Source organism: Trematomus bernacchii, unplaced genomic scaffold (assembly GCF_902827165.1).
Source record: "Trematomus bernacchii unplaced genomic scaffold, fTreBer1.1, whole genome shotgun sequence".
Taxonomy (NCBI): Eukaryota; Metazoa; Chordata; class Actinopteri; order Perciformes; family Nototheniidae; genus Trematomus; species Trematomus bernacchii.
Genome location: NW_022987720.1, coordinates 17,377,509 through 17,633,039, shown reverse-complemented (window position 1 = coordinate 17,633,039; position 255,531 = coordinate 17,377,509). Strand labels below are relative to the sequence as shown.

The 255,531-nt window shown below is 40.7% G+C and overlaps 20 protein-coding genes and 1 long non-coding RNA gene across 35 annotated transcripts; 11 read left to right on the top strand and 10 right to left on the bottom strand.

The window, feature by feature from the left end:
* Positions 1-12,265: 12,265 nt before the first annotated feature.
* gcgra (glucagon receptor a) lies at positions 12,266-50,305 on the bottom strand. Of its 2 annotated transcripts, none has more exons than XM_034143729.1 (14): positions 50,035-50,305; positions 26,738-26,884; positions 26,086-26,182; positions 24,802-24,909; positions 24,603-24,697; positions 22,304-22,398; positions 20,386-20,575; positions 18,781-18,940; positions 18,514-18,574; positions 17,847-17,916; positions 16,376-16,464; positions 16,135-16,279; positions 15,288-15,329; positions 12,266-15,179 (listed from the first exon to the last, which is right to left on the bottom strand). In XM_034143729.1, the coding sequence occupies exons 2-14, from the start codon at positions 26,789-26,791 to the stop codon at positions 14,820-14,822; spliced, it is 1,566 nt and encodes a 521-aa protein (XP_033999620.1). In that variant the 5' UTR covers positions 26,792-26,884; positions 50,035-50,305; the 3' UTR covers positions 12,266-14,819. The 2 variants fall into 2 exon arrangements, with proteins under 2 accessions (XP_033999620.1, XP_033999621.1); XM_034143730.1 differs by having other exon boundaries at positions 16,397-16,464.
* Positions 50,306-60,604: 10,299 nt separating this feature from the next.
* LOC117493315 (G-protein coupled receptor 183-like) lies at positions 60,605-61,564 on the top strand. Its single transcript, XM_034143821.1, has one exon. It carries the CDS (start codon positions 60,605-60,607, stop codon positions 61,562-61,564), a length of 960 nt encoding a protein of 319 aa, XP_033999712.1.
* A 142-nt stretch (positions 61,565-61,706) lies between these two features.
* Positions 61,707-64,810, bottom strand: LOC117493665 (zinc-binding protein A33). Its single transcript, XM_034144317.1, has 6 exons — positions 64,197-64,810; positions 63,857-63,952; positions 63,541-63,771; positions 63,434-63,456; positions 63,228-63,346; positions 61,707-63,122 (listed from the first exon to the last, which is right to left on the bottom strand). The coding sequence occupies exons 1-6, from the start codon at positions 64,584-64,586 to the stop codon at positions 62,584-62,586; spliced, it is 1,398 nt and encodes a 465-aa protein (XP_034000208.1). The 5' UTR covers positions 64,587-64,810; the 3' UTR covers positions 61,707-62,583.
* A 4,660-nt stretch (positions 64,811-69,470) lies between these two features.
* Positions 69,471-71,229, top strand: tubb4bl (tubulin, beta 4B class IVb-like). The gene is given in 5 exon segments (XM_034143820.1): positions 69,471-69,497; positions 70,301-70,409; positions 70,585-70,695; positions 70,813-70,912; positions 70,914-71,229. Coding segments are annotated over 5 exon segments (663 nt in total).
* A 1,431-nt stretch (positions 71,230-72,660) lies between these two features.
* Positions 72,661-76,094, bottom strand: crb3a (crumbs homolog 3a). Of its 3 annotated transcripts, XM_034143984.1 has the most exons (6): positions 75,965-75,992; positions 75,775-75,877; positions 75,504-75,585; positions 74,975-75,178; positions 73,499-73,545; positions 72,661-73,405 (listed from the first exon to the last, which is right to left on the bottom strand). In XM_034143984.1, the coding sequence occupies exons 4-6, from the start codon at positions 75,114-75,116 to the stop codon at positions 73,193-73,195; spliced, it is 402 nt and encodes a 133-aa protein (XP_033999875.1). In that variant the 5' UTR covers positions 75,117-75,178; positions 75,504-75,585; positions 75,775-75,877; positions 75,965-75,992; the 3' UTR covers positions 72,661-73,192. The 3 variants fall into 3 exon arrangements, with proteins under 3 accessions (XP_033999875.1, XP_033999874.1, XP_033999873.1); XM_034143983.1 differs by having other exon boundaries at positions 75,775-76,094; XM_034143982.1 differs by having other exon boundaries at positions 75,504-76,093.
* A 1,318-nt stretch (positions 76,095-77,412) lies between these two features.
* On the top strand, positions 77,413-81,510 carry asf1ba (anti-silencing function 1Ba histone chaperone). The gene is made up of 4 exons (XM_034143979.1): positions 77,413-77,798; positions 78,843-78,958; positions 79,639-79,815; positions 80,662-81,510. Exons 1-4 carry the CDS (start codon positions 77,690-77,692, stop codon positions 80,851-80,853), a joined length of 594 nt encoding a protein of 197 aa, XP_033999870.1. The 5' UTR covers positions 77,413-77,689; the 3' UTR covers positions 80,854-81,510.
* A 560-nt stretch (positions 81,511-82,070) lies between these two features.
* Positions 82,071-101,730, top strand: prkacaa (protein kinase, cAMP-dependent, catalytic, alpha, genome duplicate a). Of its 2 annotated transcripts, none has more exons than XM_034143962.1 (10): positions 82,071-82,863; positions 92,130-92,191; positions 92,641-92,769; positions 93,450-93,548; positions 93,652-93,734; positions 94,492-94,618; positions 94,705-94,800; positions 95,538-95,660; positions 96,825-96,989; positions 98,746-101,730. In XM_034143962.1, exons 1-10 carry the CDS (start codon positions 82,818-82,820, stop codon positions 98,869-98,871), a joined length of 1,056 nt encoding a protein of 351 aa, XP_033999853.1. In that variant the 5' UTR covers positions 82,071-82,817; the 3' UTR covers positions 98,872-101,730. The 2 variants fall into 2 exon arrangements, with proteins under 2 accessions (XP_033999853.1, XP_033999852.1); XM_034143961.1 differs by lacking the exon at positions 82,071-82,863 and adding an exon at positions 84,630-84,928.
* A 1,302-nt stretch (positions 101,731-103,032) lies between these two features.
* samd1a (sterile alpha motif domain containing 1a) lies at positions 103,033-111,000 on the top strand. 3 transcript variants are annotated; one of them, XM_034143948.1, is made up of 7 exons: positions 103,033-103,545; positions 105,971-106,319; positions 106,696-106,835; positions 106,936-106,999; positions 108,428-108,509; positions 108,821-108,935; positions 109,708-111,000. In XM_034143948.1, exons 1-7 carry the CDS (start codon positions 103,189-103,191, stop codon positions 109,852-109,854), a joined length of 1,254 nt encoding a protein of 417 aa, XP_033999839.1. In that variant the 5' UTR covers positions 103,033-103,188; the 3' UTR covers positions 109,855-111,000. The 3 variants fall into 3 exon arrangements, with proteins under 3 accessions (XP_033999839.1, XP_033999840.1, XP_033999838.1); XM_034143949.1 differs by having other exon boundaries at positions 106,693-106,835; positions 106,939-106,999; XM_034143947.1 differs by having other exon boundaries at positions 106,693-106,835.
* A 159-nt stretch (positions 111,001-111,159) lies between these two features.
* Positions 111,160-118,193, bottom strand: tecra (trans-2,3-enoyl-CoA reductase a). Of its 2 annotated transcripts, XM_034143968.1 has the most exons (12): positions 117,491-118,193; positions 116,999-117,381; positions 116,181-116,232; positions 116,035-116,079; positions 115,824-115,927; positions 114,345-114,460; positions 114,084-114,189; positions 113,868-113,940; positions 113,348-113,391; positions 113,184-113,241; positions 112,975-113,063; positions 111,160-112,224 (listed from the first exon to the last, which is right to left on the bottom strand). In XM_034143968.1, exons 2-12 carry the CDS (start codon positions 117,164-117,166, stop codon positions 112,051-112,053), a joined length of 1,029 nt encoding a protein of 342 aa, XP_033999859.1. In that variant the 5' UTR covers positions 117,167-117,381; positions 117,491-118,193; the 3' UTR covers positions 111,160-112,050. The 2 variants fall into 2 exon arrangements, with proteins under 2 accessions (XP_033999859.1, XP_033999858.1); XM_034143967.1 differs by having other exon boundaries at positions 116,999-118,193.
* Positions 118,194-119,911: 1,718 nt separating this feature from the next.
* dnajb1a (DnaJ heat shock protein family (Hsp40) member B1a) lies at positions 119,912-124,250 on the top strand. The gene is made up of 3 exons (XM_034143966.1): positions 119,912-120,485; positions 121,198-121,793; positions 121,895-124,250. The coding sequence occupies exons 1-3, from the start codon at positions 120,275-120,277 to the stop codon at positions 122,123-122,125; spliced, it is 1,038 nt and encodes a 345-aa protein (XP_033999857.1). The 5' UTR covers positions 119,912-120,274; the 3' UTR covers positions 122,126-124,250.
* A 1,442-nt stretch (positions 124,251-125,692) lies between these two features.
* Positions 125,693-130,749, top strand: gipc1 (GIPC PDZ domain containing family, member 1). The gene is made up of 7 exons (XM_034143956.1): positions 125,693-125,932; positions 126,637-127,191; positions 127,291-127,476; positions 127,683-127,863; positions 128,444-128,556; positions 128,669-128,750; positions 128,851-130,749. The coding sequence occupies exons 2-7, from the start codon at positions 126,700-126,702 to the stop codon at positions 129,000-129,002; spliced, it is 1,206 nt and encodes a 401-aa protein (XP_033999847.1). The 5' UTR covers positions 125,693-125,932; positions 126,637-126,699; the 3' UTR covers positions 129,003-130,749.
* A 571-nt stretch (positions 130,750-131,320) lies between these two features.
* Positions 131,321-135,444, top strand: trim35-12 (tripartite motif containing 35-12). The gene is made up of 6 exons (XM_034143942.1): positions 131,321-131,983; positions 132,155-132,250; positions 133,002-133,232; positions 133,304-133,326; positions 133,419-133,540; positions 134,157-135,444. The coding sequence occupies exons 1-6, from the start codon at positions 131,450-131,452 to the stop codon at positions 134,714-134,716; spliced, it is 1,566 nt and encodes a 521-aa protein (XP_033999833.1). The 5' UTR covers positions 131,321-131,449; the 3' UTR covers positions 134,717-135,444.
* LOC117493423 (C-factor-like) lies at positions 134,819-142,615 on the bottom strand. Its single transcript, XM_034143972.1, has 6 exons — positions 142,424-142,615; positions 137,318-137,372; positions 136,995-137,182; positions 135,711-135,872; positions 135,502-135,612; positions 134,819-134,997 (listed from the first exon to the last, which is right to left on the bottom strand). The coding sequence occupies exons 1-6, from the start codon at positions 142,610-142,612 to the stop codon at positions 134,884-134,886; spliced, it is 819 nt and encodes a 272-aa protein (XP_033999863.1). The 5' UTR covers positions 142,613-142,615; the 3' UTR covers positions 134,819-134,883.
* Positions 142,616-146,009: 3,394 nt separating this feature from the next.
* On the bottom strand, positions 146,010-179,013 carry LOC117493391 (potassium channel subfamily T member 2). Of its 2 annotated transcripts, none has more exons than XM_034143921.1 (30): positions 178,663-179,013; positions 168,805-168,884; positions 167,127-167,229; positions 166,781-166,843; positions 165,925-165,973; positions 165,460-165,519; positions 164,698-164,772; positions 164,431-164,514; positions 163,927-164,021; positions 163,143-163,323; positions 161,338-161,502; positions 160,781-160,917; positions 160,216-160,279; positions 159,255-159,363; positions 156,181-156,289; positions 155,986-156,042; positions 154,783-154,935; positions 154,445-154,698; positions 153,052-153,370; positions 152,866-152,971; positions 151,937-152,109; positions 151,224-151,295; positions 150,985-151,119; positions 150,773-150,884; positions 149,960-150,061; positions 149,769-149,852; positions 149,550-149,678; positions 148,606-148,951; positions 147,672-147,756; positions 146,010-147,582 (listed from the first exon to the last, which is right to left on the bottom strand). In XM_034143921.1, the coding sequence occupies exons 1-30, from the start codon at positions 178,749-178,751 to the stop codon at positions 147,465-147,467; spliced, it is 3,708 nt and encodes a 1,235-aa protein (XP_033999812.1). In that variant the 5' UTR covers positions 178,752-179,013; the 3' UTR covers positions 146,010-147,464. The 2 variants fall into 2 exon arrangements, with proteins under 2 accessions (XP_033999812.1, XP_033999813.1); XM_034143922.1 differs by having other exon boundaries at positions 149,960-150,058.
* A 1,415-nt stretch (positions 179,014-180,428) lies between these two features.
* Positions 180,429-184,298, bottom strand: qtrt1 (queuine tRNA-ribosyltransferase 1). The gene is made up of 9 exons (XM_034143950.1): positions 183,890-184,298; positions 183,700-183,768; positions 183,444-183,582; positions 183,142-183,336; positions 182,279-182,417; positions 182,001-182,076; positions 181,794-181,903; positions 181,509-181,593; positions 180,429-181,037 (listed from the first exon to the last, which is right to left on the bottom strand). Exons 1-9 carry the CDS (start codon positions 184,175-184,177, stop codon positions 180,885-180,887), a joined length of 1,254 nt encoding a protein of 417 aa, XP_033999841.1. The 5' UTR covers positions 184,178-184,298; the 3' UTR covers positions 180,429-180,884.
* An 85-nt stretch (positions 184,299-184,383) lies between these two features.
* dnm2a (dynamin 2a) lies at positions 184,384-213,707 on the top strand. 6 transcript variants are annotated; one of them, XM_034143930.1, is made up of 21 exons: positions 184,384-184,860; positions 190,420-190,493; positions 190,696-190,845; positions 192,585-192,788; positions 193,425-193,523; positions 193,603-193,763; positions 193,868-194,010; positions 195,522-195,657; positions 195,754-195,821; positions 197,197-197,335; positions 198,746-198,832; positions 199,650-199,720; positions 201,293-201,344; positions 202,311-202,322; positions 204,534-204,644; positions 206,267-206,376; positions 206,498-206,609; positions 206,787-206,951; positions 207,860-208,083; positions 208,883-209,146; positions 209,471-211,893. In XM_034143930.1, the coding sequence occupies exons 1-21, from the start codon at positions 184,700-184,702 to the stop codon at positions 209,541-209,543; spliced, it is 2,616 nt and encodes an 871-aa protein (XP_033999821.1). In that variant the 5' UTR covers positions 184,384-184,699; the 3' UTR covers positions 209,544-211,893. The 6 variants fall into 6 exon arrangements, with proteins under 6 accessions (XP_033999821.1, XP_033999822.1, XP_033999819.1 ...); XM_034143928.1 differs by lacking the exons at positions 197,197-197,335; positions 209,471-211,893 and adding exons at positions 196,392-196,530; positions 212,734-213,707 and having other exon boundaries at positions 184,385-184,860; XM_034143926.1 differs by lacking the exon at positions 197,197-197,335 and adding an exon at positions 196,392-196,530 and having other exon boundaries at positions 184,385-184,860.
* LOC117493434 lies at positions 204,364-206,260 on the bottom strand. Its single transcript, XR_004556964.1, has 3 exons — positions 205,371-206,260; positions 204,745-204,929; positions 204,364-204,625 (listed from the first exon to the last, which is right to left on the bottom strand). It is a non-coding gene; the product is annotated as an uncharacterized LOC117493434 (long non-coding RNA).
* A 177-nt stretch (positions 213,708-213,884) lies between the features above and the next one.
* tmed1a (transmembrane p24 trafficking protein 1a) lies at positions 213,885-217,408 on the bottom strand. Of its 2 annotated transcripts, XM_034143976.1 has the most exons (5): positions 217,266-217,408; positions 216,463-216,520; positions 215,546-215,643; positions 214,685-214,871; positions 213,885-214,168 (listed from the first exon to the last, which is right to left on the bottom strand). In XM_034143976.1, the coding sequence occupies exons 2-5, from the start codon at positions 216,478-216,480 to the stop codon at positions 213,950-213,952; spliced, it is 522 nt and encodes a 173-aa protein (XP_033999867.1). In that variant the 5' UTR covers positions 216,481-216,520; positions 217,266-217,408; the 3' UTR covers positions 213,885-213,949. The 2 variants fall into 2 exon arrangements, with proteins under 2 accessions (XP_033999867.1, XP_033999866.1); XM_034143975.1 differs by lacking the exon at positions 217,266-217,408 and having other exon boundaries at positions 216,463-216,826.
* A 71-nt stretch (positions 217,409-217,479) lies between these two features.
* On the top strand, positions 217,480-220,229 carry tnfsf14 (TNF superfamily member 14). The gene is made up of 4 exons (XM_034143974.1): positions 217,480-217,773; positions 219,055-219,088; positions 219,177-219,251; positions 219,436-220,229. The coding sequence occupies exons 1-4, from the start codon at positions 217,576-217,578 to the stop codon at positions 219,819-219,821; spliced, it is 693 nt and encodes a 230-aa protein (XP_033999865.1). The 5' UTR covers positions 217,480-217,575; the 3' UTR covers positions 219,822-220,229.
* A 3,008-nt stretch (positions 220,230-223,237) lies between these two features.
* On the bottom strand, positions 223,238-225,956 carry LOC117493428. Its single transcript, XM_034143978.1, has 4 exons — positions 225,693-225,956; positions 224,961-225,026; positions 224,425-224,485; positions 223,238-224,249 (listed from the first exon to the last, which is right to left on the bottom strand). The coding sequence occupies exons 1-4, from the start codon at positions 225,807-225,809 to the stop codon at positions 223,879-223,881; spliced, it is 615 nt and encodes a 204-aa protein (XP_033999869.1). The 5' UTR covers positions 225,810-225,956; the 3' UTR covers positions 223,238-223,878.
* Positions 225,957-230,307: 4,351 nt separating this feature from the next.
* On the top strand, positions 230,308-246,426 carry ppap2d (phosphatidic acid phosphatase type 2D). Its single transcript, XM_034143970.1, has 6 exons — positions 230,308-231,106; positions 241,585-241,742; positions 242,486-242,772; positions 242,872-242,929; positions 244,565-244,741; positions 244,958-246,426. Exons 1-6 carry the CDS (start codon positions 230,899-230,901, stop codon positions 245,060-245,062), a joined length of 993 nt encoding a protein of 330 aa, XP_033999861.1. The 5' UTR covers positions 230,308-230,898; the 3' UTR covers positions 245,063-246,426.
* The last annotated feature ends 9,105 nt before the right edge of the window (positions 246,427-255,531 follow it).

Here is a 255,531-nt window from a genome sequence, read left to right as displayed (position 1 = left end):
TACCCAGTCCCCGGACTATGCACATGTTTAAATGTCCATATGAAATCTAACATATAAGGATCCTTATCTCTTTTCCCTTATTTGATCACTAGTTCTATTTTTTCCTAGTAAAATGTTCATGAAAGCCTGTTTTTCATTAAACTGAGCCTCCTATGAACTCCTTTGTCTCCTCAGAAAGATGAGGCTAGACCAAACCATCAGTAAAGCTCGAGGCTCTGCTCCAGTTATTTTTGCTGATTATGGCCGACGTAAAGTGCAGTTGGGGCTTTTTTGAAAAGAAAAATACTAAGAGCATTGTAGCAGAACAGGAAGCTGGCACTCTAAGTCCTGCTGTGAATGAACAGCAGATCCACAAAGCTGAGGATCTATCTCAGAGAAACACACCTGCAGAGGAGTAAAACAGTGTTTTTGATCATCTGTCCTGTCCAGAAGATATTCTCCCCTCACATACCTCAGAGTTTCTCTGACATTTGAGCATTCATTTTGATGTTTGTATTGTTTATAGGGACAATGCACAACATACATTGCACCAGATACAGCTCATTTGTATGTAAGACAAAATATGTTATACTGTACCACTCTTACATGTGCAGGGAATGCTTTACCATACGACTTCTGCATTGATAGAGATGTTTGGGCATTTTTTATAAACCAATACAACTGAAAATGAGACCCCCATTAAAGAAAGTATCACACACCAACTCCCTTATTGCTTCTAAGCACGTATTTGATAGTAATTAAATCATTTTCTTGTATGCAATTAAGGTTCTTGATGCTTTAGACTTTTCTGCTATATTAAAACACACTAATGATTTTCCAGAAAATGAACATTGTAATGGTTTGTCATTAAGGTCTCTGATGATGGTATTCACCCACTGACTACTGATTACAATACATTGTGTTAATGGTACTTTTGGGATCGTTAAACATATTTAACAGCAAGACTCCCTTAAGCCATTTTAAAGAACAATTAGCATCACTCTGTCAAACTTTAATACAGCTGAACTCTAAATTAGATACACTGCATTTACTCTTCGTGAATGCTTCCCATGATGGTGCATTGCTGTATGGCACAGAAGACTTACCACAGGAAAACGTTTAAAACGGTTAATCCTCATCGACAGGGAAAGACCAAAGCGGGCTACTTATTCCTGGCCGCAGATCATTGATTTCAGCTGAAAGGACAGATTATAATGGGCTGTAGCCAGTCTACTAATAAAGCGAACATGATATGATTAAAAACGCTGTCTCCACGTATCAGAGCAGGCTCCGACGGAAAAATGTAGATAGATGCAGACATTTTACTATATTTCTCCACAAAACAGCACTTTATATTTATTAAAATTGTCTTTGTGTTGACTTCCATATTAAGTGTATTTAAGTGCAAGATATGAACAGAGCAAATGGTTTCTTGTGCTATAGGGGTTATTTTTCTTATTTAGTTTTTAACTCAGAAAAAACTGGCCATCTGGGATGTAAGCTCCTTCTATTACATTTGAATTTAATCTGCAAGGCAAAAGTGCTGTTCATCCCCCTGAGGCAAAAGCTAGCTGATATTCAAAGTAATCATGCACTGCTGTGCGTGTATATGTTTGAGAGAGTAGACCCATTACTGTCTGTGAGGCTCTCGGGATGCTCCATCACCTTCTAACAGTGCAGATTGAAACACTTAACCTCATGCAGAACATTAATGCCACACATATATACAGGGATGGAGGTTCCTAAAGATAACCAAGTGAATAAACGCAGGGCATAAATAGTGGCCTAATTCTGTCTGCAACCAAGTGGTCCGACCGCATCATACCTTATCTGAGCGTTTCCATTAGAGTGGCCCCGGTTCCCAAGGCCCCTGCACTGCCTCCTGATGAAAGCTTCTGTTACAGCAGGGACCTCCTAAGAGCTGACAGACAACTAAATTGAATTTTACAGTAAGCAATTATGCAAATTGATTTCAATATCATTTTTTACATGATTAGATGTTTGCATTATGCGGGTGTATGTTTTTTAATTAGGAAACAGCATCATGATGGAGGAGCTACAGGAGATAGGATTAATGTTCCTTAATTCCAGAAGTGATAGGAGCAGCTTTCTTATATTTAGAAACATAACTGAACATGATTAAATGTGACTGTGAGTAAAACATGTTCACACTTATCTGGAGTTGTTGAAGGGCAGCAACTAGCTAGTGAATGATGATTTAGCATGCTTGGTTGTTAAAATTAACAATTTTTAGCATTGTCAATAACATGTTAATAGAACAAACAGCCAATAAAACATGCAGGTTTGGGTCACCAAAACAGTACTATTGACATTATATAACAAGAGTACAAGTTCTCCAGTGGAGAACAAAAAGGCCCCTCTTTGTTCTTAACAGGTCAAACTGAACCATCTTTGAACGTAATAAAAACAGCCTCCAGGTGACTGCTATATAGTTCACTACACTCATCATACTCATTTAAACACAAGACACGTACAGTTGCTTACCGGACAGCAACATGTAAGTATGCTTGCCAGCACTGCATTATGGTAAATTGATCTTTGTGGTGAGTGTTCACCGGTACGCCCAGTACAAAGAAAAACAAAGTCTTGAAATGAGGAGACATCAGGTCTGCACATAAATGTTATTTTTTTTAAACTGAGGCTTGCTATTGTGCTGCATGTTCCAGCTAAAAATGTGTTTGCTGATGTATGATGCTTATGGTTTGGTGTTGAGTAACAAATGATACAATTCTGTCAGTGGAGACGTAGTGTGATTTGCTTGATCATTGCCAAGCGCCTGTTGGCGATTGATGAACTCATCCTAAAAGCACAACGACTCCTCTGAAGGTCCGCTGGCACCACAGAAAGTCCATAAATATGTGGTTCGAATGGATGTTATAATCAACAAGCCCCTTATGTAAGAGTAGACTAGATGTCCCTTTTACTCTCAGGGCAAAAACCACTACATCTATCAGACAATGTTCTGCATTTGTTCCCCATCTGATGCATCCACCTTCTGGCACTTACAAACTGGCTGCAGGCACTCTGCTTCACTCCAGGACCCTGCTTGTTTTGCTCCTCTAGCTTAAGCACATACCGAGATGAATATACATGATGAGGCATACATTACTTAAGCGTGGATGCTAACTAAGTCATTAACAAGAGATGTGGTATTCAGGATATGCAGTAAGAGATGTGTAACTGGAGGTTCACAGCTGTTTTTGCTTCGCTCATTACGCTAACTTCCTCACTTACATCCTCAATCAATGCTCTTGGCATTACAGAGCCATTTCTGGCTTTCTTTAACCCTTAGATGCACGAGTGACTGGACCCTACACTCTTCCATAAGTGGGTCAAAAAGGACCCGTATTAGAATATGTGTTTTTATGCCATTTCTGTCATTTTGGTTAAGAAAAAATCACTTTGATAGTCCTATACCCCCCACCCTAACCTTCCCTTATATTGTAAAGTGATTTTGAGTCTTTGAAAAGCCCTATAAAAATATAATGTATTATTATTATTATTATTATTATTATTATTATTATTATTATTATTATTATTATTATTATTATTATTATTATTATTATTATTATAGTGACAGGTATCAGATCTTGCTGTGTAAAATAATCTTCCTGAGAGGTGTCACTTGTGATGTAGTCTGTGTGGTCTACAGTGAATATATTCCTGACAGCCACAGGTGATAACAATATAAGGTTCCCATAGGATTCCATAGAAAATGCATACGGGTCATTTTTGACCCACTTATGGAAGCTTGGGGTAGTAATACAAAAACTACAATTTCTTAAAATGTATAAAATGTAAATTAAAAATTTGAATGGCATTATATCCAAAACATGTTTTTTGAGGAATAGCTGGAATATGAAATGATAAAAAAATGTAATTACAAAGATACTTCAAGAAAACCACCTCACCGGGTCAAAAAAAGACCCACTTATGCATCTAAGGGTTAAGTACTCTTGAAACATTATGTACAATTTGGGATAAATGATTCTACCTTAAGAAATACAGAGCAGCATAAATTAACTATAGTAGTAGAACGTTAGCCGTGATAGCTCTGTGACTTTATGGATGGCACTGATGGTCTGCCCACAACTTCAGTCTGAAATCAATCATAAATAGAGACACATTCAAGGGGGAAATGGAGTACACTATTTTGTTACGCTTCCGGGATTAAACAATTTGTTTCCTCAAGTTGGTGTGCAGCAGGCTTGGAGGTTTGTTTTCACTTGTTTGGTGGGTGTGTAGGAGGTGTTACCCAATGAACAGTGAAGTGTTTTGCTTGTCAGCCTGTCATGAGAGGCACATGTTGAATGACTATAATTAGGAATCAGTTTTCACATACACCTATACATGATTGTGCTGTTCTCTGCTATTTGTCTGAGAAAAAAAGGCTTAAAGATTGCTTGCATTTGTAGTGTTCAACGCAAATTGAAACCACTTTCATCAGGCTACAGAAATTCTCTGTAGAATAAAAAACAACAGCCAGTTACAATGCTTGTACAACACAACAGGGTGTTTACTATCTTTTACCTTTAACAAAACCTTTAGCTTTTTTGTCAGGGATAAACATTCACCTGGTCAATATTTGTCAAACACTGTATAGTTGACCAAATTCCTGCAAAACTAATTACATTCCCATCAGCCTCAGCTTTCTACTGATGCTAATCAGCAAATGTTAGCATACTGACATGCTAGACTAATGAGGAACTGGGTCAACAAACCTGCTAAGTGACAGCATGCTGGCATTGCCATTGTGCATACAGTATGTTAGCATGCTGATGTCAACATTTAGATCAAAGAGTACAGATTCACAGAGCCACAAGCATGACTGAAGACTTGTTTTGAAAATGTGCTATTGCTCCAAAACCGAAATGCATCAGATGGTACGTTGGCAATTACCAAAATAACCTACAAACAATACAATAACCTATTTACATAATGTGCAAACAACACATATGAAAGGTGTGGTCTAGTCCATCCATCCCTCCATGGTTTGAAAAATACGTTGCTGTATAGATGCACATTTTCCTGCCTGAGCTATTACCACAGTAATGACGTGCATTACTGTTGAGGGGCACTCTTTTGCACTTGCACACTGTGTGATAACAACAGGCAGAGCAGGTAGGGTTGTAGACAGTGAAGTGCTAATGTACAAATTGAAGCTGCAGGGGGGATCAGGGATAAACACCCGTACATTTCTCAGATGAGCACACTTATCTTTCTCATTCCTTGGATTAAGGCTTGTAGGAGGATGGCAGACAGAACAGTGAGACTGAACAGTGGCAGAGGAGTCTGTGGTCAGAGGATGTGGCTCTGTGGAGAGGGAGAAAGTACTTGTTTTATAAGCAGGGCTCTTGTTCTAGATGGATTACACATGGAATAAAATAAACGGCTTAGAGGTAAATTGTTTTTTCCGCTGTCACACAAAAAGCTCCCTTGATTTCGCTTTTTGGATAAAACATTTGAGCCTTTGTTTGAGAATCAGAATCAGAATCAGAATACCTGTATTAGTCCCACAGAGGGTACATTTGCATCGTTACAGCAGGAAAGAGCCACAGACAGCTTAATGTTACCTATGTTAAGAAAAAAGTACTAAGTTATGATATAATAAAAATATAATATAAAAAAGAAAAGTAAAAGAAAAATACTTTCCAAAATACAAATCCTGTAACAGTTCTTAGGATTTAGCAGCCAGGTATATATTACACAGTTATTAATGGCATATGTATATAATGTATATATTGCACATATAGCACATATTGCATATAGTATGATGGTATTTAACAGCAGCAAGTTACACAATTTACAAGATACAAAATGCAAAAAAAACACACCTTGTAACGGTTCTAAGGATTAGCAGCCAGTTATAAATTACACAGTTATTAACGCCTTTGCTTTGTCAATATCAAGGATGAAACCTTAAGTAAAGAGAAACAACTCGTAAAGGCTAAACAAGCAGATTCAAAGAGGACGCCAGGTGCCAGATAAGCTGAGACATGTTTGGCCTTTCATATCTTTTGTCTTCTAGTTTGATTGCAAACAATGTAATATAAATAGAATAAAAATAGTGGTGAAACTTTTATTGATAAACATGAATAATATATTTGTTAATACAAACATTAATGCATATTTATAATGATTTATATCAATAATCATAACTCATTATCATTTGGCTGTAAACTAAATAATGACCACTTACAGTGACATGTTATTTATAGTTATATCAGTGATTATAATGCATTATGAAATTATTATAATGCAAAACAATTATAGGAGTATTATTACACTTTGTCAGGGAAGATTATAAAGCATGGTGATACTTGAGCCTATGGTCATTATAAAAAAAAACTTCATTTATTTTATTTATTCATTTATTTTAATCACATCAATCAACATTTCTGTTAATTTGCCAGAGTTAGCCAAGAGGCTATTTTTCATCTGCAGTCCCTCGACAGATTTTGTAAGTCACCCTAAAGACACATTTAATGGGTAATATTTAAGTGCTTATCACTATAATTATACAGTGAGCCTTATTTTCATGCTCATCATACAAAATATCATCAATATAATTGACTATTTTGGAGTATTTGAGCAAGTTCTACTTTTTTCACTTTGAATAAAGAGCTTATAATTTATTTTCTTCCATTCGCATGCTGATTTTAAATGACCTCGTCTGCGACTGAGGAGAGCAGAATGTAAATCCTGTTTGACTGGACACTAATGAAACGTCTGATTGAAATACAGAAACAGCAGGTGACTCTCAGTCAGGCTCTCACAGTCTGCAACACTCCTCAGCCCCGAAGCGAAGATTAGATACACTTGTAAACCCTTGTAATAGCAGCAGGGATTAATGAGCACATATGAATTCAAAGCAGGCAAGTGTCTGTATTTTTGCTTAAAACCATCTGCTTTGTTTATGAGCAGACAGTCCAACTCCCAGCAGGGTATCATACCTTGTTAGTTATTTGTTGTATGTCTCGTAGGGCTTAGAGTTGCATCGAGCCTCAGTACTCACACACCAGGCTCAGGCTGCTGGGTAAATGAACGTGCAGAGAGCCGTGGAGACGTAATCTCCTGCAGCTTCTGTTCAGCAGACCTGTTTCCTGAGTGTGAAGCTGCAGCACGAAACAGAGCGGCGTGATGCTAACCTCTCACTCAACTGTCTCACTAAGTGCTATAAGGCCACACGGAAATGACATGTATGTTCTCACTAACTCTTAGGTAGGACCATCAAGCAGGTTATAATACCGTGAGCAGGAAGTTACATTTGGTGCTTCAGGCGAGGGGTGTATCCACGGACACTATAATAAAAAGGTCAGAGTACCATTAAGAAGGTCACACAGATGTCAAGCTGTTCACTTCTGGTCACGAGGCTAATCGATTTCAGTGGTTAGGAAAAATCTATTTTAGCCGGGGCGTCCTTGCTCAATTTTGGGTGTTTATCCAATTATGATGTGCACTTCCACATTGAACACAACGCTTTTAATGATATAATCTTTGGTTCGGATGGAGCTGAAATTCAATACTCAACAATTATGATGATGCAACTTAATCATGGTTCTTAAACCTATTGGTGGAAAAGCATCACGTCACCAGGCAAGCCAAGATAATGGCTGAAAAGTACTTCCACATGGATGAGCTATTGGCGTTGGGAGGGGGCTGCGCTCTCTGAGTGCCATTCTAGTTTTTTAAATGATGGTTATTTTTGTTCATGTCACTTCCCTCTTAATAATTACACCCTCATCTTTTCCTTCATTGAAATGTCATTTTTGACAAGCTTTTGTGCATAATTGTTTCGTTCTAATGAAAGGCTTTATGGGTTTCTCCATAAAACAACACAATGGTCAGTACTTTAATAGAGATGAATCAGAAACGTTCAGATGGAAACAAATAGACTTATTTTTTCTGACTCTTCATTTCCTTATCTTTTGAATAGGATTCATTTTTAACAGTGAGCTACTGCAAGTCAAATGTTTAAGACCATATACATGTCATGTCTTATTTATGCTTATGTGTAGAGTAATGTGTCAGCGTGGGTAAGGTCAGGTGGCATACAGATCATATCTAATGTGATCTAATTTGTTCACAGTACTCTGGACAGTTAAGCATAACAAACAAACTGTAGCCTTTGGATGCTTAGAACTAACCTTATGTAAGCCACAATAAACATTTTAGCTGCACTATGTCCGCACTCTATTTGTATGCATTGGCCTTACGGGAATGTTTTAGCCATACAAGTTACAACCGGTCCCTAGCTGACTTCTAGTAAAAGTCAGGACAGAATAAAGTGTACAGATATGGGACAATATAGGATTGTTTTTCATGATAAACAAAACAAAAACCCGGTGACTTGAACCAGCTGTCCAGCATCACGGTAGAGCACTTCAAAATAGAGCATTACTTTCAAAATACGGGATTAAATGCAATACAATAATTTGACTCTTAACACAATACAAGGTGAAATGATGACAGTTTGTTTTGGTGCATGTTTTATAGTTATTTAGGCCTGTAAAATCTTGACAATAATCTTTGTACATCTTTAGATCATATTTTTTGAGGGCCAACAACAATTTCGAAGTGTGGAAGTTTGCTAAGAAAAGTGAAGATTACTTCAGGAAGAAAGAAAACATTACTCTTCTCTCAGTGTAAGGAATGCGTGGAAAGGGTAGGACCCAAATGCAGACTACAAAACAAAGTTACAAGGTCTAGAAACAAAAACGAGCTTTATTCCAAAAGCTGATCAATAGCATGGCATGAAACACATAGGTTCTACAGAAACTGACCGTGACCAACATGGTGGGAGACAGGAGAAACAAACAATGAACCGACAAGGCACACAGGGGAAGACAAGACTAAATACAGAGAGGGGTAATCACAAGACGAGACACAGCTGGGGTAAGGGAGGCAGAAACACAAGGGCAACAGGTGAACACAATCAAACAATCAGACACACCAGGGAAACTAAGACAGGAAGGCAAACACAGAAGACACAAGGAGGAAAACATTTCAAAACAAAACAGGAAACCAGAGACAGAAAAAGACAAGACAAAACACAACACAGACAGATCGTGACACTCAGTTTCTTCCTGACCTCACCCTGCAGCCTCCGTTGAGAATCAGCGTCGACAAATCTGACTCGTTGTTGCTGCTTGAGTTGCTGCTTCGACATTGATGAAACTCAGCAGGTGTAAAGTGGTTTTCTGACCAAGAAAGATGGACAAAGTTTATTAGGTAAAAAGTTGTGTCAAGTCAAAGTAAGTGGTGCCCTTGCAGTATCAGCAGTAGATTGTGTTTTCACTTTGAAACGTGGACAGCTTTAACCTAAAACAACACATCAAAAGAGTGTTGGGTTGTTTCCACTCTGCAGGACAGGTCTCTTTTGAATCAAATGAATCAAATCTCTGGTCCTCCACAGCTGAAACATACTGTATTCACTTACAAATACTGTAAGGCATATTAAACCTACTATTAAATGTAAGATCATCATCATTAGCATGTCTTTCAAAGTGAATTATTCGGTAAGTGGTCAGAAAAAAGCACAAAAAACTCATCATGGGTCAACTGCTGAATGCCCTTCATAGTGTATGCCAGTCACAAGCTGTTAAAAATATAAAGTCATTTATCATCTAACAATTTGGTGGAACTGTTCACGGACAAATTATATAACACTTTAAAGAAGAGAATTATAGTAGTGTCTTTTGAGTAATAGCAAGATGAAAGCAATTGGATGTGAAATTGCCTCTTAGTAGAACCTGAATGAGGATTTCTGGCTGTACTTCACCTATAAACGTAATATCTTAATTTATACCTCAAATGTTCCCGGAGTTTTAACTTTAACCACAAAATTGCCTTTGTGTCACTGTCATTTTTGCCTGAGGCTATTACCAGTCAGTCATCATTTCCCCTGTCATTATATTCTGATTTCAGAGTCCGGCTTTCTTTTTTTATCGTTCTAATCTCCTCTGAACAACGATAATTGAGAAAAGGTAGACAAAAACGTTTCTCGCTATTACATTGTCAATGATTTCTTTAATTAGGAATATAAGTCTATTTCTTCTGAGTAATATGAGAAGATTGATGCCTCTTTCAATATATATCAGAGGCTAGTTAGCTAAGCTCTGCATAGAGAGGGAACCTTGCTCTGATGAAAGGTAGCAAAATCTTTCTTCCAAAACTCACTATTTCTTAAAATGTCAAACTAAGAACTACTAAAACTTGAATAAAAATGTAACTGTGGGATATTGTCAATGGCCTTTCATATAATTTGCTACTTCGCTAACACTACAGAGCACAAAATGGTACCAGCTCTCCTTTTAATCTTCCACTGAGAGAAGCTTTTGGCTCTCAGACTCCCATCCAGGCCTGTGAGTTAACCCAGAGCCACGTCACTCACTCAGTGCTTCCGCTCCCACCACCACACTGTCTGAGATATTGGATTTATTCGACCTATTCTGTGTTTGATGGGGATAATCTGATTGCACATTTAGTTGATTTAATTTGGCATGCTTGAGACCGGAGCGTGCAGGGCTGTTGACAAACTATTAGGCCGCGGTGAGGGGGGATCTCTCAGACGAGGCTGTGTGTGTTTGTGGTGTGTAAACTGAGAGGGTCTTCTTCATATTACATGGGGATGTAGTAGCTTTGGTAGATTGGGTTGCTTCGACGCAGAAAGTGTGTACCCAGGGGACTGTACTCAAAGCTAATGAGCTCTAACAACCTGGCGGATGACGCTTGTGCATTAACCAAACCCCTAAATCCGGACTCTCTCTATCTCTGTGCTCGCCTCTTGTCTCTCCTGCTCTCCTCTACATTTTGTGTAACAGAGTGAATTATGCTAATGCGTGTGAGCAGCAGGAAATGTTTTTGTTTAGGTTAGCTACGCTTTTGTTCCTGTCATGTGTGTCAGCTTGGTTTGAAAGTGGATCCAAGCACAGAACACAGACAAAGAGGCAGGCTGGTATAGACAGGCATCCTGGAGCACAGGTAACAACAAGCAATATTAAAGGTCCCCTATTATACTGTTTTTCATCAGTATATTATAGGTCTCAGTTATATACAAAACATGTCTCTGAAGTGTTTTGCTCGAAATACCAAACAGTTCATGCATTGTAGCATCCCATAATCCCCTCTGTTTCAGCCCTGTTTCAAAAGTGCTGATTCTCTGTCTGTTACTTTAGATGAAAATAAGGAGCCACTCCCAACGCCCCTCTGAGAGATATTTGGTTAAAACGAACACATTGGTGCTCTAGGAGGAGATTCAGGTGATAAGGTTTGGGGGGCTTACACAAGCCAAAAAAACTTTATGACATCATAGAGTGGCCAAAATTTGAGTTTCTGGATTTCTGGATTTGAGTCCTGGACTTCGAGTCGTGGCTGAACCTGTCTCTGCGGTCCTGCCTGACTCTCATCATACTACTTCCCTGATGGCTCCCACAGGATTGTTGACATCCTCGTGGATTCATCTTCTTATTATAGACACATGCATTTCCAAACATTTGGTCTACCTACGCTGTAAAATGTATTATCTCTTCGATTTACACACGGCATCTGGGAGAGGGATCCCTCCACTGAAGCTCTCCCTGAGGTTTCTCCCATTTTCCCCTTTAAACTGTGGGGTTTTTCTCTGGAAGTTTTTCCTTGTACGATGTGAGGGTCTAAGGACAGAGGGTGTCGTATTGTCATACTGATATTCTGTACAAACTGTGAAGTCCACTGAGACAAATGTAACATTTGTGATATTGGGCTATATAAATAAACATTGATTGATTGAAAATCTGATCAGCTCATTTTCAGACAGGTTTTTATATAAATGGATCAGGACAAAAAGTGAGCAAATCTTTTTTCCTAAAACTTTCAGAATCTCTTTACTCAGAGGGGACACATGTTTATGTATAAAAGACATGAACAAGTGGATTTTGCATAATAGATTACCTTTAACAAGAAACTCCAGGGTTAGGGTTAAGGGAAACTCAATACACATGTTTGCCCTTAAAATAGAAACTCTGATAACAGCTAGCTTTTATTTGCATGAGCTGCTCGTTGATGGTTTAAAGACATTCTTTGTCATTCTTCACTTTACGCTCTCTTTTGACGAACAGATGACATTGACAAGCATTTCTTACCCATATAGAAACTACATGCAACAACACTAAAATAAGATAAGATATACTTTATTAATCCCAAATTGGGAATTGTTTTCATTGCAGCAGCATGTAAAACAAAGTATTGCACATAATTAGATCAATGATACAATATAAACAAGACGGAATTGTAGTTGTATTTATTTTCTTTAACTTTTTTCTAAGGGTTTTCAGCTGTATTGCTTCAATGTTTCAACATGCATTCTCTCTTTTATTTATGACACTTAAATGTGCACTGATACAAAATACACAGCAAAAATACTCTTTCACATACATTGTAGTTTATTCTTTCACTATTAGGACAAAGTTTGATAAACGGACACAATATATGATGAACTGTATACACCTGGACACAGTTTACTGATTGGTTCCTCACTGCAAATATATTGTACATAACCAGCTTTAAGAGAAAATGAACATACTGATTTGGGCCCCTTATAGAATACATTCATACAGAACCACTTTGGTCCAGATAGGGGAGAGACCCAAGCTGCTGGCTTCAAAAACATACATGGTCACAGCTTAAAATACATGTATTAATTTGAAATAAAATCAGCAATATATTTAGACCATACTTACATATAAATACTATTTGACTTAAGGTGCACAACATTCCTCTGTTACAGTATCTAATAATTTCTCCTGCTCTGGAAAACAAGAAAAACACTGAGGATTAACTTCTGGGCAACAGCAGCGCCAGATGTGTTTCATGCTCCCAGCTCAATTCTGATTACCTGCTCCATTACTATCCTCAGCATCAACTCAGCACCAGCTCCTGGCTGAAGTGTAAATGCACAGAGCTATTATCTGAATGACAAACATGCTGCATGTTGTGCTCTTATTTTGCTCTGAACTACACAATTATTTACAGGAACCACAATGAGAGCAGCTCCCATAGTAAAACACAAAGCTCTGTTCTTGTTATTCCTTATACAGGCATTACTTTTTCATGTGACGCACACTGTTTATGCTAGAGTGGGACTCGCACTGACCACTGACCTCCGAGCTCTGTTTGAACGGGGTCATATCAACACATCGCTTATCTGGCTGATGCCGATGATTCATCTTTACTGCAGCACATCCACAAATCTGGAATATTTAAACCACACGCATTCATGCCCACTTGAAAATATACAAACACGCACACGTAAGCCAAGAAACAATCAAATATTGACAGCTATCAAATAAATCACCTGTATAAACACATATATACACAGTATTTAGCAATTATAAATTAACATTGTGCAAATAGTCATACATACAACGTCAAGATGAAACTCAAAAAAAATAAACGTTATGAAGGAGGCTTCCCTCTTTTGAAAAGAAATGCAATGTATTCATAAGCGAATGTACCACTGCTAATTTAGCTTTTATTTGTCATTATAGGTTTTGTTCTACTTTTAGAGATTTGTCCACAGCCCCTGCACACACAGGGTAAGGCTGAATATTAAACACTGTTTGTAGAGTAACTGGGCACAGAAAATTATTAACACAAACGGTTTTTCTTCTCTTTTTTGCATTTGCACAGTGGGGACACTAATGAGATGGCACTGTAATAACCTAAACTAAATATGCAAAATCTGCATGCATGACAGCCTATATTTAAACCGGCAAAAACACCCCTGTGCCAGAGATGACAAGTTACTTTGAGTCACAGTGTTAGATTCATTCTGTATGCATGTGTGCCTCTACAGGCCATGTCTATATGCTGTGTATTTTTATCCTTGATTTGAGTGCACAGTTTCCTCTGCTTTCATCTCAAGGGTTGAGTGGGTTATTATGTTGAGGTTCAGGGCAAGTGAGTCAGACAACATCTTGATGGCTAGGTGAAAAGAAAACATTCACTTTTACAAAATTGAAAATACACCCCCTTGAAAACACACCTGGCACATTTGCACAGTTACAACTTAAGCACTCGACAGAATCCATTGTTTAGACCTATATAAAAAAAACACTTATTTTCTGTAAAACACCTAGTCAAGCAATTTTAACTGATTTATAATTCATCTCATACCATCACTTGGCTATATGTAAGCCAGGAATGACCTGGTGAGAGCAGCTGCCAATTTCCACGTCCCCCGGGACAGCACTGTGGTCACCTCACTGTATGAAGCAGAATGCTTATTCTCTTGTTAGACAATAAATCAGATATCAAAGCAAAGCAAAGAAGCATTTTGTTTCCTACTATTTGTTATGATTAACTTGTTTGGTCTTTTTGTGTATGCAGTTCAATGTCCAGGTTGTCTTTAGCCTCCAGTATCACAAAACACACATTTGATACACATCACAAAGTAAAGCAGAGGCTCAAGCCATGACACTGTTTTTCTTTTTGTTTAGTTTCCATTGTTGCTATTTGAGGTTTGAGGTTTTTGTCTTATTATTTGTACATGGCTTATCTGCCTTGAGATGCTATTGTTCAAAATGCAGCAGTTTCTTCTGCTGTCCGACAAACATGTACAGAAATCAATTTACACGGCTCACAGCATATCTCAGTGTAGGAGGCTGCCGTATTATTCTCCGTTCTCAGGCTGTGGAGAGGGCTGATCTCCGTTCAGTTTCACCAATCTCTGGGCAAAGACACTCTGACAGATGAGTTCATCAGCCCTGCTCTTCACAGCCACCCAGGGCAGTATGACAGAGCCAGAGGAGAGCTCAATAAGGTCTTGTTCCTGGTACCTTTCACAGGTGGCTCTCCACATTCTCTCTCTGACCCTCGTAACAATGCACCCTGTCCGTAAGGCTCATGTCCTCCAGTAGGGTGCAGTTTGTTCCCTCGTGAAGCGGGGAGGCACACTGGCCTGCCCCCTTACTGCTGACCATACCATTGTGACATCCAGCCACAAGCATGTGCGTCTCCTCAGGGCTGCAGACTGGGGAGGAGGTCTTGGCGATGTCAGGGAGATGAGGCAGACGAGAGACGTGGTTCAGCAGGCTTGCTGTCTTGGTGTTGGGGGTATTGCTGTAGGTGTGGCGGTATTCCTCCTCTATGTTCCTCCCTAGCTTCCAGCGCTTCCACTTCTTCAAGATCTCCGATTGCACCTGAGGAGAGGAGGGAGAGACAAGCAGCTGTTATTAAAGTGATGATGGTAGGAAAGTCTGGGGCTGTCAAAGGGTTTCTGCGGTGCAAATGCAAATGAGGACGCCTACTTCTTTGTTGACAAAGCAGTACAAGATGGCCACCAAGAGACCCTGTGGAGAAAAACAAAACTGAGTCAGTCTCCTATCTTTAATTCATGACAGATACAATATTTAGAGTACTTTGTTTAAAACTTTGAAAATCCGTTTTGAACCATATTAATGCATGCACTTTTTCGTGTTTGTAAATGTGTTGCTCTATGACTAAATCAATCACAAGCACTAGCACATCAGAGTATCTTCTGTCTTGATTGAACTTGTGCTCTTTGACTTTGTATTATTTTCCTCTCTCTTTCGCTTTCTTCATCAAGGCAATTCCCCTGGTTGTTGTCTGTTATCTCGACACACGTCATCGCTGTCCCCGTAGCAAAAAGGTCACTGTCATTATGTCACACTGTGACACAGCCAGTTAGCAGCACAGACAGCACATTATGTTAATGTGATCCCTGCAGACACATGAAAAAATACAGCACTTCTCCATTGTCTGGGGGAAGGGAAACTCCGACATGCTGCGACTGATTAAGCTCATCTGGAATGACACTTAGACAAGATGAAAGGAAGATGTTTACTCTGCTGATTTGGCGTAGCGTGAATTTTTTATTTTTTATTTGATAACATGAATGTTTTTCTCAGCTGCAGTTGTGTGCCTTCCACTTCATTCTGTATGTTTCTTTTTCAATGTTGTCTCAGCATAAGAACCAGAGGGGCTATTATGAACTACACAATTCCTTAACTATGTTTCAACTCTCACTTGATCCCAGGTGAGTGTCGTTGTCGAGTAATTTCATAAATGGTGTCGTCTTAGTTTTAGAAAATTGCAGTAGCTGATGTTCTAGAAGTCATTTGTTCAGGGTCCGACCTGGAAGGAGGAGAAGAAGAGGTCGCTGAAGAGCTTGGTGAGACGCAGTCCTATGGTGGCCTTGGTGGACTCATCTGTGACGAAGATGAAGACCACCTGATGGATGCCCAGCAGGGGGATCAGGGTTAGAGTTGACTTAGCCAACCTGAGAGGGATGAGAGACATAGAGAAAGAACAGATCTAATAAGTGGACTTTTTTTATGTAAATAGAAAATAAGACATTGTTAACGTTTAAACTCACCTGAATTTGTAATCTGTATACCTCATTTGGTGTGCTCTAAGTTTTGACACCAGAATTTTGATGATATGGATAAAGATAAGGAAGTTGATCTGTAAAAGACAGAGACATAACCGTGTTTAATGAAAGCCAAACAGATCTTAAACGTGTTACACATTGGTGTATGACATTATGCTGCTCAAAGCATTGAACAATCATATTTGTGAAACTGAACAGCAAAATATGCTTTTTTAGAAACACAGTATAAACCACATATTGCCATATTCATACAAAAAATAAATTCCAATGAACACTGTCAAATCCATTTGCAGTTGAAACCAAAATATTCTGAATGGATTAATATCAAAACATGCTACCGGTAATCACAAAACATCTTCTTTTTTTATTTGAGTAGCCTGCACCTTTAACCTTATTGCTCACAGCAGAAGCACATTTTGGTCAAGGAACCCGTTCACAGCAGATGCCATCACAACAGCGGGTGTTTCTCTAATGAAAATCACTTATGATGTGACCTTTTCATTTAAAATGAGGGTTGTTAATTTGAAGGAGCCTGGACAAAGGAAATGAAAAGGGCTCATTCGTAAACAGAGTCCATGCCAGACATCCATGCCTTTTTTGATCAATACACGCACATAGCAGATCTTGAGTGAGTGAGCAAAAGTCACACGCCAAAAGTTTCATGATGGATGAGCTTCCTCCATTTCCTCTTCTTGAAAAGTATGTGGATTTAACTCCATAAACTAAATGTACACTGCAAAGAGTACATACAGCACATGCTCTTTCTATATTTGTGTGTACCATATATTTGATTATGGAAATCAAATTTTTGTTCACGTACACACGCATATTAGTGCTTACTGCTGAGCGTAGTTTTATACTCCTGAGCACTTTAAACATGGTAGGATTAGGACAAAGAGGGAAACACTGAAATGGGAAGCAGCCCTTCTGTCCCTGTGGCACTTCAAACACAGGAATTCCTGTGAGATACAGGCCACTTAGCTGGAAGATTAATTAATGGAAAATACCGTCTGTGTAACAGGCCTGACATAAGAGCCATGACAAATGGGACTTATATAAAAGCTCAGAACTGACCGTTGCAGTGCTCACCTACAATAATAAGGCATGGTTGCCGTATGGATAGGGGTTAGGTAAACTTTGCAGTATCAACTCATCTCTTTAATCCAAAACCTATGACTCTCAAGATGTTTCCCAGATGTTTGGCCTAAAGCGCCGACAGCCTTTTACACGTCATGAATAAATGAAGTGTGTTTAATATTGTAGTGTACGAATGCAGGACGTAGAAATACAGTAGTGGTGGGTAAATGTGGGATTTTTATGGGCGAATGCACTTATTTCCCATGTATTTTCAAGGCAAAAATAATAAACTTCTTCGGCTTTTGTATTCAAATGTAGGATGTAGCATATCATGAACCTACTGGTTGAAGACAGCAACAGAGATAACAAGGGGAATTACCACAACTGCTAGCAGTATGGGGGAACGGATGATCCACCAGTAATGCATGTTTATATTTTGTCCCCAGCACCTGAAAAGGAAAGTGTAAGAGGAACAATCAGTCAGAGATACCCAGACACACCTCATATGCTTTCAAACAAGGTTCACTGTGTAGCAAATGTTGTCACACTGCTTTGCAACTCTGCTTAAGTAGAACGATTTCCTCTCCCTGGCTGTGTGAGTGACACACGGCAGCACCATCAAGGATTTTAAAGTTTGAAATAACAACACAATGTGTCCGTTCTTTAGAAAGTGCAGATATAAAAATCCTTTCAACCCCCAATTGCTGCTTAGACTTGAACCTATGAGATTGCATAATAATGTTTGGGAAGTATTAAATATTAAAAACGTGCCAAAGCATCTGCTGTTCTCAGAGAGTTTTTCATACTCCCACAGAAGATTAAATGTGCCTGTGTGAAAAGTATAGTTGCAGCCAACGCATTGAGTTGTAATCATCATCAAATTGGCCTGCTGAGTATCAACATTCAAACGTTCAAGAAAGAAAGAATACCATCTGCCAGCTTTTTTTCTGATTTCTGAAAATGTTGTAGGCGAGTCTGATAGCAGCTAGGGAAGGTAGGAGTGAGGGAATAGAGTAAGAGAGACGGAGGGCACTGTGGAAACTTACTCTTGGTTTTCATACAGGTGTTTAGCTATCACCCAGGGCACGAGGAATATTAACGGGGTACCTGGAAAGAAATGAGAGCTGTCTAAATGCAAAACAGTCATGATGTACACCAGCGTTACAGTCCTTTTTTAAATTTGTCTGCTCTCGTTTAATTTCCTTTCATGCAAAAAGTGTAATTAAGCACATCATATTAATAACTTGCATCCCCTGAGTTTTTACTTCACATAGACGCACACTCATATACACACTCGCAGACCCCCAGCTCACCCCAGCCAATGCACAGGTAGATTTTGAAGTAGTTCCTCTCTGTGAACACAGTGATGACCAGCAGGTTGTGGAGGTAGATGCCTTCCACCAGCAGCCAGTAGCTGTTGGCCATTATACTGTACTGCATCATCACCATGGCGATGCGACAGCCCACAGCAGTCTGTAAAACAACAGCAAGGTCTGTTTCACAAATGATAAAACATCAAGCCGTCTGACGTTAAAACATTTTGTAGTGAGAGTGATGTGGACGGGGAGATCAGTGCCGCAGCAGATGGGAGTTCCTTCTGCCGCCAGGATTCAGATTGTGTGCCTACAGCCATGAGAGGAACTACAGCAGGAACTTCAACCCGAACATCAGCCAGCTGTGATCCACAAACACAACAAACACACAACTATACTACACATCAGCACACGTGGTTCTGCCGTCACTGATTTAGGTTTTTTAGCTTCTACAATTATCTTTGTAGTAACCTTAACCCTTCACCATTATTTATTTCTCTACACACAACACCTTTTTATTTCACTTATTGATCTTGTTAATGTACTGTAAGAAATATCATAATTATGTCAGCACTAACCAGGTTATATTTTGTGTACAGTCATTTACAGACTTTATGTTTAAGAACATGTTTTGTCTTTGAATATAAGTTTTTCAAATACAATCCTGCATCATGTGCAATGCATGAACAGGGACTGTATGAAAATATCTCTTCTGGTGACGCAGAGTAAATGTTTTATTGTGACACAATTACTGGACATAAAATACTCACTGTTTTCACACACACATGTAAATAATATTATGTACACATGATCAGATATGTATATATGTTCATTTTAATTCATTTCTTATTTTATAGTTATTTATCATTTTTATTTTTTATCTTTGATTTTATCCTTAAAGGTGGGGTAGGTAATTTTGGAGAAACCAGCTCGAGTGCGTTAGAATTTGAAAATACACAGCCGGAAAAAATCTGCCACTTCCTTACAGAGCCCCTCCTCCAACACACACGAACGCGCACATGACCAATGAGGGCACGAGATAAGATTGTGCACAGATGGAAGGCTGACAGGCAGGTAGGCCATCCAGTTATTTTAGCCGGGCCGGCTAAAATGATTGGTCGTGCTTTTTACAGTACTACGGCTTCCACAGATGACATTTTTTAATGGATTTTTTGTCAAAGCACTTCAGATATTCATTGCTATCGGGATGTTAAGAGCATTCCATGGAATATAACAAAAAGTGTATCTCGAGCCGGTTTCTCAAACTTACCTACCCTACCTTTAATTGTATTAATCTGTGTGAATCTGTGCTGTCCTGTTTTTCAATCTTAGCCTGTTGCTGTTAAACTACTGAATTTCCCCACGGGATTAATAAAGGTCCATCTTATCTTATCTTTATTTTAATGTTTAATTTGCAAAACATCTCAAGGGCTGAAAAAAAAAATATATATATACAGTATATATTCTTTTTAATATAAGAAATCCCTCTGTACTCTCCCATAAAAGACGCATTGCACTCCGCTTTACTAATGGAAAAAGGACATAACCCTGTTATATATAATACACTCCACTTTAAAGGTTGCTGTCTAACCACAGACAACTGACCTCATTGTTGACCAGCAGCTCCACTGGAGGCATGGACGCCTGCGGGAATCCCTGCTCCTGGTCCCCGCCGAGGTCCTGCGATGTGAGGTTGGCCTCCATCAGTGCATCTTTAATGAGGATAGACATCGCTCGCAGGATGAAGGAGGCAAACAGATTCATGTGGATGTTGTTCCTCATGCAGTGCAGTTTCCTGATGAATAAGCAGCAACAACAACTAGATTATCCTTCTATAATTCACAAATACACTGCTAACTGCAATACAACTTTAAATAGGAGAATGATACGTTTAAGCATGCATTATCATCTCACTTTCAGCTGGTCTGCTCTTGTTATTGATGAAACTGATCTATTAGACACTACTGTCTATCAAATTGTAATGGTTGTAATGATTGTATGTATTACTTCATGAATGTTACTTAACAGACTGTACGTGCGTTGTCCTGTTTGTTTGTCATGCTTTGCTTTCTGTTATTTTGTTCATGTATGTCTGTAAGACGTTGCTTTTGTCGGGACCCCCAAGGGGTTTATCCTAATAAATACCTTTCTATATGATCCCACTCTTATGTCTGTATGTTAATAAAAAGCAACAAGTCTAAATGTTACTACGGATATTGCACTTTGATAAAATGTGTTAATAGGGGAACTGTGGGGGTGCTGGTGGCAGATGGTGTTAGTTTTGGATGGAGGCAGGCTAGCTTTTCCCTGATGCTTCCAGTCTGTGTGCCAAGCTAAGTGGTTGCTGAGCCTTGTGTTTAAGGAACAGATATTTATGTGGTATCAACAGTGGCGGCTCCAGAGTATTTGTGTTGGGTAATCTATGGTAGGGCTAACCCATACAGTGGTGGGGCTCAAGTCAGTATTTGCAATGTAATTACATACACGCTATATCGCCCCCCTTGACAGTGAAACGCCACGCGTGAGGTTTAGATTATTTCCCTGTCTCAATCCAAATTGAACTGTATGAAATAAAAAGGCACATTTGTCTTGTAGTAAATAAAAAGGGCGACCTGGAGCCAATCCTGCAATTTCCCCACAGGTGAAAGAGTTGACATGCTGAAAACCCAACCCCTGCAGGGGGGTCTGGGGGGATTCTCCCCCAGGAGATTTTTTGAAATACTAACATAAAATACACATTCTGGTACTCTCTTGAGAAGAAAAATAAATAAATCTATTACTACATATTTAAAAAAATGAATGCCATTTTTGTTTTTTGTTACTTTGTTCTGAAAGCTGAACCTGCTGCTCCTCAGAGAGAAAGGGGAAGAGGCTGTGTGAATTACATTGTGGATAAGGGTGGATAGCCCCCATTGTTCTGTGTGTCAAAATGAAAGACAGCCCACACACCTATCAATCATCAAACCGTGGGGTCTTATTTCACGTAATGTTGTATCTATGTATATAGAGATGTACTACCGCTAAAGTATTCTCCGTCGGGACTTCCTGCACGCCGTTATCGTGATTCTGATTGGCCAGAAGACATTATCAAAGATGTTTTATTGGGAAGAAGATCACTACGTGACAAAAGTTTTCAAAACCGTTTCTAGTCTTCGGTATTTCCAGACAAGTGGCTACTGAAATCAATTTTACTAACTGCTGTCTGTGCAATTTACTCCGCGCGAGATGACGGACTTTATTTAGCTTACTTTAACATCATTTTTCATGGTGGGGCTAAGGTGAGGCTAAGCCATTTCTTGGTATGGCTGTAGCCTACCCCAGCCATACCCTGGCGCCGCCACTGGGTATCAATATGTTTTTCTTAGTCTCCACCAGAGAGTGAATAAACCCATTTCCTAAAATGTCTAACTATTACTTGAATGGGTGTCCCCACCTCCCTGCTGTGTTTGATACACATAAACTGGAACTTTGTTCTGATACTCTCCATTTCTTAGAGATGATTCAAACCACAAATCCGTCTTACCTAAAGAATATCAGGATGCCAAGCGCCAACACCAAAGCCACCAGTGATAAGGAATATCCCACTGTGTACATGATCCGAATATGGCCGTAGTACTGCTGCAAATTAAAACACAGAAAAACACACAGACTCAAAAATAGTTTCCCTCTATTTGAGGGGGTTCGTTAGTTTTCAAATCAAAAATCTTTTTATTTAGTTTCGGAAATCAATAAGCAGTGTTTGTCATATAGTGATGGTAAACATAATGCAAATGAGCGATTGGTCTTTGCTGATTGTATGTACAAAAGGAAAAATAAAAAACAAAACAAGAAAAACACAGACAAGCAATAACAACGACTAAAGTAATCCCCTATATATATATCACTGCCAGTGATCCTTATACACACAAATATATGCCAGACATATTGTTGGATGAGTATATATGCATGTAAAACAAATGCATATACACACATGCATATATACACATGCAACCTACACATACACATTTGCTGTATACATACATACATACATACATACATACATACATACATACATACATACATACATACATACATACATACATACATACATACATACATACATACATACATACATATGCTGCACTTAAGCTAAACCAATAACAGAATGATTTATAGAGTTTGGAATGCATTTATAAATGGTCCCCAGGCTTCCTGAAATTTGCTGTTTGAGTATAGAAGTGAGTATCTGATCTTTTCAAGTTTCATACAGGACATAACATCTGTCAACCACTGTAGATGAGTGGGCGGGAAACTGTCCATCCATCTAAGCAGGATGGCTCGACGAGCAAAGAGGAGAGCAAAAGACAGAGATCGCCACCGCTCTGCAGTTAAACGCATCCCCTTTCCTATTACCCCAAATAGGGCAGCCAGAGGATTTGGATCCAGTTCAATACTGAACACTTGGGATAGAGTTTGGAAAATCTCCGTCCAGTACATGCTTAGGCGGGGACAGGACCAGTACATATGAATGAGAGAGGCTTCATTCATTTGGCATTTATCACAGTAGGGGCTAACATCTGGATACATTTTGGATAGTTTGAGTTTTGAAATATGAGCTTTATGTGCACATAGAGAAGTTGAATTAACCAGTTTAAGTATAGCATTCCATTTATCTGCTGGAAGGGGAAGGCCCGTATCCGTCTCCAATGCTGAGCTTATCTGTGGAGAGACACCTTAGATCTGACATCTTGTTATAGAGGGCTGAAATAAGTCTCTTCTGGAATGGATTTAAGGAGAGGACAGTATCAACAATGGTTGCATCGGTAGATATGGAAAGGCTGGGTGATTGAGAGAGCACATCATGCCTTGCCTGTAAATATCTAAAGAAATCTGATTTGGGAAGATTGAATGTCCTGCTCAACTGCTGAGTGTTATCTATGAAAAGATCTTTAAAGCGAGTGACTCCTTTCCTGCGCCATTCTAAAAAGCCACAATATAAAACGGATGGTTTAAATAAGTGATTTTTTGTTATGGGACTCGGATGAGAAAAGTCTGACAGGCCGAAGTACTTCCTAAATTGAGCCCATATCCTTAGAGAGTGTTTAACCACCGGGTTTCTGATAGATTTGATTGATAGTGGAAGTTTGGATCCAAGCAGTGCAGGAATATATATATATTACCCTCTGAGTGCAATTCCATGGCCACCCAGTTTGGGGGATCGAGGTGGCCGTGGAAGTGAGACCAAAATGCAAAGCGATGCAGATTAATTGACCAGTAGTATAAAGAGAAGTTGGGAAGGGCCATACCACCATTAGCTTTGTTTTTTTGCAGGTGGGCCTTGTTGAGACGGGGACGCTTACCCTGCCATATATAGGAGGTAATAAGAGAATCCAATTGGTCGAAAAATTATCTAGGGATAAAATGCGGTAGGGCCTGAAAAAGATAAAGAAATTGAGGTAGGATGGTCATTTTGATTGAGTTGACACGGCCTACAAGGGACATTGATAGAGGTGACCACTGTGTTAGGGTTTGTTTTACATGATTTAAGAGAACCAGCAAGTGTTCTCTGAATAGGTCTTTGGATTTTGTAACTGAGACACCCAATTAAGAAAGTTTGTAGCTTTCAATTTGAAAAGGCATGTAGGTGAAGTTCAAGGTTTGTGCTTTGTCATTGATAGGAAAGAGCTCACTTTTTTGAAGGTTTCATTTGTATCCTGACAGGTTCTTTAGTTTTGACGGCAACATTGCATCTACAGTAATATGTGTTGTTGAGATAAGTTAATGTAGACAAAATGTTAGTTTTGACTTTGACTTTAATAAGAATATCGAGAGACATTTCTTACCAGACTTTGATCATTAGAATCACACTCGCTGGTATTCTTCATAGTCGCCCACTGGCCGCTTGCATCACATTCCTGATAAACCATGCCATGATGTACTAAAAAAACACAAAGACACACACAGTCTTTATAAGTTACTCTGCAGAATCTTTTGACAAGCTCTTCAACATACCTCCGTATCTCTTAACCACATGTGTCTTACCTTTATTGTGCCACGGAAGATACCATGGACACGTCACACTGACTGTGGTGTTGGGGAGTCCATCAGGCCAACAGGCGTAATTGTCAAATAACCTGTTGCACACAAGACCTGGAGATAAAAAAAAAGACATTATCAAATATGAATAATTGTCTCATATATCTAAAGTCCTTACATATCATGTCTATGGCGGAAGACGTCTATGTCATGTAGTCATGTCTTTGAAGTAATGGCTGCTGGTCAATATGGCATCTCTACACTCCATGTTCTTTCATCTTGACGAAGTAAAGTGAAGCACCCTATCAATGACCTTCTTCCCAAACCATACCTTTCATCTTCTCCACAAAGGATGTAGACTATGCTGGTGTATGGACAGTTAGAGCTTCATGTGTCCCATCTCCTCTACTGACCTAATAGGGTGACGGTGTGAGAGCATGTGTGCGACAGAGTGGTGTGATTTTGTGTTCAGTGTAGGAAGCTGTCTTTTTGAAACTTGGAGCCTCGCTGTTCTCTAACAAGTTAACAGACCATAATGCAACTGAAGGGCAGCATTCGCCACGTAGTTAAACACTGCTGCTGGAGCAAACTGGGGCCACAAAGCATAGAGTGGGATGCGGCAAATAGCACAAAGGTTTTAGCAGGGAGTGGAAATTGCTGTCGCTCCATCTGGTGACAGCGCAACCTCACCATTATCAGCTCTACAGCATTCGATAGTTGCCACTGTGCTACAAGGTGAAGGCAATTACTCTACTGCCAATTATATATAAAAGTGCATCCCTTTTTATATGTGTCTCCTCAGAAATGTTGTCAGAGCACTAATGGTGATTTAGGAATTAAACATTATTATAATGTTGCACAATGTTGTTTTTCTGTATAAGAAAATGATTCTATAATGTTGATTATAAATGTAGCCAAAGGAAGCAATACATTCCTGAAGTGAGCTCTAATATCTGCATCTTGCACCATTAGACGCTACAGTGACTGTACTGTAGTTGAATGCAATAAAGAAGTACTTGTGAAAGATGTTGCGCCCAGTAACAAACCTACTTTTTTTTGGTGGAAACAAAAGAAAAGATCTTAAAGAACAGGTGGCTAGAATACTCCAAATAAATGTTGCTCTGTATCAGCTAGTTGTGTAAAACTGTATGTCTTTTTAAACCATATCAACATTAGAAGATGATTTCATGCTAGTATTGTTTTTATGGTTAGTTTGCGCCGCACCCAGGTGGGCCAATAAAACTGTTCTTGCAAGTTTAAACATTGAAAACAGATACTTGTACATCTTACCGGTGCTTGGCGGGTCTTGGCTGTTGTTGCGCTCACACTCGTCCATGTATAACTTCCAACTCTCCTTCAGCTTATCCAGAGAATCAGCAGGAGACACCTAAGGAAACATTGAATCATTGCAGCAATACTCCCAATAACCCGAGGAAGGTCTGTTATTCCTCGACTTGCTTGATGTAACACAACAGGTGGGCAAGAACAAATGTTGGCTATGTGTGCTTCATACAAACCTAGTAGACAAAATTGATTACTTTTCTAAATTGGCAGTAATTTGTTTTACTTCACTTCATATACACAGCAGATTTAAACAACCCATTCTCGCAATGGGGATATTATCCATCAAAGTAATGCAGAGTCCCACTTGAAAGTGTTGTCTTTATAGAGGGTTTTGCTACTGTATGGACAGGCTGATTTATTGTAGACTGCAACACTCACTGTTATTAAAACAAAACAAGGGCCGAAAGTTTGTTTGAGCTTCAACGCCACTACTCTCTGGTTTGTTTCAAAAGGCAGCAGAGTTTAAGGAACAAAACACCACCCCCACACTGTAAAGAAGGCGAGTGACTAATGAAAGTTCACACATACAGTAGGGGCTGTGTCTCTGGGGGGGAAAAAGCGAGGATATGTGTTTGTCTGTGTGTGTGCTCTTACTTACTTCAATGCTGCAGGAGACAATCAGCATTGCCGCAAAGAGGAACAGCCGTGACATCCCTTATTCCTGTTGTTGGTGCTGGGGGGGAAACTGCAGGACAGGGGAGGGTTTTCACCTCATAAGGGGGCTTATCTACCCTCGCCACACTACCTGGATGACAAAGAGACACACGATGAATTAATGCGGATTGCAAACACACCACTTATTACCTCATCTTGGCCTGCAAAAAAAAGGACCAAAACAATAAAAGGCAATGATTGATTTGAGATTTGTGCCAGGATTTGCAAGGTGTACATGCAAAAGGGAATTCCCAGAACGAGACACGTCACAGGTGATCAAATGCCTACGGGAAATGCCATTTATCCAAACAATACGACAGCTGTGGCTCAGCTTAGCAGTACCCACTGAGAAACCTACAGTTTGCTGCTGTCACCATTCATCCTAAATCCTGTCAGTGCTCGGCCGAGCGTGTGTCAGTGTGTGCCAGAGGTCACTCACCCGTGTGTCCGTCAGACTCTCAATTTCCTCCGAGAGATTTGGTTTGAAGCCGGAGAACGGAGCGAAATCTGAAACGTTTCTGCAAAAAACACCTTGACCATTGAAACATTTTTGGCGAAAACGTTTCAAATTCCATTCTGTTCCAGTCTCGTGGCAGGCAGGAGGATGCAGCTTGATGTGATATGTTTGGAATTATGGTGTTGTTCAAGAGATTTGAGCGCAATGTGTCATGACAGATGTACAGTATGTAATGTGTGTACTCAAAAAAGCCTTCAATTCAAGTGATTGGGTCTGCGTTTTGACTGAACATGTCAACGAGCTGCTATAGTCTGGGTTGAAGTAGCCGCCGGGAGCTTCCAGACACAATGTAGATAACCACCCTATGTATTACAAAGCTCTACTGGAAGTCATGCTTTAGATACAATCTAAATCAAAGAGCCCTACTTGGTAAATGGCCTGCTCAGTGTAATGACTACAGGATGCAGTTAGCATTAGCTGTAGTACAGACTGACTGATTGCCCTCGGCGCCTGAGGGATCAGAGCTACTCTTGTCTGCTCTGACATCGGGTCAGGACCGGTCCAGCTGAGTTCTCAGCACTGACTCGTTAGCCATAACGCCATGAGACAGGTTGCAGTCACAATTCAGTTTCCATTGCTGTAGCACTTTATGACAGTTTTACATGAACACATGGGGCTTAAAACAAATAAGCATCTGGCTTTGATTCAATAACTCAAGGATCCATTACGTCTCATTAGAGAGTTAAAGGCAAATCTTCGTCATGCTTCACAAGCAAGAAACAGCAGACAAGCTTAGGCAAGACTAGGTATACACTCTGCAATACAAAACATTCCTACTGTAGTGTAAGTTCCTAACAGAGAAAGACCTCAGGCATCATTCTGCGTGCGCATTGCATTTAACATTTAACCCATGAACTTGCTGACGGCAACTTAGCACCGACTGTAAGCAATGATTAACCAGACTCAGTGCTGTAGGATGACGAAAGAGAGGAAGGTCAAACTGAGAGAGCAACGCAGAGAAAAATGTTCTGGCCCCAACCCAATGCCCCATCTCTTAAATATTTCTGAATGTGTCTGTCAACCAAAATGTAGAGCTCACAAACGTTTCTCTAAAAATAAGGACCATATGTAATACATGTCCTTTGATTACATGACTAACTAACGCCACATTAAAGACCCCTCTCTATCTCATACTGTGTGAACTTTACACTTAAGAAACATCTCTTATCCCCCTTCTTATTTTCATCTCTCACCTCACAGACGAGCTATTTTCTGCTTTTCTTAAAACAAACCTTCACTGCTTGAAATGCATCAAAAGAAAAAGGCAGAACATGAGAGGATTTCTCCCTGAGGACATAATGTTAGTATGTATCTCTTGCTTTATTTCTGCAGATTTGTCATGTACATGCTTGGATGCCTCTGATGCCGGGCAATGGGAATCACCCAGCCATTTGGTGGGAGCTGGGGTGGAACTAATGGGCTTGAAGGTGGAAGGCTGATTCAGCTTGTATATGCTGCTGTTATGATATCGGGCTGGAGCTTCGGCTCTGGGCTCCCACTAAGCTGTGATACGCTCGGCCCGCTGTGGATCAAGACCAATCAAGATCCTTTGTAACAAGTGTAAGCTCTCTGTTCCTGGAAATAACCTGGAGCTCTCATCACTCTTGTTACACGTCTGATTTAGGATGGCTGAGGGACCTCTCTGCCAGTTGAGGCCTGTTTCTTTTGGTGTTTTTCATCCTGAAGTACAACCAAGATGTTTTCTGTCTGCCTGTCGATGAGTTTAATGTGTGGAAAATGCTGTGATGCTTAAGTTTCTTTTTTCTCTTTTTTTTTTGCAGACATGGCACTTTCAGCACATTATATAAAGTACGGGACAATTTGTCTATTAAAGGAAATACAAATACCCATCCCCTATCCCCACCCCTACCCCATTAGGTCATGGTCGCAGAAAAAACAATATTAATACAAATGACGCTTAAGTTTGAACGGAAATACTAAATGCTTATTTTGATTGCAAGGACATACAGCTATTTGCTTTGAATAAAGCCTGGTGGATATGATTTGTGTAAAAATACTGTATATTGACAATAACAAAGGAATGACGCAAACTCCGTGAATGTCCCAAACTGCTCTTTGTTCAAGTGCATTTTGGAACGGCTCGGTACAATGGCCACTAACAATTACTGTTGTTTGTTTGGAGAGTACTTACCTTTCATTTGATTACACTGTCCAACAAATAAAATTACAAAAGGGGTAATCTATGCGCAAATACATGTAGGCTGAGGGGAGCAACAAGCATGAAAAAAACAAACCTCTTGGGAAATACAATGACTGTCCGGTTCACAAAATGCCCCCGAGCAACAATCTGTCATGCTGCTTTACAAATGCGGAGGTGCTTGTGACAGTAAAGGCAAATCCCTCATGCATCACCCATCTTATACAACTTTCCTTCGATTGATGAGACTTTTGTTCATGTACTAATGCTGAAGTCACATTTGATAATCTTGCTTTGATTCAGAAATATCTGAGACATTAACCAAGAAGATGCAAAACATCCAATAAGTTGCCTCTTTGCGGATTCTTCGCGCTTTATGTGGTTTGACTAAATAAGCCGAGAGAAGCTCAGACCTTAGGGCGGTTCCACTGAGCATGACAGTGCCTCACTATCTGATAATGGGGTGATGCAGAGTTCAGAAGAGGCGGTGTGTCCTCTGACTCTGCGAGGAAGACGGGACATCACTAAAGTCCAGGCATTTCACTCTGCATGACTAACTTTGATTCGATTAGATATTACATTTATCTATTACTGTTAAAATATTCCATCAAATTCAGCTACTTCCCTTTTTGTCTCTAAGAGTCAAGTTCTTTTGTGCAGTAGATATAGGACCAGCGAACTAACCTCTGCCTTAGTGTAAAGCAATTATTAACATATTGAAGATCATATCACCATGGATTCACTTTCTTTCAGAGCTTATCCGTTATTATTTTGTATCTGATCTGCTATTACCTGCTGTCTACTTTTACTTCAGTAAGTACATTTAAATATTCCAGAGAAAATGTTTGAATATGTTTGAAAACCTCACAGAACATGCCTATACATCCTTGCACAGTTGAGAGCCTTGTTTTTTATTTGGTCTTAAATTTATATTTTTTTATATGTTTAATTGGAGCTTTCTGGACAGATATGCAAGGTACTTTTTCAAAATAGCTATTATCACCAAATGACAAAGACAAAAACAAAGTACATTTGAATGACAAAATAAACAGAACCTCGGTACAATCAAGGCAGAGTAACATATCAGATCACTGTGACTCAAAATGAAATGTAAGCCAAAGAAAGCTTTGTGCTGATGTCCTGTTTTACCTAAAAAAATATCAGCAAATATTAAATAAAACCAGGACAGAAATGTTATTTGCAGTACAGCACCACTTTAAAAATGTTACCCAAATAAAGCACCTGGGTTCTCCCAGGCAAGGGAGTCCTTCAGCCGTAAAGAATACATTCACACAAATCAAAGAGAAAGATTTCTCTCAGCTGCTCGTTGAACTCAGACTCACTTTTTTCTGGAGTGTTTGCTTGTCAAGGCGTGTCTTCAACATGCATCAACGCTGAGAGCAGCAGCCCAGTGTCATCCAAACACATATTATATTTGTTCTCCCTGCAGCCGCTTTCTGCCAGTGTTACTGATGAATAGGTCTGATTCTATGTGAATCTATAAAAAAAAGGCTGCCATTGATTAAAAGGACAGAAAGTTTAAAGTCTATTATCAATGTTTATATTGCTTAAAATCTATTTTGCAGTCCATCTGCACCATACCTGTGGTTGAGAAGTGGGAAAGGCACCACCACACAGCAAAACTAGAAGGGCACTTAGCATAGACCTCTGCCAAGGCCGTATCTGTTAGTGAAAAATAATATGCGTTTCCAACCCATTATTCGGATCGGCTCCAAAATATAATTGTATCTACATTGGCATTTGCTACACACTTCTACCAAGATTCATTTAATTCAGGCTATAACTATTTCCGAGGTAATGACCCCCAACAAAATATACACCATGGCTCACAGAGCTTAAGACTTTTTGGATAGAAAATAAATGGAACCACACATTTTACCCATTTGAAGCATTGAGTTTGATAACAAATATTTAAGTATCAAAAAAGCAGCTATGTCTTACCAAGTCTACATACTTTAACGGTGTGCCAGTGGGATAGCCCCCTGTTAAATCAATGTGATAAACAGTCTTTACGACATAGTAACCAGGCTCACAATGGTTATAGCCTAATTTGGTCAAACTGTCTGTTGGATTCTTTTGTCCGGTCTGTTGGATTTGTTAGAGGATATGAAATACACTGCTCTAGTTTCTCTGCTGAACGGTGTTTGGAACATGTGTCAAGTCTAACGTGTTGCTTGTCATCCATCTCTTACACAGGCTTGCACATTTTTCCTTTTCCATGCCTCTGCGAATATGATTATTTCAATGTGTGTCAGTTTTTTCCACCCTGCTTAAAATATTCCATAACTGTGATTGAGCTGCTCTAACACGAAAAACGTATAATTGTACTTCACTGCAAGTCAAATGTGTCAGCAGAAACAGTTTTCAGTTTTGTAGGATCAACACATCCATGTCCCACCTATTGGAATGTGCCGATGCCCCCCGGTGCAGTCCAGAAGACCTGGCAGAAGCTACGCCATCAGCTGTGGCCTGTGCCGGATACTGGCAGAACGACATCTGAGATTGCTACGGACTCGAAGAAGAAGAAGAACACATCCCAAAAATGTGCTTGGTGTTTGCATACAAATGTAAAGAGAGGAAAATCTTCAGGTTTTTAAGGTTATTTTTAGCAGTTCACTTTCTAATTTCTCCAACATCATCGAAGTTATAAAATGTGTACAATAACCGACTCACTAAATGCTAATAGTAACACACAGTAGTAACACAAGTATTTAATTATTCATTCCCTGGCTCCTCTCCCCAGCTTCCAGGCATAAATAATGGAAAGCCTCCAGTCATGTAAAGGTTTTTTTTCACCTAAACTATTTCCATTATTAAACATGGCATGGAAGATGTATCTTTCTCACAGGACAACGATAGTATGTGGGAGATATGGAGTGCTAAGCCTACAAATAAAACACATATATAAATAAAAACAGTGGTTCAGATTTCAGCAGCTGACTAACCTCTGAACTGCTCAAAATATCATCTGCGTAACATCTGTGTGCATCTGGGTCACGACTCCCCTGACCCGCAGCTGGGTGCTACGAGCCTCCTCTGTATATCATTATGTGCATCATTCACGGTCAGGTCTTATGAATGTGGGTGGGAAACAATGATGAACAGTTGGATAACACTCAAGGTGTACCTGTATTGTGTGAGTGAGGGGGGGGCTCTTTTGTGTTGTACATGTGTGTAGGAAGCGTTGGATGTTGTTTCGTACATCCTTTGATGAGGTGCTGGATCTGTGATCGGTGCCTGCTGTGAAGCAACAACAATCCCACAAGGACTTTATGATCTGTTTCACCATCCTCCACTGTTTCTACTGTTTCATACACCGAGTCATTCAGTTTAAATGAGTTATGCCATCACTGCAGGGGATGAGCCCACATTGCACTTTGTAAAGATGCTGGAAAAGTTCAATGATTGCATAGCACAGCTCTGTTGTGATATGATATATAGACCATATTCATATGTTTCCATTTTAACAGTTTTTGACTATAACAGATGTTGTCTTTGGTTTGTCACACCTATGTGCCATACAGAGTGAGGGAAGGGGAACTATTTAAAGACAGTAAGGGTAAGAAAGAGCCCTGATGAAAACCATAATGCACATTGATAAACAACAATACCATTTGTAGACTTAAGTTAAAATGATCCATATCCAGTATTACACGTAATGTAGATGCTTGTGATTTTCCTATGATCAAACAGTATTGAAAAATACGACTTTGATCACAAAAAATGATGATATTAGCGTACTGAACATATATTATTAAGTTTTAAAAAATGCGGTACAAAAATAGTTTGAGGTAATTTAGCTTGGATGAAGTTCCTGCATTACAGTTTGCAGGCAGTTCATTCATCAGTAACTTGTTGACGGTAAAAACGTCCTGCTTGGTTTGAATCTTAGTAAATGATCTGCTGGGAAATGCAAATTATTAAAAAGTGTTTTGCATATGATACGTTGTTATGTTTGCAAACATATATATTTCCAAACTATTTCTGGCACTGTTTGAAATGAACAAACAATACAAATGCCCTTAGCAAAGTCCCAAAACCAATGACCTCATCCTCTCACTGCTCTGGCACTGATCTTGACAGAAAGCAGGAGTGTGCTGACAAATTGCTCTTTCTGTTGGCTGTGATTTTCTCTCCCTCTTTCCTGTTACCCACTGCGTAGTTTGGCAACTTTAACAATGAAGCCCATTACAGTGCAGCTTTGTTTTCAATTACAGTTTTCTTCTTGTATCAAGACAACATGGTGCCATCATACTTCCATGCAAGGAGAACATGTTTTGAGCTTTTAATCCCAGGATTTTCATTACAAGAGGCACACTGATTATAAAAGTGGATTAATAGATCCATCACACCTCCTGACAACACAAGCAAACATGTTCTAACTGTGCCGCAGCCTTACACCACAAAAATAACAGAGATTAGTTGTCTGAGATGAAAACCTGACCTCGAAACAACAGTATAATTACAGACCACTACAGTTCCCAGTTTGAGCAAAGAGCATGACCCCCATCCTGTATTGTTTGTGGTAAAGCTTCAACAGCCCTTAGCTTATTTGTCTCTACCTGTGTACTCGCTATATTCTCTGACCTGGCTGGTACAGAGAGTCAGGGGAAAAGACGTAGGTAATATCTACATCATGTGTTGCATTTACTATTTCTGTGGAAAAAACCTCTCGCTCCAACAGCAAATTCAATGTTCAATTCACATATCAGCAGGTGTGAAAATTGATAGTCTTTACAATATATGCAAGAACAATATGCCATGAATCGAAATAAGGAAAAAAATGTGTTTGCCACTGAAAGATGCTTGTAGTAGTCGAATTGAGAGACAGAAACACTGCATTGATAAGATGTTACAAGTGCACTTCATTACCTTCTAACTCATCACAGGAGTCAAAGTACTATGTTCATGACAGTTTTGAGTGTTTTGGCAGCTTTCATCACACAAAAAACAGAAGAGATACTGTAACATTGCATTGCGTGTGAGAGCAGCAGAGAACCTGTGCATGTATCATTCTACAAAAGCACAAAACAGCAATTCAGACGTGACATTCGATTTGCCGCAGTATGAATTGCCCTGTGCAATTTGCACCAATTACCTGAGTTTTGCATAAACAAGCGAGCAAGGAGTGAAGCAAACTGTTTCACCTGTCAACACTTGCAAGTTAGCGTGACACACTTGTTCAGCTGTCTTGGAATAAAGAAAATCTGTTCTTTGTGCAACATTTACTAAAAGCATTATCTGTGCCAAAACGGTGTTAAGCTGTTCAGTTTGTGGCGTCAACAGCCTTTAATGATCCACCAGCTGAGTGATTAAATGATGCTGCTAATATTACATTACAGTGAAAGTCAGACCCAGGACTGAAACTAATTAAAGTCTGTGCTGCTTTAGACTTTAAGCATGACTATCAAAGGCTTTCTTCTGATACTCTGACACTATACAAATTAGCTTAGTCCTAATAAGGGCTCCAGTTTACAAACAAGAGCCACTCTTTAAATAAACAACAACTGTTAGAACCACTTGATGAAGCTGCCTAATTAATTCCAATGGGAACTGGGATCTGTTACGGAAATAAACAAACACAGATTTTAGAGAAAGAAAACAATTCCTTCACTGTCTCTGGGCACAGTTTGTCCCAAGGGAAATACAAAGTTTCTATGAAAGCAATACCCCACGCAAAAAAGTTCAATTAAAATTGGCAGAGTCGCAAAGCAGATCCGAAAATGTTAAATCAACACTTTGAGGAGCCACGAGGAGACTAATGGGGCCCTCCTGATAGATTATGTACAAACAATACAATGATGAATGAGAAAATGACCCTCTCAAACAACAGAGGGAAAACATTACACAGTGTAGAGAGAGGACAACAGAAAACACACAAAGGATGACTAACTAACTTGATTTGCTTTTAATGTTGCAACATCCCAGTTTGCATTTTTTCGACAAATAAACATCTGTTATTAGTTTAAGATGCAGCAAAGGGACTAACACAGGCCCTCTTACAACACCCTCTGTAAAGTTGAATGTGTGTGATGTTGCTCCACATAGACTTGCTGAATTATGAAAGAACCTGTGTGATTCGTGCCCCATGTGGCCTCTACATGTATCCACATGACTCTATTGTATGTTGAGCTCTTATGGATGCTATGTTTACGTGCAGTAATCCCCTGAGCTCCTCAACATGGCTCCGTCAGAGCGCTATAAGACTGGAACTTGGTTTGTCAAACGCAGTGGCAAAGCAGCACAGCATTATGAAACCCATACAGACACACTGAATCTCTTAAACCTTATTTAGAAAGGCAGAACAGCCCATAAAGAAAACATAATTTACAAGGAAAAGGCTGCAGGGGATGAGGTCATACTGTGAGCTCAGAGGCTGCTTAATAGAAACACAGAATGTTTGTGTGGAGGTAATTAACCCTAAAACCGGTGTATTTGACATTAGTGCAAAGGCAATATTGCTGAGCAGTTTTGACTGAAAAACACATTGAGTTAAGGTCAAGTAAACAATAAGCCAGCCAGTGCAGACTGAAGCAATCTATGGTTCATATTTAGGTCTAAACTGTTTCACTTTTCACTTTTGTAAACATACTACTCTTCTCCTCCTGTGCAGCAGGGAAGAGGATTTTACAGAAGCCTCTAAGAAGTTTTAAACAATCACTGTCGAAGCATTAATGAAGTGGATGTTGGATGAATCCCTACTGTGATAGAGGATAAGCCTGGTAATGTTTTATGTTCGAATCAACAATGAATGCATGCTACTAACTCTGTGCAGTCTCTGTACAAGAACATTCATGCTATACGATTGTTGCCCTGCACGACACATTGCTTTGATACAATTAACATAATATGTTAAGCTTGATCGAAAATAACTCCACAAATGCATTTTCTAAATCTCCCGCTGAGAGGCAGAAACGAGAAAGTGAATTACTTAGTATACCTACTTGTTATTTAAAATGTTTAGAATTACATACCCCTGATTGAAATATAACAAGTTGCTAATACTTCTATCCTTTATGATATTATACCAAATATAGACTTATGTCATTCAAACACAACATTATGGCTGTACCATATGTTTAAAAAAATGTATACAGGTATAAATCAATAAGCCAAAACATAACATGTCGTATATCAGTCTTTGGCAAATGCACAATACCTATACAAGTTAAAGCCATTGTTGGTTCTGGTATTTCGTGGGATTTACTGATAATAACATAAAACAGCAGCAGTCTTATCTTTTCCAGGAAAAGGCGGTGAATTATTACTTTGCTTACCAAGATTTTCCCTAGAGGGTTAATTTCTCTCCCCGAGGCGGTCCTCTACAGTATTCAGTGAGAAACATAAATACTCTATAATGAATCCTTTTTAAGAAACAGTCACCACCATTACCCGCATAACCATAAGATCTTAAGGTTGTTAATCTTAATGTTTAATCTGTTGGTATAATATTCACAAATGTGAAATCACTGTGATTTGTCTCGGTTTCACTTGGCTTCACAAGCTCCCGCCCATCCTCTTCTTTATCACTGGTAATTGTCATCTGTGTTATCTCACTCCATTTCCCCTTCATCTGTATCATCCTCAATCTAAATGAACTCAATTCCTCACTTCTGCTTGTCAGAGAAAAGCAAATCGACATTTCTGCTGCTCCATCTTCTCTGTTATACACACATTATGCTCTGCCATTCGCTCTCTTTCACCTCTGAAACACACCCACACAGACACACACTTACAGTAGATGCTTCAAGCCTTCATTATGTCAACTTTGCTTCAAGTGCACTGTAATGTTTCCAAAATAAATGTGGTTTTGCCAGAGGTGCCTCATTTGTGTTTCTCCATGCATAGCTAAGTTGTTGTTCTCTTGTTGACTCTAGCTGCTTGTTAGGAACAGAAAAAGAAAGATGCCTCTGTGTGTTTACGTTTACAGAGCAGTCTGTGTGAGGACTGGAAGGCTATGCTAACCCTTTGGTTGTCGTCTGAGCTGCACTGCAGCAGGGAAGTCTAAATAGGCCTCAAGTGTCATTTATTCTCCCATGAAGAGCTTTGAGTACATTTGCTACAACTGACCCCACTTATGAATGAATTACCAACACAAACAGTTGGGGTCGCAGGAACAGACGCTATGTACACGCAACAATCAGCCTGGAAAACAGTCAAACTCAAAGAGAGAGCTGATCCGTGAACTGTCCTTAAGTGCTTCTGGCCTGGTTTGTTTTCAGTCATTTAATAAGGCAGGCGAGGCCTATGGCGTTATCGTTTCCCATGTCTGTACATTGGGAAAAAAAGTACAACACATCCTGCATCTCATCACAGTAGAAGGACTGACATGTGGTGCTCAGCGTCAACATCTTCAGACAATCATGAGAAAGTGTGGGGCAAGGCAAACAAGATATTAACATGATATGGAACAGCGAGCAACAGCGTGAGCGAGGGAAGCAGCAGATCTGTGTAGATGTAATGTAGGTCAAGAATGTTAAGAATACAGCCTACAGGCTATACAGTACATAGGGGTTACGTGCTGCTATAATACAGTCAGGTCACTATGTAACATGTTGTAAAGGACATACATATAATACTATAGAAAGTAGGGTTGGAGTTTTAATTATTGTCATTATTCATCATTAATAATTTATTCTGTAAAATGTCAGCAAATAGAGCTAAATTGTAACAGCCCAAAATCAAAATGTATTCTCTTGCCTTTTATACATGTAGACAACAACAACATTTTTTACTGACTTGTCATTTCAACAATATTCATATAAATATATATTTAACAAAATCTAAAGAGTTTAAGAGTATTTGCTTTTGACGATGATAGCAACAACAGAAAAAGCAATGAAGAATGAATTAAACACTTCCCTGGAAAATGTTACAATTAAAAAAAAGTATACAATTAGTTCACAAATTACGTTTCTTACCTTCCCTGTGGAATATTTTTCGCTTGTGTTTGACGTGTAATGGGCATAAAAAATAAACGTTCGACTAATCTTTTTTTCATTATTTTTTTTAGATAAAAAAACTGATATAAAAAGGAAATGACGAGCATTGGATGTGGTGGTATGAACAAATCAGTCAGTTTACTATAAACAGTTTCACAGCTGCTGTTATGTCAGCCTGCAAAATCATGCCTATTACAAACGTTTGGGTGGTTCTGTAATACAGGTAATGTCATCGGCAAACAGAGACTAATTAGACAGTAAACAGATGAGCACACAAAGATAAACACACACACACATTCCTGTGAGTATATCCTCATGAGGACCCATGCACTGGCAGGGCTTCACATGGATTCTTCACACCAACACAATTCGTGTTTTACATATCACTGCTGTAGATGGATTGATCTACTTTATAGCTTCTTTGAGACCTATTTAACCCTTTAGTGCATGTTAACCTAACAAACTAAAAAGAGCATACAAGGATAGGCAGATTTTTTTAAATGTCGGCTTCCACTTCTGTTTGTTGTGCTGTTGGATGGTTTTTATGTGAGGCTTTCTTGAGCTCTTGAAAGACCATGAGCAGTTCATAACAGGTCTTTGGAGAGCCTGAATAATACTCCAAAGAAGTAGTGTGCCGGTGTGTTATGAATATTTGATGTGTTTAGTTTACGTCAACGCAGCATAGCTGAGGAGATGAGGTTTGACAGGAGAGAGCTGCAGAGACAAGAGGAATGAATCACGGAGCAGCAAGAAGAAGCCAACAAGTCAATCAGCTACAGACAGGTGAGGGGGGGGTCATGAAAGAAGGTAAATACATCTCTGTATTACATATAGTGTTTACACTCAGTACAGACCAAATGTACCTACCTGCTTTCAGGAAAGCAGCTGATTTGGAATGCATGGTGATTATGCTTCACTTACCTATAATATGACATTTTGTAAAAGATGATCAATAATAATCTACGGATCTATTATGGTGTTAACCTTTTTACTGCTTCTGTATCACATCTTTGCTGTGCATGTATATCATGTGATTTACAGAGTTGCTTTTCTTTGTACATCTATTTTTAATGCGGCTTGGGGCCTAAAAATACTACTATTTTTGGCCTACAGGCAATGTCTGCCACAGCTATTAAAAGAATTGTCATAAAATGTTAATAATTGTACCCAGAGATAGAATTGCAATGTTGTGATCTGCTCTACATTTACATTTGTTCTTGTAGTTTTGAGTGAAATGACTCAATAACAATCGGATGGATCGCAATGAAATTTGATGCAGACATTTATATCACCCCTTTGAATTAATTGTCATCACTTTGGGGTCCATGTAACAGTTTCCATTTTTGAAACTTAGCTTTGTGTTCAGTGCTGAAAATAAGAATATTTGCATGCTTACTCGCTAGACTAAGATGTCGATTGTGGTGAAAATCGGCATTGATCGTGGACGTTTAGAAAAACAATAAAAACTCGATTTTTGGCGAGGTTAAAGATATTCAACTTGAACTATATACTTATTTTTTAACTTAAATCAGCCTATTGGTCTCGTCCATCCACAGTCAGAAACTAAAATGTAGGAGCAGGTTGTGAAATGACCATACATCAAGCTGCGAGTGAGACATGCAAACATTTTGTCCTGTAAAAAGTTATCAAGATTTTATTTGGTAAAGCATATATATATTGCAATATTTGTTGGTGGCACTAAACCTTGTGGGTTCCTGCTGTGTTTTGTAGCAAGCAAGGATTGTGTGTGTATTACATGTGTGATGGAGGTCAATGTCTCCCGCTGTGTACACAGCACATGGAGGCCCACGACCCGCCCCTTGGGTCTAAACACACGAACATCAGCAGTCTCTTTGATGACGCAGGAGGACATGTTGTTTTCTTAACTTCAGTAACTATCACCGCCACTAAAAACCAAAGAGAATTACTCCATTCATTCAAATGTAACAGACAAAAACGCTTTTCTCCAAGATATTAAACACCAATTGAAATATCTTCATTGATGTCTAGACCTCATGCCATCATGCCTCATGTCATTCACCTGTTACAGCCCTTATGTACAAGCAGGTAGTACTGAAGGAACATTTGGAATTCCCTTTTAACCATTTATTCAGCTGATATGAAGAAACTAAGTCAACAAACAAAGTATCTCTTTTTATGAAATACAATCAAAGTATAGTATTAGGCGTACAAATTACTATGTGGAATTATTTGCCATGCTTTTGTCCTATTTCGAGGAGAGTTTCCATACTGGCTTTCAACTTGATACCTGTCATTTCTAGACTTGTTTAAAGATTAACTCAAAGTAATATCTTATATTCCTAGAACATTTTTTTTTTAATAAACAAATGCCTAAAATATAATAAGGAGTTTGCTCACAATGGCCAAGAACCAAATTCAGAAAATAACCCCTTAAACAAAGTATTGTCTTATTTTTAAGGGTAGAATCTCAGGTCCCTACAAAATGCTTGTGCACAAACTCTTCTAACTCAAATTAATCTCAAATAGTGCGAGTAAATCTATATCTTCCCGTGACAAAGTATTAATCCTTTGGTTGTATCCATTGGACCCTAATACAAAGAGCATACTAAATCTCATACTCAAAATGTGTGACGTAGTATTGCCTATTTGTATTTACTGAACACATTTTTTCGTCAAAGCAGGAGAAAAGCCCAGTTTGCCTCTGTGGTTTCATCCTTCTTAAAGTGATTATTGGTAGTGATTAGATCTTTGCAGTCAGAGCCTATGAAACAAAGCTGCATTTACCAATTTTATACTATTTTGTTTGTGATTTATTTTTCAACTGTATTTCTTCTGTGCAAACCAAAACACTGTTGTTTAAAGAAATGCTTTATCTCTGACTTATCGAAGACATAATCAGCAGATAATGAATGTTTGTGACTTCTCCCTTTTCTCTTCACTTTCTTTTGCCGGAAGCATTTTCTGAACTGCTCGTTGCACGAACACTTAATTTACAGCAAACTAAAGTAATTTGATTCTTTCCACTCTTTCAGATGGAAACACAACAACATTAAAATGCCCGGGGACATGCAATGTGTGTGCAAATCTTTTACTGGGCGATTGATTCTAACTCTTCTGAACACTTTACTATGAATCTTATACCATTTTAGATGTATCCATTATATATACCTTTGAAAAGGTTCATATTTGAAGAGTGAGTTTTATGATTTTTGTATATATTAGGTACTATTAGAGGTTTCCAATTGCACCTGAAAATTCACGATAGAGATAGTAGAAATAGAAAAAAAAAAAGAATTTACAGAGGACTTGTTTGAGGCTTGAGGAAAGCTTTGCGTATGGACAAAGTGCGACCCAAAGCCAACGGCAAAGGCATGGTTGGGACATTTTCCAGTTGAGCTGCAGAGGACATAAAGCGGCTGTTGTTTGTGCTCTGTACTGTGATAATAGGATGTGTTGGGGAGCAAAAGGAGCTACACTTGACCCTCGACCCACACACGTTGTGAGGGAGGAGGGGTTATTTTTAGTGCCTCACAGTGTTGATCTGAACAAACACAAAAAGGCTCAATACCGCTACCCCCTCCAGGGTTTACAAAGCAGTTCAGAGAAAAGCAAAACCTTTTTGTGCTCTTTGTTTCTTCCTCAGCTTTTATTGATTCTCATGCATTAAATATTTTTGCTCCAGTCTGTCCCCTGCATAGAAATGTTACAGGGCACTGAGGAGGAATTCACTTCCCAGAGGACAGGCAGGTTAAGTGAGATGTGCCAGAACGACAGGAACTCAAATGCAACCTTTCGATTCTGATCCACAACTCGACCAATAGTGACCTGTGAACAGCCACGTACACGTGGCCTCTGTTCAGTCAACACTGGAGCGTGTCCATTGGTCATTAGTGAGTAATCATATAAGCCACATTGAGTCCGATTGTGTGATTCATCTTAAAGCAAGACAGAACTAGTTATTTGTTTCCGTCTTCACAACCCACTGGCTGCTCTCAGGCCAACATGACTTATTGGAGACCTCTGCGATCCCAGTCATGACCTCTTGAGCATGAAGCTACAATTCTCAGTCCACACACACTCAGATACACATTTTTAATGGGCATGTTGTCTGTAGATTGATATTTACCAGAGACCCAAATAACACATGTTAAGTATTAACCGATGGGAGGGAGCCTTAAATTATTATTGGTCCACATGTTTTGAAATAAAATATCAAAGAAAGTTGGCTCTCTACTCTCACTATCTACATTGTACATTTTATATAAATCAAAGGCGTTGCCAGTTTAATATTCAACTTCAAGATACTATCTATAAATTACAACGTGTGCTGTTTTTGCTATGCATCCTGTAAGAAACCCATAACCCAATGTCTTATTTCAGCCTAACTTTATGCCAAATTAGGCATTAAAGACAATGGAGCATGATGTCCTATAATAACACTTATCAGGTCTTTGTGTGAAGCAATCCTAAAAAAATGTTTTAAAACTTAAACAAAATACAATTATAAGAACTCAATATGTGGGCGTGAATTTTTGGTTGTGACTGACAATGCTGGTACTGTAATGTGATAGGTCTTGTCTGTGTAGGCGGGCACTACAAATAGTTAATTCACTTCCTAAAGTTCAAACAGCCACACAAGCAATGAACCAGCTGTTGTGGTTGCTGCTGTTTTTTGGTGTGACTGTAGTATCATCTGTCATTTAAAGTGGACCTATCATGCTATATTTAAATTATATATTGTAGGGCCATACCTATAAGGTATATTTATACGTTTCTTTTTTCAAAATACCAAACAGATCATGCATTTTAGGCATGCCTCATTTCGCTCTATGTGCTGTTTGCTGTCTACGGGTCTGATTCTGCTGACCACGCCCCCCTGCAGGAGAGGGTAGCCGTGCTCTGATCAGCTGCTGGGCTGTCAGAAGAGGGGGAGAAAAAGAGATCTCCGTCCTCCGTGTTTTATTATATAGAGTCGTTATTCATTTGTTTTAAAGCTCAATAAATAACAAAGAAGACCTTTGACACTTTTCTAATTTTGTCCGGAAGATTTAAACTTTAACGGACATCTTGACCGGCGAAACAAACTGAAACGGAAACTCTGCCGCACGGTCCCCTCGTTCCTTGGAAGAGGCGGAGAGGTGGGTGTTTGTCATCTGCTGGTGGACTAACCGGAGAGAATTACAGCGCTTGCATCGACGGGGAGGGATTGCATTGCAGCGGGAGCAAACGCTTGCCTCGGGGAGGGAGAAAAAAAGCCACAGCGGAGAATAAACAGAAGGGTAACCATGGTAACTATGGGCGGGAAGTCTTCTTCGCTGCTTTTGTGGCAGACTACAGCGCCACTTACAGGCCTGGAATATGTACTACAGCGTCTCCAGCGCTTTCGAACGGCAATGGCCGTGGCTGTCTCCTCCTGATTGGTGGAGTTCGCCCAATAGCCATAGCGCCACCGTCCTGACGTCAGGACAGTGTTCAAATCTGGATCAGTTTTGATCAGATCCGTTGCAGCCCCTTTTTTAGAGATTTGGGTATGGAGGAAAATAGAGAGGGTTGTGTTTTCTGACACTTGGTGAGTTCCCTGGAACACCGGGGACACATATTCATGTATAAAAGACGTACAAAAGTGCATTTTGTATGATAGGTCCCCTTTAAGCAAAGTTACTCTGTGTGAAAGCTTGCATTTCCTGAGTGGAATACAGTCTAATCAGCACTATGGGTCCTCCAAAACATTTCATTTAGAGGGAAAACATTATTTACATCCCTTACAGTACACCAATCCTATGTGAGCTTGCTGAAAAAAGCAAGCCTGTCTTTTATCAGAATCTGAGGGCTATACAACACCATGACACACTTTAGTACAGAAACTGACAGCATATCTCACACACGCCCTCAGCTGTCAGTTCTGTCGAGATGATCACCCCTCAAATTGCGAATCCTGGCGAAAACTCTCACAAGACTGATATAGTAATATTTAAAATGTAAGGAAAAGGCAATGTTTTTATTAAAATAATAAAAGAATGCATTCTGCAAAAGACTCTTCCCTCTATAAGCTATTACATATTATACGTCATCAGAAAGGCATAAATACATTGAAATAACGGAACAAACCACCTGTGAGATACGACAGTAAGTAAAGCTCTGGGGTCAGCAGAGTTAGTAGGATGATAAATACCGGATGAGCTGTTATTAATGGCACCGACATTAAAAGTGAGAGTGTATTGATTTAAAATAATGGATTAATTAATCCTTTTATCTGCCTTAACAGTGCCAGCTCCTAATATACGCTTTGAACCTCATACACTGGGACTCTGTAATCCTCAAACTATTCCTTGTGGGACTTTCTTGAACTAATTTAACTGATGGAGACTTTGGTGTCTGACTTAAAGAAAGAGGGAATGTGGTAAATATTTGTGAAAAAAACAAGAATGAAATGATGCATTAGGTTTGCAATATTAGAATAGATTAATTAAATGTGTTTTAGAGTGGGGAAAATGAAGGACACAACGTTTTCTGACTTTAAATAAATTAAAAAACACTTTTGACCAGCGCTGTGGAAACAATTCATGTCTATCATGAGGGGACAATCGACTCTGTCAGTTTGATTAATCTTGTCATTTTCCCACTGAAGAGCAGGCAAACTACCAAACATTGTCTGGATGTGCTCGCAGGGGCAGGAAAGGAAGCTGTTGGCAGCCACCCAGACCAAAGTAAGTGATGGAATGTGTTGTCCATTATATCTGATATCTGAGAACATGGAGGATAGACAACAGAAGCTACTCAGAGACCACCGAGCCCGTTAGAGCACAATCTGCTCCGTGTTGAGCCTCTATAACATGTTCAGCCTAATGGTTATAGAAAGAAAAACATCTCTTAAAATCCCGACAATGTTGTAAGGAAACCACTTTGTGTGTCCTCCATGTTCACGAGTGGTTTGACGTTGCTATAGCAAGTGTGTCTTTTTATTGCTCTATAAACTAATTTCATTCTTCCCTAGAGAAGTGGAGAGGTTTCATTAAAGGAGCTGACAGTTGTTCTGAGACTGGCACACTGCTGGTTGTACTTGGGGAGATTTAATAAACCTGTAACTTATCCGTTTAATCCAGCACATGCCTGAAAGTTGAACAGTACACCAAAATCACCAATCAAATCGTGGCTCGAAGCAACTGTCCTGCCGCCAACAGGAAGGGATTGGTTCTGGTCCTTCCCATTCAAGTGTGTATATAAACACTGTGTACCAGTACATATACAGTGTGTGTGTGTGTGTGTGTGTGTGTGTGTGTGTGTGTGTGTGGTGTGTGTGTGTGTGTGTGTGTGTGTGTGTGTGTGTGTGTGTGTGTGTGTGTGTGTGTGTGTGTGTGTGTGTGTGTGTGTGTGTGTGTCACGTTTCCGAGAGAATGAGGGAAAGAAAGACTGCACATGTTGTTGGTTTTAAGACATGGGTGAAATGAATTGAAGAGAGAAGCATCATCTTCAAAGGGATGTTTTATATTGCATGTCTTCAAAAACAAAATGTACTCACCTGATGATAATAATAATATTGGCTTTTATCTGCATTTCCACTGCATGATACAGCTTAGTATTACCTGGTGCCAGGTTTGTTTTATTACCACCTTAGTTTCATGCAGGCTGATCTAATCTGTAAAGTACGGTGCTCGACAGGTGCAAATGTGTTACAGCAGCCAAACACATTTGCATAAGAAGACAATTATGCAGTTTAAAAAATGATGCAAACACAAATGTGACAAAACACATTAAAATGAAGCAACATCATTTTCACCAACTTGACAACACATATACAGCATTTAGAAAACATTCACTAACTTCTAGCACAAATATTTACCATCATTAGCGACCGCAACTTTTAAAAACATTTATTCGACCCAGAAACTACACCTGACACAACGTACACTCCACCATACAATTGATAAAGGGCAGGCAGTCCTCTGTTGAAATGATTTCACAGCTTTGCATTGGAGAAGGAAACAGAGAAAGGCTACTGGGAGAGTTGTACCATGCAGTGGAAAACAAGGCATTAGTGTGTTTAAATCTACGTGTTTACAGACCAAGGTGTTAAGAGCTGGATGGCACACAGGGCTAAGTGGAGCCCAGCGGCAGTATCCAGACCGACCCTTAGCGCCACTCTGTCACAATCCAGAGTGACAGCTCTTTGTAGTAGAAGCTAATTTTAGCCCTCCTGGATTCATCACCGGAGTCCGTTTGAACCGGAGCCTGTGGAGCAGCACAGGAAAGTCCATAGTCTCCAGACCTCTGCTAATACTCATTAGCCCCCTCACAACTGTCCTCCGCAACACCACAGGCCTCCAGGCAGCTAAGGATCCCTGATCGTATCTCTCTTTGGTCTCTTTTGTTTGACCCCTCAGATTGTCTCTTTGTCGCGCCATAATTGTTTCAATCTTTCTATATGTTTCTTTCTTAGCTCTATTTTCTGCACCAAAGAAAAAGCAGACGCAATAAATAGGCAAAGGCATTGTGTATCTCTCTTCTCATTTATACAACTTTCATTCACTCTCATCTTGTCATAAGCTACTTAGGAGATGTTGTTTGCCCTATCTTCCTTTCCCAAGCACCAGCTCTAAATGTCCTTGACTTCTATTTAACCTCAAATTTGCAGCATTCCATTATTTCCATCAATACGCCATTATGGACCGACCAAATGCATTTTCTAGTGTTAGACAAAAACATTTCTTCCTTCTTTTCGATTTGAAATACTTGACAGTCTAACAGAGGCAATCAACTGTGAAGATGTACCGTAAACTTAAGTCTAGAGAATTCATTGATCTCTGCCATAAGTCAAACCATCTTTGATTTTTTTCTCAATTAATGCCATTACCATATTTCTCACAGCCACAGTTACCAGGGCAGAAAATAAGCTGAATGTTTACAGATAGGATAGCTCTTGTCTCTGCAGCCTGAGTACTAGACTCAGTGAGTTAAAGTTCAGAAACGTTCAAGACAAGCACATGTTTGTGAGGAAGGAAAGCCCTAAAGTGCTTTGGAGACAGATCTGTGATATATGTGTGTCTGACCTGGATCTGCATTCAAAGGCTGTAGTTTAAGTATGGAAATATCTCCATCTGCTTCTTATTGTATCTTGTATAAGGCACTGTTGTATGAACATTATTAAAGAGGAGAGCGGATCATAAGAGGTGGAGGGTTTTGCATTATTTCTGTTTGCTGAAAGCTAAATGAATATTTCATTTGGAAAACATGTGAAACCCTTGGGAGTCTTGCTTTTTTGCAATGTGAAACACAAGGTTTAGCCCCCCTTACCAACACAATCATCTTCACACAGTCTCCTCAGTCTTTTAAGTTACACAAATGTACCTGCTTGGTAAGACTTTTTCATTTGACTCCAAAACAAATGTTCTTTATATAATTATGTTTATATATTTCCATGATTATTTCACTGTGATTGTTTAAGGTTTTAACACTAATGTCTACACAAAGTCCTGAAAAGTCAAAAAGGCTCAATGATTAAAAGACTTATTAAGACAGTTAAACTTTAAGGACACCCTGTCCTCATGTAGGACATATAGGAGTAAACTATACCCACCTGTTTTCACTCATCTCAGTTGAGATAATAAATAATGTACTTGAGACCACAAAGCCTCGCTCTACAACAAACATGATACATACAACAACATTAAAAGTAACCATTATGAAAAGCAACGTTGACTGTTTTCGTGTACAGAAATGTTCGACCTCATGACAAAATCGCAGCAGAGCTCACACTACAAGATACCAATGATACTTTTAAAGGCAAAAAGTCACAGTTAGGGATTTAGGATGTATGTGCTTTTGTCCCATAAATCCAGTGCAATAGACCTCCAGAGGCTGGAGCTGAACAGTCTCAGATGCATACAGTACTCACAGAGCAATCTAAAGGGTGAAAGATCAGAAAGCACTCACTGTTTTTAATTCTAGCCCCATAACGCAAATCACATTCTTATTCATTTAGCTGGCCAGCTTTTCAAAAACACGATGTGCGGCATGTATATGAGGGCCAAATGTATATGTGACAAATGCAACCCCTCACCCCTAATTGATCATCCTGCATTTTTCTCCACATACATAATGGAAACCGCGACTGAGAAAAGTTCACACTGATGATTGTAGTATAGCACTTAGAAAGAAGAACATTGCCTAATGCATTAAAAAATTGCATTAATGTGTATTTCGTATGCATTAAAGCACCTGCACCACCTGCTAATGATTGCAAATTAGTATTAAAGACGACATACAGCGAGGCAGCGCTCATTCATGAAGTGCATCTAGGGATGATGCTTTAGCAAGGAGTGCACATCTCTTATATCCTGCGACAGATGTGTTAAGGGTAGTAATGAATATGTTTGTGTAGTAATGTGTGAAAGGTGTTTGCCTAACAATGTATTTATCATCAACACTGCAGTGGAATACAAGATGCACAAGGGACTGAGACAGGCTGTTCTCTCAATACGCTGCCCAAGTGAGTCTAATTAGGATCAACATCACTCCAAGACAATTATCTCCACTAACAATTAAGTTAATATGCATTCTGTTTATATAAAGTGTACACAGGAAAGCACTGAAGTGTTCAGTCTGCCGATGTACTGAATCAGATCCCAATGGTTAATTTGCCTGCCAAGTCCATTGTAAAACAAATGTATAAATGTAAACATGTCATGTCACACATTTCTTGAATATGTTTTCACAATTCTGCATACGTATTGCAATTATTTGAATTGTTTATTTGTTATTCCAAACAATATTTGTTTTGGTCCTTAATAATGTTACATTCCAGAAGTCCATTATTTTCGTTTTGATTGATCTGTAGAATGCATCACAGCATTTCAACAAACAGTACACAAATAACAAAACAACTATTATGTTGGTATAATGCATCCAGTCCAAGTATTAAACTGATAGAATGAAGCGTGTTGTTTTGGTCCCTTTTTTAAATTAAAAATAAATAAATGAATATTGCATTTCCACAGAAATCAATGCAAAAAAGACACAATTAAACCTCAATATGAGTTTAATGTAAAGTTTGCCTCTAATAAAAAAATATACCCTACCTTCTATACATTTGCAAGCTTTTCTGTTAGATTTTTTTGATTCTCATTGGAAAAAAAAAAAGGTTTCAAATACGTCCAAAGACTTTTGTTTAATAAAATAATATATGTCACTTGTGCAGCAATAACTAATCTTGCATTTAAAATAATTTTAGAGATGTTGAAGTGAACTGGTGATTAAAGCCCAGTCAAAACTCTTGCGTGCAAACCACAATTTCTTTATATAAAATCCACAAGTTAGGGAAAACTGCTTTGCTGGATTGGTGAACAGAGAATTTCAGAAATGTGATTGTCCAAACATGCACCTCACGACAGAATCACCAGCCGACAGTGACCAATATGTTTTAGCTGTTGAGGCTTTTATAAATAGATGTATGGGTCGTTAAAATTGCTTTTCGAACTAAATTATATTTGCACTCTCCCTAGTAGACTTGTCCATTGTATGACTTGAAAACGTATAATGTGTATCAAAGTAAGTGATATTTCTGCTCCCTCAAGGCACACGTGGAAATATCATGAAACTAGACGAAATAAACAGAAACTAATTACCGTTGACAGCCCGGGATTCCGCTGATTTCCCCGATCTGTACTTCGCTGCTGCTCATCTTCTGGGCAGCATCTGGCACACAATATTCCTCTCAGTTCAAGAGACTCCGCTGTATTCCAACTTTCAAAATAAATTACCGCATGACTTCAGCTTCGGAGAGAAGTCCTCTCTCCCGTCAGCGTTAACTGCTTCTGGGATAATTATAGATAGTGAATTGAAAATTTAAAAAAAGTAATCGGTTGGCTGAGTGAGCGCGAGCCGCACGGATGCTAACTTGCGTTTCTTACACTTGTGACGTAACAGGGAGGGGGTACCAAAACCAGGACCTGGTGTGTGTGTGTGTGTGTGTGTGTGTGTGTGTGTGTGTGTGTGTGTGTGTGTGTGTGTGTGTGTGTGTGTGCGTGTGTGTGTGTGTGTGTGTGTGTGTGTGTGTGTGTGTGTGTGTGTGTGTGTGTGTGTGTGTGTGTGTGTGTGTGTGTGTGTGTGTGTGTGTGTGCACTTCACAACTTGGCAGGTTTCTGTCCACAGAAGGATAGACTTTAGGTTGTTATATTCTTTGTAGGCTCTGTCTATGTTTGTTTGAGCTATATGATTTATAAATGATATGATGTATTGACTGAGCAGAGTGAGGGGGCTATGTGTGTGTATGTGTGTGGGATTTCTGCAGTGTATTTGTATAATATATATTTGGGCTCTGATAATGTTGGTAGCTTCTGAGAGTAGCCTACCATAATGATTCAATTTATTGATTGAGTTTGGTCCATGTGGTCACCACTAAAATCCCAAGCTGTACTAATCAATGAATGTGTTAGTGATATCCATACTCAGCTGAATCTTAAATGTTTTGAAGCACGAATGGAATGTGGACTGTTGTACCAGGTGGTCAGATTAATGTGTTTACAAAGGATTCAATTGACCAATCTACTCAAAAGGCATTAAAAGCTGTCAGCATTCTCAGAATGAATGGGGAAATGTTATAGTTTTCCAACTATATAGGCTTAAGGTATATTAACACTCAGTCTGGGGAATTATTGGACTCTTCACTAACAAATCAATTATTTGAGCCTGCACTGACTGCACAACACAAATGAAAACGAGGCATAGACCACTGCTGCTGCAGTAAATCCTTCAATAAAGCCTTGTGCTTCTTCTTGCAAAACACACGCAAACCCACACACAAACCCCCCCCACCACACACACACACATTTAGTTTTAACATGAACTTTGCACATATAAAAGTTGAAGGACCTTCTACATGTGTCAATAAACTCTGCAGAGCAGGCGCATAGATCTAAACAGAATTGACCCTCAAATGTTGTTATACACACTTGTCATCCATTGTTAACACACATCATATCATGTCATTGTGTTAGGCTTATTGCTTTTTTAAATCCTTGCCATGTTATCCCATCATTAGTGCACTGTGTCAGCAGATCAACTTTCTCCACCTACACAATTTTCTAAGTCGTTTGCTTTAGCAGCTGTTGGAACATGGCAAAAATATATCAAGTAATTTGATGGTGCATACAAACATATTTACTTAATATAGATGCATTTATTAAACCATGACTGTTAACTGTTTCATTGGAACACTTTTTCAAATGATATTTATTTAGCTTTTTTTATTGTTATTTTTAGTGAAGTTATGAATAGAGTGAGAGGAAATTATTGTGGGACGAGGATGATTACGGGTGCTGAGGGATACACATTTGTATATGTTGTGTTGTGTTAGAAAGAAGAAATGCCAATAAATGTACAAAAGAAAGTAAAATATTCCAAAAATCAAATCACATAATCTAAGAATAGAACAAAATAAAACATAAACATATTATTATAGTATATCACTTTTCCCCATGTATCTGAATTCAAATGAAGAAGGCTCTGCGGAAACGTGCAAAATTATTTGAGTATTATCTAACTAATGTGCAAAAGTTCACAGAATGAAGGATAAAAAGAATGTATACTGTGACTTTTGTCCTGTTGATTACACAAGATAAGTAAGAAAATGATTGTGTCATGTGCGATAGCGTTCTGTTTAGCCAAGACCAGGATGTACCCCTCCCCCCAATGATCCTCCCAATGCCCGCTTATTTTCCCCCAATTAGATGTTACAGTATAAATAACAGCATCTGAATTAGCCCACTGCCCCATTTATAGACCCTAATTGACTTTTGAGTTAATTGTGGTAGCTTATTTATTCTTTATTCTGGAGTCAATCCATACTCAATATAAACAGAAATGTCTGATCAGCTAATACAAACAACTGAAACATGTCTTAATTCTAAACAGAACCTCAGGGCTCAAAATGAAAAAAAAAACATTAAGTCTATTTTATTATGCAAGAGAGTTCTGCCTAAAAATAGCAAAAGCCATGCAGTATTAGTGTAATATGGAGAAGTGTGTGTGTGTGTGTGTGTGTGTGTGTGTGTGTGTGTGTGTGTGTGTGTGTGTGTGTGTGTGTGTGTGTGTGTGTGTGTGTGTGTGTGTGTGTGTGTGTGTGTGTGTGTGTGTGTGTGTGTGTGTGTGTGTGGGTAGCAGTCTCCAGACCATCCAATAGAGGGAAGCAGTGAGTTAAAGCCAACACAGTGTGACACAAAGCTAAATTACCACAATTATAACAAAGATTCACATACCCTCATGAAGTATTTAAACATGGCATAATAATATACAAAGATAATATAATCCCTTTTCCCAATGTATCAACTATCTCCACATTTTCTGCACACTATCTAGTCACATTCACGCACAGAGCACTTTTATCTGTTTTCTGTTAATATTTGACGAGAGAGATTATGTAATGTAAACACGGGATGTATAGTGGAGATAATTATATTGTGGTCTGGTTTTGGAACAGGTTACAAAAACAAACTCTAGCCTGGATTAACCCAGAGCACGTGTTATGTGGTTGCAAACAGCAACAGTTTGAGCCACATAAAAAAACATAACTTCCCATGTTGTCAAGGTGTTTGTAAACATTAGATGGATATGTAAATGTTACCAGTGGGACATACTGCTGCAGAGATGAACTAGTATTCAGAGTCATTCGAGGTTGAACAAAACCTCTGCTGCACAATTTTGAACCATGAAAACTGTTGAGAACCATCAGTGATGACGTGAAAAGGTTCCACAAAAATAAAAAGGCAGCCTGGCAATGGTGATAGACAGGTGAGATGCGTGCGTTTGGATCAGCCGCGGCCTGGCCTCTGGTCCCTCAGAGAAACACTTGTTTTCAGAGTCTGGTCACACTCTCTGAGTCTGGCCATTCAACTGGCATTTGGCACGGTCATATTTTCCATGCCAGACAATGAGATCAGTGCACTGCAGCATACGTAATTGTTAAATAGTTTAAATGTGATGGGAGGCCTTTTTATATAACGGCTTGTTTATGTTTGTAATACACAGTAATTGTCCAGATACTGGGTTTGCTTTCCTGTTCATGTGAAGTCAATTACTACACATGAAGGTCATTTGGCTCACATCATGCAGTACATTCCTTCCATCCTGTGTAGATGTTTCATTATTTGTCACAGTCAAGTATTCATGGTTTTAATAGAGGGAGCATCAATTAGGCCTTTGTCAAAGATGTCACCACAAAGGTTAAAGGTCCTATAACAGGAAACATAGTAGGTTATTTTTTCATAAAGCTATTGAAATAATGCATATTAAAAAAACAGAAACATTCAGCCCTTTAATTAATATTTTGTTTATTGTTTAATTCGCTAAAACCTCAAAAACATAGATGCAATTGAATTTCCTTGATAAAATTGCCATTTTAATTTGGATATTTCTTGCATGTGTTGCAGAATGCATCATTAAATGGGGCGAAGCCTGCGAGCTAGTTCAGGCAGTCAACTCAAGCACTTATACTGCATTCATACATAACGCCCCTTGCCACTCTACAACCAACCAAACAGAGTCTCCTTAATATGCCGCTCTAACCTGCCAGATCTCTCTCCATGCATTGCTTGCTGCTGCTGCTGCGTTCGTGCCCTGCTATTGCGTTCACATTGCTACCGCTGCTGTGTTTCATGTTGCTGCTGCTTGCCTGCCCCACCATCACCCCAGCTTCCATCCCAGCATCCACCTGTAGGCTCGGGGGGTTAGTTATTTAATCATCACTCATCGTGCTATGTATATCTGTGGAGTGATGATGCCCGAGCCTAGTCGCCAAACTCAACTATATGCTGCTTCTAATAAACATGTTAAAGAAACACGTGAGTTGTCTGACTGATATGAGAAAAGTCTCACTGAGCAAAGAAAACCTTTATTGGCATAGTGAGGTGATGTGAGATGCGAGCACCTAATGCCACATAGTTTACCAAAATAGGCAACTTGATGCAACAAACAGATTTTCTGTGCATATGTCCTTCAAAGCGTAATCTCCAGCCATATTACCATCAGCAGTAATGGCAGGGTGTTCACAGAGGAGCTGATAGATGAACAGTCATGTTGAAAGGCTCTGATCTCACGCTGAAGCTACCTCTGACAGACAGCTGGCAAGAGCGTGATCCCCTGGGGGGGGGGGGCTGCTAAAGAAACCGAGGGGGCGGCACTCGTTATCAGATGTCAACTCTGCTTCCTTAGGGTTAAGTGAAACTAATGGACCGGGTCTAAATGCAGGGTCATTGGCATTCATTGATAGAGAGGCTACACTAGTTCATCTTTTCAAACCAGCTAATAAACCGATATCTGTTGTGTGAAACTTACACACACTGGACTTTGAACCAGGACACTGCTGTTCGTCAATTATAAAAAGTGAATTGACCCAAACCATATTTTCCCTAAACCTTACAGAGTACTATTGTTTGGATTTACGACTTCACCTGCATGAAGGAGTCTATTTGCACGTTGAAAAATATGCTAATGTAACCAATTTATCTACTTAAGATCAAAATAAGGGAATTATTTTATTAATATATCCTTTCAGTTTCCATTTTAAACAATCCACCGCATTGCAGAGCATCTCTTCTAAGAATTACATTCTTATCTTATCTAGGGTCACTAAAGAAATGTGGCTTCTCTCCTGGATAGGGAGCTCTGAGAGGGCAGCTCAAACAGTGTGTATAATTATTCTGAGAACAGCAGCAGGTGTGTGTTCCTGTGGACTATGGAGGTACAATAGAGCCCAGCGGCTCCTGTCACAGAGTTGGACCATGTCCCTGAGTGTAAAAATAGCCATTTAGCATATGGCTTTATCTCACTTTTCCTATCTTTTACTCCCCCTTGTTCCTCCTTAATGCTTAACCTTAAAGTACCAACTGTCGCTTTGATGGCAGGTTTCAATGACAAAAAAAGTGAAATATCTGAATGGAGGTTAAGTGGTTTATTGGTCTAAATAAATATAAAACACAAGAAAGCCACATTTTCTTCCTTAATTTATTCCCCAAAAATGATGGCTACTTAGTTCACTTAGTACTTATTTCGGCAACAAAATATTTGTTCTAAATTCCATCTACAAATCACAAGCTCCCATGATGGATTTATTCAAGTATCTAGCAACAGAGTGTGTTTTGTGTTCCCTCTGTTAAAGGGTGGGTTTATGAAAGGCGCTGTATACATTTAAGCAATTATTATTAGAATTACTATCAAGCAAAACCTTGGTTTGGTTCATTTGGGAATATGACAAAATGACAGCAACATACAGATTAAAAATGAATAAAAAATGTTGCATAATTTACCGGTTAACAATGTTAACATGTTAAGAAATACCAAAACAGACTGCTGTTTGAAGCCACACATACTTTTATGTTTCATCAATAACACTTGTTGTGGTCTGAATTCTTCACTAAGCTGTAAATCATCTTGTATATGTCTGTCTAAATGCTTTTCTTAGTTCTGAAAATGGTGGCCTACTTTTTATACAAAATTATGCATGCCTTTATTCTTCTGACATAAATGAAATGACTGGGATACGTTTGAATACAATCCTGTTATTATAACACACTGAATCAAATTAGCATATTATGTATTTTAGCTTTTAATGGATTGGATAGACTTGAAAATGCTTATTCACATCCCTTAACTTCTATTAAGAGGAGATGCATTAAACTATTGTTTGTTTGTTTGTTCGTATCTTTTTTTGTTTGTTTGTTAATTGGTTGTGACAAGACTAATAATTATGGTGATAACCACACATTTAGAGTAGCATAATTGTAATAATTGGTCGAAAGCTGGGTGGATGCCCATTCTTCCTATGTTGGTATACAGGCCATTAATTCCACAGTATGTAGAAAGTGAAATCCCATTCAAAGGAGTCAGTTTGGCTGCTATCCCCAAACAAATGCTTTTTCATTCTCTGGAGCTCGACACATTTTAATGATCATGTTCATAGCAGTATAGAAAGTAAAATGACAGCTGCACTGATTTATAGACAATCTGGTGTAAATATACAATGATGAAAAATAATAACTAAAACTTTAGACCTTAATTAACATGTATTATATAAAAATAAGTATTTTGCCTTATTTTTTTCGCATTCTCTCTCTCTGCTGGGGTTCTGTGGCAGTAGGGTTTTGATTAATGACAGGTTCTCCAGGGTGTGTGCTTTCACAGAAAACCCTCAGTCCTGTTTCTAATTCCAGCTCTTCTTCTCCGGGCTGCCATGACGCACGTAGGTTTCTGTTACAGCCAATTTAATGTTTCGCAACCATTATAGAGAATGGCAGAAAAGGGGCTCAAAAAGTACTAAAATGGTTGCATATTTATATCTAACCATAAAAGATCATTTATCTTTCACCTTTTAGTTCTTGGATTTGTTTTAACTTTCTAAGGTGTGATATTAATAAACACTGGACGCTCCATAGATAAGCCCCATACATTAGCAATATTCTCTTACAATTTTTTCAAGCTGCTTTTACTGCTACAATTTTTCTGATGAAAACTATTAAACCCAGATTTTCTACCAAAGAAATGTAAAATAACATGTACAATTATGGTGATTGTACATGTAAAACAATACAATCAAAATTAGAGTATGCATGATAGGTGCTATGTAGCTGCATATGCATGCTAACATGCTAATGCAGACATGTTTGCCACATTAGTTTTAGTAGTGTTAGCATGCATAAAGTACAGTCCTTTTTTAAATTGACTAAAGTTTGAACATTGACCCACAAATGTTGTGAAGCCGCATTTTCACGATCAATATTGTTACATTTTAATACCACACAATACATGATGTTGTTAGTGTCATGCTGTCCTTTTCTATGTCTGAACTAAAGATGTCACTATGTGTGCTGATCCAATTTGTGCGGGTGATTTCTGCGCTGTGTCAATAACTACACACATAGGCTTTAATTTTGGTTTTAGCATATTTACAGTCTGCAGTGAAATATATTCAAATTCTTGCTCATGACTGATACCAAATATTGTACTGCCTCCTGCTAACATTAATACATCTAAGACAGAAATAAGAGAAAGATGTTTTCTAACAGCATGACTTTCCAATGTGTTTATGTAATACGTGAATCAAATACTTCTCAACAATTATATGAACTACTGAAGCATATATCCTGTTCCAGTGCATTTTGATATAAATAGATTGTATTTGAATACATTCTAAACATATCAAATTGAAGTTCATACTAGATTTATACTAGATTAAATTAGAAAAGAACGTAGAATACATAACACTGCAGGCGGCAAGAGTCCCACAGTTGAGCATTGAAAATTGAGAGGAAGTAAACATGACAGATCTCAGAAAATGTAATATTATGTTAAAATCATGTCATGTCTTCAAAAGTTATGTTGGTTAAATCCTGCTCTTCGCATTGAAAAATCGAGGAGCTCTACTGCCCCCTTAGTCCAAAAAGCGGCAAAGCAACCAAATGACAGCATGTTCTCTGAGATTCTCTTTCTATCTGCTAGTTCAGACATTGATTTGACAATAGATCAATGTGGGTTTGTCATTGTATTCCCATAAGGGAACAGAACATTGGGTTCCATTCACCAAAGCAGAGACTCAAATGCAATCACCACCCAGGAAACTACCCAATACACCCTGACACATACTCACACACTTTATACACTTACTGTGTCCTTTCCTTCCTCTAGTTGTTAAATGGTGAACACTTCAGCAGGAGTCTTTGATAGCTTTGATCGTTTTTTAAATTGTTGAAAAAAGGATGACGTGCTCTGTGAGGATTTAAACCCTCAGCAGCACCAGATCGCTCCCATGATGCTCCCTGAATACACTTATCAAGCCTAGTTCGAGAAGCCAGGACACCAGGGAATAAGAGAGTGGCAAACATCAATAAGCCCTTGTCAGTATATAACATTCTAAAAATCAAAGAAATACATCTTTAGGTCGTTTGATGATTATAAAGGTAAGAATGGTATGCTGTGTTTTTTTGTTGATTTGTTTTCTCAAGTCTTTCACCTTGGAAGAGTTCAAATTACACTCAAATGTACAATAATTTGACTCTCAAATGAAGTGGAATTATAAAAAAATTAAAATAATCAAGTACAAGTGACTCAAAGTAAAATACCAGGTCTTCAGGATCAGGTCCTCAGCGCTGTAGGTTTACTGTAAATGGCCGCTGACAACACTTGGCACCTCATGTAAGGCATCTTTATAAACAGTTAGAACTGGGAGAGTCATTATTCCCTCATGAAATCAAAAACTCCAGGAGATCCTCCCCTCCTGGTCAGCGTCAAAGTCACGACACTTCGGATAACTTATAAATGAACCCTTGAAACACACACACGTCATCCTACATACAGAACAGAAGAATATTCCACACTGGTGAGTAAAAAACTATTTGAACTTTTAAAAACCTCCACGGGTCCTTTTGGTCACAAAGTTTTAGTCTAATCGAGGATCTTTAATCAATACATGGCATTCAAAGAGGCAAGACTTTCTAATTGTTGAATTAATATAATATATATATATTTTAATGTGTTAATTACTACCTAGAAAAATGGTTATCTCTATTTTTCATGTCATTTTGGATTAAACAATGTAGATCAATTAAGTTTAATTGGGTTTTCCCCTTTCATTATGCTCCTGCTACTTCAAAATATACGGACTGGAAATATTTGAGACTTGCTGATGATCATAGATCAATATGCATGGAATACTAAACTCAATAGCATCCTAGTTTTTGTAATGATACTCTAACTGTTGAAATGTTTGCCATTTTAAATCTTGAGTAGGAAAATGCGATCATTTGAATATTTTCTGAAATCTGCAAAGATAGTTACACTGAATTTATTCTCATAGTTTTTTCCTATTGTTGCTGTCTGGCATTAGTTTGTACTTACAATAGGCAAAAGTGATATATGTATATTTCACTGTCACTAAATTGTATTTAAAAGTTAAAACTGTAACAAATATAAAAAACAAGTTACTTTTACCAAATAAAAAACTCCTTAAGGAGTGCATGTAAAACAGTTGATAATATAGCATCTAATTAAATCCTCCTAAAAAACATTAAAATAATTCTGTTTTGTTTATTTCGTTTTCATTAGATATGCCTGAAGAAAAACACAATTGATTAAGTCTGCTATCTCCAGGGACGATTATCTTGGCAAAGAACTTCTCCCTCCTCCGTCAGAGTAATTAGCCCCACAGGAGTGTGTGTGGCCTGAGGTGGAGCCGGCAGCACGGAGAGGTGAGAAGCCCTGTCCACTGAGAGAAGGAGGGCACGAAAGGCCCACATTAAACCAGAATAGGCCCCTTGATGGCTGTACAAAGAACAATGACAGCCTCTGGCTCCAATAGTCCATTCAGTGGAAGGAGCTCAGGTGTACTGCATGTGCAAAAGACTAATGCAAATCAGTCTGACTCAGAGCAGCTGCACAAAGTCCCGGAGCCTAGAACAAAACCTGACATTTAGGGGATTAAAAAAGCTCCCCAGATATGTGATGTTCCTGTAGGGGCCAAAGACAGAGACACTGAGCTCAAGGCCCAGTACACCTTGTAATGGTATCCTTCATATCTAACTCCTGTTATTATTCCATCAATCCAGCCATTATTGCATTCATCTTTCGTGTTACCATCCTTTTCTGGTCAGAAATTAGCTTTAGGAATAGCTAAATGTCAGAAACAGGCTTTTAAGAGCTCCAGGAAATGACTGCTCTTAAGAATCTTAAACAATTGTCTATGTGCAACATATGAACTCTGCCTTTTTAATTTGGGTATAGCTGCCCTTTTATTCTGCAGTAAAAGGGTGGGGCTTTTAGTATGAGTCCCTTAAGTGAGTTAGATGTCCCTATATACGGGGAGTCAAGCTTCCCAGAGGAAGGTCCACACAGACACAATAACAAGATAACAGCCTGAGGAGAAGCCCTGACGCTGTTTGTAACATGTTTTTGTTGCTCTCTGGGAACTGTCTCATTTACTCTGCGGTGAGTTGAACTCTATTGAGAATTAACTTCTCAGCAAACTAGAAACAAGGCTTCTTAATGTGCTTCAGAGCAAGAACACAAGATGAAATACAAGTCTCCATGATAAACACCTGGTGTTAATGGGAAATTGTATTGTGAGTGAGTGAATGATGTCTAGAAAATGGTAAACCCTAACCACTATTTATTTTCCTTTTTCCACCAGGGTCCTTTTACAGTGACAAAATCATGGAGAGAAATGTTTCTTCAACCACTGTCCAGACTCTACTCCCTCTTAACACCACTGCTGGCACCAATGCCACAGCAGAACCCTTCAGTGTGTTTGACGGATGCGACCATCAGGTAGAGGGTATTCTCTTTGATCTGACCCTCCAGAGCATCAACGTTATCGTGGGAATCCCAGCCAACTTACTTGTCATTGCAATCCTCATCCGAAATCGCAAAGAACCCACAACTTCAGACATATTCTTGGGCTGCCTGGCTTTCATGGATGCCTATTTTAGTGCCATGACCCCTCTCACCTTCCTTAACATGTACTACTGGCAGAGCAAAGACGTTTGGTTAGCCACCAAGTTTTCTTATGGTGTAAAAGACACTAGTGGGCCATTGTTTCTATCCTGTATCTGCCTAGATCGCTTTGTAGCTGTGATCTTTCCAGTAAGGTTTGGGCAGTTTAAACCCATCATTTATAGGTTAAGCCTCTCATTGCTGGTATTCTGCCTTACCTTTGCCTACTCTGCTGCCAAGACTGTGGGAGGCCTCCCCAACTTTGAGAAGGTGTTCACTGGTGAAATGCTGGCAGCATTTACTTGGATGGTCTTGTGTAATGCGAGCATACTGTGGGCCCTGAAGAAGTCCAGCAGGGCAGGAGGGAAAGATGAGATGCACCCCATGAAGAAGAAGGCCTTCAAGACAGTGCTGTCCATCCTTTGTATCATTGTGTTTAACTACCTGCCACCTGTAGCACTGTTTCCTTTTGAAGACATCTACTCCCCTGATGTGTTCCGCTGCTACGTGCAGCCTGTGGGCTTCGCTTTCCTTAACATCAGCAGCACCATCCAGCCGCTTATCTATCTATGTCGTCTGGACAAGGTGCCTTTCTTCTCAGACACCTGCCTGAAAAAGTGCTGTATCTGTGTTAATGCAAAGAACAACAAAACCCCAGCTGCACAAATCCCACCTGCTTAGAAGAAGTAATACACATATTGACCCTTGGTTTGATTATTTGATTAATGTGCTTCACTGATTAGATTTATTTTATGTAGATTGAAAAAATATAATCCTGAAAAAAGATTAACCTCATAAATAATGAGTCAACAATTGGCAAATCAACATTTTAATATAATGTTTTCATATACTAATCATGTTTAAGATACATTTATTTACGATTTATGTGTGTGATACAGTCTACACACTGTAATGAAAACCTTTATTACTTTGGTTTTGGCGCCATCATGTGTACAAAAGTGACCAATAAACTCAACTGTAAAGTCTAATCCTTCCTCGTGTGAAGAATGTGATTTGTGTGAGCTTGTGTGTTTTTCTTAAAGTGCATTGTGCTAAAAGGGTTAGACACTTATCCTTCATTCAAAACCAACATAAAATTAAAATAATTACCAATAGAACAATCATAGAAAACATGTGCAGCAGTATTATACAATCAGACATAAGGCCATTAAAAATGATTAAACATAAGGAAATTGCATGCTACAAACCATAACCCACTTATGGATGGACTCAAACTTCATATTTATTCTTCTTCATTTTGTTTGGGAAGTGAACTATAGCTGAATGGTTCCCAAACTTAACTCAACAGCTTGTTTTAAAGGTTCGAGCTTTTATTTATCCAGCATTTTAGGATGTATGACATCAATTGTGATTGGAAGAGCCATATTGGCTGCTTGACCTACCAGAGAATAACCTAAGCCAATTTTGACAACTTTTCCAATGGCAGTTGCTATAGCATCCGCTCCCAAAGTTGTCAAATCTAGAGTGAAAGTTGTCAAGTTTCAGGCCTATATAAATGAGTGACGACAGCCACTAATACCAAATGATTTACTTTTTTTTGTTAAAGCTTTGATATATTGGTTGCTGTTTGAATGTAGCCTAATTATAATTACAACAAATAAAACAGAAAATGTTTCTAAAGAACATTAACATTTCAGCCAGTAAATCCCAAAATACAAATATCCCTGTCCTTCATCTGCTTATTGGCGCAACATTGTGATGAGTACTTTCTCTGGCATTATTCTCAATGGATGACTGTTTTGTGTATAGAAATATGGAAGTAAAGTTTCTGTGAACGTGTGTGTGAATGCATAAATGAGTGTGTCATCAGCAGGGTCAAAGAAAGACATTGTCCCTTTGTTGTAATCCAGTTGAATTTTGACCTGTTTTGGCACTCTTGTAAGTGTCAGAGGGGTCGGGGGGGAGGTCATTGCCCTGAACTCTCCGTCCCGTAAACACAAAGTCCAGAAGCCGTTTTCAGGCCGAGCGCAGACCTCAGAGTTTCTAGGTACAGACAAAGAGGCCACACCCAGGAGCCAGTCCTGATTACTTCCTGTTTCCACGATCCAGTGGTGGCTTCCTGAGCCCAATGCGTCCATGCCAACCACTTCTGCACTCATGTGGAAGCGCTCTGGGTTGTCAGGGCAACCAGTGTGCTGCTTTGAGTAGTGGAGGGAAGTGAGGTCGTCTGACAGGATGAGGCAGGGGTGTGCTGTGTTTGGGTCCAAAATAACAGGGGCTAAAAGACAGGATATTAGCAGAAAGATTGATGAGGAAACACGGTCTGGGTTGTACAATTTTACTCTCTAGGCCTTGAAGCCTTATAGCTATGACATGTACTCACTATAGTCAATTTTGTCCAGCATTTTCTCCCATACTTTATATTTGAGGTTGCAGAGATGCTTTGTCACATCAATTAGTAACCCCGACAAGTTGTCTGAACCAAGAGGTATGCTTCTTTCTCTGTGATACAGTAGAAACACATATGTTGGACTGAGAATATGGCATTGTCAACTCAAAGAGTGTAAACCCATAACTGTGCTGACCTACCTGTCCTGAGTGGCCTTGAAATTCTGGAAAACAGAAAGAGTCACAGTCAAGGTGGGAGGTTTTGGGGAACAATATTAAAAGGTTGATTTATACCTGACTGTACAGACCTTCAACAAGATCATATCTTCTTCTTTCAGCTGCTCCTGTATGATTGAGATGGTCTCTGCGAGCAATAGCACTTCTGCTGACAGTTCTTTAATCTTATCCTTCAATCCTGCAATCTTTTCTTCTTCTTCTTTTTTAACAGCAGCTATTCTGGCTGACTCTTCCTCGTAGAGGATTTGATGCAGTTGCTTGAACTGGCTCTCGATCAATGTCTGGGTTTCTTGTGCTTGATTCTGAGGAAGATTAGGCAAATTCTGGTTTATTTGACCAGATTATTTTTCATTCAAAACCACACATCTGACATCTCATCACATTTACCTTGATAAACTTGAACATGTCTGCAGAGGTCGTCTGAATCCTTTGGAGGCCGTCCATTTTATCTTGTAAGTTCTTGAGTGATAAAGCAAGTTCATCCTGAAAGACAAGCAGGTGAGAGTCAGCAGAGATCAATTCATTTTATATAAGGATGCATCAGAATTATGAGTGCTTTGAATATCTTGGCCCAGGAGTTTTTTCACAATCTGGACAGACTTGCTGGGCAGCATTCTACCCTTGGGTGTTACCTTGAATACATCAGGTGTACAAAAACAGCAGAGTCCGTTTAAAAGGTTGCTTTTACGATGAAGTCTGGAAACACATTGATTTTTTTCCCCCTTACCTTGCAGTCCAGCACTGCCTCTTCTATAGGCGAGCAGTCGTGACCCTTGTGCAGTTTGGAAGACTGACACACCACACAGATGGGTTGTTTGTCAACCAGACAGAAAAGTTTTAACTTCTCCCCGTGCAGAATACAATTCAAAGTTTCTTCCACCAACATTGAATTCTTCCTGGCCTGCAAAAGGGCTTCACAGACGTTTCTCAGAGCCAAATTGGTGTGAGGACTGGCCTTAGAGGCTCTTTTCCTGCATACTGGACAGTCACGTACGCCTGTTTCCCAACAGCGCTTCACACAGCTCCTGCAGAAGCTGTGGCTACATGGCAGCAACACAGGGTCGGTAAAGATGTCACAGCAGATTGGACATGTGAGATCCTCCTCTGGGAGAGACATGATCAGTAGCTTGTCACGTACAATGCAGTTAATCCACAGTTCAAAACAGCACAAATCCTCCGGTTTAAGTCCTCATGTAGCCTACTTATAATGGTTCCTCTGGCAGTAGCATAATAACTTTGTGTGCCTCGATAAACTTGTCTCTCTAGCCTCAGAGCACACTGACAGCCTATCTATTGTTCTTGACATGAAGTAGCAAAGGCTCTTGGTTTTCCTGTGCATGACTTTTGTGGGAGTAACTCAAATCATGCAGCACTGAGAAACAACCCAGTATGTAGCCAAGCTGGGAAACAGGAAATGAAACCCTATTGGCCAGTTTTGGGTGAGCTTAAAACGGGTTGTTACTGCATGTTTGAAATGTCATGATTCAGGAAATGAACGAGAATGTGGCACAAATGTTTTTAGTCTAGTAAATAATTCATTGGGTAGTTAGCAATTCACCATTTGAAAATGGGATGGCCAGGTCAAAACAACAAGTCATTTCCCATACACCAGTGAACTTAGTGACGAGCATTGTTTCCTAAATGTATTCACACAGTGTGGTTTCTATCTTTAAGACCCAGACTGGCTACACCAGCTCCAAAAGAAACAGGATTTGAATGAACTAAAAACAAAACACTTGCTTCTTGTTAATATACTGTAATAGGTACTCAATTATATTGGCATTGATAGTACATTGTATGCGTCTTAAGCATGTGTGTTACATAATTGGTGTTGGTCTTGAAATAATAACAGAATATTTGCTGCAGGTGCTCACTGTTTAGGATCAGAGGATTGTAATCCTTTTTTATATTCTGAAAGACTGCAAAGTCTGCAATCCAAAAAAGGCAGAATTTGAAATAGCTAAAAATAGACTGATCAAAACAGTGAACATGTCTTCTGAAAGCCTACTTTTTCTAAGGTAAGTTGTAAAGTGGGATTGCAATTGGGGGTGCATGTTGTTATTTTATGATCGTTTTTAAATATAATTTTAGAGTTATCCTTGATTCTGTATGAAAAAAACAACGTGCAGTATAGCATTTGTCTTTTAGTCCAAAGGTTTACAATTCAGTGTTCATATTCAGTGTTGGCCAGGGCCGGCCCTTGGCATAGGCAGTATAGGCGAATGCTAAGGGCGCATCAACCCATGGGGGGCGGCGGAATATTCGGGGAAAGAAAACATTAAAAAAAATTTAAAAAATGTTTTATTTAAATTTCATTACAAAACAATTTCCCGATTTTGGATCAACAAAGTACATCTTATGATCTTATCTTAACAAAACTACGCCTATATTGCGTACAGCACCCATAAACTATGGTGCATCCCCCCAAATCAGGTAAATTGAACTGCCCCAGCCCCGCAGCCCCCGGGTCAGAAAGGCAAGATTGAGGCCTTTAGTAGACAGTTGGAATGTAAATAGTGGTAAAAACCAGTGGTTTCTGTAAAATCTATTATTTTAGTTAAATCGTTTTTGTGTCCAGTTATAAAAACACGGGCACCACAAAATGGAAACCACATTTTTAATGTGGAAGTAGATTACAGCCCTCTCTTCACTTGATTAGGACAGCTCCCTCTGCTGTAATTAATGTAAATTACAGTAAAAACCAGAGGTTTATGTGAAATATTTATTTTTTTTAAATAATGGTTTTTGTGTGCAATTATAGGTTTTAATTTAAAATAAATCAAACTCCCAAAAAACGTAGAGGGGGGGGGGGGGGGGGGGCGGGGGGCGCCAGCTAAAATCTTGCCTAGGGCAGCAAATTGGTCAGGGCCCTGGTGTTGGCATTCACATTAACTTAGAAACAACATCTAATAACGTGGGATAATAAAAAAGTTGATACTTCAGAAGATGTTCTCAAACTACAAATGTTACTATCTTTGTCCTTTCGAGCCAAGGCTGATTGATGCCATGCTTCAAAGTAATGAAATCATGGAGCCTTACAATCGGCTACACTGTTAAAAATGCAAATGAGAGACCTTGATGACCTCACTACAATAGGCTGTGTGTGTGTGTGTGTGTGTGTGTGTGTGTGTGTGTGTGTGTGTGTGTGTGTGTGTGTGTGTGTGTGTGTGTGTGTGTGTGTGTGTGTGTGTGTGTGTGTGTGTGTGTGTGTGTGTGTGTGTGTGTGTGTGCAGAGCCGGCCCGACCCATTAAGCGACATAAGCGGCCGCTTAGGGCCCCGCAGCCACTAAGGGCCCCCTAGCAACAAAAAAAAGATCTCAGTACACCCTCGCCGTGATAAGTATGTTTAATTAATTTTGTTAATTTTATTAATATTTCCTAGATTGCCTACTCTCAAAGTCATGTATTATATTATTGAGTCAATAATATAATACATTAACCGTGCTTTACCTGAACCTCATCATGACACTAGAGAGGACGGCAGGAATGTAATTTCCCGTGTTCAGTGAATGCAACAGAGGCAAGACACCAGACCAACCAGAGAGTTGCATGGAGATAAACATCTGTCTTATTGGCTGACAGGTACCTATCATGTGAGCTGTGACAATGTTTAAAATAAACTGTCAGTCGGACTCAGAGTTTTTGAAGATGGACATAAGAACATTTTTTCTTAAAAAAGACAACAATTCTCAAGTGGTGGCTCACACAACAACCCCAGAGCCACCACTCGAGCCAGGTAAACAAGGTATGTAAATGTCAGTAAACTTCCAAGTTATGCGAACATGTAAGCAAAGCATAAATTACAGCTACGTTGACGTTACTTTGAATCGGCAGTAAGCTAAACCGTTAGCAAGTCGCTATAGAGTGGAGAAGTCACGCTCATCTACTTCCGCCCCATGGGACCTTATTTCGGAAAAATAATGTATTGAAGTCAATGGAGAGAGAAAACTTATGTTTCGATCCCGTTTGAATTGTGTTTGTCAATCTTAAAAAATAATTTCCATGTAAAAAAAGTCACAGTTTGTCGTAAAACTGTTGAAATATAAGACTAGGAAAAATACGTAATTAGAAAGACTACAAATCCCAGAGTCGCGTAAGTGATGTCACAATTGTTTTCCTCCACTAAGAGATAGCTAAAATCAGCGCCATATAGATATAATCTATCTATATGGCGCTGGCTAAGATAAGATAACTTTAACAAGATGCCTGTGTGCTTAGTACCAGGTTGTTATTATACCAGCAATGGGTCTTGCTCGTTCTTTCGCTTCCCGTCTGATGAAAGGACCAGAGTGTCTGGATCAAGCTAGCTAGTAGCTAGCACGTTAGTTAGCATTACAGCCTTGTCATTTTTATTAGCCTTAACATGAAGTAACATTAAGTAACCCAAAATGTTAAACAGTAAGAGTAGTAGTCATATTTCGTGAACCCTTTGAAGAGTACTGTCACCGGTGTGATCATTCTATAATACACAATTTAAGCCCGGGGAGAAATGCTAACGCTAACGCTAGCATTGACGATCTTCTCTACTTCATGCTATCTGCACAAATGGTTGACATTAAACATTAAAACGACCAGGCAGTTCAGAGAGAATCAAAGGAAGGCAGGCAGGCAGCTTTGCATGACATTCTTCAGGACGTGTTTCATTGTGGTGATAGTGAGGGTAGTCAATCGTTTTGTTGACAAGACAGTAGTGACGGCCATCTTGGTGACGTGTGTTGTTGACCAGAGATGTAGTTCATTGAGCGTTTCACACAAACAAATGTGTTACTTCACAGTTTTACGACACATTTTTTTTTTTTGACTTGCAAAATTATCTTTTAAATTGACAAACATCATATGTGTAATTCGTGGCACAATTCAAAACGGGATCGAAAGATAATCTTTCTCTCTCCATTGACTTCAATACATAATTTTTCCGAAATAAGGTCCCATGGAGGTCCACCGGAAGGGGAGGGACTTCGCCACTCTATAGCTAGCCAGATATATTAAATAAACACTTTGTCATACAATTTAAATCTTATGTTTTTTAGCGTTACCTGGTGATTTCAAAGAAAGCTCTCTGGAAAATGTTGACTTACTGTTCGACATGAAGCTAGAAGCTACCTTACAGTACACAGTTGATCCTGAGTCCAGTCAGTTAAAGTGTTTCATAGTTAGCTTAGCTAAGCATCAACCTAGCACTGAAATATATGGATGTTATGTGACAGTATTTCTGAGGAAAAGTCAGCTGAAATGGTGGCATAGTTGCCACTGCTTTACGTGTCGACAGCATGTTTGAACGTATTTACAGCAGTAAATGTGGCTGTTTGACCACTGACGTTGCCATAACAACACCTGAATTTAAATGGTCAACCTCTTTTTGTGACTTTTGCATGAAATTATAATTCTTCTGAATGATGTGCGTGCGTGCGTGCGTGCGTGCGTGCGTGCGTGCGTGCGTGCGTGCGTGCGTGCGTGCGTGCGTGCAGCGCCCATACACTATGGTGCACCCCCCCAAATCAGGTAAGTTGAACTGCCCCAGCCCCGCAGCCCCCGGGTCAGAAAGGCAAGGAGAGTCAGGCTAAGGTAAGGTGTTGAGGTGTGAGATTGAGGCCTTTAGTAGACAGTTGGAATGTAAATAGTGGTAAAAACCAGTGGTTTCTGTAAAATCTATTATTTGAGTTAAATCGTTTTTGTGTCCAGTTATAAAAACACGGGCACCACAAAATGGAAACCACATTTTTAATGTGGAAGTAGATTACAGCCCTCTCTTCACTTGATTAGGACAGCTCCTTCTGATGTAATTAATGTAAAATACAGTAACAAAACAGAGGTTTATGTGAAATAGTTCTTTTTTTGAAATAATGGTTTTTGTGTGCAATTATAGGTTTTAATTTTGTATTTATGTTAATTTAAAATAAATCAAACTCCCAAAAAACGTAGAGGGGGGGGGGGGGGGGGGCGCCAGCTAAAATCTTGCCTAGGGCAGCAAATTGGTCAGGGCCCTGGTGTTGGCGTTCACATGAACTTAGAAACAACATCTAATAACGTGGGATAATAAAAAAGTTGATACTTCAGAAGATGTTCTCAAACTACAAATGTTACTATCTTTGTCCTTTCGAGCCAAGGCTGATTGATGCCATGCTTCAAAGTAATGAAATCATGGAGCCTTACAATCGGCTACAATGTTAAAAATGCAAACGAGAGACCTTGATGACCTCGCTACAATAGGCCGTGCATGTGTGTTTGTTTTGTGTGTGTGAAAAAAAAAGTCAATGTTTATAATTAAATGCAAACTTTATATTTTACTTTTCTACTTTTTTTGTGGAATTCTGAAAGAAATTACATTAAGGATTTACGATAGATGTAAAGTTACAGTGTGCACTCGTCATAGCAGCCTCCTCCCCCCCAACCCCCCCTTATTACCTATTTACCTATAATTCTTTTGGTACCAATCCCAGCCACAACATATCTATTTTACAGCAATCCATGATGTTATTTTGTTGTTTTAACATGAAATTATTTTATGTTTAGTAGTTTGGAGTGTGTGTGGTTGTAGAGAATTGAAGACACTGTTACTTATCAGATTATTGCCATCTGCTGATTACTCCTGAGACAGTCTGCATCTCAGACTAATGGACTGCTCTTTTGACCTGCATTCAATCTGATAATTAAACAGATATTTTAGCTTTGCATGTTTAAAAATAGCTTCGTATAAAGTAGCTACAGTATGTGCTATTTCAGTGAACTCAGCTACTTTTAGCTATATTCAGTTTGTACATTTCTATTTTTACCTTGGCCTATATTAACATCATTCTCTCTCCTTTCCTCCTACGTCTCTTTTTTCCTTAGTTCTGGGAGGTGATCAGCGATGAGCATGGCATTGATCCCACCGGTGCCTACCATGGAGACAGCGATCTACAGCTAGACAGAATCAGCGTCTATTACAATGAGGCCACAGGTAAGCTACATATTCAGCTTTAACACACATAGCATATTCAACCATCTTTTTTCTTCCTTTACCTACCCAGCCCCAGATGCAAAATGATTTGCATACACGTCTGAGTTTTACATTAAACACAGCATGCTTAACAAGCTTGTTAGATTGAGGAGTGACGTTGTCAACCTGATTTCAGGTGGAAAATATGTTCCACGAGCCGTCCTGGTGGATCTGGAGCCTGGCACAATGGACTCAGTCTGGTCGGGTCCCTTCGGGCAGATCTTCAGACCCGATAACTTCGTCTTTGGTAAGCTGTGTGAAGAAAAAGTGAATATACACTGAGCTGGTATTAAAACGAAGATTTTTTCTTCCATGAGAATAGCTTCCGTGTGTTTCCTCCAATAATGAACTGTATTCACTACAGGACAGAGTGGAGCTAGAAACAACTGGGCCAAGGGCCACTACACTGAGGGAGCCGAGCTGGTGGACTCCGTCCTGGATGTCGTGAGGAAAGAGGCGGAGAGCTGTGATTGCCTCCAGGGCTTCCAGCTCACTCACTCCCTGGGTGGCGGTACTGGATGTCAGCCTCAAAATGGCTGCCACGTTTATCAGCAACAGCACTGCCATTCAGGAGCTCTTCAAGCGCATCTCTGAGCAGTTCACCGCCATGTTCCGTCGTAAGGCCTTCCTCCACTGGTACACCGGGGAGGGCATGGATGAGATGGAGTTAACAGAGGCAGAAAGCAACATGAACAACCTGGTGTCCGAGTACCAGCAGTACCAGGACGCCACCGCTGAGGAGGGCGAGTTTGAGGAAGACGGAGATGAGGAAGTCGCCTAAAAAATCTGCCATTCAGGCCTCCAAACTTCATTTTTCTTCAACTGTTCCTTACATCCCTTTCCATCAGGAATTTACATTCACACTCTGAAAACATCATCATCTAATCCATCGCTCTAGTATTAGACATTGATGTGTACCAATACTAGTACATTTAATGCTTTAAATGTTTTTGTATGTTGTTTTTGCACTGAATTACTGTCATCCTTACATTTGTCCTGTCATTGCCTTTCAGAATTAAAAACCAAATGATTTTAACTGTGAATCCTTGAGTTTGGAGGGTAAATAAAATGTTAATAAAAGCCACTTTTACTGCCTCTGAGTATTTTTTTCAAACATTTGGTCTACCTATGTTGTAAATGTATTATCTTTTCGATTTACACACGACATCTATTGCACGTCTGTCCGTCCTGGGAGAGGGATCCCTCCTCTGTTGCTCTCCCTGAGGTTTCTCCCATTTTCCCTTTAAACTGTGGGGTTTTTTCCTTTTTTGGAAGTTTTTCCTTGTACCATCTGAGGGTCTAAGGACAGAGGGTGTCGTATTGTCATACTGATATTCTGTACAAACTGTGAAGTCCACTGAGACAAATGTAACATTTGTGATATTGAGCTATATAAATAAACATTGATTGATGATTGATTGATTGATAAACGTTTATTTGACAAAAGGCATAAATAAACATGTTACATTTTAAAACATCTGATTAATCATGACGCATTATGAAATGCATGGTTGATCCAATTTAATTGAACTACAGAGGGAATACTTATAATACGTAGTGTAAACAATTTCTTGATTTAGCTTAATATCATTTCTCAGCATAACTTTTTATTGTACAGCTGTCTATATAAAAAACGTTTTTAAAGGGCCCATGTCATGGCCATTTCCACTGATCATAATTCCATTGTTGAGGTATACTAGAATAGATTTATACTGTGCATTTTTCCAAACTCACATTGGTTTCTCATACAGCATCTCTGTAAACTACGTGTATTCACTGAATTTCACTCTCTGCCTTTAACGGCTCGTTGTAGCTCCAATAGCTCCAGCCCCCACCCTCCCTGTGAGCACAGTGTGCTCTGATTGGTCGGGACGTTGTGAATCGCGCTGAGCTCCGTGGAGGTGTTGTTTCCTTGTTTAGGATACACAGCGAAACACAGCCAAACTCATCTGGAGCACACACAAACTCACAGCCGGATTAAAAACAATAAGTGTGGCTTGATATTGAGTAAGAAAAAGGTTGATAAACGCTGCGAGAATGGCCGTACCCGGAACGAAATGGAAGAATCAAATGGACAATGACGTATCTCCAACGAGGCGTTTTGGGGAGGTATTTTCTGTGTTAGAGTTTTACACGCTACAGGGTGTACTTTGAGGGTTTTGACTCTGCACACCGTTTACATGCATACAAACCTTCATAACACACAAGGGGACGGGTAATAACCGGAAAAGCATGACATGGGCCCTTTAAACTGTAATAAGATGTTTCATTGTTATTATTATTAGTCTGAAAATTATTTGTCTTGATTTAAAATGCAATGGACTCATCAGGACTACAAATATATTGCTTTTCCCTGTATCAAATCAAAAAAAGCTACATAGTAAATGGCAACCTTAACAAGAAAAAACATCTCTAAACTAAAAGATTAGTGGAGATAAAATACTGAAAGTCTTAATTTGTGCGAAATAAATGTTCAAAAACCTCCTTGAAATGTTAAATTGTTCTTCAAATCTTGTGAGATCCATACATCCAGGTGCATTTCTTCATAGTGCCACACAGGAACCATTCAATGCCCATTGAAATGAAAGCAGTAAGTAAATGCATCATGTGAATAGGCCTCAAACCTGGCAATAATGTCCTCTCTTTATCCTGGGAAGGTGTTTCTTTGATTGATCAGCTGAAGGTAGACTCTACAAAAAAATGTCATCCTTGAAGGATTTTGTAAAAACACAAAGCTTAAGATTTCAAATGAGTCTTTCCTCCTTTGGTAACTTTAGAGCATCTGGTGCTGCCACACCATGTGCACCAGACTGTTCCTCAGCACTGGGTCTATACGTCCCTTCTGTCTGCCTCCTCTTTTTCACCACGCAGAGGAGCCAGCCAAGAACGGCCAAGACTATGGCCAGAACACCCAGTGTGACTGTAGGGGCCACGATGGCTGCAATGTTGGGTCCGTCCTAATAGAGAAATACAGAACATTTGAAAATCTGGTGACACTGGTTACTCTTCTTAAAGTAATTTAGTGGTCAAGATAATTTCTATTTACTTACATCGGTGCCATTAGAACGGGTCTCGCTTGCAAGCATAGTATAATTCCCTGTGAAAAGAAAAGAAATGTCAGAAACACTGCAGTAAAATGTTAAGCCTTTCTTTTCAAAACCTTTCAAAAAGCTCTATGCTTGCCTGTTTATTGTACATACAACTGAAGATGGGCTTTCTCACTGCTGGATAACTGGTAACCTATTAACTAAAACAATCCCCCGTTCACAATAATCTAGGATGCATTTCAACAGTTGTTTAAATGCACAAGCATGTTAACTGACCATTGAGTAAGGTTACTGCATATGTATGGAGATGTTTTAAACTTCAGCCGTAACCTGGTTTCACCTAGTAATCTATAGTGGACTTAAAATAATTAATTCAGTTTTTCGGGAAATGTACTTTTTGTCCAAGACAATTTTCAGGCAACCGGCTCCAGGATGGGAAGTAGCTGCCTGTAAAACTGCAAATTGTTGTTTTGATTTTTCAGTTCTAATACAAGATGTAAAACATGCTTAAACCCTTTAGTGTGTAAACGCATTCACTGAAATAACTATCAATTCATGAAGAAAGGAAGATGTATAGAGGGATCCTTTAAAAGTAGTTGATATAAAGTGCAAAATTGATTTTTGTTTTACAAAAAACTCATGTTCAAACTTACTAACAGGAGGCAGCTATTGACCTACTTTTGAACTGTTATCTAGTTACATGAATTTCATTTATTTTTAATGCAGGGTTAGAAAAAAATGGAACCAACAGCACAGTAGAAGTAGTTTCATGCCCACAGTGCAGCATATGATATCCAGACAGCCTATTGCTGTTCCCAGCCATTTTCTCCATGACCAGCCATGTGATTAGTCAGTGACATCTCGAAACTACAAAGTTACTAGAGTGAATGAGGAGGAGGAGCTCAGGAATGCTGAGTGTACTGCGGTTTTACAGTCAGCTCAGTCAAGCAAAATGCTAGTTTGAAATACGAGTAAAATACACACAAATAGCTCTTTCGTTTGTTTGTTTGTTTGTTTAGGGAAAAACTATTTAACATCATTTTCATTCAAGAACATTTTGTTTTGGAAACGTAAACCCTCCTTTGAAGTTTTTCGAGTCAATCATTCACTAGGGCAAATATAAACTTTGCAAGGTCACAAGTAGGCTAACTTGATAACAAGAAGCAGGGGTTACAGCGGGGAGCCGAACACATTGTGAAATTGAATTATTTTGCATGTGTAATTATGGATAAGATAAAACCACATATACGTTAAGCTCATTCAAATATGGCAGTGTTTTTTTTAATGCATTACTTAGTCTAATACTCTTGCAAAAAGCTGACAAAACTGTGCATGTTTTAACTTTGTTCTGGAATGTAGGCTATCGTTTATATTTATAATGGCAGGCTATAATGGTGAGTGTGAGTGCATGTGTTAAGGTGTGGTAAGATGCTCATTTGTGTGGGAGTTTTGAGGGTGAAGGGATGGTCACTGACTCACCCCTGACAGGATTACTGCTCAGGAGCAACAGTATAACACTCCTGACCACAACTCCAGGTCTGGCCAGCACATCCGGACACGCCGCCATCTCTACCCGTGACCAGCAGGGCAAAGTGAGGGCAGACATGGGACTCTGGGACATCAGCTTGGGTCCATCATTAGTTCCAACATTCACTGTGTGGATTTATCGCCCATCTGGAACAGCTGAAGGCACATTATTGTCAGTGGAGTAACGATATTTGTTCCTTTTATTCTATTTATTTGTTCACTTTGACACTTGTATCCTTTAATCTAACTGTTGACTCATAAACACCATACAACTACTGAGTCACACATTCAGTCTGATGTTGAATAACCATTAAACCTGCTCAGACCACAGGGAAAGAATAAGCTATAAATAGCATTTTAACTGAATACAGCCTAAATGTTTAACCCCTTCTCATTGGCAGCATTAGTATGGTATGTGCAACTAATAACAAAGAAAATATGTTGTAAAATTAATTTAGCAAAAGCTCCGTTAGACACATACCATTGATCCATTCAGGCGATCGAATCAAAACGGGAAACATCGAGCAGGTGTATTCCTCGCTTCCGCCCCACCTTGTCATAAACTGCAACAAGTGGTTTAGTCCAACAGGTGAAATCTCGAGAAAAACACCGTGCTTCAAAAAAAGCTTGTATCAAAGATTGGACTACATCCTCGACTGTCTGCTCTACCGGTGGTGTTTTATGTAAAGCAGTTTTTTTGTCTACTCTTCAGATCGCCATTGGTCACATGGTTAAGTTTCGTATTACATTACCTGAGCGCAGTTATCCACCTGCAGCAGAGTGAACAACAGATACTCCTTTGTACAGAGTCAAAGAAAAGCGTAGTTTACTGAAGCACAGCAGACCCGATCACTCCTGTTGCCATGAAAACAAAACTCCTTGAAACACACACTATCAAAAAGATCACTTTGATCACAGGTGTGTCAAATAATGCCAATTTACCTCCTGATTCTGGATTTAAACTGAAGCTTTTTTTTAATAGTATGATGCCAGGTCGCTCTCACTTGCTCCAACCTGCTTGAGTAGACAGTGTTTTACTGTACTCCCCTGCACAGTTTACCTAGCAACCTGGCTGAGGGTGGTGGGATGAAACAGCGCCTCCCTCAGGTTTGATCAGGTTACCCAACATGAGGAAGGATATCAACATTCCTGAAATATTTTAAGGATGAATTCTGCGGCCAGCTGGTCCAGTGGACTCTAATCCTCACCTAATCTCTCCCTTCTCATACTCAGAGGGGCAGGGGAAATGTAGGCTGCTTCAAGCCTAATCTGCAGTGGTCATAGTTTTTAATTTGAACAGTGAGAGCAGCGAAGCGTTCTAGAAAAGCAGAGAACTGCTATTGAAAATGACTCTCATATTATTGCAGTTTATAGTGTGAGAAGATGCCAAACCATTATTATTAATTGTCATATACTGTGGTTTTATTTAAATTACCTATACTATTTGGTAATCACAATGTGCTGTGTCAGGCAGTCAAAGTTACTTTATAACATAACCTTAATAGTGAGAGTTATTGCCTAACCACAGTATATGAATGCCTAAGTAATGTGTTGTTGATGGGTGGTGGTGATATGGAGCTGAACATTTAGCTTGCTGAATAAGGCATGCATTATAATTTTTCAGTTTTTATTCACTTTCACAACACAATAGCTTGTGGCCGTCTAATTTCATGAATGTGCATTAAATGTAAAATATGGAAAGACTAATTAATTGCAAATAAGGCATTAAACTCCCATCAGCAATTGTTTTTAATGTAGGAAAGATATGAACAAACTGTGGGCCTTTGTTTTTTAAATTTCTTTTTACAAAGGCTTATTTATTTTTGGAACCAGCCTTTTACTAGAGAAAGCCTGCATCAGTCTGTTGTCCCGCATACAATTACTGCAGGCATGTGGTGTGTGGAACCATCACTAGTACATTGACATGTGCCTGATCATGCATGACGTAAGCCCATATTGAAACAAATGCTAGCTTTGTGAAGCTGTGACACATCAATTTGTGTTCAGAAGAGAACTGTTTCAATTAAAGTTTCCAAAGATGTATTGTGGCATTGTTTTTACTTGATTGCATTGATAGATATGTTTGAGGTGAGAAACCACATATTTGTATTTCCCTGCACCTCTCAGTCCAAGGTACAGCAGTGGGCTTAATGCAGTTGGAAACCAAAACTGTAGCAAAACATCTGCAACATATATGACCTTAAAGATGATCAATTCATAGTTGAAATTTCAATAAAGCGTCCAACTTGATTCAATTAACTTAGCTAGTCAGGAGATAATGAATGTTCTGTTTATTATCTGCTAAGAAATAATGCCACTGTGCCACTAGGGGCCGATTGAGGCACTTTGCTTTTCTTTTTAAGGGTCGGCTCCTGTTTCACCTACCGCTTGCCGTAGGCGCGGTAGAGCCTAGGTAGTACAGTAAAGCGGCGGGAGAACAGAATATCTGTCCTCAAATATAATAACAGTCCACATTTATACACAATAATAAGCAAATAGTGTGCATTGCGTCGTTTCAAGAAGGTTTTAGTTTGTTAAAACCCTTCGGTGTTTGGCAGATAATACCGTTGACCGCGTGCATTGTTGTTCTGCATCTTTTTAAACCATTCGCCTGGAATCTGCTTTGGACGTTTGTTTTTATTAGCCCGTTTTAGCGCTCCAGCAAGAATGGCGAAGGTACAGGTGTTAAATGTGGCTGTCCTAGATAACCCTAGTCCCTTTGGAAACCCCTTTCAGTTTGAAATAACTTTTGAGTGTATGGAGGACCTTCCTGAAGGTAGGTGTCGTTTCACAAAAGTTGTTATTTGAGGCTATTTGAAGCTTGAGCATGTTGCTAACGTTGCGTTGGTTCTGTGTTGGTCTGTGTACTAGAGATTGCTAACGGCTAAAGCTAGGTTAGCCACGTTAGCCAACTTAAGTCAGAGAGTCACATTTTTGAAAAGTACGGTAACCAAATGTTATAAGGTTGTAACGAAGTAATATAACACAGCATGACTTGATGGGTAACCTGTGGTTGACACATCTCCAGGTTGTCTAGCATAGGTCAATTCTTTGAACAAACCCGAGTTTATTGTCCTAGTGTAGACTACTAAAATTCAAATTGCCTCGCCTTACAGTGAATTCATCTCATTCCAGTGATGTTAGTCAAAGCCTTTGTTACTGCTCATTTACTTGTAAAAGTGTTATGCAAAGGTTACAGTGTAACTAAAGTAAATGTCACTAATACGCTTTAGGGGATTTTAATTAAGGGTAGTTAAGCCTTTTAGAGTTTTCTAATAGATATTTTATTCTACCTAACAGCATAGTCAAATAATTGGGTGTCAGTAGTAGCTACAAGTGAAAAACGTTTTTAAATGTTCCATTCAGTACACCTTTATACTTTATATTTACATTTGCTGTGTTGTTTTTTTCTCCTATAATTAGGATTATTAGTCATTTCTCAAATGGCTATAGTTTATAACATTAAAAAGAGGTTTGCAGAGATAATACTGACTTTAACACTTTATTTGTCTCTTTAAAAGTGACTGTACATAGACACATCTCTGAACTCAAGCTCCTGGTATAAACAATGAAAGCAAAAGCTCAAAATATGTGTCCTAACAATGTGAGAATCAGAAAATCATGTATATATTGACTATTTAAATATTGTAGTATTTCTACTAAATGATACATATGATCAGTTAGTTAACAATAATGGCCAGCAACTTTCCTGTTCATCATCTATTTGATTAGTGATATAATTTTCCCAGCACACTCTTCTGTAACTTTGAGTGGTAAAGTGAACCTAACTTCATTTTCTTTTATTTGTTTGTTTTGACAGACCTTGAATGGAAGATCATCTATGTTGGCTCCGCAGAGAGTGAAGAGTATGACCAAGTCCTCGACTCCGTCTTGGTCGGCCCAGTACCTGCTGGGAGACACATGTTTGTGTTTCAGGTGTGTTTGGCTAGGGAAAGAGGAAACTGTGACAGCACTTTGTGTTCCTTTAGCCATTTAGCATATACTGGGTACAGTCATTTTTTAAATAACATGTTATATTACTCAGTTCAACATCGTCAGTTGCATCCTCTTTCTCCTTGCATGTTTCCATTTAAAATGTTGGACATTTGTTTTTTCCAGCATAGCTTCTCTAATTGTTCATAGAGCCTTTTTAAAGATCAGCAAAATTGCAAACAGTCACTTTTACATATTTTGAAAAACGCAGAGGCAATACTGCAGTCCCTACACTACCTGCTCATCTTGTCATGTGACAATAATGCATCCCCACAGATTTGACATAATGTTATTGGATAGTTGTTTTTCCAGCCATAAAACCATGACGGTTTTAGCTCATTGTAGATTTATCTGGACCTTTATTTACATTATGTTGTTTCACTGCATTATCTGTAACTATTGATTCATCTATACGTTTTTTGGAAGCAGTTAAATGCCCATTTTCTGATTTAGGTAAACCATGCTCTAATCCTTTAATTGACAAATAGTGCAAGTCTACTTATCATATCACAACCCTGTCGCCATAGTGTCCACTTGTCAAGTGGACAATTCAATTCCTCAAAGCATTGTACACCAAAATGTTGCCTTGTATTTTACACAACTACTTGTGTTCCTTTTAACAGGCTGACGCCCCAAACACTGGACTGATTCCTGAAAGTGATGCTGTTGGTGTGACTGTAGTCCTGATTACATGCACATACCGTGGACAGGAGTTCATTCGCATTGGTTACTATGTGAACAATGAATACACAGAACCAGATCTTCGTGAAAATCCACCGATCAAGCCAAACTACACACAGGTCAGACAAATGGATAAAGTTCTGTTTTCAATATGACTGTTTAATGTTTATTTGTTATATGAAATAATACTTTGGATAACGATCTTTCATCAACTTAAATGTATAATGTAATTTCTGGTTAAAAAGCAGTTTAAAAATAATTTTCGATGGGGGGAAAAGTAAACTCAAAAATATGTACAAACATTAGGTGAAATACCTTATACACTACATCATTCAATGTACATTTTTTTTTTCTATATTAACCTTTAAAATATAATAAGAAGGCAGCATGGTGCATACATACTCTGCAGAAGTGAGGCTTTTCTTTCTGTTCAGCCTGTACTTTGTAACATTGATCCTTAAAAAATGACTAGTAATCCTATCAAACTCCCTTTGTTATATAACTAGTTAAGCAGAAATGTTACTACTGCAAGCAATGTTCTTCAGTGACAGGCCACTGAGTCTTTGAATGAAAACAATTTGGCACCTTTGTACCGATCTCATCAACAGAGTTCACCTTATCTGTACTTGAGGCTAGATGCCAAACGAAGTGTGGTGATGTCTCATATGAGTGCGCAGTGTGCTCATTAGCGAAAAGTACATGCAGCTAATGGATTAAGATGAAGGCTTCTGGGGAAAGGTTTTCCAATTGCTGTCAGATTGTTCCCATTTAAGTTGTAAATTGTGTAGGCAGACAATTTATATCTTTCCTACTCCCACTGGTGATTTGCACATTCTGTACTGTGCTGTGACCCAACTTAGATATGGTTTTACTGTCTGAAATCTCTTCAGTTTCTCATAGAAAACATATTAATATTCACAAGTAATTTAAATATTTACAAAATGTATATCTATTTTCTTTTTCAGCTTCAGAGAAACATTTTGGCATCGAACCCACGTGTGACGAGATTCCATATAAACTGGGAAGGCTGTGCAGAGCGGATGGAGGACTGTGAAAATGTGGATCCCTCGTCAAACTCCATGCTCCCACCATCATGTCTCCCGGGCAAGGCCCCCCCTTTAGGGATACTACCAGATAACTCCATGGACTGCTTATAGAGCCCCAAAGTTAATACCTCGCAGCACAAGATCTTCTGAAGAATGCCTATGGACATTCGAGTGTGGATGTAAAGACATATTTGCCTTGCAGCTTTCCTTATTTACCTGAAGCTTGTCAAAACGTAACTCTCATCTTGGGATTCAGATGATTGTTTGTTTTAAGGAGGATCAAGAACATCTTACTGGTATGAGCATCACTTATATATGTGAAATGTTCTTAACATAACATTTAAAACATTATTTAACTCATGGGAGGGAAAAGGGTGACTATGACATGAACTGAAAGGGGAAAGAAAGCCGATGTGTGATTCACCTTCCTTCCTCTTGTAGATGCAGAACTGATTTGTACCAGTTTGGGAGGATTTCAGGGCTCAAGCTATAAAACGCAGTGTTGTTGCTGTACAGGAATTTGATAATCTGCCATTATATTTGGGTTCAAATTTATTTTGCACTTAAACCTTTTTCTTTGGGAGTTTTGAATGGGATACATTACTTTTCCATGTTTTTTTTGTTTTGTTTCCAACTTTGTGTTCTAAATAAAAATTGATGTTTATCTATCTGTGTACGAATGTCTGTAATAGTAAGATGTTATTTGTATTTCTCTTCTTTTTTGTCTTTACTTATTTCGTTTTGATTAAACAAGCAGGGGAAGAATATTGCTCCTTTTTTAAATGCGTCTGTGCTGAAAACAAATGTTTTCTCTTTTGTTCTTGTTAAGAATGTCACAAAGAAGTAATTACAGTATTAACATGATCGTTTTAAACAAAACAGAGTGGCAACTCTGTAAAACAAATATCACTGTGTGCATCCTCTTATGTTTTCCCATTTGACTAAAAATAGCCTGTGTTAACGTCACACCCAATCACAGATCGCTCGGGTAAAAGGGGTGGCTAAGCTACAGAACAGACTTTGTTAAATACTGCTGTGCAAGTAGGATTATGATTGCAAGATGCTAAAGCGGATGATTTGTGCCCTGCAAGAAACTCGGTCTTATAAATACAAACAGCTGATCATTTAAAGCAAAACGGAAAAAAACAGTCATAGTTATGGGCGTATTGGCTGCAAGCAAGTCCGGGAGGCGGGACAAAATAATTTGATAGACGAATCGCATCAATGCAATGATTGGATGTATTGACGCTCCTCCAACCAGCATCTGAATTGCGACGTCTCTCATGTAAGTGTATGTGCAATGAGCCAATCAGAGCCAGTGGTAGGCGGGACCCAGTGGATGGATGACTGGAGTTTCCCTTGCGGTCTGAAGATTAATGGAAGGGGTCTGTTGATCTTAGGAATCGACTATCAGATGGTCGGTCCATGGAAACCATTGCACTTGATGCCTGGTTTAGAAACGAATGGAGATAAATACAATTGAAATATCCAACAGCGGAAAAAACGACTAACCTGGACACCACTTTTGTTATTCACGTCTCAACTGAAAAGGCCTGCCTTCACAGAGATAGCACCTGGTTAGTTCAGGCCAGGATACGACTGCGAGTGACACTAAAAGCTAACGCTAGCTTGCTCGTACGATAGACGGAAAACGACTTTTACGATCTGTCTAACGGCACGGACTCGATTCTGGATAAACCAAGCTATCACTGGAAATAAAGGACAGTCGAGTGACATCTTGATTTGCCACTGCTCGCTTGGAAATTGACGAGCCAACACTCCGAGGCTAACATCCACTGGTTGCTAGAGTTAGCTTGTGTGCTAGCCTAGCCAGCCTACAGCGTCAGTGTTAGCTTCAGACTTGGATATACTCGCTCGGGTTGAGTTTCCGAACTCCCTAAGGAGGGGTATTGGAAGACATTTATTTACACACAGTCCAATAATGATTGCTGTTAGCTAGTAGCTAGCTGTCAGCGTCATTGAGCCCAGCGACAGCGTTAGCGGTGTAGCAACACTCAACGACTTGCAGAGGAGCACTCAGCCCGAACCCAGGGAGCCCACCATCAGCCTTCATCATGGGCAACACGCCCACCGCAAAGAAGGGCAATGAGATGGAGAGTGGTGAGTACCCTTTACCCGTAGCTGCAGAAGCTAGCTAGATCATGCTGCCTGGTTCGTTTGCCTGTATTGTTATTTCCTGTTTCCCATAATGGGACTGAAATACAACTTATCACCTGTACAATACATCAAGGCCCAAAGATCCTCCACACTGACACCACATTATTTTGATTTCGACCCCCTGTTCTAATAATGACAATATGCTAAGCGTTCCTGGGTTGTCAACTTCAGATGGAACATCATAAAAGATACCCGAGGCCATTGACTTCCACATATAAACTTCAAACAAGCTGTGACACCATGATCATTTCAACTGAACAGCATAGGATGTTATCCATTCTCTCCACTGATTCTGTGGGAAAGCTCGTGATTCAAAGCCCCAGGTTATATTCAGAGGAACCGATGGGGATGACAACAACTGGCCTTATACAACAGTCATAGGTTTCTGTGTGGTTCACGTGTTTCAGATGTTTTTATTTCCTCCTATCAAAAGGTTATGAAAGCCTGCAATAACATTGTTTGGAGTTTTCCTGTGCAGTTTTGATAATCCATTCAGGGCAGAATAATACTTTGTGCATACATAAATTAAATGTTAAGAAATGCAGATATTAAAGCAAGAGTTAGAATACAAATATTTGACATGTGTGTGTAAATGATGGGATCTTGTTAATATAAAGTGGACCTGAGCATTGATTCCCGCAGGTTACTTTAACAATGAGTAGAGGGGAGTTGGTTGTTTTCAGAGAAGGAAAAAGCCACCAGGATGGGGTCATATGATGCATGAGGGTGATCCTCTCCAGGCTGAAACTTAGGAGTTCAGGAGTCTCTTGAATATCATGTGATAAGCAGCATTTAGAACAAGGACTTGTATGTTTCACTTTTTGTGTTTGTGCGTGCATGTTTGGAGAGGACAAGATTCTACGCCAATTGTGTGGACCATTGCCCCTTTTTATAACTTTTTATTTTGTTGATGACCTTCATTAGATCTATTTATATAAGTTAACATAAATAGATACTCTTATCTACTACAATATGATCCTCAGGTTCCTTACTGATTGAGGGAAATTGTAATCCTAATTCTTTAACACACTTATTAACTAATAAAAGTGCTTTTAAATAGTGTTTCCAATTAAGGGTCACAGACCTTGGATAAGACTTGGGAGGACACCGTTTTATCCATGACACCATAAATAACGCTCAAGTGTGCAAAGTCTGAACAGGTATCTGCAAAATGAGTGTCAGCCCCTTGTTGCTGGTAGAGAGTACGTGTGAAGAATGGCCTCCAGTCCTTCTGTAATGTTAACCCACCAATAGAAAACCCCCTAACAAGGACTTTCCAGAGCACAGAGATTTGTTTTTTAATAGAAATGTGAATTAGGGGATTACTTGGGTAGGGAAATGTGTTTACATGTCATGCTTCACATCCTTATCAACCCGATCGCAGAGGATCCACCCTGATCCCCAGAGACAGGTGGAGACCAGGGGTACAGAGCCCACACACAGGAGTGTAATTTTCCACAGAGCAGCATGAAATTAAGGAGAACATGGTAGCTTGTTTTGGTTTCTATTGAAAGAGAGTGTTGATAGCTTGCGCTGGTGTGCAGGGTCTCTTTCCCCTGAAGTTCCCAGGCTGCAGAGTACGAGCACAGAGCCGCTGCAGAAGTAAAGCTGATATCTGGCCCGTAGGAGGAAGCAGGGCGGACAGACACTCAGTGAACTGCAACAGGAAGTGAAGGAGCAAGGAAGGTCCAGCCCAGGCTTTTCACAGTTGGTCATCGCCTCTCTATAAACTAAACACAGCTAACCAGGATAGCTTGATGTTTTGACCCTTAAGAGGCTGTTGGTGATACATATTCTGGATTTCCAGCTTGTGAGAACCTCCGGACATACTGCAGTTTTGAGACTCTTTTTTGGCTATCAGCTGGTTTCCTCCTGTCTTGTAGGATGTCTGTTATTCACAGGCTGGCAGGAAGGCTTTTTCACCGAGCCGGGCCCGGCCTAGGAGACACGGGCAGTGGAGAAGGCAGACATTACCAACCACAGGAGGAGCAAGAGGCTTGCTGCTGGCGTGAGTTTTCATTGTGGACACGGACAGGAGTATGGGTTAGCAATGGAGCTGTAGTCCAAGCTTTGTCCTGCTTCCTTAGCCAGTCACAGGCTGAGCTTTCTCGTATGGTTTACAAAAAAATATCAAACTGTGTTTTTCTTATGAATGTAAGGAAATGCATATCTTGACCTGGTGAGTTGAGTGTCTGTTGGCATTGGTGGAGAGATCTTTAATACAAATAGACACACAGAGCAGCCTGTTGTTTGTCTCTGTTGCCTACAGTTTCTTCAGTTGCAGTTCATAGGAAAGCATTTTTCAGTTATTGTGGATTTGGGGGTTACGTTACACAGCATAACATTGTTAGCCTAAATCTGTTAGACAGTGTAATAACGAACCTTATCTAACCCGTATGTACTTAATGTTTTGTCTAAGCTCTGGTTTTATTGTCCTTCTCACTTGTAGGGCTATTGGCTGGCAGTATAAGTGTTTGAAAGCCTGGAAATCTGTTACTGAATTTCACTTTTGAATAATTTAAGCACTATACTATTGTTATGACCCATCCCATTCTGGTGCCATGTTATGACATAAAGGATTGTTGTATTGAATCTTTTGTGTTTTGAAATGAACCTCATATAATGAGGTGGCACCCTGTCAAAGTGCAACTCCCTCTATCTATAAATAACTCTGTGCTCCATGTCCTGCCCCTGCTCTGCACGCAGCTGGTTTGTGTAACAGGGGCCGGTTTGTGTTTGGATCGCTCATCACTTCCTCCAGTTAAAGTGGCTTTGTTAAAAGCCCGCACTGACCTTTCTTTTGCAATGCCAATCGGCCACCTCCGATAAGCTTACCGCACTGAGTTGGCAAGTTTACATGCTTCCAGGAAACAATCCCGAGAGGCAAAATGGAGTTCAGTAAAACAGGAAAAGTAGTTTCCTTTTTGGATTTTCACAGCAACAACAGCAGTATTAGTAATCCTTGTGTCTGGTAATATGTTAAAGCTGCCGTCACATTTAAAGGCACTGATAGTCACTTGTTCTGTGCAACAAATAAAGCTATAGCATACTAATGGCATGCAAAAGAAAGGAGGTCTCCCACAAGATTACCCTCATGCTGAAACAACTTATTATAAAAGTAGACACAAAGTGTAAAATGTTTTTAAGTGGCTAGGTAGTATTTTATAGCTGGTTGGCATTTAGCCTCCCACAAATTGAAACTTATTGACAGGAAGTTGATAAGTAGCTGACTATATTTGTAAACTAAAAGGAAATGTAATGACAGGCTGTCTATATCTGCTCAAGTCTTTTGGCACACTCATGCAGCTTTACATTTTTGTGTCAAGTATCTTGTATATATTAAATACACATTTATCTACACAGAGACCCCTTAATTTTCCAACCAAGGCATCATAGTTGTACTGCATATGCTGCATCTCAATTCTCAACAAGTACACCACTTATGAGCAACAAGGTGATGTGCAACAACATTAACCTTTCTGTTGGTCGCTTGTTAGCAGACCCTGCACGCGATGGCAGAGCGAACAGGTACTGTAGGGCCCATAGTGATAGCCCTATAGTTTAAATCTACTACCCACAAATAAACATATGGACATGGGTTACTATTTAAAAAAAAAATAGTAAGTGTATTTAGGAACCTATCCATGTGATTTTAAGTGGGGGTGGACCTCAAATCCTCTAGGGGGGTCCGGGGGCATGCTCCCCCGGTAAGATTTATTTTTTAATTTTGGAGTTAAATGCATCAATCTGGTGCATTTTGAGGGGAAAATAAAGAGACTAGATCTATGGGAACACCTATATGAAACAGAACTGTATACATTTCAATAATCATAAAATCATGGCCATAACCAATAACATACAATTTCCAATATGAAAAAACACTGAAACTTGTTTATTTATTTATTTTTGGTTAATTTATAGTTGTGAGTGTGTCTGTGCTCCTGAATCAGCCTCTCCTGTCTCCCTCCTCTCCTCCCTGCTCCTCTTTGAGGCAGCAGCAAAGACTAGTTTTAGCTCTCAACAAGTTTTAAAAGTGTATCTTACTTTTTTTCACCTAGTTATTTTTTATTTTTGTATTCATGCATTAGGAAATATTTGTTTACATAAATGGTGACCAAACTGTTTGAGACCCACTGAGAACTTAGACTAAGTTAACTATCTAAACACTCAGAGAGTCCTTAACCTCACCTGAGCTGTAGTTATCCCAAGCTTTATGATCTGTATGACAGTGGCCATGTCGGCAGGCCACATCATGTAGACAGCCAGTCACCCTGTGTGAGGCAGACCCACATTTGCGCAGCGTTGCGTTCACAATACATTAAAACAAAATCAAAAAATTCTCAGGCCAGCAGGACCCCCCGGTCCTCCCGATGGCCAGTCCGGGTCTGGGTAACCCTGTAATCGCTTAGTGAGCTTATCGTAGATATATTTATGAGACAGATGGATGCATGCATCTAACTTGTTCTTCACATGCATGTGACTACAGGAGAATGGAACATAAAAGTGTGATGTGATCAGTGTTTCCGCCAGGGAGGCGTCTTGCCGTCATTTGACAAAAAAAACATCCTCTGTTGGAGGGGCAAAGGAGCCTGGTGGGATTATTTTCGGAGTATTGAAGATCGTTTCCCCGACATCGGCCTCTTTTCAGTTTTTCGTATCTTGGACCCACGCTGCCTGCCACAGGACAACACGGAACGTGCGCGATTTGGATGCGATGAGTGGTGGAGCACACGCGTGAACTGCGAGCGCCGGAGCCTCGCAGCGGCGAAACTGAGGCTCCGTGGTAAACTGTGGTAAAAAGAGTCGGCTCTTCTTCTTAGTGAACCGAGACAAATGATCCAGCTCACTAAAAAGAGCCGTAATTCCCATCAGTAACGTAAAGAGATATTATCTATAAGGGTAGGCTCAATTCAAAATTCAAGTAACGTGACGCAACGTGACGTCACCCCCCCACCCCGCTCTCGGGGTGGACGCCCTCTCAGCCCTGGTTTGGCGGAAACACTGGATGTGATAATTAATTTTGTTTCTTTGCTCCTGGATTGCTCAGTCATTTTACTAGCCAATTCATTCATTTCAGTAGAATGTCAAGTACTTTCCCATTGGTGATAATTCTAGTAACTGCTTTCTCACCAGTCAAATATCTACTGTCAGTATTGAGCCGATAAAAACAATTGTTTCTCACTTTCACACACATGACACACACAAAACACCATTCTAGTTTACATGCATCTCTGTTTGCCCTCGGACTGAGTTATTATGCCCCACATGGGGATGTATGCTCTCCGAACAAGGCCCGGTGTAGTCTGGGACCCGATTGGGCGCACTTCACAGTTAAATGTCGGTCAGCTCGCCCTAATATAACCCCTCTGTTCCTGCGTCAGAGTGGGCCAGTGGGGCCCCGGGGACAGATGTAGCATTGATTTTTGTAGGATCGATGGAGCACTGGAACTACATAGACTCTCTGGTGCATTTAGGCAGGGAAAAAAAGTTTAACTGTGGTGGGACCGTTCTTCATTTGCTTGCGTCTCCTTTTTTATGTTTTTGAAAACATCCAGATCAACTCCTAAAGTTTTCCATCTGTGACATCCAATTGGTTCTGTTAATTAGGATACGTTTCTAGAATATTGATGATCTAGTTCATCTCATGGTCTTCACTTAGGCCTAGTTTTCCATAGGACTTCCTCTCTGGGTCGGATAAATATGCCAGCTGGTGTTTTACGCCCCTCCCTTTGGTGATTATGCCCCCGTTTTAATCAATATATAGCCTCTGTGTGTATGGTTGTGTCTGATATGGGAGGGAACGGCAGGGAGTACTTTGTGTACAGAATAAATATTGATACAAAGCAAAGCAAGGGTCCAATTGATCTGTGTGAGTGTAGGGGGAGGCAGTGCTGGTCTCCATGCTATGTTTGTGGATACTTTCTGAACTTTGGTGAAGTGACAGTCGCAGGAAAGACTGAAGACTCCCCACTGGCTGGGACACTTGGTTTCTGTGGATGAGGGGGGGTGCTGCTGATCTGACCACAGTGCTCTCAGAGGGGAAGGAAGGGTCATGAATCAGTGACTCTGAGGAGGAGGCCAAGGAAGAAGAACAGGGGAGAATTTGCTGGGCTAATGTGTGACAGGAAGAGCTCCAGAAGGCATGCAGGAAAGAGGGAGTCATCCTCGCGCTCAAGTGAATCAGGGTCACGCTCGGCAGATGCTGCTGCTGCTGCAGCACCAGAGGTACCCATAGTCATCCCAGATGGTAAGGAATTTGGGGTTACATGAAAGTTGAGGAGTCGATCAATTAACATAGTAGTTATACAAGCCTAGCTTCATAAAAGACAGAGATTTGATCAAGATAGGATTCCTCAAAGGCAGCCTTTCATGCGGCCATTAGGCTTCCAGCTACCTGAGCAGCAGCATTCACGTCTTTCCTCTGCAGCCGCTCCAACTTCTGACAGTAATCGCTTCATTTGTGGCTCTTGCTGCTCGGAAGTGGGAGTTGAGCAACTTTCACGGGAAATGTTTTCTCCCCTGTTGACCAGCCAGCCTCCAGCGCTCTCTGTGGGAGCAACAGTGCTCTCGACATGTTTATGCGAACTTTGGTCTCTGCCGTTCTCGCTGGCTTTCTCCCATCCTATTGTTAGAGCTGCTGGTCTTTGGAGAATTTGCAGGAAATCACATTAAGTGGATGAGGATTAAGCCTTTGTGTAGCTTTTCAAGTGTATGTGTGTATCGGATAAACACATTTTCATGAGAAATTTCTAGTTACTATTTATATGTTTCATAATATTTATCTCAGTTTATCCAATTTAAACATATCTAAAAGCCCTTTAGTTTAACGTTGGTGATAACATGCTCTTTCACTATTGACAGGCTGTGGCTTTATTTAGGCTTTGACCTTGGCTTTTTGTTTTGCATCGATTATCTTGGCAGATGGACTTTTAAATTATCCAGAATAGCTTAACGTGGTTTGTTTTTAGCTGTTTATATATAGATTAGTTTAATAACATTAATATTGATGGATACATCCACTATATCTACTTTGAAATCATTTATATTTATGAACTCTAACATTCAACATGTTTTCATATCATTTGAAGCATGTGCTCTTGCTTTAAACTTACTGTAATAATTAAATTACAAATATTGTCCATTCGTTAAAAGTAGATTGTGTGTCCCAGGCCAACGGTAGAAGCTGTCCTAATTCATCTGCTATGGCAGCTTGTGTCCTCAACTAGTAAGGAGGAATGAGGAAGGACTGGTTATCTGCATGTTCCCACAGAGCACTGTGATTAGCCTCATAAAGATAAGGTCAAGAAAAATGAATGGCTGCATATGATAGTGTGTGTGCCAAGCTGTCAAACTCAGTCCACTGGCCTATGTCTGTTAGTCTTCAGTGGCATGTATGCACTGTGTTGCCATGTCATAAACTGTGTTCAGAGTTCTCATGTGTAGGTGTATTCTGAAGGCATTGTAGCATCAACTGCTCTCTTAGCATAAACATATGTATTTGTCCACTACATTACACCCCTGGCTGAAGTCCTATTGTCCTATTGTCCTCTTCTGAAGAAAAATCATAATTGTACTAATTGAAATCAACTTGGATTATCTCAGAAGGAGGTTGTGCAGATCCTGCTGTTCTGTGTTGTGGGGCAGTGGCTTCCTCCAGCTTATGTCCAAGGTTCTTTTTGGAAAACTGCTCAGTTGTGTCAAGCTGTATTGGCACCTCAAATGAAAAGCAATATTAAAGTAACGTCCCAAACTCTTGCTTGTTTTAAGCCCCGGCCACACAAGGATGATAACGGTCGTATCTGCTACAGTTCACTATCAGATAGACGGTTCGGCCACACGAGGCCGACATGGAAACGCAGAAAACGATAACGATAACGGGTCCCAAGGTGGGTAGATCTGCAAACGAAACGCTCTGGGGGGACAAACGGCTCTGTGTCTACGCCCTATACGATCATTTCCTGATAACGTTGAAGCAATAGCCCCGCCTCTCCCCACCTCTCCTGCTCAGAGATCAGCTGCTGGGCTGTCAGAAGAGGGGGAGGAAAAGAGAGGCTCCGTTTTGTATTCTTATATTATTATATAGAGTCGTTATTCATTTGTTTTAAAGCTCAATAAATAACAAAGAAGACCTTTGACCGGCACTTTTCAAATTTTGTCCGGAAGATTTAAACTTTAACGGACATGTTGACCGGCGAAAAAAAATCGAACTGAAACTCTGCTGCACGGTCCCCTAGTCCCTTGGAAGAGGTGGAGAGGTGGGTGTTTTTCATCTGCTGGTGGACTACCGAAGAAATTTACAGCAGGAGCAAACGCTTGCCTCGGGGAGGGAGAAAAAGAGCCAGAGCGTCCACAGCGTAGAATAAACAGCATGGCAACCATGCGCCGGAAGTCTTCTTCGCTGCTTTTGTGGCAGGACTACAGCACCACTTACAGGCCTGGCATATGTACTACAGCGTCTCCAGCGCTTTCGAGCGGTCTCGTGTGAACGGACACGTTTCTGGTGCCTGTTGCGTGTAGACGGAAGACTTTTCTGATAACGATTGCGATCCGTCTGCGTTATCGTCCTCGTGTGGCTCCAGCCTTAGTCTTTCCTGTGTAGCCCATTGCACCTTCCTCCTGTCTCCAACATGCCTCCTGGATAACATTAGCTGAGATATCACGCGCCACTTTCTTTTTGCCGCCCTCCCGTGAAGCTGAGACTCCAGAAGCAACTGTTGTTGTACGCCTTGTGTCTCGACTCCCTGTAGCTTCTTCAGAGTCGTAATAGTCCTCTAGTAGATAGATAATAGACCTGTTTTGCTGACTGTTTTTGGAGTATACTTTGCATCATTAATATTTAAAGCGGTGTCATTATTTATCCCTCAGAGTTCAGCAAGGTCATTAATTTAATATAAATGGATTGGCAGTGCATTAGAAATGTGATACACCCCTCCACTGATTGGTACTGCAGGGGACAACATGATTTTGTTTGGAACTTCCTGTGTCCTCATACATTGTGGGTTTAGCAAGTAGATTGATTCACCACCAGATTGAGCTTGCACATACAGGTGTGTTTAACGTGCTCAGTTCACCTGTCGGAACATCTCCCTAAGGCCTCACACTTTTATTGTAAAAACAACAACATTGTGGTCTTTGGGATTATGTCTGGTGACCTATTGTAGACACATACACTCTCTATAATGAATATGCACATGTGTATTTAATTACAGTGAAGGAGTTTCTTGCCAAAGCCAAAGAAGATTTCCTGAAGAAATGGGAGAACCCAGCACAGGTGAGAGTGAAAGAGAATTACTTCCCTTTAGATGATGTAAATCTTGTTATTTTGCAGTGATATTGTACTTTTGCTATTTACGTTTGTGTGTTGTGATTATGCATCTTATGATACAACTTTAATCAACTTTTCGCATACTAGTTCACTCTCAGACTCATGAAAATAGTCCCGCTCATGAACAGAATGAGTCCTATTTATTTCGGAGGGGCAGTGCACCCTCTGCTGGGCTAATGTGAAATACATATATTTATGTTTTTAGTATGATATATCAACTCTAATGTAGAATCCAAGTAAAATGAAAACATTTCTAAATAACTTTAAAACATTTTACTGACATGATGTTTATTTGACAGAAGGTATCATTAAACTGAAGTCAGGCTTTCCACAGTATGTCGCTGTAATGTTGTTGTTCACCCTTTCCTCTTCTTGCCATCTCTCCCACCCCTCAGCAAACTGCGGCATTGGACCAATTTGAGCGTTTGAAGACCTTAGGCACCGGGTCGTTTGGTCGAGTCATGCTGGTGAAACACAAAGAGTCGGGCCAGCATTTTGCCATGAAGATACTTGACAAACAGAAGGTAAATAACTTTTAGGCATAGAGAAACTTCCTGGTAAATAAATGTAAATGCTTCACATGCTCCAGCTTGTATTTCTGATATGAGGGTAATGTCTCTATGTAGATATTGTATAGGTAAGTGTACCAAGACTTGGATATACATTTAGAAGACACTTACTGAGCACAGAGCCAATGATAATCTATAAGCACCGACAGCCTGGAGACTTTGTAGTCGGAAGTGTATCGAAGAAACCTAACTGAAAGACATCACCAGGGTTATTGTCTCAGTTATTTTTAATGTGCGACGCCACGTTGGCTAGCAGCTTCATGACTGTGACAATATCAAATATTTTTTTGTAGCTCTGCTCTACAAGTGTTTCTTTGATCTCGAGGCATAAAGATCACTTTGTTGTCAAAGTTAAAATGTCCTGAAGTGCCGTGAACGTTCTCTCCAGTGTGTTTTCCATGAAAGACTTCCTGGCTTGTTGATATAAGCGGTCATGTCTGACGTGGATCAAATCTGGTGTTGGAGAGATTAATTGTTTTATGCTAGTTTGGTCATTTTAGCACACACAAATAACATAAAGCACTATTTCACAAGAAGTTATCATCTTTTTTTGTTTGTATAATGGTGTGGAATGAGACCTTTTCCACCCTATTTATTTATTTATTTTAAATGAGCCTCCATCCTGTTCCCTGTAGGTAGTGAAGCTGAAGCAGATAGAACACACACTGAACGAGAAACGCATCCTGCAAGCCGTCAGCTTCCCCTTTCTGGTGCGACTGGAGCACTCTTTTAAGGTATGCATTAAACAGTTTATCTGGTTATCTACTATGAATGAGCACATTATATTTGCATGTACGTTTTGCATTTGGAGCTAAAACTGTTCTGATCTTTCTACAGGACAACAGTAATCTCTATATGATAATGGAGTATGTACCCGGCGGGGAAATGTTCTCGCACTTAAGGAGAATCGGTAGATTCAGGTGAGTTGATTTTTGTCAGCATTTGTCAACTATTTGAGGATAGTTTTTGTTAATGACTACTGCTATAGTCTTCTAGTCCTGCAAAAATGTTTCCATGTTTCTTTCTCAGAAAAATTACATTCTGTCGTTGTTAACTTATCAAGTTAGTCTTATCCTCCTAAGGCGCATGCATCACAGGAAACATATTTTAACATGTTAATTAAAATAAAGAGGGATTTTGATGACATTGTTATTTATTAATCTACACTTAGGTCATTTCTTTCCCACTAAACATAATTGCACGTTGATGCAGTCACATTAGGTGTTTAATGATGTCAGTGCCATCTTGTCTTACGCAAAACGCTGACAAACATGTGCTCAGTTTTTGTTAACAAAATAATAACTGTTTTTAGAATAGAATGGAAGCATTTATTGTACAACGAGAAGAGTAAAGCTACTCCTTTGAAGGTGCCATCAAAACATTCAGAAAAGACAACATACACACAGAGATAGGCAGCATTCATACATACATAAAATATTAACAAAGTAAAGCGCAGTAAAGAATTCAATTAGTATAGCATAATAAATGTGTGTGTGTATAATATTGCAGATGTATGGGTTATTGCAGAGGGGTGGGAATAGTGCAAGAGTTCAGTGCCATGATTGCTCTGGGGAAGAAACTGTCTTTGAGTCTGTTTTTCTTTGCTTTTAGGCTACTGAAATATTTAATCATATCACTGGTTCGCTGTAAATATCGCACCCCTGATGTGTTTTGCAGTGAACCGCACGCGCGCTTCTACGCAGCCCAGATTGTACTGACCTTCGAATACCTTCACTCGCTGGATCTCATCTACCGAGACCTTAAACCTGAGAACCTGCTCATTGACCAGCAAGGCTACATACAGGCAAGGAGTGCATGTCTGTTTTCTGATCCTCAACAATAGTTACGTTTGATCGGTCTCATGCTCACAGCTGTGCTTTCTGTACCCAGGTAACAGATTTTGGATTCGCAAAACGGGTGAAGGGCCGAACCTGGACGCTTTGCGGGACCCCAGAGTACCTGGCACCGGAGATCATCCTCAGTAAAGTGAGTGCTCGGCTCGGCCACTTTCTCTCCATGTCACAGGGCCAGGGGCGTTCTCCACATATACGTATACGTTAGGAAACCATTTTGTTGTCCCCAGCTTTTTGTCTATGGTTCCTCTTCGTGATGGCTATTGTCAACACTTTAAAGGTCACCTATTATGCAAAATCCACTTTTTCATGTATTTTATACATAAACATGTGTCCCCTCTGTGTAAAGAGATTATGAAAGTTTCAGGAAAAAAGACCCCCTCTCTTTTTGTCCTGATCCATTTATATAAAAACCTGTCTGAAAATAAGCTGATCAAATGTTGGCCACTTTATGATGTCATAACGATTTTTTGGGTTTGTGTAACCATTAGCCAAAAACCAACCAAGGTAACCCCCCCCCCCCCACCCCCCCCCCCACCATATCACCTGAATCTCCTCCTAGAGCACCATTGTGTTCTTTTTAACCAAATATCTGTCAGAGCGGCGTGGGGAGTGGCTCCTTATTTTCATCTAAAGTAACAGACCCAGAATCAGCACTTTTGAAACAGGGCTGAAACAGAGGGGATTATGGGATGCTACAATGCATGATCTGTTTGGTATTTCAAGCCAAACACTTCAGAGACATGTTTTGTATATATCGGAGACCTATAATATATTGACGAAAAACAGTATAATAGGGGACCTTTAATATGTGGGAGTTTATGTTTGAGGACACGTCTGAACACGCTTTATGTCCTGTGTGTTTTCCAGGGTTACAATAAAGCCGTGGACTGGTGGGCTCTGGGAGTGCTGATATATGAGATGGCTGCCGGTTACCCCCCCTTCTTTGCTGACCAGCCTATTCAGATTTACGAGAAGATTGTATCAGGGAAGGTGAGTTGAGAGAAGCCAACCCCAATAATCTAGTTTTTATTGTTTTAAGTACTTTTTTCTACACTCCTTTTCAACAGAGGTGGGGGTTTAAAACCAAAGGTCCATGATTCATTACGTGTGCAAACCATTTTTCAGTGATGGTATTTTCACAGTGCATCAATCTTTACTTATATGAAGAGGGTCGTGGTGATTGTGTTAAACATTTGCAGCTAAATTGTAAAGACATTGTAAGGATACACAACATGAAAGCATGACGTTTCTGATAAATGTTAGTTCATGTTACAAATCACATGGTTGTTTGTCTGTGGGGAAAAACGTATATCAAATGTCCTGATGATCTCACAGCACATGTTCAACAGCAATTTGTCACAGTTTTAGTATTGGGTACACCACATACACCAATGTCCTACAGCAGGGGTGTCCAAACTACAGCCGTTGTCCATTTTGAATTGGCCCTCAGCAAATTCAAAAAGTATAATGGAGTATGGCCCACACATGGAACTTGTGCTTGTCTTATATTGTACTTCTTAAATATATATGAAAACATATATAACACGGTATTCATGTGTTAATAAGCCCACTTTTCAAATAAAATCAGTCAAATAAAGTTGAAAACCTTTCCAAACTAATCTTACTTGAAGTATTTGATTAACAAACTTTAAATATACCTTTCATATTTCCACTTATTAAAAGCAATATGAGGCTTCTGTTTTAATAGATGCTGCAAACACTTTTTGTAACAAAATAAATTAAACCCTATGGAAAGCTGTGATGTAGGCAATTTCCTTTCTTAAAGCATATTCAAGTATCAAGCATAATTGACTTACATTTGATTGATTTTGCTAATGTCTAACCTAACCTAACCTAACCTAACCTGACCTAACCTGACCTAACCTAACCTAACCTAACCTAACCTAACCTAACCTAACCTAACCTAACCTAACCTAACCTAACCTAACCTAACCTAACCTAACCTAACCTAACCTAACCTAACCTAACCTAACCTAACCTAACCTAACCTAACCTAACCTAACCTAAGAATTCCTTCAAATATTGTTATTTATGTGGCCCACAGTGAAAAGTGTTTGGAAACCCCTGTCCTACAGCATGTATTATAAAACGTAGCACACCTTCACACTGTTCTCTTCTCTTCACTGCTTTCAGGTTCGCTTTCCCTCCCACTTCAGCTCAGACCTGAAGGATCTGTTGAGAAATTTGCTGCAGGTGGACCTTACCAAGCGCTTTGGCAACCTCAGGAATGGAGTCAACGATATCAAGGGCCACAAGTGGTTTGCCACCACTGATTGGATCGCCATCTACCAGAGGAAGGTGAGAAGGCCAGCTATTATACAGCAGTACTGTGTACAAATACAGCCCACCTCCCAAAGTAACAAGGAAGGATTGCTTTAAGGGGCATTTGGTCAGAGGTGACCTAAGTCTGTAGCTACTGGACATTTAACACCATCAATTCTTTGCTAGTGGGAAAATGTCTAAAACACCCAAAGCATGTGTACTAGTAGTTTCTTTACTTTAAACTTCCAAATCTATAGGATTACCACAGCATTTCCACAACATACCAGAAGTGGAACCAAGTATTTAACCATTTGACTTTCAAATCAGTAAACACACAGAACCAGATGATTTGGTCCACATAAACGTAGGTTTGTTCATATAAAAAGGGTCCATCGCGGTTGTCGGATGATTTCACAAGGGTCACTAAGTGAATAAAGAACAGGATGAAATGAGCCCTTCTTAGCCTTGGACTCATCAGGAAACTAGCAGAAACACAGAGGGACCCCCTCCAGTGCAGTCAGGCATGTAATCAGAACCGACAGTGGGCAAACAAAGGTTAAAATTGTATACTAGTACAGACTATAAACAAACATACATACATACATTAATTATGAATACATTACTTACACATAACAATACACACTTTGAGAATGTGATTTACTGTAAAACATTTAATTATTTTTGTCTGGGAAGATAACCGCGACTAATTGAGTTGGCTTCAGAAAAGTAAATGACAACACATGATCAAACATGCTGTCCTGCTATTCCTCTCAAGTATTCAATTAAATGCACAATGCACTTTACTCTAATTTAAGATTAGACGAACAAAACCAGTTTAATATTTTTTTGTATTTTTCCTGCATTTGCTACTATTTTTATGAATTCATTTTATGGGATTGACTGAAAGTTTTGATCTCTTCTGTATCCCTGTTTATTTGTTTGGTTGTATATTGTTTACCTGAATATATATATTTTTTTTATCGTTGCTACTTTTGGGTTTTATTGTATGTAAAGCACTTTAGTAACATTATTATTGGAAAGTACTTTACTTAGTTAGAAGTTAGAACTATTCTTATTTGTATTCTTTAAAGTTACTATGTATGACTATACATGAATATGAATCTATTTTTAAATGTCTCAATCTACTGGAACCTATGTCATCCAGTTCTATATAATAATAATAATAATAAACGTTATTTATATAGCACCTTTCATGCAAGGTGCAGCCCAAAGTGCTTTACAGAGTACACAGAAGGTACAAAGCAGCAATAGTTGTTATATCCTCCATAGTCAAGGACAGAAATAACCAAAACGATCTTGCATGGAAGTGTAAACAACCTCAACTGCCCGTCAACGGTATGTCTGTTTTGAATGACGCGATAAAACAAACTGCAAGCCGCGGTGAAACTTGAGCGATTGGAGCGAAGCGAATATTCGCATCGCGTCCGGTGTGAACGCACCATAAGACAAGATAGAAAATATAGATTTGAGAGTAACATAATTTAAAAACAAGTTATAAACAAACTGAAAGAGTTATATCACAGAACCATAAAATAATAAAAACATAAACAGTGATACCACTAAAAGTACCCTAAATGAATAGCCACATTAAAAAGATAGGTCTTTAATTTACTTCTTAAAAATCCAATGGAGTTTGCTGTTCTAAGATCCAATAAAGACACAAAGCAGCCTCCCCAGATGTCTTGTATATAGCACTCTCTGCCATGGCTCTGGTTCACTCCATTTGTCAATTCTGCATCATTCTGATTATTTCATTGTCCTTTTGTTTCAGGTGGAAGCTCCCTTTATTCCTAAGTGCAAAGGCCCCGGTGACACAAGCAACTTTGACGACTACGAGGAAGAGGAAATCAGAGTCTCCTTCACAGAGAAGTGTGCAAAGGAGTTTGCTGAGTTCTAGATTCCATCCATGAGTAGCAGAGAGAGCGAGAGAGAGAGATTTAGAAAGTAAAAGGGGGTCTGAAGGAAAGAAGCGCTAGGGTGGACTGCTAACTTGCTTATTTGTAATGACGACAACAATGTAAAACCCCCCCTTCCCCAATGGAAAGGTAGGCAAAGTGAAGAAAGATCCAACAGAACCAGCAGTGTTGCCTTTTCTGATTGTTTCTCAACTGTTACCTATTGATTTTATTTATCCCTCTTGTGTTTGTGAGGGGCTGGAGGAGAACAGGTATAGGTAGTTGGCTGTCCAGCTGTACGTGTATCTTTCTGACGGTGTAATGACATGTTTTCAGTCTTTGCAGGTTGAGGCATTGATTTTCTTTTAGGTACTGAATCTGCTAGGCTCTTTTTTTTTTTCAAATGGACCCTCTCTACAAGCTTCTCAAAGAGTAATTGTTGTATCTTGTCACCCTGGTTCCCCCCCCCCCCCCCCCCCCCTCCATCCCTCCATCCTGAATCTGTCCAAGCAATACCAAGTCCAACAGATGTGCCTATCATAATGCCAACTGGTTGGAAAACTTTGTCGAAAGCACTGGTGCAGAGCTTTGGCTACGGTGGCATCAGCCCTTGTGCCCGTTTGGTTTAAAGCTTGAAAACTCTCTGCACCTGCCTTTGTCTGCTAAATATGGCATGATTATTGGGTGGATGATGCGCTCACTGCTCGCAGTTGAAGCAGCGGTGACCTCTTTGATCAGAGTGAGAATGATTTATCACAGTAAACTTCATCTAGGTCTTACTCCTTTTGGGGACCTGTGAGAAATGGTAAACATGAGGTTTGCATTTAAGTCTGTCTTTCTCTTAGCTGAATTTATTAGAGCATTTTAAGAATCCTATTGGTGATCATTTGTCCTTCTGTCAATCTCTGTGCTTGTGTGTTATTTAGTGCTCAAGGGTGGGTTAAAAAGCTGTGATTTAGCAGCAACTAACATTGTGGTCACACTCCTGACTATTGTTTATTTAATTCATAGTACATTTATGATGATTTATGATATATATATATATAATATATATGATATATATGTATGATATATATATAATAGAGTACATGAACTATCCATCTTTTTCAACATTGTCTCATAGCTGTGAAACTGAAATTAAGATTTCATAAATAAACAAATATAAATTCTGCCAAATTTGCAAACTGAGAACATTGCAAAGTTTTCTGTATGTAACTACGACGGTGGTGGATTTTAATACGCAAAAAAAGTAGCAAAACGTTTCAACAAAATGTGCATGTTATTTTTGTACAATATCACTTTTAAAGAGATAGCATTATGGTTTTGTGCTGAGGTACACGAGCTCATGGATAACATGCTTATTAAATGGACTCTCAGCAGCTCGATTTTAAAGATGGAACAAGACCAAGTCCAATGTGTCCGAAAGTTCTTCTAGGCTTCTCACCTTGATAATTATGATTTTTCCTTCCTCCCTTTTATCTTGTATATACCCTACATGTAACACCTTCAGATAGATTTGCAGTCCAACCAAACTTTTTGGGACTGATGAGATTGGAGTGTTTTGTTTCCGTTTTCCAGCTTTCTATGTAACAAATTAAACTAAGGAAGCTCTCCTAAAGCTGTCCCCTTTTGCCAAGTTTATTTCTGTGGATGCAAGACAATCGCAGACCAAATCTAATTGCTGGTTTGTTGACTGAACACTTGGTTTTGATGAAGGATGTTTGCTTTCGCCCCTCCTCCCCCTCCATAGGCCCTAGGTGCTAGACTTTGTCCATCTCACTGAAAAGCTTCTGTGAATTGTTAGATGTGCATCAATTTGTCATAAAGTCTTGTAACATGACATTTTTGAGAATGTTTTTCAACTCTAAATGATTTCAGTAGGCTTGAGTTATTATTTTGGCTGTCTCTTAATGTAATTGAGATCAAACACAGGATATCTTTTTTTGAATGTCTTGATGGAGATGGTTCAACACTGTTTGGAAACATGATGTGTATTTTTTATAATACATGTTTCTCCAGTCAGCTTGGTTTTTCTTGCATGTGGTAAAGCAACCCAACGACAAGACATCTCCTGGACCTGGAACGTATTTGAGTATCATTGTTTCCACTGCCGACAGTCTCATCACTGTTTACCCATTTCTCTGAGCGTCACATTGAACAATGCAGTGGATCACCAACCAACTTGTCCAGTCCTTTGCAAATACTGAAGCACATGCCACATCCTTTCAAATCTCCTATTTAATTGATTTGTGCTAATTATTTGAAACTTTTAAGACACTATTTAATGCTTTGAAGAGAGCACATGTAATATCTTTATGTTCTGACAAATGACTAAATCAGAGTTGGTGGGTGGAAGGCAAAGCCATTCGATCCACTTCAGACACTGAGGCCATCACAATGCATACTTTTTGTTTCCCATACAAAACTTCTTGTGGATTGTCTTTAATTATCTTTTATCAGCTGAACACTATCAACTGCTCTGTGCTAATTTTAGGTTTTTTCTCCTGTGTTTGCCTTCTAATTTCATCACGTTTCCACACTCTTCATTCAAACATAACACTTTTTACATCTGAGATGTTTTGCGTTCATATTTTCTAATTGTATTTTCAAAAAAAAGAAGCAAAAAAGCAAAAACAGAACATTAATCTTTTCCTCATGACCTGGGTACAGTGATTGTGTAGTCTATTGTACCTTTTGGGAAACAATACTGTATATCCTTGCCTTCGACAGTCTTAACTATCTTACCCTCTGGAGAACTTGACAGATACCCTTAGAACACAATGAGTATGTTAAAAAAATATACATAAAGTAATATTTTGCAAAATGTATCATTCCAATAAACTTTTACTTGTTAAGACTAATATGTCTGGGTTATATGTAAGCTCTCTCTACACCATACACAATGTCACACTGATTTAGGATTGTCACATTTAAAGTTGTATTTTTTTACATCCATTATGTCAAGGAAGGTACTCGCAGCTTCAGGCTGCTCACCGGATCAGAAGAACATACTTATTGGTAGGTGAGGGGGGGTGGGGGGGAACTGTATTGTCTGTCATGGTCAATGTTTTGGGAGGCTGGCAGCTGCAATTGAATAATGTAGCATTGTGTTCATCCTGTCACATTATGGGATCAATTACCAGCTTTCAGCAACGCTCTCAAAATGTATTCCCACCTTCAGGGTTCTCCTATTCAGGATTGCATCTATCTGCATCAGTTACATGTGAAGGGCCCGAGAGCCTCCAGATGGTTGGAAAGCAATTAAGAGACAGTAAAAGACCCCATAATTTATAAATCTATAATAAAAATGTAAATGTCACAAATTAACAGTTAAAGTAATTCAGTAATGGGACAATAATGACTTGCATTGAAAGGGTTACAAATTAGCAAATCAATCCACAAATATGACATTTGAGATATACATGTTAAAGAGCAATAATTTGAAAATATTAATAAAGCCACTTCATTATTGTAGACTACAAACAATAATGAAAAGTGATGATTTGAGAGTATAATAGGATACATATATTTGATATGCATGATCCAATTATTGACCATAGAGACCTACGTGTTTATAAAAATTACTAAGGTAAATCATAAGCTAATCTTAAAACGGCTATTCATAGATTTCATGTATTAAATGTTAATGTATACAAAGAAACAGCAGGTTCCAGGTCAGTGTTTCGAATAACCTGTTTTTTACTGTAAAAAAAAAATCAGTTTCAATAAAAAAAATCAAAAATATTTACAATTTTTTAATCAATCACTAATTGTATTCCATAAGAAAAATGCATTATTATATATATACTGATTAATTAAGGTGTTGGCTTTTATGAACATATTTTATTGTCTACCTCCACAGCTTGATCTAGAGTAGGGCAACACATGGAGCCCAAAACACCAGCGCACACGCCTCTGGCTCTTTAAACCGATCTTGCGAAGCTCTACGTGAAAGAGATGGACCACATGTGCCCCACCTTCAGTCACTACTTCAAAGGCGTTACCACACTTTCTAACTCTTGAAATAAATGGCCACCTTTTGCACCCTTTATGGCGCACATGGATCCGGGTACGCGCGCTCGTCCTCGTCCAGGACAGCTATTCCACCTTAAAGCCCCTCCAGAGTGAAACTTTTCCCTGCAACTCCGTCAGTCCACCTTAAGCGCACACGCAAACGCAGGAGGCGTACAGCGAGGTTTCCGCTTCTCAGTTGGGCTCGGACCGCGGCTCACGAAAAACACCGTGTGTAACGTACAAGGTTGACGCACTAAGGTAAGAAAAAAAGCAAGAAGCAAGCGAACCAACCGAGCACAAAAAAGATGTCTGAAGCCAAGTACCGCGAATGGATCCTGGACACTATCGACTCGCTGCGGTCGCGAAAAGCCCGGCCGGACTTGGAGAGGATTTGCCGAATGGTCCGGAGACGACACGGGTCCGAGCCCGACCGAACCTGTGCAGAACTAGAGAAACTGATTCAGGAACAAACCGTGCTCAAAGTTAATTACAAGGGCTCTATTTCATACCGGAACGCCGCCAAGGTTCAGCGAAGAAGCAGAAAAAAAGACGATGTAACCACGGCTGCGAGAAGGAGCGCGGTGGAAGAAGCCAGTCATTCTGACCTGAGCAACGGGGACAGCGCTTTCGGTCCCGTGGACCAGGACGAGGAGGATTTGGAGGTACGTGGAGGTTGATGCGAGGAGGCACGAGCTCGCATCTCATTGTCATATCAAATTAACAGGTGGAGGAAAAAAGCTAGGCACATATAGTGTTTGGTCTGGCGAGAAAAACACGTATGTTTGTGTCTACACGGGGAGTGGTGAGGGGAGTGATTTGCAAGTGCACCCAAAACTGCCGCAGACGGGGAGCGGCGGTTCGAGCGCTGCCGAGGTGGAGACGAGAGAAAAAGACAACAGAAGGTGCGCTTATAGTGAGAGTGTAGCATTGTTAAGCGGAAAAGCACTTTTAACGGGCGGGTCAGAAGTGTCATTTGTAGACAAGAAAAGTTGCACCGTCCTGCCCGTCTGCAACAACCCGAGCCACCATTATCGGCAGCAGAAAGCGCTTTTCGAGCCCCAAACTCGGCGTTGAGCGAAGGGGAGGAGGACTCTGCTAAGTTAGCGAGAGAGTAGCAGACGTAGCCCGGAAGTTGTAAACATTCGCCTTCAAAATAAGAGCGTCAAAACATGTGCTTGCTAGTGAGGCTTTTACTTTGGAAGCCTGGGCAGGAAATACAGGTTTTCATTATGACCACCTTAGTATGTGGGAGTGGGTGAAGGAAAAAAAGTCTCAAACACCGCGGATGTAGGAACCTGATGGGGGACGCTGGGACATTGTGTGGTTGTTGACGAGGACATCCATTCCATGCAAAACACCAAATGTCACCAGAGCCATGTCCTTGCCATGTCTGCCCGTGACGAAATCACCCCTACCGTCTGGACTTTAAAATATGCCCATCACTATGTTTTGCCCCGTAAAACAGCAACACAGTCTAATGTTATCATTGTCAAAGTACTCACTATACAGCTATTGTATGTTCATGTATGCACATTGTGGCTGTATTTCAAGTGATGCACGATTGCAGACGCAGTGCATAAAGTCGAACCCCTAGATCCATTGTCGGACACGCAGCCCAGCCCGGTCACGTCTGCTGCTTGGTGCTGGATGTTTTTATGGCCTCTCTCGTCCCGCACACAATGGCATCACTTCTCAGTGTCTAGAAACTATGTTGCTGAGCATATTTAAGACGAGCCACATCACTGCAAAGTAATGATACATGTAGGAGCCGGTAACACTGTTAGGACCTGAACTAACGTGAAGCGACCGCAAACTGTTCATCCAGCAGCGATATAGAGCGGATCCGATTTGGGTTAAGCTGAGATCAAATTGACTTTGTTCTCTAAAAAGGCGTGTGCGTCGCTACCAAAAACGTGTACGATTACTTTAAAACAGGCTGCTACTCGGGGCTTGTAATGCAGAATTTACTTGAATACGAGGGTGAGATGTAGACAGTGACGTGTCCGATAACAGACTCCTTTACTCTACTGTAAATCGTTGACTCGGTGCAAAGTCAAAGTGCTTGGTAAACGAGGCGGCTGATGCTCGCTGCCCATCGAGTTAAAGCTCGTTTTCTTCCTCCGGTGTGCTTTGCCGTGGTTCGGCCCCCGGGGAGCGCTCCGTTAAAGACCTCGGACACAATGGCGAGGTTTTTACCGCGGCTCGCAACTCCATGCGCACTTTGGAGGAAATTTGAGAAAAACCTATAACGCCTCCCATCGGCTCTTTATCTACTCCGTGTGTTAGAATAATCAATCAAGTAGGCCTCTAAAGATCGGAACGCACTGAGCATATATCGCCTGGTTTCATGTGAGGCAGGATGAAAATCGTGCTGGGTTAAGATCCTACAGGGGGGGGGGGGGGGGGGGGGGGGGGCATGATGTGCTTTTGTGACCGTGTCTCCGTGAAAGTTATGTGAAATGCAGTGCGATGGGTGAACGCCATACAAGCGGCTCTTTTCTCAGGAGCGGGGCGGGCTTTAGTGCGCTCTTGTGCTCGACTGCTGGGTCTTGGACACGCAGTCGCAAACAAGGTATTTTTTTTTTCTTACTCAGGGCGACGTCGACAAACCCCCCCTCCCACATAACGAAAGGAATGAGTGCGTATGTTAAAAACTACTTGTATGCAACCAGACACCTACACATCCAAGTGTTTAATTGCGTAGAAACGCGTTTGCGGTTGAAGGACAGTCAGTCTGCGGAGTGAACACTGCACCGCGGAGAGCCTTCAGAGGCAATCATTCACCAGAGCGGTCACATTGCGACATCTGTATGGTGTTTTCATGTGACATTCGCAGCCTACAATTAGTGCTCAGGCACAGGCTTTACCAGCTTTTTAAGTTGTTGTCAAAATAATTAATTCATTGTTGAGTGTCTTTTCTCTCACTGGGTTAATGTTTTCTAATCCCCTCAAGCTGTTTGTCTCCATTGATTCAATCAAAGACTATGTCATGCCTGACTTGTTATTATTTAGGTTTTTGATGGTGTTTTTGTTGGTAGATTATAAATACAACGGAATGAAAATCCTATGTTTCACTTCTGCTGCTAGGCTGACACTTCAATGGCGATGGACACGGACAGTAATGCAGACGAGGAGGGGGCTGATGAGAGCCGGGATGGGCAGGACGGACCCTCTCCTGGCCGCCCTGAGGCAGATGCCAGCGTGCGCTGTGCCCCTGTGCGTGCCACCTCAGCCCCCTGCTCTCCCTCTGGCACTCGGCCTAGCCCCGGCTGTGGACCCGTCTCCGGCCTGGACTGTGCCTCTGTACAGAAGGCTGGTGAGAGGCCCAGCTCCTTGCCCCCCCCCAGCCCCAGGGCCCTCACACACAATGACTGGGCCTATCATTCTGCTGTGTGCCCAACGGAGCGCCAGCACCCAGGAATGCAGAGAGACAAAGGTATTCACACGGCTAGAGACTGTCTAATGTGCACACCCGGTATTATGGGGCTCTCAAATATTGCTTCATGTGCAAGACGTATGCTTAGTTGTGAATTGGGATGGGAGCTGGATGGGTGACATAGTTGTTTGTTTATGATACAAATGCCTCAGTTAATGTTAGCAATACATTTCCCTGGCTAGGCAATCACTTCCTGCAGTAAGACAAGCAGTCATCCATCAGCGTGTTTTAACAACTTAATAAACAGTGTTAAAAAAATAAACACATTTAAGAAGTTTAAGATGCTTTAGCTTTTGATAGGCACTTGAATTTGCACAGAATGTAAGTCAGGTGTGACAGTAATAATGATATCAGCATGTGCTTACTCTGTTAGCAGCAGCCACAAAGCCAGCCGTCCACTCTGCAGCTACCAGCCCCTGCGCTTTAAAGAACAACGTGAAGAAAGAAGATGGAGGCCAGGCGGTGGAAAGTGGCCTTTCGTCTGACCAGTTGGTACCAGACTATGCAGCAGGGCTGGTAAATAACAACACCACCTCAAAGTCTGCTGCTCTTTTTACTTTCCTGCTTCACACTTGACATTTCATGTTTCTTTTTTTGTTCTGTTTTGTTTCACCAGCAGGAAGAAACCAGGAATGTATCGGATGGAAGACCACAGGCACTGTCTTTGCCATCTGACAACTGTGAGTAACATAGTGTCTCATGTTTTGTTTTTATAACTGCTGTGTAGTCGCATCTGTTTGGCCCAGAACAAATTGATCACTAGTTTGCTCTTTAACTTTTGGAAAAAACACACCTAAGGATTAAGGTAATGACAGCTTATGTTTCAAATACCATTCTGACTGGTTGGCCTTTTTGACTTGAGCTTGCCTTGAGGCTTGCTCAAGATTTTCTGAATGCTTCTCAAGCTTCTCCCACTACCTTCTGATCCAGATGGTGCTTACTTTGACAGTTAAAGGTTGTTGCTCAAAACACGCAGCACCTCTCTGCAGTAATAGAAGCTATGCTAGTAGAGATGGCCTGTAGACATGATACACTTTTAGTCAATTAAGAAGATTGAAATGCTAAAAGCTTTAAATGGCTCTACGGCAATCAAAGTGCTTACAAATGGTTTACATTTAATACAAAATACATACACATATAAAAATAATAACATGGATTTTTCCCTCCTTAGTGGGACATTACCAAGACAATTCATAGCAAAAAACTAGCATGCCATATAAGAAAGTAAACTGCCATGCCACAGTACTTTGAAAGGGTTTAGCTAAACCTTTTGAATCTTGAATCTAGAAGGATCTGCACTCACCTAAAAACGAGGCCTTCTTCCTTGTCATACATCACATGCATGCTGACAGTCCTGCCAGCATCTTGTGACGGTGGGCAGGTTCTGTATAGTAATGGTGCTGTATCAACTCCCATTCACTTTACCCTCATTGTACTGAACCGTGAACAAACTCTAATGTAAAAACATACTGTACCGTGAAGGGGAGGCCTCAGTGTGGGATACTAGTCCCATGGAAAAAGCATCACTTCCATTTCATCACAACTCTGCTGCTGTTTGTTTGCACCACTCAATAACAGGGATAGGAGGCTGCACATTTTAAACTTTTATCAACGGGGGCTCAGGGTTGGACTCTGGCCTGAGGGCCTTTCTGCATGTCATTCCTTCTCTCTCTCTCCCCTTCAAAATCTATTTATCTATATAAAGGAAAAATGCCCAAAAGATAATAACAAAAATAATAACAACAAAAGTTACAAATATGGTTCCCATGTAGGCCATTGTCTTTGCTCCCATATCCCCTTTTTCCATCAAAGATTAATGTACGTATGCCGTTTTGGAAAAAACGGTAAAATCAGGAAATAGACCCTATAAATAAATTATAATAACTGTTCAAATCCCTGTTGATTTGATATATAAACCTCAACAGGCGTCACCTTGCGTTAAAAATGATAACGTAATGTTTCCATCACTGCCTATCAGAAATGGAGCTGAACACAGCTTGGATTCAGAGGCCGAATGCACAGAAGATGTTGACTTACATTTGATCATTTATTGGCAATGTTTTGTTCTCACTTTAATGTAATAATTTATACTTCTATTTTGTTTACAGGTACATTAAAGAACAAGTTAGATATAACGTCCTTCCCAGCAGAAGAAGTCAGTCTTCTGAATGGTGTTAAAGATGATGAAGTGTGAGTATCCTTTCACTAAACAAATCATTACGTCCTCAACTGGAAATGCATTTTACCAAACAATAAGATAATGTCACTTATCTTTCTACAATGTTTTATACACTTTTGACTTTTATTCTGTGTTAGTCGAATCATTGATTTACATATTTCTTAGGCACAGTCATGTAAATAATTACGTGACCACAGTCACCACACAGAAGGTCACGTGAAGGCTTGTAAAAAAAACAGCAACAAAGTGAGACAATTAGCTTTTGAAGAAAGCTCACTCTGTTGTCATGTCTCTTATTCCTTTGTCTCTGATCTAACTCCAGCTCTGTGAAGAAGGAGAACATGAGCCAGAACCTGATGCAGTGGACTGTGTCAGATGTGGCCAGCTACTTCTCAGCTGCAGGCTTTCCAGAGCAGGCTGTGGCGTTTCGAACACAGGTTAGTGCACCGCCTCAACGCTGCCACTGGGGGCGCTACATGTAAACTGAAAACCATGCATATCCCATCGGCCAGGGCATTTGTAGAGGCAGATTGTATTTAATGTTTCGCACGGTCCAATAGTAATGTATGCTGTGGCGAGTAACCATTTATTAGTGAGAAGAAAGCTGGCTGTGGAGAAGTGACTAGGACAAATTCTAGCCATTTTTTAAAACATGATTTTAGGGTTGAATTAACTACTTTAGCTTTCTACACATTGTGTCCTGGCAGCTATTTAATAATGAAATTAGTTACATTAAATCTGGAGTGCGGGGCTTTTCCATATAAATGAGCGTCTGTTACATTGAAGCCCTTGCCAAACAATTCTTGCTATGTTGATCAAGCCTATGCCCACCAGATGAATCTCTCTGTATTTGGTAGAACAATGGAGTTGTGGTGTCTGCCATCTGTGGCGACTTGGCCGTCCTGGCACTCGTATGCCTGCAGGGTTGCTCGCAGCATCTCCCTAAACCTCCAGTAGAGTCTTCCAGTACAAATCTTTTGAGTTGAATCCTTTCTCTAAACACCACATTTTCTTATTTTTGCTTGAGCAACCTCTACATACACTTCTGCCACGCTCATATCTGCTGCTGCATCCTTTGGTCTCTCCCTTATGGTAATCACTTTCACAGCCAGAGGGGGGAGACAACACTCAAGGTTTAATAGATGTTAAGCCTTCAGAACATGCCTTTTAACCATATGCTCCCGATGCTAACTGAGCTCTCTCCCACAGGAAATTGATGGGAAGTCCCTTCTCCTAATGCAGCGCAGTGACGTTTTGACTGGTTTGTCTATCCGACTCGGCCCTGCCCTCAAAATCTATGAGCGACATGTGAAGGTGCTGCAGAGGACCCACTTCCTGGAATACGACGACGTCTGAAGTGGGATGCACATAACAAACAGACAATGCTGCATCGACCCAAACATTCATGCAGTGCCCTCTCCCATCTATATACTACCACCCACCTTCATATACTGAATATGTAAAGGGTGAGTGGGGGGGGGGGGCGGCCTGCGGTGGAATGATCTTTCACTGTGAATGATCATAAACTGTAAAACAGTCATCCTACCTCTCATTATGCCGTTTTAGTTTTCAAATGGTTTTCATTTCAACCGTGCAGTTGAATTGCATCGTCAAGGGAATGGACCGGTACGTTTAGAGTCATCTTTGGAGGAGCAATGAATTTTTCTGCAAAAGATGGATAATGCAGCCATTGAGGCGGACTGAGACCTGCACCAAGTGGACCACCTATAGGTTAATGTACCCACAGACATGCTGCACTGCACCGTGCTGCCAGCAAAGCGTTACAGCTTTTGGTTCACACAAAACTGTCGGTTTCTATCTGACTCTAAACCTGATTTCCTGCTCGATCTGTTATGATGCCTTCTATGAGTCCGGAAGCTCTTTGAAGTCACACAGATACACATGGAGCACATCTGTTGTGAGATTTCCTTCAAATCCGTTTGTGCTGGGGAAGTCAGACTATCCATATCTGCATCACAAGTCTGATTCCTGACTCATCATGCTACCAACAGCTGCTGATGTTGGACTATGTCATGTGTAACCAATATGATATACCACTACCTGCTGGGAAGGCAATATGTTTGTTTGTTTTCATCTATTTTTTTATCTTATTCAGATCTGACTGTGGTCCAACTATTAACATTTTGGGGAACAATTGCAGACCAGAGAAATGCGGGGCCTAATGGAGTTTGCTTACATACATAAGCAAAAATAAATAATACACTTCGGGAGATGTTATTGTTATACTGAATATATTATTTGAAATTAAATACAGCTGCTTCGTGCCTGTTTACAGAGCAGGTATCTTGATCAAATGCAATATTTTTAATTTATCATCCATTCATAAATTGTCCAGTGTCTCTTTTGTATGTAAGCTAGCCTCTTGAATTGTAACATTCCATAAGCTGTAGTCCACATGTCCGATGTGTTTTGTCCCATTTTTATCTGTAACGAAACGCTTCTTCCAGATTCACGAATAAAGCTTGTCTCTCTGTTTAGTCAGTTATTTTCTTATTTATGACACTCCTCATATCAACAATATGCATAAATATATGGCTACAGTAGGTCAGAGTTGCCCAAATATTGTAGACAAACTTTAGATAAAAGTTGTGCTCAAAACTGAATACTCTCCTCACACAAACAATGCAGCAGGACACCAAATACAATAAAATAAAAGTTCCTCATTTTATTTGAAGGTTCAGTCGGCGCAGCGCTCTGTGTCATGCACATTCAGTGAAAATGGAATTGCAAAGTAAACTATTTAGGATGTGTTTTCAATGACCTTATCCAATCTTGGAAAGCACCACCATACAAAGTTTAAGTCATGTATTTTGGAAACTCTTTAGATCAGTTCAAAAATAAAAGAAAGGTGCAGCAACTTAATATTAAGTCAAACTATGAAGATAATTTAATGACAGTCACTTTTCTTTTCACTACTTCTTAATGAACATTATAATCATCTGTCATCAGAGTTTTCTTACTAAATGAGATATGCACTTGTTCCTTTTACTGAAATAAAGTTGTATCTTCAACCATGGTGGAAATGTGGTAATTGGCATACATTTTCTGGACCAGATAGCTCTAGTGTAAAGGTCACTTGAAACAGCAGAACTCTGCATGAGGCCACAAAGTTGTCAGCTCCAGGCTGCACACTAGTTTGACAATGCAGATTAGCTCTGTGGGAAACTCCACTGATCAGGTTGTTATTCTTACAATAAAATGAAACAGCACATCAAACATGTTAAAACTTACCAAAGTAGCAAAACAAATGTTTCATCCTCTTGTCAAGATCACATTCAACATTAAATTAAGACTTTGTTGCATTTAACTCGGATGGCTTCTATTGCCTCTCACAGTCCTGCATTCACCGTTTGAACACTCAGAATAACCATAACAGCCTTTTTGGATTAAGTAAAATGGAGTCCAAATGACCAAAATCCTTCCGACCTCAGAAGACACTTTCTGATATCCAGTGGATGGAAAGGCCTTCAAAAATTAGCCCATCAGAGAGGGGTGGTTGTGGGTAGAACCTGATGTTTTCTCTGGCAGGCTTTAGAGGATGAAGGGGAGTATGGAGGAGCGCAGGGTGGGATAATCTCTGTACTCCTTTAGGTAGCCGTAGTGTTTGCCTTTGGCCCACACTGTCATCTGGATGAAGCCCACAATGGTGAAGAAAGCCACAGGCACACACTGGGTCATCAACGTGAAGCCGATCCAGGAGCCCAGCTGTGACACACACACACACACACACACACACACACACACACACACACACACACACACACACACACACACACACACACACACACACACACACACACACACACACACACACACACACACACACACACACACACACACACACACACACACACACACACACACACACACACACACACACACACACACACACACACACACATTGAGATTTCTAAAACAAGTGACAGGCATAACCAGTAGATGGCAGCAACAGTTCGTTTTATAGGGCAGGATTTTGCTAGTTGTTGAACAGACAGGCAGACAACAGTTGCCATTAGTATTTCAGGGTTTGAATGTGCAATGCTACTCGCTGCAAAATACAAGAAATAACCTAACTGAGAGAGAGCGGGAACAAAAAAAACTGTGATAAAGAAATGATTACAAACAGATTCCTAGTTTTAAAGATGTTCAGAAGATAATTAATTTAAAAAGCCATAATTTAGTATGGCATCAGGTGATCTCGTAGTTTTACTGCCTGAATGTGTTGGTTTGTATATGTTGAGGTGGCTGTTGGTGTGCTTATAGATTTGTTTTTTCGTTAGTGTTATAAAGACATAAATTAATGTTTGTCCTGATGGTTGTTCTGCGTGGTCCTTGTTTAATAAAGCCAAACAAATTCTAATTACTCACAACAAACATACAATTTGTCTATTCTATCTTAAGACGGACATATTATTTTCATTTTTCCAGTCAGAGTTTAGGCCTACTTTGCTTTACCTCATATGTGTAGTTTGGACAAGAGACCAGCCAAAACATCCATGTGAAGGGATTTTTCGTCGGGTAAGGAATCTTCTTTGTTTTTGAACCTGAGATGAAGCGTAAACACACAAAAAAACATTGAAGTGTTCTGTACAATCTGATGTTTTTTTAATTAGAAAAATTACGTTTATGGCTAACGCCCATGTGCCTTGTCAGAAAAGACTTACCTGGTTGTTTGAGGTTACGAAGAGCCACATGGATGGAAAAGTTTCCTACTTGACAGAACTGTGGGAGTAAAGACATCCAAAGATGATCATACGTAACAATAGATTGCTCGGTTTAATGTTAGGAATATTATTAGAGACATAAATATATCAGATCTAAAACTTACCAAGAAAATATAAAGTCCTGTATTCACCTGCTGCTGCCCATAATCTGTGGATGTATAGCAGAACCATTGATGAACCCACCCATGGGCACCTGGGACTACTGTATTCTATACATATTTCATTGTGTTTCAGAAAAAATAAGTAGTGTAATGGGTCCAAAGACTAAATATAACATGATAACAGATGGCTGTATCTCAAAAACTTCAGAAACACAAGGATCCAATTTGGTATCTATGCACTCATAACAAGATGAATATCTAAGACTTGCTGATGTCCGTTATAGAGATTAATCTGGGCAATATTTAATAACTAAATGTTAGCATTTTCATTCATTCTTTTTTATTCTGATGTTTACTATTGACAAAAGTGGGATCTTTCATGTAATCTAAAATTCCATTATGAACCGTTAGATACTTGCCCAAAGTATGGCTGTGCCCAAAGTATGGCTGTACCAGATTAAAGGACTGAAGGCCAATCAGAACACATGTTGCAGTATTTTCTTCTTATCATATCTGCACTTACAGGGAGTGGTGTAGAGAGGGTGGTTAATGTAGTACGCCATCCAAGCTGCGGTGCACCAGTAATAGCCACAGTTCTGAAATAGAGGGACAGACACTATTATAAGTCATAGTGTTCCGCATATGGTCAGATTTCTGCGAATAGGAACAAAGCAAAACATTTTAACACACCGCTAATCAGACATTCAGAGATCAAAATAAAACTATGGAGCTCGCTCACCTTAAATATGTTTCTGAGGGGCATGGTCCCATGGGAGATACGATGGACAAACATGGTCTCCAGGATCCTCTTGATGTAGTGGAAGGAGTGACACATGCAGGCCAAGCTGCAACAGGACACACATACATGATGAGCTGTGATTAATACATCGCCAAGCTGTACTCCATTACCCTGACTCAGCAATAACCTTTATAAGTGTTTGTCTTCTGTGATACACTGCAGCAACATCGAAACAAATCCCCAAAAGAAGCTGACACTCACTGTACGACCCAGTGCTTGCTGCTGGTGAAGTCATATTTGGGGGAGTAGATGAAGGGAAGGTGGAAGTAGAACATTAAGTAGATGATCAGTGGGCCAACACACTCTGTCAGGAACACCTGAAGTGAGCAAGAAAAGACAGAAAGGCTTTGAATAATCTAGCAACCAGTCGCATGAGAAGAAATTCAAAAAAATGCAGAACTCATGAAAACCATTACAATAAACAGCTGTAATGATTAAAAGCTCTTAAAAATACAGCTACCAGTGGAATTAAGTATGTTCTCCTTGTTAGATCAACACTCTTAACTCTCTGTCAAAGGGAAGAATGTGCACCTGACACCAGTATGGCTCAAGCTTCTCTAGTAACCCGCGTCATGACCGATGTCAAATCCGTCTTAAAACAAAACCAGTCTGTGCAGTTGTACAACCATTTAGTGCCATAATGCCCATGGAAAAAAGAAGACACTAAGGCAGCTTGTAATACCAGCTTTCCACAAATGATATGATCAAGCGCAGCAGCACAGCTGACAGTGAAATCGATCCCTGAATCAGCACCTCCAGCAGAGCCCTGGCTCAGCGTGGCGCGGCCAATCGCTACTGGTTATCTCTGCGGGGGCACAGCAGGCTCCTCCACCCACAGTGGCACAAGTAGGCAGCCTGGCAGGGTGCAGGGTGCAGGGTGCAGGGGGTTGTATCAGTGTTGCTAAGCACAGGGAATGGATAGACTGGGTGGGCAAGAGTGTAAAGAGGCACAGTGAAACCCAAGTGAGAGGTCAGGGGGATAAACACCTTAGGGAGAAATAGAGATGTGAGATTATATGTCCTGGGACAGAGGACAGGCACTGCGGCAGGAGGTGAGAGAAAAATGAACCACGGCAAATCACCTCTATCTGTCACCGTCTGTTGATATTCAAGAGTTATTGAGTGGGTGAGAAAGTTTCTGTATATATTTAAAGTACAAGAATCTTAAAAGGCCATACCGGTGATTTTGCATGTTTGAGCCTGTTAAGTACAAATAGTGTATACTTTGCAGGCCATTACAAGCAAGCCTCTTCTGTGATACACTGAAAAAACTGAAACGTTGACTTTAATTAAGTGAATTATGTCAACAAATGTCACTTAACTGTATTTGGTTAGCTGAAAGCAATAATAGTAAGTTGAACCTAATATTTAAACTTCAAGCATTCTAATTCAGTGATAAAAATAAAATGTTCATTTCATTTATTCACGTTGCTGTTCAGAGCATCAGATCATGAACATATTCAAGAGTAATTTACACACTAAAATCTTGAAATATTTTTTTACAGAATCACAAAGGAAGGTTGAAGGTGGGAAATCGATTTTAAAACACAATGTACTTGAAAACAGCTGTTTTTACTGAAACAGCTTACAGTAATGTAAGGCATGCAGGACTTCATTCATTAACTTAAACACGCAACACATTTGTATGTTCACAAATATTGTGTGTCAGTGTGTACTCACAGTTCCCCATGTGAGCTGGGGTCCGAGGTCACTGAAGTAAAAGCTGGCTGTGGTTCCCACCGGAAGCGTCTGCAGAATTTCCTCATCCCTGAGACACTTGCCCTCTGAAAACATGACAGTTGAGACAATGTCACAAAACTTCCCCACAGCACTTTACAATCAACGTCATCTCTGATTAATGAGGTAGTTATTGTGAAAAAAGCAGACGCACTTGCATCCAAACGCAGGGATTGTCTGGCTGGATACCACTTTGGATCTGTTCAAATGGAGAGGAACTTAACTCTTGGCATGTTTAAGAGATTCAATAAAAAATACAAATTGGTAAAAATATTACTTTCTTTTCTTAAACTTACTCACATGATTTGTGAAACAAAGCTTTTATATCCAGAACAGTGGCAGTTGGCTCCACCTGCAATGTACAAAAACATACTTAGATAGTGTGACATTAGTAGACTACCATGTTGACATTTACATCTCAATTCACAAGACATGGAGTTCTACAAATACAAAAGTATCTGCAATTCTGTCTTTACTGCAAACATTTGTATTCCCTTTAAAAATGTTCATACATGCATTTAGCCATTTACATCTGCAATGAGATCCCTCACGTTTTTTGACAAGACTGTGCACATTTATACAAGGTTGCTAATCGTGTGCGCCGGCCTACTTTTGGCCCAGCGCAGCACAGGCATGTACTGTAGCAAGAACAGAAAATTCCTGTCAGTCGAAGAGGGAATTCTCACCTCCTAACTACAACCCTTGCTCAATAGTAACGTAACTGATAATGGCTGCACTTGACCGAGCCGTCTGTGAAGTACATGAATATCTGTACAATTACCCGTCAGCTCACAGTGACAACCGAGTAGTTATTGAGCTACAACAAACATGTTTCCTCTGACGTCCCTGCAAAGTGATCACAGTCTCTGCTTGAGCTACTTTTAGAACAGACATAAGATGTAACTTTAAAAGGAATGCACCGGGAGGTGATAAACCGTAGTAATTGATCAGAAAATCTATGGCATGCACGTTTTTTAGAACTCATTGTGCCTTTGTAAAGCACTTCTGTGATGATCATGCACTAGTTGTAGTAAGTATTATCAGTCGTCGAAAATCATTACGCTCAATATAAAAGGCAAATGTAATCAGAAACCATTTTTAATCATCCTGACACTGACCTTATCGAGCAGCAGCAGTTTCTCTTTAGTCTTTAGGTCCACAATCTCCACCTCAAAATAAACAATCCTTTTGGCCTTTTTTGGAGGTTTTGGTTTTGGCCTCGAGGAAGACTTCTTATCAGAATCTCCTGCATTTCCAGTCTTTGCCTCTAAGGCGAGTACATCCATGTTACTGTTAAATCCCAAATGTCAGTAGGCTTGTGAAATATTCTCTGTTATGTCCAAGCACGCTGGCTGTCCTCTGGTATGAGAAGCAACTCCCTGCTCCCCCTCAGTGCAACTGTCAGCCCAACTCAAGCTTGTCTTCTGTGGTGCCTTTCGGACTCTCTGAATAGCCCTCCACCTCCAGAAGAAGTATGTGAGACCATAAACACTTTTGCCCCCTAGAATGAGTGTATGTATTCAAAAGAGGAGGCAAACGAGCAGGGGGGGGGAATTAGAAAAAGTGGAAGGAGAGCTGGTCTCAGAACATGAAGTGAACCTGCTCCTCACCTGAGTAGCAGCCTCTTCATGATCCACAGCCCCCCTTCACGCTGCAAAACGCACTGAAGACGAAACCGGATAGCACCAAGACATAATCCACAGAGCGCCATTTGCAAGGCTAAATATAAGTTGCCTGATTTGCTCTACACCAGCTTGGTAACCTTGGACAGACACATACTAGCCTACCCAGTGACAGATTCCAATGTGCTCTCATTAGACCTAAGACACATCTCCTCTCTGCCCTGCTCCTCGCTTGGTTACAGTGACGGCCCCCATTAAAAGTCTGATCCATGGGATAAAAGACCTCCACATGCCAACACTTCCCCCCCTTCCCCCGGACCACCTGTGTTGGTGGTATTCTTTTCTCTTTATGACCTCTCCCTGACAAAAGCAGCGTGGTTCAAGGTTTGTGGGCTTATTAACAACACTGCTTCTAAAATACTTCAAGGATGTTTGTGGTAGGAGGAGGGCGAAGAAAATGCTGATTGTGAGAAGATCAAAGATGCCTTTAGTAGAACAGGGTCAACTGATCATCGCACATAGCCAACTGCATAAATCTGTGGTCTATGTATAGCCGGCAGGAGCTGTCAAAGCCAGCAGCAAGCAGAGGTATCACTGTTTGGATTCCAAGATAGTTTTTGAGTTTTGTATCAGAAATATCCCTGTGCTAAACCTAATACGTATTTCACTGATGATCAGAAACATCAATGTATGGAAAAAAAAACTCAAATGTTGAATCCTGACGTAAAGGTGGTATCACTAACATCTGATGTCAGAGGAATGCTGTGACATAAGACTCCATGGGATCACTTACCCTGAGACTGTCAGTCATTTTAATTCTCTTGCAGATACATTGTCACATTCTGCAAAATAGCCTCTTATTCCTACTGAAGATTTGACAATAAAACATTTGATGTGATCCAAGATTTTTTAAGAATGTATGTAAATGGTTTATCCTCAGAGTGTAATCTCTCAATTTTCTTTGAGATTTTGTCAATTGTATTCTGTAACTTCATTAAACCTACCCATTTGCTGGTAGACTCAGTAACAGCAACAAGTGTAGAAAATAAAAAGCCACATAAAAGATATTTTTTTACTACTTAATACTTTGTTGAGGTTTATATTTGTTTGAATTGTGTCAGAAAGCTTCAGATTGTACAATTTATGCACATTTAGGATATCTGTAGTTGTGAATACAGAGAAGATAAATGATGCCAACCTGCCCTCCCATTCCAGCCTGCTTACATTTCCTGAGTCAGGAAACAGGCTGTGAAAATCATTTCAGACCCTTGACACTCTGGACATGACTTATTTTAACTAGCCCCCTCTGGTGGGTGCTACAAAGCATTTTACAACAAGTGCATCCAGTGGACAACCATGGGCAGTTACTTTCCACAAACAAAGTTAATTTAGCCACGCCGGTCTCAGAAAGATCACTGTGCAATAACCCTGCAACACTAAACCGCCTCACTGAAGTAACATATTATTTATACACACTGACAGTGCAATCCCTTTAGTAAGCAGATTGCATGATCTGTATTTCCATCAACAGAGTTTACTCATGAACTACCTATAACTATTAATTAAAACATTAGCCCCACAATATTTATTTCAACATAATTTGAACAGCCATCCACTTCTTGAACAAAACCAAACATACAACTATCCTGTGTGTACAATTCACAATATATGACAGTACACACTGTTTGTTGTATGTATGTTCATGCTGTATGTTTGTTTATTTGTGTTAAGCTTTGTTGATGTCTATGTTTAGCTTTGTTGATATCTATATTTGCTCAGGTGTACTTGTACAACTTGTGTACCAAGAGCCACTGGAAAAAGTGTCAAATTACTTGTTTGAGTCATTAACATACTTGCAAGAGTTGTTTGTGATAGGGCTTATAAGGATTTGTCAGAGGGAATATAAATAACATATAAAATTGTAGAGCTGTTGTAATTCAATAATTTTGCCCCATGTGCCCAACAAACTGAATATAGGTTGGGTAAGGTCAATCCCATTATTTCTGACTGTACTTACCTTATCTTTTTGTCATAAATGTAAGGGTTATAAATAACCCAGGTGGTGGGAAAAGTACTCAGTTACTTTACTTAAGCTACAGAATTGTAATAGTTAAACTTAAGTTACTTTCTCCTTCTGTAAACCCCTTTCCCTATGGAACAAAAAAGCAGCTCGACGTTATGACCTGCGCATGCGTACAAAATCAATATATTACTAAACGGGCCGATGCCAGATTCAGAAAGTAATGGATATATTCTAGACCCCCAAACAATGCCAGTATTAATCTGAAGAGTTGCTAGTGAGTGTTTTCGTGTCATTAACTTAAATGCAAAGACCAAACCTGAAACTTCTTGATCTCTGTTGTGGTTCAAGCGAAACCGGAAGTTGCTGGCAGTGAACCCTCTCGACTCGGTAGTGATGATGACACACATCATCATCAGCAGCAGCACCAGCCTCTTCCAGAAGTTTCCTCGCACAGTTTCCACATCGGTGGGAACACATGGGTGCTGCTGTTTTGAAGGGGTGTTTTATTTAATGTTAAGTTTGTGTAGTATAAGTTGAGTGACATCGTCTCGGTGAAGAGTAGGACGTTGTCTACGAACAGTGACTAGGGAAGCTAACCTTGACAGTTAGCTAGCCGCTAGTGTCCGCAGCAGGGACAGCTGTAACCTGGCCCTCAGTCGGGACCACTGGGTGTGATGTTGGCACTGGAGAGAAACTCAAGCGTCATGATGTTTTTTTTGAAGTGAAAGAAGAAGTGACCGGTTGTTGACATGGGTAAAGATTACTATAAAGTGCTAGGAATAGCCAAAGGTGCCACCGAAGATGAGGTAAAAAAGGCATACAGAAAACAGGCCTTACGCTTTCATCCCGATAAAAACAAGTCTCCTGGAGCAGAAGACAAATTCAAGGAGATAGCTGAAGCCTATGATGTCCTCAGTGATGCCAAGAAAAAGGACGTTTATGATCGCTTTGGAGAAGAAGGTAACTGAACTCACCACACAGCTTGCAAGTGATGCTGCAGTTGATTTCATACAACTTGTGATGTTAAAACCCACATAAAAGCATGCATTTGCTCTTGATCAATGTGTTATGTGTATGTGATGTCATAATGTGTCCTGATAACTGGTCATTGCTGCTTCTGGCATCTTGCTTCAGTCACCAGACTGTGTGCGTGTGTTTGTTTGTAGGCCTACAATAAGTTTGGCTGGAGAACATGCTGGAAACAACGAGTTCTTGCCTGTCAGTCTGTCACTGTAATGATAATACTGGTTTAACTGGCTCAAATACATGGGTTTTTATTTCTAGCAGCAAACAGTAGCTCTACTATCATTACTTTCTTGCAACTGTTTTCCCAACTGTCCTATCGTTATTTTAACTTTTGTTTTTTTAATTTAATACAATTTCGTTGGTTAAGTTGCAAAAGTGACTTACTAATAACTTTTCTACTAGAACCTGGCTGATACTGGATTCATTTAAGCAGATTCGTATTTTTAAATATAGTTTAAAAAGTCCTATGACATATTCCTATCCAATCTTCGATTTCAAACATAGACACATTTGTTGTGGTTCATGTGGTTATAAGAGAATCGTGGTAACGGTGACACCGCCTCTAAATGACCTCAAACACACTCAGAAATATTGGCCATTATCTTTTTTCTAACATAACCTCTATTTCCTCTGATGTTTGGTTCAGGATTAAAGGGTGCACCTGCTAGTGGAGGACACACTGGTCAAAGCTACAACTACACCTTCCATGGAGACCCTCACGCAATGTTCGCTGAGTTCTTCGGTGGCCGCAGCCCTTTCGATCATTTTTTCCCACAAAATGGGCACGATGACATGGACATCGACGACCCTTTTGGGCAGTTTGGCATGGGAAGAATGGGAGGCATGGGTGGCATGGGTGGCATGGGTGGCTTCCAAAGGTCCTTTAAATCCCAACAAGGTGGCCCCCGCAGAGCGCACGAGAAGAAGAAGGACCCGCCCGTCATGCACGAGCTGAAGGTGAGCCTGGAGGAGGTCTTCTCGGGCTGCACCAAAAAGATGAAGATTTCCCGCAAGAGACTGAATCCGGACGGCTGCACCATGCGCAACGAAGACAAGATTTTAACAGTCGACATCAAGCGCGGCTGGAAGGAGGGGACGAAGATCACCTTTCCCAAAGAGGGCGACGAAACTCCCAGCAACATTCCTGCAGATGTGGTGTTTGTAGTAAAAGATAAACCCCACCCGGTGTTCAGAAGAGAAGGCTCAGATATTATCTATCCTGCAAAGATATCCCTCAGAGAAGTAAGTGAACATTGATCATATTAAATATCAAAGGCTCAGAGATACGCACAAACATTGCTTGCTAATTAAGATGTTGATTATGATACATTGTTTTTCTCCAGGCGCTGTGTGGATGCACAGTCAACGCCCCTACACTCGATGGAAGGACCATCACTGTGTCCTCCAGAGACGTTGTCAAACCTGGGATGAAAAAGCGAATTGCTGGAGAGGGGCTCCCTCTATCCAAGTGCCCCGAGAAGAGGGGCGACATGGTCCTGGACTTTACGGTGAAATTTCCTGAAAAACTGGGCCAAAGCACACGAGATGCACTCAAGCAGATCCTTCCACCGTAACAAGTTAACATTTCCAGCAACACACTCCTCTGCTTTTTTGACCGGACATCTGAGGCTCAGGGCAGATTTGGTTCGCTCTAATGAGCGTCTAAAGACTTGGAAACTGACCGAGCAGCTTACATAAGGGTTTGTGTGTGCGTTCAGTGGAGGTTGATTAACAGGTTTACATCAAAATATATCACACATTTCAAACAAATTTGCAAAATGAAACGTGAATGAATACAAGTTCCATCCACTCCCTTTATGCAATTAGGAGAAAATGGGTTCAAAGAGATAAGCAGCAGAGCAGTCCGGGAACCATTTTACCTTTTCAGAAAAGGGTGCAACAGTAGGTCATTTAGAGCACCAGTCAAAGCTGAAAAACAGTATAGAAACTGGATGGAAATAACCCGTTTCTGTTTGTGTCCTGTATTAACGTGAGGAGGTATTACATCTGGCCTGTGTGGAGCCATTACTTTTAATCTGCCGCTTATTCTCAGCCCCTTTAGTGGATGTTGAACTTGCATGATTCATGTACGTCATCATTTATTTGCTAAATCTGTTTCCATTGCACTTTGTCAAATGTAGTTTTTATCTTCACACCATCTCTTTCAGCTGAGCCTAGCATTAAAATATTTTTTGCGGTAAATAGAGGAAAGTATATAGGATAAGTCTGTATGAAGAACACTTAAAAAGTTGTCATGTCAGGTATGGTTGCAAGAAGGACACTCAGTGTTTTTAAAGTAACAGTAGCAGTTTTTTGGAGTGTTTTTAAAGGAGCACGGAGCCCGCTGATTAACAATACCTCAGGTGCAGTGACGCATGCTTTTATGTGATTTGAACTACATTACCCAACAGGACATGAGTTCTGGTTGCCTTAATATCGAGTAAAGGCTAAAATACATCCTGAGAGGTGAAATCATTGGATCTGACCCTCGGTATTAGCACCAAAAATTACTTTTTGAAGGAGATCAGTGTTAGCCAGATGTAACTGATTAACGTTAAATAATATATATTCTTTGTCAATTTAGTGTTTTAGTTATCTACACTCTTTGTCACAGCAAACGGCAGTTTTTAGGGCCCGATCTCAAACTGACTTTAAAAATCCATCAATGTTCAACCGCCTATCACGAGTTCGGTTGCGTGGGTTTAAATTCCAGCAGAGGGCCCCAAACTTCCCTTTCTAGAAACATATAATAAAAAAATATGCACAACCTAAAAATGTGTAAACATTATAAATGTTCATTTAAATGTTGTCAGATTTCAGATTTAAGGTATCAAACGGCTATTGGGAAGGAAAAAATGGATCCCTAATGTTTACTTTAACAATACCTTGTTTATCCAGCTAATTACTTATATAAAACATTTGTGGGAAGACTTTTTGTGCCAAATAAATGTCCATATGTAGTTAAAATATGTCTGTCTAAAGTATGTTGAGAGCATGTGTATATCCTGTAACAGTATGTGTGACTGACAAAGCTTTACTGCACTCGTTCCCTTTGAGGATGCTTAATTTACAGTATGTATTATATTTTAGTTCCCTATGCTATGTTTGACTCCTACAGCCAGTGAGTTAGTTACACATTAGTCGTGTCCCGGCTAAATATTGCAGAGAACAAGATGTGAAAACAAACCCTTAAGGTTTAAAGGCCTGCATTAAATATTTTTGTTTGATTATTTTATCCCGTATCTTTTAATGATCCAGGATGTTTAGCTTCTGGAAATATGTAGTGAAATTCACTAAACTCTGCATTATTCAGCCCTGTTCACCTGGACTGTCTGACGGTGGAAGTTAGTCAATCAGTGTTGTTTATTTTCCACCTTCAGTATTTAGGTGTTGCCTGCTCCTGTGGGAGTTGTACGTTTCTTACATGTGGTTTAACATGAATGTAGAGATGTGTAATCTCTGTTTTTTTTCCTTGCAAACTTTTTTCTTTTTAGAGGCAAACAAAATGTGTAAGCATCATCTTGTTTTACCTCCTGTTTATGTTGTTTTTAAAATGCCTCAGGTTGGAATTCAAGATATTTTTATTTTTAAAGACAAAGCTTTTATGAATTGATATTGAGAGACATTTTCGATAGATCCTTCCTATGCTGTGATGATTTGCATTTCCACATTAAAAAGACTGGCAAGTATCTAATCAATTATGGCCTACGTGTTGTAGTTATTGAGAATGTTTTGCATCTTTTAGCTGAAAGGTGAGATTTTAAGTTATTAAGCTCCAAATGTGTTTTAGTCAACAATGTCTTGTGGAAAACTCGGATTCCATTTAAAAAAAAAAAACACTCCTCTTGCACCATTTTTCAGCCATTTACTGTAGAGTAAACTCAACATCTCTATTGTTTAATATTTTCATAAAAACCCATCTGATAACATTATTCTTGTGTTTCACAAAGATAACTACAGCAAAACCAACATTAGAATGTGAGCTTCATAAGCTACATTGGAGTTTATGACTGAAGCAGTCATGTACCACTGCCCTCTGGTGTTCAAGATGTACAACTACACTGACTCTTTTTACATGTATTCAGTACCATCATGTTCCCCCCTCATTATTTAGTTGAATCACAAAATGCATATGAAATCTAACATGGTACGGCCTTCATTAAAAGACTGGTTCAATTAAAGGCATTTCTTTAATTTGTTGAATCTTTTTATTCATGTAGAAAATGCATACAACCACATAATATGGCAAGTTGTGCATCATGAGGAGAATGGCCTTATCAAAAAATGGAGCTCGCATAATTGAATTTTAACCCAAAAAAGACTGTTGCATTCCTAGTTCTCTAGTGGCAAAACACTTAGCTTGTAATCAACACTAAAACGTGTGAGAACATATCTAACCTAGCCAGTTATGCATATCACACCAGAAAATATTGCTCAAAAGGAAGAAAGAAATATGAGAGATCTGTTGTTTATATTTCTTGATTACAGAATACCATAAACAGCTTTTGTGATACTGTGTCTTCAGAGGTGGGAAGTTACTAAGTACATTTACTCAAGTACACTTCTTAAGTACAATGTTGAGTATTTCCATGTTATGCTACTTTGTGCTTCTACTCCACTACAATTCAGAGGTAAATCGTGTACTTTTACTCCACTACATTTATTTTGTACATTTAGTTATTTTGGATTAATGATGTAACATATAAACACAAATGAAAAAGGACCTTTTGTTACACCTGGAGCAACATTCACAAGCTACCCTGCAGTATACAAAGTCATTCAAACTAGCTGCACCTTTAACAGCTTTGATAACACATTAATGCATCAACAATAATAAGCAAAACATATGATATCGGGAAATTGACAAATTTGCATAGTGAGTACTTTTGGTACTATAAGTATATTTTGATGCTAATACTTTTGTACTTTTACTTGATTAACCTTTTGAGTGCAGGACTTCTACTTGTAACAGAGTATTCCTACACTCTAGTACTTTTACTTTTACTCAAGTACAAGATCTGAGTACCTTTCCCACCTCTGTGTATCTTGCTTATTTCTTGATCTTGACAACTTGTATTCACGTTATAAGAACAATTCCTTTACTTAGAAACTGGGATTTACGAGTGAACCTGAATGCGGCATTGTTCCACCCCTGCTGGGCTGGCAGAAGCTAAAATCCTCAGCAGCAGCATACCGACACTCAGACACCACACCGGGATACCTCCCTAAAACCTGCACAGGCCGGGTCCACCTGTCAGCAGCGGAGCAGCAGAACACATTGGACTTCCTTTGCAAGAGGACATATTTTCTGACAACTCGCCCTAACCCCGTTAGCAGGCTAAGCTAGCAGGAAGAGCTAACGACAGTTGGCTAAAACTCCGGTAAGAACCACCATGTTTACTCCCTTATGTTCACACTTAGCGACCACAGTGTAGCTAGCTAGAAGTCCCCAGCTGTGCGAACAATTTAAGAAAATACCTCGCTTCTAAATTTGAAATTATCTGTCACTGATTTGATTAGCTTCCGTTTGTAGGAGCTACATGCTAAGTGGCTAGCTAATTGAGAGTTGTCAGTGTTTGTGTTGCTAGAAGATGAGTGGGAAATGTGCCTCACAGCTAACAGCTAAGAGCTCTGTGTGATGTTCTGACTGTCCAAGCTGAGGAAACGTTTTAATCTTTATAAAGAGCTAATGAGTGCTAATAAAAACCTACTTGATAAACTATGACAATGAGATGTAATGACACAGCGAGTTTGAATGAAATTGATGGGAAAACCCAGATGTAACTGCTTTGTAAATGTATGAAAGTGAAGGGTTGCTGTCCCTAATATTGCATATTGGTGCACTAAAATACCACTTCTAAAACATGCACAGCTCACACATATTGCAAGCATGTTTAAGGTATTCTGTATAGTATAGCATAGTATTCAAATGATTGTTCCTATATTCTAGTATTCTATGTGTCTTGGTTTTTGTGATGTGTTTTTTTCTTTCTAATTTCCTTTCTGCAACCGTTTTTATATATATACATATGCACCAATAGTGAAACTTACTTAGAATTAAACCTGATTCTGTATCTCTTTGCAGCTGAAGCCCCCCCCCCACAGCAGACTGTTGGACATGACAGGTCAGGCTATGTAAGCTGCTCTGATGTTTGGACTTGAACCTTCATTCAGAGCCTGGTTGAGACAGCTTTACAGCTTGTCTGGAGGACCACACTATAACTCTGACGTAAATCACCCTACGGACCTGCAGCTGGTTTGGCTGTTGGTCTGGATTGTAGCAGAACTCTCCAGAGCAGCGCCTCCCCTCTCCCCCACCTGCTCTCCCTGTATCACTACGATGCCTCTGGGTTTGGGAAGAAGGAAGAAGGCGTCCCCGTTAGTCGAGAACGAGGAAGGGGAGCCTATCCGCGCAGGTCTCCATGTGCCGGGCATGGAAGGCCTAGATGGAGGTGTGTTGGGGTTGGGAGAAGGGGCCACCTCTGAAGGTCTGCCCCCCCCACACAGCAGCATGCGACCTCGCCTCATCTTCCACACTCAGCTCGCTCATGGCAGCCCCACCGGCCGTATAGAGGGCTTCAGTAATGTGCGGGAGCTCTATGCCAAAATTGGTGAGGCCTTTGGGATACCGCCTGCTGAGGTAAGTCCTTCTGCTGATGTGATGGTAGTATGTATATACAGGTTTGCTTAATTTTACCAAAAAGACCTAATCTTACTCGTTTGTTGTGTTCCTCCACAGGTTATGTTTTGCACACTGAACACTCACAAGGTGGACATGGATAAACTGTTGGGAGGGCAGATTGGGCTAGAGGACTTTATTTTTGCCCACATTAAAGGACAGCGAAAGGAAATTGAGGTGTACAAAGGAGAGGATGCACTGGGGTTGACGATCACAGATAATGGAGCTGGCTACGCTTTCATCAAGGTGAGAAATGTTAAAATAGCAGAGAACATTGATTTTATTTCATTCAAGGATCCACAGGGGAAGGCATGCACCTGGACTATATTAGGGAATGTTTTCTGCACAGAATATTCAATGTGAATAGATTACACGAGACGGGGAGATAGTGCTGGACAGTGTATTGGATTTTTTTATTCAAACTTTTATATATATATATATTTTTTTTTTAGAGAATCCGCGAGGGGAGCGTCATCCACCAGATACAGGTCATCAACGTGGGCGATATGATAGAGTCGATCAACGGCCATCGCCTGATTGGATGTCGACACTATGAGGTGGCCAAGATGCTGAAGGAGCTGCCCAAAGGGAAGGAGTTCACCATCAAGCTCACAGAGCCGCTCAAGGCCTTCGGTAGGTGGCTAACAAGCTAACAAGCTCAGCACAACATGGGCCTTTCTTCAGGGCGTAGACTCTACGTAACAGGCAAGAGGCAGCAAAAACTGATAAATACACTGATTGAGAAAAGTCAAAATAATATTGGCATTACTCGCATGTTTTTATTGGAAAATGTGCATTTAAAATAAGGCCTAATTAACATTATCCAAATGGAATATCCTTTTATATGGACAGAATGAGATTAAGAATATTCATATTATAAGAATTATATATCTAGTCACCATACAATATTTGATAATTGAAAAATTATTAAATGTATTAATTAAGTTATTGCATAGATTGCTTGACATAGGGGCCCTTAATGCATATATAAAACAAAGTGATGCCTCTTGGGTCCATTTGCAAAGAATCCTAAATGACTTGCACTATATTTTTGGACTTACAGCTCCACTAACAATCTGCAATGTTCAGTGAGAGCAACATGAGATTGAGTTTAAAAAAAAGTATTAATTAATGGGGTGAGTAATGTGACGAGGCATGATGTTAAGCTCTGTACAAAGTGTTTTAAGGGTCTCTTATGAATCATTATTCATAGATATGATCGGGCAGCGGTCTGGAGGGTCCAGGTCAGGATCCGGGGTTCAGCTGGGGACCGGCAGAGGAACCTTGCGGCTGCGATCTAAAGGTCCTGCTACTGTTGAGGAGCTGGTGAGGGTTTTAACTATAACTAACTATAGACTGACACCAGCTCTCTGTGATGGTCAGAAAACAGAATCCTGTTGCATTGCCTGAGTCTCTGCTGTGTTTGTTTTCACCTCAGCCCAATGCATTCGAGGAAAAGGCCATTGAGAAGGTGGATGACCTGCTGGAGAGCTACATGGGCATCAGAGACAGCGAGCTGGGTGCGTGTGTGTTGTTGTCTCTACAGGTGTCGACATGAGTATATGTCACTTGTGTGTGTGTGTGTGTTCACTAACTGTTGTCCTCTCTCCGTCTCCTCAGCGGCGACCATGGTGGAGCTAGGAAAAGACAAGAAGAACCCTGATGAGTTTGCAGAGGCTCTAGACGAAACCCTCGGGGACTTTGCATTCCCAGACGAATTTGTTTTTGACGTATGGGGTGCCATCGGCGATGCTAAGGTTGGGAGAGTGTAACCTCAGAAAGTAACGGAGCAGAACAACCTTTGTGTGTGTGACACCCACAACATTCAGCACTACTAGGAAACACAACACTACCGTCATGAGTTTGTTTTTATTTCAGTGTATACTATTTTTAATTTAGAGTGCACTCTTTTGGGACTCTGCCTAGACAAAGAGGATAATGGCAGTCAATGGGAGAAGAAGGAGGACTGCAATGACTTCCCAAGTGCTTTTATTTGTCTTCCGGCTTTTTCCAGAAACAAGCATGATGATGAGCGCATCACATGAACCTGCATGTTGTTGTTGTAGTCGCTGTCAGTGGAACAAGTACAGCACACGTCTCCAATATGGGAGAAAGACAACTAAGTAGATATTTGATACTTTAACAATTAGATTTGTTTTCACACTTTGCACTGTGTTGCACCGCGCTGAAAACCAACAACAGACGTGAATAGAGATTGCACTGTACAAGGAGTCCTAAGTTACAGTGTCCTCAACCACTCGCTGTTACTGTTGAGGGTCAGTTTTAAAAGCATGTTTTATTTTTATCTTCATAATGAATTCTGCTGGTTTTATGTCTGTTTTTTTCTCGCAAAAAGGGTCATAGTGATGTGTTACTAGCCGACTAAAAGACCAGTGGTGTTCGTTCACCTTTAACACACTCCATGCTGTAATGAAGCTAACTGCAGCAAACTACATTTTTATTTTAATACGTTTGACAGTGTTACAGAAAATCAGTGTAACAACCTTTTTTTATGAAGGTGAGAAGGTTCAAGGTTTGTTGTTGCGTCTACTTATTTCTTTTATAGCTAGTGTTTTTATATAAAGTGATGTGATGTCTATTTTGAAACAGGGTTTGTGTAATGAATGAACAATTTGATCTTGTGACGCAACTAGCTCATTCTGAAGCATTACAGAAGGCAGTATTAAAAACGTGTGAAATTGAGTAGTAATTTGGTAAAGGTACAACTCACCCATGAATCAAAATACATTTTTCTTAACATCTTTCCTTAAGCGATATTTATCCATCTAGATTATTTTTGTGTGATTTGCCCAGTGTTTTAAGTATCAGAACATTCTTTATTGTGCTGAAAGCGCCAAAAAATACATTTGGAAAAACTCACCAGCGATGGCTCTTTCCCGAAATATGACCTATCTATTTGAGGAAAATCTACAGACCTAGTTGGGAGCAGTTTCATCCGGGGACTTTTTTTTTGTTGGCAGACCTACACCAATATTTCCAAACACTGGGCATCTAGCACTTTTACATTCTGGATTGATAAATAGCACGACAAGTTAAGAAGAGAAATGTATGTTTTTGATTGTGAGGTGACCTGACCCTTTTAAGAAATAAAAGTCCTTCATTTCTTCTAATCTCGTGCAGGCTTTTGTTAGAAGTATCTATTCTGGTGCTGAAAAATGAAGTATCCCCTCATTGGAGAAGTATCCCCTCATTGGAGCAGAATCATTCAAAAACTATTTCATCAGTGACTAGTGTGGTTTATAGAGTGAAAACAACAGGCAATGCAGCACCAACTACTCAGCGTAGGTAAACATGTCTTTCATTTTTTTTTTGTGTTAACCTTTTCAGTATTCCCAAATGTATGAAACAATTTTCTCATTTTTGTTCCACTCTTCAGAGTTAATGAATATCTAAATGTAATGAAACTGATGCTAGAACACTGAAACACTGACACATTATTTTGTTGGCTTTGTATAACACTGTTGTCAATGTTTAATTATAATGCAATAATAACATCGACATGGCGGTTTTCCTTCTTTTTGGTCTTTCCTAAGTACTCCTGTGTTATGCTGTCACAAAATAATGCTGTGTGTAAATGTTTTCACAACAGTCACAGAAAACCCCCCCCTCTTTGTTTGCACCGCTTCACTCCTTTCCTCCTGAAATATATATGACATGTAACTATGAATCTCTTTAGGTGTCAGCAGGCCATCAGAGGCAATGTAATCAAATACACCTAAGTAAACCTGATAGGGCGGGTTCAACTCTAGGCCTCCGTCCCAGTTCAACACAAAATAACCTTTGCAGTAGATTATAAATATTGCAAGAAAGTTTATACTGCTATTTCCAGTTCCCATTACCCTCTCAAATCCCTGCTGCCCCACTGATATACCTTGTGTCTTTTATTCCCTTTTTCATGGATAAATAGAGCACTTTCAGCAGCATTCACGTTTTCATAAGAAGAAAAACATGCCTTTTTGACTCAGCTGGAGACAGCCCAGTTATATAAAGCTCTGTTGTGGCTGGCAGCTGATTGGTCGTGACATGTCCTTTATTTATAATTGCAGAAAACCTGTTTTTCGAGTCCCTGTTGATCTATAACCCTGGTTGTTCATAAACTGTCCAGATTACTCAGTGGACTCCCTGCAGAGAGGAGCACTTCTTTTCCCCCACAGTGCAGTCTCTACCAGGAACCCCCCCATACCACCAGGAACCAGCCATGGCGATGCGCCCACGCGCTTCCTCTCAGCCTGGAAAGCTTTCCTTCTTCCACAGTCCCAAGGCAGCTTCAGCCCTTCGACCGCGGGCCATGTCCTCGCGCTCGGGCTCCATGCTGGAAGAGGAGCTGTCCTGTCCTGTCTGCTGTGACATCTTCAGGGACCCCGTGGTCCTCAAGTGCAGCCACAGCTTCTGCCGAGACTGTCTGCAGCAGTTCTGGAACAAGAAGAAAGCCAGACGAGAGTGTCCCGTCTGTAGGAGGAAGTGCTCCCTGACGGAGCCCACGGTCAGCCTGGCCCTGAAGAACGTGGCCGACACCTTCCTGAGGGAGCAGGAGCTCAGGACAGCTGGGACAGGAGGAAGGCCCGGGGGGACAGGGGAGCAGGAAGTGGAGGAGAGGTGCATCACACACGGGGAAGTTCTCAAGCTCTTCTGTCTGGATGACTTTGAAGCACTCTGCTGTGTGTGTCACACCTCCAAAAAGCACCAAGGGCACAGAGTGTGTCCTCTGGAAGAGGGAGCGCAGGACCTCAAGGTAATGTGTTATTTTATGTTGTAGTTTGTTATGGGTTAAAGTATTGTGATCTGCCGCTTCATATTTCAAAAAATTGACCTCCCTTCTATGCTTTAGTCTGTGTAGACCAAATGGGATGGAACACCAAATGTCTTCTGAAACTTTGACCCTTTCTGTCCCCTCACCCTTAAGGCAGAGCTAAAAAAAGATCTGATTCCTCTGAAGAAAAACCTGCGCTGCCTGTATGAAGCCAAGCAGGAGTGTGATGACACAACTGTGCACATCAAGGTATCAATAAACAAAGCAGGAAAAAAGGAGAGGACCAGCATGACCGCTGATGTGACTGTAACTGGAGTTGAGGCGCGCACTGTTAGTGTGTAAACATGTCAGCCTGGGTGTTAGAAAGCCGCCTGGTTCGTTTCAGGGTGCTCGTTCTCAGGTTGCATCTTATATGTTTTATAGGCAGAGCAGCCAATTAGCACTTAAAGAACATGCTTTTGAATCAGGATTGTTTGCTTTACTCTGAATTTGAGCAGCCCTATAATGTATCATATTTGAAAGGGATACTGTGAAAAAACATGGAAAATAAGATTAAATCCAACAGCTATTTCACAGTGATGCTTTTTAAGATGCCAAAAACAGGAAATAAGGAAATTCTTAATATGGTTTTATGGTGTTCATATTATTTTTGTATTGGCCAGATAAACATAAAATGTACAAATCAAATCAAATCAAAGTTTATTTATAAAGCACATTTAAAAGCGATTTTTGGTCGGGCCAAAGTGCTGTACATGTAATAAAATCACATAAAAACACATTTCTACAATCACAATAAAAGACAATAAATTACAACAGATATTTAAAAAAAACACAGGGAACTGTACAAGACACTTGTTTTTCAAGGTGTACTTTGGTGAATAAAATCTAAGTAAAGGTAAATATAATTTGGACATGTAGTTAAACAAAGGCTTACATATAAAAGATAAGTACACTTCAGCCATAGATATCATTGTACATTCACTTTATTTCTGTGTGCTAGAACCAGACTGAGGCCACAGAAAAGCAGATCAAAGATGAGTTTGAGCAGCTGCGGGAGTTCCTGCAGAAGGAGGAGACGGCTCGGATGGCCGCCCTGCTGAAGGAGGATGAGGAGAAGAAGGAGCTGGCGAGGAAGAAGTCAGAGAACATCACCAGAAGTATCTTCACCTTTTCTCACGCTGTCATTGCCATTGAGAACGAGATTGGTTCCAGTGATGCTCTCTTCCTTAAGGTAATACATCTTTCTCTTTCAATTCATCCTATCATACAAACAGTTTCTAATCCCCTTTCTCTTGATTTCAGAATTACGCCAACACAAAGAAAAGGTCATTTTTATTATCTTCTGCATCTTCTCTGTATATCAGATTCAGCTCACTAGTTATGTATTGGATTCCTGTGTGTTTTTTTCTTCCCACAGAGCACAGATCCCACCGAATAACCCAGAAAAGGTGTGGAAGGACGCTCTTATAAATGTGGCCGAGCATGTCGGTTCCCTCAAGTACCATGTGTGGGAGAAGATGGCCGAGCTGGTTCAGTACAGTAAGCACTTATTTTACTCTCTGCAGGATGTTTTGTAACATGAAAAACTGAATTGTGTTAAACAAGTCAGCACACTTGTTCAGTAGCAAGTGTTACTGAATAGTTTGACCCTGAAGAAGGCAAGTGTGGAGTGAGTATGCTCTGCCATTTTTATTAAAAGGTCGATTCACCATGTTTTGTGTACAATGTTGACCTTTTGTCTAATCAGTCAATTGAAGCAATAAACTCCTCAGTGCATCCCGTTTCCGTTGTCATGCTGGCAGTGTCTTCGTGTCCCAAGATGCATTGCGTGTGAGCTTCTGACGCCTGAAGGGTACCTGCTGGTCATATCCTCCTGAAATCCAAGCTGAAACAGCCTGTAGTTCTTCCTTTCATCAAAATAGGTCACTGTCACATCAAAGGATGCAGGGAGAACAAGAGATTTTGCAGCTTTCTCTGTCAATATAGCACTCACAGAGGAATGTATTGATTCAATTGACTATATGCCATCCACATAAGAGGTGGCAGTGTTTCCCTTTAACCTGGTAGGCTTGTCTGTTAAAGTTCTGGACATTTTTGTTTTTAAGCAAAGCAGTGTGCCTTGAAATTTGGGAGGAATTAATCACTGTTTTTTCAGCGCCCATCACCATGGACCCCAACACCGCCTACCCCTGGTTGTCCCTCTCCTCAGACCTGACCTGCGTCACTAACAGCGGATGCCTCCAGAATGTCCCGAACAATCCTGAACGTTTCGGCCATTTTGTGTTCCTGCTGGGGTCAGAGGGCTTCACCTCGGGCCGCCACGCCTGGGAGGTGGAGGTGGGGGACAAGGCGGACTGGATGCTCGGGGTGGCCAAGGAGACCATCGACAGGAAAGGCCGCATTTCAGGTTGTCCCGAAGGTGGCTTTTGGATGATCGCGCACTACGAGGGCGAGTACTCGGCCATGACGAGGCCCAGCACCCCGCTGCACCTGCAGGGGGAGCTGACCCGGGTCAGGGTGCAGCTGGACTTTGACTCCGGAGAGGTGATCTTCTCCAACCCTGTGAGCATGGTGCCCATCTACACCTTCAATGATTTCTTTACTGAGAAGATTTACCCCTTTTTCTGCCCTGGAGCCAACATCAATGGGAATAACCCCAACCCGCTGAAGATCTGCACCGCTAAGGTGGCTGTGTGGAACAGTGCTACATGGTGATTTTGAAAAGAATCTAACCATATTACAACACAAATTTCCCAATTGTGTATCAAATCATTTGGGTGCATGTTTATTTGTAAAATGAGCATGATACAAGCAAAGTAATTAGAACAAGTATTGGTTTATTTCACTTGGATTCATTCATTAGTTTATGAAGTGCTTTAAAGCTACCAAGGAATGGGATTTCCTTTGTAGTCCAGGAAGGCTCCGTTCTGCTTCTCAGTCAGGGAGGCCATCACGTCACACATACCCAGCACACTCTCCTGAGCTTCAATTTCCCCCTGGTGGTCAGAAACACACAGTACACAAGAAGAAGTTAAAAAACAAGACTGCAATTCTGCCATTTTCATTCCTGACCTTGGACACCTTCATATTTGATCCAAGTATGATTTGTTTCAATATGACCTCAATGTGAACAGCTCATGAGATATGTCATTTGTATGTAATTCTTTGTTGTGTAAGCATGCAGAACAGCTGCAATCGTGGAGGTTCATTTTAAGGGAAAGTAAAATGTTGCAAAAATAATCTCAAGTGATTTTCTCACCATGAGAGTTGCGACATTTTCTTAGTTTTTTTTTCTGTGGATTCTCTTGATTTAACAAAAATACTGTAGTAGGAAGGGCACAATTATTTACATTACCCCTAAAAGAATGTGTGTGAAATATGAAATCATACGACATGATGTTAATCTCATACTTCTCTATTAATAAATTAAACTATCAATCAGAGCTGACTGGTTCCTGTACATTGTTACATTGTTTCCTGTTTCATTACAGCAGACTCACATCCTCTCCACCCATCTCAGTGCGCACCCAGCCTGGATGCAGCAGAGAAAACAGGATCTCGTCCTTCCTCAGTTCCTCTACAGCACACATAGTCAGCATGTTCAGAGCAGCCTGAGGAGAGACGAGAGGGAGGAAAAGGAGCTCCATTTATCAAGTTTAAGATGAAGGCTTTAAATAGCAGATCACTAAGTTGGCATGTTGTCACTCACCTTGCTGATGCGGTAGGAGACGGCGGGTGTGAACTCATATGTTTGTTGAATACGTTGCATTGAAGCCAGAGTGGAGGAGATGTTGACGACGGCTGCTTTGCTGGTGGACATCCCTGGCATCCCACAGGCCTTTGCTGCTGAACGCAGGTGAGGCAGGAACTCCTAATGATGACCAGAAGCAAAGAGAAAAGAAAACCTTGAAAATACTATGACGCCCATTTCTGTATTGCATTATAAACCTGCACAAATGTGTTATTATCTGCCTATAGCAATGTATCATGGCAGTTGTAAGCACTCTTGAATATTTGTAATGCTTTATAACAATGATATACAGCCTGTTGTAATGACTTGTAAGGTCAATTATCACATTGTATTTTATAATTGTTAACCTACTAATATGTTGTGATGATGGAATTGCATATAGTATTTGATTATAAAAAGATTGTAATCTATTAATTTACAAGTAAGGAAATTAGACAAAAGTCTGTGTGACCAGCAACTAGTAGGGGAGAGTGGGGTAAGATGAGCCTGTGGGTTGACCCACCCCTTTAGCTCATGTGACCATAAATTCAGGATGCACCCATCATTTATATTTGGCTGTGATGGAGAAAAGCACATGGTTAAGTGGTAAATGTGTTTTCTTTCACAATAAACCATGTTTTGCTTGTCAAATTAAATATTCAACATGTCAGGTATAATTACTGTTAAGTCAAAGCGAATTCATCCAGGTCTGACAATCTCAAGTTGAGCCACAACACCTCTTTTTTTGAGAAGTCATATTTTCATGGCCCTTTGTGATTGATTGACACAAGACATCCTGAAGTAAAGGTTGCTGTTGTCTTCTGACTTATATCTCATTTATCCTTGCCTAGAGGACAATACAAGTACAAATTGGCTCATCTTACCCCACTCTCCCCTACTAGTACTTAAGTATTATGACACTTGACCTTATCTGGTTATACCATTATTTAATAGTGTGTTATGTTTATAAGATAAGGTAAGATAAGAAGTACTTTATTGATCCCAGTTTGGGAATTTTTTCCGTTTAAAGCATTATGAGGATTGCTTATCATTTTAATTATACAGCACTGGTAATAATGCATTAAGGGTCTATGGACAGGGTACATATTGTAAAGCCCCCTGTCATTTGTGATATTGGGCTTGCAATAAAATGTAATTGATTGATATTTATAATGCATTATGGAATTGAGCCTCATACGAAGTGTTACAAAAACGTTCAGTGCTGTATTGAAATTCAGTGTTTCAGACTTCCCTCTCGCTTACTTGAAGGATGCTCATCGGGCCTATGACGTTGGTGTTGAAGGTTTTCTGCATCTCCTCAGGACTTGTTTTCTGCAGGGTGTTTCTGAAGAGGACGCCAGCATTGTTAATCAGCAGGTTGAGACCCCCCGTCCCCACCAGAGAGCCCACATGCTGGGCGCACTGTTTTATGCTGCAAAGGTTATCTACGTCTGACATAGAGGGAAAGAAAGTTGAGCATCAGTGGTTGTCAGATAAATATCAGAGCCCAGGGTTATTCATAAGCCATTGCATGCCGGGACATGGTAGCAGGACGGAGGGTTTAACAGAAAGAAGAGAGATCTTACCCAGGCGGACGACAGAGATGATGTCAGGATGCTTCTTTGCCAGTGTTTGCAGAGCCTGTAAATACACAGAGAAGAGACATTTGTATTCCACCACATTGTTGATCACTTTAAAGGGGACCTATCATGCAAAATTCACTTTTTGATGTCTTTTATACATAAATATGTGTCCCCGGTGTGTCGGGGAACTCACGCAGCGTCAGAAAATAAAACCCTCTCTCTTTTCCTCCGTACGCAAATCTCTAAAAACGGGGGTACAACGGAGCTGATCCAGATTTGCGTCCGATATGACGTAATATTGGAAATGTGGACCCACGGCACTATCAGAAAGTTGCTATCAGAAACAATGCCCGACTGTTTTGGACGTATATGGTCTGTGTACATTAGCATCGCTAACACTCAGAGCTAACCTGTACTGGAGAGCATGTGTGTGAAGAAGTAGGAAATAAAAAGGAACTCACCTTGTGGTATAACCGGCAAGAGAGAAAGCCTTTGAGCTCCATACTGTTTCAGAAATAATCCTTGATAATCCATGATATGGCGTTTCATCACGGCAGTATTTAGTTTAGACAGTAGCTGCTGCCGGGTACCGCATGAGCTCAGCCCCCTCCTTTTATTTTTTGTATCCTTTTATTTTTTTTAAAGCTTTATACCCGCAATCAGCACTTTTGAAACAGGAAGTGAAATAAAGGGATATGAGCCATGCAGGGCCGGCCCTTGGCATAGGCAGTATAGGCGAATGCTAAGGGCGCATCAATCTATGGGGGGCGCCGAAAATTGAAAAAGAAAAAAAAAGTTAGAAATGAATTTCATAACACAATTTCCCGATTTTGGATCAACAAAGTACATCTTATTATCTTATACTAACAGAACTACGCCTATATTGCGTACAGCGCCCATAAACTATGGTGCACAAAAAAGTTGTTATTAATAAACAAGAATACAATTTGAAAGGGGAGTGATTTGTAAAATATCCATAAATAAATGTCTATGTATCCATAAATCTCTTAATGTTGCTCTCAAAAAGTGCACCAGATTGATGCTTTTAACTTCAATATTAAAAAAAATAAATCTTCCCGGGGGAGCATGCCCCCGGGCCCCCCTAGAGGAGGTTAGGTCCACCCCCCACTTAAATCATGTTCAAATGGATAGGATACTAAATACATTTGCACACATCTTGTGTCCATATCTTTCTGTTTTGGTGGTCATGCCACAACCGTGCATGTGAATGCATGCGCGAGTCATAGTGAGTGTCTGCATTTGGGGGGGGACGCCAGCTAAAATCTTGCCTAGGGCAGCAAATTGGTCAGGGCCGGCCCTGGAGCCATGGCTAGAATGGTTGATCTGTTTGGTATTTTGAGCAAAACACTTCATAGACATGTTTTTTATATATTTTTATATATCTGAGACCTATGCTATTGCCTAAAAATAGCATGATAGGTGCACTTTCAATTATTATTATTTTGTTGTGGAAAGTAACTAAGTGCATTTACTCAAGTACTGTTCTCCCATACAATTGTAGGATACTTGTACTTAACTTGTGTATTTCCATTTATTTTATACTCCAAATATACAATATTTGCTGAGTTGACATTGAGAGCTGTGTCTCATCTGTTCATTGATAAAATATCTGGTATGGATTGAGAGTCAATGGGTCACATGATATGGAAGCTATTGCAAAAAAGGACACTTCAAAAAAACAAACAGCTAGGCTACTTTTTAATTACAAGATTTGTATAAATTAGAACAAGCCCTAAAATATAATGAAAAAAATAGTGCGTCTTATTTGTTTGGTGTATTAAAAATATATGTCATGGATTAGGAGTTCACAATTGTGGAAGAAATTGAACAAAACGAAAAATTATCTATGAATGGGTTTATTTATTTGTAATAAGTCATTTAAAAAAAGGCTGCCACCTAAGAGACATTATGAGCAAGTAAGCACCGAGGTATTGAAAAAAACATTGGTTTTGTGTCTCTCGAACGATAATTTATTGACGGTCCCTTAGTAAAACCATGTGTTTAAAACTCGCATGATGATAAAATGGCCCAACTTTTGAGAGAGCGAAACGACACAGATTACCCGGCATGCCTGAGAAGTACCCGTATGTGCGCTCATAGCGCATGCGCAACTTTAACCATGCCCCCCAAAATGCTCGTTCACATCAAGCACGTCAATTTGCGTACACGTAACAGCACCGCACGTTCATGACAGCATGGTAATGGGTTGTTATGATAGATTTGATATTAACGAGGCGGCAGTTAGCAGCTAGCGGTTAGCTAGTAATTATGCTAATTTACACATCAATCGTTATGTACTTTTATATTACGCTGTAACAGGATCTAGTGATATCCAAGCAACAGAGCTTCATTTAGCATGAAAGAATTATTGCACTAATATATATATATATATATATATATATATATATATATATATATATATATATATATATATATATAATATATATAATATATATATATATATAATATATATATAATAATATATATAATATATATAATATATATATATATATATATATATAATATATATAATATATATATATATATATATATATATATATATATATATATATATATATATATATATACAGTGCAATAAGCTTCTTAGTGCAATAAGAAGCTACTGTACAGGGACGTTAATCTACGTCGGTAATATTAACTTTATTTAATACAACATTTACGGTACAAGATTTAATCATACAGCCCATGTAGTATAATATTTTACAAATGATGAATTACAGCAAACATGTGCAATATATCCATTATTACAGCTCCGTGGGCTGGCAGTAAGGCGATATGGGTCCGTTCTTATTGTGCATCCATGGGTAAAGATAAACGCATGTAGTGCTGAACACGTAACATGAACGTGCCGGGCGGCGCGGTCCCGTGGGTTAGATGCGCGTTCATAATGCAGAGGGAAATAACTCACAGAATAACGTTATTAGCACATTTTTACAACTTGAGGAACGAATGTTTTTAATAAGGGCTATACAAGTGTTCATACTGGGTAGTTTATTTAGTTTAAAAAAAATTATCCAACGATTTACAGACCACTCTTTCCCCATGTAAGTCAATGGGAAAAAGTGTTTCCGGGCCTGGCAACCAAAAGGAAGTGTAGTACCGCCGTTTGGCCAGCACGAATATTTTCATCTGAGTCCGGCGCACTTCCTGGGGGCTTGGGTTAAATGGATTCCTTGCGTCCCTCACTTGCGTCGTTTCCCTGCGACTAGTCCCTCCCACCAGGGAAGCATGGAGAGACGCAAGGGGTCCTTCTCAGGTCGATTAAATGGAATCCTTGCGTCCCTCACTTGCGTCGTTTCCCTGCGTTTAGTCCCTCCCACCAGGGAAGCATGGAGAGACGCAAGGAAACCACGAGAAGCAGGGAAATGAGTTTTAAGAGCAATGGGACGTCCTTTCCTCCGGAGCGTCACATGAAGCGACGTCCGTTTGTGATGACGCCGCACAGCTGTTCGTCTGACAGCAGCCAGCTCTGTCCCCGTTATTTTCACAAACACCCCCGCCTCTGTTAGTACACATTTACTGACACAAACATTTGTATCATCTGTTGTAGACCTAAATACATTAAATAAAATAAGAACTCATTCTCAAAAAAGATAAACGCCATTCTTAAAATGTATAAACGAACATTAGTTTGATTAATATTGATTATAGTGCACAATAGAAATAACATAATTCAGAGAAGAAAAATAGATATGTTATCTATCAAAACCCAGTTAGATTAAGATTCATTGGACTGCACACTTTGTTTGTTTGTGTGGATATGTAGCAAATTAACATTTTAAATAGCACTTAGTGACTGACTGAATGGAAATGACAATAAATGAAAATGTAAAACGAAAAAAGCGACCATGAAAATGTTTCCAATAAATGAATAAAATGATTTTTGACCACTTTGTTGTTCAGATATATCACATATTTGTAACTGAATGATGCATTAATTGAAACAAAACACGGTATAAACTGAGGAGTGAGTCCCGTGAGTTTCATGTGTTTTCTTCACTCCGCTGGGAAACTGCTCTCATGTCAAGAAGCATCAGATCAGTGCATGCGCTGCATCGTACAATCAGCGATACACAGTAAGGGGGCGGGGCGAGTGTCTGAGGATTTCATCGAAGGATGGTCTGGTGGTTCCTCGATTATAGCTCCTCCATTATCGCTCCTCGGATGGGAACAAACTGTCCTATGTCTATGAGGCTCTGAATGCAGACGTTCGGCAATTAATGAGTAAGAGGACGCCGCTGGGTCCAGAGTGAATTTCTGTCACATTAAACCTAAAACTAACTTCACCGCGGTGTTGAGGGTAAAAGACTCATTGATTTTCCAAGAGTGACCTGGCCAAGAAGGGCAGCATGAACGAAGTTACTGTCCAACAGATAAAACACAGACAAGTCAGGCAGACAAATACAGCTGTGTGTTGAGAACAACATCTCCCTTTAACTTGTTCAACTTAACTTTTAGCATGTTTAGGTAACATGCACTCGCCTGTCCGGCTTTCATAACAGACATTTGAACTAACCACGGACTTATGCGGCTTCATTGCTGTCATAAGGAGTTCTGTAGTAGAGAAACACAGGAATGGATATGTGCCTGTATTTGTTGTTTTTACACATGTTAATTAATCACTGGACACTGCGTTAGAAAGTGCTGAGTCATGTTGGTGGCAGACATGTTTCCGTTATACAACGTTGGCGGAAATCTGCTCAAGCTCCTATATGTCTCGCTTTGGCACGTCTACCACCCAGAGACTTACATTTTTCTTGGAGTGTGGGTCGATCGGTTCACATTTATCGATGTGTAGCACATGACAGCTCGCCTTTGCCACCTGCTGCTTGGCAAACGAGTTATAGCAGCGCTAAGCGGTTTGTTTACAAGCACCAGTTAGTTATAATCACCATCCACTCAACATTTAATTCATAAAAAAACATTTTATATGGCCACAGTGGATCTGAAAAGGTCTTCCACCTTGTTATGTAAGCAGAATATTATTATTTGTCTCAGTCACTGAATTTTTTGGTTTGCAAGATATTTTGTTCTGTTATGTCATCATTAATTAATTACAAGACCCACCTCAGCTCTTGGCCCATTTGGATCCCTGCAACAGGCAAACAGCTTCCTCAGTGGTCGGGGGGCCTCCACTATTTGCTTCACCATCTCCAGGCCCAGGCCTCGGTTGGCCCCTGTGATGAGCACGCTGACTGATGGAGCTGCCATTGCCTGCGACTCAGCTTGCACAATTCTCCCTCTGAGCGCTTGCATACAAATCCCTACACAACTGTTGGTCTGGCCACACCCACTACATCCTATGGAGCTAATTTCCTGCCATAACTCCACAAACAAACTAAACAGGTTTTACAAATGCCTCATGATTCACTAACAAACACAATGTGGTTTGCAAATACAAAACACCATCTACAAACTAATGCATTTAGTTTTGCAAAGAAAAAACGTATCTATCAAATAAACACATACCATTTTTCTAATAAATCATGTTTCAGAGACAAATTCAGCATAGGTTTTACAAGTACACACATTTTTTTTACAAGTACAAAACTTGTTTTTACAAGTACAAAACTTGTTTTTACAACTACAACACTTTTTTCTACAAGTACAAAACTTTTTCTTCTCACGGCGGAATATTACTGCCAAAAGTCACGTGAGTGCGTCACGTGACTTTTGGCAGTAATATTCCGCCGTGGTTGTGCTCATACACACTCACACATGCTCACTCACACATGCTCCACGGCAGCAGGGGGCGCTACTGAGTCCATTGGGAAGGCGGGAGGTTGAGCAGAGCATGGAACAGCCCTTGCCAGCCTGATGACAGCGGTGTTTCTAGCGATCCAGCGATCTGAATTTAGCGATCACTATAATATATATCTTTTAAATATGATTATTTCTCTGCTCCTAGTCATAGACTGTATATATAAACCTTGTTTTCAGAAAAAGGAAATTAAGTCTGAAAAAAAACAATTATTTCATTGATTTCAATTCTAATTAGAAAATAAATAACATGGACATTTATTATACAATAAATACAGCAACTATTGAATTGTAAAGCTTATAAATTGGCTTTAAAACATAGAACTTAATCAACACCGTTGCCACCATCCTCCCCAAAAAGGGACATTATAAGCTTCACAAAGAGGTATTTATGGCTCCTAGTTCATTCCTCTCAGATTCTTCCATCAGTCCCAGTCATTGCATGTCTGTCAATAGAGCTTGGAAAAATGTGTCCAATTCAACAAAATGTTTTTGTGAAGGTCAGAGCTAAATTATAGATTGTTTGATTGTGTAATTACAAGGTGAATTGGACACATTTTTCCAAGCTCTATTGACAGACATGCAATGACTGGGACTGATGGAAGAATCTGAGAGGAATGAACTAGGAGCCATAAATACCTCTTTGTGAAGCTTATAATGTCCCTTTTTGGGGAGGATGGTGGCAACGGTGTTGATTAAGTTCTATGTTTTAAAGCCAATTTATAAGCTTTACAATTCAATAGTTGCTGTATTTATTGTATAATAAATGTCCATGTTATTTATTTTCTAATTAGAATTGAAATCAATGAAATAATTGTTTTTTTTCAGACTTAATTTCCTTTTTCTGAAAACAAGGTTTATATATACAGTCTATGACTAGGAGCAGAGAAATAATCATATTTAAAAGATATATATTATAGTGATCGCTAAATTCAGATCGCTGGATCGCTAGAAACACCGCTGTCATCAGGCTGGCAAGGGCTGTTCCATGCTCTGCTCAACCTCCCGCCTTCCCAATGGACTCAGTAGCGCCCCCTGCTGCCGTGGAGCATGTGTGAGTGAGCATGTGTGAGTGTGTATGAGCATAGATATATATAAAAACAAAGTGAGCACTCCCAACACCCAACAGTGTACAGAGAGAGTCATGTTAGATCAGGGGTGTCCAAACTATGGCCTGGGGGCAAAATGTGGCCCGTTGTTGTAGTGGCAATTTCTTATGTTACCTGGTAAAACCAAATACAACGCTTATATGATGACTGTACTCAGTAGGCTACCTTTTGTTATGCTTAGGTGTCAGACACCATCGCACCCAGATGTTTCCTGTCACTATCACATAAGTTGTACAGTTCCTGTTCCACACACACACAGTTCGCTCTGTGTGCAACTTATGCAGACTGCTCTGTACTCTGTGTAACCTGTACCTTCAAGCTTGAATAAAGACCACAAAGACAACTCTGTTTGATTGCTGAAGACCATCTTTATTATTATTATTATTATTACTATTACATCTCCGGATCGTTGACGAGTGAAAGTTTCCACAACATTGTCCATTTTGAATTGGCCCTCAGCGAATTCAAAACGTATAATCGAATTGGAATATGGCCCACACCTGAAACTTGTGTTCTTCTTGTATTATACGTCCTAAATATATATGTAGACATTCAGTCAATTACATTTAAATGTTCTAACCACTCTTAGTTGATAAAAAAAATGCATTTGCATAACAAGCTTTTAAAAAGAATGTCCCCTTATTATAATCAATCTGAGGCGTCTGTTTTAAGGAACGAGCTGCTAACACTTTTGTAAGAAAATAAATGAAACCCTATGGAGAGCTGGGATGTAGGCTGTTTTTTTTCTTAAAGTATAATCAAGTTTGGAGCATAATTTACCTACATTTGATTGATTTTGCTAACCTATAACTTAACTTAACATATGAGGCAATATACCTCACCTCAAGTGAGTGGCCCAGCCTTTCGTATATATTTCTGTGTGTGGCCCTCAGTGAAAAAAGTTTGGACCCCCTGTGTTAGATAGTTAAAGTGATTGATATAACACAACTGAAGAAACATGGATTAAAATGAGGAATGTGATATCACGTGCTTACCAGGGCCAGCGTTACCATCCTGACCCACAACGCCTCTGGAAAAGCAATGTGAGAATCTCCTTCTTCGACTTCTCCAGCGCTTTCATCCAGCTGTCCCTCCTGCAGGGGAGAAGCTTCTGGCAATGCAGCTGCACACTGACACTGTTTCATGGGTTCAGGAGTGGGCGGCCATGACTGATCCAAGCCACCCTAGAGAACTCATTTGACCCGCTCTACGTCGAGCTGTGGCAGCACATTCAGCTGGCGGCTCATTCCACTATGATGCAAAATGTAGAGCATCAGGCGCTCATTTGTGCACGGTCATCAGACGGCAGACAGCAGTGGAGACAGCAGCCTATCTTTTGTACTGATAATAAACCAATTTAACTTCATTTGGTTCTATAATCTTCTTATTTATGTTTGACTTAATCTATTTATCTGTATGTATTTCTATTTTTGTGCAGCAGCATCAACGGAAATTCCCCTCAGGGGGTCAATAAAGCCTTATCTAGTCTTGTGTTGAAGTATTGTGTGGTCTTTGGTTAGCCTGGCCGGGGACATTACAATAAAGGAAATGGAGCCATTTGCGGTGAGTCATTCACAGTGTTGATATAACAGAGCAAAAATAGCTCAGAAACGTGAGCTTTATGAACCAGACAAAAGACATACTGTGTCAGGTCAGTCAACTGATTCATTGAAAACAAAAAATTATGCAATTATGAAATAATGAGTGAAATTGTGCAAATTCAGGTTGAAGTGGCACAAATTGACACCCGAACTGCAATAAAGCAATGGCAAGCTATAATGACTGACTTTAATTTATACATATTTTCATCTGTTATAATGGCACTAAAGCTACAGCAGTGAAGTTGGCAGGTTAGCAGGTTAGCATGCCCACCACATGGCTGCACCGTTTCTCTGTGAAACGGTACAATCTGAATTTCTGACAAAAAAGTAACATACCTTGGTAAACAAATGACTTAAATGTCCATTCTAACAAATGATGTAGTTTGATTTAACAGATGAATCACAGGTTCTTTAAAACATCTGATTTAAGGTATATAAAAAGCAGATTGATATCACTCGAATGGCATATTTTTTTACTTGTTTTCAGAAAAAGGAAATTAAGTCTGAAAAAAAAACAATTATTTCATTGATTTCAATTCTAATTAGAAAATAAATAACATGGACATTTATTATACAATAAATACAGCAACTATTGAATTGTAAAGCTTATAAATTGGCTTTAAAACATAGAACTTAATCAACACCTTTGCCACCATCCCCCCCAAAAAGGGACATTATAAGCTTCACAAAGAGGTATTTATTGCAGGGCTATTGTACTTAATGGCATTATGTTATGGTAGCCTATTTGTACCTGTGTTTCTATCCATCTCCTGCCTCTCTAACATGCATGTCAAGAAAAGCAAGCTGTTGGTAGGGCGGCTAACGCTGACTCACAGAAGCAGGGAGGGTGGGACTTTGAGAAACAACAGGTAAACAAAAAACATAGGAAAAAGTATGTTTCAAGAGAACTCATATAACTGAAGTGAAAACATACTGAGGACAGCGATGTGTCTGAATGCCCTGCACTGACGACGCATGCTGACTATCTACTTAAGTCAGAGACTGGTGCTCTTTGGATTGCTCCGCTGCTGGTGAGTGTAAAACATAGGTGTGCCTTTGACTGTGAAAGCGACAGGAAAAACGTTGCAAAAAGGCTTTATGAAGACCACAAAATAAAAAGGGGTTGTGTGCATTGTAGTGTCACTTTCAAATACGGCCAAACAGCATTAAGTCTGACAAAACACACCTACGACACAGAAGGACACAAAAATACATCCCTTGACTTCCATTTGGCAGCAGTACCTCTCACATTGGCAGTGTCTTGCTCTTGATCCATAAGCACACATACACATTCATTCACACACTGGCACATACATACAGTACACAGACACACTGCACATACATGATGCAGTACATTACATGCACATAAACAGATATAAATACATACAGTTTTTCATTAAATGCACTTCTGTGTCCGCAGCTTTCCACATTCAAAATAGAAAGGTGCATAAATAAAACATTCCAATCATTATAGAAAAGGTCCATGCAAGACTGGCACCTATCAGTCCACCGAGGCGGAAAATATGAGGGCTTCTCCATTCCCTCTCCATCTCACCATCTCTTGATTCTCTGTAAACTGTGTTGTTGTGTCTCCTCTCTCTGGCAGTGTTCGACACATTATTTGTTTGTTTGTGTCCCTCACAGATGGGTGCTGTCCTGCGTATCGAACCTGTCGCTCTCCGAGATCCCTGCGCTGCACTTCCTGCTACTACCCTGATTGGGTACGAGTGAGAGCGGGTCTGGTCTGATCAGGTATCTGCAGGTGGGGCACAGACAATTGAATCCTGTCACACTTCTCCTTCTGTGTTCATTTTACAGCACTTTCAATTACATTTGTGTACTTACACAACGTCGTGGAGCTCCAGTCTGGTGTCTGGAGAAGGGTTGATGAGGATGTAGGAATGTCTGTTCCCCTGGTCTGTCATTCCATCTGACACAGGACAAAATAGAGGTGAGTGATGTAGGAAATAAAATAGGAACAGGGTAAACAGCAAGCTGTGCACACATCCGTGACTCTTTTGTTACTGGTATTCAAAACACAGGAAGACACATTTAGGTAAAAATTGACAAATGCAGCAGCATTATCAGAGATGGAGGAAGTAGGTAATTTCCTTAAGTAAAAGCACAAATACAACAATGTCAAAAATATTACATTTTTCAGTTTTGTTCTGAAATGTAGTAATATAAGGGAGCATGCTCACAAGTCAGGCACTTAGTCCTTAGTTACTCCAGGGAGAATGTCCCTGTAATTGGTAATTGTAAGTCGCTTTGGATAAAAGCGTCAGCTAAATGAAATGTAATGTAATGAAATGTAATGTAATGTAATGTAATGTAATGTAAATGCTTAACTCTCTGACTGTCACAATTGTGCACAGCCCTCCACCTTAAGATATAATACACTGTAGTTTGCCTTCAATACTATTTTTCCTGTGTTTTAGTTTTTAGTTTTTTAGCTGTTAAGGTTATTTGTATTGTTGCAAAATTATTTCTTAAAAATACTTTTTCTTTATTATCCTTATATATTTCTTTTTTTTTACCTACTTTGCAACTTATTTTTTCAGATTGTTTATGTTCGCACCACCAGATATCAAGCAAATTCCTTGTATGTGTAAACGTACCTGGCAATAAACTTGATTCTGATTCTGATTCTGAAATACTCAAGTACAACCACTGAACAATATTACGGTAAAATACCAGTCCCTCAAAATTGTGCTTAAGTACAATACTGGTGGACTTGAGATCAGGAGCAGGAAACTTTAATACACAAATATTGTCTTACTGTATCCGGTTGGAGAAAGGCCCAGGTGTTTCATCCTCGTCTTCACCAGGGCGTTGAGCTCCTGCCTCTCGGAGCGTCTGAACAGGGTCAGTCTCTGCTGGTTGATCCTCTCTGCCGCGCTGCCCGGACCCCCCTTGGCCCCACTGGAGCCCCGCCCCCCCTTTCTGCTCAGCCGCCGGGCCCACTGCATGCTTTTCCTCCTGAGCAGAGGGTGGTCTGAGGAGTGGGAGGAGGTGGAGACGGGCTCCGAGGAGGTGGAGTTACGGTGAGCGCTGGTCCGGGACAGCAGGGGCTCTCTGGGTTCCCTCGTATCTTCATAGTCCTCCACTGTGATGGATACCTGGGACTGGGACACACAACGATAACTACATAGCAACATCACACACAACCAGACCTTTCATTTCCTTTCTCAAAAAATAAAGATAAATGTAATTTCTTAAAGCCCTATTATGCTTTTGGGGGTTTTCCCTTTCGTGTAGTGTGGTGTATGGATGTGCAAGTTAATGGTCTTCAAAGGCTCAAATCCCAAAGTTCTCCCCCCACTGCCTCAAATGCCTCGAATGTAGTCCTTTGTTTATTTCTGTAATATAGTGACATCACTATGTTGCACTTACGCTTCTATTGGCTAGCGCTCCAACACATTGTCCATAATCAGTTGACCAATCACAACAGAGATGGCAGCTAACCAATCAAAGCATTACTTTTTTTGCATCTTATCAACACATCTGCCATGCTTACTTTTTTAATGATTACGTTCCGCGTGGCAAAAGTTGTGACCTTGTGACTTTAAGCCTAGCTTCTGGCAGGGTTAAATATTGTACCAAAATCATTAATGTTTTGTTTTGCACTCCAACTAAAGCTTGTTATTTTAAGTGTCTTGCTTAATTTTTCTGCCAGTCCAGTGACTTGCAGTGGCCACACAACTAGTAATAGCAGCCCCTTACTTCAGAGACTGGAAGCTTGTGTGCCTCTGTGCGGTAGATGCCGATGGGAATGTCTCCAGTGGAGGAGCACAGTTTCTGGTAGAGCCTGCCGTAGGTGCGGATCCACAGGTCGTCCTCTGTGATTTTCATCTAAAAAAACAAACAAGACAATATTCTGCCTCAGAGACACTTCACAAACCAAACAAACAGAATCCAAGGCATTTGTGTGCCGGTACTTACAGCACAAAGGAAACCTGAGCCAGGCATGGAGTCCAAACCCAGCAGCAGCCTGGTGATGGAGATCATGTAGTCCTTCACAAATGACTTGCAGCAGGAGAACATGCCACACAAGTCAGTAGAAATAGATCAGATTTGGCATGCTCACACATTTCGTTTTTTAGTCAGAGTTAGGGATTTTCTGTTTGAGATACCTGGTAAAGGAGAGTGTCCAGCATGCTGACACTGAATACCTTCCCTGCAGAGAAGGGCAGGCGGAACATAAACACCAGGTTGGAGCCCTTCTCCCTTTCCTTCTACAGATTAATCATACACACACACACACACACACACACACACACACACACACACACACACACACACACACACACACACACACACACACACACACACACACACACACACACACACACACACACACACACACACACACACACACACACACACACACACACACACACACACACACAAAAGATGTTCACCCGATTACACTAGTCATGGTTGAAGTTACTTAAAATCTGACAGTTTGTAAGCATTTCTTGTGAGACTTATAAAACATGTATCTTGTTAGAAGTAACTTACTAGCATTTTTTTAAAGAGGGAAAATCCCAAGGAAAACTTAAACAAGCATGCACTGTTCAAACAGCAAGAAGAAAAAGCTATAATTCACCGGATATCCTTTACGCTGTAGGGCAACACTGCTAGAAATCTAAAAACATCTATTTATAATGATCCCGGAGTGAAATCCATTTTAATACTTGATGTCCTGCAAGGACACATTTACTCATTCTTTGATAAATGATATTGATGCTTGGTGGGAAATTCATTAGCTGCCACACAGAGAGCAACATTAACAACAATTAGAAATTAAAAAGGCTATAATCAGTAACAAATGTATACTGCAATACACTATTCTGCTTTTTCTCTCATTGGTGTTTCATTATGACCTCTGAAGTCTGGGTCGAGGTAAATGAATAATAGTGCTTTCGAAAGTATTAAGCTTTTACCTTTTCCAGTTTGGACAGGGCCAGAGAGTAGTGGTCTTTGACTTTGAACTGCATAAATCGCATGTTGGCTGGGTGGGTTAGCTCTGTGATGATACTAAGAGCTGGGAACAGTCTGGAAGGTAAAAGCACAGACAGAGAGACAAAATGGATTTAAAAAAAACACACAATCACTATAACACAGAATGTTAGATTGTAAAGCAAACAAAGCAGACCTGAACAGTGTCTGGACATTCACAATGGTCTTTGCATCAGCCATGTAATCCTCCTCTGCAATCATTGAGCTCTCCTTGTCTACCACTACCATCGTGTCAGCAAAAGTGACTCCGCATCGCAGCAAACTGTCCAGACTGTGGAGAGACAATTAAAGAGTACAGGAAAGGCATTTGAGAGGTGAAAAGCACTTACATGAATAAAGATTAAGGAAATAGATCAGCGTGTTGCTTTGTCTCACTTGTCGATGGAGCCCACTGTGTAGAACACCATGGGGAACCAACAGATTGCCTCCAGGAAGTCTGCTTCAGGTCTGTAGCAATCAGAAAACAAATAGACACGAGATTCCTAGAGATTTGTACGTGGCATGATGAAGAGCGAACGTCCCCTCAGAGACAGACCCCCGTCACTCAGACTGAGAAATACAACACAGCCTGCAGAGAGAGCTGAAAATAACAGCAGTAGACTGGAGTGACTCAGCATTTTATTGCCTTTTTATTGGATTCCACTCTCATTTGGCTGACTGTGTTTGTGTACCAGCCACAATACAAGACCCAGGTTTGCGGAGTGCATTGTCCTGAAGCATTCAGCATTTCACAAATCATGTTTAACCTAAATAGCTCAGTGTTTCTCCTGAACTGGCTATGTAAGCAGGAACTTTTCTTTTTCTATCCTGCACAACCTACATTTGTAGCTGTAACAGTTTTGGGTAACTCGTTCATGGAACACATTTAGTTTGAAGCTGTGGAACAACATAGCAATTAATGGGGGTAGTGGTGGTCTAATGGATAGTGAGGTGGGCTGGAGATCAGAAGGTGTGAGTTCAAATCCCGCCTGGAACACCACCACTAGTCCTTAGTTACTCCAGGGAGAATGTCTCGGTAATTGTAAGTCGCTTTGGTTAAAAGCGTCAGCTAAATGAAATGTAATGTAATAACGTAAATGTGATCTCACATGCTCTCCAGCAGCAGCACAATGGGGTTGAGCTCCTTCCTGGGTCGATAGTAGGCCCGTAGAGGCACAATGAAGTTGTACAGTCCGTTTCCTGCACTCTCCGCAGACACAATGATCAATTTGTTTTTGAAGCCATAGCAGCGGGCATCCTCAAAAAGGGTGTGGTGGCAAGCCTAGGAGAGGAGCAGAGTAGTGGGGGATAACAGCAGTGTGAATTTAGATAGAAAGAAGATAGCAAGCCATGTAAATCCCGCACTTTACAGGGAACAATTCCTGCCGACTGCAATAAAACTGTATAACAAATCACCTCTGGCCGGCAGAGAACCCTCTGCTCCATGGCTTCTCTGGATAACTGGACTTAAACTCCCACTGTACATTTTACATTTATATTCAATATAATATTTAATAATCCATTCCTTGCACAATTAATGTATATATAATATCCTGCTTTATATTTTGTTACTGTACATTTGTATTTCCACATGTATATTTTTAACTTTTTTAATGCTATTTTACTTCTATTTGAGATGTTTACATTTTGGATTGTTTATTTCTAGTCTTTTAATGTACAATGCCTTGTCTTTTTATGCCGCTGCAACGCAAACATTTCCCAAATTGGGATCAACAAAGTACTTCTTATCTTATCATCAGAATCAGAATCAGAAACAGGTTTATTACCACGTACGAGGAATTTGACTTGATGTCGTGGTGCATACATAAAAGTAAAACAAGAATTAAAAACACAGTTAGAGAACTAGAAAAATATTAAAAATAATACAAAATATAGTAAAATATAACACTATTTACTTTGCAATGGAATGGAATAAAAAGGAATAAAATATTGAATAAAAAATAAAAAAAATAAAACAGATATTGTTGTACACTGTGTGCATTAATGTAATGCATACAGTCTATGGTCTTTATCTTACCTTGTCCATGCGCAGGCAGCAGAAAGGCATCTTTTCCTGAAGAAGGTGGCACAACGCAGGCGAGCTGCCGATGTACGGAGAGTTTAGGGGATATCCCTTCACCCACCTGTAGCACAAGCCCACAGTTACCTCCAAACTAGTTTACACTTCCCTGATGTAAATACAAACAGCATCTTCCTGACTTACTCGCAGTGTCGACCCCACCAGTGGGCGCTCTCGTCTCTGTCACTGTCCTCCTTGCCCTCTTCCCCTCCCTCGTCCTCTGACTGGTCTCCGAGCAGGTCGAAGGTGGGGTTGTTGACACCGTCCACCAGCTCCAGGACGGGGGCGATGCTGTGCCGCCTTTCCTCCGCTGACTCTCCCATGGCAGGCAGGGCCAAAGTGTTAGCACCACCCATCTCTGCCCTGCTTCTGCTTCCTCTCCCGCTTCCCAGCACGGTGCCCCCAGGCTCCTGGCTCTCTGGGCTGCTGTCACTGGAGTCCTGCAGGTCGATGGCCACTGTGCCTGTAACACACACACACACACACACACACACACACACACACACACACACACACACACACACACACACACACACACACACACACACACACACACACACACACACACACACACACACACACACACACACACACACACACACACACACAGATGACTGAAGGGTCAAAGATGAATGAAGGAACAAACACTATACACGAAGTTACAAAAATAAGAAAGTTTCCCTTCAGGCAAACAGATAAAAAATCCTTTAATTAGATGGCGTTGTCATATGAAATTCTAAAAACATAGACAGTGCTTGTAACTGTTCAAATAAAGCGGAGCTCTCAACCCACTCAGAGTGTCACAAACACCCTTAGGAGGTAGAAGGGCGTTTGTGACGCTATACTGTTTTTAGAATTTCACCATGAAATAGCCATCTGGTTAGGAGCTTTTAAACATGTTGCTAGATGAGTGGATTTAAGGACCTTACTTCCTTTTCAAACCCTTTTGTTCCCAACCAAAGCAAACCTTTATTGTAATTCCAACATCAAGGACCCTTTTTTTCTACTATACATGATGTGTTTGCACAGTCCCTGATAGTGGATACTGTGGTGAGAGCATTGAGGAATAGAGAGCTATACAGTGTCACTGTTGTCCACCAGGTGGTGTGTGTATACTGACAGTTCAGTTCATTTGGTTGTTGTTTTTTTTAGATTATTATTTGGCCACCAGTGCCTTTATTATAGAAGCAGATTTAAAATGGGGAGAAAAAAGGAGATGACACGCTGAAATGGTCTGAGTGAATCCTAGGCCTTGAGCTCTGCCAGGTTAGCTATCAAGCGGCCCCATTTAGGGGTTCTTATCAAGTGTCATATCAAGTGTTGCTTATGATCAGATACATGTGAATTCATCAGAAAAGCTGTGCATATATTTAACCAAGATAGCTTGTGTGAGAACTGCGTAATTCTGAAAGCTGTGAATGTGCTGCTGCAGCTGACAGTTTGATGACAGGTTTGCGTGTTTGACCAACACATACTGCAAACAGAAGGCCAGTGTGTAAACGTTACACAGTCTTTGCGGCGTGCATTTCAGACTGACCCATGCTGGCGATGATACTGTGGACTGGCAGGCGTGTGAGTCCGTGGTAGATGGATTGGTGCACCCCCCTGGGATTTCTTCCAGTTCCGCCCCACGATGGCTCCTTGTGGCCCCTGACGAATGCTGAGTTCTCCTCTTTGGAGATATTGATGTAGAAGCATGTGTCAGAGGCCCCCATGATGTGGCAGGGCCCAGGGTTCAGCAAGATGTTGGTGGTTTCCAATCTGCGAACTCCGATCAAACATACTCCATACCTGCACAAAGACAAGGTCAGATCTGAACAGTGCGGGGGGGTTTTGAGTTCTTATTTTTTGGGCTTTTCACACAATATAACTTACTTTTTGTGAGCATGAAAGGAGGCAAAGGTGAAACTCTTGCCCTGGTATTCTCCAAAGAATTTACTTTCCTCTAGACGGATGTGATGCACCTCATTGGCTGAGCAGCGGCGGTAGGTTCGGTGCCATTGGTCTGCTGCACATGCACCGCCCTCCCTGAGATAGAAAAGTAGGATTGATTGGCCACGTGGGGAAAGAATGACCTTTAAAACTTGTAACACAAAGCGTCTAGCTCAGCACCAGGACAACATGAGGATATATTTCACTCTCAGGGGGGTCTGAGGTCTCAGAGGTAAGATCTTAAATCTCTGTCAGAGCTACTGATCAATACTTCAATCAGGACACACAAGGACAGCCAACCTGTCCAAACAATAGCTCCCAAATGTACACATTCACACATTTTTCTCCTAGGGATACATCTTTAGATGTGGAGGCTAAAGAGGTGATAGCATAAAGCAAGGGTGTGGGGGCAGTGTGAATGTGGGTGGCCTGCGACAAAGACGACATTATATAAACAAGTGTTATAGCGATTTTGCAGTTTACAGGAACTACTGTAAGTGTAAGGTTGGAGAGGAGGAGGGAGCATCATGTAGCACTGTCACAGCCAATAAACCATATGGCAACAAATCCAGATATAGAAGCATACTTATGAAATACATTGCTTTTGAAAGTACAACTCATCAGACACAAGAGTACTTGATATTGAACTTCTTTAATATTCATATTTTTTGATGCAATCAAAGAGATTGTCATTGTTATTTTGAAGATATCTACTGCACTCAAAGGAATACAAAAAAATAATTTGTTTATCAATTACTCATCGAGGTTTTACCTTGAATATCTTGATGAAAGAAGTAAATTACTAAAACATTTCTTCGCATATTCAATGAAATACAAATGGTGATTAAATATTTTAAACTAGTACCATCATAATCACTTATTCCGCTATCACCCCATAATGATACAAATAAATTAAAGTAAAATCTTGTGTAATGAGCAATTTGCCCCTGATCACATTGTGATGTTGTGCAGGATTTAAGCATTAAACTGTAACCTATAAGAAAAAGTCAAAATACAACAAAATGTTTCTTAATAACACAATTAACCTCCACGAAGTAAATCTCCTCATGGAATAACAAAAGACAATGTGCAAATCTATGGAAGTGGACAGATGATTGGGGTGAATACAGATCAGATGAATCCTACCTGTTGAGGGCTTGAAAGGCTCCGGCACGCTGCTTGAAGGCCTCTTGGGGAGCCATTCTGGAAAGCAAACACCAAAGTTGAGTGACATTGAGGAGACAATAAGCAGCTCAGTTCTGTTCACTGTATCTACTGCATATTTTACTGTCAAGTTAACAAAAAAAGAGGGATTGGGAGTCAGAAAGCAAGGGAACTTACTGTCCTCTGGAGGAGTGGATCAATAGAGTGATGAGTGTTGATGTACCAGGGCACACGCAGTTTAAAGCCAGCATGGCGTACTTAAACTCTTCTTCACACACCACATGATCTGCAGACACAGGAAACAAAAGGGGAAATGTATCAGAGGTCGGAAAATACAACCCTCACACTCCATGATAGTTTCAACTCTGAGTCCAACAACTAAAGACATCCCTAGCATTTGTGAGTGTTTTCTTGATCCATGGTGATATTTAGCTTTGCAAATTGTAGTTTTTCAGCGGATGTTATACATCTCTGGAGATTATGCTTCCACCCTTCTCAATAGAGTGAACTAAATGTCATCTTTAGCTCTAAGAAGGTCTCATCCATTATGTTTTATTTCCACCAGGCATAAACCGAGGCTAGTGGGACCTTGTATTTGGGTTGTGTGTGCATGTGTCTGTCTGTAGCTTATCTTGCATACTCTTGGAGCCAGCGGTCTTATAATATCTGTGCTCTGTTTGCTCAAGAACCTCTCCCAGCTATTCCCTCATTTTAGAAAACATATTTGATTCATCACTGTCTGCTGATTCTTCAGTCCTTTAATCGGTTCGGGAGGGGAGAGGGAGAACCACAGCATGGCTGAGTGCAATAGTTTAAAAGAGTGATATGGTTCAAATCTAAAGTTAGAAAAGATCACATGTTCCCAAGCGTGTTGCCTCTAAATTGATTGTTTTGTTCAATCAAAAATGAAAGACATATAAATGTGTTCTGATATAAAACAAGAGACAGCAGCACATTTCTACTTTGTGAACGTTTATTTATCACAATTGTTGTTCTGGTTATATTCCCTCTTATTTCATCACTAGCTCAAACACAACTGAAAAACAGAATTTGATTAATAGTGACACATCTTTTTGGAAAGAACATCCTGGTTATTCCCAACTGTGAACAGTACAATGTGTAAATAGGGCTAAAGAGTACCACTTAAAGACCAAAGCACAAACAATCACATATATGTTATGTTAAATGACACTTAGAACAAATGAGTCAAGCAGACAGTCGTGTCATCATCCTCTTGTACCAGCTGCTTGTTTACTCCCATGGGATCTTCTTAATGTTACTGTTGTGGCCCAGCGCTCAGTTTTTGGGGATTAGATAGAAGAACAAGCACAAGCCAGTGATTTAGTGTCAGCCTTAAACCCCCTTTCAATCACATCATCCAAGACTAAATGCCTGTGAGCAAACCAAACCAAACGGAACAAACACAGATGACACTCCTGTCATTTACCTGTTGCCGCACAGCCTCCTCCACGAAAGGAAAAACCAATAGAGCGATTCATGTTTTTAGAGAGCCAATCAGCATGTCGGGCACAGAGAGCTCCCATTTCCCCTGCTGGGTAATCCTTGATTGCAATTTATTTGCTTCCTTGTTTACCAACAATATTTAGCTGGGTCAGAAAAGCAAATGACGTGCCTTTAATTAGGAAGTATTTGCTGAAGAACGTCGGAGCCTGACATGAGGCATAAAACTCAATCAGCTGCCAGCCGGAGAATCCGGAGAGCCCGATGACATGTAAATTGTGTGCCTGAATCTTAGCAGGTGAGAGACAATTAAATCTGCTGATTGTGGATCTTCTGCTGAAGTACCAATGTGCCTTTGGCTCAGAACAGGACATCATAATGCAGCTCACACACAAAGCTTTTCAGATTGTGAGAAAGCAGCTTATACAGACCAATGGGCATCTCTAAGCGTGCAGAGTAAAACACAAAAACATCAATGTTTCATCTTTAAGGCAACAGTGTTCATTATTGTCACGCACGTTCCAATCTCTAGGTCTGCCACCTATACACACATCTCTAACTCACAAAGCGCACACACAGTAGTCACACACAAAATGGAGTCTTTTCTGCAATATCCAATTTTCAACATCCCTCGTGTGTTTCTGTTAACCACTGTGATGCCTTCACTTCCCATCTTCTCCTCTGCTTACTGTTCAACGCCGCCCAGCATCCCATCCTCTATCCTTCAGATACCGGAACCCAGACCAGGAGAGAAACCAATTATAGACCTCGACATACTGTGCACACACACACCCACACATGCACACACTCACATACATCCACAAGGTTTTAGTACCCTCTTCAGAATCGCTATCACAGACTGGTGTTAAAGGTGTGTGAAGATAAGTGCGGACATGCAGATGTTGGCCATTACAACTTGACCACAGGTCCAGTGGTTAAGCTAATTAATTCAGTTAGCTGTTAATTTTTGTATGAGTGTGCTGTTGTTGAACACGATGCCTGCTGCTGCAATAAGCCCACTTCAGGAGGGCAACAGGCTATTGTCATTCAGAACATAAACCGGGGAGACAATCGATTAACACCGCACCCCATTTTTTATGGTTACTCAAACGCCTCAGGGTTTCCTGCCCGGCTGCAGCATTCTCCCGATCTTTCCTATTGAACGTTGAGCTGTTATTAAACCATTCCTGTGGATCAAATTAAATGTGTTTCCCTTGCTCATTAATGCCTCCCACACTAACACTTAGCGGGTGTATTCCAAGTGGTGTCAAAATATGGCATCTGTCTTACAGTTATGTTCGAGTGACTACTTACATACTCGCTCCCTGAGTTTACTGTGGTGACTTCAGGCTTAAGGTCAGTTGATTATAAACATTAGGTTTTGTGGTCTTAAAGAAGTTACTTTTAACAGTCATGTATGGAATTTATCATCAGCACTGAAAGGCTGTTGGGGGCCACAAGGAGGTGACTATTGACTATTTCATTAGAAAACACAATATTTCAAAATTCCTGCCCTTAACACATAAGCCTCAGTCTGGCTCTGGCAGTCAAGTGTGTAAAACAGCACTGCAGAGGCAAAGGAGGATTTCCTACGGGGAGAGCTCATCTGTCAGGTTAGCACAACAGCAGAACTTCCCCAAATAAGGGGATTTTCTTGTCTTGGGACGGGACACATTTGAGCATCTGCATTATAATGCATTGAAATAACAGTAGTTGAATCCAAACAAGAATGGACACACTTTTAGCAAAGGAGTCACTGTCAGTGTTTGATTTCACACTCTTGTGCCCACCTGCAAATTTGACGTGGAACTTGTTCTCCGGCTTGAGGATCTGGACGTACAAGGGGCAATTGGGAGCGAAGTCTTTCACCGCCCAGGCTCGGAGGATGGTCTGATGATCCTGAGAAAATGGGAATTGAGGTGGATGGAGTGAAAAGTTGGGAGAGAAAGAGGAAAAGGGCAATGGAGAGTTAAAGAGTGGTAAACACACACAACTAACAGCATCAGATTCTTCCTAAAACACTGACTTCCCAGAGCAACTCAACGGCCATTGTCAGATTTCAAAGTAATGCTATTCTAACATCTTTCTACAAAGAAGTGTTCAAGAATAGTGGCAAGCCCATAAAGAGTGAACTGAGTAACACTGGCCAGGATATAATTGTTGAACATTGTGTCATTTTGTGAGGCTGTACTCTGTTATCTGAAAAGATCATGTCAGCATGCTATCATGCTCAAAGGGACAAGGATAACACGCTAATGTTTCTCTATGTTAACCATAGTCACATGCTGACAGTAATTACAACGTTTTCAAGGTTCTGAAGAATGGACACCTAATGTGGGTACAAGAAACAAAAATAAGGGATCTCCAAAGGTATTACAATTCAGCTGCCAAATTATTCAGTGTAAAAACCAGGGTGTTAATTAAACCGTGTGATCAACTCACTATCATGGCAAGTAGTGTCGTGTAACATTGCACCTATAGATGTTTTTCACATGCATAGTGTGTATAGTTATGTAGTTATGTCAAGCCTGTGTTTCCTTTACTCTCTGTTTCAGTCATTTTCACTGCAATAATCTTTTGGTAGAAAGCATCCAATGCAGTGGACTAAATCCAGTTGTTACCAAAGCTGCTTTAATGAGTAATTATTTTTTTCAAATGTTATTTTAAGGCTTTTCTCAGGCAAGCAGCCCTACTATGGAAATGTTACATATGGGGAGTCATGGCAATACAGAGAAGCAGTGAGAAACGTACAGCAGCAATGCGGTCCACTTCAAACCGGTTGCTGAGGATAAAGCAGGCTTCAGCGTCGTCCATCCTGCAGGCAGTTAGAAAAGCATGTGGCCATGGGAGACATAGATAAATAGAGAGAATCAGGGAAGCATTGAGGAAAGAAGACATGGGAAGGGGTGAGTTGTCATGTTGTTGAGGGAGAGGACAAAAGAGAAAAAAGCAGGACAAAAGAATAACAAACAATCCAATCGATCTTTCAAGCCCACGCTATTTAGGGTTGAGATGGAAGCAGGCAAGAAAACAGGGAGTGTCAAAAAACTAAACAATGTATTTTGTTCCTTAGTCTTTCCCTATGACAAAGGTTCTGCTGCTGTATTTCAAAAAGCCAGGAGGTAAACAATAAGCATTAGAACTCCAACTGTAATTAAAGCTATTATTATAAGGCTGTAGGCGATTAAGGCATTAATTATAAGCTCAAGCGTCTAAAAGTGGGGCCTTTTATTTCAAGGTAACAGGTCTGTTCTGGGGTTATTCAGTGCTTGTATTATTTGTCGTGATTGTTGTTGTTTTTGTCACAGTATCTCACTTGGCCCTCATCAGGTCTTGGTCTTTGAGGGCAGAACCCTGCAGGTAGATGACTCTCTGGGCCCACAGAGGGACATGGAGGACCCTCCTGACCTGGACATCCATCTCTGCTGGGCACAGGATCACCACATAGTAGTCCTACAAACACACAAAGAGGGGTTTAACCAACAGCTCACTTAATACTGAACTATGATTGGCTGCCAAACTAATTGTGATGTAACAAAATCATGCTTTAATGACCACATCCCATGTGAGATCTCCCACTTCGGCAGATTCATGTGCAACTTAATTAAATAACAATATGCAAAACACATTTTCTAAGTAAAGGGAGACGTTAACCATTACCTGAACCTCCTAATGGATACACATGAATGCAACCTCATGAACACACACACATCTGCTTCATCATGAATAATACAGCATTGTGATTCTTGTTTTCGCTAAATGAAACATCTCCTTTAACCTCAGCTGTCGAGCGAACTGTAGATGATTACAGACAACACTCACAAAACCCCTCCAACACCCTTTTTGTTTTGGCTTAAAACCGTTTTGAGAGACCTGTAATCGGGGGTGAGCGAAGAACTCATTGAGGAAGTCCATGAGGAGGTCGATTTTGAGGCAGCTGACACACAGCACCACGTGTTTCTCCGTCTGCGCCCTGTAGCGGCTGTAGTTCCCCCCGGACTTCTGCCGCTCCATCCACAGAAAGGCCAGCTGCTCGAACTACATTCAGAATGACATCAATCACATTCAACAGATGGAAATTGGATTAGGTTTGCTGGAATACAGGGAGGAGCCAGGTGGCTTAGGAAAAGAAAACAATGCCTTGCAGAGAGTGTGTTTTGGTTTAATTAGGGACAGTGTTGGGGGAATTAAGGAAAGATGAGATTTGGTTAAGGATGGGGGCTGAATGAAACATGACAGCAGCAACAGAGGAAAGTAAGTTACAGAAATACCAGTAAGCCTGAGGGAAACACATGTGTGTGTGGAGAGGGCCAGGTAGTTGGGTATATAGATGAGAGACAAGTAAATTACCTAAAGGGTTAGTAATTTATCTTATTTGCAAATCAATATCCTTTCTAGGCTCAACATTACACACAATTACAGGTCAAGAGGCACATTTCCTTTGGTGTGTGTTGGGCACAAAAATCAATAGAGGCTCCCCTGTGCAGACAAGAGAACGGTCATGGCAGGACTCGGACACACACACACACACACACACACACACACACACACACACACACACACACACACACACACACACACACACACACACACACACACACACACACACACACACACACACACACACACACACACACACACACACACACACACACACACACACACACACAGGGTAGGGCTTGGAGGGGGGGTTTCTAAATGTCAAACGGTGTTTTGTGGTTGAAAGATGGGGAGAGGGAGTAGGTATGGATGACACGGCATCAATGTTGGTGATTCACAGATTGTCGTTATGAGTCTGTTCTAGTTAACAAAAGTTTCTTCATGTTTGTGTCTTTTGTTATTGTGAAGGTTTTGGTTGTCAAGACATTTGCTAACACCCGGTCGCAGCTGATGGGAAAAACAAAACAGTGTGAGTTTGTTCAACAGCCATTATGCTGCGTAGGATGCAGCCCTACACATACTGCTTGTGTGACACGTTCAAAAACAGAAAAGCTATCAAAGATGTTTAGCGTCATCATCACCAAAGAAATCCAATTTGCAACAAATGAGGAATGTCAGTAGACCAAATCATGTGTGGATTGTTTCTCAGTATTATGTGAGTGTGGTTTCCTGCCCTCATCTGACTGCACACAGAGGAAAGTCGTTCCATTAGCACCTCTACATCTTTTGGGAAGCAAGCAAGGAAGGAAGGAGGATACTCTTGCTGTTTCCAGAGTAAAAATAGTGCTGCAAATCTACGTAGGATGCAATGAGTCATCACATAATTGTACAAGGGGGAAAAAAGGAGAATTATGAATCTTAGGAAAAAACAGATAAACATTTCCTGTAAACAGACTATACCAAAACAGCTTTTTTTGGTTTCAAAGCAATCCCATTCATTTTAGGCATGATTTAAATAATTCACTAAAACACATCAGAGGCACGTCTGTGCTCAGTTTAACCAATATGTTCCTACTTCTATATTACTTGGAGGAAAGCCCAGCAGAGCCCGGCTGGCTGCTCCAAAAGTTAAATTGAAATAAATATGAGATTGGATGAGGGCTTCTAAACTCATCAAATCACAACTTTCCTAGATCACTTTTTAAAAACCTACCTTTCAAAGCTTTGTGTGTTATTTTCCCAAACTCTTTTTAACCTACTGCCTGTGATGCGTTAGTGGTTATCACCATTGTTCTCACCTGGATGGGAAGCACAATGAGCGCCACGAAGATCATGATGACCACCAGGAGTTGTGAGGGCCAGATCTGGGGGGTGACATCTCCGAAGCCCACCGTGGAGAAGGTGACCACGCAGAAGTAGAGCGAGTCGAACAGGGTCAGGTTGTTGCCCGCTCGTTCCAGGTGTTGAATACCGCAGATGCTGAGTACAAAAAAGGAAGTGTGTATTACTCAGACTTCACATGCTGGGTGAAGTATAGGTTCCTGTGGAGAGCTGTCTTTCACGCCTGTGTGTGTATGTGTGATTGAGGAGATGGGGGTGGATGCATGCTTCAGTGGCTTTGTGGGACACTGTATATGCATACTGCGCCTGCTATTTTGTTCTTTATGGGATAGATGAGTCAACTGATGTAAATGTCACCCCTGAAATGGTCAGAGAGCTTAATTCCTGCTGCTTGTAGCATCTTTTGGATTAGCAAGCTGTCACATCCTCCACTGCACTGAAGCATTTCAGAGCACTATCTCATCTTCACAGTTACCTTCCTTTTTATCTTTTATCTGGAAGAGGAGTATTTATTTCCCTATATCATATTTTGTACCTCTCTACCACGTCATTGTTTTGCCTCTCCCTATCCATCTCACCCCCTCCTTTCCTCACCCTGCCCTAGAATTCTAATTCGACATTCTAGAACACAAGCACCTGTACGTGGTCATGCCAAAACCGACACTGTCTGTCGAACCCTGACCCTGTTTTTCTCCTAGTTGACCCACTTTCAGTTGAGTGTCAGCTGGCGAGGGTACCCACCATGTGAACATGAGGCAGACCAGGGTGCTGATGAGTATCACCACCTGGTTAAACATGGCTGAGTGCGTCCGCTGGATCGCCCTGTGGAGATCATTCTGCAAAGAGATAGACACAGGTGTGAGTATGTGAACAGCCCATTGTTGAAGTGTGAAATGAGGATAAATATCAGTTTATGGGTAGTATGAAAAATACATAGAACTAAGGAGGAAATATAAAATTGCACTAAAGCAGGAGATGAAAATGGCAAAGAGCAAAGAGGAAGACAGCATATTAAAAAATGGGAAGCAAGTTCAGACGACATTGGACAGCAGGGAATATGAGAAACTTCTCCACCAAGCCCAGGGTGCAAGGTTAAATGTGTTTTACGACTTATTTACCTTCATGGCAGAATGAGCTGGTGAGCTGTAATAGCACAGACAGAGAGGGGCAATCGCATGCCAACAAACAGAATATAACAGAGATGAAAGTAATGATGAAAATTGAGAAGGGAGGTGCTTGACTCACTATCATGTTCTCCAGAGCGTGTTTTGCCAGCCAGCAATTGAGAAATACAGGGATGAAGAGATTTCTGATGGAGGGCAAAATCACCTGTCAAGAATGGAGAGTGTTAGTCTGCTTGGCTGTCTCCTCACATTGTTTCATAGGTTGCATACAGTCACTGAATAACAGGCAAAGGAAAGGGGTTGTGTGAGCATGAGCCTGGTGTGATATTATACAATAAATATATATGTATTCCGCAGTGCTCGAGTGCGTTCGAGCATTTCCACTCACAGTGATCATGAAGGGGATGGCGCTGATCATCTCCAGAATGAAAGGGACACGTAATACTTGCTCCCAAACGTTGCCCTGGAAACACAAACCACATACAAGGGGTCAAGAAACCCCATTGTCATGGCGACCTTCAGGAATAACCATATAACAGACCCCCATTGCGGTGAGTTGGAGGGAACAAATTGACCGCCATAGAATTGATCTCGATGTATGAGTGTTATATAACGCCCTTGCGTCCCTTTGAGATAAGAAGCAGCATTACTCAGTTTCCTCTTGGCTTAATTGTTCAATTAAGATGTCAGACATGGCTTTTTTTTATGCGTCTCCCACCTGCATATAACTGATCTAAATCTGATTAGTGTAGGTGGACAGGCGCAGGGTACGTCCACAGGAATCAGTCAGTGCTAAATGTTAAAGGGCTTCTAGCCTTCAGAGTAATCTGCAGAGTGAGCCCTTTATAGGCTTATACTGTCAGGTACATCAAAAGCAGGGCAACCCGTTGATGGATCGGCCCCCTGCAACACAGGGGCCTCCCCTAAAGTCTCTCTGATGTGTCAATAACAGGCTGATGATAAGGATGCCTCGCTGAGGGTCTTTCCAAATGCAAGGAGACGTGAGAAAACACACAGAGGAGTTCAGAGTGGACAAACTACACCCTCAGGCATTTTGCATGAATGTGCGTCCCTGCCTGCACACACGTAGACATCAAAAGAACATCACAAAAGGCTTCAGATTGGATTTTGGGGGCCGTGAGTATCTCACCTTATAGCTGAGATACACGAGCAACATAGTTTCTGAAAAGCTGATGAAAGCCACAAGCACCTGCAAAAAGAGAGAGAGAGAGAGTTACAGAGAAAATGAGAGATGCTGACACAGAAAGGAGTCGGGGGGTGACCAGAGCAGAGAGAAATTAGGAGGTGCAGGGATGGAGGAGGAGAGCGTGGGTGGAAGCAGTAGGCTGGCTGATGATTGAGCTTCAGAGGGAACAGATTTAAGTGAAGCAAGAGACAGTCTGGTGTCTGAATGTGTATATGCGTGTGTAACTATGCCTTAATTGTAAATATGTGTCAGGTTAAATGATATCATTCATTTAAGCCGGAATTGACATGCAGTGTGATGCCGACAAACCCATAAAAGGATTGCAGAAAAGATGACATGGAACCTGTGTTGGTGTGTTCATGCATTCAGACATTTGTGTAAACACCGATGAACGGAGGTCTATCTGACCTGCAGCGCCCACAGCGGTAGAGGTCGATCCACCCAGATGATCAGTTTCCTACAGAGCGAAAGAAAGGGAAAGAACAGAGAAAATAGGAGAGAGAAATTGAAGAAAAAAAAGGGCCAAGAATATTTTATTAAAAAGGACAAAACATTCTAATTGTGTTCTGTAACACAATGATACTCAATAGGGACCGACACATTTCACTTGTTAAATCTAATTTTGGCGTTTACAACTGAACAACAGAGGACTCCCCAGCTGCTAATGTGCTCATATTGTTGGAGAAAAAGCAATATTCACACAGTTTATTTGACATGTACAGCCTTATTGTGAGAGAAAAGGCAATTTTTCCCCCTAAAGACCCCCTGGGGCTTATCATGGCTACTTGCCTGCCCGCTCTCTGATTTGCTCCTACGGTTCGGCTGCTCGGAGCAGGAGGCAGCCCATCCCTTTCCTGAGCTCACCCTGTCAGCCTCCTTATTCATTTGGAGCCAGAGCTTAGCCAGTGTCACCGGCCACCAATTAGATCAATAGTCCCTGAGCAGGAGACATGGCTGCAGCCTCAGGTCTGCATGTGCACACTTCCTGGTCTATCTCCCTCTCTCTGCTATTGTAGATTATGTGCTTTATCTCCACTAGATCGCTGCTGATTAGGCTGCACACGCACTGCATGCATAATAGGTTGACAGGTAATCCATACAGTCCAATTGTGACGAATGAATGTGGATCTTAATGCTCAATATCAGCATTGTGCATTGATTGCATTATACGTTTCCGATGTTGGGGATGCCAGTCCTCCAGGGTGCACCATTTCATCCCTGCAGGCCGAAGCCATCACTCCCAATTAGAGACTCACATGCTTACCAGTCAAACCCACTCCAGGGATGCGATGATGTGTTTTGTTTGGTGCAGTTTGCTCCGTTTACGCTGCATTAGGAAACAAACACAAACATGACAATGAAAGTAAGTTCTTACTCCTTATCCCCTCAAAACCGGGACCTCAGTGTAGATATCAGTTTACTTTTTGGATTGCATCTCCACCCCCTCTCTTCGCCCGACAACATCTTACATACATTGCTTTTACGGGATACTCTACACACACCGTTATCTCAGCTATTGACCTGTTGCGCTTGTTCCTGCTATCAGGTCTCCACACACACACATACTTTGTTTCACCTCATTAAGCCCCTGTTATCTCCTTTTCACTCACCAGTCCTGTCTTCCATCTTGCGGGTTGTCCAATAGGACTCTGACAATGTAGAGGAGACAGCTCAGCACTTTTAGAGAAAAGTTGAACATTCGCACTCGCAGACCTGCAATAGAAAGAAAGAGGACAATCAGTCATTTCTTATTTCAAAAAAAGAAACAGAAGAAAAGATCTGCAGGATTCTTTGCTTCCCCTAAGATACAAATAACAGCATAAAAAAACATCACACACACAAAAACCAGAATAGCTTTGGGGATTCAAAAGCAGTTTATAAGCCATTTATCATCACTACCAAAAGCTCAGTAGTGCATTAGATTTCTCTCCAAAGCACAATTCATTACATATTTTCAATAAAGAAGGTGTAGCCTGGAAGGCAATGGTTTGTCCAATAAAGCAGAATATGGTTTGCTAAAAGTTGAACAAATATCCCTTACACCCCAGTTAGTATTACATTATGTTGTTTAAGCATTTGTTAACCGCTTAATAGGAAGGGATGAACACTTTCATTACTTACTTAAATATAAATAAATTACAAAATATACACATGTTTCTAATGTAAGTTACAGGGCCCATGTCATGCTTTTCCGGTTATTACCCGTCCCCTTGTGTGTTATGAAGGTTTTTATGCATGTAAACGGTCTGCAGAGTCAAAAACCCTCAAAGTACACCCTGTAGCGAGTAAAACTCTAACACAGAAAATACCTGTCTATGCTGCCCCAAAACGCCTCGTTGGAGATTTCAAATGTTCCATTGTTTACTTCCTGGGTACTGTGACGTGTGAATACCCAGAGGCCACACCCTCTGCCAGCATTTCACGAAACAAAGCTTCTCAAACCTTTCAGCGATTCATGCCGGATATGTACAGCGTAGGGCACTGAAGAACGATGCTGTTCCTACTTTGTTTGGACCAGCGGGAGATTCGGGTACACAACCTGTAAGTATTCATTGTTGTTTGTGTATTTATGATGTTTAAAACAAACAATGTATCTACCACGACTGTTTAAATGGGTAAACGTTTTTCGGCTGCTAAGTTGGGATCGCGGAGAAATGCTCTCCGCAGACCCATTCTCACCGTGTTATAAACCTTTTTCTTACTCAATATCAAGCCACACTTATTGTTTTTACTTCGGCTGTGAGTGTTTGTGTGTGTGCTCAGGATGAGTTACGCTTGTTCTCGCTGTATCGCCGACTCGGAAGCCTGTCCGCTCCTCGCAGCAGATCGCAGCAACGAGCCTCGCAAACGTCCCGACTAATCAGAGCACACTGGGCTCACAGGGAGGGGGGGGGGGGCAGGAGCTCCAACAAGCCGTTTAGGACAGAGAGTGAATACCGGTGAATACACATACTTTACAGAGATGCTGTATGAGAAACCAATGTGAGTTTGGAAAATTGCACAGTATAAATCTATTCTAGTAGACCTCAACAATGGAATTATGATCAGTAGAAATGGCCATGACATGGGACCTTTAAGATTTTATTCATCGGCATGTGATTTGACTATGTATGCAGGAAGGAATCAACATAAAAAGTTATCATATGTCCAGATATGAATCCACAGAGAACCTTTATCAAGACTACGAATTATAAAACAGTCACAAAGAGTGGACAAGTTGAACAACTTGGTGATGAAATGCAGAGCAAGAAAGGCTGCACATAGACAGACAGAAAGAGTGCAACTCACTTGATCTTTGGTTTTTGATGAAGAACAGCTTAAGGCGCTCCTTGAAAGTGTTCTCATTCACATAGAACTCCACCTGCACCCTGAGAGAGGGACGGAGAGACGGGCAGGGACAAAGATAGGGAGGGAAGAGATGATTAAAGAGATCAAACAACCTCTTTTATAGAGTCAAGACAAGAGTCAGAAGAGAAAAAAACAAGTAGAGGGCTGGGAGATAAAATAAAATAAAACAAGAGGATTACAATAAAGTGTTATACAATTGAGGTAAAAATGGCGATAATGATGATTTGAACAGTGAAAAGTAAGAAATAAGACTCTGTGGCCAACTGCATTAAAGACTAATGGGTTTGGGAGGAAATGGTGCTCCTGCTTGTCCGCCTGCCCATAGGCCCAGACAGCTGCAGTCAGTCTCGTTATCTCCACTGATTAAATATAGAGCAACAAATTACTTCCCTCTGATGTTTCTGCTGAACATGGAAGGCCATAATTACTGCTCTTTCTCCCTTACCATTCTGGCACCCTCCTGTTAGAGGTACACACACAACTACTGTACTCACACAGACCCAATAACACACACCTGTGAGAGGGTCATTAAGATTATTTGGCCATTCACAAGCCCATCTGACACCTATGGGGAGGCATGATTACATTTACAAAAAAGGCTCTCTTCAGACAGCTCTTACATGTGTGCAGGCACATTAGCAGACAGACTGACGGTGACTGTATTTCCTGTCGGACCACCTCAGGGGAGATTTCTCAGTGGCTCTCCTTTCATCCTATGGAGGGAAGAGTGGATGACTCAGGTCGGGGATGAAAAACGGCGGGCTGGGCTCACTGGTGGTCTCCTCACAACACACAGACAGATGAAAGCGAGGGAAGAACAACTGTTCTATTCTGTCTGCAGGAAGAGGAAGGGATGGGGGGGGGGGGGTCTTCCCAGGGTTCCAGAGTGACGCTATAGCAGCACCCCACATGGTCAGACACGCAGAGACCAAAGCCAAAGCTGCACTTTCCCAGCTACATTAAGGGGGTGGGGGGTAACTTTCCTCTTTGTTGCTATGGCAACACAGGATTCGTTGTCTTTTCCCCTCCCTCTCACATGAGCAGATGTGAGCAAACACATACTTGTGAAGTGTGTGCAGCCATCTGAGCCGATACCCCGCTCCAACTTGTTGACGGCCCTTTGCTCTGAGCAGCCTGCTGACAATAAGGCTTTCACACACACACACACACACACACACACACACACACACACACACACACACACACACACACACACACACACACACACACACACACACACACACACACACACACACACACACACACACACACACACACACACACACACACGATGGAAAACAAGAGGACATGTAGACACGGCCAGCAGCTCCCTCAGGGGTGTGTAAGGGCACTTTAGGATTAAAAATACACTTTGAATGAATTACTGTCGAGATGGGACACCCTACGGTATTTTCAGTCAATGGGGATTGTAAGGAAACGTGTGTGTGTGTGTGTGTGTGTGTGTGTGTGTGTGTGTGTGTGTGTGTGTGTGTGTGTGTGTGTGTGTGTGTGTGTGTGTGTGTGTGTGTGTGTGTGTGTGTGTGTGTGTGTGTGTGTGTGTGTGTGTGTGTGTGTGTGTGTGTGTGTGTGTGTGTGTGTGTGTGTGTGTGTGTGTGTGTGTGTGTGTGTGTGTGTGTGTGTAAAGAGGCGTAATGAGCTAATAGACCATATGACTGCATGAGTTATTTCATGCACAAGTCAATCAAACAATCAATAGCTTGGTTGTAAGAAGCATAGACACATTTCCGCCACACATTTTAAAGTGAATATCATTAGTGCCATTAAAAGTTGGAGAAATTCATTATTTACATGATGTTCCAAGACTAAGAACAGCAAGTATCAAGAAAACTGTTTTCCAATGCTGCATAGTAGATCCTGTGATCAAAGGCTCCTAAAACTTCAAGGTAGGCAGAAAATAAGAAAAACACTTAGTGAGAAACCTATTGGTTGAAACATATTAACAACAAATGTCAGATCTTACCAGTGAAGATGTTTGACTCACCCAGTGATTAACTGTTCCACACAACTACCACATGTTTTAATCTATACCATCATCTGTCCTGCTAAAGTAACTGTAAGCCACAATCAACTTTTGTTCAGTTTACAGTACATTAACACTATTCTTGCACACATTTTATTAGAAAGAATGACTGATCCACTGTGTCAAGTTTTGGGTTATCTTCTGCATAAAAAAACCCAAATTGGTCAGAGCTTAAATGTCATTTTCCTTCAAGCTTAATGTCCTCTTTTACAACCAAATCCATCAGGCACTGCACCTCTTTGTCTCGCAGTGACAGTGTTCTTCTAAACTTGCAAAACCTCCAGTATTTATTGACTGTTTGTGTTTCCCTTAAGACACTTAATAAAGTGACATAAGTTACTTAATTCAACGGTACCTGCATTACTTCATTCATCAAAGTCCTTAAAGCCTCTCCACACTCTATGACTAGGCTGTGATAACTTCCCAGGAGAAGAGGATCATTTCAGAGGTCCTTTTGCCATTGATGTGTTTCTCTCTGAGCGAGGGCTTTTCCACTTGAGTGTACAACAGCGGATGAAAAGTAAAGTGGAAATATAGCCCAATAAAAGACTTGAGCTGTGGGATAGATTGAGAGTCTGGATCTTTAATCTAAGGGGAGGATGGAGGAGAAAAACACATTAAAAACTCATAAGGGCATTATTTCAAAACAAACGACACGCAAACTCATCATGATGGCACTTCTGGGCAACAGCCCCCAGAGGCCCTCAAAAAAGCACAACAAAAGAAGTGATCAGATCACTGTGGAGAAAAACTGCTTTGGGATACTGTTGCGCAGAAATAAAACACATGTCGCTGGATGAACAACCATTTTAGTGTATCGCTTAGGATTCCCCATGGAGGTCCTCCTTTCTGTCTCTCTGCTTCTTTCTTTAAATAAAGGTGTATTTAACAATTATTTAGAGGCAGACATCTAAGATCCTCTCCCAGGCTTTAATAGATCAATAACAGCATGTTATAACAGCTGGAAACAAGAGAACAGGAAGCCTGGGGAGAGCATTTGCATTTAAAGTTGAACTGTGCAAGAAAGAGAGCGAGAGAGACTCATACAGACGGATAAATAGACGCAGACAGATGGACAGAAAGACAGAGGGGGACTTGCGGAGGAGGATCTCTGAGAGAGGGTGAGAGCTGAACCTTGTCCTCCTGCTGTTTCCACCCATGCCTGTGCTCTGTAATGACAAAGCACTGGCCGTCTAATGACACAGTGCAAGAGGCTAAAGAAACCCAAATCTGTGCGTGCACAACAGCACAGAATTGGCTCATCACGACAAAACCCAGAAATAGTATTCATATCAGTTAAGCAACAGAAACTAAATAGGAAACCAAGTGAAACATTATGCAGGCAAATCTCAGATTACAGTAATGATATGAACATTTATTCTGTTCAATTGATGGAAAGCCAACTATTCATATTTGGAGAATGCCAATGTTAAGAGAGGAGGGATGAATCTGAATGGACACAGTTAGGAGAAAAATCTATCATAATTCAAATTCAGGGGAAGGCCGTCTGCCAGGTCTATCATTACATTACATGTCACTTGTTAGACACTTGTTAGACGCTTTTATCCAAAGCGACTTACATACTCAATACTGTGGGCTGGGCAATCCCCACAGGAGCAAATTGGGGTGAAGTGTCTTGCCCAGCGACACAACGACATGCTGACTGCAGTGGGGTTCGAACCTGTTCCGACCCCCTGATCCGAACACCAACGCACAACTCAATGCACAACCCACTACACCACTGCACCACACGCCTCCCTATCACTGCTTTGATATGCAAATTAGGACTAATGATTGTTCTGGCATTTATTTCATACATTTTAAAGGAAAATCTTAGTTCTTAACTTTTCAGATGTGAAAAGATGAGTATAGAAATATTTAAACCTAAAAAAGCATCAGTGAATATGTTATTTCTAAAGAAGCTCTTCCCGTTTATTGGAAGCAACATGTTTCTCCTTGAGAACCATTATATGGAGAAATGCTGATGGTCATAAAGCAGCTTGAGGTTTGAAACTCAACATACAGTTTTCTTAAGATGAATGGGGGACCAAATGACATTCCACAATAATATCTACTCGAAATAAGGGCAGGAGAAAATCAATGGGCTGACAACTAAAGTCAAATGAATTGCACATCACCACAGGAGCACTCGAACAGCTTGAAGAGAAGCAAGACATTGTTCCTGACCCAGATACACAACCATCCCACACAATGTGCTAATGGCAGGTGGAGACGAACAAAAGAAAATAAGAAATTAAAAATGAAAATATGTGTAGCCTTCAACTCTCCTTCATCATTTTCTATGGTAATAGCATAAATACACATTTTTATGTTCACACTGACAATGCAGGTTCATGCTGCCTAAAAAGTCAGAAGAAAGAAATGTCAAATGCCTTTAATACCACTGATTGCTGCCACAAAAACGATTTTAACACTCCAATGAAACAAGCAAGTGCTCTCATAATAACTTAATGATGATTGAGACCTTTAAAGGGGCTCTTTCTCTACATGCCTTTTAATATAACTGATGGAGAAAATCAACCTTTCTTTGTCGTGACCGATTTATCCAAAAATCCACTAGCCGTGGAAATGCACAGCAGGGAATTGACAGCCATCATTTACTGTACAATACATGTGTAAGGCACCCCACAGTTTATTGACATGTATTAAGCGTGCACGGCAGCCTTTACTCAGAGCCATTTCCTGAACAACGCCTGGGTTCCAATAGATTCAAACTCTCCATACGTCATCAGTGGAAGTGCTCTAGCTGCTCGCTGACAAAAACCAGCCTTGCTAATCCTTCCCTGATATGATCATATACCTTTTTAGTTACTATTTACTACTTTCTCTTGCTAAAGAAAAAACAGAACACAACGGACCCGTTTAATATGCAGAAAATACACACTTGGCTCCATGATTTGCCTAAATGCCATAATAATCCCTCTAATGTGAAATTAAAAATGGCGTAAAGTGCTGCACAACTCTATTAAAAGCCATCCAATGACATTCTATCCCTTCAGATTACATTAGCTTTGGATTTGCACGGTTATTTTACCTTTGATCAAATCAGCGTGAGATATCAATCTGTTTCCAAGTCGTCTACAAATCACCTGTTTGACGATGACATGTGCAACGCAAAAGTAGTGAAACATGAGATGAATCGTCTTTATTGCCTGTGTCTGGTGTCTCTGGGGCTGTTTGGGTTTGAAAGTCCTGCACTGTATTAAGCTAACACACTTTGGGAATAGGGGATCTGCGATCAGTGGCAACTGTTTGTGATCCCCCACAGCAGAGTGGCAGAGCGGCTGCCTCCCCCCACTCTGATGCTACTGGGCCTTCAAGCAACACAGAACACAGCTACAGCCCAGAAGTGCTCCGACTCATGCTGGTCAGCCCCATGGCTGTGTTAGTGTCCACAGCAGGGAGGCTCTTACGTGTTGACAGTGCTCTCCTAACAGAAAGGCTGGTTAGGGAGTTCAATATCTAGCTAATTAAAGCCCAGTGGAGGCAGAAAAATCTCTAATAATAAAATAACTGTGTCTAGATGACCACCAGGGACACACCCTGCACTGTTCTTTATACAGCCTTGGGCTAATGCTAATCAGTGATAACAATGAAAAAGGATAAAGCTTTCAACATATAATGTATGTATATGAAATGATAGCCAAAGGATGAAGGGGTTGCTCGAGGAGCAAAGAATACAATGTAATAAACTCTGATTGTATGACAAAACTAAAGTGTCTCCCATTGTCCATTCAGGTTATGCCTTCTCAGAAAGATAGCGACGAGGCTCATGATCACCACTCCAAAATGGTGGAATGAGCTCCCCATTGAAATCAGGACAGCAGAAAGCGTGCACATCTTCCGGCGCAGACTGAAAACTCATCTCTTTCGACTCCACTTCGAGCGATAGAACTAACAAATAATTGCTAACAAAGCACTTATATACTAATAAAAGACTGGCTTATCTAAAGCCAGTTGAGTAGCACTTGAAATGTTTTGGCTCTATGAAACCTGATGTACTTATATGATTCTGTTTTCTTCAAGTTTGTATCTTCCTGGTCGAATTTGGATAAAAGCGTCAGCTAAATGCAATGTAATGTAATGTAAAGAATGTGCAAAATATTCTCCATCCTCCGAACGTGCCCTCTTATTTGGACTCAAGACGGACCTATCTTTAATCTTCAATCCTACTGGAAACCTTCCCTCTTCTCCATTACTAATTAGGATGATGTTTTCAGACACTTCTGTTAATTATGAGGAAGGGAAATGTGCCATGTCTGATGCTTTGGATTTTAATTTGCCTACTCCACTGTAGGACCCCAGCTCAAAATCGACTATGCAAACCCTCCCCCGTAAAGAATTGATTTCAATTAGCAACTGGTTGCTTTTTAGTTGGCTTTACTTCAGATGTTTACCGGATTGATTATGCATTTGGTGGTTTTGAGGTCTGCATGCTCCCACATCACACCTTCTATCTCATCCAGCCTCAAATCTGATAGAATCACCTTTTCTCCAAGTGATTCTTTCCATTATACAAGCCCTTTTGTATCTCTGATAACGTCCCTTTATGCCAGCTCTGGCTCTGCAGACATGATGCATAATAACATCCGTAATTCCAAAATCCTCAACAAAGAGCTGTCTAATCTTATAAATGATATGACTGAAACTTACATGAGCTCTAAAAGGCTCACAAAAGGACTTCGGCTTTCACTGTAAGTCAATATATCTTGAATATTGACAATATTGATGGATCGTGCTTTACATTGGCTTTAATAGATTAAGGCTTGACAGAAATAATTACGAAGGTGGCAAAGATAGAGAGAGCACGGGGATAAGAGAGATTTGACAGAGATGGAGCGAGAGAAGAGGCGACAGCCAATAAGAGATTGCTTTAAGGACAAAAGGCTGTCAGTTGTATGATAATCCTGGACTCTGAGGGAAACTCCTCCTAAGGCTATTCTCCAGTAGAGCACCTGGAACCCTGCTGTATGTAAATTCACTTGTATGTGACATACAAGCAGAGTAGATCAAATGTGTATTTATAATATGTAAATAGTATGTAAGCCAGGAAGTTCAACAGAAAGTGTGTGGCAAAGGAAGACTGTTTGGCAGACAGAAACAAAAAGCTAGCTTACTTCACAAATTGTTGAAGACGGTTGCTAATAATAAACAACCCTCCATTTCAGGGCAAGTTCGATGTTAAAAATATTCAAAATTCAGACTGCTTCTTTGACTTCTCCTAATCAGCCTGTAAAAGATCTCAATTTCATCGTTTGGTCTTCTGGTATTTCATCAAGACAGAAGCCTCTGATTCACTGCCAGAACATATAAATGGAGTCGGTGTAAACAGAACAGTAATACTAAAATGTTCCTACTTCTGGGTACTTGACACATTTCGGCAACAGCAGGACACACATTACCGATCAAGTATCAGGCACAACCTCGAGCTTATATTTTAGGAACGAAGCAAATAAAGATAATTGGCAGTTGCAGACGCAATTTCAGCAGAACATTATTTAAATGTTGTCTGGGAGAATAGGCTTGTTTCTGTGCAGAGTTAACGGAGCCAAAATAATATCTGTTTGTTCCAATTTGACACAAATAAGATACAGCCAGGAGAAGGTGTCTCTTAATTGTTTTTTTATGTTTAAGCAAAATCCTGCTTTGGGACCGAGACACTATAACTACTAGTAATCACACAATCTGGAGGATCCTATGTGTCAAAAACTGAATTATAAAATAAATTCCCACAGAACATTGCCTCACTTAAGAGCCTTCAGTGCCAAAGCTAAATGTATTGCACCGAGTTACAGGAGAGCTCTTGAAAGGGGAAAATGGCATGGTATTGAAGGCACTTCAATCGGAACTAAGATGTTGAGAAGCACAGGGAGTGTGTTGTGGTGGGGGTTGAATTTGAAAGAGGGCAACGTATGGACACGCATCGACAGGGATGCAGGCTAAGAGGAGAGGGGGAGTGAGAAGGCCCACAGAGGATGACAGAAGAGGGATTAAAAGGCTCAGTTATGTATGTTTTCCCTGCGCAGAGTGCCACCATTTGTGTCAAGGAGATAAGTTATGCGTACACATATTGACATTTTGATGTGTGAGAGTTTCTGTGCAGGGACGCGTTGATACTATATGGAGCTATCTGAGCTCCTGCGCCCATTGGGGCCGTCTGGTTCTCTGAGGATGTTTGTTAAAGCTACTCCTAGATTAATGGACCACAGCAGACAAACTCTGTGTTATTCAACCCTAAACAAGATTTTCTGTCACTATCAATCCCAGCTCTTCCTTCTAATCAGTCCATTTTATAGCAGCTAATACTCCCTGGACACTGAGATCAACATCTTAATTCCTCTGTCAATAGCTTTCCCTCTCACAAGTGTTGTTTGTAAATGAAACACATAGAAAAGTTACAAAGACTACTTTGCTAGACACTAATGCTCATAATAAATCCTAAAACAGGATGCATGAGTTCATTGGACATTCCAGCTCTGCATATGACAGAAATAAATAATAAAGTGCTCTGTCCAGTAGTCTCAAATCAACCGAATCAATCACAACCACCAACAACACTTTCACTACCTACATTGTAACTGAAATGATCCATGTTGTTGTCAACTGTTTTTATTGTTTTTGCCTCTTTAAGACGATGAAGAGCCTGGACTGTAGAAAGTAAGGTTGTGTCTCATAGACTTCCAAGAAAGAGGCAGCAAACCCTCCTCACTAAACCTCTGTAATCAGGTGAGGTCGCATTGAACTCTGGTTGGGAAACATAGGTCCTTGGGCAATAGCCAAGACATTACAAAAGGCCAAAAGAGAAACCAGAGTGAGCAGGCCCATTAGGCTTCAAATGCTCAAAATGAGACCCTTTCAGAGGTCATGGATACAGATACACAGTATAATGGTATGATTTATCTTCAAAAAGGACACTGTTTAATGGTTCAATAATAAGATAATCGTTATTGACAGACCTCTATGGTAACATGTAGAAGTGACTCTTCATTGAAGTCTGGCAATGCCTGCAGGATTGATTTCTAAAAGGCAAGTGTCCCCCATTTTGCTGATTCAAAACACCCACTCAAGTACAGAAGCAAGTGTTTTGGTCCTGATATCGACCAAGCAACAAAATGCATCAAGCTTGAAATTGAGGTTAAGGTTTTCCATTAGACTGCAGGATGAAATAGACAAATTAAGCAATGCATATCATATTGCATGTCAAATATTCTGCCCTGCAAATGTGGAATCAAAGGTTAATTGCCAGTGACAGAGGAAGCAGCCTGTCCAGGTTGCAGATTGTTCAATGCAAATCTCAGGAATTATGGCATGAGGAGAACATAAACAGGGAAACGCACTGTAGGTCTACCCATACTCGCTCCTTCTTCATTTCAAAGGATTTTTACACACATGTATGAGCCACTTGCAAATACATCATATTACTATAATGAATGAGTCTCTTAATTTCATTCCATGTCTCAATTTGTTCCTTTGGTTGATTAGTGTAATGCTTTTGGTGGGATTATATTAATTAGCAGCATTAGCAACACTATCCTCCGCGCACACTGGGGAAGGAGTAAACCTGTTGCAGCGACAGAGCTGCACAGCTGGCAGTACAATACTACACCTGAATAAACGTGATAACAAGAAAAACATGCACACGGAAAACAAATTAGTACTTTATAGAGAAGGTGGCATGATGCTCTCAGATGCACAGCGGATTCAGGGCGCCGTGCGTAAACGATGAAAGTCCTTACCTGTCGTCGGTCTGCCAGTCCCCGAGCAACAGGTCTCGGAACCGGTACCGAGGGGGCAGCGGGAGCACTTCCTTCTCCAGTTCGACCATGGTTCTTCCACAGAGCCCAGAGATAAAGGCAGATATCACCGCAAACCGCACCTCCACACCAAGGAGGTGCACCCCCCAAAACCAACTCCGTTCCTCTTCCTTCTGCTATTCAAAACGTAGATTAATAATGAACACATATACATCTCATGGCATCGTCTTCGACCTCCCTTCTAAAGAGAAAAAAACCAACTTCTTTCTTGTTTGGCACCCGACAGAAAGCAGCTGCACTTTTATTCCCGACGAGCCAACAGGTCGAGGATGATCATCCGTCGGTGCGTATGTGGGGGAGGCTGCACTTTACTGAGACAGCTGGAGAGCAACTGGTTGACTCTCACCAGCAGCAGCATCCTCCCTGCCTGAGCTCCGCATGAACGCACTGGCAACAAATGTGAACCCGACCGATAGGCACCATAAGACTTTCCCTGTAGGACTGAGAAATTATAAGAACAATTGCAAAAACAATACACGCAAAACCTATATCTGTCAAAAAGCTACCAAAATGTTTGCAGCATTATGAGCACATCACTTCCCTATGTAAATCTGAATAATGATACAACTCATGGGTGACAAGTGACTCTGAGAAATGTCTATATTTCTGGAAAACTGCGTGCACCTCCTAAATCTGAACGACGCTTAGGCTATGTGTTATTTCTACATGGAGATCTCTTCATCATTATTTTATAAGAAGTAGGTAACAGTGGTTTTTTGAGTCCGTTTTTCGGTGGCACATGTGACATATTGGGAATTGTTACACTGAAATATACATGAGCACAAATCCAATGTATTTAGCTTGCCAACTGAGCTCTGAGCGCCGTTGTTCAATCACTAAGCCTCCATATGCTAAGTAAATCAAAAACATAGTCGAGGCAGAAGACATTTTAGAAAAGACATCCCTTCTAAAGAGAATCAAACATAATCCTGTAAAACAAAAACACTCAAAAGTAGACATTCCTCTGAATGTGGGCTATTATTATATTAAATGACAAAAGGTCACTATAAACTCGCTATTATCATAGAAACATGAATGCTTCAGTTTGCCTCTTATTGTAATTAAACAACTTGTAAACTCCTATTATTTACAAAACCCATAATTTGTCTTTGTAGTACCACACTGTGTTAGTCATTATGAGAGGGGACTATACAAGTCACATGTTTAATCTTGTTGAGCCTGTGGCCATAACAAAAGCAGTAATGAAATTCAAATGTGGTGCATAAGAGGACTGTTGACTCGGAGCCACAGACAACAGGTGTTATTTAAATCAACTGCCAATGATTAATATTAATCAGCAACAACAGAGCCTCGATAGAGCAGCACCTCAGTAAACTCCCAACAAAACCGCCACTCAGAAGGTTAAAAGGGATGATTGTCCAATGGAGGACAACATAGAGAATAGCATTGAATAATGACTTGATATGCTGACTGTGTTGGGATTTTTGGAATGTAATGTTTTTGTGCTTTCCTACTTTTCAGCTCATATTCCTACTGTAATTAAGTGATTTGCACGAATTAGATTAAGCTGTACTGCTTTTAACTATACAGGAAAGCTTAACATATTGCATTTTAGTCACACTGCTCTGGTTTTGTCTATTTTGCCCTCTGGTGGTCATCTTGACACAAGCACACAATCTTTGTGAGCTTCAATTGAGCTTGAATTCAGTAATATGTTCTAACAGGCATCTGACAACCTCTAGTCTGTAGGTTAAAACACCAGAATACAAACACATTTATTTATCTCGTGCCTTTGGCAGAAATGAAACACCAGGTTGACAGGAAGGCAAAACATTTCATTTCCAATGGGTGGGCCAACTTCGTAGCCATGGTAACAACCAAAAGTGTCGGCGCACATCAGAGGAGATAGTTCATGTGTTTCAAACCTCATTTAAACCCCATTCAGTCTCACATTACCATAATGTCTAGTATGAGGACAATTTGCAGAGGCTGAGTAAAGCAGAAGATAATCAGGCTTCATCTATCAGATCAAAAGCCATTTGCCTCATTGCCAAACAAACAAGCAATTTATAAACAAGTATAAACAAAGAGTAAAAAATAATCATCCATTAAAAAAGCCATTTAAAATCTTTCAGTCACTGTTTGACATCCCCATTGAGAGCATGACGGTTGCCTTCCAGGTTTTATTCCAGTGTAATGTTGACGGAGGCGAGAGCGTCCACGGCCCAGCCCGGGTACTGGTCACGAGACGGGAACATGCGCTTCATGAACGTCCGTATAAACTCAGGGAAGCAGCCTTCCACAATGCTCTGTCTCACAGAGCGCATCAGGTTGAGCTGCAAGGAGAAATGATTGGAAAATAATGTGATTATTGATCTCCAGCAGGTAATCATATTGTATTCTACATCATAAGAGTATACCGTAAGAAAGTTTACATGCTACTACTCACCATGGCAACATTTCAGGGTACCATGTAAGCAAAATTCACAATGGCAAAATGTAAAAAGAAAAAAATATGTGCAAAATTATAAAAATTTCTTATTTTTATTTAACTTTAAAAATAAAGTATTCAAAATAGTGTGCCTAAAAATATATTATTAAGTTTGTCACACTACACGTTTGTGCTCGCATTTTAAAATTCATAATCACATAATGCCATTTTAATTTGATTATTAAAGATGATTTTGTTATTTGATTTAATGTATTATTATTATATAGTGGTTACATGTGTTTGTTGATGTATAATCTTGATTCAATATCTAGTTATGATGTGGCTTTATCTACAGAGAGACATTTCAGATACTGACCTGGTAGGCAATGTTGTGGATAGTGATGTGATGCATGGCTGCACTGTCACTCTTAAACAGAGCATGGAGGTAAGCCCGACTGTGTCTGGAAAAAGAAAACAGATTTATTTTGTTACCATTCTCCCAGGAATGCAGTTTCAAACAAATGCATTCAATAAGGTATTCCTGAATTGCCAACACATCCCTCTTTTATACCAAATAGTGTACATTAGTGCTTTTTTTTAACTTCATCATTTAACATATGACAGGATGATACAAAAATGTGTTGTTGGTTTATTGACTTACCTTTTGCAGGTGGGACATTGGCAGTCTGGGTCTATGGGCTCGAAATCTTTGGCATACTGCTTATTTTTTATCTGGAGAGATCCCCAAGGAACCAAGGCTGAGCCAAACCTCTAAGGAAACAAAAACATGACTGTCAGAAAATAGTTTTTCAATTGAAAAGAAAGCTGAATGATCAGTGCTAATCAGAGTGTGTGTGTGAGAGCTTACCGCAGTGCGGGTGGGGAACACACAGTCAAACATATCACATCCCAGAGCAACACACACCACCAGATCCACAGCATACCTGCAGCACATGAATAAATCATCTGAATGATTTAATATTGAACTGAATATTTGTCAAAAGGCAAAATATGTACACACCATGATTATTTTTTTAATGAATATGAGAATAATGATGCAACTGCAATTACCGGTAGATATTTTTTCCAACCATTCAGCCCTACCATAAACACCACAATTCTCATGAAATATTTAAGCAAACGTACCCAACACCCATGAGGTATCGAGGCTTTTCCCGTGGCAGGTGGTCAGTGCTCAGGGTCACCATCCTCCAGAAGTCATCCTTCTCCTCTCCTCCACTCAGGCCTCCGATGGCAAAACCAGGAACATCACGTTGAGTCATTTCTGCAGGAAGGGGATAAGATGTCTCAAGCACAAGTTCTGGACCTTCTCATCAGTTTCAAACAGTTTAGGAATGTACAATTTACAACAAGATCAGCCAGCTAGAGCATGCATTTCACTAAAGGTTACAGGGCTTCTGCAGCCAGGGCCTTTCAGCTCTGGGCCCCCTGTCTGAGGGTTTCAGAATTGCAGAATTAGAAACATCTATTTAATTACTTCTCAAAAATTATCTTAAAAGATGTAATGCGAGCACACCATTTTACTAGTTTCCACCGTGAAAAGTACTTAATAACTTTACTTTAAAATTGATGTATAAATATATATTACTATTATATTTCAGTTTTCTTTACAAAACTGCCAATGGCTGCCAATTTCCTTGCACACTATATTTAATATTTTTTATATTATATTTAATATATATATAAAAATCTCTAAATTGGAAATATATGATTGCTCTTCACCTCATGATGCTGCCACTTGTATGATCCACACAGACTTTTTCATGAGATAAACATGTTAAAGCTTATGTACATCCATTTATACAAATAATTTAGTAATAGAGCCCCTTTCCAAATTATTTCAAATAATTGAATTGTGGAGCCATTTCAACATAATCCCCCTCTGAATATGCAGATCCCATCCTCCAGCATCATTACAAGATATACAAAGACAGAGGTAGAAAATCAAAAGAAGATAAAAGGATCACAACAATGCAAGATCTTATTACCATCTAGACAGGCCTTGCGCAGCTCTGTATTTAGCCCTCCCTGGATTATGGCAAATAGGTTTTGTTTTTCTGGATTTTTATTGGCTGATATGCAGCGGTCCAGCCAGCGAATGGATCTGTGCATTGCCTCCTCCACCCGCGGCCCTGTCACCGTACTGCTGACCACATCATCAAGCTGCATCATGATGTCTGAACCTGGAGGGACACAAAGAAGCATGGGGAGACCATCTATAAGTCACTGGGAAACTGACAGAAGGTACAAGTATTTGTTATTCAATACTCGTTACATTATTTTAGCACACCTAGACTGTTCTGTATGCTGATGGATTTCTCAGGAGTAAGGAGGATCTCTTTGCCATCATAGGGGGACTTGAACTTCACCCCTTCCTCTGTGACCTCTGAGAGCTCGACAAGAGACACCATCTGAAACCCCCCACTGTCCTGTAAGCAGAGGAAAGAAAACACAACATATCAACACAGATGTCATCACCTACATTGTACTTTTGTGAACATTCATCATCTATGCAATCACAGTTAAAATATAATCTATGTACTCACAGTTAAAAGATTCCTCTTCCAATTCATGAACCCGTGCAAACCATTGGCTTTCTCGATCAAATCAGGCCCCTGCAGGCCAGTAAAGTTGAAATGGAGAAAAACAATACAAAGTTTCCATGAATTAATCAAGTCACTATTAAAGTCAATTGAGACATCATAAAATCAGAAATGCTATTATTGTGCTGCCTACCGGTCTCATGCCCAGGTGGTATGTGTTTCCAAGACAAATCTGACAGCCAAGAGCGTCCAGCTGATCCACAGTGATTCCCTTCAGAGTGCCCTGAGTCCCGACAGGCATGAAAACCGGGGTGCTGACGGCCGAGTGGGGCAGGATTAGATCACAAGCTCTTGCTTTTGTTACAGGGCATTCAGCGACGATTCGCAGAGTGAGTGGAGAAGCTACGGATAAAGCTTTCTTGAGGGACATGATGTTTTCAGAAGTGTTTGCAGCAGCTCCACACGCTCTGGTCGCAGCCATGTTGAAATGTGACGTGAGCGGCAGCAAATTGGAAATCGTCTTGACCAATCAGAGTTGAGCTATTTTTTTAGAGCAAAGAACACGCCTTTGGACTATCCAATAAGAATGTCAGTTTGACAGAAGGGCAGCTATGGTAGCCAATAAACTACCTGCTTTCTTTGACAAGAGGCGGGTCTCTACTCGCCGGTTTCGATCGGATGTCATCTCCTGTCTTACCGGATGGTGTGTTTTGTAGAGGAAGTTTTGTTTTGCGAGTTTTCCGTCCCATTCGACTGACTGGGTACTTAGTTAATGCACTTAAAAGACCCCGACATGATATAAGTGTGAATCGCATTACCGTTAACCGTTAAAGTGTTCAAGGTGAGGACAAAAACCGGTGTTGTTTGAAACGGCGGATCTCCACTCTTCAGAGTAACCCGAGAGCACCTTCCTGCTAAGCTAACGTTACCTAGCTAGTTAGCGCGGATAGCGTTTGGGTCTGGTTTGCGTCCTGTTTAAGGGGCTCTCCGAGCTAACGAAGCCATGGGGAACCGGGGCATGGAAGACCTGATTCCCCTGATCAACAAGCTTCAAGACGCGTTCAGCACCATTGGCCAGAGTTGTAATTTAGACCTTCCTCAAATTGCGGTGGTCGGTGGACAGAGCGCTGGGAAAAGCTCAGTCTTGGAGAATTTTGTCGGCAGGTAAGTGAAAGTGTCTCACTAAGTTAACATGTTCAATCATCTCCTAGTTTACAAAGTTCATTGCGTGGTGTCACGTTATCACACGATTTTTAATTGTTTTATTTGACATAAAGCTAAGCCAGCATTACTTTCTCTAACAGCACGTAACGTCAATATGAAGTTACGCACTTGTCGTAAAACTGCCTTGAAAGTGTGAAAGTGGCTGCAGGTTCACCAACTTCACGTACATACGCTATTTACGTGGCTAAGCAGTGGACCTGTTGACAACTTTTAATCAAGTTTGTGAAACTAGTGCTCAAGTGTTGGCTTATATTCAACAACAGACAATATTCAAACTATTATGTGAATGAGTAGTTGGATAGACATGCTATTTTCTTCAGTGGGCTCTCAGGTTGTATCCACCATTGCCAATATTTTTGCTAAATATATTTGCCCTCTTAAACTGTCAGTACATGTTTTTGTACCTGGTTCCCTCTTTACACTCTGATATTTTAGCATGGCCAGATAAGACATTCTATACAATGTATAACTAATGTTGTTATGTGCATTGCAGGCATTGTTGTTGTGCAATGGTTACCTGTTTCCTCTGGTTCTATTTATGATTTAATACCACACCCAGAATGTCTCACAAGATTTGTATTTACCAATAATTGTTCTTTGTCTGTAGCTCACAGAGTTCATTAGAAGGTCTATTAGGTTACATAACAGTTTGTTGTTTGATTAGTATGTTTATTATTTTCAATGTGAGAGAACAAATATGTTATAGAGAAGGTCAGCAAGGTGAAGCTGGTCAGCCAATGCGAGCCACCTTCCTTCCCTTAGGGATGTGGATATTTGCAGCTGTATTTGCATCCATTGTATGTTATGTAATGCACTGCTTTTGACCTTAATGTACTCAGTCTTTCAACAAAACAAGCTCACATCTCTAGCAGACACAACTTCCCTTACCATCTTCCTCTTTTGTTATTGTTTCTGGCTGAACTTTAGAAATGAAGAGAATATGTCCCTCCATTCTCTGTGGTGTGAGGTTTGAGCTACAGAGCTCCTCAACAGGCCGCTCCTGTTGTTCTCTCCCACATCAGCAGTAAGTGAGATCACCCTGCAGATAAAGAAACAAAAGAAGTAAATCTGAAGCAACTTGTTTAGCAGGTTTTCAGCCCATAGAGAGACACCCAGTGTGTCTGGGTGTAACCCAACCCGCACACAGACTGCACACATATACTGCAGGCCATTCTACAGATAAGAGGAAGGAAGGCATGCAGACAGGCCTTTGCTTATTAACACACTGACAAGAGCATGGCGTAACTGCTCTCAGGCAAGAACACACACAGATTAGACTACCACTCAGCTCACATTAATTCAGATGAGTAGGATTTTGCCCTATGAGTGCACTTGACACATATCAGCTGTAATTAACATGAGACAAAATCACCGCAATCTCACTGCCTATGTGTGCAGCACTAACATTCCGCCCAGCGTACGTCACACACACAATTTGCATATATGCAATGGTATAAACACTTGAACGTGCTTTGTCCTTTCATGAATTATATGAGCGGTGGACTTGAGTCTTTAACAGCTTTTTATCCAACAGTATAAAGTACAGCAGCTACTGGGTGTGCCTGTTGCTGCTGTGTAGATAAACTCGAAGGCAGAAAGGGTGGAACAGTAAACTCATAGCTTCAAGGTCGAGTCTCACTTTAACCTGGAAGCATTTGGGAGGTGCTTCACATCACTATAACAACAGGTGTGCTAATGTGGAAGTGACTCATTGTTGATCTATGGGCTTGTTTAAGCCCATGAGCAGCCAATACCTAATCCCAATAGCATGTGCAGTCATATGTTGCACAAAACTACGAGTGTTTAGTGTGGCAGCATATTTGATTAGCAATTCTCTACAGTAACACCAGTCTTTAAAACACGAGGGCTGAGCTGCTGTTAACGCCAGTAATTATTGCTCTATGGTTTCTCTGGTGGCTGAGGTTTTTATTTTGGTGTTGTGTGTCAAAGGTTTGATTCTTACCGCCTTGTCCCCAAGCATGTAAATAATCCATCTTTTAATTTCTGAGGCACCAACAATAGCGGAAAGAGGGTCGTGCTAGGAACAGACTCATTTCAGACCTGTATATATGTTTACATGGTCCTCTCCTTCTGTCTCTCACCTGATCATATTTAACACATCTGTGCTACGTGACTTCATTTACTGCTTCTCTTTCTTTAACTGTTCAATGCTCTGCAATCATATTATGCATGTTTGTTGTTGCACCGTTTCTGCTTTACATTTCCTAGCTCTGGGTGAGTAGAGAAAATAAGAGCTCATGTTCTGTGTGGTTACTGTCTTTCCGTTGTCATAGTCCGTATTTCCGCCCCCAGCAGGTCAGGTGGGATTGTGATACCTCGTTGACCTGCGTGACTGACCCATCTTGTTGATGTCATTTGGGCCTCTGTTCCCTCCAAGTTTGTTAGCGCAGAGAAGAACAAATTGTCTGGTTGATTTGCGTACTTTGCTGAGCAGAAGATAATCAAATCACTTTAGCTCAACTAACAGCCTCATGTACTTTGATCGTTTCATTTTCTTCGTATGGGCCTGTGTGATTATGTGTTGTTTAGGTTGGCATCAGGGCACCCTAATGAGGAACATTAAGTTCAGCTGACACATTAAAAGTATTTACACTTAAATCAGTTACACATTATCATAATATGATATTTTATTGGCTTGTCTACATCTTAATGGATGCTCTATTGGGCTTTAGGAATAATAATCAGGACCGTGTACCAATTTCTGGCCGCATTGTGTTGTCATTGTCCTAGTGGCGAGTAAAGACGTCATATCTATAACGGCAAGCTGTCTGGGTGGAGGTTTTTATCAGATCTGTGGCAAGTAGTCTACTGAGAGACCAGGAGGTTTTAAAGCTCTTGAAGAGTTGTTCTAACTTTATAGCTGTACTACACCTTCTACTACATCATTTTGTTTGATTACCATAATTCTGTGCCACATTAACAACAATATGACCATGTTAGCATCATTAAAACCTTTAAATGAGTTGCTACCATCACTATGAGTAGTAGGAGACATGGTCTGGGTTGATGGCATGGATGCTAAGAGGAATTGGAACGGAAATGTCCTCCAGTGTAGAATCTTTTCAGAAGCACAGTGGATTTCCCTGTGAGGAAATAGAACAGACAGCCAAGGAACAGAAAGCAAAGGGATTTCCCACTAAGCAGTTGAGTTTTGGTTGTGCTTGAAAAGGCTTTGCTGCTTGGCGATGCTTCTTGGTATACCCACAGTGACAGACTGTGGTGCGGGACTGCGGATAGCCATAATTATACGTTCTTTGCCACACCAGAGAGCCATGGGATAACTCTCACTGAACCACAAACACAGTTTTGTGTACTTTGCCCTCCTGTGAGAGCGTAGTATGACATAAGAGTTTAACACACCGGTTTCCGTGTTTGAAAAGGAGCCCCGCCAGGCCTCTGTAGACTGGAGGGAAGCAGGATCAGCTGGAGGCTGTGGATCCTCAGAGTTTCTGTTAGTTTGTAAGAGTCACAGGCTGGCAGGCTGGCAGGGGGAGGGGAGTTGGCTTTGCCCATCTCTCCCGGTCCTACTCTCTTGCTTTTTTCTTGTGCAAGAGGGAGGGTGGCTCACAGACTGATGCTCTTTGCTTGCCCATCCATAATGCATGAAATGATACACAATCTGCTCAGCCTCGTTTATCATTTACAGCCCATCAATAATGGAATCCCGGCCTTGTGCTTCTATTCAATATGCCACTGCTGTTTATCTAATTCTGTCTATGAAGACTGACTGGTTCCATTCTGCTCTTATGTGATGTCTTCTCAGAAGAACATTTGTGAAAATAACATTTTGTTGTGTGTGTGAAGCATATCCTTTCCCTTGCTGTAGTTTTTGTTCTGAATCCTCCCTTGCTCCCATTCCTCGTCCAGGGCTTTCTATACCGCCCACTGGCCGTGTGAACAAATGTCTGCATGCTCCACTTTATGTTCATGACACAGCACCAGCGCTGAACCACAGACCTGGGGATTTTTGCTGATGTAAGGAACATCCAGAACGTTCCCCTCTGTTCCACCACAGGACTGCATTATGTTGTATGTCAGCTCCTCCCGTTTCTCCTGCCCTGTGCCTGACACATTCACAGTCTGAAGTCAGCGCCATGGTACCATCAGGCCTGTGGGTCTGGCAGTAGAGAGGAAAAGGAGAATGGGTTGGTGACATGCAGATTGTTCAAGTTCTGGGTCTAGTGATTAGCCCCAGATGTAGTGAGTGGGCTCAGCAGCAGAGAGGCCTTCAGAATTTGGAGGAGAGTGCACTAGACTGGGTTGAGGAGCGTCAATTCAGTTCTGACTAAGCAACTTTGGTCATGTGCCTGTTAAAAATTCTTCAGTAACCCTGTCACTTTAAAGCAAGCCAACTGCGAGAGATTTCTCATTGTTTCCTACAGGTTGGTGACTCACTACCAATAGCAATTGCCCCTTGTTTGTTTACTGTTATTTCATGCTCAGTGCAGTTGCATTACCTTGTGTTGTGTAATGAAGCGGCATGATGCAGGTTTGCAGCTGAGGATGTGCACACCGCAAGACAGTGTCAAGTCTCAGGCCCGAGCCTAGTGTGGTTAAGGCGTTATCATGGTCCATAGGTCTTGTGTTGACACAGCCTGATCTTACACAAAAGCTAACAGCCAGAGGTCAGCTAGGCCTTGCCTTTAATTAAATGGGCAGCCAATTTATCAGCAGGGAGGAAGTTCATAAAATGAAAACAGCCACTTTACAAAATCTCCATCACGAACCGGTAATCCACCCTAAAGCAGAATTTAGATTTTGAATATCCAACAATAAGAGAATTCAGTTTCAGCAACATTAAACTTGAGTGAGACCGCACCTGTGTCAGCAATTACACAATGTTTTAATGTCACCCAGTTAAGAGTTATACAAATGTTTTCAGTTCTCTATGAAACTGTGACAGGATTTGTATTAACATGGATGGATTTCACAGTGTTGTAGGATTGGTTCCAATACTGTCACACTGTCTGTGGAGCAGCTCTACAATTTGTCTGAGCTACTGAATCCATACATTTAAAGTGAACTAAAGTGAGGAATATTGTCAATATAACATCTGTAAATTACATTTTAGGGTGGATTCCCCCACTATCGGTGAGAGTGGGTGTGAATGAATTGATCTATGAAGCTCTAATGATGAGAGAAAATGACTTTGTCACATTTGATTTGTTGTGAGACGAGTTGGGGGCGTGAAATACCTCATGCCCATCAATTTACGAGAGGCCACGCTGCGAGGAAATGGACTTTGGGTGTAATGAATAATTGAACGTCCTTTCTGTCGCTTTCTCTCTCTCCCTTTCTTACTTTCTGTCACTTTCTTGTACGATTTATTTTCTTTTGCTATGTGTCTCTCTCTGTCCTGACCTGCCCGTGTTTTACCCAACATGCCCCTCTCCTTTTTCGATTTCTTCCTTTTCATCCTTTGTACTCTTTACAATTCTGCCGTTAATGTTTCTTCCTCTGTCTGCCTCTCTCCCTCAGGGACTTTCTTCCACGTGGAAATGGCATTGTTACCCGAAGACCTCTCATTTTGCAGCTGGTCAATAATACCGCAGGTGAGTGTGCCGGCCACATCCCGTCTCCTTTCATCGCTGCCCTGCACATGGCCTCTCGGTCACAGTGCCTCCAGCTAGAGCTCACTGTCTGCTATTTGCTGCCTTCATCTATTTAATTTAATATTCTCTCTCCCCTGTTCTCATTGTTTTTTCTCTCTCCCTCTATGCTCTCTTGTGTATGTCACTCTTCCCCTGTGTATAGAATATGCTGAATTCCTGCACTGCAAAGCGAAGAAGTTTGTGGATTTTGATGAAGTGCGGTCGGAAATTGAAGCAGAGACCGAGAGGATAACAGGCGCCAACAAAGGCATCTCTCCCATCCCAATTAACCTGAGGGTCTACTCCCCCAACGGTAATGGGCACACATCTTGTTGAAAAACACACAGTGGTAACACTTTGTCATTTGGCTTACTAAATGTAAAGAACATTTGAATATTATTTAACAAGATAAATTACAATGTGATGTTGCCCACCATCATATATTTTCACATACTCCTTTTTAAACATATGGTTGTATAGGGTTATAATAACTGGATCGTATCAAATCAATATAGTTCAGTATCTTGATCTTTGAGGTATTTAAAGGGGACCTATCATGCAAAATGCACTTTTTGATGTCTTTTATACATAAATATGTGTACCCGGTGTGTCGGGGAACTCACGCAGCGTCAGAAAATAAAACCCTCTCTCTTTTCCTCCGTACCCAAATCTCTAAAAACGGGGGTACAACGGAGCTGATCCAGATTTGCGTCCGATATGACGTAATATCGGAAATGTGGACCCACGGCACTATCAGAAAGTTGCTATCAGAAACAATGCCCGACTGTTTTGGACGTAATATGGTCGGTGTTTACATTAGCATCGCTAACACTCAGAGCTAACCTGTACTGGAGAGCATGTGTGTGAAGAAGCAGGAAATCAAAAGGAACTCACCTTGTGGTATAACCGGCAAGAGAGAAAGCCTTTGAGCTCCATACTGTTTCAGAAATAATCCTTGATAATCCATGATATGGCGTTTCATCACCGCAGTATTTAGTTTAGACGGTAGCTGCCGGGTCCCGCATGAGCTCAGCCCCCTCCTTTTTTATTTTGTATACATTTTTTTTTTTTTAAAGCTTTATACCCAAAATCAGCACTTTTGAAACAGGAAGTGAAATAGAGGGATATGAGGCATGGCTAGAATGGGTGATCTGTTTGTTATTTTGAGCAAAACACTTCATAGACATGTTTTTTATATATTTTTATATATCCGAGACCTATGCTATTGCCGAAAAATAGCATGATAGGTGCACTTTAAGTAATATGGTAAGCCAAATATCTATCATTTTTCTCAGTTCATTTTGTAAACATGATATATCTGATATACCTATTACTTTATAGCATGATAAAGTATCCGTATTTTACACCTATAATGCCCGCCAAGCAATATTTAATTTTGCCCCTCTCTGTCTACAGAGAGCCCTTTAAGATATTCATAAAACAAACTTTAATGCCACTTTTGTAATGTTCTAAGGTTTTTTTGTAATACACATCACTGAATTGCTGTCACAAACTATAATCTATTTACATCCCCATGGAAGCTGTCAAACTTGTTATTTTTCAGTTTATTTATTTCAGTAAATGCAACACTTAAAATAAAAACTAAGAGGGCGTTTATGTTTTTATGAAGTCGAGACTGTTTTACGACTGCAAATGCCTGCCTCCCCCAAGTGTCTCGTTCACAAGATGAAAGCTTCCTCTACAAACCACAGACACACAATAACATGTTAGATTGAGGCCGATTGTGTCTGATGAATGTTTTTATGAGAAGGAAGGAAAATGCTGTTGTCACAGGAATACTATATTTATCTTGTCATGTAAATATAAACACCACTACGAATTCTTAACACAGTGGTTGTCTACTCCAAGTTAATTTGTCAAATCACACTAATTGAACAGCTTTGTTCACAAAATTATAAGAAAAATATTTCTTGATTTGTTTAATTCGTTTTTCTTTTTTATGCCACTACATTCTGCACTCAGTCTTATTTACTTAATTTGAGCTGATGAAAAGCATTTCTCATCCCTACAACTTCTTTCCACGCCACTCAGTGCTGAACCTGACCCTGATCGACCTCCCGGGAATGACTAAGGTTGCCGTTGGAGACCAGCCCGTAGACATCGAGCACCAGATCAGAGACATGCTCCTGCAGTTCATCACCAAGGAGAGCTGTCTGATCCTGGCCGTCACTCCTGCCAACACCGACCTGGCCAACTCGGACGCTCTGAAGATCGCCAAGGAGGTCGACCCACAGGGTGAGCGCGTAGCTGTAGAGTCATTAAGAGGTCAAAGAGCAGACCTATGAACACAATGCAACACTCACTCGAATGATTTTTTTCTTAATGTCAACAAATATTGATTTACGGAGAATATTGTGTCAGTATATAAATCATGCTGTGAATTTGAAAGCCACTGACATTTTTTGGACATGACTTAGATCTGGAGTTATTGAACATGTTTGGATTACACAAGTCTAACACAACACTACAAAGCTACTGCTGGAATCTAATTCTATAAACAAATTGTTGATATTGTAGCCTTATCTTTATAATGCAGAAATATCAGGTTTAATCAGAATGAATAGACATGAAAATCAGCTTTGCAGCAATCCAAAGCTGATTTTGAATTTGAATACCACTGTTCTGAATGAAGCTTTGAGCTTTTGCTTTTGTTTATTATACATGCTAATGCTATTTGTCACGTTTCTCTAGTTACAAAATCTTTCTAGCTGTTTCTTAAACAAGCCTCTGCTAGAAGAAAGGTCAAAGACACTCAGATAATGATTCTGAGTATCAGTCATTTCCCTCTGCATTATTATAGAAGGGAACAATGTTATGATTTACGATTAATCAGTTTAAGTTGATGTAATAACACTTAATCATTTCGTGCAGGTCTGCGTACTATTGGTGTTATAACAAAACTGGACCTGATGGATGAAGGGACGGATGCAAAGGACATCTTAGAAAACAAACTCCTGCCACTGCGTAGAGGTGAGTTTTATACACACAAAAACACATTCTCAGACTTCGTTTTTGACTCTCGAGTGACTATTTGTGTTGTTGTGTGCAGGGTACATTGGTGTGGTGAACCGCAGTCAGAAAGACATTGATGGGAAGAAGGACATTCGTGCCGCTCTGGCTGCAGAGAGAAAGTTCTTCCTGTCTCACCCCGGCTACAGACACATAGCAGAGCGTATGGGCACACCACATCTACAGAAGACACTCAACCAGGTTCCCCATCAATTGTTTGTTGTGCAATCGCAATGTGTACTTCACTTCCTTCCATGCCCTTTGATATTTTTGAAATAACACTAGTTGCTACCCTCTGTCTCTAGCAATTGACCAATCACATCAGGGACACTCTGCCTGGACTGCGCAGTAAATTGCAGAGTCAGCTCCTCTCCCTGGAGAAGGAAGTGGAGGAGTACAAGAACTTCCGTCCAGACGACCCAACACGCAAGACCAAGGCCTTGTTGCAGTGAGTGTATCAGAATATTGCTGCTTATAACAATGTAGCAACCATTAGGTCATTCTTAAACACCTAGCATAACATGTTGAGTAGTTGGCGTACAATTGATGACTGTTCTGGAACAATTCACATTCACTGTTTTAGAGTTAAAGGTCACCTATTATGCAAAATCCACTTTTTCATGTCTTTTATACATAAACATGTGCCTCCTCTGTGTAAAGAGATTCTGAAAGTTTCAGGTAAAGAGATTCTCTCACTTTTTGTCCTGATCCATTTATATAAAAACCTGTCTGAAAATGAGCTGATCAGATTTTGGTCACTTTATGATGTCATAACGATTTTTTGGCTTGTGTAACCATTAGCCAATAACAAACCAAGGTAACCCCCCCCACCACCTTATCACCTGAATCTCCTCCTAGAACATTGTGTTCTTTTTAGCCAAATATCTCTCAGAGGGGCGTGGGGAGTGGCTCCTTATTTTCATCTAAAGTAATGGCGCTTTTCCACTGCAGGACCTAGCACGGCTTAGTACGGTATGGTTAGGCCTTGGTAGGCCAGGCTCACTTTATGCTGCGTTTCCATTACAGTTTAGTACCTGGGGTAGTAACTATAGTAACGCAGTGTAGGCGGGGCGATCGGCTGTTCGGCGGGCGGAGCGACGCTGCATAAAACTGCCGTGACGTCATCTTCAATGCGAACCACAAAACCAAAACATCAGCCGTTAGCTGTTAGCACTCAGAGCTCACAGCTCCTCATATCTGTTCAGAAACTAGACACAAGTTAAACAAGTACAAACCACAGACTGTCTGTGTCATGGTGAATACACTCGCTGCTTTATTTATGTCTGTAGGCCGTTGTTGTGAGTGTGGACGGAGCATATACAACGTTAGCTTAGCCTGATCGATCCGATCTCCATTCAGAAAACACGCATTTTAAAAGGTCTTTCTCCTGCCTGTCTGTCTGCAGACCGGTATCAGTATGTTGTTACTTCGGCATCATTTTGAAACGTGTATTACAATTAAATCACGGTAAAAGCTCCCTTGCCAGCGATTCTCTCTGATCATTCAGCAGTCGAGAGTGTTTACGTCACTAGTTTAGCATATTCAGCCCGGTTGTTGGCCCGGTAAGAACCTCGATTTTGGAGGGCCAGAAAAAAGGTGAAAAGGTAGCCCTGAGCCAGAACTACCCCTAGTGGAAAAGCAAAAAAAAGCCGTGCTGCAATGGAAAAGCGCCATAACAGACAGACAATCAGTACTTTTGAAACAGGGCTGAAACACAGGGGTTTATGAGATGTTACAATGCACGATCTGTTTGGTATCTGGAGCCAAACACTTCAGAGACATGTTTTGTATATAACTGAGAATTATAATATATTGATGAAAAACAGTATAATAGGGGACCTTTAAAGGAAGTGTAATGATGAGATTGGTTAGCATTACTCTACAGAACAGGGTTTTTTGCTGGGATGTTCAAGAAGCCTCAAGCTATAGTTTTAATCTTTTGTGTTTGACTCTGATCAGGATGGTGCAGCAGTTTGGTGTGGACTTTGAGAAGTGCATTGAGGGCTCAGGGGACCAGGTGGACACCAACGAGCTGTCGGGGGGCGCAAAGATTAACCGCCTCTTCCACGAACGCTTCCCCTTCGAACTGGTCAAGGTAAGTCTGTTGTTACAGTGTTTTGGTTTTCACAAAGATTTCAGTATTGTAAGATTTGTTCAAATATAATTAGCATCTTCTTCCCCTTTCTACCAGATTGTGTTTGATGAGAAGGAGCTAAGGCGAGAAATCAGTCACGCAATCAAGAACGTCCATGGTGTCAGGCAAGTGGAACAGCAACAAAAAAAAACTGCCTCACTTCCAAAGAAGCCCCCTACAGAGCTTAATATACATGACACTTCTGTGACCACACGCTTGGATTTTTTCCCCTCATACAAGTTTTTCTAATCAATCTTTGCCATCACAGGCAAGTAAAAGTGTTTTATGTTATTTGTGCAATGTGTTTCCCCCTTTTCTTCTTTCTCCCACTGTTAAATATAAATCCCCTTATCTCCATATTTAACACCACCCACCATCCTTTTCTGTTTCTGTTTGAGGCATTCATTTAAAATGAGGTTTTGTGTTATATGTGTCTTAGCGCTAATGTATTCTTCCCTGTCTGTTATCATATCTTGTTTGTGGTTGGCCTTATTTGGCACTTTATCTTTTCTCCACCTGTTATGGCTGTCGGTATGTTAATTGTCTATTTGTCCATAACCTCAGACCTTTTCAGTCACCTTTTTAATTTTTTTTGTACCTAATCATCAGTCTATTCATCTGTTTTGTCGGCTTACCCGTCTGTTAACCGTCCCATCTGTGTGCCGCTGTGCCTCTGTCTCTCTGTGCATCCTCAGAACGGGGCTGTTCACTCCAGACCTGGCGTTTGAGGTCATCGTGAAAAAGCAGATCGTTAAGCTGAAAACGCCCTGTCTCAAATGTATCGATCTGGTCATTCAGGAGCTCATCAACACAGTCAGGCAGTGCACCAACAAGGTACTGCAGGTGTCCGGCATCTCCCGACCCAGCCGAGACACGGGGCAGGGGGCGACATGCGGGTGTGGGAGAGGGTACGCTGACCCAGAACTTAGCCAACAGCTTCCTACAATATCCCAGAAAGATCAGTTAACTAAAAACAAATGAAGGTTCTGTGCGGTTTGCCCTCAGCCCAGCCCAGCTCCATTAGCCCCGTGCAGGCAGCGCTGTCGTGTTGTGGAGTGTTGTGACGGGTGACGTGTCGTCGTGGATACGAGATGTTTCAGGGACTCAACCTGTCTGAGCATCTCTGGTCTCTCCTGGACAAGCTGCAGGTCTCATAGCTCAGTACACAGCCAGTAAAACATGGATTAGTCTTAGGCTTTAATTTGGTATTGAGTTGTAAGTGACATCTCTGCCTTATTGACGCAGTTTTAGAGGAACTGGTTTTTTAGGGAAGAGGATGTGAAAGACCTGTGGCTTGTCCTTCTGCACTGCTTGATTTGTCTGTCTGCAACTATAAACCACTAACTAAACAAAGACTCTTTATTTCTTGTCTTTCTCTTTCCTGGCTGTCCTCTTTTTCCCCTTTCTGGATTTTCTCCCTTCTTTTTCTTTCTTATTTCCTCCCTTTTTTCTCTCTCTACCACCACAACAACATGCACTCTGAACCCCATGACCTTTCAGAACGGGGCTCTTCACCCCTGACCTGGCTTTCGAGGCGATAGTCAAAAAGCAGATCCTCAAACTCAAAGAGCCCAGCCTCAAATGTGTGGACCTTGTGGTGTCCGAGCTGACCGCGCTCGTCATGAAGTGTGCTGTTAAGGTAACCAGGGACCCCCCCTGCTGGGATGATGGCATGACAAGAAAAGGAATTCCTTTTCTTTAGAAATGTCTACCTCTGTCATCCTAGTAAAATGATCACCCCAGTGAAATCAGTCCCATTCCCACCCTTACCATCCGTGCCCACTGCTTCCAATGTGTGTATTGTCCCATCTCCAGTCTTCCCACGTCTGGAAGTCTCCATACCATTCAGATTTAGTACCGACTTAAAAAACACAATTTAAATTTCAAACACAAAACATTCCATCAGACAGCTCCCCCATGTCGTCTGACCTCAGTATCATTGCTCATTAAAGCATTTAAATATTTTCCATTTCCACATTGCTTCCTGGTCTGACATCCAGCTCTGTGCTGAATGTGATAGAAAGGGAGTGATGTTAGTAAAGAGATGTTGATACTAATAGCCAATGCATGCGGTGGCAGCTTGAATGAAGGGTTTCCATAGCAACGGTGCTTCACTGCCATCTTGTGGACCAATGGAGTCCCTGCACACTATTGTATTATTGAACATACACACTGGATGTACATACACACTTTCCCCTGTTTATCTCTCCCTCACTCCATTCTGTCACTTCCCTTTCTCATCTTGTCTTCACTAATATCAATATTATCAAAACTCTACCATCAGCTAGAGATGACGGTCCTGAATGTATTGACATTGCTTAAAATTAAGACATTACTCTGTTTGAAAGGTTTCTACATTGATATTCTAAACAAAATGCTTGCTCAAATTTACAATGAGTAGGATTACAATAATGTATGGATGTAGAAACTCGTACATGGTCTTACATTCATCAATTGCGACCCCCTAGAAGTGTGCAGCCTGTGTGTTTCGCTTTTCTTTAGTCCTCAATCCTCCAACCTCAATATAACAAACATCAGATCCCAGTCACCCATCCAAGAAGAAGCTTAGACAGCACTGAAAAAAAATGCAAATATAGTGAGGTGAAACGGCAAGCACACAACGCTCATTCCACATTATGAGTCAATTTGTAATTGGCTTTCAATCCCTGGAGAGCCCTTTGTGCCTTTTTAAGCCCATGGCAAACTTGTAGCATTACGTTGTTGGTTTTCAATTCATGAAGTCATCCCTGGCTGATGGTAAAAACCTTATCACCTTGTAGAACAGATGGTCATTGTGTACTTAGAGTCTGTTTTATGTGTGTTGGTCTGTGGTTATTTGGATACGTGTGAGAATGAAATGTCACTTGACTATCTCTTTCCCTTTTCTTTGTTCTCTATTTATTCTCACTTCTCACTCCTGTTTCTCTCTGATTCTTATTGGTAAGTTTTACTAAGCTCAAGCTCACATGCAAGTGTGTGTGTGTGTGTGTGTGTATGTGTGTGTGTTCTCCGTTCAACGCTGCAGTAATGTGGTATGTTGCTTTTTCAGCTCAATTCTTACCCAAGGCTGAGAGAGGAGACTGAGAGGATTGTCACCACCCACGTGAGAGAGAGAGAAGGAAAGACCAAGGACCAGGTGAGTCGCTGGGATGTTGAACAAATGGACTCTCAAGTGCTCAGGCCAGCCTTTCATGTTTATCTTTTTCATATGCGCACAAAATACAGTAAGAGCTCCAATCTACAATTCATATGTGGCCCTGCTAGAAATATTGTGCTGACAAGCTGGCGGGAGGAAGATACTTCCCCTCTTGTTGCCCCTTGGAAGGGGGAGGCAACACGAAGTTGACGTTGGCAAGTGTTAGCTTATTGATCCATATGCAAGCTGCCAGTGAAACATAACAAGAGATAGAAAAATAAAGTGTTTAGTTTCTAGTGTCTGTATGTTAGCAGTCTCTTTAACGTAGTTTGTGCAGAGAACCAAATAAACCACAATTACATTTTATAAGCTGTAAATTGGTTATTTGATCAACCTTAAAATAATTGTACTGCATTAGCTCAGTTTGTATTAGTCTTTCAGTTTTCTTCAAAAGAAAACACAAAGGTTTACACATTTAAATATCTAAATTAATTGTGAAATACTTGAACATTTTGAAAGCATTTTTCCTAGAACTCATTATTTAAACCAAAAATAAGGCAGGCAGGTAGATTCGTAGGGATTATAACCTGAAACTTATTGAATAAGTCATATTCTCAACTCCACCTCATCTGCAATTAAAAAAAAAACATAGGGAATATCAGTCTATATTGGTATAGCTATGCATGTATCTTAAGTTGTAATCTCCCTCAAGGTGAAGTATTAGTCGTGCAAACTTGCTCTCTCTTACTGCCCTCTGTAAGTGACGTTTAATTGAGAGCTCTCCATCCTAATCACGTTTTTCTGGTCTCTAATCAAGGTTCTGCTGCTGATTGACATTGAGCTGTCCTACATCAACACCAATCATGAGGACTTCATAGGCTTTGCTAAGTATGTACACCCGCCTTCTTTAGTCCAACTTGCAGCGTGTTTCCAGAACCTGAAGTCTCAGTACAGGCATCGTGAATCCGATTAACTCCGGTTTGCCCGTTGTCTGAAGTGCACTTGTGATTCTGTACATTTAGAAAGGAAAAGAGCTGTAATCATGTCACTACTAGCCACAAATACATGTGGAACCCAGCTGCTGATTCAGAAACCAAACCGGTTCCCCACGGCATCACTTCTTCTGAATCAAAGTGTTGCTTATAAGTAGCCACATGTTGTAATCAGGCGTGCTACAGTGTGATGTAGTATGCTAATTAGTCATCCAGCCACATCAGAGCATGAGGCTCCCTTGGGGAGGTGGATGCCATAATGATAAAGGTCACATTAGTTGCCCACCTCTCCCCCCCTTTTCGCATGTAACAATAATACTCCTCTAAACAAAGCCATCATGTCATGCTCGATTACTTGCCAGATAAACTTCCTGTCTGCTGCCGACTATGTGACCACCATGATGAAGAATGCCTACTGTACAATGGAGGGTGTTAATGTTTTACTACATTTGCTGATAGCTGCACTTAGTGTGCACTTGAAACACATGTGCACACTGTAAAGCACTGTTTTTGTGGTATATCTGAGTGGTTTAGACTTTGTGCTTGCGTTCTCGTAGTCTAGTAGAGTAGCATGTAGTTCCCCCCCCCCCCCCCCCCGCGTGGGTCGTGCCGGTGACTGAGTAACAAAGCACGCCGCTTGTGTGTGTGTGCGGGTTCATGCTAGCCTCTGCATGGCGAGCGGATTGCAGTAATGTGTTGGAGGTTAGCCAGGGTTGTTTAACGGTTCTCATGACGTCACTTTCAGTCTTGACTACAGAAGGCTGGATGATGGTAGCCCCCCAGGGTTCAGCAGCAACAGGTGGGCTAACTGAAGGCATGTAGGGTGGTGTGTGTGAGTGAGAGGGACACTTTGACTCTCCATGTTGTTAGAAATCTTCTGCGGGCAATGTTCAACTTCCTGTATGTGTGTAGCCGTATATATTAGGGATTTTAAGATATACATCGGCCCAGTATTAGGTCATTTATTCCAATTATGAATTATGCTATCCAGTCTACCAGGAAACACACAGTAGAAGAACAAGAACAGCATGCCTAATTGAGTCAAATATGTCATTGTCAGGTGGATGTTTTTGACAATGTCACAGGAAGACATTTTTTTTATGTACATATTAAACCAAATAAATCTACATTGGAAGAGTCTGAATTGTTTTTGTTGCGTTTAAATTAATCAGTTACATTTTGTGAGGTCTCGGCTTTGAAATATGAAATCCTCCATCTTTGGTCACGACACCTTAGCCTTTCTCCCCCCCAGGCTTGTATACAGGATATTCACTTTTTTGAAATACACCACTGTGAAATTATTGGTTATCTGGTCATTATCACTCATGAGACGCAGATAAGTGTTGCAAGAAAAAAAAATGTGTGCACGCCTTGTATATATTTTTAAATAACTTGAGACAGGTTGTGTTTGTTGTGCTTTCATCAATCATATTTATTGTCTTTTCTGTCCATCTGTGTGTAATGACAGCGCCCAGCAGAGAAACACAGCTGCAAACAAGAAGAGACCCATACCCAACCAGGTAAGTCCTATCACCCGGCTCTGGCCTTTTCACCAATCCCAGCTTTAATCTACCTTGACTGATGTCTCCCATTACCAGCCTATTAGTCACCCATGTGAATATATCTCACTTCAGAAGTGATTAAGCTCATCGCCATTAATCTATCGCAACCTATCAAACTGTTAAAGATACCTCCACTGTTAATCATTTTAACTACTGATTAATGCCGGTTCCTTTATTTCCAATCCTCATATGGAACGGGCTTGTCCGCAAAGCTGGTACTTCTTCTTTTCTGTTTTATACAGACTGATATTAAAGTATGTTGAATTTCGATGTGTGTTGCTAAGATCCTGAAACATGATTTTGAGACTGCTAACCAGCGTTAGAGATTCTAGTTTCAGTGAGGGGAGGGTTTCTTTAATGAAGTGAAAGAAGACGCAGCTTCCCTCCTTTTCTGAGCAAAGCAGTTTTTTTTCCAACGACTATAATAATTGCTGTTTGCATGTGACCCAGGCATGTTGTTCTACTGCGAAGCAAAACGTAATCACAGGATGCTGTTGGTTGTTTTGTTGCCTGGCCATTAACCCACAAGCATCTTTTGAATGGAGATTCAGAATGTGCATGGCCACTGCATCGATCAACTGAGCAACAAATGACATAACCAAATGTTTGTATACCTGAAGTAATTCTAATTGCATGTAACTCTTGCTCTGTCTCTCTCTCTTGCTCTCTCTTTTTCTCTCCTGCCTCCACCATCTTGGATTACTGCTTTCTGTTTCCTCCTTTTTTTCGCTCCCCTCAAACATATCATTCCTTACCCCTTTTTTCCATCCTTATCTTGACCTCTTTTTCTCTACTTCCCCTTCTTCCTCTCTCCTTCCAACTCTCCACTTGCTCCCTTTTCCCTCTCCTCCCATCTCTCATCTCTTCCTTATCTTTGCCTGCTCTCCTTTGCTTGAATTTTCCCTCACCTTCCTATAACTGCAGGGTGAGATTCTGGTAAGTACCCGAAATATTCTAACCGCGCTCTGCCGGGGGCAGCAGGGGTAGGCCATGCAGGAGACTGAGGCCAACAAACAGGTCAGCCAGTATGGTTAGGGTGGAGAAGACAGAATGCTGAGAGACAACAGGACAAACGGCTTCCTGCAAATACAGGAATGTATACCTCACCATAATGAGTTGTTTTACCCCTCTGCAGCTTGGCGTACTAGGAGAGGTCCAAGAGGAGAAGGTAGAGTCTCCAGATGAAATTCATATCAACATCAATTCTAGCTTCAGCACGCAGTTACCAGTAATTTGGAACTGACTAAACAGTAACACACGGGAGGTTCACTCGTAATTCTTGGTTTATTTTATTAAGACGGTAATTGTCTTTAATTGGACACATCTGGGTTGCTACTAACATTTAACTTTTTCTCCACCAAATATTTTAAACAGGACATTATAATTCCAAGAGATTGTTGCACTTGGCAATGCTTTGTGTTTCCTGTTAAGGACCTCAGAGAGAAATCCTCCATCACTGACCGTGGAGTGGCGTCAGTTCTCATGTCTTAGGGTTTATACCTCTGCTGCTGCCTCGTGCATTGTGAAAGTGTGCCTCGTGAGAATCATCCCTAACATCGCTGGGGTCGAAACGGGGAGGGAGTGGGGGGGGGGGGCGATTTGAATCGGCAACACAGTAAACATTTTGATTCTTTGAAATCTTCTTTGCATTCATTTCCAATGATTTCTTTTTAAAGTAAATGTATGTAAAAACCATTTCCCTCTAAAACTACATACATATCCAAAAACCCACCAGTCTCCACGTTCCTACTGAGTATTTCTGTATTTAGAGCAAATCAAATTGGTTTGTAATGTCGTATGGGGACTGGTCATGGCTTTGGGATACATTCCAATTATTTCAATGGGCTCGTTTCATTGTAATCATTCAAATGTTGTTTTTGGAGTTAATCTCAGATGTAATCGTACATCTTAAACAAATACGTGTGACACATACATCTACAACCATCATGGCAGTTGTCATCTACTAGCAAAAAGTATTCAAACTAAAGCATCTCATAATCTCCTCTTTCTTAATGTCAATTGGTATAACATTTCCCTCTGACTTTAACAAAGTGGATTTAAAACTTTAAAGTAGTTTTTCCCTGCATGTCTAACTAATATGTTATTGCCTCCTCATGTTTATGTTGCTGTTGGAACTAATGAACATGTTTTAACCCCATCACTCACCCTAGTCCTCTGCTGGATGGAGAGGGAGTGCAGAAGAATAAAATACTTTTCTCTTAGCAGTACAACACACTTTTCACAGATAGACATATTGTACTTTAAGTACATGGCGGTGTATGTGGGGAGAAAATGGAGGCACAGAGCTAAAAGGGCTCCTCTACATGGCCTCTGAACTCGGCCTCTTAGTCTGGTGTATTTCCTGCCTCCATCTCCCATTTTATCGTTTCACTTGATGTCTCTTTATTAAGTCTGGGAGATTATCTAACTAGCCATCTCTATATCTATTACTTTACCCCATTCTTCTGCACTCATTTCTCCTCATTTTTACGTAAACAGTTGTCCTGTTAACCCCACTAACGGTGCTTTTTAGAAAACAACTAATACATAGTCTAGCTTTAAAAGTAATTAATGCTTTTTTTAAAAACAACTAATACATAGTCTAGCTCTAACTGACCCGCTGACACCAACATACCACCGTCGACCTTTGCTCTTTGACTCTGAGTTGAGGCTCTGGACACCATCTGGTCCTGTTTGTTTGTTGGTTTAAAGATTTATTTTCTGTCAAAAAAGAACCACTTTTAGGATCTTCAATCAAACCTTTTTGTATACATTTAGCAATGTAACACACAGTATGTATTACTCTGCATGCATTACTGTCCCTTTGATCACTCCATGCCGTTTACTCAATCATTTTTCCATTTAATCCTCACTATGATATGCATGTTTAATTAATACTAGACTCATAGACACATTACATGTTGAATATTAAGACAATAAGATAAAAATAATACCACATATACAGTGAGCCAGCAGGTAAGAAGGTAAGGTTTTATTAGTGTCAGTCACAGCCCAGTACACCTATGGGGCCCTTATGTCACCAATGAATAAACTTGATTGATAAAGCTGTTTTCCTTCGCCCTCCTGTTGTCCCTCTCCCCCCCAATCACCCTTTTCTCTCCCCTATATCGTCTCCTCCCTGTGTAGGTGATCAGGAAAGGCTGGCTAACCATCAACATCAGCATCATGAAGGGCGGCTCCAAGGAGTACTGGTTTATCCTGACTGCAGAGTCCCTGTCCTGGTACAAAGACGAGGAGGTGAGAGGAATGTCTGTGTTCCACTGGAGATAAAGATAGCTCAGACAAGGTGACATGATACATAATGCATACAGATGAAGATGTAGCAGAATTAGAATACATTTTCCAAGGTGGAGATTTGGCGGCTGGAGGTGTGTGCGTCCCAGCCCAGCCTAACCAATGTGCAGACTACTGTTCAGCTGTAGCCTGATGAACAGGTAGTCTGAACACTGGGCAGGCGGGGGGGTTAGGATGACTCTGATGGGAGGAAAGACCCCGAGGTCATTGCGGCTGCAGGTCGCTACCCTAGGACAGTAGGACAGAGGGCACAGAGAGCAAACATTAGCCCAGTGAAACAATCGCACATTTTGAAAAAGCCACGTACATAGAAAGTGACTGATAGTATCTGAAGCCATACTGCTGAATCGTGGTTATACTTATTATGTTAACAAACGTTTAATATCTCAAAAATAACTTTATATAACAAATCTAGCTTGCACAATGTTTTCAACCAATTGAAGCAACAAAAATCAAGAGAAGGTTGGCTGCATTCCGTCTTCGCTAAATAACTACAGTATGTGCACACTCGGCTCTACCATTTTTTCTAATTATGTATAGTATAGACATTTTGAAATAGTGTATGAAAGATCGATTAAGTTAACATGATTGAATCAAATGGTCAGTTTAACTTAAGACTACATTTAACATTTGAAAACAGTGGTTTAAAGTGCAAAAATCTTTACTCACCGCTCTACCTTCTTCCCAAGGCCTCGGTCGTGTCCATTCTTAAAGCAGAATAAAAAGACCACTAAAAGAAACCACTATTAACCAGGGGTTAAGATGACCTCGAGTCCAGTGGCCTCGGTGTGTCCCAACACTAACCGACACGGAGCATTTTGCGTCGCTCGCCTTTTTGCGAAAGCGAAGAGAAAGAAAGAGAATGAGAGAGGGAGGATGGTGGAGGCAAACTGACGTGGCAGGCGGGCTGAAATGTTCCAGCCGGGATCTGACTTTGGAATTTGCAGGAAATCGTACTGGGTTACGGGGGCCAGGGGGGGGGGGGTGATTGTGTGTGTACAAGTGTGCGTGTGTGAAGGCGCTTGTCCACATCAGTCCGCCTAAATCTTTTAATATTAAGGCGGTTGGACATAAATGTGTGTATGCATGTCTTTGCACTCACTGAAATCCCATATATGTTTGTTCAATATGTTTGTTTGTCTCTGCACGTGCAGTTAAATATTGGACCGTGTGTGTGTGTGTTGGGGGTGGGGGATTGTGTGGAGCTGTGAGTGATGTAACTGTTGGGCCTGCGCCGCGCTCTGTGCAGATGTAAATGCTTCCAGATGTCTCTGCTCAACAGTGAAAGCTGGCACCCCATCCCCCCCCCAGAATACCCTCATGCTCCTCCTCTTCTTCCTCTCCCCCATCATGCATTTCTCCATCTCGCCAGCCTGGTGGTGGTCCACACCACACAGTGAAAAATGCATTCCATCATGTCTACTCATTGGTGGAGAACTGCTTCATCCCAATTGCCACAATATTATACGATGTATCACTTATAGGAGATGTCACTTCTTTGTGTTGTACATTCCAGGTTTCAGTTTTGCTCTAAATGGACATTTATTTTGTCCGCCTCATGCTAGGAGAAAGAAAAGAAGTACATGCTGCCCCTTGATAACCTGAAGCTCCGAGATGTGGAGAAAGGCTTTATGTCCACGAAGCACGTCTTTGCAATCTTCAACACCGAACAGAGGTCAGACTTAGGTTGCAAATTAAAACCTGTGAATGCGTATGTGCCTTAACTTTTGTGTGCATGAAGCTTGTCCTTGTGTATTATTATATTAGCCTTTCAAACCCTCATGTTGTCTGTACAGAAACGTCTACAAGGATCTTCGCCAAGTTGAACTGGCATGTGATTCTCAAGAGGATGTGGACAGCTGGAAAGCCTCTTTCCTCAGGGCTGGAGTTTATCCGGAGAAGGACCAGGTGTGTGTGGGGGGGGTTGGACAGGGGGCTTTCTGTTTTTATAAATTAATTGACATGGTTTTTAAACCTAGAGTGAGGAACATGTGTCTCCTTCCTGTGGCAGTGAGAATGATTACACACACACTGCAGCAGCTATGAAGATGTATTTTTGATATATTTTGACGTGTGTGTTGTCAGACGGACAATGATGACGCTGCCCCTGCAGACACATTCTCTATGGACCCTCAGTTGGAGCGACAGGTGGAAACCATCCGTAACCTGGTGGATTCGTACATCGGCATCATCAATAAATCCACCAGAGACCTTGTGCCCAAAACCATCATGCATCTCATGATCAACAGCGTGAGTCCAACAGTCCTCGGCAGAACACAGGAGTGCCTGCACATCTGGAAACAGAATGAGAAAGATCAACTGAGTTTATTACCATTACGATGTGCACTATTTATCACTTGAATGTACTGAAAAATATTCATTTATAACCACACCTTTTGTACAGCACAGCAAATGTGTTGTGTGTGTGTGTGAGTGTATCCTCCCATACTTAAGGCTTTTTGCTATGAAAAATGCAGCAGTTGAATATCCTCCCAAACAACAGGATGCCCATCTTGCAACATTTTCTCACAAACTATATAAACCTCGAGGTTCCCATTAGCTATGTATCCTAACCAATACGCTGCTAGTCCAGCAGATGTAGCATCCCACATCCCTATTTTCTTCATAAAAGATATCAAGGCACCTGATAAACCACTGATCTGAGACCAAACAAAGAACTATTTTATGAAATATACATTTCATTGCACCATAGAGCTCTGCAGAGTATCGTGTCGTTGCCTTGTTCATTTTAATAGCAACAGTGTTCATGCATTTCATGGGCACACAGGGTCATAAACTTGAAGACACTAATTAACGGGATTTATGGCGTATGCTCACACTGACTTGTCCACTGTCCATTAATTAGGTTTTATTATTGTGGTGAGCTCACTTGATGGCTTCCAGCAAACCACCAGCTACACACACACACACCCACACACACACACCCACACACACACACCCACATACCCAACACATCCACCATTGCAGCTCCTTTCCCATGGTTTTCTAATATTTTGTTTTGAGGATCAAATCTCTCCAATCCATGCATTAATCCCCTCTGTTCTTAGCCGTTGTCGTAAATAAAATGCTCAGTTTTTACGACATGAGTTACACCCACCCCCCCCCTCTGTGTTCTAACACTATTAATCTCCATTCAGGCGAAGGACTTCATCCACTCGGAGCTGCTGGCCTACCTCTACTCGTCTGGGGACCAGAACAGCCTGATGGAGGAGTCAGCTGACCAGGCCCAGCGCAGAGACGAATTGCTGCGCATGTATCACGCACTCAAGGAGGCCCTGGTCATTATCGGAGACATCAGCACCAGCACCATCACCACCCCAGTACCCCCACCCGCAAATAACAACTGGATCCAAGACGCCAGGTGAGATAAGGGTTAACTAGCATTTAGCTCTAGATCAGGGGTGTCCAAAACACACCCGCGGGCCATTTTGAAACGGCCCTCAGCTAATTCAAATAGTATAATGAAATATGGCCCAAAAATTAAACTTGTGCTTGTCATATATTGTACTAATATATGTACAAATATATATCACAGTATGCAAGTGTGCCCACTTTTCAAATAACTTCAATCAATTAAAGTTGGAAACGTTTTTAAACTAATCTTAGTTCATATTAGGCTTAGGCTTTTTGCCCAATCACTTATTTGCATAACAAATCTTTGTATAAGCAATCTGAAGCTGCTGTTTTAAGGCATGAGCTGCAAACTAAATCAATGAAACCCTATAGAGAGCTGTGATTTAGGCTGTTGTGTTTCTTACAGCATATTCAAGTATCAAGCTTAATTGACCTACATTTGATTGATTTTGCAAACTTATAACTTAGCATATGAGGCAAAATACCTCACCAGACCTTCGTATATTTTTCTGTATGTGGCCCTCGGTGAAAAAAGTTTGGACACCCCTGCTCTAGATCCTTAAACCGTATTTAATTTTGTCTTAATGTACATTATTTAATTTCATATTCTGTTCTTGTACATATCATATTCTATTTACATGTATATAGACTTCTTGCACTATTTTTTATTTGTATTTTTGTACTTTATTATATATGTTTCATTGCCATTTCTACACTGTAGCTTATATGCATACAATAAAACCTTTGAATCTTGAATCTTTAAGGTGATTATCATTATGCGAGATTTAATCATATCTCTCCCTCAGCCCCACCCCTCAGCGCAGACCCCCCCCAGCAGCCGCCCCGGCCCCCAGCCGCCCGCACGCTGCACGTGGCCCCACCCCCGGACAACCAATGAACCCTTCCCCTGCCTTCGGAGTGCCGCTCAACCCCTCTCCCGCCTTCGGAGCTCCACCCATCCCCTCGCGCCCGGGCCCACCCATCAACGCTTTCAACAACCACCAGGACCCCTTCAGCGCACCCCCACAGATCCCCTCCCGGCCCGCCCGCGTCCCACCTGGTGTACCTAGGTAAGATTTGCTGTTATGATGCAATTGTCAAAACTTTGTTTGTGTATAACGCCATTTTTTTTTGGACTGCATTTGTAACATTATGTCACTAACGGCATCATCCTCTGTCTTCCAAGAGTCACAGGCATGGTTTGTCATTTCTCAAGCTCAACAAGTTGTCCCATCTCAACATTTATTATTATTATATATCTTTGAATTATTCCTCCTCTCACTCTGTTTCTCCCTCATTCTCCCTCTGTTTTCTCTGTCGGGTTGTTTTGGTTTCTCCACTGTCTCTTTGTGAGCGCGTCTCACTCCTTGTTGTATCTTCTCTCCCCGTTGCAGCCGAAGACCTCCCGGGGCTCCTTCTCACCGGCCCACCATTATCCGCCCTGCTGAGCCCTCCCTGCTAGACTAGAGCTGTGGCCAAGTGTGTGTTTGTGTGTGGGTGTGTGAATCTGCACACTGAAGGCCAGGGGCGGGGGCTCGAGGGGGAGGGGCTGACTCATAGCGGTGCATAATGTGTGTCGTCAAGCCGTACAAATATGTCTCTTCAAGCAATGTAAAAAAGCTGCTAATACCATCTTTATCAGTGCACATGAAAGACAGAAATCCCTTTACCACTTGAATATTACTTTTGACTGCTGTGGAAATGGTGTTAAATGAAACCCAGCTGACCTGTGGGATGCATTTAGCTTCAGTGGTTAGGAGATGATGTATCAAATTCAACTTCAGAGCTTATTTTTACTACAATAACTGGTTTATTTCTTCTGACGAGGTTCCCAGCAGAAGCTCATTAAGTAATTTATTAACTGTTAAACGCTGGCTTTCTTCTCCCCTCCCTCAGCATTTTAGATTGGAAACGCCCATCTCTAGATCTCTGTGTATTATTCACATTAACCTGTTGTTAATGTTGGACTGGGTTTTCATTTCCTAACTGATTCCTACTGAAACCAATAGCTGTTGTTATTTTGGTGGTGCAGATTGCATTTCCCCTTCGGCCCTTTTGTTATTATATTTGAGTGTTGTTTTTATGACCATCAGAAAAGTAGCTTTAAAAAATGAAATCACAGAAAAGCAAAGCATGAAATGGGGCCGGGTTGTGTGAGAGTAGCTTCAGCCCCCCCCCCCCTCTCTGTGATTTACTTTTACTTCCACAATGAAAAGATGTCAGATTGACCGTTATAATCCAAGCACTTCTAGCCATGTAGCCTTACGGCAAACCTCTCATTACAGGATGTTGTAGTCCGTTACCAGAACACTATGCACGGAAACGCAGGAGAGGGACGTACAGGCTGAAGGCCGTCTGCACTTTGCGAGATGCTTTTTTCTCCAGTAATTCTACCTTTTTAAAGCCTTGAATTATAATCCCTTTAAATCTCAGTTGAACCCCAATGAGACCTTCAGCCTTCAGGGTAGACTTTGTTCATTCCTGGATTAACTGATTTATATAGAGCAGAGCACACAGAACAGCTTCCTCTCAGAGAGGATCAAACTCAGAGAAGCGGTGGGGTGAGTAGTACCAGGACGTGATTTACAGAATAAAGATGGTATTAAACATTTAGGGGCTGGCACATCTCTTTCCGGGCTTAGCTGTCAAGGACATTTATTATTGCGATCAGTTCTGCTTCCATGCATTAAAGTATTGTATATAGCTGGCCTATACTGGGGAGTTAGCACTTGTATTTCATTTAATCGCAGGGCTGATAACAAAAACATGCTTGTAATTCTTATCAAATCCCAAACTGTTAAAATGCAACTGTCGTGGTTTAAAGGAAGCACTAATACATTAGGCCTGGCTGTTGGTAAAAAGAGATCTGTCATCTCCTGATGCGTTATTTATAACCTGGGCATTGTCTTTTAATTTGATGTTTTTGGTTGCAATTGTATCAGCTCTGCACAACTCAGCTCCCCAGCTTCTCCTGGTCTTTTATTCAGGGTTCTGCTACAGGGATTAGCTGTGTAAATGCATTGTATGTGGTGTGGTGGGGTGGTGGGGGGGGGGGGGCACCTGGGGTTGGACACACAGCTGCGATTATTTGCGAATGAATTATCTATTGATTGCATTTTGAGTTTTTGATCATTTTAAAAACAAATGTAGGTGGTCAAGCTGGGAGTGACGTTGGGCTACTAGGATGTTTTCTGTTTTAGGTCTGATCAGTAGTAGTGGTGGTGGGAGTTTTGGAGAAAGAGGGCACACTCTGTCGACAGAAGCTGTAGCTATCCAACCTAACATGACATCAAAACTGTAAATTGAATCCTAAATATAGACCCTGAGACAGAGTGTGCTTTTTCTTCCTCCTGTATTTCATGACAGGTCTGGCTTTCAGTGACAGTGCCCAAAGGATGAAAACAAGCTTGTAAAACAGACCAAAATCTATAAATTGAAAACTCTTCACATGACATCTTCCAAAAAAAAACACTTAGTTCATGTGATAAAACTTCCTATTGGCCAAAGTCTGTTGAAGCCCCCTTTGTGCCTGTCACATCAGCCTGCCCTTGGGAAGCTCAGACTGTAATGCCCTGTAATACATCAGGGTGTAGTAATACTGCCTTCCTTCCCAATGGATGTGCCCTGCCTCCCTTTTCCTCCCCCCTCCCCCTGTCTGTATCTGGTGGAAGGGGATGGAAACCAACCTGTACAAATCTCCTGTTTCTTTTTGTTTTGCAAACCTTTGTCAAGTGCCTCTGTAGCAATTAATTGATTTGAATAAACATGAACTGATTTTAGGATGCAGAGTCAATAAAGAGGTGTTGTGTACAATAAAGGGACTGGCTCTGGTGGTTGGTGTCTCCTTTTGTCTCGTGTGATCCACTTCTCTCTCTCTCTCTCTCTCTCTCTCTCTCTCTCTCTCTCTCTCTCTCTCTCTCTCTCTCTCTCTCTCTCTCTCTCTCTCTCTCTCTCTCTCTCTCTCTCTCTCTCTCTCGGCACTCCTGGTTTTCCTTTCATAACTTGCCCCTCTCTCTCTCTCTACATCCAGACCATTAAAGACTGACATAAGACCGCAAGTATTACTATGGCAACCTTTTTACGAACAAAAGAATCCAACCATGCCATTTTTACAGCTATTATTGGTTACCCTGCGTATACAAGGAATTCACTTCCTTCTCTAAGTATTTTTGTTTTTACAGCATTCAGTCAACTTAAATTGAATGTGTCTTTTTTGACAGGAAAATTCCCTTTAATGTGAAAAACAGTTCTAATTTAATTTATAGTAAAAACAATAAAACCCAAACAACTTCCAAGTGGGTGGTAATATATTACATTTACCTCAAATTATTCGGAATAAAAATGCTGTTAGAATGTTTTCAGACATCTTTTAATACAGTTCCCTCTTTAATCTTCTCCAATGTGACACTGTACAAAAGGTCAGCAGTCATTTTGATAATGCCCTTTCCTTTGCCCCAGCATTAATTTAGAAATCCAGGTTAATGTGTCTGGTCATATCTTCCGATAACTCTGGAGGATGATCTCTCTAATCCCTCTGGCTAACAGTGCCTCCTCACAAATGCCGTTGATGTTCCAGAGACTGGACCCTGCAGTATTACCTGTCACCGTGCATGTCACCAGGTTATGAGATTAATGTTGGCTGATTGTTCCTGAACAGGCGCCCGGCTCCCCGTCGAAACCAGTTGTGACATTGCCTGGCCAGAAGTGGAAATGAAATGACCGCCATGACAACAGCAGGACAACAGAAGAACTACATATCTCATTTTCAACTAACATAAAAAGAAAAGCTCAGACAAAAGCTGTTACGGGTCTAAATAAATAATCTCAGGAGACACATTTATAATTAGTCTTCAAGAAATGTCTAAAATAGTTCTGAGCACTAAACTGATGGTCAGAACCAGGTGATAAGAGTAAAATATAATATAACACAAATCTTTATCAGATATTTTTGGTTACCTATCTCCCAGAAGACTGCCAATTATTTATTTGAACATAAATTGTAACTTGAGGCCTACAGCATAAACGAAACACTATAAATTACCATATTTAGTTCCAAGTCATAAAGAAATGTTTCTTTTCTTGTATCATGTTTGTTTTGTTACCACAAAGTAAAATGCATTTCAAGTGGTTAAGCGAGACCACTGAATGTTTTATGACAGGAAATGTTAAAAATGAAGCTTAGCAGTCCCAAGAAGTTTCAACACAGTGTGTAATATAGTGATTGAAATGCACAATAAATATTGCATTATGTTTGTTTTTTTCAGTCAGTGTAATTGCAACCAAATGACTGCAATGCATCCAAATGATGGCAAGGAAAGAAATGTTTTCCTCACAGTTATCTCGCAATCGACATGACGTAAATATTTTACCTCCAGATGGAGGAACTGATCAGGGAGATTGACTGCTTCTTTTAAATGTGTGCATTGCTTTTTATCACAGTAAAGATTTTATATATAGGCCTGAGAAAGAAAATGTAGGCTACACATAGTAGTTGAGGTTTCTAATGTTATTTTGTTTGGCCATTGTTACAATAAAACATAGACTAGAGTATTACATGTCCATGTGAATTGTAGTCTGAAATTCAATAAAACTACCATATAGTGAGAACAGAGTGTTTTCTAGCTCACCAATGACAAGTATCTGTGTGTTTGTGTATTCATGTTTCTTTTATGTAGGTATACGTATGCCTTTGTGTTTCTGTTTGTATATTACAGTACTATAAGTGTGTTTCCTTGTGACTGGAATTCAGAGTTTCACAAAACATCAATGATGAAGCAGTTTCCCAAACGAGTGTACCCTCCCTTTAAATTCAGCTCATGTCAGATAAGGTCTTGGGGTCAAACTTTGCACTGCGAGCCTCAGCTTTGTTGCGGCTATGTGCACACCCGCTTGGTGTCATCAAACAGGCGTTTCAGGGTGTAGATCTGAGTGACAGCGACAAAGAGCATGACCAGCAGGCTGAGGCAGGACCAGAAGGACACCCTCCACAGGGTGTCCTCCAGCAGGTAGCGGTCCCTCGCCTCTAGGGCCCGCAGCATAGCCAGGATCTGACGGCTCCTCTCCAGGTGCTGGTACACAGAGTCCATCTGAGCCTGGGACAGGAAGAACAGATGATAAGGGGGAGGAAGTCAGTGCCTCTGTGTGGACTTAAAACAGAATAACATCTGATAATTCAAGTGCTGTCTGAGGAGGTATAACACCACTGAGAGGCAATTCAGAAACAAATACTGTGATCCATCTGAGATAAAAACATATCTTCGGTGTTTATAATCAAGAATAGATTAACAGAGGTTTTGCTAGGATCATCTTTCTTCAGATGTTTTTATCTAGACGGGGGAAAGGTGTTGCATCATCATCATTTTGGTCACAAGAGGCTGAAATGCACCACCCCCATGTTCTTAACTGGACTCAAATACATTGTTATATATGTATTTTTTTTTATTACAGTTGAGTATTTCTACAACACCTGTAACTTCCTTTTCACCTGCTTCACACATTTCAAAAATAAGGAATTGAAAAGAAAATGTAAGTTTATATCAGATATTTTTCCTGAATTGCCTCTCAGAGCTTCTGAAGCACATGCATAGCTCTTTGATTTTCTTTCTCACCCTGATGTCCTCCATTTTGTACTCCCCCATGCTCTCTGTTATGGCCATGTTCTCCCACTCATTTGAGCCTCCAACTGAACTGCTCTCACTGTTAATGTTCACCTCAAAGAACACCATCTTCTCTGAGAATTTACTGAAGCTGTTGTCGAAACACAACCGGTAGTCTCCATCCTCTGTGGAATCCACCCTGAAGGAAACAAAAAGGTGTCAATTTGGAAAGTGACATTTGCTCTCAATAATATCAGAGTTTAAAGGTCCCCTATTATACTGTTTTTCATCAATATATTATAGGTCTCAGATATATACAAAACATATCTTTGGCTCCAAATACCAAACAAATCATGCATTGTAGCATCCCATAAACCCCTCTGTTTCAGCCCTGTTTCAAAAGTGTTGATTCTCTGTCTGTTACTTTAGATGAAAACAAGGAGCCACTCCTCACGCTTTTCTGCCAGATATTTGGTTAAAAAGAACACAATGGTGCTCTAGGAGGAGATTCAGGTGATAAGGTGGGCGGGGGTTACCTTGGTTGGTTATTGGCTAATGGTTAGACAAGCAAAAAAATCGTTATGACATAAAGTGGCCGAAATCTGATCAGCTCATTTTCAGACAGGTTTTTATATAAATGGAGCAGGACAGAAAGTGAGAGAATCTTTTTTCCTGAAACTTTCAGAATCTCTTTACACAGAGGGGACACATGTTTGCATAATAGATGACCTTTAAACTATTTGCTTTAGTACCAAAAATAGTAGAAAATCAAGTCCTCTTTTTTATGAATTTGGCAGAATTAACTCTTGATTGAAAGATTATTACAGGGATTGAGCATCATATCAAAGGCAAGTGGTTGTTTAAGTTACCCACATGTGAATGCCATCAGACCTCCTGAAGTCAGACACCAGCCGGTACCCGGTGGGGGAGATGAGGGCAAAGCCGACCTCCAGCCCTGACCCGGCTATCACCTTTGAAAGAAACAGTGGAGGTTCACACTAGCTGAGGAACTGCAATGTTATATGAAGGCCCTCGTTGTACACTGAGCAACAACAAAGCTCACATTATGCCACACTGATAATGATGGACTGTTTAGGTATTTGTGTAGGCAAATCCTCTTTTTTGTGTAAACGTACCTGGCAATAAACTTGATTCGGATTCTGATGTTAGGCATTTAGTTGTAACTGTAGATTGAACGTTTATAAAGAGCAGCAGAATGGTAAAAAGAGCTCAACATCAACACTGTGTGAACTCTTCAGGTGAAGATAATTCTGACAGGCCTGGCACTTTACACCACTACAGTCCTGCAGCTGAAGAGGGTGCAGCAGTGGTATGATGACTGTGGTGTGAAGCAACATAAAGGTCAGGGCCCTAAAATGACTGAGGTCATAACATGAGGACATTATGAAGCCATGTTTAGTATGTTCAACAGATGCAACCCTCGCTTACACATATTTGTATACGGCATTTTAAATCTTATTATTGTGGCTATATATTTATCATGTAGGCATCATGTAAAAGCATGTCTGTGCTTGTTCAGGAGGCCTGTTTCCAGCGGCATCATTCTGACTTTTCTACCTCTTCACCTCTTCCTTATCTGTCTTCAACAACAGCAGCAGCTATTTCTTATCTCTCTGCATTCAAGATCAAAGTCCAAAGCTTCTTCGCTTGTTGTTCAGGAAGACATTATTCGCAAACTTTAATAAAGCTATTCAAAACTTAACATACAACATTATACCACCAATGTGCCAGACACAATGGCAGGAAGATAGAGAGGATATTGTATTTACCTGGTATCCAACTTCCATGCTGTCGCTCCTTGCCGTTGTTTGGTAAAAACACTCTGTGCTGCCAGCAGATAATAGAAATGTGAACTGCATGTCTTTGTTTGACCCAAAACCCAAAGTTAAATCTACAGTCAGAATCAAACATGTCAGCACACAGAGCCCTGCAGACATCATCCTCTGCTCACACCCCATAGTCTATTAAATCCAGGTTCACCAACTCCACACATGTACAATAAAGCCACTTTACTGTAGCTGTTCTGACTATCATACTCTCATAGTTGGAAAAATGCCTCTCAGTAAAGTTCCTTGGTCGGAGCTGAATGAGTGGAGCCACTATCTGTGTCGCTTTGCAGTCTGGAGTGACTGCATGCAAAACTGAGATGGAGTGACAAGGTGCAGTACACTACACTAAACACCACACACACTATAAGAGTGCATGGTGATGCCTGGAGTATGAAGGCCTGTACTATTAGAGAAGGTCAAAATGTAATACTTCTTGTACTGAATTCCGTTTGACCCCCAACAATCTCTACATTATTTGTGTTTCTTTTAACAAACGTTGTACTTGTGTATTTATGTAGGTTGTACACTTGTCTTGTCCTCTTATATTCTGTAGAGGGAGCCATGAGTATAAAAAGAGGAAAAGCTGACCACACAGTTTTAACATCACTGAAGCCTTGAGAATAATTTTGTATGGGTAAGCAAACAATTCGCAGATAATTGAGTATGTTGCAATTCACATTCTCATACTTAATCTAAAAAGAAAAGAAGATAAGAAAAGAAAAAAAGAAAGAGAAACCACTCACATGGTCTACTCTAAACCTTTCCCCGACTGTCTGAGTCTGATGGTGGTATTTAAAATATTGTTTCTCTTTGTACATGCTTATGCATAAAAACTATTCTGCATCCTCTGCAACAAGGCAATGGTTTTTCTTTGTCTGACTACAAGTGAGCCTCTCCATTTTAACCAACCACAAGTGAGCCCACCCATTTAGCTCTCTTTCACCTCTCTCTGTCTCTCAAGTTTAACACTCTTTGTAGCAACACCCTCTGACAACTTCTAGGGGACATTTCCACACAGAAGCGTCTTTCAGTCACAGAGTGAGCACTGTAGGTATGTCCACGGCTGGATATCCTTCTGTGTATGTGGTGGACACCCATGCCTCTCGGCCTCCAGTGCCACCCAGGCTGAGCCAGAAGGGGCGGCGGGGCGGGGGGGTGCAGAACCTGCTGATCCTGCTGGTGAGCCTGGCCTTGTGCGGCATGGCCATCGAAGCCTGCTTCATCTACCGCCTCTACCAACCTGCTAAAACTGTGAGTACGCCATCTCTGTCTTTAAAATCTCATTCAGCTTCAACACCTTTTTCTACTTTCTCTGACTTGCTCTCCGTCAGCCTTAAACCAAATGCGTTTTGTTGGGTTTTTGTCAATAACACTTTTCATTTATTGATCGTGGAAACTTCTTGATTTTCTTGAAATACTTCCGTATATTTGCACTCTAGTTTTTTTAAGCACACATTGAATTACTTGAATGAATTGAATATGAATAGATACTTTTAAGGCTAAAAACGTTTGAAAAGCATTACAAAATACAAAAATTAACATAAAACGGCATCATGAAATATCATAATCAATCAATCAATCAAAGTCTATTTAAATAGCCAAATATCACAAATAGTATGTTTGTCACTTTACTAATTTTTTAGAGTTTTATTAATTAAGTAGGACGATCACCATCGTTCACAGCTTTTTTTTTTTATAAATGCATGCCACAGAGTCACATGCTACGCATAGGAAACCGCCTGCTTTGGTCTCATAGGCCTGCCATAACCAAAGTGGAAACTTCCACCCTTCCAATAGTCAATTTCTGATTCAATATATTCCCATAGTGTCATGATGGAGTTATGGTGAGATTGTTTGTTTCTATACTGTACAAACATTTTCCTTTAACAATATTTGAGTGTAGGGCTCTCATAAATAGTAAATCGAAGGACTGTCATGATAGAAACGGAACTGACCTTTCCTCCAATCATATGAATGATGATTTGTTTTCTCCAAAAACTGCTGACGGTGAAATAATTTCACTATTATGGGGAAGAGAGTAAAGATGGAGAAGTCCGGCTCAGTTATGAGAAAAACATTGACGTCCATGCTTGACAGGGGCATGTGGTCTTGATGTCCCGTGATGGTGGTTAGTATGTGTTTTAACTGAGTGACTCAGTTTCCTGTCCTCGTCTTAAGACCTGCTTGTGGGCAGCGATCCCCGGGTGCATGGCAAGTCTTTTTTAGCATTAAATCAGTAGTGGTTAGAGATTATAAAGCGTAACAAGGGACAGTGGAAAAGAAGTGGTCTATTTCCTGTAGCATGATTGTGGTCTATTTTACCAGAAATACAGACCTGTCCTACTTTGCTGTGCGGAAAGACAACAACATACAAACACGAAAAGGAACCCTTTAACAAAATTCAAAATTCATGCTTCAGCGAGATAGCCGTTTTTCTCAATATATTATCACAACAGTGATTGCATCTGCTCACAATAGAGAACAAGTATGCACACACAACTGAGAGGTAACACGTTTGTATTTACATTGCAGGAGATCTCAGCATCGTCCTCTAGGCAGATCGCAGGTATGTTTTAGCACTTTTACCTCAACAGAGAGATCTCACTACAGTAACTTAATCCACATGAGTGACATTATGTATTTTCCTCGCACAGGTCAAGACGATACCTCTACGACTGAAATTCCCAGTCTTGTCATTCCTCCCTCCAAACCGGTTGCACATCTGACAGGTGAGACCAGTGTGGATTTTGCAATTTATAAACAAGGCAGAAGAAAGATGCATATTTTCTCAGAGCTTTTGCATTTCAAAACGTATTCATAGTTTCAAACCACCTGTTTAAAATAATCAATACATTTTAAGGACATTATATGAATCAAATAAACAATCAGACGTTGTTGCTGTTTTTTACCCAGATGGATTAGATGCAGTCCATGGAAAGACTATCATGGCATGGAGCGCGGAGGCAGTCCCTCTCCTGCATGAAATGGACTACAGAAACATGAGTCTAATCATTCAGAAAGAGGGGTATTACTATGTCTATTCCAAGGTTTCCTTCTTCGACACTGATTATTTTAGCCACTCTATTCATCGGAATACCGAACTGTATGCTGGGAAAAGTATTCCCCTCCTGTTGTCCAAACAAAACGAGAAGCCCAAGAGAAGATCAAGATACAACAGTTATCTCGGTGGAGTGTTTCACCTCACCAAAAATGACGCCATTTATGTAGAAGTGAGCAATACCGCAAATGTTGTGAAACACAAACCCATTGAGAATGTTTTCGGTGCATACATGATATAAATATCACATTGATATCTCACCATGAATCACATGGATTAATGATTCTCTTTGTAAGGAAATAGAAGGTCGATAACAGAAAGATTTGAGTGCCTTTTTGAGTGTTACAAGGGTCAGGACTGTGCTGGTTTCCTTACTGGGGGTTGAAGCTGTTTTATTTTTATGCGTGAATATGATTCAAAATTATTTTCTTATCAGAGATTTTTTTTATATGCTTATGTTATGCTTATTTTATACTTACTTTAAATGTAATCGTCTGAATGTTACCAAAAGGCTTGGACGTCATAGATAAAAAAAATAAAGAAATAAAACATTCAAACATTTTAAAGTGTTACTGTTGTTCTTATTTTTGCTGAATATAAATGTAGTGTATTTGTCAAGTTAATGCTGAAATTAAAAACATAGAAACGGTCTCCTCAGAAATGATTTCCGTTCTTGCTGTAACATACTGCACACTATTTATTCATCCCTTCAGTGGTTATATGATTGAGATCATTTCTTATTTTCTGCCCTATATATGTTAAATTATGTATTCAACAATAAAGAGATAATGATTTAAAATGTTTTGAGTCTTTACTAAGACCATCATGTAGCGGGTTGAACTTCCTGTGGTGGAGCCTTGCTGTCTTCAGTAGCAACAGTTTCCCCCACTCAGTTCAACCACACGACTCATACTGTGGAGAAAGTATTTTTTTAAATAGCACAAGGTGTCATCCACCTTCAACCAGAATGTGTTCAAGCTGTAATAATGCTTCATCAGTCCAACATTATGACAGATGTGCTTGAGTTTAGCAGCTTGCAATGTACCTCGTCTCTTATTTCAATCCAATAAGTAAAGTAAATGAAACAGAAACAACTGAGATACTAAGATATCCCTTGTGTTCGGAGTAACGCAGGCTGCAAACTACCCTCAAAGTTGAATCATACATTCCCCTTGAAGATTTCAAAGGTTACCCAAATGTTTGTGTATACTGTACTTCACTTTCAGATCGGCACACTTATCTAATGTAAGGCCAATGAGGATCCTTTTCATTTCATCACCATGGTTACAAGCATGCTGACATGCCTTGTGCTAACAAAAGGCTTCATCACTCTCGGAAGTTTTTTTTTTTGTTCTATCTCTTTTTGCATCTCTCATGCAGTTACGCTTTCCCCTCAGCTGTGTCTGTTCAAAGAAGCTGCTCTTGGAACACCCACAGAGTTGTGTATTTGTAAACTGAAGCGGAAGTGGTAGTAGGGCCAGGTGGGGGGGGAATTTGGTACGGTGAGGGGGAACAGATTGCCTGACTCACTTTCCATCCCCAGAACCTGTGTGTGTGTGTGTGTGTGTGTGTGTGTGTGTGTGCGTGTGCGTGTGCGTGTGCGTGTGTGTGTGTGTGTGGTGTGTGTGTGTGTGTGTGTGTGTGTGTGTGTGTGTGTGTGTGTGTGTGTGTGTGTGTAGGTTAGGTGAACCCAAATTAATTTCCCCTCAGGCATGTACAGTACAGTTTGGTTCTATTCGGTAACACACTTACTGTAGACTACTTACAGTGCTATACAAATATTATCTCGAGCCTCGGCTTGGACTTGTTGTACAGTCTCATTTCATGAATGCTTCTCAATGCATGTGTGAGTGATTATATTCCAGCGCTGGCTGACCTGTGAGGTGTGAGAGCCTGTGTAGGACCAAAGGAGGGGGAGCTGCATCAGATGTGGTTGGGAATTAAGCAGTTTAGTTGTCTTTCATTTGGTCTAGACATGACTTTTAGGTAGAAAGTGTGTGGGATGACATCACTCGTTATGTGCCTATGATCTCAAACTTATCATACCGAAGGGTTGTGGGATATCAATCTGTTAAGAAATCATCAAAATGTTTCACAATTTGCTTGGAAAACCACCTCTACTTATCTGTAACATGGACGCCTTGTTTCCACACCGAACAATGTGTGATGCATAGAGCAACTTTTCTTGTGCTAGACAAAACTGAAAGGTGTTCAAGGTACACAGCAGAGCAAAACAGGTAAATACTGTCCCCTTGTGTTGGTCTGTAGATCAGACATAAAATAGTACCCTCCCTTTGGGTTCTTCCATTTTTGTTCTCCCTGTTTATTGTGGTGTTTCTGTTGGGGATTTCTTACAGTCTGTAAAGCCCCCAGACACATGTGTAATTCTTTGATATGGGGCTGTATAAATAAACGATTGAATTTGAAAATAATGCCAATTTTGATCAAGGTTAAAGTAAAGTTGTTGTATTTATGATGTTGTTCTCTATCAAAAAAACTCTAACATTTGATTTGGACATGTTTTTAACTGATTACACAGTGAAAACATGTCTGACACCACACACAAGCTCTCTCAGTGACGTTTTGGTGGAAATGATGGTTTTTACAGAAGCTGCCGCACAGTTAGATGTGGATAGACAACTCTTCTACGTCTGCTTGAGCATCGGGAAGTGGAAAGCAAAGGTGGGAACAAACCAACCCATGACAATTATTCTAATAAACAAGACAGAGTGGGTGGTAAATGAGACTGTTATGTAAATGTGTTCAACATCTCAACTCCCCGGTAATCGAAAGCTGTGGTAATAACAGCTAATACAGATGTGGGACTCTTCTTTCAGATGAATACCTCAGTAGCTTGGAAAATGTGTCTTGGCACAGACTTGATGACTATCATCATGTTCCATTGACATGTTGTGTATCCCTTTTGTTGTGATGTCTATCAGATATAATATTGGATGTTTGTTTGAGGCGTAATGTTTTTTTCTTTGCCAAGTCACCCAGAAGGCAATATTCTTCGACAGCACACACATCCCTCTCTCTTATTGACTCATTACCTGTGGGTCCCACTCTTAACTAATGACTCTCTCACTTTCACTTTATATCTGGGGTCTTGAAAATGAGTCACAGACAAAATCACTAAATCATCCTTGTGATTGTGTTTTGCTCCATGTTGGGGCGTTTAAACACATCAAGTTATAATTGACTTCTGTACATACAACAGTGTAATGAAAATATATTTTTGTATTAAAAGGTTTGCAGCAATTTAAGTACAGGGTGATGAAACTAATGTACACACCCCCTCCGGAGTGCATTAATAATACCTGCAAATCTTTGACAAAACCAAGAAATTCTCTGAAACTTTCCCCATAAACCATTACCAGAGATTTCATGTGTCATATTGTGTGATACAGGTAGGAGGAGATTTGGAGTTTATTTTTGGTCTTTTCTGTTTTCATTTTTCAGATCATGAAAATGGAATGAAAAAGTACATAAAGGTGCTTCTTGTTTTTACATTACCAGGTAACACGTTCATTTCTTTCAACTACAGATTGTAAAATGACCATGGTATTTTTTTAAATACCATGTCGTAGTTTTTAAATGACAAAAGTTATCATGGCACTTCCAGGCCATGTCAAGTTTGTATTATTGTAGCTTTATTAGTTCAATTATTAACAATGAAAACAGTGTCATACATTCTAGTGACTCACAATATATGCATGCCACACAAATGACATACTTAGCCACACAGTGACATACATTCATTGGTTAATTGCTGACAAGCCCATGGAATTGTGTTAAATATAAAATATCGTATATATTTAAGGTCAAAACAATAAATAAATTCAACATAAATATATAAAAGTTCAAAACATATCAAGAAATAAAAATCAGCAAGTCGCAAATAAAAGCTGCAGTGCAAATAACAAAGTCCAGCCAGTAGATGTGGAAATTAAGAATAAAAAGTTGCTTTAAACTACTGCACATTCTAGATATTAGAAACTCCTAAAAGGGGGGGGACAATGATGTAGATAAAAACTCCTTCGCTGACTAAACATTTCCTCCTTGATCACTGCTATTGGTAAAGTAATGACAATTATGCTTCATGGTCTAATCTATTAAATTACAAAAATACAAATGGTATACTTCATATTCTTTCTATAGTAACAGAGCTGAGTTTGGGTCTGGTGATACAAAAGCAAAGACAGAAGTCTGTGTTGTAACAAGAGAAGAGTACATTCTGCCAGCTGTGCAGGTCCCACATCTCGACAGATTGATATTTATGATTAGAATGTATAGATCTAATTCCTCGGAAAAAACACGATATCCAGGTGGGTAAGATATTCGTGGTCATCAATGATACTAATGATGGCCTCGTTTTGCGGTTTGATGGTGACCTCCAGGCTGTCGTTTGCAGCGAGCTCCTCCACCTTCCCGAGCAGGCCGGTGCTGCAGGTGTTAGTGTTGATCCCGCCCTGCAGGATGACTGTGTCACTTGAATTCAGACTGACTGTGTACAGCGATCCCATTGTACCATTGCATGGAGACAGTGTCACCTGAAGATTTAGTAAGAAATATCCATCCTTCTTTATTTTCAGAACTGTTCCTCCTTGTTCTACTGAAACCAGGATTTGATCTTGATTCTTTGTTGCCCATGCGATTTTCCTATTGGCTGTGGGTGTTAGAAAGGAAATGCTGTCAATCGTGATGAAACTACATGAGATGCAGTCATGTCTGCAGCAATTACATAATTTCCAACAGCTTGTGAATGACTCATTTCGTACAAACTTGTCATACTGTAAAGCTTGTTTTGTACAAACATGAGCTGGGTATGGAAATAGCCTTACCTCCAGTAGCCTTAAAGGTGAGCATTTCAGCTTTTCCCATGAGCGTATGCTCCGAGGGGGCCTGTTGAAAGGAAAGGGATCCATTATTCTCAAAATAGTACAATTACGAAAGATGCTAACAGTGCTCCTAAAGTGATGAACCAATTACAGAAATAACATTTATTTGTGTGTTGATGAGACTAGTACCCCCATCTTAACAGCGAGAAGACATTAGACAGCATGCTCTATCTTCAAAAGTAAATTAAAGAGACAGTTTATTTAGTGGCATTTCCCCGAATGTTGTAAAGACGTCACTCTGCTTCCTCCAAGAAGTGAGGAGAGTGGTTAGACTGCATGACAAAAGCACCTCAAGTAGAAACATTATTTGATAGAACAGACTGCTCTGCAAGATGTGTGTTTCTGAAATTAAGTAATGCAAACCCGAAAAGCACAATAGAATCACATTTTGATTGACAATAACGTGTGTTTTCAGATGGTAGGAATATTCAGTTGAAAGGAGAGGTATACTGTAAACTCTGAAGCTGCAGTTGTCTTACCAAGGGCGTATTGGTAGCCTGGAATTGCATGGGGCCCGCTGGAGCTACAGTGCTACTGCTCAAAGCCTGGAAGAGAGAACAGAAATACAAAATATGCTCATAAATAATAAATAAAACGGCTCTAATTGTTGCAAAGAATAATGAAAAACTAAAGTGCCTTTAAATCAAGGTCAACCCAACTTGAGGGGCACAAAAACAGGCTCTTTAAATTACATTTTTGTATTTTTGAGTGCTTAATCAAATGTTTTAATGCAGAGTTCATAAAAAGCATTAAACTGTCAATTGTTTACTCTAAACATTAACAGTAAATAGAGTTGCTTTGAAGGCTACCACCAGGATGCTAGCTAAGAACTATGCTCCACTACAGTTGTATTTGTGGTGTTGTTCTGATTCATATCTGGGATTGACGTAGAGCAAACATTTTTATCTGAACATTATACAAGGCTTCCAGTGTTTAGGGGAAAGGATTCTGGGTATGTGTAACCAGCTGCAGACCACAAGCAGGGGTGTCTTTCTCACCAGCTGCTACGACCAAGACCACAAGAAAGTACAGCTGCACTGCACAGGTGCTTTAACATACCAGAGGTGAACCTATGCTCTGTTAATTCACTCAAATGTAAAAGGCTATGGTAAAACTAGTGTACAAGTTTGCAACGTAAAGTAACTCATCATTAATGCCTAATAGATACTGTCACATTAAGTCAATCTGGGGATATTTGAAAAAAGTCTCACCCGGCTGTGATGTCCTGTTGTGAAGAACAGGGTGATGAACACAACCTGGACGATGGAAAGGATGGTGATCCACAAAAGGAGGACATGACTGAGGGAATGCTGGATAGTCTGTGGCATCGTCAGTCCGACGGCAGATCTCAGAGCGGCCTGAGCCTGGGGAGCGCAGGAAGAGAGATTTTAAGAGCTGACGACTGTGCAGGTCCTGAGTTTCCTCTGCTGTGCACCAGAGCAGTGTGTGTGGTTGCTTCCTGAGCTCAGAGTGTGCATGTGATAAGGACGTTTTGATGTCTGACAGTGTTCTGCTGTGCCCTGAGTATCTATAGAACACAGAGAAATCCAGATGGTACTTTCCCCTGTTTCTTACTGCAGGCAAGCACAAGAGGCCCAGATTGTTTTGTCATCTTGGGGCTGGCCCTTCACTCTTACTCACCACAATTCACTCAAAAATAAGGAACACAACTCACTACTAGGAGGAGAAGTAAGCAGTCAAGGACTTTTACATACGTTTTTTTCCGAAATGAATCATTCAGTTCCTTGTTTATGTTGAGACTTGTTGAGATAAGAGGGTTTGGGTGGTGATCCTTTTTTAAATAGTTTTTCTGCCAACATTGAAAGTCGCAGCCTTGCTGTTTTTGCTTAATGTAACCACTTTCTCTTTGCATGTCTTTAGATTTAATAAAGTAGAATAATAGTATTTAGCATACTCAGAATAAAATACAGAATGTGAGGAAGGGTTAATCAGACAACAAATAATAAAAGAATAATACATTTGTTTTACTTTGAGTTATTGAAGATTTCAAACAGTAATGCCTGATTTCGGCAATTTATTCCCCCGTTCCTTGATTTCCATTAGTTATTTAGGAAAAGTCTTATAAGACCAGGAACTGGAGATAAATCATTGTGAAGTACACAAAATAAACTATGAGGAAATGTATGAGAAATCACTTTTCAGAATCTATATGTATTGCAATCCTGTGACAACATTACTAATGTAAAAGCTTTCGTATATTTCCAATTGACAATATGTAGTTAATGTCAAAGTCAAATACGTGGGACTCACTAAATGTCATATGTTGTTTACTCGTTGCACTTTGAAAATTACCACCAGCCTCTGAATTCTGGTTGAGGTCAGTACACCTGGTTTCACTTTTTATGTTTGTACTCTGCTTGGGGAAAGTTTCCTGGTTGAAAAACAGGATGGGCTTTAGTTCAGATATGTGTCATCATCAGACTGAGTGTAGGAGGACAAAGTGATACCTACATACAGTAGGGTACCTTTATGACTGGTGATGGTCAAGTAACACGGTTACAAACAACATGCCCAGACTTGTGACTGACTTTCACTGTGTAGATGAAGGCCTTGCTGTGCACTGTGGAGAAGTAGGATTGTACTTTAGTGAACTACAAACAGAACATATCACATGAAGAGGATTGGGAAAAACGGAAGAGGAATTGCGTAGTCAGCAGTATAAAGTTGTGCACATTTGAAACATAGTGTACATTTGAAACATAGTGTACATTTGAAACATTATGACTTTCTTTTGGCCTTTGATGACCAACATGACAAAAATGAGAAAAGAAGGAAATGAGATTGTTTGAGCAATGTTTGTGGCTTAACCCTGCGTTTTCGAATGATGAAATACTACTCCCAGAAAAATGCTAAACCAAATGCCATAACCCTGAATGAATCAGAGTTGTTTTCACTGGCATGGAGGAACACTGGCATAATTACTCTTTCAAAATGACATTTCATCTAGGATTATTTCGGATTGAGTCTGGAAGTATAATTGTGATTATGATCTACACCTATAGCGGAAACCATGACTTGTAGTTGCTAAGTAGAATGGAAAACCAGCGTGAGCTACTATGACAACAGCATGATTATTGTCTGACTGACTTGCATTAAACAAAACACATCATGGAAAAATTTAAAATGAATAACAGTTAAAAATAATTTAATTGAAATTGAATTGAAATTAGCAGAGGAGGAACCACTGTGACTTCAGCCATTTTAGAGCCCTATTTCATTAACAACTGTTGATACAGTATAATAACTTCCTCTGATTTACCAGCCACTAAAAGTGGGTTTACAGCCATCTAGTGGACGTTAATAAACAAAACACGGAAAGAAAGAATAGAAGATGTGAGAGAAATAAGAATAATTACACCAGGCCACATGCTTTATCACTCTACTGTAAATGTAAAACTGTGTTATCCTATGTATGTAAAACGGGTTCAATGTTTCAATTTTTACTATACCAGTGAAGGATTCCCCAAGTCACAGGTAGAAATGCAGCTGTGGTGAAGACACGTTTACAAAGATGATTTTATGTGTGATTAACAATAATTAAAAATACACAATATCGTTCATTATGAGAAGAACACCTCATCTCTCACCATTGGAAATAACACTATTATGTGTATCCAAAAACTGCAATGGAGAACGGAATACACATCCAGCGAAAAATTGAAAATAACCTGCAATAAATGAAAATGGACTTCCTTACACCCCTCCCTCTTTTTCTTTTCCATTTGTCACTATCTTTTTCTAATTTGCAGGTTAGTGAAAATATCAATACACCTTTTATCAGTTGTACACCAACATCAAAAAGGACCAAAAATACAACAATTTGACTAGTTGTTTCAAGGAAAGAATGGACTTGTTTTTAAAGGACAAAAGAGACATCAAAGCTTTTAATGTGTTAGGATAATTATACATTTATTCCCCCAGCTTTAATTCTTAGTTTAATTGTTTGCCACTCTAATGTGACGTCACATGTCCTTTTCAATTTATTAGACATTTCATTATGGACCAATTATTCTCACAGTGGCAGAAAACTAAATCTATATTTTTCTGTTTTCTCTCTTTGGTTTAGATGAAAAATACAGTATCAAATATAACAGAAACTCTGAGAAAACATAATATTTTTTGTCTTATGCCATATTATCGAATATTAACAATAAGTTACAACAAATTGAATAATTGACCAAGAAAATTATTGATATTTGCAGCCCTAATTCATGTGTCAAACAGTGTTCACAGTTTCTGAATGTATAGTCAAACATTGAGAAGCCGAAGCAGCGGTGCTTCTGTCTTTACACCAGGTGGCAGGACACCATGTCTTTTCAAACCTTCTTGCTGACATTCCAATACCAGAAGAAATGACTAGGAATTTGCCTTGCTGCGTATGTATATACACCAAGGGACATTCCTTGTATGTGTTAACCTACTTGGCAATAAACCTGTTTCTGATTCTGAAATTATTGTAAAAAAATTAAACTTAACTGCTCTGATGCAATACACTTAATTCTATAAATGTAATTCATTCATTTTACATACATATTTTTAACAGAAAATAAAGGTATTTTTTCCAATAGCTTCCATGTAATATTATCCGGCTACTCAATACCTTAATACCAAAATGTACCACTACATTAGACACACAGAACACACCTATTTTATGTGGGATTGTAATGCTTGTTCCGGTTTTTTTGAAAATATTTTTTTATGAAGAATCCATGATTCTTTGGACAAATAACTTCTATGTAACGTGACTCAGTGAGTCAAAGGAATAGAACAATGGTTCAAAAGCCTACAGAGGACACACCTCCCTTCAGATTTAGTTTTGTCTTTCCTACATTTGTATATTTGTGCAGGGGTTTTCAAAATGGTTCAAACCTATGATTTCTAGGGTGTAAGAAAAATAGAGCACCCATACTACATACATATGTATGAAGTTGAGTTTGAACTGGACCTACAATAACATGCCATATACTGTAAACAAACCTCTTTATGGTGCAAACAATACTAAGCTTTGAACAATAAGAATTATTGACAATTATTTGTTTATACATTGTACTTAATGTTAAACATTGATGCAGAAAGCCTAGTGTATTATTATGGCAATGATCGTTAGCTTATCTTTTGATAATATTATGTTGGGTAAAAGTTACTGTAATGTTTTTTTCAGATATGTCTTTTAAAGAAATGTTCCCTTTTACAAAGGCAGTCATTTCATTTCATTTCAAACCTTTATTTATCCAGATTGTCCCTTGAGATCATAGATCTCTTTTTCAAGGGAGACCTGAAAAAGTACCTTGGGAACCCCCTAGTGGACGAGGACCGCCTGTTGAAGACCCATGGTCTCTGGTGCATTGGCAGATAATCAAAAAGCAGCAGTCAATATTGTGGAAAAATATATCGAATTGAAAGGCAACCTTGCCTGTATATGGCACACATGGTGCAATGAATAATCATACATTTCGTAAAATTCTATTTTCCACTTACAAACAACTTTTTAGAAGTTAAACTAGCTAAACTAGAATGGCATCCCGATAATGTGTCCTATAGTACCAAGGCCACACTAACTGTTAGACTATATCGGATATCGATATCAGCAAGTGAGCTTATTAAAAATAGCTGCCGGTGTTTATTTTCAGCATGGTTTGTGCAAACGAAAACAAATCTCCTTATATCTGCGTTTATGATCTGGAGAAGGTCAGAAGCTGTATGTGGGACGTCCTCACATGGGTAAGACACTTTAATAGGACATAGGCCTATAGGACATCTCGTGAAGAGGGGCAGGCATCACACAGCTGTAGGTCAGCTGGATCGAACCTGTTGTGAGCGCCAGCCTCATCACAGTTAAACATTGATTTTGTTGGCTTTTACCGCGGACTCAACTGCATCAAGTCGGACTGAATCACACCGGAAATGATATGATTTTCAACCAAAATTGACGCTTCACAGTCAGTCGACCAACGGCAGGGAGTAACATTCATCAAGAGGGCGTTTTATTTTGAAAGGCTTAACCGGATGCCATGTTTTCCATTCATGATTGTCTGACACGCATGTGAACGCTGCTCTGTTCGGGAGGTAACACGCTCCCACTCAGAATAAGTTTGTTGAGAGGTGTAACTGAGGTGAAATTTACTCGGTTTGTGTTCCCTAGTATTTCCAATTAGCCTCCATCTTTGTTTTCTCTGCACTTTCGCTTTTTGGTGACTAACGTTACCTCAACTAGCGGGTCGGTTGGTTTAACCAGGGTGCTGCTGTCAAACTTTCGTTGACATGGATTTGTTGCACCAACTGCGGACGGACTGAAACGTTTGGGAATTACCATCTCACTACAGCGAGATACACCTAAACGAACCCATTGCAGATACTTTTTAAACAAGTTGTCATTAACTGTTTTTAGCATAAGACATGCAGAAGTTCAATTCCACCGGTACGCACGGCAACACGCTGCCCCGGGACGCGGAGCTCCAGCTGCGGTTAGCGGACAGTGCAGGGGCCGGGGACGGGAAGGAGAACGGCGGGGGGAAGCATTTCCTCTCCCAACCCGAGGAGGAGAGCTCGTTTTGCACCAAGAGGAGGATGCTTGTCTGTTTGGATGTAATATGCCTTTTTGTTGGTAAGAATATGTTATTACTTATTTGTAAATTAATGTTTTTGACCCTTAGGCAAACAGGTTGTTGTTGTTGTTGAACAACTGCAGTAATGTTATGTTAATAACACTGTATCACTTGTCCTTTTAAAGCTTAATTTAGACTAATTAATATTTTTGAAGAACACACACAGTCCTTGTCTGTTGATTGATGTGTCAACAGGAGCTTTGCAGATCTTTTTCAGAGGTTATGAGGAGGTTAAACGAAGTTGGCTTTGAGAAGGAAAAACACATTGCATGGGGATTTGAAAAAAGTTAACGAAGCTGCAAAGCATTTTTCCAGAAGTCAAATGGAAACTGTTCAAAACTTTCAGCTCGTTCCCCTCGGTGCATGTGGGGGCAGGAGGGAGGGAAAGGGGGAGGGGGGGGGGGGGGGGGGGGTTCAGCTGGCAAGCAGCACAGTTGTCCCGGGAATTCATCTGTTCCCATGGTAACTCAAAAGTTCCCGGGAGAAGAACGTGGGAATTGGGATAAAAACATGCTTGTGTTCTCGTGCCGAAAATTACCTCTGTTTGCTGAGCTCTTTAGACCCCCCCCCCCCACAAGGAGAAACATCAGTAACAACATGTGGACTAAAACTCATATGACATAACCATAATAAAGGAGTGGTCAAAATGAGTTTCTCACTAAGACTTTAATAACTTTTAAATTACTGATAGATTCCAATTGACAATGGATTTGAAAAGCTAATTGTGACAAATAATGATTTTTCGCCATGAGGTCAATCCTTTGTTGTGGTTGTATTTTACATTTTACGTTTACCTTGAACATGTTGAAACTAAAGACTGATTTATATTACAACGTGATGACTTTTTTGTTATTTGTGTAACCATAAAAACACAAATTGTTTTGAACTCATAATGGAGGGAAACAACAAGCTTACATATGTTTTCTATTTTTACTTTATGTTTGGCAAACAAAATCCCATTCAAAAGTCAAAGTAATCATAATCAGCACTAAACACATATATCAGAGTCCTCTGTGGGAACATTTGGCGAAATGTAATCAAGTGTTGATTCAATTTAGAGCAACATAATATTCATCATATAATTACAACAGTCGTCTGATTGGGATTTAATATATAGTGCCCTCACAGTTAATTTATTTCTTTAAAAGTGAGATAGAGCTTTTCAATGAAAGATCACATTTTCTGTTCCCCAAATGTGGCAAACCCACACGATGTATTATGGGCATTTACATGCTTATAAGTGTCGAAAATACAAATTAATTTTTGTTATTTGAATTTCTATGTATGTTCTTTGGTGCTCTGTTGTTTGTTCCTTGTGAAAAGTACAAACTTCAGAACTGTTTCATTTTCCTACTCCGTTTTCTACTCCAGTGAAATGCCAGTACCTCAAAATTGTATTGGAATTTTACAAGGCTCAAGTAAAAGAAAAAAAGTACTTGTTCACGTTCCTCCTCTGTTGAGTTTAGCGGGGAAATATCTAAAGTCCCCTGAAAGCCAACCTGAAGTACCTGCTGTACTTGATTGTGATATTCAGTGAAGAGTGAGATTGTCTAATTTCATGAGTTGCATGACATCACCTCACATGACTATATTAGCAAAGGGATTGTGCAAAGTGTTGTGCGAGTGGTAAAATTAAAAAAAGTGTTGTGTTTGTAGTAATCGGACCGGCAGTAAGCACGAGAGAGGTGGAACCCGTCCAGGCAGACTGACAGGTCTCACCCTTGTTGGCAGTTAAATCATAGGAAGTAAGCCAGAAGACAAAACGACATTAGAGGCAGTCAGTTTCTTTGGCGTGTTATTCTTAACCCCTGCAGGTATGCTATTAACCGTTAACTCTGCACACTTCTCTGCAGCGTTGAAGTGTGTTTAGGAAGTGGCTAGCATCAGTCAGCACAACAGAGGAAATGGTCTATCTCAGTTCTCCTCCTTACACACGCACTTTATCATGCCAATTGCTTTAACGCAAAATTGCGTCTCCTGGCCCATTCTTATTCTTCCCTCTGAGAAAATTAAAACACTGAGACTGACTCACTGAGCCTCATGGTCACAGCTGAGAGGACAGAGGGTCAGTTAGTCTTGTGACTGAAATATTGTTTTGTAAAGTTAAAGGTAATCAACTTCTTGCTATGGGTGTATCAATTACTCAAGCACCAGATTCATTTAGTAGATGGGTACATTTTCATAAATGTACAATGTCTAACATTGTAAAAGTATAAGGTACAGTTTGGTTTGCGGCAAGAATTAACACAAAACAAAGACTTTGCTTTACAGTTTTATCCAGCCCAGTCAGATGTGCTGACAAAAACAGATCTCCAGTATCTCAGATCAATAGCTGAAAAGCTTCCTGTTAACCATCACATGTGGTGAATTATTCCCTATATGTACTGAAAGGAGAGCCTACTATTTAACAATATAATGTATTGTTAATGCTATTCTTGCTACTTCGAGATATAATGATCTATTAGATGACTTACAGATTTCTGACTGTCTGCATTCATCCTGCCTGTCTCTGTCTGTTAACCATCGTCTCAGTTATCAGTATAATCCTGACCTTGACTCATCTGTGGGCATAAAGCAGTGAATGCCTTCACTTAGTGGAGATGAAGTGAACCATTCATTTAGCTAAACCCTCTTATCTCTGACTAACCCAATTTTCCCTTAAAAATGCCATCATCAGATTCCCTCAGACGGTCGACCCGCCGGCATTATTCATCCTGTTAAAGGGGCTCATTCACTACTGTAACTATGGAATGTACCCTGAAGCCTCCTCATTATGTTATCAGCTGAAGAGGGATTCCACAGTCATCTGAAGTTTTCACAGCCTTTTCCTGTGTTTCAATACTTACTCAACATGTATTTTAGTGGCATGAAGTTAGAGGCATTATGAATACACTTTAATCCGTCTGCCGTTGGAATGCTAGGGTATAGAGGAAATTGACTGAGGCTTTGACTCAGGTTACCTGATCATGCTCTTACTCAGCATGAGGCTTGCCAAACATTGTTGTGCTTTAGTAATAAGGCAGTGTAGTTATGGCGCCGTTCTGACATGTACATGATGGATGCTGCACGGAGATGGATTGTTCTGGTTCAGCTCACTGTCAGTAAGTTCCATGCTGCAGAATGCAAGTGTTTGCTTGTAGTGTGCATGCACGCATTCCTGATGGGACTGTAGGGGTTGGACCGGGATGGAGCTGACAGAATCTACGCCCCGTGGCTGTTTCTAAGATCTAGTGTCCAGCCACCCAGAGGTCAGGAGGTGTCGGCTGTTTGTCATATCTGCAGAGCATGCAGGGACAGGCCTCCCAGCCTGCACTGCAGTTTCCCTTCTGCACAGGTGGTCTTTACTCTGTCAACACCCCAATAAAGCCAGTTATTGCCTCTCTTAAGAGTAATTGGGAAATGATTGGAAGTGGCACTTGAAACCCCACTATTAGCTTATACAGCCTTAGAGGATCGTAATGCTTGTCAGAAGGTTTAACCTCCTGTAGAGGTTAATTGAGAAATATCTCTTTGGCTGGGTTACAATAATACAAAAGATAAACTGATGGCTGATGGACTGCATAGATGTGTCTATTTAAAACAAAAAACGTTTTTGTTCTATAGTTTAAAAAAAAGGGTGCTTGGATAATATAGAAAGAGAAAGGTGAAATGAGTTGAGCGTTGTTGTGTAAAAGTGTGTGTTGTTGTTCAAGACGTGAAGCAGCTTGCCAGGACGAGAGGGCCGGTATCTACCTGAGTGATCTGAATTTTAAACGTCTCCCTCTCCAGCTTATCTCTGCTTTTGCCTGCTTCTCTTTCCCTCCTTTTTTTCTTCAGAAAAAACTCTATTTTGAGGCTGAAGGTGTGCAAGCAATGAAGTGAGTGTGTGTGTTTTACGTCTGCATGTGTGTTTTGGGCGGGGGCGGCTTCATGATTCCTGGTTCTTTTCTTTTGGCAGAGAAAGCTGCAAAGTGAGTGAGACAGCAATAGGCCAACACGTCACAGCATGTCGCTGTGTGTATAGGGCCAGGATTATTAAATTGTATCTATGTTATTTGTGTGCATACTTTTGAGTTATAGTGTGGGTGTGGGAGTTTGTTTGTATGCGTCATCGTAGCTGCTAAAGCGGACTTTCTACTACAGCGGCCATGTGCGTGCTGTTTGTTGACAAATTTGCCGGTCCTATTTTGCTGCGCATTTTAGTCTGTGATCAAACACGCACTGAAGTTATGGAACACACTGCGGCTGACAGATGGAGGGCAATTAAAAATGCCTCAGTAACATCATTAGTGAGTGGAAGAAGTGATTTCACTTACTCTCTTGTTAGTGTACTAATGCATCTCCTTCCCATTTGACAGCACTGCAGAGTTTCAGGAATCCATTAGCTGCACCCTCTTTGGATAGACTATATGGGCACATTTACTTTGCTTTCAATACGTCTCCCTCACTCCTTCACTCATTAGCGCACCAGAGCCAATTCAGGCCACAGAAATGTCTAAGATGCCTGAAGGCTGAGGAGCAAGTAAGAGCCTGAATGAATGTACCGCCCCGAGGTGGGAGAGTAAAGTGAGGCGTGGAAGGGGTTGAGGATTTACAGTAGGGGTCGGAGGTCAGACCCTGGGGCGCCTGAGGGATCTTATCAACAGCTGTCTGTTTATGTCTTTATAGGATGGACAGCAAATAGCTTCAAATGTACTTTTAATGAGGCTGCTTCGAACTCTCCTTTATGGTTCCATAAGTGCCCAGGGTGTTCCATAGGCATTAGCCATAACGACTAAACAAAGATGTGTATAGAACACTAATGCTCAGTGCTCATTAGCTAGAATGGGTTTGGAGACGCTTACGATCGAGTTATGTACCTGAATCTGAATTCAGACTGTTGTCCCGCCTTTGCGTCTGTCAATACTAATGACTCGTCATCTTTTGTCTGTCCCTCCATACGGAGACATAGACTGCTCCCCCTTGGCGCCATGGCATGGTTACCCATCATCGGGACCATTTTATCATTGTGTCAAATCTCACCTGCTGGAGCCTTCATCCTTTCAAACTCCCCTCTGAAGTTGTTCCAACTGCATGTTCCCCCGAAACCAAACCAAAACACACTGACAAAGCAGCCCGACAGGCCTCAACTCTTGCCACACATTAAGTACAACCACAATCAGGGTGCTCCATGCCAAATACCTCCTCTGCAGTCTCAATTAAAACCTTGTGTTGTTTCCAACATTGCAGACTGCCAGCCCTCATCTCCCTTACCTTCACAGCACCAAATCCCCTTTAATGTTTTCCAAGGTACATACCAGAGTTGTGGGTCCTTATTTTCCTTCAGACAGACAGCCCACTTCAGACATCACCACTCTTGCCCTGAACTCCAGAGCCAGGCTCCAGGAAGCAGGTCAGTGAAGTGAGGAGAGAACACAAGCAGCTGTGGGAAGCATGTCTCCACCGGGCCAGCTGTAACAGTAACAGAGAAAGGGGAAAGAGCTCTCGTGGTGCATTGGTGAGACGTAAAGCAGTTGGGAGCAGTTGGAGTACTTTGCTAACAAGAAACATTTTAGTTCACACAAACTTATTATGATAAATGAAGCAGTGGGTATTGAAATAAAGAGGTTGTACAGAGTCAGACAGAAGGAGATGCTTATGATAGCAGATGGTTAGAAAAGATAAAGACTGTTATGGTTTCTTAGTCTCTCTTTGTTCGGCACTGATTAGTGTCTTTGTGCTCTGATCAGGGTAGACCAAACACTCTCTCAGAACAATCGAGCTAGTTCTGAACAAATAAAAATGGTGTGTGTGAGTGCAGGGGGCAACAACCCACCCTTATCCCACCTCTCCACTACCTGGATTGGGCCACCAAGGAGGGACAGGAATAACCACAATGTAGGGACTCTCACATACAAGCAAAGAACTTTCATTGGGTCTGTGGCAGTTTATGGTTGCCAATCATAATCACAGCCTTAGTGCGGATGACTTCACCTCCTGTTTACGTGTTACCTGCCTGACTACAACCGTCTCTATTTTGTAAGCTTGAGCCTGTTTGATGGAGCATACTGTCTCTTCTTGAACTGCCTCTTTAAGCCAAGACTTTTTTTTTTTATATCAGATGAAACATAAAGGACTTGGCATTGCCCTCAAAGTACCTGACTCAAACAGAAAAGTGATTAGATGAAAGAACAGATCAAGGCTTGCTCATGAAGACAGCTTTGTGCAGTTAAAGTCATTATAGCGCAAATAATTGCACAAGCCCACCCAACCCAACTGGAGGTCACTATTTATGAGCATGTTAAGCAGGTCGTCACAGTGCCTGTTGTAATGTCGTTACCCGGGAAATATGCTAGCAAAGATTTAAATTACGACACTTCAGGGTTCAGTTCACAAGGCTGACTTGAAGGTAAACAAGCAGCTTCAACTTTAGATGGGAAACATTGGCACATGTAAGCTAGTGAGGGGCCCAGTAAGGGTGGACCACAGTGAAGGGGGCTGTAGAAAACTGTACCACAGCCCGGGCCCAACCCAGTCCCAAACTGCCGGCCAAATGGACCTGTGTTGACAGGTCACTCACTAATTGCCTGTCCTCTAGTTCTGTCAGAGGGCACATGTAGAACGAGGCCTGCACAGTCCAACGGTATTGAGTGTGATGAGGCAGATGGTCATTACTGTGGCTCAGATATAGCTTTAGGCTAAGTGTCATGCTAATCTATTAGGATGCACAGGCTGTTTCCGATTGCAGCAGCATCCCGCAGTTCATTTAGGTGTGAGAGTGAATAGGCGGTTTGCCTCAGTGCATGTCTTTAGGATCGAATGTCTCTTGCGTGGTTAACTTGGTTAGTTTGGCTTTTTTCTTTGGTTTTGGTGGGTTTGTTTGGTTGTTTGTTAGTCTATGTGGATGTGGCTTTGTATTTTTTTGCATCCCAGTGTGGTTTTTATGTAAGTGTGTTGAGTCTGTTTGTGTGTTGGGGATATTCTTCTGGTTGACGTGGGGTCGTGTTTACAGAGCGGGTCCCAACAGAGCCTAGATCTCTGACCCCCACATTCCAGAACCACCACTAATCGCCTCCGTCTGTTGTCCTCTGAGGAGAAACCCTTGCCACATCTCTCTTGGCTCCATCTCTCCAGTATTTTCTCACCCCAGTATTACCACCCTCACCCCCATTTAGTCATTTTTTCTAGCCTCTTGGCCATGCATCTTAGCTTAGTTTCAAATGTGACGCATGTCGATGTTGACGTAAAGCCTGTCCATATGAAAAACATGTCGCCTGCCCTGTTTTTCGGCACTCTGTCTTAATAACGTTCTCAATTTTTTTTCTTTTCTCGCTTTCGGTTGTTGTTGTTCTCCTCTCAGAGTGAGCTCATTCTGGGCTGTGGTCATAGATGTGTAAATTAGAACCAGAAGAGTTTCTCAGAATGAGGCACATATCCCCTCTGCTCTCATTCCTTCCCTTCTCCTCCCTCCTTCCCTCCCTCCCTCCTTCTCTTCTTTCTTTCTGGCCCTTTTGACTATTTGAAAGCATTTCTGCTTTGAGTGTCAGGCACAGCGAGCAGCACATTTTGGCTCTGCTGTGTGAGCAGACCCACTCCTCCGCCTCCTTTTGGGTCCCCTCACAGCCCCTCTCCGGCTGGCTCTCTTTGGAGCATGTCTTGGCCAGGTGCAGAGGTTTGCTCACAGCTGCTTGACAGATGATGTGAGGGTCTCTGGAGTGTTTTCATGTCTTGTTGTGAAAACTGTTTTAATGTAGTTGTAAAGCATAGAGGTTGACTGTGACACAGGAGCCTGTAATTTGAATAGGATTGTGAAGATACCGAATAGCTTTGCACATGGTTTCTACTTGCACCATTGCTTTGATTTGTATTTATTGAACAGCATTGATGATTGGCGAGGTGCATTTAGTGGATTGATTTCATTCAGAAGTTTTGCAAACAGATTTACTGCAGTGGAATGATCTTTGGTTCACAGCCATTAGTGCCGTGGCTGTCCACGACAAATATGCAAAATCGTGAAAACAACACAAGCATAGGTCTTAGGTCATACAATATGCTGCTTTCTGCCTCAGCACTTCATGGATCCCATTAGACCTCCATATGTATTGAAAATGATCCATTAAAAAGTCAATGTTCCGACTGTAAACGCAGAGTGTGTGGTCTTTAATGGACAATCTGTCCATTACCTCTCTGCCAGAGCAGCAACATATTGATTATTTCAAATGGACTGTATGTGTTGTGGAATCTAATGAGGAAAAAGAGAAAACTGTTAATATGTGCTTTAAAATGGATATTGTTATATCCAAAGCAGTTTAGTTTGGCAAAATACATGTCAATGCTGTTATTGATGCTGCAGCATTAGGATAAAACAAATCAAAGGTCAATAAGTGAAGGATTACTTAAAAAATGTTAATTAGAATGATATATTTATTACAATACATACTGAGTTTTTTTTCATTCTGCTTCATCATACTGTACTCACACACACGGCACACAGAGTCAGCATTGTTTTCTTCTTCTGTAAAAACATATTTACATTATATATTGTATTGCACTATAAGAGAATGAACAAAAACGCCCCACTCAATTTAAACCAGAGATGAACCAGACCATATCTCTGCAGATCTCCACCAAGGTATGACACACACCGATAAAAGGATTACAATTAGGAGATTAAAAGATGTGTGTGTGACATGCATTTCTTAAAAGTGTTCCCAAAGTGCTTATCTAATACTTCAAAGATCATACTCTAGCTATTATAATGTACTAAGAAAAACTTCAAGGCCATTTATCATATTATTAGTCTTGTAACATTTCAAGAACACTTACAACGATACCAGTCCTTACTATAAGCAGTGTCTACAAAGTTCAATATAATTACATTTTTAAAACTTAACAAATAGCAGAGTATTTACATAAATTGCATTAAATGAAACCCAAAGAAATAATCACTTTTTTTGACAAAAATCATTTGTCATAAAGGCAGGTATTCTGACAATACCAGATCTTCAAAATCAAGTTCAAATACCAGTACTAGATAACAGTGGATCCTACGTCTGAAAACAGATAGCACCTGTATGTGATCTGTAGATGTGTGTGTTGCATGACCTGTTGACGTGGCGACTGAATGAAAGATCGGGGGTCAGATGAGAGGTGTTTCCTATCACTCTTTCTCTTTGTTGGCGTCACAGCCTCTGCTATCAGCCTGCAACGTGTTTCCCTCCCTCCCATTCTTACTAAGGCCCTTTAAATGGCAGTGAGCTGGCTTTTATCTGTGCTTTGTCTTACTGCTGGGGCAACATGACTTTGACTTCAGAGGTCACTAACACACTTTTCACTTCAGCATAACATTCTTAATCAGCTGTCGTCACAAAGCCGTTAAGAGTTGCAGCCTCACCCTTATAGATTATTCTTCTATGCTTTATCAGTTCAGTAAGGCTGAATCAGAGGCATGACTGGAAGGTTGTGATAGCAAACACAGTAATAAAACTCATATGTGAACGCATCTTAATGTAGACACAGTTACCATTCCCTGCCCAATGCAAGTTCATTTCTTTTTTTCAATGTGTATTTCTGTGTTGCTCCATTCGCCTGATTTTGAGTGCTTACCGTGTGCAGTACACAGTCACGTAGTCAGAGAGATTCCCTGGCAGGAGCAATGTTTTTGGCCTGGGTGCGTTCCAGCTAACCAGCAGGCCTGGGATGACAGGAAGAGGCACAGAGGTTAATGATTAGTCCCATGTTATCGCTGCATTCCATGGGGTGACGAGGGGACATGGGATACGGGACAGAGAAATGGAGCAGCCTTATACAGGACTCATGGTCATACGTTTTAAGTACAACGCAGAATAAAAAGCTGCGTAGCTCGACTCCTGTTCCTATAGATTTATAGGACATACCGTCTCAGTTTTTGTCATGATTGAAACGTTGCACAACTTTTACTCATTAAACCTTCCCCATTATATTGTCACGTTTGTTTGCTTAACTGGCCAGACCTTGACCCATTTTTATACAGTGTTCTTATAATAAGTTACCAGCCATGACTCATAGTAAACATATTGGACAAACATTAATGTGAGATTAGACGGACTGAACTAAACTTTCCACTGGAACAAAGAGTCATTGTTAAATGAAACACCTTCCTCTTCCTACTGTGGGTTTATTGTCCTCTCTTGTCACACTGATATTTTCTGTATTGCACGCCCTCTCATCTCCTTCCTTCCTTAATTCTCTACTGTCACACCCGTCTGTCTGTCATCTCTCCTTCCCTCTGCTCCTCTGATGGAAGCAGCTATGTGTGGAATCCTTCATCCCCCAGGAATCGGGGAAATCATGTCACCAGATGACTGATGTTCTTTAAAGCTGCTTTTCTCATGCTCCTGTGAGACAGGAGACTGTACCAACTTATCTATGTACCTTTCGATCTCAGTGGTCGTTGTTGCACACGACCACATGCTCACAGACATTCATCAAGCCATCTTTTGTTGTCTCCCCTCTCCCTTTCTCTCCCACCTGTCATCAGCCTCCATCCCATTCTTTGCATGTGAGTTGAAGGCAGTGACTCCGTACAAGCGAGGCTTCTTCTGTGGAGACACCAGCATCACCTATCCCTACGTGCCGAGTGAGGCCATTCCTGACAGCCTGCTCATTGCTGGTGGTATAGCCATCACTGGCCTAACGGTAAGAAAGTAATAACCTTTAAGTACATTACAGAACGCTGCAGGGATTACATATTTTTCTAGGCTAAGTTACCATCCCTCCGGTTCCCTTGACAAAAGCCCACAGGATTTTTCGATTGGATTTTGAATTATCGCAGAAATTGAGCTCTGTGCGAAACAACGTTTTCACACTTTGTTCAGACAGATAATCAAATCAAAAATGAACACCACATAACATTGCTGAAGCATAAATGTAATCAACAGAAGTAAAACACTAATGTTAGGCTATAAAAAACCCACTTTTGCATGACTTCACATAACCACCACTTAGTAGATGAGTGTCTGTGTTTTCAGCGTGATTACTTTTAATGGACCAGACAACCTCTGTAGCATTTAGCCACTTATTAGCAGCAGCCACTTGCTTGCACATGCAAAAGCTTACAAATTGGGGTATTTAATGACATATTTTATGTCAGAGAAAAGATCATGAACATCTTGTTAACCTTAGACATTTATTCAGAAAACTAACCAAAGAAAATGATTGAAAAGCAAAAATATTCCATTTTAGGGGATGGAACAGGAAGTAGAAAAACGTATTACTGAGTTTTAGGTCTTGTTCATTCAGTTCTATTATTGGCACAGTGAGTTAATGTACTCTTCACTTTAAAACACTACAACCTATATACTTTCGACTGTTCAAGTATTTGTACAGCTCCACTGTATGTCTTATGTTAACCCCTTTCTCTTGTCTTATTGTCTTCTCAGATCGCACTGGGTGAATGTTACCGTGTGCGTTTCCGAGGTGTATACTCACGGGCTTTTGTCAGAAACTGCTATGTGTCGTGCCTGTACAAGGAGCTGGGAAGCTTCCTGTTTGGTTGCTGTGTGGGTCAGTCTCTCACTAATATGGCCAAACTAAGTGTGGGACGCTTGCGACCCAACTTCCTGTCTGTCTGTAACATTACCTATGCGTCCATCAACTGCACTCCGGGCAGCTACGTGTCCCAGGACTACTGCAAAGAGCCTAATGGCAAGATGGTGGAGGAAGCAAGGTAAAATGATTTGGTTTATTTACGGGTGGGGTATGAAATAGCTTTACTCATGGAGTTAATGTGTAACCTTCTGCTTCTTCTATTGATCTTCTCTTACAGGAAGTCTTTTTTTTCCGGCCATGCTTCCTTCGCAATGTACACCATGCTCTACTTGGCAGTAAGTCCCATCAGCTTTTGAAATACACACTACAATAAACATATCTGGAATTTGACCTTCACATTCACCTGAGCTTGTGTTGTGTGATAACAGTATTTGGTGCTGTGTTTACAATGTTGGGGGAAGTAAAACTCTCAGTTTGACTTCAGTTATTAGAGAAAACACCTATCCCTAGAAGCCAAGAACACTTTGTGCAACTATTAACTACGTAGGCTTATTAAACTTGCAAAAAAACACACCAACACATGTGTCGTTAAATACATTCACACTTCCTGATCGGGAGGGAGGAGATCTTTGAGAGCAGCAATTCTCCAAATGCATCCCGCTCCAAGCTGAAAGAGCTGGGAAGACCGAGAGACAGGGAGGGAGGGAGGGTACTGAGGGGGAGTTAGAGAATGAGGGAGAATGTTTTTCCATGGGGAACATGAATAGATGAAGAGGCTACGCAGACAGAGGAGGCCTTGTTGTGGGTCTAATTTAGAGGGGGGGGTGGAGGGCTGAATATGCCTGCTGAGAGATTGACAGGCTTCTTTCAGCAAGAGACACCCTCTCAACCCCCCCTCCTCCAATCTCTTCATCTTTCTCTTTCTCTCACACTGCACTGCCCAGTAGTCATGGGCGCATTGTGGGAGAAAAACGACAGTTAGAGGGAGACAAAAGCACATTATTAACCATAAAATGTCCACATTCCCAAACTATTCCCCCCATTAACCGTTAAATGATAGCTTTAGAGACTTACATATCTTAATGTGAATAGATAAAATGAATGGAATGAAGTGAGGATGTTGCTTTGCATAATTCAAATAGGAGAGTAAAGAAAATCACTGCCTCCCCTATTTGCAGTTGTGCACTAAAGAAGTCCAATTGAAAAGCAGCTCCTCTGATAAGAAAGAGACTCACATTGATGAGTAGGGGGAGAGTGAATAAGAGGAATACAAAAGTAAAGAACTGAAGGGAAGAAGTGGTGTGAGAAAAAAGGGTCTCAATGTTGGTTACCCCTATTCCTCTCCTCTCGACATCTCACTTCGTTGTAACACTGCAGGCACAAACTCACAGCCTCGCATGCCAGTGTGCTGCAAGCAGGATGCAGACAACCTGGACATTGTGTCAAACCTGTAGCTACACGCCACCCGCACCGCCACCAGCTGCTAGTGTTTAAGGAGGTAACAGTGACACCTGCACTCAGCTGGGATAGGAGAGAGGGAAGGACCGGGTGAGCGCTGGCCTCACCGCTGGAATGTAGGCCACGTTCTCCCCAGCGGTTGACGGGTCCAGACAGACCTCCTTGTAAAGCTAGCCCTGTTTCTGCATCATGCTCGCCCTGTGACCCCATTTTTATAGACACAAACATCCATTCTGTACTGAGGCAGGGGATGAGGATGAACAAAAGGAGGAAATTGGGTTTCGACAGTGTTAATGGACTCGTGCCAAGCTCCTCTCTCCCCTCTGGGTAGCTCTGAGTGGATGTCCATGTTTGACACAAAGCCTTTGTCTGTGCTGAATTCTAAGATTATTTTATAGGCTTATGTTTCCAGGGCATTCATTATCATAGCACCAGCACACATGTATTCACTTTTCTCTTGTAATCATAAAGTCAGTTACAATATAATAACATTATTTATCTTCTCTTTGCAGTTCTACCTGCAGGCGCGGTTGTCGTGGCGAGGGGCTCGCCTGTTGCGCCCGCTAGTACAGTTCCTGTTAGTGATGATCGCCGTCTACACGGGCCTGAGCCGTATCTCTGACTACCGCCATCATCCTACTGATGTCCTCACAGGCTTCATCCAAGGAGGACTCACTGCATACTGGGTGGTATGTCCAAAATCTATGTTGTCTAAATAGTCCAGAATAACAGTTATCTCCGTCTTCACAGGATTTGTTTCTCTCAGCTCTCTGTTGACTGAGTTAGCTTAAACAATAGCCGCATTTTCCTCACTCTGATCCCTCGTGGTGTTTATAAACAGTGAATGATTGACAGCGTGTGTGGTCTGTGTATATTTTCTGACATGTTTGTGTCTGTGTCTGCAGGCCTTCTACATCTCCTCCATGTTTAAGCCCTGCGCCCGTCCAGACCTGTCTCCCACAAGCATGTCCCTGGAGAGTCCACTGTCCAGCCAGCAAACTGTCTGTTAGCAGGCACATGCAATCATTCCAGGAGTCAGAAGATAAGAGGGATTGCAGAATTACAGGGACAATGTTAGATAGGGAAACATTTTTAAAGAAAGGGAATCATTCTAAGAGAAGGATGTGATTAAAGAGTACAATCTAACAAATGACATACTGATACACATACATTCACACAGTAATCTATCACACACTCACACGTGAAACACAAAAAAAGCACATTTGACTGTAAGTCAAACCCGTCCAGTGAAAAGAACTGCATAGCAATATTACAGTTATTTTTTTATATATGAAAAAAAGCCTATTTTTAGGAGAACTTTTAGAAGCTGCTAATGTTAATAGTTTTCTTCTGTAATGGAGTTTTTTTTAGTCAGTGCAGTTTGTAAGCTTTCAAAGCAAACCTGATCACTCTTTGGTCCTGGGTGAGAGGGGAGAAAAAAACGCGAGCCTTCTTTGGTTTCTTTTCTTGGAAAACATCACCCAACAGCAGTGAACTGAGACCATTAGACCTCAGATGTGAAAACAGCTCTGTACCAAGTGATAAGGAACAAGCACTGGCTTCAACTTCTAACCATCTTTACCTTCTGATGATGCCCCACATCGCTATAATCAAGCAATAACCTGTACGTTATCAGTGGGAAGAAAAGTATTTGAGCTTTGATACAACGATATCGTTCCTTTGTGTAACCAAGGTAGAGATACAGAGGAATCTGACCCAATAACTTACCCTTCCCACCACTACTACTTCTCTGTACTAACCACTTTGGCTGTGTCTCAGAGGGTGGAGGTTTTGACTGAAATGTTGTAACCTTTGACCTTTGCCCTTGGACTCCAATCTCTGAGCCGCACCTTGATTTATGCCACTCTGACAGGAGAGCCGACATGGCTGCAACCTCAGCCGCCCTCCTGTGGATTTTTATTAATAGCACTTGAACGTACATAATGGAACCTTCTAATTATAATCCATATTATATATTTTATCACATGTTTGAATAATCAGTGTTTATTTTTGTGTTAATGTCAGACTCATACACTATATTTGTTTGTTTTTCTTGAAATGATAATTATTCAAATTGAATGTAAATAGCTATGTCCTTTTATAAACCACACAGAATTTCAAAAGTATTAGTTCCAGTTTTGGACAGTTTTACATGTTTATTAAGTGTTTGTATTTACATTTGTGTCAATCAGGTACGGAGAGTTACTATTGTATCTGTTGTAACTATACTAGACTGAGCCACAGATATTATCAGAAAGCTATATTTTATGTGTTCCCAGTTATTGTTGTTTGTTTTGTCTGTGAATGCCAGAAAGGCAGAAATAACCACTGTACTCAAAAAAGACCAAACCAATAAAATGAATATTGAATGTTATTTACTTCTTCTGTCCTCTGTTCATTTTAGTTTCAGCAAAATTAAAAGTAAAGCCCAGCAGACACACACTTAATGTCAATGTCACAGAATATATGTCATCTTGGATGGCTACTCACATGCACCAGAGATGGTGTTTTAGTTAGCCATTTAAAAGTCAGTCAGCAATGCAGCCATTATCTTTTTTAAGGAATACTAGACTTTGTGAGGAGGTAAAGAAATCTGGGCTGAAACAAAACATAAACAAATAAAGTGATTTAACCTTTTGTTTTGTTTGGAATACTCCACTCCACTGCTCTCCTATCTTCTTTCATGTGTCTCTCTCCCTCTCTCTGTCTCCCTCTCTCTGTCTCCCTCTCTCTGTCTCCCTCTCCCTCTCTCTCTCTCTCTCTCTCTCATCCATCCTTCTTCACTTTGCCCCTTCCCCGCTCTCAGTCCTTTTTGAGTGCAGTGGAGCATGATGGGCTGTTTCAGGGGGTCATGCTACCATGGAGATGCTTAGCTAGATACAGGTTGGGGCGTCTGAGCCGTTTTCTTTCATTTCTTTTCATCCCTTCAATCCACTTCCAGGCTTAGGGGGGGGGAGAATAAAAAGCAGCCCAGATCAGACAGAGGGGGCTGAGAGAAAGAGATAGAGCTTCAGTAATGGGTTTGCGCATAACGCTGAGGTAAGGGGGACAGACGAGCAGGAAAAGTGATCCAGTAATGAAGGGAAGGAGCAATGGAGCAGTTGGCAGAACAGATGGGGCGGTAGATATTGGAGAGTGAGGGTGATGGGCGTGGGGTGTCAGAGTGGGAAGGAATGTGATTGTGGTTTTCAGGCCTGTTTTGTTTCATAATACTGTAACTAAGGAGACACGTTTCATTCCTGAACAACATATATGCCTGTGCTTGTGTGACAGGTTCCTGTCTATCTGTGTATCCCGTGCTCCTTGTTATTGTTTCATGTTTAGGTGTGTGTGACTGAGGTGAGTGAGAGGTAGACTGCTCCACTGAGCTAAGCTTACACACCCTGTCAAACATGACATCTCGTTTACACTGTGACTGGTGTCCTCCTCACAAACCCTTTGGCCCTGATGGAAGTGAATGGGGATCGACAAGCAGAGGCACATTCTGTATGTTCAGATTACTGAGGTCCAGGCAAAAGGGCCTAACTATTTACTCTGCTGTGACTGTGCACACAGTAGTAACAGTAGCCCGGCACTGTGGACATTTAGAATTGGGGGCATTTGAACTCTTATCTCAACAGGTGAAAGCCATTAAGGTCCACACACTTCACTGTGAATGAAACCCACTTCCTCCCTCATCCTTGCACTTAACTTTGGGGAATTCCTTGATAAGATTATGATTTATTTATTTTATCAAACAGGTGCAAAAATAGCAAGGGCGGATGCTCTTGAGCACTGATCCAAATCGACACACAGATAAAGTGTGCAGCGGTAGGCACGTAGCTTACCTATATCTCTTCATGTCTGTGGAAAGGACAGTTGTATCACACATGTTATTTGTCTGGCATTGATAACATCACCAAGGCATTTGCAGCTCAGCCAAATTCCATTTGCGAAACTCTGCCCCCATTTAAAGAAATAAAATAGTCCTTTTGATGTAGATGTAATCCTCTTTCCGCAGACCTCAAAAAATTAAACCTACAGTATCTCTGTTTACTACCAAGTATGAGCAGCTTAAGGCTGCCAATTCCTTCAACTGCGAGGAGGAAAATACATTTCCTTGCAAATGATTTTTTGTTAAGTAAGAGCTTTTCACTGTGGGTCTCCAAGGCATTACAAACGTAGTCTCTGGAACTCTGATGGCCTCTTATCCAGCTGTAGTCCAATTCTTAATAGAATTGAAAAGGATTAATGTGCTCTTTAGTATGCTCAAGTTCAGGCTTGCTCCCCCAGCCTGAACTGCTATGCATATTTCTGAATCTCCCATAGTAATTACTTGGTGAATACACTAGCTGCAGCCATTAGGAGTGCAAGTGGGCACATTGTGTCCCGATATGAGGCTGTGAAAGACATTAGTTTGCATGTTCCTGGTTGGATAAATCTCACGCTTCCCCTGTCTTCTCACTCCGCTCTCCAGGGATTAGGATGTTTCAATAAAGCCACACTGGCTCATAGAATTAGCAAAGAGATAAACATCAAAACTGATGTGTAAAAAACTAATGGTACTACAGGTGGAGGGCCACAATTACTGCCAAATGTCTTTGTTTACTATAGGTGTGCGATGTTTGTGCATACCCTCACAATCACATCAGTAAATGCATACCTTGTCTATCAGTCCAGTACATATTGTTCAGATAAGTACATACTATCTGATGACGACTGTGTCATTGTTGTATCTGATGAAGATAGAATCACTTAGCAAATCAAGGCAGTTATGTGCTCCACCACCATAGTATTTTTTTTAATTATATTTTTAAAGTTTGTATAAATTGTTAATGAGTTGTAGAGAGAAAGAAGAAACCACAGACTTGCACTAGAGTCAGTCATTGTGTAAACATGCATCTGTTGAGAATACCTCCCTGAAAGTAATTCCAAGAAATGTCTCTGCAACAGCATCAATTTATCAACACACACTTTTCTAAGAATCCAATTTTCAGTCTGCTTTGTAAAAGAACAATCAACATTTTTCCAACTGCTTAAAGGTGGGGTAGGTCATTTTGTAGAAACCAGCTCGAGTGCGCTAGAATTTGAAAATACACAGCCGGGAAAAATCTGCCACTTCCTTACAGAGCCCCTCCTCCAACACACACGAACGCGCACATGACCAATGAGGGCACGAGATAAGTTTGTGCACAGATGGAAGGCTGACAGGCAGGTAGGCCATCCAGTTATTTTAGCCGGGCCGGCTAAATTGATTGGTCGTGCTTTTTACAGTATTACGGCTTCCACAGATGACATTTTTGTATGGGTTTTTTGTCAAAGCACTTAAAGTATTCATTGCTATCGGGGTGTTAAGAGCATTCCATGGAATATAACAAAAAGTGTATCTCGAACCGGTTTCTCAAACTTACCTACCCCACCTCTAAGGCTAAGATGTTCATTTGGAGACACATGTTTTAATCATATTTTTTTGGGTTTATTGAAAACAATCCTGCATCTTGCTGATCTTTTGTCCGTGTTTAGCCTGTAACAGCGAATTGAGCAGAAAACATTATTCACTATCTTGAAGGTCATATTGTTGTCTTTGTAAGGGTGAGGTGTTGTGAAAGTATAATATAATGGAAAAGGTTACCTGATAAGAGCTGGCGCCACAATGTGTGGTGTGTTTACTTTAGTTTCAAGCACAACGTTTAAGGCTAGGACGACCTTATACCTGCAGCTTCTCTTTGTTGAGCACAAAGTGTTTTCAGACTCTCTCTGTCACCTGTAAAGCAAACCAGAAGGAAACACATTAAAATAGTCGTTGTAGACACAAAGATAAAACTGACGGTTAAAGATTTAAACCAGCATCCTGACGAGTGAGTTAGACCTGGACATAACATTCTTCTATAAAACAAGCTTATCTAGCAGAACCAAGACAAGACACGCCGATAGAGATACAAAAACACTTTGCTTATATTGTTTAGGCTGAAGGATGAGAGATGTCTTGTGTGTGGGTGTGTGTTCATGTTTGCTCCATAACCCGCACGCCGCTGAGGGCAGACTGGAATGCAAAAACAAGATTCTGGGAATAAAAACAATAGTTCGGGCTTGTGATGTGTTAGTGACGACTGCAGTGGAGAAGTGGGAGGACGATCCTGGGTTCCAAGGTCAACAAGCTGAGTCTCCCTCAAAACACACATTCACATGTAGTGGTAATGTTATAGTGACACGACACTCAGCCCATGTTAATACAAGCCGGGGAATCATGAAAACAGCCCATTCATCACTTAAGACACCACGAGTATGTTGCTCAAGTGAACCTCATAAAGTGAGATGTATACACTGACCCCGCACTCACTCTGTAGCTCCAAGGAGAGAGAACACACATCTCATATGTGTATAAAACCTTTTAGGTCAGTGTATGCCTGCATCTTCTTCTGTGTTTCAGCATAATTGGGTATGTTTATTCTGTGTTTTTGCCAACTAAAGTGTAGGTTTATAAGTTAAAAAGTGTGAAATTACACGAGTGTGTATTCAAGAGATTGTTTAGGCCACACATTTCGCCATTACCCTATATACTAATAATTGTGACTACCCTGCTCTCTATGTGAAACTTCGTTATTAAAAGAGAATAGTTTTGTTGTGAGTGGGATTTGAAGAAAAAAAAAAGTAGAGAAAGGGAAACAATGTTAGTGCTTGTGTGACAGAGGTCAGTGAGCTTTAATATAATGGTGTGTGTGTGTGGACAGTATGGTAATGACAAATGGTTTATGTGGGAATAAATTATGCGTTGGTATGTGAAAAACAGTATGACTGTTGTGATACGTACTGAAGAACTATTTTTAAAACTCTCAGGGGTTTTCTCGCTGGAGTTTTGGGATGTTTGATATGACTGGAAACTTAAAAGAGCTAACATTAGCAAACTGGATATTGTTGAACAAAGTCATTCTATGAGTTTCTTAACTGTCTTTATTACCCTTCCCTTGTTGTGGTACATACATTTTATCATGTCATGGATACACATTTCAGTGGTGTCAATATAAAACAGAAGAAAGGAAATTTGATATGCCATTTATCTGTAATTGCCCATCATTGTTCAGCTTTAGTTGCATATTCTCGCTTTAAATCCAATTTGAAATGGACCAAATTGAGAACATTTGCCATACATTTTCGGATTATTTACCTTATCTCTTAATGTTTAAGAATGTTGTCCAATATCAGTATAAAATGAATGTGTGTGTAAGAGTAAGCATTTAAGAGTTTATAATACAGTACTGTGTGTAGGACAGTGAAGTTGTTGATGCACAGTGTGTGTCTGATGGTGATCGTCGTGCTGTCAGTGCAGCGGTGCTCCTAATTACAGTCCTCCCCAGGAAACAGCTTGAATAACACAGAGAATTTAAAAACCTGAGGCGCTGAGGTCACACTTACAACACTTCAACACATCAGAGATGTGCTCGTTTGATTCCGGGAAAATGTTAAACACAGTGCAGGCACCTCTCTTTCTACTGTTATCTGGGCTTTTCTAGATGTAAGGAGGGTGATAGCTTTGAGCCAATAGTTTAATGAACATGCTCACAACAGACACCTGACAATATTCATGTAATTCCCAGTTATGAATGAGGTGAACTAGTGAGTAATTAGTGTGTGTAATGCTGATCCACTTACATCACTTGCAAATGAAAGCTTGTGTACAGTAATTGATAGATACAGAAAGTACAGTACAGTAAGTAGCATATATTATCTTTAACAACTACCTTATAATGAAATCTGTTGCACATGCTCAGCTTTTCTATTTGTAAACCTTGTGTCTTGGTATCTCTTCAAATAAAATATGTATTCCTGGCACCATTGGGAAACAGGTGGACTACATCAGCTTTTACGATGTATTTTGTTACAGTCAGTGTGTGTAATTGTTGAACAATGTCAGTCTGGCAGTTGTTGCTGCTGGCTACCATTTGCTATTAGTGATAACCCTAGGAGGTGAGTTATGGTTACCTCTGTCCTGTAATTATGGTTTCCCTTCCCCTTGGTTGTGGTGACAGATGATGCCGGCAGTGGGAAAAGCCTGTGAAGGAAACCTCCTGTTGGAAGATGAAGAATTATGGCAGTGACAAGAAGATAACACCAGGCCTGGAACCACGCAGGCATCTACCTGTCTAGACGAACAGCTGTCTTCAGATCTTACACTGCAAAAGAAAAGGTTCCACAAGTCAGTAACCACGTCTAAAAAATGAAAACATTATGAACAGCATAACATCGTCAACGTCATAGGATTGAACGCTTTCTGCTAGTGGTGCTAGTATTCAGTTGAATGGTCAGCCTTACATCAGAGACTAGACAGATAAAAGCACAAACAAGTCTTATTAGAAGCAGCTATGTTGAATTTGATGGCAGGAAAAGCCTAGATGGAAAAATCAACCTAAAGGGTGGCTGTAGCCAATTTGTGTGTCCCAGTAAGGTACCACCGGCCTGTCCATGGCACATAGCCCTGTTAGTGTTGCTAATTTCTCCTACGCTGTTCATGTTTACAAATCAAAATTCCTGCTTTGCCCTGGTGGCTCACCTGATAAAGAAAAACTGTACTACCTTTCACCCCCTTTCACTTTTCCGTCTTCAGCTAAACTTACAAAGAGCAAAAGACATTCTGCTCTGTAAATGTTTCATTTTTGTATCTGTAATAATTACGTTTTTAGGTGTGCTAACGTGAACATTAACAGCGGTGTGCTGCTCTCCTGCTCTGTTCTCCTCTCTCCAAATTGTTCAGGTGAGTGCCTGATTGCCTCACTGATCCGCAGCACGACCAAACACAAGGCTTTGTTTATTTAACAATAGGGTTCAGCCAAGTGTGAACAGCAACAGAAAGGCTGCCTTAACAAAACATGACAGTGATAGACATACTGACTTAACTGACATTTTACAGCGCTGCAGCAACTCCCCATTTACAGATCCCTGTCCCCTAAAGCTCCCATGTCATGTTGACGTAGATGTAGGTGAGACAGTCTTGGATTCGGTTTAGAATGACAGAGAGTAGTATGCACAGAGAGCAGCTTGTAAACAAAATTACCCAAAAGGATAATTTGATGTGAATTTCTTGCATACTTTCCCATGAGCCCACTAGTATGCAGTGCATGCTGGTGCTTGTACATGTACTTGTTTGTGTGTCAGATTCTCGTGTGTGTGTGACTTGAGTTGCTCTGTGTGTGTTTGTGTGTGAGGGTGTGTGTGCTGTCTGCTGTGTGCTTTTAATGTGTGAGGCGACAGGAGAACAGAGGGAACAATATAAAAATCCTGATTGTTTCTAAGGGATTATCCTCACAATGCGGGGCTTTATCAGAGGGCCTGGACTGCTGTAACAAGACACGCTCGCCATGGCTTCGCCTAGCCAAATACTGAGACTTACGAATCACAGGGGGGAAAACATGAAGAGAGTTAAGAAATGAGAGACAAAGGGGAAAGCAATAGCGAAAGAAGGGCAAAGAGCAGAGAGAGGGAGCAAAAGATGACACAGGAGGAAGAGTGGAAGGGAAAAGCTGGAGAGACACAGGGTAAGGGGAGTCAAATGTACAGAGGAAGGCAGAAGTTGCACAAGTTTAACTGGAGGCCATGCTTCAAACAGAGAGGTTTGTTTTCTGACAGAGATCCCTCTCTGGAGATTGAGCTGGAAAAAAGATTAATAGAGGCGGTCCGAGTTGCACAACTTGTGCCTCAGCAAGAGCTGCTGTACATTAGTGCTTTAACAAGGCGGTCTGTATAGCCTAATAATGTACATGATGCAGCCTTACAAAGCATGTATGTTCAAACACTGATAGGCCCTCAGGCAGAGGTTGGTTTGTTTGCAGAAATTGTTCTGATCTTTCACGTTTGGCTCTGTGGAGGAGAGGTGTTTTCGATAGAGCTGTTTTATTTGCTTTATTTTATAAGACTTTCTCAGCAGTATCAGGTTGCTGTGCCCAGGCTAACCAAGCCCAGTAACAGGGAGCTGTGGTTTTGCAAATGATGGGGGGGTTAGCTGCAATGGAAGGGGTTTTATTATGTGTGTAGGAGGTGTAGGTGGGGTGTGGGTGTGCATGTTATTGTCTGAGGCCCTGTAACTTCATATATTCATATATTCCCATAGCATCTCAACTCCTACAACTCACAAATAATATTCAATTTGCAAATTAAATTGTGTTAGCTGAGCATTTCTTTGGTGTGCAATTGCCATAATGTGACCACAGGATTGTATGTGTATGTATTACAGAACAGATCACCATCCAGTGCGTGAAACAGCTGATGAATGTGATCACTGTGCATTTCTCTATGTGAGTTAGTATGTCAGTGTGTGTTGGTGGACTTCCTGTGCTGGCAGAGTGTAGATGCTTCTTAGTGATATCCAACTTGGGGGTGTCATGCTTCACAATGGGCAGGCTGGACAGGCCAAAGTGTTTGTAACATCCCCCCAGCACGATTTGCTGCTCACTAAACTCACTTCTTCCTTGGTTTTGCACTCAGAATGAGGGATTATGCTTATTACCATTTTACTTGAAAGCACCCCTAGTGACTGGAAGCTTTTCCGAGCCACAGTTCAATCACTTCTAAGGTTTGAGTTGAGGGAAAAGGCCTTGTGATTGATGGTGACATTGCGGTCTGCTAAAATAATCTAACTGGGAAATGTGTTATCTATGAAAAAAGTCGAAAAAACTCACGGGCAGGGTGAGAACTTGATACTATTTTGCTAAAAGGAGTACTCCTGGCCTGAATGCTGCTTTGGTTATGGTCAGCTTTCTACCATGTGTGTTTAGAAACCGTAAAGGAGCTATGCAAGTTCCAGCCAAGCAGGGTACCGAGCAGACAGCATTATTGTTTCAGAGCTACTCAGGATTCTCAGGGTGTTGCTTTGCCTCAGCTTTGACTCCACAACTCACACGCTCTGAATGGTGCACCAAGGTTTTGTTTTAACTTGGGTTCCTAAAAGAGAATTGAAAGAACTTTGTGGGGATTAATCTACCCCTGTCCTCGTTTTGTTCATTAAAATATCTTACAATTACCAGAGCCAGTACTCTTCGTGCTCTTAGTGCACTTATCCACATGGACAGAGAATGAGGGATTGGGGGGGGTAGGCAGGGAGACGGGAAGATGACTGTTTATCTCTCATCGTCACTCTTGTGAGCAGAACAAGAAGGGAAGAGTTGAGACAGCTGGACAGAGGACTCAAAAGCAGCAGTATTGTAATTATTTATCTTAAAATTCCTGTTTAGACTAGCTGGAATTTACTCCGTTGAGAACTAGCTGCGTGGTGTTTGTGGGAGTTTGTGTTGTGGGACATGCATGTTCAGAGCTTTGTGTGTGTTTACAGCCTCTCCTGCGTCATCTCTGCTCTCTGCTTCTGCAGGGGCTCTGTGGATAGGAAGAGGAGATCCAAGCCTCCCACTGTCACTTGATATCATTGGAAAAATTAATCAAAAGATTGGACAAGTCCACTTCCCACCAGGGGAGGGATGAGCCAACTCCATTTACTCTCTCATTCATGCTTGTT

Coding starts and splice junctions, on each gene's coding strand:
- qtrt1 (XM_034143950.1), bottom strand. CDS start 184,177: ATGGCTGCGACCAGAGCGTGTGGAGCTGCTGCAAACACTTCTGAAAAC. Junction 183,769..183,889: donor ACCACCTGGGCATGAGACCG/GTAGGCAGCACA, acceptor ACTGGCCTGCAG/GGGCCTGATTTGATCGAGAA. Junction 182,077..182,278: donor CGATACCTCATGGGTGTTGG/GTACGTTTGCTT, acceptor CATGTGCTGCAG/GTATGCTGTGGATCTGGTGG.
- ppap2d (XM_034143970.1), top strand. CDS start 230,899: ATGCAGAAGTTCAATTCCACCGGTACGCACGGCAACACGCTGCCCCGG. Junction 241,743..242,485: donor TAGCCATCACTGGCCTAACG/GTAAGAAAGTAA, acceptor TTGTCTTCTCAG/ATCGCACTGGGTGAATGTTA. Junction 242,930..244,564: donor ACACCATGCTCTACTTGGCA/GTAAGTCCCATC, acceptor TTCTCTTTGCAG/TTCTACCTGCAGGCGCGGTT.
- tnfsf14 (XM_034143974.1), top strand. CDS start 217,576: ATGTCCACGGCTGGATATCCTTCTGTGTATGTGGTGGACACCCATGCC. Junction 219,089..219,176: donor GTCCTCTAGGCAGATCGCAG/GTATGTTTTAGC, acceptor TTCCTCGCACAG/GTCAAGACGATACCTCTACG. Junction 219,252..219,435: donor ACCGGTTGCACATCTGACAG/GTGAGACCAGTG, acceptor TTTTTTACCCAG/ATGGATTAGATGCAGTCCAT.
- dnajb1a (XM_034143966.1), top strand. CDS start 120,275: ATGGGTAAAGATTACTATAAAGTGCTAGGAATAGCCAAAGGTGCCACC. Junction 120,486..121,197: donor TGATCGCTTTGGAGAAGAAG/GTAACTGAACTC, acceptor TGTTTGGTTCAG/GATTAAAGGGTGCACCTGCT. Junction 121,794..121,894: donor CAAAGATATCCCTCAGAGAA/GTAAGTGAACAT, acceptor GTTTTTCTCCAG/GCGCTGTGTGGATGCACAGT.
- dnm2a (XM_034143930.1), top strand. CDS start 184,700: ATGGGGAACCGGGGCATGGAAGACCTGATTCCCCTGATCAACAAGCTT. Junction 193,524..193,602: donor ACTCCTGCCACTGCGTAGAG/GTGAGTTTTATA, acceptor TGTTGTGTGCAG/GGTACATTGGTGTGGTGAAC. Junction 198,833..199,649: donor AAGGAAAGACCAAGGACCAG/GTGAGTCGCTGG, acceptor TCTCTAATCAAG/GTTCTGCTGCTGATTGACAT.
- gcgra (XM_034143729.1), bottom strand. CDS start 26,791: ATGTCACGGCTGTTCCTCTTTGCGGCAATGCTGATTGTCTCCTGCAGC. Junction 18,941..20,385: donor AGCTGCTGGTCAACAATGAG/GTCAGTTGTCTG, acceptor GTTGTTTTACAG/ACTGCTGTGGGCTGTCGCAT. Junction 15,330..16,134: donor TCTTCTTCTCCTCCTTCCAG/GTCGGACCCTGA, acceptor TTTTCTCCACAG/GGTCTCTTGGTGGCCATCTT.
- LOC117493423 (XM_034143972.1), bottom strand. CDS start 142,612: ATGCAAGCGCTCAGAGGGAGAATTGTGCAAGCTGAGTCGCAGGCAATG. Junction 137,183..137,317: donor CATCTCTGTCGTCCGCCTGG/GTAAGATCTCTC, acceptor CCTCTATGTCAG/ACGTAGATAACCTTTGCAGC. Junction 135,873..136,994: donor GCCCGATGAGCATCCTTCAA/GTAAGCGAGAGG, acceptor GGTCATCATTAG/GAGTTCCTGCCTCACCTGCG.
- crb3a (XM_034143983.1), bottom strand. CDS start 75,116: ATGTCCCAGAGTCCCATGTCTGCCCTCACTTTGCCCTGCTGGTCACGG. Junction 73,546..74,974: donor GAGCAGTAATCCTGTCAGGG/GTGAGTCAGTGA, acceptor TTCTTTTCACAG/GGAATTATACTATGCTTGCA. Junction 73,406..73,498: donor CCCGTTCTAATGGCACCGAT/GTAAGTAAATAG, acceptor TTTCTCTATTAG/GACGGACCCAACATTGCAGC.
- tecra (XM_034143967.1), bottom strand. CDS start 117,166: ATGGATGTACTCGCCTTAGAGGCAAAGACTGGAAATGCAGGAGATTCT. Junction 113,941..114,083: donor CCCTCAGAAACATATTTAAG/GTGAGCGAGCTC, acceptor CCTCTATTTCAG/AACTGTGGCTATTACTGGTG. Junction 113,392..113,867: donor CCCTCTCTACACCACTCCCT/GTAAGTGCAGAT, acceptor ATACATCCACAG/ATTATGGGCAGCAGCAGGTG.
- tmed1a (XM_034143975.1), bottom strand. CDS start 216,651: ATGGGGTGTGAGCAGAGGATGATGTCTGCAGGGCTCTGTGTGCTGACA. Junction 215,644..216,462: donor GCATGGAAGTTGGATACCAG/GTAAATACAATA, acceptor TTTCTTTCAAAG/GTGATAGCCGGGTCAGGGCT. Junction 214,169..214,684: donor ACAAAATGGAGGACATCAGG/GTGAGAAAGAAA, acceptor TTCCTGTCCCAG/GCTCAGATGGACTCTGTGTA.
- LOC117493665 (XM_034144317.1), bottom strand. CDS start 64,586: ATGTCTCTCCCAGAGGAGGATCTCACATGTCCAATCTGCTGTGACATC. Junction 63,457..63,540: donor AAGATATGATCTTGTTGAAG/GTCTGTACAGTC, acceptor TCTGTTTTCCAG/AATTTCAAGGCCACTCAGGA. Junction 63,347..63,433: donor TTCAAGGCCACTCAGGACAG/GTAGGTCAGCAC, acceptor ACTGTATCACAG/AGAAAGAAGCATACCTCTTG.
- gipc1 (XM_034143956.1), top strand. CDS start 126,700: ATGTTTGGACTTGAACCTTCATTCAGAGCCTGGTTGAGACAGCTTTAC. Junction 127,192..127,290: donor TTGGGATACCGCCTGCTGAG/GTAAGTCCTTCT, acceptor GTTCCTCCACAG/GTTATGTTTTGCACACTGAA. Junction 128,557..128,668: donor CTGCTACTGTTGAGGAGCTG/GTGAGGGTTTTA, acceptor TTTTCACCTCAG/CCCAATGCATTCGAGGAAAA.
- samd1a (XM_034143947.1), top strand. CDS start 103,189: ATGTCTGAAGCCAAGTACCGCGAATGGATCCTGGACACTATCGACTCG. Junction 103,546..105,970: donor AGGACGAGGAGGATTTGGAG/GTACGTGGAGGT, acceptor TTCTGCTGCTAG/GCTGACACTTCAATGGCGAT. Junction 108,510..108,820: donor GGTGTTAAAGATGATGAAGT/GTGAGTATCCTT, acceptor ATCTAACTCCAG/CTCTGTGAAGAAGGAGAACA.
- LOC117493315 (XM_034143821.1), top strand. CDS start 60,605: ATGGAGAGAAATGTTTCTTCAACCACTGTCCAGACTCTACTCCCTCTT.
- LOC117493428 (XM_034143978.1), bottom strand. CDS start 225,809: ATGCCACAGACTATCCAGCATTCCCTCAGTCATGTCCTCCTTTTGTGG. Junction 225,027..225,692: donor CAACAGGACATCACAGCCGG/GTGAGACTTTTT, acceptor TCTCTCTTCCAG/GCTTTGAGCAGTAGCACTGT. Junction 224,486..224,960: donor AGGCTACCAATACGCCCTTG/GTAAGACAACTG, acceptor TCCTTTCAACAG/GCCCCCTCGGAGCATACGCT.
- asf1ba (XM_034143979.1), top strand. CDS start 77,690: ATGGCGAAGGTACAGGTGTTAAATGTGGCTGTCCTAGATAACCCTAGT. Junction 77,799..78,842: donor TATGGAGGACCTTCCTGAAG/GTAGGTGTCGTT, acceptor TTGTTTTGACAG/ACCTTGAATGGAAGATCATC. Junction 79,816..80,661: donor TCAAGCCAAACTACACACAG/GTCAGACAAATG, acceptor TTTCTTTTTCAG/CTTCAGAGAAACATTTTGGC.
- trim35-12 (XM_034143942.1), top strand. CDS start 131,450: ATGGCGATGCGCCCACGCGCTTCCTCTCAGCCTGGAAAGCTTTCCTTC. Junction 131,984..132,154: donor AGGGAGCGCAGGACCTCAAG/GTAATGTGTTAT, acceptor CTCACCCTTAAG/GCAGAGCTAAAAAAAGATCT. Junction 133,327..133,418: donor TACGCCAACACAAAGAAAAG/GTCATTTTTATT, acceptor TTCTTCCCACAG/AGCACAGATCCCACCGAATA.
- LOC117493391 (XM_034143921.1), bottom strand. CDS start 178,751: ATGGTCGAACTGGAGAAGGAAGTGCTCCCGCTGCCCCCTCGGTACCGG. Junction 152,972..153,051: donor TGGTGGGGTCGACACTGCGA/GTAAGTCAGGAA, acceptor CTTGTGCTACAG/GTGGGTGAAGGGATATCCCC. Junction 147,583..147,671: donor CTGGAGCTCCACGACGTTGT/GTAAGTACACAA, acceptor CCCCACCTGCAG/ATACCTGATCAGACCAGACC.
- prkacaa (XM_034143961.1), top strand. CDS start 84,805: ATGTCTGTTATTCACAGGCTGGCAGGAAGGCTTTTTCACCGAGCCGGG. Junction 92,770..93,449: donor AGATACTTGACAAACAGAAG/GTAAATAACTTT, acceptor TGTTCCCTGTAG/GTAGTGAAGCTGAAGCAGAT. Junction 93,735..94,491: donor AGGAGAATCGGTAGATTCAG/GTGAGTTGATTT, acceptor TGTGTTTTGCAG/TGAACCGCACGCGCGCTTCT.